Source organism: Ranitomeya variabilis, chromosome 5 (genome assembly GCF_051348905.1).
Source record: "Ranitomeya variabilis isolate aRanVar5 chromosome 5, aRanVar5.hap1, whole genome shotgun sequence".
Lineage (NCBI taxonomy): Eukaryota > Metazoa > Chordata > Amphibia > Anura > Dendrobatidae > Ranitomeya > Ranitomeya variabilis.
In genome coordinates this window covers 451,904,458-452,192,815 of record NC_135236.1, presented here as the reverse complement: position 1 = coordinate 452,192,815, position 288,358 = coordinate 451,904,458, and the positions used below count along the sequence as shown (strand labels likewise).

The 288,358-nt window shown below is 45.6% G+C and overlaps 1 protein-coding gene and 2 long non-coding RNA genes across 4 annotated transcripts; 2 read left to right on the top strand and 1 right to left on the bottom strand.

The window, feature by feature from the left end:
- Positions 1-53,597: 53,597 nt before the first annotated feature.
- Positions 53,598-68,651, top strand: LOC143776237 (uncharacterized). Its single transcript, XR_013215794.1, has 3 exons — positions 53,598-54,186; positions 63,159-63,217; positions 68,212-68,651. It is a non-coding gene; the product is annotated as an uncharacterized LOC143776237 (long non-coding RNA).
- SOCS2 (suppressor of cytokine signaling 2) lies at positions 59,926-129,403 on the bottom strand. Of its 2 annotated transcripts, none has more exons than XM_077265406.1 (3): positions 129,235-129,403; positions 127,335-127,584; positions 59,926-61,869 (listed from the first exon to the last, which is right to left on the bottom strand). In XM_077265406.1, the coding sequence occupies exons 2-3, from the start codon at positions 127,480-127,482 to the stop codon at positions 61,412-61,414; spliced, it is 606 nt and encodes a 201-aa protein (XP_077121521.1). In that variant the 5' UTR covers positions 127,483-127,584; positions 129,235-129,403; the 3' UTR covers positions 59,926-61,411. The 2 variants fall into 2 exon arrangements, with proteins under 2 accessions (XP_077121521.1, XP_077121523.1); XM_077265408.1 differs by having other exon boundaries at positions 129,246-129,402.
- A 144-nt stretch (positions 129,404-129,547) lies between these two features.
- On the top strand, positions 129,548-183,715 carry LOC143776236 (uncharacterized). Its single transcript, XR_013215793.1, has 3 exons — positions 129,548-129,868; positions 179,786-179,857; positions 183,402-183,715. It is a non-coding gene; the product is annotated as an uncharacterized LOC143776236 (long non-coding RNA).
- The last annotated feature ends 104,643 nt before the right edge of the window (positions 183,716-288,358 follow it).

Below are 288,358 nucleotides of genomic sequence, written 5' to 3'. Positions count from 1 at the left end.
AAGTTGGATCGCCCCCATGGGCCCGTGGGGTACTTGGTACCGGGTCCTGCGGTTCACAGGGGGATGTCACGGTGGCTGACCCGGTCCGTGGCCCTGGGACATCCGTGTAAAAAGGAAAGGTCTTTAAAGGGATAAACTTTGGGTTCGTGACGCCACCTGTGGTAATCAGTCAGGGTGACCGACACTGCTTTAAGGGGTCCGCTGGGGTGATATTATGGCAGCTAGATGGTATACCTTCCCACAGGTGAAGTATATCCCCAGGGCTTCCCAGTGTGTAGATGGTGGATGGTGAGAGGCGCAGAGAAGAACGAGGACACAAGGTTGCAGTTTCTTTACCTTTACTGAAGACTTCAGCATCCACAGTCCAGGGCACCAGATCACAGGGCCGGCATAGCTCAGCCGCTTTGGAGGCAAGTCCAGAGTCCCCTTGTCCAGGTGGAAATCAATAGACTTCCCTTGCGCTGTAGTGGTGTAGTCCCTTACTGCCTATGGCTTCACATAAGGGTCTCACAGATGTGGTGTCTCTCTCTCTCTGTCCCCCACAGTTGGATAGGAGAATACCCATATGACTGGTGGCTTGAGGCTGTTTGTAGGAACTCTAGCACGCCCCGGCCTCTGAGGGATGCCACCATGCCTCCTGGGTGTAGGTGCGGACAGGTAACTTGCAATTAGCTGTCATGCCGGTCTCTGGAGTAAAGCATAAAGTTCCTTACTCCCACGGTGTTCCGGCTACCGGGATTCTGCGCCTCAGAAGGAGGCAGCCTGTGCAGGGCTGGTCTCCTCTCCTTTGCTCTGACTTCCTACACGCTCACTGCAATATAGTACTGGCTTCTGAATGTCTCTTCCCAGGAGCTGTAGCACTTCAGGCTACATGGCTCCTCTGCTTCCCTTCCCTCTGTCTTTCTGACAGGAACTGAACCCTTTCCCTCCAGATCAGGATGTTCTTATAGGGGAGTTCACCTAAAACAGGCTTAGCGCTCCCCCTTCTGGTCTGGAGTGTGAACATGTTGCATGTTTGTGATACCTGGATGCAGTTATCCTTCTTTGCCTCCAAACACAGCATAACTCTCCCCAAGAGGAGAGCAATACCACTGCGACGACCAGGACCCTGGGGCGCTGCATATGTACCTCTTTCAGTGACAAATACAGCAATACCTTTACGTTGCCAGTCCAGTCCCCCAGCTTCTGAGAAATCAGCTTTTGAATTGATATACTATTGAAGGGCTATTGTAGATCTGAAGCCTCTGTCACTCCAGCTCTATCACCCACCCAGCAATGCCTCCTCCTGCTTGACTGATAGTCCGTTTTCATGAAGTCATACAACAAAAAGGGTTGTCTGTCATGCAGGAGGAGCCGGCGCTCGGAGGGGAGTAGAGCTAGAGTACAGGCTTCAGATCTAAAGCCTTATTTGCAAACAATTAAGGCTGATTTCTCAGTAATGGAGGAATGGACTGGCTATGGAAAGGTTGCACTTGTCTTTGAAAGAGTTACATGCACATAAAAATAGTTTGGGGGGAGGTAGGTGGCGGGAATCTTGCTGACAGATTCCCTTTAAAGTAAGTTTTCTCTGAAACAAAGCAGCGATTGGGAATAAAGCATACACGTCAGCAATAAAAAAGTCAGACACAGATTCCGCTGGCAGGTTCCATTTAATAAAACTGCATTGTAAACTATTCTTGTGGCTAATACAACTGTAATGAATCTTAATAATTGTTTTATCATTCTAGTTGTCACGCGCTAGGCTGCAAATAATGTACTGTAAGAAAGCAGGAGGTAAGGTCCTGCATGGCAGATATGTGCAACCAAGGTGGTTGGCCTAGGTAATGTAAAAATCTGTACCAGTTACATTACGTTATTGACTGGATTGGGAGTCCAGGATTTAGGAGCAACCAAAAGAGTCTGAGTGAAAAAGGCTGTTCCCAAAATCCAGCCTAGTGCTTAAAGGCCTAATAACAGCAGCTGGGTTAGTTCAGCAGAGTGGACTTGTGCTGGAGCTGAACATAGGTGTTTGGCCGGCGTCACACTCAGCATATGAAAATACGGTCCGTTTTTTATGGCCGTAATACGCAGAAATGTTCCCAGAATAGTGATCCGTATGTCATCCGTAGGCAGGGTGTGGCAGCGTATTTTGCGCATGGCATCCTCCGTATGTAATCTGTATGGCATCCATACTGCAAGATTTTCTCGGAGGCTTGCAAAGACGACATCTAATGGATTTATGTGCTCAAATGTTCGTTAAAACATATATACAGTATATACACTCACTGGCCACTTTATTAGGTACACCTGTCCAACTTCTTGTTAACACTTAATTTCTAATCAGCCAATCACATGGCGGCAACTCAGTGCATTTAGGCATGTAGACATGGTCAAGACAATCTCCTGCAGTTCAAACCGAGCATCAGTATGGGGAAGAAAGGTGATTTGAGTGCCTTTGAACGTGGCATGGTTATTGGTGCCAGAAGGGCTGGTCTGAGTATTTCAGAAACTGCTGATCTACTGGGATTTTCACGCACAACCATCTCTAGGGTTTACAGAGAATGGCCCGAAAAAGAAAAAAAATCCAGTGAGCGGCAGTTCTGTGGGCGGAAATGCCTTGTTGATGCCAGAGGTCAGAGGAGAATGGGCAGACTGGTTCGAGCTGATAGAAAGGCAACAGTGACTCAAATCGCCACCCGTTACAACCAAGGTAGGCCTAAGAGCATCTCTGAACGCACAGTGCGTCGAACTTTGAGGCAGATGGGCTACAGCAGCAGAAGACCACACCGGGTACCACTCCTTTCAGCTAAGAACAGGAAACTGAGGCTACAATTTGCACAAGCTCATCGAAATTGGACAGTAGAAGATTGGAAAAACGTTGCTTGGTCTGATGAGTCTCGATTTCTGCTGCGACATTCGGATGGTAGGGTCAGAATTTGGCGTAAACAACATGAAAGCATGGATCCATCCTGCCTTGTATGGAGCATCTTTGGGATGTGCAGCCGACAAATCTGCGGCAACTGTGTGATGCCATCATGTCAATATGGACCAAAATCTCTGAGGAATGCTTCCAGCACCTTGTTGAATCTATGCCACGAAGAATTGAGGCAGTTCTGAAGGCAAAAGGGGTCCAACCCGTTACTAGCATGGTGTACCTAATAAAGTGGCCGGTGAGTGTATATATATGTCATTGAGACACACACACATTATATATATATATATATATATTGTATTTATATTTAATTCAGCGTGAGATATATGAAAAGCCGGTAATTCAATTGCCGGCTTTTTCTTTCTCCTTCACAAACCCGACATGATATGAGACATGGTTTACATACAGTAACCCATCTCATATCCCTTTTTTTTTGCATATTCCACATACTAATGTTAGTAGTGTGTCTGTGCAATATTTGGACACTGTAGCTTGTAAAATAAAAGGTTAAATCGCGGAAAAAAATGGCGTGGGCTACTGCGCAATTTTCTCTGCCAGAGTGGTAAAGCCAGTGACTGAGGGCAGATATTAATAGCCTAGAGAGGGTCCATGGTTATTGGCCCCCCCCTGGCTAAAAACATCTGCCCCCAGCCACCCCAGAAAAGGCACATCTGGAAGATGCGCCTATTCTGGCACTTGGCCACTCTCTTCCCACTCCTGTGTAGCGGTGGGATATGGGGTAATGAAGGGTTAATGTCACCTTGCTATTGTAAGGTGACATTAAGCCAGACTAATAATAGAGAGGCGTCAATTATGACACCTATCCATTATTAATCCAATAGTACGAAATGGTTAATAAAACACACACACATTATTTAAAAGTATTTTAATGAAATAAAGACACAGGGTGTTGTAATATTTTATTATACTGGTAAACCACCTGAAGACCCTCGTCCTGAAAAAAAGGTAACATAAAAAATCAACAACATCCCATACCTTCCGTCGTTCTGTCAGTCCCACGATGTAAATCCATCTGAAGGGGTTAAATCATTTTACAGCCAGGAGCTCTGCTAATGCAGTCGCTCCTGTCTGTAAAATGTTGTGAATGAATGTAATGCAGGGGAATGTCCTGTAGTTGCCTTGAGTCGCGGTGATGTGCCCTCTGCTGGATGTCCTCATATGAACTCGAGCCTGGGAAAAATTCCCACGCTTTATTATCAGTATAATAAAATATTACAACACCCTGTGTCTTTATTTCATTAAAATACTTTTAAATAATGTGTGTGTGTTTTATTAACCATTTCGTACTATTGGATTAATAATGGATAGGTGTCATAATTGACGCCTCTCCATTATTAATCTGGCTTAATGTCACCTTACAATAGCAAGGTGACATTAACCCTTCATTACCCCATATCCCACCGCTACACGGGAGTGGGAAGAGAGTGGCCAAGTGCCAGAATAGGCGCATCTTCCAGATGTGCCTTTTCTGGGGTGGCTGGGGGCAGATGTTTTTAGCCAGGGGGGGCCAATAACCATGGACCCTCTCTAGGCTATTAATATCTGCCCTCAGTCACTGGCTTTACCACTCTGGCGGAGAAAATTGCGCGGGAGCCCACGCCAATTTTTTCCGCAATTTAACCTTTTATTTTACAAGCTATAGCGCCCAAATATTGCACATACACACTACTAACATTAGTAGTGTGGAATATGCAAAAAAAAAGGGATATGAGATGGTTTACTGTATGTAAACCATGTCTCATATCCTGTCGGGTTTGGGAAGGAGAAAGAAAAAGCCGGCAATTGAATTACAGGCTTTTCTATAGAACACCGCTGCGTATTTCTCGCAAGTCACACGCATGGTCCGTGTGTAATCCGTATTTTTCTCGCCCCCATAGAGTTTCATTGGTGATTTTTTTGCGCAATACGGTGACAAACGCAGCATGCTGCGATTTTCTACGGCCGTACAAGACCGTATAATACGGATCAGTAAAATACGGCAGATAGGAGCTGGGACATAGAGAATCATTGTACCACATAAAATCCGTATTTTCTGCACCTCTCATACGTCCGTAAAACTCGCTAGTGTGACGCCGGCCTTTGTTTGGTGAATGCTTTTAATACTACTTGGGCTAATTCTGCCTGGGAAACTGAGATTGGTCAGGCCACTACATTTACTTTGTCCATTGTACCTGAAGAAAGGACTATTTACTGTATTTTTCAGATTCTAAGATGTAATTTTTTCCCAAAAAATTTTTTTGGGTTTGAGTCTTATAATTAGAATATACCTTGCCGACTGCGGTGGAGTGGTGTCCGAGGGTTGCTGCTGGCAGAGGCAAGAGTGGTGCGATCCTGCATGCCTCAGGCTGGGAAGGGGGGTGTTCGGGAGTATGACTCTGCGGGTGTTCAGTGAGTGCAGGGGCTCCACCAACATTTTGTGAAATCCACAAGACCCCGCACTTCCATGGTTTTCATTGCGATGGACGTCATGAAAATGGCCACCGGGGGCAGTGCATGCGGAGATCGAGATCTCGGTGCCAACATCTCATATCCAGGGCTTTCACAAAATGTTTCACCACTGAACACCCACATCGTCACGCTTCCGAACACCCCTTCCTTCCAGCCTGAGGTCAGTAGCATCGCTCCACTCCTGCCTCCGCCAGCAGCGACCCTGGAACCTTGCTTCACCGCAGTCACCACCCACAGGAAGCAATTAGACGCATGGACTATAAGAAGCACCAATATTTTATTTAAAAAGTTTTTTTTCCTATTTTTCCCCACAAAATTTGGGGTGCGCCTTATAAACCGCAAAATGCGGTATGTTATACATTTGTACTGAAGGAAGGCTGTTTTCATTTTAGGGCTATAAAATTTATGATTGACATTAAACCTTATGCTGTTTTGATATAAAATCCCTGTGCATGTGCATATCCAGGTGCCTACCAGAGATCTGAAACCCCAAACTACACACTGCATTGCATTTTGTAAAAGGAGCTTTATGCTTGGCACATACTTCAGAGCAACACTGAGAGTATTAAAATGTAAAGGTGTAGTATACAATGGGGAAAAATTTATTTAGTCAGCCACCAATTGTGCAAGTTCTCCCACTTAAAGAGATGAGAGAGGCCTGTAATTGACATCATAGATAGATCACAACTATGAGAGTCAAAATGAGAAAACAAATCCAGAAAATCACCTTGTCTGATTTGGCAAGATTTATTTAGAAAATGTTGGTGGAAAAGGTGATTTTCTGGATTTGTTTTCTCATTTTGACTCTCATAGTTGTGATCTATCTATGATGTCAGTTATAGGCCTCTCTCATCTTTTTAAGTGAGAGACACTATTGGTGGCTGACGAAATACTTTTTTTCCCCACTGTAGCGGGATGGAGAGGATTTCCCAGAGGGATCAGTTACCACGGAAAGGTCATAAAGTTGGACAGATCAGTTGGCAGAGATAGCAACCACATAGCAGTTAGTATGGCTGACAAGAGGCATCTTTGGCAGATATTTGGAGCTTTATACACATAAGGTCGGTTTCACATTTGCGGTTGTCCGCAGCGTTTCTGACACATACACCGCATGCGTCTTGATTTCATATCTTTTACATTGTGGGTGCAGGTTCCGTCTTGCGTAAGCTGATGCGGATAAAAACCACTGCGTTATCATGAGTTTGCATGCGTTTTGCATGCGTTTGCGGACAAGACACTGCAGACTCAACCGCAAATGTGAAACTAGCCTAAGGTGTAGTAATCACTGTTACATTTTCATTTTTGTGTGTTAGGTAGTGCAGTGGTTATGAAAAACCTCAGTCAAACATCACGCAGATCTTCACAAATATTCAGTATCTCTTGACATCTGTGGGCAACTACTATCCATATTTCCTAATAGGAAATATGGAAGTCATAAAGGGGTGTCCTTTTGGGTGTCACTTTGAGGCCTCTATTACCCAGAGAGAAAGGCTGCTAAAAATGTTAATCCCTACTTTATCTCACAAAACTCCCATTCTAGAACCGGAAAGATTTGCATCCATTTTTGTTAGTGATATCAGCTCTTTTTATAAACCATGCTTTTATAAGCCGCATAGTTTCGGTTTAGCGCTTCTTTAAATTATTCATAGAAATGTCCTTGCTGGGTTTTCAGGGGTGGCACTTTCCCAACAGCAACAAGCATTTCTTAGAAAGAAAACATTTGTATTAACACGGTAAGTCATATTTATTCATTCTGCTAATTCAATGCTCAGAATAACTGATGTTATCATAAGGCTGCCCACGGATCTGGCCAACATATGGCTTAATTAGATGGGCGTGAGTTCCTAGAAGAGCAAAGACTGTGGGCTGCTGTTTACATGCAGCTGTCGCTTAGCCAAAGACTTATGGGGATATGTTAGGCAGCAATGACTGTTAGCCAGTGCCCGGAACGAGTGCAGAACTCAATGTAAATGACCTCATAGTAAATGAAATGGGCCGCGGGAATGGCAACCCAATGTCCAGTGGCAAGTGTAAATCATATAAACATGTACATTCCATAGAGCTTTCATTTCTAGCAGGGCATGAATCCCTTTCTTTTCCATTTGCACTTCCGAAAAGAAGAGACCAACATGCAGCTCTTTCTATTTTAGTTTATCCAAGAAGTATCGTTTCTCCTTGCGGAGAGTGACATGATAAGCATGTCGAGGTGAGGAGACTTAAAGCCGCAATGCTCCTCTGGGAAATATGCAAATTGTCTCTTCAGAGAGGAGTCACTCTCCGCAAGGAGAAACGATAATTCTTGGATCCCGGTCAGACGCCTCTCAATCAGCCAAACCAGATCTCCACTTTGCACTGACGAGGGGCAGTACTCCGAAACACAGTGTCTGCAAATTGAGATTCTGGTCTGGCTATTATCCCAAGTCATGTGACAAGGCTCGGTAAAGGGTCGACATTGACTGTTAGGATTGCTACTTCCAATAGGTGGCACTAGAGTTCTAGTCCTCTTCCTCTCTGAAGAGACAATTTGCATATTTTAGTTTATGTAAGTTTTTCAATTCATGAAGGCAGAACACAATGTTGAGTTGAGCTGCATGAGAACAGGGTACAGCAGCTTTTGGGCTTCACAATGGGGCATTGAAGAAGGTTGTCCTACCTCAGCATTGCACCTCACCCAAAGGCAGCTGTGCTCCTGAGAATCCAACAGGATGTCATTTGGCATCCCACATCATCATCTTTCCATATCCTTAATCTAAACCTAAAAAGGAACCGTTGCCAGGTCAAGTTGTCAATTGCTTGCACTTATTTTATTCCCGTTGCTCTACCGAATATGACAATTTTATTTTTATAAATTCTGCCATATGGTTCCTGAGATTTTTCCCCTATAAACTGTGCAGCTGTTGGGCTGGTATGTAGGTCATGAAAAATAACCTATTGTTCAAATCAGATTTTCATGTGAAAAGTTATTTTCTTTCCTTAATTTAGTGTTTTTATTTTTTTTATATTTCATATCACTATATTGAAAAATATCTTACAGATTTTACACTGCTACTACTACTAATATTAGACTTCTTCACATTGATATAAGCGGTGTAAGATTGCACTTACTAAGTGTATTGGGGGACACTCACTTGGCACGGGATTCGAACACACGGGCACGGTTTTTCACACAAAACAGTCCATGCGGTTTATTAAAGTGTCATAAACCGGGTTATGCACAGTTCATTATATACATTTCATAGAACACAATAGGCACCAACTGGTGATATTAACTTGCAGCTTTATCTTAGACACTTCATATATGGCTTTGTCTGACAGAGACTAAACATGCTGGACCTCTCACTTCGTCCAGTTACCATGGGTGTCCGTACGCCGAACAATTCACCAATGTCCCTAGTCATATAGCGCACATGACATTGGGTCGCGGTCTCTAAACACGCTGAACCTCACTTCGTTCAGTTACCGTGGGAAACCACACAGTTCATAGACTATCACAAGCACCAACAGTCAATGGTACCTTATGGGAGCTCCTGCTCCACCCGCTGACTCCTAGTCAGTCCTCCTGGTGAAACTGCCTTATGGGGTTCACCAACTTGCCTGGCCGGCACACATCAGTCAGTCCAGAGCCACCGTAGGACGGTAGCTTTCCCAACACAGACCATCCAGAACCATAGTCTTACTGTGCGCTATTCAGGACGTCCATCCCACATGGGACCGTCCAACACACCGGCATGTGCTCTTCAGGATTCCTACTCCCAGGAGATCCAACACAGGTTGTGCTCTTCAGGAAGCCTATTCCCAGGTCTTCCAACACAGGTTGCTCAGTGTGCTATTCAGGACGTCCATCCCACATGGGACCGTCCAACACACCGGCATGTGCTCTTCAGGATTCCTACTCCCAGGAGATCCAACACAGGTTGTGCTCTTCAGGAAGCCTACTCCCAGGTTTTCCAACACAGGTTGCTCAGTGTGCTATTCAGGACGTCCATCCCACATGGGACCATCCAACACACAGGCATGTGACCTGTCCGGGTGCTATTCGGGACTTTAGTCCAACACCCCAGGCCACCAAGTCCAAAGCCCCACCATGTGCTGTTCAGGAATCCTACTCCCAGGACTTCCAGCACAGGCTTCCAGGACCTTGCACTTGGACCATTCAGATCCAAACACTGGAACCACACAGGAACATGTGACCCACTCCCTGGTCACATTATATACCTTTAACCACTCCCCTGGGTAGGAGTGTGTGGGTGTGGCTAGTTCGACCTGCTCATCTCTCATAACTAGCCTAGTAAGTCTCCCTTCATAACTATACAAACTCTTGAGGGACTACAGGTCCCAGAACAACAACATTGCATCAGACTTACCACGCAGACTCCCTCTGCGACACATATCGGCCACTCACAACTCTGCCAGTCACTGTTTCACCACCATTATAACAGATATGCCTCCATGCATATCCCAAGGAGCACACACAGCACCCCCTAGCTGCCCCAGGGGTCACTGCATCACAGCGGCAATAGACTGACTCAGACCCTACGCGGAAAGTGGAGTGGACGACAGCTGTTTTGCGTGTCAATGCTTCAACGGGTCCAGACCTATAACCGTTTAACTGAATACAGGACTCTTTCTATGAACGCAATGGTGATTGCCGGATACTTTTTCTATTGCTTTGGAACTGTTTGTATATATGCAGAGCACCTTGAATCCAAGCGTTTAAGCTGAAAAAGCTCCAAAACAGGGAACCACCCTTTGTTACTGGGATTGAATCAAGAGTACACTGGTGTCGCTTCCAACATTCTCTTTGGATTTTCAATTAATTTTTGGTATGCCTGTAAGTGCAGCGCCCCAGAGTCCTGGTCGTTGCAGTACTGTGGCTCCGCCACTATGGGGAGCCATGGTGCGTCCGATTTCACTGAAGGAGTTCATCTGATCAGGTATCACAGACACCAATACATTTCACAGCCGGGCCTCCGGGGGGAGCTAAGGGTTCTATTCATTAGGCCACTCCCCACCATAGTGGGTAAACTGGGGGTCAGGCAGGAAGTTAGATCAGAAAGCTGACTGGATTGGATGAAGCAACACTCAGTGGCAGAGGGTGTTGTGGAGGAAGAGACAGTAGGGTCTCTGTCAGGGGTGGGATCCTGACAGAGGCTTGGCATTGGAAAGAACGTAACGGGTCCGCGCCAGCTCCGGGAAGCGGCGGGATTCAAGAAAGGACTAGAAGCGAGATAGATTGTGCTGAGTGAGAAACGAGATCAAGCGATAGGAGAATTCCAGCAGGGGTCGTGCTGTAAGACCGAAGCAACACCCTACTGAGGCGCACTACCGGTGGCCGGAACGCCGAGGGAGTATTATAACATTCAGCTTCAAGCAATACTCTAAACAGCGGCAGGACAGTCAGTTTAAGGCGGGCTGTCTAACACATATCACCTATGAAGTCTTGGGAGGCAATTGCGGGAGAGGGGCGTCTCTAGGGTCCCGGAAGAACTCCAGGCCTACCCGACAAACGGGTGCCGTTCTAACCGTAACATCAGGGAGGGACGGACGATTAGAAGAACATCATTTAATCGAGTTGTGAGGGAACTTAAGAAACAGACACAACAGTTGTGGGGTACTTTCCGTAAGCACAGCAGGGGAGGACTACAACACATAGCGCTAAGAAGGAAGGCACCGATTTCCACCTGTGAAGAGGACTCTGGAGGTGCCATTGGACCGGCCGGACTTGCGCAGCCTGGTGAGCCGTACTCTGGACTGAGGACTCAGAGATCTCCAGTAAAGAGGTAAAGAGACTGCAACCTGGTGTCCTCGTTATTTACCGCGACCTGCACCCCACAACTGCACCGTTACAACACTACTTATTTCACCGGACGTCCCCCACTGACGGACAGGGCCACGGACCGGGTCTAGCCACCGTGACAAACTTAAGACTGAGACCTAGAGGCCCGGCTCCGGGTGCCCCTCGGCCCTGCGGCGGTGTGGGGGCGCTCCAACTTGGCGTCACGAACAGGATCTACTTAAGCCTGAAGAATCGGGTCATGTGTGCCTTGGAACTGTGATTTATTGTGCTTGGATTGTACTTTATTGCAAAGACTGTGCTGCGCCATTTACCGCCAAAAGTTCCCGCCAAAAACCGCCGCCATTGCTACGCCAGAGAAGCAGGAGGGCGTGCCATGGGAGGAGACTACCAAAGTGGCGCCAGAAACGGTGATCGCCCCCTGCGCCTCTTGTTGCAAAGCGATGACCTGCCTCAAAGCAGAGAACCGCCCCCTGACTTGCGATGGCGGGAACGAGGTGAAGGAGGAGCTCGACCTTGGAGAAATGGCGGAGTCCGATGCATGCATTGCCACCGATCAGCGGATCATGACGAAGAACAGCGAGCGCCGGAACGGGGAAGGAGCAGTCCCGGTTTACCCTCATTTATCGGAGGCGGACCCGAAGCCCCTGGAACAGATAGCGGAGCTGAGTCCACCAATCCCGACCCCGGAGCCAGCGGAGGAGGGACCACAGCGAGCGGAGCCGCGTCCGAGGACCGCGTTAAAGGAGCCGCGGTCCGAGCAGCAGCTGACTCCAGTGTCCTTGTCAGCGGAACGGATCGACACCGGTGGAACCACATCAGGCGCAGGTATGGAAAGCGCCCCTACTCCCCCGGTCGATTCTGCTCCCCCGACCGATCCGGTTCCTCCGATCGATCCCGCTCCTGTGACCGCTCCTCACCCTAGCAATGATCGTTCCTTCTTGGTGGAGCGGGTGATCCTCACCTCTAACGCGATGGGGAAGCTAGTGCCCCCACTACCAACCAAGATGGGAGAACCCCTAGATGTGGGCCTAGACGGGGTGATCCTTCGGTGGGACACCCCCTGGACCGGGCCGGATGGGACCCGGGAAGAGGGCCTTACCCTTGCGGTACTTACCTGGGAACAGTATAAGCAATGTTTGATTCAACACTGGAAAGATCGAGACGAGACCGAATCGCCTGACACACAACGTAAGAAGTCTAGTCCCGTTAGGAAAGACGTGGTAAAGCGGGGAACCGTGCTGGCCTACCACCCGAAGAGGGGATGGGGTTCCATACAAGAACCGGGGCTACCAACTGATGTTTTTGTTACTAGCTATAACGTGAAGACCCCCTGCTGCAGCCGAAATGGTGATCCGTTACAGAGGGGAGATCAGGTGACCTACACCCGCCATCGGAGTGCACAAGGATGGTGTGCCCGGAACGTTCGACGGTGTGGGCCTGAAAGAGCGCCCCCTGTTGCTCCGATCATGAATGATCCCGATTTGCCAGATCTTATTCCTATCACCACCGTACGCCTCGTAGCGGCTCCAGAACTTGCAAGCAGGATTAGCCTTCAAATTCAGGCACCGGCTGATCTGAGGTCGCCTGAGAGACCAACTACCAGCTCAGGAGCTGCCTCCACCAGGGGGGAGACCGCCCCAGACTTGGAAGAATAAACCTCGATACCCTGAATTTGTAAATAGTTACTGTTCCACTACTTTGTTGCTATACCCGTAAAGGGCTAACTCTAAAAGGGATCCCTTTGTTTACCCGGGATCCCTATTGTTTTTGGTTATTTTTCTATTTTTTCTATGATTATTCAAAAACTGAGAAATCATGAACAGTGCATGATCAGAACTTCGTTGTACATAGTTTGCACCTTATTAAAGGCGCTCCCTACTGGTTTTACTTAGACAAAAGACTCTTTGCGAAGATACCGCACTGGAACCTTTGATGAGTAAGGACTGGTAGCTTGAGAAGATGTGCTACCTCACAGAGACTTGGTCCTCTCTTAAAGGGGATGTTCATTTGATGCACGTAAATGGTGATATTGCTTTAAGATCGGTAGCAATAATGTCAATGGAAGAAAATGATGATAATGTTTACATGAGAAAAGTTATATGTGTTTAACTGGTTAAATGTGAAGAAATATTGATAATGTTCTCTGAAAGAAAAAGTAGAAGGAAGAAATGAGAAAGGTTAATGTTGTGAAAAGAAGATAGTTGATAATGTTGATAAAAAAAGGGGGGGGGATAGAAGGTAAACCCTGCGTTCCCCATCGAAAGTTAGTAATGTGTTACTAAGGACAGAAAGTGAACCTGTAAGGGTTAGTGGGTGAGTCCTTATAGGAGCCAAGTAGAGCCGGCTCAGTGTTCTCGAACTGAAAGAAAAGTTATGTTCTATACTGTGTATAGTAGTTGAAAAGGCAGTAGGCCCTGGCTGAACGGGGCGGTCCTGTAACTGAAAGGAGAGGCAGTAGGTCTGGTGCCGATAGGACAGGCGGTCCTGCAGATTTAAAGAAGGAGAATGAAAAAAGTTGAAGTACCTTATAATGTGACTATAGGAAGGTCTTTAATGGACTAAGAGTGTATATCCTTAAAGGCAAAGTTAAATTAGTGTTCAATAATGTTTGCACTTAGTAGAATACCCGGTTGGGTAACAGGAGTTATTTATAGCCTGTAATTTATAATGTTAACCATGTTTGTAACGTTCAAGTGTCCTCACCTCCCATAAAGGGAAGCCTGTTTAAACATGCTTATTGTTATTACACTCAACAAAAATTGTATGTCTTTTTGCTAACTTGTATTGTTGTTTTCTTCCCAGTCCCGGAGTACTGTGTTTAACCAGGGGGGAGTGCAGCGCCCCAGAGTCCTGGTCGTTGCAGTACTGTGGCTCCGCCACTATGGGGAGCCATGGTGCGTCCGATGGCACTGAAGGAGTTCATCTGATCAGGTATCACAGACACCAATACATTTCACAGCCGGGCCTCCGGGGGGAGCTAAGGGTTCTATTCATTAGGCCACTCCCCACCATAGTGGGTAAACTGGGGGTCAGGCAGGAAGTTAGATCAGAAAGCTGACTGGATTGGACGAAGCAACACTCAGTGGCAGAGGGTGTTGTGGAGGAAGAGACAGTAGGGTCTCTGTCAGGGGTGGGATCCTGACAGAGGCTTGGCATTGGAAAGAACGTAACGGGTCCGCGCCAGCTCCGGGAAGTGGCGGGATTCAAGAAAGGACTAGAAGCGAGATAGATTGTGCTGAGTGAGAAACGAGATCAAGCGATAGGAGAATTCCAGCAGGGGTCATGCTGTAAGACCGAAGCAACACCCTACTGAGGCGCACTACCGGTGGCCGGAACGCCGAGGGAGTATTATAACATTCAGCTTCAAGCAATACTCTAAACAGTGGCAGGACAGTCAGTTTAAGGCGGGCTGTCTAACACATATCACCTATGAAGTCTTGGGAGGCAATTGCGGGAGAGGGGCGTCTCTAGGGTCCCGGAAGAACTCCAGGCCTACCCGACAAACGGGTGCCGTTCTAACCGTAACATCAGGGAGGGACGGACGATTAGAAGAACATCATTTAATCGAGTTGTGAGGGAACTTAAGAAACAGACACAACAGTTGTGGGGTACTTTCCGTAAGCACAGCAGGGGAGGACTACAACACATAGCGCTAAGAAGGAAGGCACCGATTTCCACCTGTGAAGAGGACTCTGGAGGTGCCATTGGACCGGCCGGACTTGCGCAGCCTGGTGAGCCGTACTCTGGACTGAGGACTCAGAGATCTCCAGTAAAGAGGTAAAGAGACTGCAACCTGGTGTCCTCGTTATTTACCGCGACCTGCACCCCACAACTGCACCGTTACAACACTACTTATTTCACCGGACGTCCCCCACTGACGGACAGGGCCACGGACCGGGTCTAGCCACCGTGACAAAGTTAAGACTGAGACCTAGAGGCCCAGCTCCGGGTGCCCCTCGGCCCTGCGGCGGTGTGGGGGCGCTCCATAACAATCAACCAGCGTCTTACATCTATCAACTGGAATTTTGGACCACTCTTCTTTTGCAAACTGCTCCAGGTCGCTCATATTTGAAGGGTGGCTTCTCCCAACTACAGTTTAAAGATCTCTCCACAGGTGTTCAGTGGAATTTAGATTCAGACTCATTGCTGGCCACTTTAGAACTCTCCAGTGCTTTATTTTCATCCATTTCTGGGTGCTTGTAAAAATATGCTTAGGGTCATTGTCCTGTGGAAAGACCCATGATCTAGGACACAAACCCAGCTTTCTGACACTGGGCACTACATTGCGACCAAAAATCCTTTGGTAATCTTCAGATTTCATAATGCCTTGCACACAGTCAAGGCATCCAGTGCCAGAGGCAGCAAAGCAACCCCATAACATCTTTGAATCTCCACCATACTTGACTGTAGGTACTGTGTTCTGTTCTTCATAGACCTCATTCTGTTTTTGGTAAACAGTAGAATGATATGCTTTACCAAAAAGCTCTATCTTGGTCTCATCTGTCCACAAGACGCTTTCCCAGAAGGATTTTTGGCTTCATCACATACATTTTGGCAAACTGCAGTCTAGATTTTCATGTCTCTGTGTCAGCAGTGGACCTGGGTCTCCAGCCACAGCATTTAATTTCATTCAATTGTCAACAGATAGGATGCATCAGTTTCAGCACGAACTAAGCCTGCAAGACAGCTTGAATTTCTTTGGAACTTGATTAGGGTTGCTCATCCAACATCTAGGCTATCCTGCTATGTAACTTTTCTCTGACGTCCACGGAGATTAGTTACAGTGCCATGGGTTGTAAACGTCTTGATTATGTTGCACACAGTGGACAAAGGAACAGCAAGGTCTCTGGAGATGGAATTGTAACCTTGAGATTGTTGATTTTTTTTAACAATTTGGTTCTCAAGTCATCAGACAGTTATCTTCTACTGTTTCTGTTCTCCATGAATAGTGTAATGCGAATAAAAACTGGGAAAGAAAAAGCGCAATAAGGTCTTTTCCAATGACAATGGGGTGTCAGGAAAAAGGGAAGATACACTCACCTTGCTGAGTTGCTAATTGGCAACACAAATGGCATACAACAGCTGTTGCACAGATACCGGTCAAGAGGACAACCACAGCAATAAAAGAAAAATGAACGGATATATCACTTATGCGCTTCTGAGATGGAATGTCCTTAGAATAAAAACATTTACTAGAACAGGTTAAAATTCAACCAGGTTTATCCTGATGAAGAGTTCCTGCGTGACCTTGAAGCGCGTTGACTTTTAGCTTGTTCTAATGTTTTTACTCTAAGGATATTCCATCTCAGCAGCGCATAAGCATTAGTTCCGTTTGTTTTTCTTTTATTCCATGCTTAATGTGTCACACACAGACACACAATGCAAAGACTGAGTCAATTTAGTTTCGGGTGCAGGTGTCATTTGCATATTGCCCACACCTGTAACTTGCCACAGGTGAGTTTGAATGGAGCATCACATGCTTGAAACAAAGTTGCTTACCCACAACTTTGGAAAGGTGCCAACAATTTGTCAGGCCCTTTTTGGGGTTTTGTGTAAAATTATGTCCAATGTGCATTCTTTTTCCTGGTTTTTTTTGTTCTTTCAATGCACACAAAATAAAAAAAAGTGTGTGTGACGGGGTGTACGGCAGAGCAGGAAGGGACAACAGGCCGAGGGACGATCCAACGAGATTTATTAAAGCAGGGAGCATACAACATCAAATATCCATAATGTCCTTCAAGTTCACGAGAAGTCCACAATAAGTCCAAGTAAAGAAACAGATCTGGAGGTGCTTTCCAGTAATCCCGCACCCGATAAACGAAACAATAGTCCTTCCACGAGTCCCACAGAAGAGATACGGGGGCACCTCCCGATAATCCTTGTGCCAGCTAACAAAGCAATAGTCCTTCCACGAGTCCAACAGATACCAAAACAATTTCACGAATGACGAGATATGTCCTCAGCTCAAGTCTCGCCCCGTTTGCTTCCGCAGTCACAGATGGACGTGGGGTCTTGCCTCAGCTAAGAATCCCCACTCCTTCTCCTTTTAGGATCAACTCACATCTGATCTCAAAAATAAGAATGGATTGTCTGAGCTCCTGGGATCCTCCCATGAAGGGGGGTAGGGGTCACACCTTCTGTTCAATGGTTGGGTCCACCAGAAGATTCTATGCTGGTCTGCTCCGCTTAGTCTAGGTAGTATGTACATTTGACTAGCCACCTGCTGTGAGGAAGAATGGCTATTCCTTCACTAGTTGACAAAGCTTAATTACATTAAAGCTTAGGGCTGCAAGTATTGGGGGAAGGAGACATTGTTACAGGTGACTCCCAGCACAAGAAAATACATAAATTACAGCTAATAGAAACCAGAGAACAGTTACATACATCAAATGGCATATTATTCAAATACAGGACAGGGCAAAAGTACATATCATGACAATTCCTTCCCCTCCCAATTTGTGTACGTACTAGGGACCTCTGCAGGTTGCTGGTTAAGTACACACAGGCATGGCTGACTAGACTCAGGGCTCCTCTTGCCTGGACAGTCCATCTGCATTTTGGTGTTGGCTGCCTCTTCTATACTGTATGGTAAAGTTATAGAGCTGCAGAGCCAGGCTCCATCGTAGTAAGCGTCCATTGTCCCCAGAGACTCTGTTCAGCCAGATGAGGGGATTGTGATCAGTAACCACAGTGAATTCTCGTCCATACAGATATGGTCTTAGTTTCCTGAGGGCCCACACTACAGCCAGACATTCTTTTTCAACAGTTGCATAGGCCACTTCTCGGTCCAGCAATTTCCGGCTGAGGTAGGCAATGGGGTGCTCATCCCCAGCTGCATTCACCTGGCTGAGTACAGCTCCCAGTCCATAAGCAGAGGCGTCAGTCTGCACAATGAATCTCCTCTTGTAGTCTGGAGCAGCCAGAACAGGGTCGCAGACCAGAGCGTCCTTCAGCCGGTTAAAAGCCTCATCACAGGCTGGAGTCCAGACCACCAGCCGGGGCATCGTTTTCTTGGTCAGGTCGGTAAGAGGCTTGGCCACCGTGCTGAAATGAGAAACAAATTTTCGGTAATAACTGGCAGTGCCCAAAAAAGCCATAACTTGTTTCTTAGTTTGGGGTACAGGCCAGTCTCTAATAGCTTGGATTTTGGCAGGTTCAGGACGGAGCTTTCCTCCTCCCACTCTATGCCCTAGGTACTGAACTTCACCCATCCCCAATTGGCATTTATCTGGTCGAATGGTTAGGCCTGCTGCAAGAAGCAGGTCAAGAATAACGGCTACTTGGTTCAGATGTTCTTCCCACGTCTGGCTGAAGATTGCGATATCATCCAAGTAGGCACAAGCAAAGTCACCACATCCCCGGAGGATCTGGTCCACCATTCTCTGGAAGGTTTCAGGGGCATTCTTCATTCCAAAGGGCATGTTTAGAAATTCATACAGACCAATAAAAGCGGACCGTTCTCTCCCTTCCTCAGTCAGAGGGATTTGCCAGTATCCCTTACTGAGATCCAAGGTAGTGACATATCGGGACCCAGCCAGGCGGTCTAGAAGTTCGTCAATACGGGGCATTGGGTACGGATCACTGACGGTATGGTCGTTTAGTCGTCGATAGTCCACACAAAACCGAGTACTCCCATCCTTCTTGGGTACTAACACCACAGGAGAGGCCCAAGGGCTATGGGAGGCCTGGATTACCCCAAGCTGTAACATCTCCTCCAGTTCATGCTGCATGGTAAGTCGAACTGATTCAGGTACCCGGTAAGGAGCCTGTTGTATGGGATGGATACCCTGAGTGTCTACATGATGTTGGGTGATGGTGGTTCGACCTGGTTGGGATGAGAAAGCAGCCCGTCTCTGTTGAAGCACTCCCAGCATCTGTTTTTTCTGTAAGGAATCCAGGTGATCTCCCAGTGGAACCTGTTCCACAGTGGATGGGGCTCTCGCTGCTTCCACGAGATCAGGTAGGGAGTCCTCATCCTCTTGACCGTCTTCTGAAGCCAGACGGCAGCTTGCTATCATTGGAATGTTCCGGTCATGGTACTCCTTAATCATATTCACATGGACAGTCTTTTGTCTTAGCCCCTGATCATCTAAAGCAAGAAGATAATTGGTGTCATTTAGTTTTCTGAGAACCCGGAAGGGACCCTCCCATGTGGTCTGCAGTTTATTCTGTCGATGGGGAACAATCATTAAGACCTGTTGTCCTTCTACAAACTCCCGATAGCGTGCTTTACGGTCATACCATGTCTTCTGTCTGGTTTGAGCCATCCGCACATGACTCTGGGCAAAACTAGCAAGTTGAGCCAGGGATTCTCGCATCTTTAGGACATAAGGGACAACAGGGGCTCCTGTATCCTCAACTTGCCCCTCCCAGTATTCCTTGAGCAGGGTTAAGGGTCCTCAGACCTTTCTTCCATAGAGTAGTTCAAAGGGGGAAAACCCAGTGGACTCCTGGGGAACTTCCCGATAGGCAAACAAGAGATGGGGTAGGTACTTCTCCCAGTCTGAATCTCTGTCAGTGAAGGCCCTTAGCATATTCTTCAGAGTGCCATTGAATCGTTCACAAAGTCCATTTGTTTGGGGATGATACGGGGTCGTTCGGATCGCTCGTACTCCACAAGTGCGCCACAGGCACTGGACCAGCTCTGACATGAACTGGGAGCCTTGGTCTGACAAGATCTCACTGGGGAATCCTACTCGGGTAAAGATGGTAACCAGGCCTCGGCCACCTTGGCTGCAGTAATACTTGACAAGGCCACAGCTTCTGGATATCGGGTGGCATAGTCCACGACAGTGAGAATGTACTGCTTTCCAGATTTACTTGGTTTAGCAAGAGGTCCAATGATATCGACAGCTACTGTTTGAAAGGGTTCTTCTATTATAGGGAGAGGTTGCAGGGGTGCCTTTGGGTGATCTCCGGGTCGCCCTCTACGCTGACATATGTCACAAGTTCGGCAGAAATGCGCTACGGCTTGGGAAATCCCCGGCCAATAGAAAGTTTGAGTCAATCGTCTCTCCGTGCGAGTTTTGCCTTGATAGCCAGCCGTAGGAATGTCATGAGCAAGGTGTAATAGGGGAATTCTGTACTTCTGAGGAACAATCAGCTGTTTGCTATAAGTCCAGGGCTTATCTAGGGAGTCGGCATTGGTAACCCGATATAGAAGTCCATTTTCTCTGATAATTCTTTCCCGGTTCTCCCCTAGCTGCCCTATCTCAGCTCGAGCTCTAAAACTAGCAAGGGTGGGGTCAGTCTCTACCTCTTGTCTAAACTGAACTTTATCCCAAGTAACATTCATATTATCCCCACAAGAAGAATCACTCACCGGCTGTGACGGCAGTTCTGGTGGCCTCATTTCCATGGATGGGTTGTACACGTCCACATCCGCTGCCCTCTTGGCTTGACTTCTGGTTACCGCACCGACAAAGTGGCAATGAAGATTTCCCACATCATTTCCTAGAAGAACATCTGCAGGGAGGCCGCTCATCACACCGACCATGCATTGTTTGGCCGCAAAGCCATAATCCAGGGTCACACTCGCTCTTGGAATATATCTCTGGGTGCCTCCAGCCAATTCAATGGCAATTCCTGGTCCCTTTTGAATTGCTTCTGGTTGAATTACTCGGGGATCGGCTATGGTGAGGAAAGCCCCAGTGTCACGGAAGCCAACAACTTTTTGGCCATCCAGCACGACCTCTTGTAGATGTTTGTGCTGAAGCTCAGAAGAACAGGTGGCTGGGGCTCGCACCCCATAGACTCCTGGTAGGGGAGCCAGGGTATCAGAGTCACTTGGCAAGTCATCAGGGACTATATCCAGCTCTTCTCCTGGTGAGGGGGTCTGTAGATAATGAACAGGCAAAGGCGGTCTGTAGCTGTTCTGCCTCCGAACACCTGGACATTGGAATTGCAGATGCCCAGGCTGCCCACATCCATAACATCTGCGCTCTGGGATTCTTCCTCCACGTCGTATTCCCAAAGGTGGAGCAGGAGTAGTGCAAGGCACAGTCACACGAAGGTCATCATGAGTTGGTGGTCTAGTGGGATGGTAAATATTGGAGGCCGAAGGACCAGGGGCCGCCAGCGTTGGGGGGTTGGTAGTTCTTTTCTCACTGAGTAGTAGTGTTGAGCGATACCGTCCGATACTTGAAAGTATCGGTATCGGAAAGTATCGGCCGATACCGGCAAAGTATCGGATCCAATCCGATACCGATACCCGATACCAATACAAGTCAATGGGACTCAAGTATCGGACGGTATTCCTGATGGTTCCCAGGGTCTGAAGGAGAGGAAACTCTCCTTCAGGCCCTGGGAACCATATTAATGTGTAAAAGAAAGAATTAAAATAAAAAATATTGCTATACTCACCTCTCCGAGGGAACCGGCAGCGTTGTTTGCTTAAAATTCGCGCTTTTCTTTCCTTACGTGAAGTCCCGGCTTTGTGATTGGTTGCGTCGCAGTCACATGGGCGACGCAACCAATCACAGCAAGCCGTGACGTAATTTCAGGTCCTTAAGGATTTTAAAATTACGTCCCGGCTTTGTGATTGGTTGCGTCGCAGTCACATGGGCGACGCAACCAATCACAGCAAGCCGTGACGTAATTTCAGGTCCTTAAGGATTTTAAAATTACGTCCCGGCTTTGTGATTGGTTGCGTCGCAGTCACATGGGCGACGCAACCAATCACAAGCCGTGACGTCACGGGAGGCTGGACACGCGCGCATTTTAAAATGCGCGCTTGTCCAGCCTCCCGTGACGTCCTGGCTTGTGATTGGTTGCGTCGCGGTCAACCAATCACAAGCCGGGAGGCTGGACACGCGCGCATTTTAAAATGCGCGCTTGTCCAGCCTCCCGTGACGTCCCGGCTTGTGATTGGTTGCGTCGCGGTCAACCAATCACAAGCCGGGACGTCACGGGAGGCTGGACAAGCGCGCATTTTAAAATGCGCGCGTGTCCAGCCTCCCGTGACGTCACGGCTTGTGATTGGTTGCGTCGCCCATGTGACTGCGACGCAACCAATCACAAGCCGGGACGTCACGGGAGGCTGGACAAGCGCGCATTTTAAAATGCGCGCGTGTCCAGCCTCCCGTGACGTCACGGCTTGTGATTGGTTGCGTCGCCCATGTGACTGCGACGCAACCAATCACAAAGCCGGGACGTAATTTTAAAATCCTTAAGGGCCTGAAATTACGTCACAGCTTGCTGTGATTGGTTGCGTCGCCCATGTGACTGCGACGCAACCAATCACAAAGCCGGGACGTAATTTTAAAATCCTTAAGGACCTGAAATTATGTCACGGCTTGCTGTGATTGGTTGCGTCGCCCATGTGACTGCGACGCAACCAATCACAAGCCGGGACTTCACGTAAAGGAAAGAAAAGCGCGAATTTTAAACAAAGAACGCTGCCGCTTCCCTCGGTAAGGTGCAGGCTGCGTCGGAGAGGTGAGTATAGCAATATTTTTTTTTTTAATTCTCTCTTTTACACATTTTTACATTAATGTTGTTTCGATACCGATACCCGATACCACAAAAGTATCGGATCTCGGTATCGGAATTCCGATACCCGCAAGTATCGGCCGATACCCGATACTTGCGGTATCGGAATGCTCAACACTACTGAGTAGTAGTTTTTTCCACTGAGGCTTAATGGTGAGAACCTCATCAGCTAGAGCTGCAGCTTCCTCCACAGTGGCTGGTCTCCTCTCTCGCACCCATTCCCGGATCTCAGCAGGGCACTTGAAGTAAAACTGCTCTTTTAGGATAACCTGGAGGAAGGTCTCCCAGGTTAAGGCCTCCTCTGCCTCCAGCCAGCGATGACATATTTGTTTGAGTCTGTGGGCATACATCTTGAAATACACTTCCTCATCGCAGGCTAAAGTACGGAACTGAGTCCTGTAAGTGTCTGGGGTAACAGCATGATGTTCTAGAATAGTCAGTTTAATCTCCGCATACTCACAGTTCTCCCGAGGGCCCATAGCTCTATAGGCTGCGGCAGCTCCACCCTCTAAGAGCCCCACCAGATGTCGAACTCGCTCCCTTTCCGGGACTTCCATTAATCGACACTGATGCTTAAAGTCCAGGAAGAAGCCCTCAATGTCGCCTGCAGCCTCATTAAACGGCTTAAAGTCTTTGCGGGACACTCTGGGGAGTTCTCTCATGGTGGGTGCTGGGGTTACAGTCTGTCTGGAGCTTCTAGCTGCTTCCAAAGCGATCTGCCTCTCCAGCAATGCCATCTCCTGAGCTCTGTCCTCGGCTCTGTGAATGGCCTCCCTCTCCCTCTCCTCGGCTCTGTGAATGGCCTCCCTCTCCCTCTCCTCGGCTCTGTGAATGGCCTCCCTCTCCCTCTCCTCGGCTCTGTGAATCGCCTCCCTCTCCCTCTCCTGAGCTCTGTGAATGGCCTCTCTCTTATCGTCTATGGTGGCCTCTTCTCCCAGCAATGCCAACTCCTCCTCGTACCACACAACCCACTGACTTTTTTGTGTATTTACCTCCGGCTGCCGTCTTTCCTCCGTTTGCTGTGGGGATCCTTCCTCAGCATAATCTTGCAGGCGAACTCCTTCCAAAGCCTCATTTAGCTGCTCCTTGGAGAGCCCCTTGTAGCTGACTCCCAGTTCACGGGCCTTTGTTTGTAAGTTCACCACAGTCCAGTTCTTGTACTCTGCGGTGCTGGTTCCCGATGTTGGGCCGTTGTCCTCCATTCCTTCTGCTCTGATCCCACTGCTGCCACCAGTTTGTGACGGGGTGTACGGCAGAGCAGGAAGGGACAACAGGCCGAGGGACGATCCAACGAGATTTATTAAAGCAGGGAGCATACAACATCAAATATCCATAATGTCCTTCAAGTTCACGAGAAGTCCACAATAAGTCCAAGTAAAGAAACAGATCTGGAGGTGCTTTCCAGTAATCCCGCACCCGATAAACGAAACAATAGTCCTTCCACGAGTCCCACAGAACAGATACGGGGGCACCTCTCGATAATCCTTGTGCCAGCTAACAAAGCAATAGTCCTTCCACGAGTCCAACAGATCCCAAAACAATGTCACGAATGACGAGATATGTCCTCAGCTCAAGTCTCGCCCCGTTCGCTTCCGCAGTCACAGATGGACGTGGGGTCTTGCCTCAGCTAAGAATCCCCACTCCTTCTCCTTTTAGGATCAACTCACATCTGATCTCAAAAATAAGAATGGATTGTCTGAGCTCCTGGGATCCGCCCATGAAGGGGGGTAGGGGTCACACCTTCTGTTCAATGGTTGGGTCCACCAGAAGATTCTATGCTGGTCGGCTCCGCTTAGTCTAGGTAGTATGTACATTTGACTAGCCACCTGCTGTGAGGAAGAATGGCTATTCCTTCACTAGTTGACAAAGCTTAATTACATTAAAGCTTAGGGCTGCAAGTATTGGGGGAAGGAGACATTGTTACAGGTGACTCCCAGCACAAGAAAATACATAAATTACAGCTAATAGAAACCAGAGAACAGTTACATACATCAAATGGCATATTATTCAAATACAGGACAGGGCAAAAGTACATATCATGACAGTGTGTATAACAAAACGTGTAATTGCAGTCATTTTCTGGGAGAAATACTTCATTTTCTAGAACAATTTCAGGGGGGCCAACATTTTTGGGAATGACTGTGTGCGCATTACCATGAACCCCTATTGAATATAGTAGACATAGGGCTACCCATACATATACATATACAGGTCCTTCTCAAAAAATTAGCATATAGTGTTAAATTTCATTATTTACCATAATGTAATGATTACAATTAAACTTTCATATATTATAGATTCATTATCCACCAACTGAAATTTGTCAGGTCTTTTATTGTTTTAATACTGATGATTTTGGCATACAACTCCTGATAACCCAAAAAACCTGTCTCAATAAATTAGCATATCAAGAAAAGGTTCTCTAAACGACCTATTACCCTAATCTTCTGAATCAACTAATTAACTCTAAACACATGCAAAAGATACCTGAGGCTTTTAAAAACTCCCTGCCTGGTTCATTACTCAAAACCCCCATCATGGGTAAGACTAGCGACCTGACAGATGTTAAGAAGGCCCTCATTGACACCCTCAAGCAAGAGGGTAAGACCCAGAAAGAAAATTCTCAACAAATAGGCTGTTCCCAGAGTGCTGTATCAAGGCACCTCAATGGTAAGTCTGTTGGAAGGCAAAAATGTGGCAGAAAACGCTGTACAACGAGAAGAGGTGACCGGACCCTGAGGAAGATTGTGGAGAAGGACCGATTCCAGACCTTGGGGAACCTGAGGAAGCAGTGGACTGAGTCTGGTGTGGAAACATCCAGAGCCACCGTGCACAGGCGTGTGCAGGAAATGGGCTACAGGTGCCGCATTCCCCAGGTAAAGCCACTTTTGAACCATAAACAGCGGCAGAAGCGCCTGACCTGGGCTACAGAGAAGCAGCACTGGACTGTTGCTAAGTGGTCCCAAGTACTTTTTTCTGATGAAAGCAAATTTTGCATGTCATTCGGAAATCAAGGTGCCAGAGTCTGGAGGAAGACTGGGGAGAAGGAAATGCCAAAATGCCTGAAGTCCAGTGTCAAGTACCCACAGTCAGTGATGGTGTGGGGTGCCATGTCAGCTGCTGGTGTTGGTCCACTGTGTTTCATCAAGGGCAGGGTCAATGCAGCTAGCTATCAGGAGATTTTGGAGCACTTCATGCTTCCATCGGCTGAAATGCTTTATGGAGATGAAGATTTCATTTTTCAGCATGACCTGGCACCTGCTCACAGTGCCAAAACCACTGGTAAATGGTTTACTGACCATGGTATTACTATGCTCAATTGGCCTGCCAACTCTCCTGACCTGAACCCCATAGAGAATCTGTGGGATATTGTGAAGAGAAAGTTGAGAGACGCAAGACCCAACACTCTGGATGAGCTTAAGGCCGCTATTGAAGCATCCTGGGCCTCCATAACATCTCAGCAGTGTCACAGGCTGATTGCCTCCATGCCACGCCGCATTGAAGCAGTCATTTCTGCCAAAGGATTCCCGACCAAGTATTGAGTGCATAACTGAACATTATTATTTGATGGTTTTTTTGTTTGTTAGTAAAAAACACTTTTATTTGATTGGACGGGTGAAATATGCTAATTTATTGAGACAGGTTTTTTGGGTTATCAGGAGTTGTATGCCAAAATCATCAGTATTAAAACAATAAAAGACCTGACAAATTTCAGTTGGTGGATAAGGAATCTATAATATATGAAAGTTTAATTGTAATCATTACATTATGGTAAATAATGAAATTTAACACTATATGCTAATTTTTTGAGAAGGACCTGTATAATGGTACCATAGCGATACGCAAATAACAGTTAATAAAGGTTGCCTACCACATCAACATCAACAAAATTTAAAAACAAAAGATATGGTTGTGGTGAAATATGTGTGTATATATATATATATATATATATATATATATATATATATATATGTGTGTGTGTGTGTGTGCAGGTGTTAATATGTATTTTCCTGGGACAAGTAGAATTCTGTCTCCAATCTCACCAAGGGGTCCTGCTGGAAGCCGAGAAGAAAGATAACATTTGGCACCTCCTAGCTCTTGGAAGAGAGATGTTAATTACGGACTGATAGTATCTCTGGAAGAGCTGCTACACAAAGGATCTCAAGAGAAAATAATATATTCATTGGGGGCGCGGCCGTGGTCCAATCAAAAAACAAGCAGTTATGATATTAACCTGAGGGGCTGGTCTAGAAACCTGACCTCCAGACCAAAGTTATAAATTAGACCTGTATTCAGAGAATCATGTTCACATGAGGGCAGCCAAAGCTGATATGTTCCACCAACTCCATTCACCCCCCCTCAGGGAGCAGAAAGCAAACTACCAGTTAGATGATTTCTGTAAGTTTTCTCCTGTTATTTTATACTGTTTTGCATAAGTTATATGTCTTTTTATTATCATATTTTTATACATTTTTCTTACTGTAAGCATTGAACTTTTTGTATTAAAGTATAAAGCTTTAACAAGTTGAACCTTGAATGTTCTAAAAGAATCCATAGCCTAAGGTGTGTGAGCCTTATGAGTGGTAGACATTATTAGTATTAATATTTCCAGGACTCATCGCCCGTGTATACGGTGAGTGGTGGCAGCGTGTATGAACGGGTGTGTGGCCTGGGTCGGTGTGTGTGATTTATGCTCCCATTAGAGCATAGGACAGAGGTTGAATGCTGAACTGAGAATGGGGAGATAGATTAACCCTTGCAGGCACAACCCAAGTCATGTGCTGAGAGCGGGCACGTGATGAATTAGTGACACCACAAAGAAGGGATCCGTGACAATGGTCATAATCTGACAGACAGACCAAGCAGGGAAAACTCACCAATAGAGTAGCAGCAAATCAGAAAGTGAATGAAAGAGAAAAAATGCATACAAAACAACCTGACAAGAGGAGGGGTATCGGGCAATACCCAATGTACATTGTCACACGGCAGCTTTGTCAGGGCTAGGTACTCTATATGGGTGTGACTGTGTGTGTGTATATATATTATATGCAAGTAAATCAAACTTCTGTGAAATCAAACTATTAGGAAGCAACACTGGTTGACAATCAATTTCACATGCTGTTGTGCAAATTGAATTGACAACAGATGGAAATTATTCCATCAAGACACACTCAATAAAGGAGTGGTTCTGCAGGTGGGGACAGCAGACCACATCTCAGTACCAATGCTTTCTGGCAGATGTTTTGGTCACTTTTGAATGTTGGTTGTGCTTTCACACTCTTGGTAGTATGAGACGGACTCTACAACCCACACAAGTGGCTCAGGTAGTGCAGCTCATCCAGGATGGCACATCAATGCAAGCTGTGGCAAGAAGTTTTGCTGTTTGTCAGCGTAGTGTCCAGAGGCTGGAGGCGCTACCAGGAGACAGGTCAGTACATCAGGAGATGTGGAGGGGGCTGTAGGAGGGCAATAACACAGCAGCAGGACCGCTACCAAAGCCTTTGTTCAAGGAGAAACAGGAGCACTGCCAGAGCCATACAAATTGACCTCCAGCAGGCCACAAATGTGAATGTGTCTGCACAAATAGTTAAAAACTGACTCCATGAGGATGGTCTGAGTACTCGATGTCCACAGATGGGGGTTGTACTCACAACCCAACAACGTGCAGGACACTTGGCATTTGCCACAGAACACCAGGATTGGCAAATTCGCCACTGGTGCCCTGTGCTCTTCACAGCTGAAAACAGGTTCACACTGAGCACATGTGACAGACGTGACAGAGTCTGGAGATGCCGTGGAGAGCGATCTGCTGCCTGCAACATCCTTCAGCATGACTGGTTTGGCAGTGGGTCAGTAATGGTGTGGGGTGGCATTTTGGAGGGCTGTACAGCCCTCCATGTGCTCGCCAGAGGTAGCCTGACTACCATTAGGTACAGGGATGAGATCCTCAGACCCCTTGTGAGACCATATGCTGGTGTGGTTGGCCCTGTGTTCCTCCTAATGCAGGCCAATGCCAGACCTCATGTGATTGGAGTGTGTCAGCATTTCCTGCAAGAAGAAGGCATTTAAGCTATGGACTGACCCGCCCATTCCTCAGATGTGAATCCGATTAAACAAATCTGGGACATCATGTTTCGCACCATCCACCAACATCACGTTGCACCACAGACTGTCCAGGAGTTGGTGGATGCTTTAGTCCAGGTCTGGGAGGAGATCCCTCAGGAGACCATCTGCCACCTCATCAGGAGCATACCAGACGTTGTACGGGGGTCATACAGGCACGTGGAGGTCACACACACTACTGAGCATCATTTCCTTATCTTGAGGCATTTCCACTGAAGCTGGATCAGCCTGTAACTTCATTTTCCACTTCCGCATCATTCCAACTCCAGACTTCCATGGGATATTAGTTGTGATATACGTAGATGATTTTTAGGTTTTACTATTCTCAACACTTTCCACTATGTAATGAATAAAGATTTACAACTAGAATATTTCATTCAGTGATATCTAGGATGCAGAATTTTAGTGTTCCCTTTATTTTTTTGAGCAATATACAGTACAGACCAAAAGTTTGGACTCACCTTCTCACAAGATTTTTCTGTATTTTCATGACTATGAAAATTGTAAATTCACACTGAAGGCATCAAAACTATGAATTAACACATGTGGAATTATATACTTAACAAAAAAGTGTGAAACAACTGAAAATATGTCTTACTAGCTGAAGAGCCCGGCATTGCCTGGGCATAGTAAATATCTGTGGTTAGTTATAGCACCTCACTTCTCTTATTTTACCATCACGCCTCTCATTTTCCCCCTAACATCTCTCATTTTCCCCCTCACTCCTCTCATTCCCCCCAACACTTGTAATTTCGAACTCACATCTATCGTTTTCTGATCACGCCACTATTTTCCCTCACTCCTCTCATTTTGCACTCACACCTTTTCATTTTCACCTCACACCCCTCATTTTCACCTCACACCTCTCATTTTCCCCTCAGTATATACATGTTTGTCATCTCCCTTATATATAGTATACACCTGTATGTCATCTCCTGTATATAGTATATACCTCATCTCCCCTGTAAATAGTATATACCTGCTGTATGTCATCTCCTCCTGTATATTGTATATACCTATGTGTCATCTCCTATATATAGTATATACCTGTATGTCATCTCCTGTATATAGTATATACCTGTATGTCATCTCCCCTGTATATAGTATATACCTGCTGTATGTCATCTCCTCCTCTATATACCTACAGTATGTGTCATCTCCTCTTTTATATAGTATATACCTGTATGTCATCTCCTCCTGTATATAGTATATAAATGTGTCATCTCCTCCTGTATATAGTATATACCTGTAAGTCATCTCCTCCTGTATATAGTATATACCTGTAAGTCATCTCTTTCTGTATATAGTATATACCTGTGTGTCATCTGCTCCTGTATATAGTATGTACCTGTATGTCATCTCCTCCTGTATATAGTATATAACTGTGTGTCATCTGCTCCTGTATATAGTATATATATGTGTGTCATCTCCTCCTGTATATAGTATATACCTGTGTGTCATCTCCCCTGTATATAGTATATACCTGCGTGTCATCTGCTCCTGTATATAGTATATATCTGCGTGTCATCTCCTCCTGTATATAGTATATACCTGTGTGTCATCTCCTGTATATAGTATATATCTGTGTGTCATCTCCCCTGTATATAGTATATACCTGTGTGTCATCTCCTCCTGTATATAGTATATACCTGTGTGTCATCTCCTGTATATAGTATATATCTGTGTGTCATCTCCCCTGTATATAGTATATACCTGTGTGTCATCTGCTCCTGTATATAGTATATATCTGTGTGTCATCTCCTCCTGTATATACGTGTGTCATCTCCCCTGCATATAGTATATACCTGTGTGTCATCTCCTCCTGTATATAGTATATACCTGTGTGTCATCTCCTGTATATAGTATATATCTGTGTGTCATCTCCCCTGTATATAGTATATACCTGTGTGTCATCTCCTCCTGTATATAGTATATACCTGTGTCATGATCTCTGCAGGCAGAGATCATAGCAAGCCTATAGAGGGACAAGCTCTCGGAAGATGGAACTATACTGACCATGAACTAAGCCTGCCGCGCAACTAGAAATAGCCAGGTAGCATTTCCTATTTATCGCTAGATGCCCAGCTCTGGCCTAAGACCTAAATAGCTAGCAGAGGGAAATATAAGACCTGGCTCACCTCTAGAGAAATATTCCAAAGCAGACAGTAGCCCCCCACATATAATGACGGTGAGTTCAGATGAAACAACAAACGCAGCAGGAAAATAGTCTTAGCAAATTTGAGGTCCGCTTACTAGATAGCAGAAGACAGATAGTATACTTTCATGGTCAGCAGAAAAACACTAACAAAACACCATCCAGAGATTACCTTAAACTCTGGCATTAACTCATAACGCCAGAGTAGCAATCCCTGATCAACGAGAGCTTTCCAGACACAGTAACAAAACTTCAGCTGTGAACTGGAACAAATAGGCAAAACAAAACATGGACAAAAGTCCAACTTATCTAGTAGTAGTCTAGAAGCAGGAACAAGCACTGAGAGGCATCAGATAACATTGTTGACCGGCAAGAAACCACCAGAGAAATGAGCTTAAATAGCGACACCCACTACTGATGGAATCAGGTGAAACAGGAAAGAGGATGACAAGTCCAATTCCACAAGCGGCCACCGGGGGAGCCCAGAATCCAAATTCACAACAGTACCCCCCCCTCAAGGAGGGGGCACCGAACCCTCACCAGATCCACCAGGGCGACCAGGATGAGCCCTATGGAAGGCACGAACAAGATCAGAAGCATGAACATCAGATGCATTGACCCAAGAATTATCCTCCTGGCCGTAACCCTTCCAGTTGACCAGATACTGGAGTTTCCGTCTGGAAACACGAGAGTCCAAAATTTTCTCCACAACGTACTCCAACTCACCCTCAACCAACACCGGAGCAGGAGGCTCAACTGAAGGTACAACAGGTACCTCATACCTGCGCAATAACGACCGATGAAAAACGTTATGAATGGAAAAGGACGCAGGGAGGTCCAAACGGAAAGAAACAGGATTAAGAATCTCCAATATTCTATAAGGGCCGATGAACCGAGGTTTAAACTTAGGAGAAGAGACCCTCATAGGGACAAAACGAGAAGACAACCACACTAAATCTCCAACACAAAGCCGAGAACCAACACGACGATGACGGTTGGCAAAACGCTGAGTCTTCTCCTGGGACAACTTCAAATTGTCCATAACCTGCCCCCAAATGTGATGCAATCTCTCTACCACCGCATCCACTCCAGGACAATCCGAGGATTCCACCTGACCGGAGGAAAATCGAGGGTGAAACCCCGAATTACAGAAAAACGGGGACACCAAGGTGGAAGAACTGGCCCGATTATTGAGGGCGAACTCTGCCAATGGCAAAAAAGCAACCCAATCATCCTGGTCAGCAGAGACAAAACACCTCAGATATGTCTCAAGGGTCTGATTAGTCCGCTCGGTCTGGCCATTAGTCTGAGGGTGAAAAGCAGACGAAAAAGACAAATCTATGCCCATCCTAGCACAGAATGCCCGCCAAAATCTAGACACAAATTGGGTACCTCTGTCAGAAACAATATTCTCAGGAATACCGTGCAATCGGACAACATTCTGAAAAAACAGAGGAACCAACTCAGAAGAAGAAGGCAACTTGGGCAGAGGAACCAAATGGACCATTTTAGAGAAACGGTCACAGACCACCCAGATGACAGACATCTTCTGGGAAACAGGCAGATCTGAAATAAAATCCATCGAGATGTGTGTCCAAGGCCTCTTAGGAATAGGCAAGGGCAACAGCAGTCCGCTAGCCCGAGAACTACAAGACTTGGCCCGAGCACAAACGTCACATGACTGCACAAAGACTCGCACATCTCGTGACAGAGAAGGCCACCAGAAGGATCTTGCCACCAAATCCCTGGTACCAAAAATTCCGGGATGACCTGCCAATGCAGAAGAATGTACCTCAGAGATGACTCTGCTGGTCCAATCATCCGGAACAAACAGTCTATCAGGCGGACAACGATCCGGTCTATCCGCCTGAAACTCTTGCAAGGACCGCCGCAGATCAGGAGAAACGGCCGACAAAATTACTCCCTGCCTGAGGATACCTGTGGGTTCAGAATTACCAGGAGAGTCCGGGTCAAAACTCCTAGAAAGGGCATCTGCCTTAACATTCTTAGAACCCGGTAGGTATGACACCACAAAATTAAAGCGAGAAAAAAATAAAGACCAGCGCGCCTGTCTAGGATTCAGGCGTCTGGCAGTCTCAAGATAAATCAAATTTTTGTGGTCAGTCAATACCACCACCTGATGTCTAGCCCCCTCGAGCCAATGGCGCCACTCCTCAAACGCCCACTTCATGGCCAAAAGCTCCCGATTCCCAACATCATAATTCCGCTCTGCGGGCGAAAATTTGCGAGAAAAGAAGGCACAAGGCCTAATGACGGAGCAGTCGGAACCTTTCTGCGACAACACTGCCCCAGCTCCGATCTCCGAAGCGTCAACCTCAACCTGAAAAGGCAGATTCACATCAGGCTGACGCAACACAGGGGCAGAGGCAAAACGGCGCTTAAGCTCCTGAAAGGCCTCTACAGCATGAGGGGACCAATTAGCAACATCAGCGCCTTGTCTGGTCAAATCAGTCAGTGGTTTAACGACATCCGAAAAACCAGCAATAAATCGGCGGTAAAAGTTGGCAAAGCCCAAAAATCTCTGAAGACCCTTAAGAGAGGAGGGCTGAGTCCAGTCACAAATAGCTTGCACCTTGACGGGATCCATCTCAATGGAAGAGGGAGAAAAAATATACCCCAAAAAGGAAATTTTCTGGACCCCAAAAACGCACTTAGACCCCTTCACACATAAAGAATTAGACCGCAGAACCTGAAAAACTCTCCTGACCTGCTGGACATGAGAGTCCCAGTCATCAGAAAAAATCAGAATATCATCCAGATATATTATCATAAATTTATCCAGAAAATCGCGGAAAATATCATGCATAAAAGACTGGAAAACTGAAGGGGCATTAGAAAGACCAAAAGGCATGACCAAATACTCAAAGTGGCCCTCGGGCGTATTAAATGCGGTCTTCCACTCATCCCCCTGCCTGATCCGCACCAAATTATACGCCCCACGAAGATCAATTTTAGAGAACCACTTAGCACCCTCTATACGAGCAAACAAATCAGTAAGCAATGGCAATGGGTATTGATACTTAACAGTGATCTTATTCAGAAGCCGATAATCAATACATGGTCTCAAAGAGCCGTCTTTTTTTGAGACAAAGAAAAACCCAGCTCCCAAGGGAGAAGAGGATGGACGAATATGTCCCTTTTCCAAAGACTCCTTTATATATTCCCGCATAGCAGCATGTTCCGGCACAGACAAATTAAACAAACGACCCTTTGGATATTTACAACCCGGTATCAAATCTATGGCACAATCGCACTCACGGTGCGGAGGTAACGACCCAAGCTTGGGTTCGTCAAAGACGTCTTGATAATCAGAGAGGAACTCAGGGACTTCAGAGGGAATGGACGACGAAATAGAAACCAAAGGTACGTCCCCATGAATACCCTTACATCCCCAGCTCAACACAGACATTGCTCTCCAGTCCAAGGCTGGGTTGTGAGACTGCAACCATGGCAATCCCAGTACCAAATCGTCATGTAAATTATACAGCACCAGGAAACGAATAATCTCCTGGTGATCCGGATTGATACGCATGGTTACTTGTGTCCAGTATTGTGGTTTATTATTAGCCAATGGGGTGGAGTCAATCCCCTTCAGAGGAATAAGAGTCTCCAAAGGCTCTAAATCAAAACCACAACGATTGGCAAAGGACCAATCCATAAGACTCAGAGCGGCGCCAGAGTCAACATAGGCGTCCGTGGCAATGGATGACAAAGAGCAAATCAGGGTTACAGACAAAATAAACTTAGACTGAATGGTGCTAATGGAAACAGACTTATCAAGCTTCTTTGTACGCCTAGAGCATGCTGATATAACATGAGTAGAATCCCCACAATAGAAACACAATCCATTCTTCCGTCTAAAATTCTGTCGCTCGCTCCTGGACAGAATTCTATCACACTGCATACTTTCTGGCGTCTTTTCCATAGACACCGCCAGATGGTGCACCGGTTTGCGCTCCCGCAGACGCCTATCAATCTGAATAGCCATTGTCATGGACTCATTCAGACCTGCAGGCAAAGGGAACCCCACCATAACATCCTTAACGGCATCAGAGAGACCTTCTCTGAAAGTTGCCGCCAAGGCGCACTCATTCCACTGAGTAAGCACAGACCATTTACGGAATTTTTGGCAGAAAACTTCAGCTTCGTCTTGCCCCTGAGATAGTGCCATCAAAGTTTTTTCTGCCTGAAGTTCCAAATGAGGTTCCTCATAAAGCAAGCCCAAGGCCAGAAAAAACGCATCCACATCGCGTAACGCAGGATCCCCTGCTGGCAATGAGAAGGCCCAATCTTGAGGGTCACCCCTGAGCAAGGAAATCACAATCCTAACCTGCTGAGCAGGGTCTCCAGCTGAACGAGACTTCAGGGACAAATAAAGCTTACAATTATTTCGGAAATTCTGGAAGCTAGCTCTATTCCCTGTGAAGAACTCCGGCAAAGGAATTCTCGGCTCAGATACCGGAGCATGTACCACAAAATCTTGTAAATTTTGTACTTTCGTGATGAGATTATTCAAACCCGCAGTTACACTCTGGAGATCCATTATTGTCAGGTGCACACAGAGCATACAGAGATTAGGAGGAGAGAGAGAGAAAAGACTGCAGCAAGGCAGACTGGAGGAAAAAAAAAAAAAAATTTCAGCAGACTTCTTATAACTCTCCTTTCTCAACCTGGGTCTTTAACACTTTACTGGCCGGTCAAACTGTCATGATCTCTGCAGGCAGAGATCATAGCAAGCCTATAGAGGGACAAGCTCTCGGAAGATGGAACTATACTGACCATGAACTAAGCCTGCCGCGCAACTAGAAATAGCCAGGTAGCATTTCCTATTTATCGCTAGATGCCCAGCTCTGGCCTAAGACCTAAATAGCTAGCAGAGGGAAATATAAGACCTGGCTCACCTCTAGAGAAATATTCCAAAGCAGACAGTAGCCCCCCACATATAATGACGGTGAGTTCAGATGAAACAACAAACGCAGCAGGAAAATAGTCTTAGCAAATTTGAGGTCCGCTTACTAGATAGCAGAAGACAGATAGTATACTTTCATGGTCAGCAGAAAAACACTAACAAAACACCATCCAGAGATTACCTTAAACTCTGGCATTAACTCATAACGCCAGAGTAGCAATCCCTGATCAACGAGAGCTTTCCAGACACAGTAACAAAACTTCAGCTGTGAACTGGAACAAATAGGCAAAACAAAACATGGACAAAAGTCCAACTTATCTAGTAGTAGTCTAGAAGCAGGAACAAGCACTGAGAGGCATCAGATAACATTGTTGACCGGCAAGAAACCACCAGAGAAATGAGCTTAAATAGCGACACCCACTACTGATGGAATCAGGTGAAACAGGAAAGAGGATGACAAGTCCAATTCCACAAGCGGCCACCGGGGGAGCCCAGAATCCAAATTCACAACATACCTGTGTGTCATCTCCTGTATATAGTATATATCTGTGTGTCATCTCCCCTGTATATAGTATGTACCTGTATGTCATCTCCTGTATATAGTATGTACCTGTGTGTCATCTCCTCCTGTATATAGTATATACCTGTGTGTCATCTCCTCCTGTATATAGTATATACATGTGTGTCATCTCCCCTGTATATAGCACCTCACTTCTCTTATTTTACCATCACGCCTCTCATTTTCCCCCTCACATCTCTCATTTTCCCCCTCACTCCTCTCATTCCCCCCAACACTTGTCATTTCGACCTCACATCTATCGTTTTCTGATCACACCACTATTTTCCCTCACTCCTCTCATTTTGCACTCACACCTTTTCATTTTCACCTCACACCCCTCATTTTCACCTCACACCTCTCATTTTCCCCTCAGTATATACATGTTTGTCATCTCCCTTATATATAGTATACACCTGTATGTCATCTCCTGTATATAGAATATACCTGTATGTCATCTCCCCTGTAAATAGTATATACCTGCTGTATGTCATCTCCTCCTGTATATTGTATATACCTGTATGTCATCTCTTCTGTATATACTATATACCTGTATGTCATCTCCTATATATAGTATATACCTGTATGTCATCTCCTGTATATAGTATATACCTGTATGTCATCTCCCCTGTATATAGTATATACCTGCTGTATGTCATCTCCTCCTCTATATACCTACAGTATGTGTCATCTCCTCTTTTATATAGTATATACCTGTATGTCATCTCCTCCTGTATATAGTATATACGTGTGTCATCTCCTCCTGTATATAGTATATACCTGTAAGTCATCTCCTCCTGTATATAGTATATACCTGTAAGTCATCTCTTTCTGTATATAGTATATACCTGTGTGTCATCTGCTCCTGTATACATTATATACTTGTGTGTCATCTCCTCCTGTATATAGTATGTACCTGTGTGTCATCTGCTCCTGTATATAGTATATATATGTGTGTCATCTCCTCCTGTATATAGTATATACCTGTGTGTCATCTCCCCTGTATATAGTATATACCTGCGTGTCATCTGCTCCTGTATATAGTATATATCTGCGTGTCATCTCCTCCTGTATATAGTATATACGTGTGTCATCTCCCCTGCATATAGTATATACCTGTGTGTCATCTCCTCCTGTATATAGTATATACCTGTGTGTCATCTCCTGTATATAGTATATATCTGTGTGTCATCTCCCCTGTATATAGTATATACCTGTGTGTCATCTGCTCCTGTATATAGTATATATCTGCGTGTCATCTCCTCCTGTATATAGTATATACGTGTGTCATCTCCCCTGCATATAGTATATACCTGTGTGTCATCTCCTGTATATAGTATATATCTGTGTCATCTCCCCTGTAAATAGTATGTACCTGTATGTCATCTCCTGTATATAGTATGTACCTGTGTGTCATCTCCCCTGTATATAGTATATACCTGTGTGTCATCTCCCCTGTATATAGTATATACCTGTGTGTCATCCTCCCTGTATATAGTATATACCAGTGTGTCATCTCCTCCAGTATATAGTATATACCGGTGTAATCTCCTCTGTGTATAGTATATATGTGTGTGTCATTTCCTCCTGTATATAATATATACCTGAATGTCATTTCCTCCTGTATATAGTATATACCTGTGTGTCATCTCCTCCTGTATTAGACCTCGTTCACACGTTATTTGCTCAGTATTTTTACCTCAGTATTTGTAAGCTAAATTGGCAGCCTGATAAATCCCCAGCCAACAGGAAGCCCTCCCCCTGGCAGTATATATTAGCTCACACATACACATAATAGACAGGTCATGTGACTGACAGCTGCCGTATTTCCTATATGGTACAGTTGTTGCTCTTGTAGTTTGTCTGCTTATTAATCAGATTTTTATTTTTGAAGGATAGTACCAGACTTGTGTGTGTTTTAGGGCGAGTTTCATGTGTCAAGTTGTGTGTGTTGAGTTGTGTGTGGCGACATGCATGTAGCGACTTTTGTGAGACGGGTTTTGCGTGGCGACATGCGTGTAGCAACTTTTTGTGAGTCAAGTTGCATGTGACAGGTTAATGTAGCAAGTTGTGTGCAGCAAGTTTTGCGCATGGCGAGTTTTGCGCGTGGTGAGTTTTATGTGTGGTGCGTTTTGAGTATGTGCAAGTTTTGTGTGAGGCAACTTTTGCAGGTGTTGCAACTTTTGTTCATGTGGCAATTTTTCCGCGTGTGCAAGTTTTGCGTGTGGCGAATTTTCCATGAGGGGAGTTTTGCACGTGTGGCGAGTTTTGCGTGAGCCTAGTTTTGCATGTGGCGAGTTTTGAGCTGCAACTTTTGTGTTTCGACTTTTATGTGGCGAGGTTGGTGTATGTGTGGTGTAATATGTGCTGAGGGTGATATATGTGTTCAAGCACGTGGTAGTGTGTGACGCATTTTGTGTGTGTATTCATATCCCCGTGTGTGGTGAGTATCCCATGTTGGGGCCCCACCTTAGCAACTGTACGGTATATACTCTTTGGCGCCATCGCTCTCACTCTTTAAGTCCCCCTTATTCACATCTGGCAGTTGTCAATTTGCCTCCAACACTTTTCCTTTCACTTTTTCCCCATTATGTAAATAAGGGCAAAATTGTTTGGTGAATTGGAACACGCGGGGTTAAAATTTAGCCTCACAACATAGCCTATGATGCTCTCAGGGTCCAGACGTGTGACTGTGCAAAATTTTGTGGCTGTAGCTGCAACGGTGCAGATGCCAATCCCGGGGACACACACACACACACACACACACACACACACACACACACACATTCAGCTTTATATATTAGATATTCTAGGTTCTTCAAAGTAGCCACCTTTTGCTTTGATGACTGCTTTGCACACTCTTGATGAGCTTGCTAGCACCGATCGTGGGCATTGCTGTGGGGTGTCAGCTGGCACATACAGCCAACACCTGCACCCAATTGCCACGTCATTCAGCGTGAGGGTATGTGTATATGACGTCTTTAGTATGCCAGTGGACCAAGCCATGTTTTCCTAGGAGAAGCATCTGCTGTTTTTTTTCCGGAGGTGGCTTCATTGGCGGTTTTGTGGAGGATTTGTTGCCCCCATCCACTTGGAAGCTATCCAAGGAATGAATATGCTACTTCTTTTAATGGCCTCATGGTTTCCGAACTCTAAGGGTATGTGTCCACGTTCAGGAAACGCTGCGTTTTTGCCGCAGCGTCCAGATGTTACAGCATAGTGGAGGGGATTTAATGAAATCCCGTCTCCACTGTGCATTAAAAAAACGCATGCGTTTTTCCTGCAAAACACGCAGGAACACCGCAGGTGACCTGCCAGTGACCTCAGGTGCATTTTTGGTCAGGATTTTACCTGCATAAAATCCTGACCAAAGCCTGAAGCAAACCTGAACGTGGACACATACCCGCAGAAAACTAGCGTTTTGCAAGCATAATTAGCTTGCAGAATGCTAGCGTTTCCCAAGCGATCTGTAGCATCGCTTGGAAAACTGTTTGACAGGTTGGTCACACTTGTCAAACAGTGTTTGACAAGTGTGACCAACTTTTTACTATAGATGCAGCCTATGCAGCATCTATAGTAAAAGGTAGAATGTTAAAAATAATTTAAAAAAAAAGGTTATACTCACCTCAGCGGCGTCCGTTCCTAATGCTGTGTGTTCAGGACCTTCCATTGACGTAGCGGTCACGTGACCCGCGGTCATGTGACCGTGACATCATCGCAGGTCCTTCACACACACCACAGAAGCCGTTGAGGAGGTCGGGCCGCCCGAAGGTGAGTATATCGCTATTTTTTATTTTAATTCTTTTTTTTTTTACCACTTATATGGTGCCCAGTCCGTGGAGGAGAGTCTCCTCTCCTCCACCCTGGGTACCAACCGCACTTGATCTGCTTACTTCCCGCATGGTGTGCACAGCCCCGTGCGGGAAGTAAGCAGATCAATGCATTCCTAGGTGTGCAGAATCGCCGCGATTCCGCAATTTTAATGAACATGCTGCGTTTTTTTCTGGATTGCGATTCCGCTCAGGAAAAAATGCAGCATGTGCACAAAAAATGCGGATTGCATTCTGTTACATAGGATGCTTAATGTTAGCGTTTTTTTCACGGTTTTATAGTGTTTTTATAGCGAAAAACCGCGAAAAAAACGCAAAAAATCTGCTACGTGTGCACACAGCCTTAGAGGAAAAGTATAACAGAAACATATGCACCACTTCTGCATTTATCACCCACTCCTGGTTTTGGCTTACAAATACTGATGAAAAATCCTGACCAAATCCTGATGCAATCCTGAACGTGGACACATACCCTTAGGGTATGTGTCCACATTCAGGAAACGCTGCGTTTTTGACGCAGCGTTGAGCAGCATGCATAAAAAACGCAGCATCCAGATGTTACAGCACAGTGGAGGGGATTTCAGGAAATCCTGTGTCCACTATGCAGTAAAAGACGCATGCGGCACACCCGAGAAACCCACATGCGGCGCGTCTTTTAAGAACGCAGCATGTCCTTACATTGCAGAGAAAACTCAAGGACAACGCAGGTGACCTGCCAGTGACCTCAGGTGCAGATTTGGTCAGGATTTTACCTGCATAAAATCCTGACCAAATCCTGAAGCAATCTTGAACGTGGACACATACCCTTAAAAGAAATAGCAAAAGACTGAACATGTGCAAAGCAATGTTCTTTTTTACTGTACATATTTTCATCTTTTGTAGTACTTTTTCAGGAGGCGGAATCCGCCTAAAAAAGAAGTTGTGCATGCACATACCCTTACTCTGTCATGATTCACTGGTTGTGTTTACTTAGCTGAATTATGTATTGCAGCCTTTATATCAAATTAAAGGTAATCTCATCCAAGCAACAACATTCAATATCATCTCTTCTTTATAAGCCAAAGAGAGAAGCTGCAGAGTTCCTGTATTACATTGACATCCATAATGGCTGCTATAAAGTCCCTGTATTCCACGGACAGCTTGTTATCAGGGTTGCCACCAGGAATTTCAGGGCCCCACACTGACACAATTTTCAACCCCCCTTGAGACTCTGCGCAGACTTCACCCCTTAAACCTTCCACAGTCCCACCCCCAACTGCTTCTGCACGACATCCTCACCATTCATACATTATTATTATTATTATTATTATTATTATAGCGCCATTTATTCCATGGTGCTTTACATGTGAGAAGGGGTATACATAATTAAAACAAGTACAGTAATCTTAAACAATACAAGCCACGACTGGTACAGGAGGAGAGAGGAGCCTGCCCACAAGGGCTCACAATCTACTGGGGATGGATGAGTATACAATAGGCTCGTGCAGTGGTTTGGTGGATCGGTGGTTACTACAGGTTGTAGGCTCGTCAGAAGAGGTGAGTCATCAGGTTCCTTTTGATGGTTTCCACAGTAGGCTAGAGTCTGATATGTTGGGGTAGAGAGTTCCAGAGTAGGGGGGATGCGCTGGAGAAATCTTCTATGCAATTATGGGAAGAGGAGATAAGAGGGGAGTAGAGAAGGTGATCTTGTGAAGATCGGAGGTTGCATGCAGGTAAGTACCAGGAGACGAGGTCACAGATGTATGAAGGACCCAGGTTGTGGATGGCTTTGCATGCCATGGTTAGGGTTTTGAACTGGAGTCTTTGGGTAATGGGGAGCCAGTGCAGGGATTGACAGATGGGACAGGCCAGGGAAGAGTGAGGGGTGGAGGCAGAGTTTAGAATAGTTTGGAGGGGTGCGAGAGTGCAGGAGGTTGCAGTACTCAAGGCAGGAGATGATGAGGGCATGGACTAGAGTTTTTGCAGATTCTTAGTTTAGGAATGTACGGATCGGGGAAATATTTTTGAGTTGAAGTCGGCAGGAAGTGGAAAGGGCTTGGATATGAGGTTTGAAGAAGAGATCAGTGTTAAGGATTACCCCAAGGCAGCGAGCTTGTGTGACATGGAAGAGTGAGCAGCCATTTACTTAAATGGATAGGTCCGTTCGGGAAGTCGAGTGAGATTGGGGAAAGATAATGAATTCTGTTTTGCCTATGTTAAGTTTTAGAAATCTAGCGGCGAAGGATGAAATAGCAGACAGACATTGTGACTCTGGTTAGTAGGGAGGTGATATCTGGTCCAGAGATGTAGGTCTGTGTGTCATCACCATAGAGGTGATACTGAAAGACGTGAGATTCTATGAGCTGTCCCAAACCAAAGGTGTAAATGGAAAAGAGCAGGGCCCTAGAACTAAACCTTGCAGGACTCCGACAGATAGGGGGTGAGGTGAGGAGGTGATGTGTGAGTGGGAGACACTGAATGTCCGGTCTGTTAGGTATGACGAGATCCAAGATAGGGCCAAGTCAGTGATGCCATGGGATGAGAGAGTCTCTAGTAATAGGGAATGGTCCACTGTGTCAAAGGCAGAAGACAGGTCCAGGAGGAAGAGGACAGAGTAGTGTCGCTTGGCTTTGGTGGTTAATAGGTCATTGGTGACTTTAGTTAGGGCAGTTTCAGTGGAGTGATGCGGCCGGAAGCCAGATTGCAAGCGGTCGAAGAGGGAGCAAGAAGAGATGTGGGAGGACATTTCAAGATGGATGTGTTGTTCCAGTAGTTTTGAGGCATGGGGAGAAATTATATGGGGCGATAACTAGATACAGAGGATGGGTAAAGAGAGCACTTTTTGAGGATAGGTGTGATGGAGGCATGTTTAAAGCTTGAGGGGAAAACACCAGTTGTTAGTGATAGGTTGAAGAGATGGGTTAGGATTGGGATAAAGACTGGTGAGGTTTGGGATGAAGTGGGATGGGATCGGGTCAAGTGCACAGGTGGTGAGATGTGATTTTGAGAGTAGAGTGGAGAGTCAATCTTCTGTAATGGTAGAGAAGTTGGTTTTGGAGAAGGAGGGCTGAGCAGTTAGGAGGAAAGGCTCTGGGGGTTGTCAACCAAAACCGTCTCTGATGTTATCAATCTGCTTGAAAATGAGGCAAAGTCTTCAGCTGAGATGAGTGGAGAGGGAAGGGGTGCTGGGGACAGAGGAGAGAATTGAAAGTGTTGAATAACTGTTTAGGGTTGTGAGACATGGAGGATATGAGAGATGAGAAGTATGTTTGTTTTGCTGCAGTGAGTGTGGCCTTCAAAGTAGTCTGTTTGAAGGGACTGTTTGAAGGCGATGAACATTAAGGCTATGTGCACACATTGCGGATTTGTTGCTTTTCCGCAGCGTTTTTCCCCACACAGAAATGCTATAAATCCGCACTGGATTATTAAAGCAATGTTAATCAATGGCATTCCTGAATTGTTGTGCACATGCTGCGGAAATTTCCATCTTTATTCTCCACAGCATGTCAGTTCTTTTTGCGGATCTGCAGCATTTCTGCACCCATTGACTTCCAGAATCAGTCAAATCCGCAGGTGGAAAAAGGTTTGTGGATTTGTGGCAGATGTGCTGGCAAAAACGCTGCAGAAAAGGAAATGATGTCAGAAGGAGGAAGTGTGGGCGGAGAATGTGTGTGTGTGTGTGTGTGTGTGTGTTAAAGCTAGCGCTGGTACTGTCTGTCAAAGTGCTGCGGGATCATGCTGACATATGTCAGCGTGATTTCACAGCTGACTGCGACCCGTGGTAAAAAAAAAAAAAAGAAAGTGTGGGCCGATGAGACTACTGCTCCCCTCTAGCTATGTGTCTGCTGTCACTGATAAGTGACAGAAGGTGCTGTGATGGGAAAATAGTATCGTCTGCTGGCGCCTGTGCTCACAGTTATATAATAAGAATAAAAGTAAAATTACATATTCACATAAAAATGAAAACCTATTATACCTCACACCAAATCCCCAACACACTCATCTCCTAGAAATAATGTAAAATAATAAACCAACATACGCTCCCTGTCCACCGTAGTCCAGGTGTCCCACGGTGATCTCACATGTAGAACAGTCACTTATGGCGCTACCGCTTTGTGAGCACTTTCACACTCAGCGGTGCCGTAAGTGAAAGCACCGGAGCCGATTAACTACAGCAAACTCTCATGGCAGCGCAGCGATACACTGCCAGGAGGTATTCCCTCCCGCAGTGTAACACCAGAGGCTGGGTAGAGCAGCGGTGATGTGAGAGCATGAACTCCGGTGAACTCTCATTGATACACTGCAGGAGCAATTACTTCCTGTCAGCGTATCGCCCGAGGCCAAGGCAAGCAGTCACATCTCCCGATGTGACTGTTCTACACAAGATATAGTCGTGGGACACTTGTTATTAAATGGACTACGGCAGACAGGGAGTATTATATGTTGGTTTATTATTTTATTTTTGTTGTAGGAGATGAGGGCGTCGGGGGAATAGGCGTTCAGTAAGTATAGTAAATTAAGGTTGAATAAAGGAGTCAATGCCATCCAGTGCACATCTTGCCACATGTATGCAGTCCTTGATCAGCCGGTCGAGGGTGCATACTGCTGTGCGAGATGTGAGCATGTTGTGCATTTGGAAACCCAGATTCTGGATCTAAATGTGCAGCTGGCAACACTGAGATCCATTCACAATATGGAGAGGAGTCTTCTGCTCACTGAGCAGACGCTCAATGGGATAAATGAGGGGGGGGATGGTAGGATGGAGCTGCAGGACAGTGAAGTAGCTAGCTGGATGACAGTCAGAAAGTGGGGTAGAGGGAAGAGTGCCAGGGAGGCTAGTCCTGATCTGGCGCACCCCAATAAGTTTGCTAAGTTGGCGGATGAGGGGTGTGCCAGTACAGGGGTAGCACTGCTGCAGCCAGGCATGCCCACTGAAAGCCGGAGGAGTGACTGCTACAGTAAGGAGGGAAATAGGAGAGCAGTACAGGCCAGACAGGTGCTGGTAGTGGGGGACTCAATTATTAGGGGAACAGATAGGGCAATCTGTCACAAAGACAGGGATCGTCGGACGGTGTGATGCCTACCTGGCGCTCGAGTCCAAAACATCGCTGATTGGGTTGACAGATTACTGGGAGGGGCTGGTGAGGACCCAGCGGTCATGGTGCACATTGGCACAAATGACAAAGTTAGAGGTAGGTGGAAAGTCCTTAAAGATTATTTCAGGGAATTAGGCTGCAAGCTGAAAGCAAGGACCTCCAACGTGGTATTTTCCGAAATACTGCCTGTACCACGTGCCACGCCAGAGAGGCAACGGGAGATTAGGAAGGTTAATAAGTGGCTCAAGAATTGGTGTAGGAAGGAGGGGTTTGGGTTCCTGCAGAACTGGGCCGACTTCTCAGTGGGCTACAGGCTCTACACTAAGGACGGGCTGCACCTCAATGGGGAAGGTGCACCTGTGCTGGGGGAGAAAATGGCTAGAAGGTTGGAGGAGTGTTTAAACTAGGGATTGGGGGGGAGGGTATTCATTTTATAGGAGGGGAAAATAGTGCAGACAGGGACCTGGGCACAAATAAGGAAGTTGGGGGTGGCGGTGGCATGGGAGGTGGGGTTAGAACTGTTAATAATTTAAGAAAGAATAGAGGTACAAAGAGGAACATCAAGTGCATGTATACTAAAGCCAGAAGCCTCGCCAACAAAATGGACGAATTAGAATTAATGTTGTTGGAGCATAATTATGACATGGTGGGGATATCTGAAACATGGCTGGATGAGAGCCATGACTGGGCTGTTAACTTGCAGGGCTATAGCCTTTTCAGAAATGACCGTACAGATAAGCGAGGGGGTGTGTCTGTATGTAAAATCGTCCTTAAAACCCATCCGGCTTGATAATATAGGTGAATTTAATGAAAATGTAGAGTCCCTGTGGGTGGAGATAAGGGGAGGGGGGAAAAAATAATAAATTACTGATAGGGGTTTGTTATAAATCTCCAAAAATAATGGAAGCAATGGAGAATATCCTCGTAAAGCAAATAGATGAAGCTGCAACTCAAGGAGAAGTCATTATTATGGGGGACTTCAACTACCCTGAAATAGATTGGGGAACAGAAACCTGCAGTTCCAGCAAAGGTAATCGGTTTTTGACAACTATGAGAGACAATTACCTTTCACAACTGGTTCAGGACCCAACAAGAAGGGGGGGCACTGCTAGACCTAATTTTAACCAACAGGCCAGACCGCATAGCAAATATAAGGGTTGGGGGTCACTTGGGGAATAGTGATCACAAAATAATAAGTTTTCGTGTATCCTTTAATAAGATGTGTAGTAGAGGGGTGACAAGGACACTAAACTTCAGGAGGGCAAATTTCCAAAGGATGAGAGATGATCTTGGTGCAATTAACTGGGACGATATCCTGAGACATAAAAATACACAAAGAAAATGGGAGACGTTTATTAGCATCGTAGATAGGACCTGTGCACAGTATATACCGTATGGGAATAAACATACTAGAAATAGGAGGAAACCAATATAGCTAAATAGAGCTGTAAGGGGCGCAATAAGTGACAAAAAGAAAGCATTTAGAGAATTAAAGGAAGTAGGTAGTGATGAGGCACTAAATAAATACAGAAAATTAAATAAATTCTGTAAAAAGCAAATCAAGGCAGCAAAAATTGAGACAGAGAGACTCATTGCCAGAGAGAGTAAAAATAATCCCAAAATATTCTTTAACTACATAAATCGTAAGAAACTAAAAAATGAAAGTGTTGGCCCCCTTAAAAATAGTCTGGGGGAAATGGTGGATGAGGATGAGGAAAAAGCCAATATGCTAAATGACTTTTTTTCATCAGTATTTACACAAGAAAATCCCATGGCAGACAATATGATCAGTGATAACAAAAATTCCACATTAAGTGTCACCTGCTTAACCCAGCAGGAAGTACGGCGGCATCTAAAAATCACTAAAATTAACAAATCTCCGAGCCCGGATGGGATACACCCCCGAGTACTGCAGGAATTAAGTACAGTCATTGATAGACCATTATTTTTGATCTTTAAAGAGTCCATAATAACAGGGTCTGTACCACAGGACTGGCATATAGCAAATGTGGTGCCAATATTCAAAAAGGGGACAAAAACTGAACTCGGAAATTATAGGCCAGTAAGCTTAACCTCTACTGTGGGTAAAATCCTGGAGGGCATTCTAAGGGATGCTATACTGGAGTATCTGAAGAGGAATAACCTCATGACCCAGTATCAACACGGGTTTACTAGGGACCGTTCATGTCAGACTAATTTGATCAGCTTCTATGAAGAGGTAAGTTCCGGACTTGACCAAGGGAACCCAGTAGATGATGTAGTGTATATGGACTTTTCAAAAGCTTTTGATACGGTGCCACACAAAAGGTTGATACATAAAATGAGAATAATGGGGATAGGGGAAAATATGTGTAAGTAGATTGAGAGCTGGCTCAGGGATAGGAAACATATTGTGGTTATTAATGGAGCACACTCGGACTGGGTCGCGGTTAGCAGTGGGGTACCACAGGGGTCAGTATTGGGCCCTCTTCTTTTTAACATATTTATTAATGACCTTGTAGGGGGCATTCAGAGTAGAATTTCAATATTCGCAGATGACACTAAACTCTGCAGGGTAATCAATACAGGGGAGGACAATTTTATATTACAGGATGATTTATGTAAACTAGAAGCTTGGGCTGATAAATGGCAAATGAGCTTTAATGGGGATAAATGTAAGGTCATGCACTTGGGTAGAAGTAATAAGATGTATAACTATGTGCTTAATTCTAAAACTCTGGGCAAAACAGTCAATGAAAAAGACCTGGGTGTATGGGTGGATGACAAACTCACATTCAGTGGCCAGTGTCAGGCAGCTGCTACAAAGGCAAATAAATAATGGGATGTATTAAAAGAGGAATAGATGCTCATGAGAACATAATTTTACCTCTATACAAGTCACTAGTTTGACCACACTTAGAATACTGTGCACAGTTCTGGTCTCCGGTGTATAAGAAAGACATAGCTGAACTAGAGCGGGTGCAGAGAAGAGCGACCAAGGTTATTAGAGGACTGGGGGGTCTGCAATACCAAGATAGATTATTACACTTGGGGCTATTTAGTTTGGAAAAACGAAGGCTAAGGGGTGATCTTATTTTAATGTATAAATATATGAGGGGACAGTACAAAGACCTTTCTGATGATCTTTTTAATCACAGACCTGAGACAGGGACAAGGGGGCATCCTCTACGTCTGGAGGAAAGAAGGTTTAAGCATAATAACAGACGCGGGTTCTTTACTGTAAGAGCAGTGAGACTATGGAACTCTCTGCCGTATGATGTTGTAATGAGTGATTCATTACTTAAATTTAAGAGGGGACTGGATGCCTTTCTTGAAAAGTATAATGTTACAGGGTATATACACTAGATTCCTTGATAGGGCGTTGATCCAGGAACTAGTCTGATTGCTGTATGTGGAGTCGGGAAGGAATTTTTTTCCCCAATGTGGAGCTTACTCTTTGCCACATGGGTTTTTTTTGCCTTCCTCTGGATCAACATGTTAGGTTAGGCTATGGGTTGAACTAGATGGACTTAAAGTCTTCCTTCAACCTTAATAACTATGTAACTATGAGTCTGTGTGATTATTTCAAATAAAGGACTTTATTCTGGCTGTGTATTTACCATGTAACTATAGGATTAGCAATGGATAGGTGTCTTATAGACGCCTCTCCATTACTAAGCCGTGGGCTTGATGGCACCCGGACAATACAAAGGTGACATCAACCCCACAAATATGAACCCCACTTGCCACAGTTACAGGGCAAGTGGGAAGAATGAGACTAAGTGCCAGAATTGGTGCCTCTTAGAGATGCCCCTTTTCTGGGGTGGCTGAGAGCTGATGTTTTTATCCTAGGGGGTGCCAATATCCATGGCCCCTTCCCCATGCTATTAATATCAGCCCGCAGCTGTCTGACTAGCCTTTGCTAGTTTGATTTTATAGAGGGAACCCATGTCAATTTTTTTGGGGGGGGGTTCCCCTGTAATCTAGCCAGTAAAGGCTAAGCAAACAGCTGTGAGCTGATATTAATAGCCTAGGAACCTTTATGGCTATTGGCTTCTTCCCAGAATATTAACATCAGCCCTCGCCAGTTGTCTTTCCCTCTGCTGGTAATTAAAATTACACGGGAGCCACACAATTGTTTTTTTTAAATAAACATATCGCATTTCACGCAGATTTCTGAGGGTATATTTCCAAAATCAGTAAGGTTGGATGCTGCATACATTCATAATGTCCAACACGCAGCGTCCAGATGTTCCAGCATAGTGGATGGTATTTCAAGAAATCCCATGTCCACTATGCGTGCACTGGCACCTGCAGCTTCCCTGCGGAGATGGACATGTGGCGCGTATTTCCAGACCGCGCTCAGTCTCTGCAAGATAAATATCACCCATCCAATGGATAGGGCGCAGTGATTTCGCACAGTTTAATGAATTTATGAATTGACGCCTCCAGAAGAAGCGAAAGCGAAACGCGCGTCGGGGCAGAGGGACGCCGAGGATCTTGCTCTAGGCTTTTCAGGCAAGGTAATATACCCTTTATATCTCACATTATATTGGCTGTAAACCATTTGGGAAGTCTGGATTTAGGACTATTATTGTGTATGCAAGTCATCCCTATTAGGGGAGTCAGCTTTACCTGCACTTCCTATAATGTGTTACTATCATTATTATATATAGCCTATATCTACTGAAAGCATTATCCTCAGGCTGATGGTCCCTCTTATGGATTTATACCATTATTGACATGTAGTAATTGTATTTTACCTTTTTAAAATTGTGCTTTAATAAAATTGGTTGTTTTAAATCAGTACCAGAGTGGAGATCAATTTACTTACAGATCACACTAAACGTGTAGGTTCTAGTTTGGTGGTACACACACCCCCCATGAGGAGGGAATTGTGATTAAATAATATTGAGCAATTTTATGTGAATACAGTTTAATGAAAGCCTGCGTTCAAAATCCAGAAGTGCTTTGGACACAGCGGACATGTGCTGCGTCCAAAGCGCTGCCGATTACTGATCGTGGAGATGTAGCCTAATTACCGTTGACGTTTTGTTACAGCATATGTAGATTATGTTAATGCTCCCACATAAGAGTGTGTGCGTGCGTGCGTGTGTGTATTTCCGTCCTACCCTCCATGTCTCCCCATATTGAGGATTTTAATACAAAAAAAAAAATTCTCCTTACCTGGCTGAAGTCTGGCAGCATTCTCTCCCTTAACCATTTGAGGCGCGGACACGCTGGCGCATGATAGTGACATCATACGCCGGTGGCATGCACTCTGATGTCTGCTTATGGTCTCTGATTGGCTGGAGACTTTTATTGCAGTGCAGGTAGCGGGTCCTGCATGGCAATAGATTTCAACTGAACGTATGGCCGAATCTTGCCCCTGGAGCCCGCTGAGGAGGTCAGCCTGGACCGGGACCCCCTCCTCACCGGGCCCCATACACCAGTAAGGGCAGTAATTCCGTGATGGCCACCCTGCCTGTTATACTACATTCTTACTAATGTATGTAGCTACCGTGTTTCCCCGATAGTAAGACAGCGTCCTACATTCTTTTACCACTCAAAAGTCCCACTACGTCTTACTTTCGGGGGGGGGGGTGTCTTACATTAGGTAAAAAATGGTTCGTTTTTTGTTTTTACCATAAAATTAACAACCTGAACAGTATGGTATTCACCACAAAACAGTTTTATAAAAGCAAATGCCAAGAATGTCTTGTTACAACCATATCATGACGGTATTTCCATGTATAACATGTAAAACAATGAAAAACGGTAAGAACAAACAGTCTGAATATGTTATACTGGAAGATAAAACAGATTTATTCCATGACAACCATGTCATCATCTTCAGGAACATCATCATAAACATCCACACTGAGGTTCCTGTGGATTTTCTTGGGACTCCATTTCCTGCTGAATCATTGGCCCATATCTCTCATGGGTAGCAACGGCACTGTCCTGAAATGAGCAGGTCTTGTCCAGGTAGCCAGCTCGTAGTGCATTTGCAATGCAGGTGTCAGTGATCTTACCCCATGAATTCTTAACCCAGTTCACAATCTCTGTGAAGCCCAGACTGCCAAAGTTCCCACATACATTTCTCTCCATTTGGTTTTCAATGTAGTCATTGATTTCCGCACGCAGATAGTCCTTGAACGGCTTGTTAATGGCGATATCCAGAGTCTGGAGATAAGCCGTCATCCCTGCAGGAATCATGATTTGGCCGATTCTCCGCTCATGAAGGAAGTTTTTCATGGATTTGGCGCGGTGTGTGCTGGCTGCATCCCAGATCAGCATCCCTCTTTTGTTCCCTCGCATAACAAGCGGCAGCATTAAATCAAGCCACTTCCTAATAACAGATTCTGTGGCCCAGGCTTTTTCAGTTTCCAGCACATAAATGCCAGAAACCCGCTCAATCTTGTCCTTCTTGCCCTTTGCAATGAGTAGCGGTGTTACTTTAGTGCCATCCAGGCGAATCGCCAAAATGCAGGTGACACGTGCACTTTCATAAGCGGTGGAGGGAACGTACACTGAGGAGGCACCTTGTTGATCAATGGTGGTTTGAGCTGCTTGGCCCATGAACACGGCAGTTTCATCCATGGCGATCATGTTGCAAAGACTGTATTTAGAGAAGTCAATGTCATCCACAAACTTCTTGTAGGCAAATGCACGTTTAACAATCTCAGCATCTTCCAGCCTAAAGAGGGTTGTGGATCTTCTCAAAGACAGGTCATTGCGTTCAAGAAAGCTATCCACCCAGTGCTGTGATGCTTTGAATTGTTTAGGGGAAATGTTAAACTGTGGTGCCATTGCAAGGGCATACTCCTGAATCAGAGCCCTGGTCACCACCAATGTCTTTGCTCTCCTGTCTGCAACCCACTCAGAGACCAGGCTTTCCAGCCCTGTATACATTGGTTGCCGACCACATCCAATCTTGCGCTTTTTAGCCATTCCGCTCTCCACTTTTTCACTCAGGTTAGTGTAGTCTGCACGCCATTTTTGGACCAGTCGGTGATCCAACATTTTCTCCTTGCAGAACTCCACTACATTTTTGCCCCAAGATTCTTCGACAATCGCTTTTTTATATTCCACGGTGTAGCTCTTCCTTTTACCACTGGAACCGGAAGCGCTCATGTCTAGGGGCAAAAATATAGCGTACAGTATAAGCACTGCTTATGGTTCCGTATCACAGTCTCCCATAGGGTTACAGCCCCATACAGTATCCCATACAGCTAGGGTTACAGCCCCATACAGTATCCCATACAGCCTCCCATAGGGTAACAGCTCCATACCCTATGGGAGGCTGTATGGGATACTGTATGGGGCTGTTACCCTATGGGAGGCTGTATGGGATACATAGGGGTAACAGGTGCATTTTACGGTATGAATTGCTTACTTGGTACCGTAATGGCGATCGGATCAATTCCTCTGCGGTGCTGGGTAGAGGTGTGGCTTCTTCCTCATGCAGGAGCCGCTGGGCCAATCAGAGGGGCCACCAGCGGCTGCACATGAGGGCACTGAGGCTGCGTGTTTTTGTATGTTGTCCTGATGGACCACGGACAACATTACAGCCCCATACCCTATGGGAGGCTGCTCCCGCGGCCTCCACATCCCTCCGCTCCAGATCTGTCCGTCTAAGGGCTCCTTCTCACTTGCAAAGAAATACGGCCGAGGTTAAAACCCAGCGCTGGCACCGGCACTTGGGAGCGGAGCGTGCAGCTCCATGTAATGCTGTGCGGCCGTACGCTCCGCTCTGGTGTGCCGGTGCTCTGAGCTCTGGCACCGGCACTCCAGAGCGGAGCGTGCGGCCGCACGGCATTACATGGAGCTGCACGCTCCGCTCCCAAGTGCCGGCGCCAGCGCTGGGTTTTAACCTGCGAGCCTCGGCTGTATTGCCTGCAAGTGAGAAGGAGCCCTAACTGTCCGCATCATGCAGTTATTGCAGCCAAAGGTACCGGTACACTATGGCTTATATTTTCCCAACAGACGGTACAGTTTACTACCGTACGTCTTACTTTCGGGGGTGCGTCTTACATTAGCCGACCCCGCTAAAACCCCCACTACGTCTTACTATCGGGGGTGTCTTACTATCGGGGAAACACGGTATGCCTGTTCATTACTATAAAGCTGCCGTCACACTAGCAGTATTTGGTCAGTATTTTGCATCAGTATTTGTAAGCCAAAACCAGGAGTGGAACAATTAGAGGAAAAGTATAATAGAAACATATGCACCACTTCTGCATTTATCACCCACTGGTTTTGGCTAACAAATACTGATGTAAAATACTGACCAAATACTGATAGTGTGACGGCAGCCTAACAAGCATTCAATGATGAAAACCATGCTTGTACTAAGATCATAAAATGTAGTTCTTCATAGAAGGAAACCCGCAAATTTCTACAAATAGGCAATGTGGCTTTAAAAATAACCAGGCTTTCTGTGCCTTTAATGAATTATTAAACCGTACCAGGAAGTCCATTCTAACACATGCAGTGTCGCATTTACCAGCAGAGACCTCTTTATCGACTCTTTGTTTAGCATTGCTGTAACTACGCAAGTCCTAAAATAGCTCTTTCTAGGAATTCAGTAGACCAGAGAAGGGCGTGAAAGATTACAGAATTCAGTTCACAGCACATTTGTGCATTTCTAGCTGTCACATCAGAGATTAAATCTTTGGAAATAATCACATTCTGTGGAGATAATGAAATCAAATACACGGAACATTCATTTTAGACGTGACAACACAGCAGCTGATGTTCACCCGATGTACTATACCAGCTACAGAAAGAGGAAAGGAGTGTGCGGAAAAGCAACACAGTATTACACTGCGTAATCCGATCATTCGCTGACCACTGAGCATCTATCAGGTAACCCTCCTATCCATTTATGCTGCATACTGGTCACCATCTCCAATGTAGCCCCCTTGACCATACAGAAAGAAGGCTCATGTGAGCCTCTGTACCATATTAAAGGGGTTGGCGTACAGGCACCATGCGTGGGGTGGAAATAAATATCTGTCATCATCCCATGGAGTCAGGTGAGGCTACTCAAGTCTGTTACAGGACCGCTGAGGCCTGTGATTGCCTGCGACAGTCAGGTGACTAAAACAGGCCACCAACTGAAGTTTCTCTGGTGATGTGCTGCTCAAGTCACATGACTGCCGAAGCCAATTAGGGGTCTTTGTAGTCTTTAGACAGAAAAGTGACAACCCCTTTTAGGAAGGGTTATCTGTAATTGTTAGGTCAAGACTTCTTTCTTTTACTCCTTGTAATTCTATTTGTCAGAATACTTTTAGATTGCAATCTATGTACAATCTATGTGCTGTCTGTATTTAAAGTGATCCTCACACCCACTACATGCTGCCCAATCCGTGGGCAGCATGGACCAGACACTGGCTGTATGAGCTCAGCCAAGTAGGTCTGACTCTGAAAAGCTGCGGCGTTTCAGAAAAAAACCCAAAACGTACTTTGACTAGTCTACAGCACTGTCTCAATCCATGGAGGCTATTAGACAGGCAGGTCCCCAGCGGCTTTGCACATAGGCAGAGACCTGTTAAATTCGGTGCAAGCATGGAGAAGCCACTGGGGTTCTGTCCGTTTGACTAGTCTACAGCGCAGACTTGTTCCCTGGTGGCTGTTAACCCCTTGAAAACAGGTACATCATAGGTAGTGTCCCTCCCTTTCATGCAGGCTCTGCCAAGTCTGCATCTTTCCTGGTACATGACAGTTAATTTAATCAGCTGCCATGTGCCCCTAATAGCAGCAAGTCGAATTGCGATCCAGCCGCGGGTGTTAAAGTGTTACATGCACTATGAATCACTGACAGAGGCATTTAACTGGGGCGTGCTGGAAGTGAGTCATAAGATCCGCCCATCGGCACCCTTGTCACATGATTGTGGGACACTGATGGGTTGGCATCACAGCCAGAGCTTGTCATTATAGATCTATGAACGCCGGCCCATGGCTCTGGCAGACTCAACATGTGTTTCACAACAGCTTCCCCTGACGAGGGCTGTTGGTGGGTGAGCTGATCCGATCCATGTACTTGTGATTTCTTCTGAGTATACTTTATGCAATCTCGTGTATAGATCCACTACTTACAGCTATTGAGCCTTACTTATTCTGGGGCACCTGCATTGCATTATCATCAGAAATTCTTTATACTTAAATGCTCTATATTTATTGCTATGGGCATTAATGAACTAATCCTATGGCAATTCATATCTTGACAGCTATATTTTATATATTCATTGATATTTTCGACTAGTTGACCAACCAATTTTCTGCACCTGCACTTTCAGCATCTGCATTTATTGAATAAATAAAAATCATACAATATAATCAAAGTATTGCTCTTACAGTGTTGCACCTTGGTCCTGGCACCTCTCGCTTTTCCTTTTTAGTATGCTATATGTTAAAATCAATGGTATCATTCAAAAGTACAACTCATGCCACAAAAACAAGCCCTAGCCCTCACGTGGCCATAATGATGGGAAAGAGAAAAAAAAAATTACAACTCTGAGGCAAAGGGGAGCAAAAAACAAAAATGGAAGGGGGTAAAAAGTATGTTTTCACCTAAGCGTTTCAGTGTCAAACATAACTGGCTGTGTTCATATGGCCAGTGACTGATACATACTGACCATAGATTTAGCAGCATGTATCAGCTGTGAGGTTCCCTTATAATGGCAGGTAGCCCTACAGCTCGTTATTTAGCTCAGCGCATAATGAAAGCAAAAAACTTACCTAAGGTTTTCTAGAACATTGAAAACAACAAGCAAGTAGTGCAATGTACACAAGTTTTTTCCCCCCCCCCCCTCTTATTTGCTATTTTTTAAAGCACAATTACTTTTTTTTTTTTTTATAATCAGTAAAGGCTTCCAATGAAGGTTCAAAAACGTACATAAAATTACATTCAAAAAAGCCACTAAAATCACATACTAGAATTAGTTCAAGTTACCGTAGTTTTCAGATTGATTTCCCTAAGATTTTAAATGGCATCAAAACAGATTTTTTTTGACTGGATCTTCCATACTCTTTGCTAGTCGTTTTCTGGCAGCTGTGGTCTGTATTAGGCCTTTAACATCTCGCATTTTATTATATGGAAAAAGACGGACAGTTTAGTCAATGTGTGCGATTTTATCAATGATTTTCACTGAAAAGCTTCTGTTCATTGCAATGATCATTACAGACAATTCACTCATTGATGCCATCCGTGTGCGATCAGTGGTATTCACGGACCCATAGAGGTGTATGGGTAATTTTGATTCATGACTCAGATCAAAATCGGTCCCAATGCAGATTTTTCGCAAAAAAAAAAAAAAGCCACGTACATATGAACCGCTCTATAAACTGTAATGTGTACGTGTTCTACCTGGGAAAACCACTGAACAACCTTAGGATAATTCAATGCCTGATTGGCCAGGGCCAATCAGCTGTTCTCAGTGTCCGCTTGTATTTACTAGCCAAGCTGCTACTGCTGTACTTGTAGTGGCTGCCGCAGGATACTATACATCCGTCTCCTCTTGATTTGACTAGGAGGCGGATGTGCAGTACCCTGCGGCAGTCACTACAAGTCGATGGAGCAGCTCGGCAAGCGAGTACTTTCGGCCGATGGCTGCTGCCAACACCGGAAACAGCTGATTGGGGGTAAATTGCGATCAAAACTAGCTTCACTTTTGGGATGTGGAGGAAGGGTGTGGTCATTGTTAAGGAAGAAAACAAAACATTTTTGCATACATTTTTATTTAATTTGCAATTTTGTTACATTACATAGTACACACTTGTTAAATAATCTGGTTTACATATAAAAAGATGTCCTACATTGTAGACAGTAAATGCAACTGCTGATATTCCCAGCAAATATAAACAAAACATTGAAAATTTGCAGATGTGGTGAAACATACTTCAGATCCACAAGGGTAAGTGATCCAGTAGAAGGTGTATGGGGGCTGTACTATAATGCAAGTAGCACCGCTAGTTGGGTTACACACATGGACAAGGCCTAAATCAGCACCAAAATATGTATGAGGGAACGGTTTGTAAGCTAAGAAAATGGAAGAATAAGCAGATCTAATTAGATCTCATTGATGGTAATGTGTTCCAGGAGTTTTCCGTTCTTTAGAATGGACTCAATAGTGAAGCAAATTATTCTTTACGGCCCACCTAAAACACAAGCCTGGAGAAAAAGGCAACTGATGGAATAAATTAATCTCCTTGGGCTCCATTGACACTGGCACTAATTACTTTACGACATGTTAGTCCACCATACAAATTTGGTTACTTAAAAAATAAAAAAAAAAATCTAAAACTAGTACGATAAGAAAATCTAGTGAGCAAATTACAGATTGGAAAGTCATTCTATTCCTGGGATTATGGATTTATACCGTTTAGCTTAGACCCTCCCCCATGAAGCTAAATATCAGGAATCCTCCTCTGGCTGCTTACCCTGCATACCAACCAAAATGCAAGTCTCCAATTTATAGCATTAGTGGACTGTGAAAGAAAAAAAAAAATGCAGACAAGACAAAGCAGATGTATGAATTTTGAAATGCAAGTTAGAGGATATCCCGAAATAAAACCTAGAAGAGGGCATTGGCACTTTGGACTAATAGGGGATTAGTGCAATATAGAGGTCATTGTAATGGCAAGTCCCATCTCAGCCATACAGCTCATTAGGCTGGTTGTAAGGCAATTTAGGTTATTGCAACCCAAATACAGCACTATTAATTGCATAATACAGTGTAGAGGCCAAGTGCCATTTCCTGGAGACATAAAACGTGGAGATACCCATTACAAAATACATTTTATAGTGGTACTGTCAGACACTCCGATATGTGGAAACAAAGGCATCCATGACAGCAAGAGCAACATGCATGACAGATGCTACTTTCGGACACTGAGGTCGCTGTTCTCCCCCTTGTAAATGTGATTCAGTGGCCCAGTCACCTGATCCTCCTCAGTGGGGTCCATGCCCATAACTGCTCATAGACCTCATGCATGTAAAGTTCCAGTGTCTAAGGAGTTCTAAAGAGCCACCATCTTTAAAGGGAATATCCGGGACAATAAAAAAAAAGCCATGTAGCTACGTTCACATTTGCGTTGTGCGGTGCAGCGTCGGCGATGCAACGCACAACGCAAATGTAAACGCATGCACAACGCAGCGTTTTGTGACGCATGCGTCCACTTTTGCATGGTTTTTGGCGCAGAAAAAAACTGCATCATGCAGCGTCCTCTGCGCCCTGACGCATGCACCACAGTGACGCATGCGTCACAAAACGCAAGTGCAACGCATGTCCATGCGCCCCCCATGTTAAATATAGGGGCGCATGACGCATGCGTCACCACGGCTGAGCCTGACGCAACGCTAATGTGAACGTAGCCTTACAGAGGAAACTACCGGTCTATTGTACCCAGCGGCGGTCACTTACTGCTCCTGCCAGAGATTCAGCTACTCCCTGTCAGAGCAGCAGTTTCTCTTCCTGTTGACAGGACGGGACTACTGATGTCATGCTGATTGACAGTCAACTTCCTCTGTGTAATAGGTAAAGTCAGCTGTCAATCAGCATGACACCCGTAGTCCCACCCTGTCAACAGGAAGAGAAACTGCTGCTCTGACAGGGAGTAGCTGAATCTCTGGCAGGAGCAGTAAGTGACTGGCGCTGGGTACAACAGACAGGTAGCTTCCTCTGATAGCAACTACATGGCTTTTTTGTGTGTTCTACATAAGCAATAGTCCCCGAAAACATCTCAGTCTTGATCCCTAGCACAATTTGATCCCATAACCGCCAATTATTCCAAGATGGAGCTTTCCAGTCTTTGGCACAGCAACTTTGGCTAGGTTAGAAATTCCTGCATACTTCCAAGGATTTGCTTTACATTTGGCTGTATTTAGAATATGGTAGGTATTTGCACGTTGGGCGTTTTACCTGGGGATAAAAGGAAATGTATAACTTGTGCTGTTAATATAATGGTCCCCCACAGGAAACAAACTAGACCTTATATACTTCCAGCTGCATCATTTAGAGAGGTCTTATTCTAGTGTTCCACAGATCAATACAAGTCATCGCTGAAGGAGTTGGAGCAATTTTTTTCCTTTTATTTCATTACAAGTGACTTCCTTTACACAAGGCTATTCTCATATTGGGCAGCAGAGACCATATGGAAATTGCTGGCTTACAATTTCCAAGACCATCATGCACCTGGATTTAGATGCAATGACAGAAGTGTTCCAGCATTCTTTCTGAAGAGGGAACCCCATATGGTTTGCCAAATCTGACAATTGCAAAGAAGTTTCACTGTGCAGAACAAATATGGTATATGCCTTTCACATCATACTATATCATTATTTTTTTATATACTGGGAAGGCTTGAAAAAACAAACAAACAAAAAAAACACTAAATAGATCCTGGAGAGTGCCAATTACTTTCAATACTGCTACAATATAAATATTGATTTTAACAAAATGTCTGCATTTCCATCATCTTTGTGTAGAACACATTCCAGTGGAATCTTATATGCAGGCCAGGACCACATTGCTAAAGTAAAATGAACATACACCATTCAGTTCTGCAAGGGTAAAGTTACTGTTTAGTACTTGCTTTTAAAAAAAAAAACAAAAAAACAAAAAAAAAAAACGAACTTCTGCAGGTTTCTGCCATGTAATCTTGCAGCAGCATAATGTAAGGCAAGAGAACCTATTTCAAATGATGTATCACTGGACTAATTAGCAAGGTTTTGATAGAATCGGTTTTATCCACTGTAGACGAGTGGTTAGAATGCTGAGCTTTGTACTGTATAACTCTGCCCACACCCAATAATCAAACTGTCAATAGTGATGGCAGGGTTACACAGCCTAACCCAACTGCTGTGCATCAGACCTAGTCTGCTTTCAAATTAAACAAAAAACCTGCTGACGAATTTCCTTTCATCAACTAAATGTTCAAGTTCTCAGCTTTGTACTGCATGTTGAGATGGAGTATGGCTTGACCACCAAACTCATCCCCTTCCCTGCTGTAAGCAGTGAGAGAAGGACAAGTTGATTCATGTCTGACAGGTTTGTTTCTAGACATGCACCAACATCCTCTGTTTTCAACAGGATAGTCAGTTTGTCTCCAGCAAGGACATCTGTATATGAGTAATTCGATCTTAACACATTTAGATCTTAAACACATACCACAGAAAAAGAAAGGAGGCTGGAAAAGTTACTGCTATTTTAATTTTTTTTTTCCATAAATCAGTAGCGCTTGAAGGAGAAAATAAAATTTTTTTTTTATATATTTTAATTAGAGAAATCTGCTTCTTTCTTCTGGTCTTATTCATTCTCAAAAATTCTGAATTGAAATGTAAACTGTCTAGCGAATACATATTCTACCGTTCCCAAGATACATGGCAGTTGGTGCTTGTGAAGTTCTATGAAGAACTGCAACTGTCATTTGAGGAGACCTTGCAGCATAATGCCTCTACCTCAGGGGTGTCAAACTGCATTCCTCGAGGGCCTCAAACCATGAGTTTTCAAGATTTCCTTCTCATTGCACAAGGTGCTGGAATCATTCTGTGCAGGTGATTAAATGATCACCTGTGCAATACGAGGAAATCCTGAAAACATGACCTGTTTGCAGCCCTTGAGGAATGCAGCTTGACACCCCTGCTCTAGCTCCTCCCAATAGAATTTAATAAGCAGCAACTTGCCTAGCCAAGTTATTGGAAAATCTGTCTTCATCGAGTACAGATTTTACCCATGAAATGAAAGGCAAACATCAATCCAGAAGATGCAGGATTTCTCTAAAATTGCTTATTTTCATGTGTACTATTGGTTTAAATTAAAGTGAGTTACTCAAGTCGTTAGATGGACAAAAAAAAAAAAAAAGGTTAACCCTTGGAACTAGACAAACATTTTGCATTATAGGGAATCACATTCTTGTTCCACAATATATCACTAAGGTGTGGAGAAAGATACAGCAAAAATAATCCAAGACGTCCTAGTCTCATGACTAAAAGTTTGAAATGAAGTGACGTGATAAACTTCTTGGAATTGGCCACTGATTTCACTGGATTTGGAAGTTACAATATGCCGCAGCTGTGACTAAAAATAATTTACACGTGGTAGCGGTATTCTGTAATGTATTCCTTCAATCTGGTGGGTAATGGGAGTTCATGGATTTTGCTTGTGCATTTATTAACAGCCATTCTACAAAGGTGCTGCAAGGATGGGGTAGATGTGTAAAGTGGCTTTACTAGCCAAAGGTGCACTGTTCTGTTGGGAAGGGTCTCGGCATCCATTTTCTTGTTTTTGGATAGAAGAACATAATACTCAATAAGATGGACGACGCTATCAAATTGCTTTAGTCTGGAGCGTATACATACGACAGAGTCCAACCTGAACTTCCCCTCTCTATACTCAATGCGCAGATTTGTTGGTCCTGCTGAAGTCTTCACAGAGATCGTCAAGAGGTAATCTGTATGAGAACTATCTCGAACCAGAAAAGTGCCTTCAGAAGCATCTTGCAATTTCTCCTTTGCTTCGTTGACCGTCATGTGGCCCCAATACCAGCCTGTCAAAAAAAAATAAAAAAAATTTATAGAATTACTGAACCATAAGTAGAAATGTAGCGTTAAGCTACACAGAACTTTTCCCCAAATTAATAACCTATGAATACCAAGTTTACGGTGAACTCAACTGCTAGATCACATGAAGTTTGTGGCCTTGCACTTGTAGCAAACAAATGACAGTCCAACATAGGATAACAAGGAGAACATCTGCAAGGAGTTTGTATGTTCTCCCTCCAGGTTCTCCGGTTTCCTCCCAAAATTACAAAGACATACTGATAGGGAATTTAGATTGTGAGCCCCAATGGGGACACCGATGATAATGTGTGCAAACTGTAAAGCACTGCGGAATACGTTGGCGCTATATAAAAACAAAAAAACAACAACATTTCTTGGTTAGCCCACAAGCCAACGTTAAAACTACAATGGGTCACGTAATGGAAACCAAATATAGTCCTCAATGTTACCCCCATTTTATCAATAGGGATAAGTTTCCAAATTGGGGGTCACTTGTGGTTATTTTGTTATTCTGCCATCTCCTGTAATGAAACACACGAGCTCTTAATCCTCCTCTGTGGCCTTTCAGCTAACACTCGCCTATCCAGTCAATCTTTAATTCTGCTGCATGACTAATCCACCTCTCCTCCCCATTACTCTGCAAATCCCTTCATAGGCTCCCAATTCCCCAACTTATCCAATTCAAAATTACCAACCATGACCTAAAATGCAGTCCATAATCTCTCATCCGTATATCCCTGAATGAATCTCCTGATATCGTCAACCATGTAACCTCCAATCCTCTAAAGACCACCTCCTCTCCTCCACATATACGCTCCTTAGCCAATCGCCTTGCAAGACTTCTCCCAAGTATCCCGCCCCCATCCTCTGGAATTCTGTACCCAAACACGTACACCAAATTTGGAATTTTAAGAAAGAACTTGAAAACCATCTCTTCGAGAATGCTTACAACCTGAAATGACCACGCTGTCACCCCAGCACCACAAAAACCAGCGCTCCCCCTACCACACTGTCTCCTTCCTCATTATCCTGTAGAATGTAAGCCCGCAAGGTAACCACCACAATCATTAGGTACAAAAATTATGACACATATATACACATGTCCAAAAGTAGGTGGACAGGAAATAACTTATTTATTTTGAATTTTTATTCTGTTAAACCAGAGAGTTATGTGACACAAAATAGTTAATAATTTCCCACATGTCTACTTGATAGTCTCTGCTCAGCTGCTTTTCACTACTCTATAGCTCAGTTAACTAGTTTTTTTTCTATCCAGAGTTGGGGGGCCACACAAAATGGCATCACAGGCTGCAGATTGTGCACCCCTGCTACAGGGTAAGTTTCTTCATACCCATTGGTCTAAGAAAAAAAAAAAATTTTAGAGTATTTTTAAATGTTTGTCTTGTTTAGGCTAGTTTCACACTAGCGTTTTGAGGAGCTGCGGAGGGCTGCGGACTTCCTCTGTGAAGCCCCGCCTTCGGCCGCACCTCCGTCTACTTCTGCATGCGGCCTGCATACCTATCTTTAACATTAGGTACGCAGGTCGTGCCGCTGTATGCGGATGCTTCCGCATGCATTGTTTTGACGATGCGGAGACAAAAAGAAATTGCTACAAGCTGCGTCCTACGCTGGTCGCCGCATCGTCAAAACAACATATGCGGAAGCATCCGCATACAGCGGCACGACCTGCGTACCTAATGTTAAAGATAGGTACGCAGGCCGCAAACAGAAGTAGGCGGAGCTAGTGGCGGAGGTGCAGCCGAGGGCGGGGCTTCACAGAGGAAGTCCGCAGCTCCTCAAAACGCTAATGTGAAACCGGCCATAGATTAATGTCCTTAATACACGGGTGATGCCTGGGCACTACATTGAGTAATATTTATTCTATGCCTTAAAATGCCACCTAATTTAATCCTTCGCAGTAGCAGGTCGCATATCATGAACGTGATAGCTGCAGTCAATCACATTTCCTGTCCTTACCTGCATTCTGGAACATCTTAGGATATGTGCACACGTTTAAACTAAAAATCCTCAATATATATTCAGGGAAAAGAGGCATAAGCTATGAATTCAAGTTCATTAAAAAACATTTTTAAAGGGAACCTGCCACCCCGTTTTTTCAGTATGAGATAAAAATATCGTTAAATAGGGCCTGGGCTGTGCTTTACAATAGTGTATTTTTTGTCCCCTGATTCCCCACCTATGCTGCCGAAATACCTTACAAAAGTCGCCGTTTTTGCCTGTCAATCACGCTGGTCTGGTCAAAAGGGCGTGGTGAAATGGCTGTTTCTCCCCCACCTCTTGCTTATCTTCCCGGCGTTGGCGTAGTGGTTCTCGCATGCGCAACAGCCGAAAAAGAGCGCGATCTGTGCTATTCCCCTGGTTATCAGGGGCGGCGGCCATCTCCCTGAGGCCGCGCATGCGCAGATGGAGATCGCGGCGGCCATTTTCCTGAAGCAGAGTTCGCATCTCGGCTTCAGGAAAATGGCCGCTGCGATCTCCATCTGCGCACGCGCGGCCTTAGGAAGATGGCCGCCGCCACCGATAACCAGGGGAATAGCACAGATCGCGCTCTTTTTCGGCTGTTGCGCATGCGAGAACCACTACGCCAACGCCGGGAAGATAAGCAAGAGGTGGGGGAGAAACAGCCATTTCACCACGCCCTTTTGACCAGACCAGCGTGATTGACAGGCAAAAATGGTGACTTTTGTAAGGTATTTCGGCAGCATAGGTGGGGAATCAGGGGACAAAAAATACACTATTGTAAAGCACAGCTCAGGCCCTATTTAACAATATTTTTATCTCATACTGAAAAAACGGGGTGACAGGTTCCCTTTAATAGATCAATTTAAAATACAAATATAAAAAACAGGGAAATGCTCATAGTACATACAGCTGGGAACAATATCCAAACCAGGCAGTGTCACAATATTAATAGAAATCCTATCTAACAGCAGCAAGCAATCAGCAATATAATGTTCTGTGAAATCTCACTAAGAAAATTAAAGAATATATTGCACATATTACATTACCATGGAACAAAAGTTCCTAAGGTGCTAAATATCATTAAAGCTAAATAGCCTACTCTACATTATAAAATGCGTAGTGCATATCTGTGAACTGATATCTAAAGTGCCAATACAGATTGTAAACTTACATGACTATCTTTCCTGGTAAGGAGCGTTCCTTGTAAGTTTACAATCTGTATTGGTACTTTAGATATCAGTTTACAGATATGCACTATGCATTTTATAATGTAGAGCAGGCTATTTCGCTTTAATGATATTTAGCACCTTAGGAACTTTGTTCCATGGTAATGTAATATGTGCAATATATTCTTTAATTTTCTTAGTGAGATTTCACAGAACATTATATTGCTGATTGCTTGCTGCTGTTAGATAGGATTTCTATTAATATTGTGACACTGCCTGGTTTGGATATTGTTCCCAGCTGTTTGTACTATGAGCATTTCCCTGTTTTTTATATTTGTATTTTAAATTGATCTATTAAAAATATGTTTTTTAATGAACTTGAATTCATAGCAATGCCTCTTTTTCCCTGAATATATATTGGGGATTTTTGGTTTAAAATGATTATTTTGAGGTGTGCAAAATACAGTGTTGGGACTTTTGATAAAATTATGTGCACACATTGCGGATTTTGCTGCAGATCCGCAGCAGTTTCCCATGAGTTTACAGTACAATGTAAACCTATGGAAACTGAAAACGATGTGTCCATGCTGAGGAAAAAAACGCGCGGAAACGCAGCGGTTTACATTCCGCAGCATGTCAATTCTTTGTGCGGAATCCGCAGCGGTTTTACACCTGCTCCATAATAGAAAACCGCAGGTGTAAAACCACAGTGGAATCCGCACAAAATCCGCAGGAAAAACGCGGTGTATTTGCCCTGCGGATTTATCAAATCGGAAAAATCCGCCGGAGGACCATTCTACGTGTGCACATAGCCTTAGACAGCCCATTTATGGTAGCTGGGTATCAAGCATTTAGATGCCTCCAAGTGCAGTAGCAGGCCAGCTCCCCTACTAGAATAAGGCACTGCCATGCAAGACTGGAGAATGACACTAAGGCTGGTTTCACTTGCGTTTTGATCTGCAGCGTTTTTTTTAAAAACGCATGTGGTGAAAAAACGCATGTAAACGCTGCGTTATTTAGAGGCATGCGTTTTTGCGCCAAAAAAAACGCGGGAAAACGCGGCGTTTTCCCACGTTTACATGCGTTTTTTCCCGCGTTTGCGTTTTTGAAACGCATGCTGAGAAGTGTGTGACAGCTGCCAATCATCAAAATCAACTAGAAAACACACTATTAATAGAATTAGCTAGGGTTAGGGATAGGGTTAGGATCCCTAGGGTTAGGGTTAGCTTTTTATTAGAATGTCCTGGTCACCAGGTCACTGATAAGCCACTCCCCACCATCAAGGTGATAAAGGGATCCAAACCCTAACCCTACCCCTAGGGATCCAAACCCTAACCCTACCCCTAGGGATCCAAACCCTAACCCTAACCCTACCCCTAACCCTAGGGATCCAAACCCTAACCCTACCCCTAACCCTAGGGATCCAAACCCTAACCCTAACCCTACCCCTAACCCTAGGGATCCAAACCCTAACCCTAACCCTACCCCTAACCCTAGGGATCCAAACCCTAACCCTACCCCTAACCCTAACCCTTGGGATCCTAACCCTATCCCTACCCCTAACCCTTGGGATCCTAACCCTAACCCTAGGGATCCTAACCCTAAGGGTTAGGATCCCTAGGGTTAGGATCCCTAGGGATCCTAACCTTAGGGTTAGGGTTAGGTTTAGGGTTAGGATCCCTAGTAACCCTAGGGTTAGGGTTTTCTTGGTTTTTTCTTGTGTTTAGTGTTAGGGTTTTCTTGTTTTTTTCTTGTGTTTAGGGTTAGGGTTTTCTTGATTTTTCTTGTGTTCTCTTGTGTTTTTCGGTAAAAACGCACGCGTTTTTAACGCAAGCAAACACATGCGTTTAGGCTACTTTCACACTAGCGTCGGGAACAACCCGTCGCTGTGCGTCGGGCCGACGTTCCCGACGCTAGCGTGGTCTCCGCCGCACAACGGGGGCAGCGGATGCATTTTTCCCACGCATCCGCTGCCCCATTGTGAGGTGCGGGGAAGTGCGGGGAGGTGGGGGCGGAGTTCCGGCCGCGCATGCGCGGTCGGAAAAAGCGGACCGTCGGGAGCAAAAAACGTTACATGTAACGTTTTTTTTTCCCGACGGTCCGCTACCACACGCCCAAGCGTTGCAAAACGGACGCAACGTTTGGCAATGCGTCGCAAATGTTAGTCTATGACGAAAAAACGTATCCAGCAAGAACTTTTGCTGGATGCGTATTTTCGGCAAAACGACGCATTTGCGACGTATTGCAGTTAACGCTAGTGTGAAAGTAGCCTTACATAGACAGCAATGCATTTTTTTGCCGCGAAAAAACGCATGCGTTTTTTCGCGGCAAAAAAACACCGCTAGAAATTACTACATGTTGCATTTCTGCAAATGAACGCACGCGTCAAAAAACGCATGCGTTGCCGAAAACGCACGCTAAAAAACGCATGCGTTTTTTAATGTTAGGCTACTTTCACATTTGCGTTTTAATCTGCAGCGTTTAATCCGCAAACGCAAGGACACAAAAAAACGCAAGAAAATGCGTGTAAACGCAGCGTTTTAAAACCGCATATGGTTACCGCATGCGTCATTAAAACGCTGCGTTTACATGCGTTTTCCATGCGTTTGCGTTTTTTGTTGAAAAAAATGACAGGAGAAAAATCTAGATCACAAGAAACAGCCAATGGGACTACAGAGGGCGTGTATTATGGGATATCTATATATAGACCCTAGGACAGCTGAAATCTTCAGATTTTGCTCCTGTATCCTGTGACAAGATGGATCTTCACATGGATAGCTTTTACTTCAAACTGGATCTGAGCATCAAGATTTTTCTGGCGTGTGCGTTTGCTTGGGAGCAACACCAAAACCGGGAAAGACAGAGGACACGGCGTAGGCGGTTTTGGCAACACCCCATAGTAGAACTGCGGGAGAGCACCCTGTATGGCGAGCTCAATGAGAACCCAGAAAAATTCCCGGAATATACAAGGATGTCACAAGACTCTTTCCGGGATTTGCTTGATCGCATCCAAGGAGCCATCCGGAGACAGGACACACAGCTCCGTAGAGCCATTCCACCAGAGGAACGTCTCCTGGTTACCTTAAGGTACGTAATAATTCTAATCAAAAGCTATCCATAATGTTTGCAGGTCTGACATGTATTTTTGGCATTTTTGTAAATTATTTATTCTTTCTACAGATTTCTAGCAACTGGAGAGAGCTTGTAATCCCTTCATTTCCAGTACCGCCTTGGAATTTCCACGCTGTCCGGAATTGTTTTTGACACCTGCCGGGCTTTATGGACCATTCTCCATGAGGAATTTATACCCATACCCACGGATGACATGTGGAAAGAAATTGCAGAAAAATTTTGGACTGTTTGTGATTTTCCCAACTGTTTGGGTGCGGTGGATGGGAAGCACATCCGGATTATCAAACCAGCCAGAACGGGATCACAGTTCTTCAACTACAAGAAATATTTTTCAGTAGTTCTCATGGCAATAGCCGATGCGGACTGTCGCTTCATTGCTGTGGACATTGTGAATCGTTGCCACGGCCAAAAGCACCAGACTTTTAAAAACTCTGATATGGGCCGACGTGTTTATGGCAAAAATTTTAATTTCCCACAGCCACTACCACTCCCCTACACTCAAGGCCCACCGCTGCCATTTGTAATGGTTGGGGATGAGGCCTTTCAGATGAGTGAAAATCTCCTGAAGCCCTATTCAAGTCGGGACTTGAACCGCACAAAACGGATCTATAACTACAGACTAACCAGGGCACGCAGAACAGTAGAGTGTGCCTTTGGGATTATGGTGTCCAAATGGCGCATTCTAGCAACTGCCATAAATCTAAAAATGGAGACAGTGGATGAGGTGGTTAAAGCCTGTGTGGTTCTCCACAATTTCATTCTGGCTAAGGAGCGACCCACCATAGAACTTGATGAACCTGTTGCAAACCCTTTGCCCGATTACCGTCATCACCCGCTGCGGTCAACAGTTGAAGTAGGCCACATGCGGGACCAATTTGCTGTCTTTTTTGATTCTGACATTGGGCGTGTGCCATGGCAGGACAATATGGTGTAAAATGTACTGCTGGCTTCGGGTCTGTAAAGTTATGTTTGAAAGCATTAAGCTACTTACGGGTAGCGGCATTTTTCGGAGGCCCATGACAGCACTACGAGAGAGGGGATCCGCCCTTCAGGAACAGGAAACCTACAGAGATACAAAAGGGCGGCACCTCTCCCTATGCATCAGTTGTATATTAGAGCCTGAGAGGACTACCGCGGTTAGTAGCACACAAATATTATATACAGTTTATATACAAAACTAATCTAATAAAAATACCACACGTGAGATCTATATATATCTCATTATGTACATTATAGGAAGTGCAACCCCCACGTGAATAGGGAGGGAACTAAGGGTGCTGTCATGGGCCTCCGAAAAATGCCGCTACCCGTAAGTAGCTTAATGCTTTATTCGGACTCCCATGACAGCACTACGAGAGATTTACAGAGATGTAACACTACCTTAGGGAGGGACTATAGCTTGAAGCACCCTTAACCCGAAGGTGAGATCAGAGGAGCACCCCAAGTCCAACAGATAGTGCTTGAAAAAGGTGGAAGGGGACGACCACGTAGCTGCCTTACATATCTGGTCGATTGATACTCCAGATCTTTCCGCCCAGGATGTAGCCATGGCCCTGGTGGAATGCGCCCTCAGATTCTGCGGAGCTGGACCTCCACCTGCAGTATAAGCCAGAGAGATAGCCTCCCTAATCCACTTCGCTAGTGTGTACTTCGAAACTCTAAGCCCTTTCCTAGGACCTTGGAAGGATAAAAATAACGCATCCTCTCTCTTCCAAGCGTTAGTGACCGTGATATATTCTAACAGGCATCTCCTAACATCTAATGTATGGAGTAGTTCTTCCTTAGTGTTAGAGGGATTAGGGAGGAATGATAGTAACACTGATCTGTGAAAATGTGAGGCGACTTTTGGCAAATAGGCGGGGTCCGGTTTTAGGACTACTCTGTCCTGTAGAAACTCTGTATATGGGGAGAGTCTAGAGAGCGCTTGTATGTCCCCTACTCTACGAGCAGATGTTATCGCTACCAAGAATGCGGTCTTGAGGGACAATAATTTAACTGAAGCTGAATGTAAGGGCTCAAACGGTTCTCTAGTCAAGGCTGACAGGACTAGGTTGAGATCCCAAGGTACCGACCTGTTCTTGTGTATAGGTCTAGCTCTACTAGAAGCTTTTATAAACCTTGATACCCAATAATTATTAGCAATGTTACAAGAAAACAGGGCCCCCAGGGCTGAGACTTGTACTTTTAGCGTACTCGTAGATAGGTTTAGCTCTAACCCCTTCTGCAGGAATTCTAAAATTTGGTTAATTGGTAACCCTTCTTCAATTCTGAAATCTGAAGAGGCCAAGAACTTCCTCCAGGTTCTAGAGTAGATCTTTGTTGTTATATTTTTTCTACTCTTCATAAGGGTATCAATTAAGTTTGGGGAAAAACCTCTGTTTTTTAATAATGACCTCTCAAACACCATGCCGTCAAATGGAGCCCCTTCACCTGCGGATGGGTGATCGGACCTTGATGGAGTAAATTGGGAATGTCCGGAAGTACCCAGGGGTCTTCCACCGACATGGTCCTGAGCCACGCGAACCAAGCTCTCTTGGGCCAGAAAGGGGCGACCAGTATGACCCTTGCTCGGTCCTCCCTTATTTTCCTGACCACAAGAGGTAATAGGCCCAGCGGGGGAAACGCATAAGCCAATCGGAAGTCCCATTTGATCAGGAAGGCGTCCACTGCCAACGGATTCTCCCTGGGATTCAGAGAACAGAATTTTTTTGTTTTTCTGTTGTCCCTGGTGGCAAACAGGTCCATGTCTGGATGACCCCACATGCGGACAATCTGACCGAAGATGTCTTTGTTCAGGGACCATTCCCCTTGTTTTAAGGTGTTGCGGCTTAGAAAGTCCGCTTTTATGTTTTCTTTCCCTTTTAAATGTAGAGCAGTTAAAGATAGTAAATTGCTCTCTGCTGTCTGGAGAAGGCGGTCCGCTACTTCCATCAGAGATGCGGAGTGTGTTCCACCCTGGTGGTTTACGTAGGCTACTGCCACCTGGTTGTCGGAGAGGATCTTGACATGGTGACCCTGTAGATACACGAGGAGTTTTTTAACTGCTAGTTCGATAGCCATTAACTCTGATTGGAAGAAGCTGACGTTTGAGGGTCCCATAGCCCTTGAACTACGATGTCACCCATGTGTGCCCCCCATCCCGTAGGGCTGGCGTCAGTTGTTATTACACGAGTCACATGGGTCACCCAGGGAACTCCTGCCGACAGATTGTCTTCTACTAGCCACCATCTGAGAGATGTAAGTACTACTGGACTTAACGTCACCTGACCCTGCAAGGATCCCTGTAAGGCTCTATCATTGTCCAGAACCTCAAACTGCAAAGGTCTGGTATGGAATTGGGCCCAACGGACAGCAGGAATGCACGAAGTTAGGGATCCTAACAGTGACATAGCCTGTCTAAGGGTCATGGATGGTTTATTGATCGCCTTTAACACCTGTTGTTGAATGTGGAGTAATTTATCAGGCGGCAGACAGCATTGTTGGGTCTCTGAATTTAATAACAGTCCGAGGAATCTTTGAATTTTTAGGGGCTGTAAACGGGATTTGTCATAATTTATAATCCAGCCCAGATGTTCTAGTTTGGCTATGGCCGTCTTTGCTTGCGAAAGGCAATGATCTGCTGAATTCCCCACAATAAGGAAATCATCCAGATAAGGTATTATGAGGATATCGGATTCTCGCAAATATGCCATAACCTCAGCGACTACCTTAGTAAATACCCTAGGAGCTGCAGAAATGCCGAAGGGAAGGGCTCGATATTGAAAATGACGAACAATTCCCTCTATAGACACCGCCACCCTCAGGAACCTCTGGAAGTTCTCATGGATAGGTACATGATAGTATGCGTCCTTAAGATCTACAACTACCATAAAGCAGTGTTTGAACAACATCTTTATTGTAGTACTGATAGACTCCATTTTGAAGGTTTTATTAACCAGGAATTCATTAAGAGATTTAAGATTAATGATGGTCCTAAATGACTTATCTGGTTTTTGAATCAGAAAAAGAGGAGAGTAGAACCCTTTTCCTCTTTCTGAATCTGGGATCTCAATCAGCACTTTTTTAAGACATAAATTGACGACTTCAGCTTCCAAAGCTGTCTGTTCAATAGAGGAGGAACGTAAGGGGGTTAATTTAAATTTATCACGAGGCCAATGGTCAAACTCCAGTCTCAGACCGTCTGATATAATGCCTCGGACCCAGACACTATTAGTGATGTCAGACCATGCGGAAGAGAAGGCTGCCAATCTCCCTCCCACAGGGATTGCTAGTCATTGGTCTGACTTTTTACATTCTTTTGAGGAACGGCGGAACATATAGCCCGTACCTCTCTTGCGTCTATCCTCCCATCTGAAATTATCTCTAGAGGGTGAGGACGCGCGTTTCCTTCCGCGACCAAACCTCCTTCTGTTGAAGGGGCGACGGTAAGATGCTGATGCCAGATTAGGGAACTTCTTCTTATCATCTCCTGCTTTCTCAAGCAAGTCATCCAGAGTTGGTCCGAAGAGATATTCCCCTTTACATGGGATAGCGCAGAGCTTGGATCTTGATTGGATGTCACCGGACCAACATTTTAACCATAAGGCTCTACGAGCCGCGTTGGAAAGACCTGCTGCTCTGGCCGCCATTCTGACAGAATCCAATGAAGCGTCCGACAGGAAGGCCGCAGCATCTTGAATTACTGGGAGCGCATTCAGGATTGTATTCCTGGACGCACCTTCCTTAAGTTGTGACTCCAACTGATTCAGCCAGACCATTAAGGATCTTCCTGTACACATTGCGGCCACCGCTGGTCTCAGAGATCCGGCCGCCATCTCCCAGGTACCTTTAAGGAAGGTGTCTGCCTTCCTATCAAGCGGATCTTTAAGGGACCCCATATCCTCAAAGGGTAATGCGGCTTTTTTGGACGCTTTCGCCACCGCAGCATCTAGCTTAGGGGCCTTGTCCCAGGTATCAACGGCTGCATCCTCAAAGGGATACCTGCGTTTTAAAGCTGGTGGTAACGAGCCTCTTTTCTCCAGTTTCTTCCACTCTCGGAGAATTAACTCTTGAACTTTATCACCGGAAAAGATCTGCGCTTCTTATGGTCTAATCCGCTGAACATTATTTCCTGCCTGGAAGGTTGAGTTTTTGGCTCCTCCAGGCCCATCGTACCCCTGACCGATTTAACTAGTTTATCAACTCGGTCCAGCGGTAGACAAAAACGGCCAGAGTCCTCTCCCGATGACGAGGAAGAGGGAATAGAGCCATAGGAACCTTCCTCTCTTTCTTCCTCCGAAGACTCAGAGATTAAGGGAGTTTTAGGTTTTGAACTTCCCGCCTGGGATAGAGACCGCAGGGATTCCCTTACTTCCATACGGATCATCTCTTTTAAGTTAGCCGTAGTTGCAGATTCTTCCGCTACCTAGGGGAGGACAATAAGGTGATACCATCTATCCGACCTGATGTCCCTTAACCCCTACCACACCTGTAGACCTCACCGTCTGTTGTATACAGGGGGCACATAACTTTTTGGGATAAGAATCTGGTAAGGGGATTCCACATAGGGCGCACTCCTTATGTTTCGTCTTTGCACTTTTCTTCCCCTAGAATGACAAAGTATAAGGGGGCCCGCGTCACTGAGTGAACATTCACGTAGATCACTTACCAGCGTACGCCAAGAAAGGTACCGGAACACGAGGGGGTTCTTTCCCAGTCGAAGCTCTCGATCCCTGCTTGGACGAGCTTTTGCGGCTGGACTGGTCACTCCTGACATGCTCCTTCTCCAAGGGCTTCTGTCGCACATCCAGTAGCTGAGGCTGCTCACCATCACTCTCCATGATGGAAATGTGACCAAAAGCAGGGCTCTAAATCCGACACCTGCTTAAATCTCCCTGAGTTCCGGTCAGCAGGCTGCCTGGCGTCCTCCCATTGGTTTCTGCTGACCAGACCGCAGCTGGGAGGTCAGCGGTAGTCAGTGAGGAAACCGGTGTCCAGGATCGATGGGCGCCGCCATCTTGGATAGACTGCGCATGCGCAGCCATCCAGTAACCCGGAAGCGCCTGCCGACTCCGCCCCCGGCGTCACAGCACTCCGGAAACGCTCCTGAGAGCGGTGCAGGACGCCGGAGATGTACGACAGCGCTCCGGTCGGCGCCGCTCTCCTGTCACCGCTACCCCACTACACCGCCGCATGGACCAAGGGGGGCAGTTATACTTACCAACGCCGGCACCAAATGGAGATCAGGAATTCCTCCGGACCCTGCTCCCTGCTGCAACACGCCACTGACGTGCAGTCCAGCCAGGACCACCGTGGCGTCTCCAGGGACATCCGCACCGGCCGAGGTAGGAGACCCCCCCGCTACCAGATTCGGCCGGCCGGCCTGGGATCCATTACGGAGATTTCATCTGTAGGATCCTGTCCCTTCAGGAACAGGAAACCAACTGATGCATAGGGAGAGGTGCCGCCCTTTTGTATGTCTGTAGGTTTCCTGTTCCTGAAGGGCGGATCCCCTCTCTCGTAGTGCTGTCATGGGAGTCCGAATAAATGTTAATGTTTTTTTTAATAAAATAATTGTGTTTTACTTTCTTCACCATGTCTCCTATCTATTTCCTTAACAAACCACTTAGGGTTTTTGGGCTTAGGTTGTTGACGTCATTGCGTCCTGTCTTGGTTCACCAGTAGCTATTTGCCGCAGACTGTATAGACGATGGCTGTTAGGTGTCGCAGTATTTGTCCAGTACTTAACATCAGTATTTGTAAACCAAAACCAGGAGTGGTAGTTAAATGCTTTTAGTGGTGCATATGTGTTTATTGAACTTTTTCTCACATAGTTCCACTCCAGGTTTTGGCTTACAAATAGTGCTGTAAAATACTGAGCAAATACTGACAGTGTGACGGCAGCCTACACCACAGATCTATAGTCATCAAGTCAGGTGTCAGAAATAATGAATTCATGATGCAAATGGCTCTTGAATTCATTTTTCCTGACACTTGTCCGGGTGAGTATAGATATGCCATGTATGACGTACATTGTCCCTTCACTTTGTGTGAAATATATGTAATGTACCAAGAAGATAAAATGGAGGTAATACAATGCATTTCTCAAATCAGCAGGTCAGGGGTCATAAATAATGTTTCTGATAAGACACGACCTGTTGAGTATAGTTGTGCTGTGTATTATCACCATTTTGTCTTCTGTGTGCGACCAAAAGTCACGGAGTAAACTGAAAGAAGTGTTTTTGGATAAAATACAAGTGTTATTTTTGGGGTCAACCTCATATCTCTCAACCAAACACACACCAAGCTTCAGTGTTCTGCTAAGTAACTACTGGAGGTTGGAGGTGGCCCCCAAAAAAGTGTTCAACGCATTTTTGGTTATTGGCGCACGGTGTGTGTTGACGGTGGCGAAATACACAATTAACCAAACCTTATTGGGGCAAAACACAGGTTTATTAAACACAAACAAACAAAAAAAAAAATTAACTGCGCCTGCTTGGGGTTGAGTGCCGATATTGTGGGGTGTCGAGCTGTGAGGTCTGGCTTATTGTAGCCGACATAGGGGTGGCAGGAGAAGGCGCTATAAAACTTCTGGGGTCTGGGGTCAGGAAATTCAGAGATTGGGCTAGACACATGAGAGGGCTGAGACACACTTGAAGGGTGAGACAAACCAGACATTACAGACACATTGGGAGGTGAGGGGGGAGGGATAGCAATGGGTTTTTTTTGCTTTGTTTTGCCTTTCCCTTTCTTTGGTTGGCGCGGGTTAGTTGTTGTGGTGGCGGGGAACGCCAGGGCAGGGACCGGCAACGGTAGTCTTGTGGTGGTGGCGGGGAACGCCAGGGCAGGGTCCGGCAACGGCAGTCTTGTGGTGGTGGCGGGGAACGCCAAGGGCAGGGTCCGGCAACGGCAGTCTTGTGGTGGTGGCGGGGAACGCCAGGGCAGGATCCGGCAACGGTAGTCTTGTGGTGGTGGCGGGGAACGCCAGGGCAGGGTCCGGCAATGGCACTCTTGTGGTGGTGGCGGGGAACGCCAGGGCAGGGTCCGGCAACGGCACTCTTGTGGTGGTGGCGGGGAACGCCAGGCCAGGGTCCTGTGGCGGCAGCATGGTGGTGGCAGTGGAGGCCCAAGCAGGAGCAGCAGTTGTCATGGTGGTGGGCTGACCCACTGCACTGGGCATGGTGGTGGTGCTATAATACGGTCCGGCAGTGTTTGGAATGGAGGTGGCCGTGCAGTGGTATTAATCTGAAAAATACTCTACCAATCCAATAAAAATTTTGCCAGCAAGGTAGTAATGGTAATAAATTGGACTAAAATGTAACTTTTAATTATATTAATTAAAACCAATTGAGACAGGAACAAACAACAAACACTAATATAGAAAACACCCAATGGGCCCAATATTAATAGGTATATCTGGGCGGTAATATTGCTTAAATGAGTGCTCTCAATCTCTCAGCCTCTCAGCCAATGACCTCATATAATTTAAAGCAATATATCAAAAATGCTCTTATTCACCACGCAGTTTCTTAACTATATATAAATATACCGGATATTCTTAGTGATCTACAAATGACATTTGGCACCAAGTAGATATATTATTTATACTAAATCTAGACACAATTGCTAGATAAATTGCCGCATGGTGACATTATTTTCACACAAAAAGCATCTGTTTAAAACAATGGAACGGTCTCACCCAGGTATCATGCTCAGCAAACCTTCCTAGTCTCGAGGACAGCTCCACACAATTCCTCTGTTGGTCCACAGATGGGGGATGGGCGTGCACCAAAACCCACGGCTTTCAAACCCACCATTTGGATCTTCAACTTAAGGATATTGTTAACCCCATGGCCTCCCAACACGTTTCATTTCTCAAAAAATCATCAGGGGAGGAATAAATAAATAAACTGCCAACTCGGGGAGAAAAGGTGTTTTCCTCACAGGGAATAAACAACCTTCTTGTTCAACTTCATCTTGCGGTCTGCCGCCGCTCTTGTCTCAGTCATTTATAGTAATTTCCTCGTTCAGGGTAAATCCCCATAACCCCCAAACATAAGAGAACCCACCTATTCATTTCCGGAGTACAAAGTCTGCGTTTCATCTGGTAGACGCTAAAGAGGATCAGCCCCTCACTACAGCGTCATCCATACGCCCACTTCATGCGTCATCCTCAAACGCCATTCAGCCTGTATGAGTCTGCGTTCCAGACGGCCGATATGTGCATCACTTCCGGTGCACGAAACAGGGGGTAACCATTGTTACTCTTCCCACTGCAACTTAGATATCCCGGAACTTAGTCTCAGCACATTTCTAGCCCCTCCTAGAAACTCCTCCCGGAGCTTCAAAATACAGATTTTTGGCCGAAATAGAAAAATAGGTGCGGTACTTCTAAATTTCATAAAGTAAACTGAAATGTGTTTCAGATTCAATTTTAACTCAAATTTAATATAATTGTCCTGCCACCTCAAAAAATGAGGGAGGAGAAAAAAAATAGGCATATACTCATTCCAGTTTGGACACATTAGACACGGTAGACATGGATCTTGGAAGAAAGAAAAGTGAAGAGGGGTGCATATACTACAACAACGCCCTACTCTTCTCTATCTGTACCCTACCTAACTGCGGGGGTTGGCACCCTACATAGACGAGATGGCGCCCCCACGCCACGGCGGCTGTCCCTAAACTAACCCTATAACGCCCTACTCTCATGGTGATGAAATATAGAAAAGATGACTAAATTATAACAACTAGAGTGCAGAAGCATAAAGATAAGCATTCCATTTATAAGAGAAACGATCTAAATATCATAGATAATAGGGGCCAGGGATATGTGCCTGTTATCTTAACTGCACTTTACCCTGCCTGAACAGTGGAGGTTGGCACCCTATAAAACACGACAATAGTGGCGCCCCCACTCCGCGGCGGCTGGGCCCTGTATCTCCCTAGCTCAAGATGTTTATAAAAAGCAACTGAAGGTGAGGGTCTCATTGAGGCCTGTCGGTGTCTGTTCTCAGGCGATGTATCCACCTTGCTTCACATTGTAAGACCCTCTGATCCCAATCTCCCCCCCTTCTTGGCTTTTCTACTTTATCAATACCCATGAATCTCAAATGGGAGTAATTTCCATTGTGGACAGTGTTAATATGTCTCGATAGCGGAGTGTCTCTCTTGAGTTCAATATCTCTAAGATGTTCACCTACTCTTCTGCGTAATTCTCTGATCGTCTTTCCTACATATTCTATACCACAAATGCAATCCGCCTTATAAACCACTCCCTTTGTCCTACAGTTTATAAAGTGTCTTATTTCAAATCTTTTTTTTGTGATATTACTCTCAAAAAATTTCCCTCTGGTTATCACTGGACAAGCCACACATCCACTACAAGTGTAGCACCCCTTTAGGGACAGCCGCCGTGGAGTGGGGGCGCCATCTCGTCTATGTAGGGGTGCCAACCCCCGCAGTTAGGTAGGGTACAGATAGAGAAGAGTAGGGCGTTGTTGTAGTATATGCACCCCTCTTCACTTTTCTTTCTTCCAAGATCCATGTCTACCGTGTCTAATGTGTCCAAACTGGAATGAGTATATGCCTATTTTTTTCTCCTCCCTCATTTTTTGAGGTGGCAGGACAATTATATTAAATTTGAGTTAAAATTGAATCTGAAACACATTTCAGTTTAATTTATGAAATTTAGAAGTACCGCACCTATTTTTCTATTATTTTGGCCAAAAATCTGTATTTTGAAGCTCTGGGAGGAGTTTCTAGGAGGGGCTAGAAATGTGCTGAGACTAAGTTCCGGGATATCTAAGTTGCAGTGGGAAGAGTAACAATGGTTACCCTCGGTTTCGTGCACCGGAAGTGATGCACATATCGGCCGTCTGGAACGCAGACTCATACAGGCTGAATGGCGTTTGAGGATGACGCATGAAGTGGGCGTATGGATGACGCTGTAGTGAGGGGCTGATCCTCTTTAGCGTCTACCAGATGAAACGCACGTGGAGTATACTACGGACTTTGTACTCCGGAAATGAATAGGTGGGTTCTCTTATGTTTGGGGGTTATGGGGATTTACTCTGAACGAGGAAATTACTATAAATGACTGAGACAAGAGCGGCGGCAGACCGCAAGATGAAGTTGAACAAGAAGGTTGTTTATTCCCTGTGAGGAAAACACCTTTTCTCCCCGAGTTGGCAGTTTATTTATTTATTCCTCCCCTGATGATTTTTTGAGAAATGAAACGCGTTGGGAGGCCATGGGGTTAACAATATCCTTAAGTTGAAGATCCAAATGGTGGGTTTGAAAGCCGTGGGTTTTGGTGCATGCCCATCCCCCATCTGTGGACCAACAGAGGAATTGTGTGGAGCGGTCCTCGAGACTAGGAAGGTTTGCTGAGCATGATACCTGGGTGAGACCGTTCCATTGTTTTAAACAGATGCTTTTTGTGTGAAAATAATGTCACCATGCGGCAATTTATCTAGCAATTGTGTCTAGATTTAGTATAAATAATATATCTACTTGGTGCAAAATGTCATTTGTAGATCACTAAGAATATCCGGTATATTTATATATAGTTAAGAAACCGCGTGGTGAATAAGAGCATTTTTGATATATTGCTTTAAATTATATGAGGTCATTGGCTGAGAGGCTGAGAGATTGAGAGCACTCATTTAAGCAATATTACCGCCCAGATATACCTATTAATATTGGGCCCATTGGGTGTTTTCTATATTAGTGTTTGTTGTTTGTTCCTGTCTCAATTGGTTTTAATATAATTAAAAGTTACATTTTAGTCCAATTTATTACCATTACTACCTTGCTGGCAAACACCGTGCAGTGGTATGCAGCAGATGTCGGCATTGACGTAAAGCGTGACAGTGTGAGCACTGGTGGAAATGCCCCCACTGTCTGCTGAAAATACCGACTCTGCTGCATAGCCTGCACGTAAGCAGCATTGCAGGCCTGCATAACAGTAATCTGGAGATCGGGACTAAGGTGTTCCGACATGCCCTGTTCTATCTGATTAAAAAAAATGATGTGCTGGCCTCTGGAGGTCGGCTTTCACTTGGGCAAGGGCTGTGGTAACCTCCTGGATACGTGTGCTCATATGACTAATGGCAGTATCCAGTCGGTCACCCATCGCCTTGAGTCCCTCGTGGAAGACCGAGCTCAAGTGCAAAAACTCTGGCATGAGTGACCTGTCCGTGGCCCTCTGCCGCTGCCGGGAGGAGCCCATAAAAAATTGGCTAGAGGCAGAGGACTGGGGAAGGGGAACACCTGATGGACCAGCTTCCTGGTCTCCAGGTTGTGTGGCAGGCCCACTTGCTGCAGCGCTGGAGGATGGCTGGGACGGGTCCGTGGCTGACTGATGAAGGACCGCTCCAGAACCTGGGCCAACAGTGGAGCTCCAAGTGCTGTGAAAAAAAAAAAATTAATACCAAACATTTACAAAAAGATAACTCAAGAGTTATATAAACATTCAGATAGGGAAAGGTCACACTAGCACTATTTGGAGTGAATTTTACATCAGAATTTGCAAGCCAGGAGTGCAACAGTATGAAGAAAAGTTTCATAAAACCACATGCTCAACTTCTGCATGCATCAACCACTCCTTGTTTTGGATTAAAAATACTGATGTAAAATATGAAGAGACGATGGAGGCGATACAAGCCATATCTCTATACGAGACACATGTATACTCACCAGGACAAGTGCCAGGAAAAATGAATTCAGGAGCCATTGGCATCCTGAATTCATTATTTCTGACACCTGACTTGATGAGTATAGATCTGTTGTGTAGGCTGCTGTCACACTGTCAGTATTTGCTCAGTATTTCAAATCAGTATTGGTAAGCCAAAACCTGGAGAGGAACTATGTGGGGAAAAGTATTCAAAGAACACGTACCCCACTTCTGCATGTATCAATCACTCATGGTTTTGGATTCCAAATACTGATGGAAAATACGAATGGACGATGGAGATCATACGAGACACATGTATACTCACCAGGACAAGTGCCAGGAAAAATGAAGTCAGGAGCCATTGGCATCCTGAATTCATTATTTCTGACACCTGATTTGATGAGTATAGATCTGTTGTGTAGGCTGCTGTCACACTGTCAGTATTTGCTCTGTATTTCAAATCAGTATTGGTAAGCCAAAACCTGGAGAGGAACTATGTGGGGAAAAGTATTCAAAGAACACGTACCCCACTTCTGCATGTATCAATCACTCATGGTTTCGCATTCCAAATAGTGATTCAAAATAGAGACCCAAAAAAGCTAGCATTATACAAAACTTTTTTTTTTCTTTTTTAACCAATATACTTACGTTTTTTGTGCAAGGACCGGTCTCAAAAACGCAAGGATGCGGTGGTACTTGTATTTTCGTATCCTTGCTCCAGAACCACTTGGAAGCCGGCTCTCTTGGCGCAGGTCCTTGTTGAAGCGGTCCTTCATCGATCGCCAACGTGTTTTGACTTTTGACACTGTTGACAAAACAAAACATAATAGTTAGGACAATGGTCTTTTGACCATGGTCACACAACTGGGTGTGCTGTGAAAAAGTAATGACTTTCTCTCATCATACACAGTTGTGTGAGCATGGACAAGGTATTGACTACATCACACTGCATTGCGATACTTACCAAATGCAGAACGGACCCGAGCCGGGGCATTGGCCCAGCCATCCCACAACGCTGTGGCCACCTCATTCCAAAGCCTCCGGATCGTCACGTTGTTGGCGTGCAGTGGATCCCGGGTGTCCCACAATGGGACTCGCTCATGGACAAGGGAGATGAGGTGTTCATTCTCAGTGAGATCCTCATCCCCTTCTGGAACCTAAAAACAAAAAGGACATTAATATTGGAGGCATTCACATACGGAAGACAGAAAACAGAATCAGAGGAATGGCATGAATATTGAAATAAAAAAAAAAAACACTGGTGCTGAAGCAAAAGGGAAAGAAAGAGAGAAGTATAAAGAAATGAAGATTCAAGATTTGTAAAGTGAGGATACAATAAATAGTCAGCCAGGTATACTTACACGCTGCGGCCGTGCCACCCGACCGTGACTACGCTGCTCCTGCCCAGTCTCTTCCGCTGTAGAAGAAGTGGTCTGAAAAAAGGAAAATATACATTGTCATATGTGTAGATGTGACAGTGAATACTTACCAATCTGAGGAGGTGAATACTCACTTCGCTGACATGTTCCCCTTGTGCAGGCCCAGGCGTTTCCTCATCAGAAGAAGAAGACATTCTGATGTGTGCAGAAAGAAAGAAATGGCAGAAATTAGGGCATATAGACACAGATTATAGAAAAGAAATGCATTGGATAGGATATACTCACATAGTTCTGAGGCTTGTTTGCTGCTCCAAGAGGTTGTGAGGCGTCTAGTCTGCAAGACAGTCTGATGAGTAGTGAACTGCAAATGTCCACTTCCTCCCTTTATCACCTTGTATGTGGGGGGGTGGCTTATCAGTGTCTAGACATGTTTTTCTCAATTGAGACGCATGCGTCGGCAAACGCAAGCAAACGCATGTGCTGAAAAACGCATGCGTTTACATAGACTACAATGAGTTTTTTTGGCGCAAACCTTACGCAATCAGCCGCTTACGTTTCAAGGCGGCAAAATGACGCCTCTAAAAATTACTACATGTTGCATTTCCGCGCCAAGATGCCGACGACTAGACGACGCATGCGTCGTCAAATGCGGCAGAACGCGAACAAACAAACGCATGCGTCGATAATGTTAAAGATAGGAATACACAACGCATGCGGATATTTGCGGAAGAAACGCTGCGGTCACAACCGCAAATGTGAAAGCGGCCTTAAGTATAGGAAAAAAAACGCATGCGTTCTTTAGCGCTAAAACGCTGCAGATCAAAACGCAAGTGTGAAACCAGCCAAAGATTGTCATATCAGAATCAGGACTAAATCCTCAATTATATTTCAGATCTCGTTCTGAAAGTTAAAAGCTCACCAACTTGCAGGTTTATCATTATGCCAAGTTTAGAGGGCAGTTAATCATACTTCGTTATTCAGATGGTAGTCTCACAAAGCCAATTTGCAAATTTTAGTACAAAATACTTGCATTGTAAGTGGCATTATTTAACGTCCTATATAGTGTACTAGCTGTACTACCCGGCTTCGCCCGGGTTAATGACTGCTGTTAGCAAAATAGAATGTGTTAACAAAAATGTATTCTGCACACAAAAACCATAAAACAAATAGATAGAAATGTAATTATTAAAAGGCAAAAACTAAGCTAATAGAAGCATTTCTTAACATATATTAGCTTTGTTATACTGAGAATGTCTTTGTTGCCTATATTAACCAATCAGAGCTCAGATTAATTAACTGTAGCAAAATAGAAGCTGAGCTGTGATTGGTTGCTATTTCCAGCCTGATAAATCCCCAGCCAACAGGAAGCCCTCCCCCCTGGCAGTATATATTAGCTCACACATACACATAATAGACAGGTCATGTGACTGACAGCTGCCGTATTTCCTATATGGTACAATTGTTGCTCTTGTAGTTTGTCTGCTTATTAATCAGATTTTTATTTTTGAAGGATAATACCAGACTTCTGTGTGTTTTAGGGCGAGTTTCATGTGTCAAGTTGTGTGTGTCGACATGCGTGTAGCGACTTTTGTGAGATGAGTTTTGTGTGGCGACATGCGTGTAGCAACTTTTTGTGTGTCGAGTTGCATGTGACAGGTTAGTGTAGCAAGTTGTGTGCAGCAAGATTTGTGCATGGCGAGTTTTGCGCGTGGCGAGTTTTATGTGTGGTGCGTTTTGAGGATGTGCAAGTTTTGTGTGAGGCAACTTTTGCATGTGGTGCAACTTTTGTACATGTGGCAATTTTTCTGTGTGTGCAAGTTTTGCATGAGGTGAGTTTTCCATGAGGTGAGTTTTGCACGTGTGGCGAGTTTTGCGTGAGCCTAGTTTTGCATATGGCGAGTTTTGCATGTAGCGAGTTTTGCGCGGTGACTTTTGTGTTTCGACTTTTATGTGGCGAGGTTGGTGTGTGTGTGTGGTGAAATGTGTGCGGAGGGTGGTATATGTGTTCAAGCACGTGGTAGTGTGTGGCGCATTTTGTGTGTGTGTTCATATCCCCGTGGTGGTGAGTATCCCATGTCGGGGCCCCACCTTAGCAACTGTACGGTATATACTCTTTGGCGCCATCGCTCTCATTCTTTAAGACCCCATTGTTCACATCTGGCAGCTGTCAATTTTCCTCCAACACTTTTCCCTTCACTTTTTCCCCATTATGTAGATAGGGGCAAAATTGTTTGGTGAATTGGAACGCGCGGGGTTAAAATTTCACCTCACAACATAGCCTATGACGCTCTCGGGGTCCAGACGTGTGACTGTGCAAAATTTTGTGACTGTAGCTGCGACGGTGCAGATGCCAATCCCGGACATACACACATACATACACACATTTAGCTTTATATATTAGATATACCTGTATGTAATCTCCTGTATATAGTATATACCTGTGTGTCATCTCACCTATATATAGTATATATCTGTGTGTCATCTCCTCCTGTATATAGTATATACCTGTGTGTCATCTCCCCTGTAAATAGTATATACCTGTGTGTCATCTCCTCCTGTATATAGTATATACCTGTATGTCATCTCCTCCTGTACTAAACCTCGTTCACACGTTATTTGGTCAGTATTTTTACCTCAGTATTTGTAAGCTAAATTGGCAGCCTGATAAATCCCCAGCCTACAGGAAGCCCACCCCCTGGCAGTATATATTAGCTCACACATACACATAATAGACTGGTCATGTGACTGACAGCTGCCAGATTCCTATATGGTACATTTGTTGCTCTTGTAGTTTGTCTGCTTATTAATCAGATTTTTATTTTTGAAGGATAATACCAGACTTGTGTGTGTTTTAGGGCGAGTTTCGTGTGTCAAGTTGTGTGTGTTGAGTTGCGTGTGGCGACATGCATGTAGCGACTTTTGTGAGATGAGTTGTGTGGCGACATGCGTGTAGCAACTTTTTGTGTGTCGAGTTGCATGTGACAGGTTAGTGTAGCAAGTTGTGTGCATCAAGTTTTGCGCGTGGCGAGTTTTATGTGTGGTGCCTTTTGAGTATGTGCAAGTTTTGTGTGAGGCAACTTTTGCATGTGTTGCAACTTTTGTGCATGTGGCAATTTTTCCGCGTGTGCAAGTTTTGCGTGTGGCGAGTTTTCCATGTGGCGAGTTTTGCACGTGTGGCGAGTTTTGCATGTGGAGAGTTTTGCGCGTGGCGAGTTTTGCGCGGCGACTTTTGTGTTTCGACTTTGATGTGGCGAGGTTGGTGTATGTGTGGGGAAATGTGCGCTGACGGTGGTATATGTGTTCGAGCACGTGGTAGTGTGTGGCGCATTTTGTGTGTGTGTTCATATCCCCGTGGTGGTGTGGTGATTATCCCATGTTGGGGCCCCACCTTAGCAACTGTACAGTATATACTCTTTGGCGCCATCGCTGTCATTCTTTAAGTCCCCCTTGTTCACATCTGGCAGCTGTTAATTTGCCTCCAACACTTTTCCTTTCATTTTTTCCCCATTGTGTAGATAGGGGCAAAATTGTTTGGTGAATTGGAAAGCGCGGGGTTAAAATTTCACCTCACAACATAGCCTATGACGCTCTCGGGGTCCAGACGTGTGACTGTGCAAAATTTTGTGGCTGTAGCTGCGACGGTTCAGATGCCAATTCCGGACATACATACATACATACATACATACATACATACATACATACATACATACATACATACATACATACATACATACATACATACATACATACATACATACATACATACATACATACATACATACATACATACATACATACATACATACATACATACATACATACATACATACATACATACATACATACATACATACATACATACATACATACATACATACATACATACATACATACATACATACATACATACATACATACATACATACATACATACATACATACATACATACATACATACATACATACATACACACACACACATACAGCTTTATATATTAGATTGAAGTTCGTATGCATGGACATATGGGGGAGGGAGAATGTTATTGTTTTGGGGGTTTCATTTTTACAATATTCATTGTATGGTAAAAATTACACTTATGCTGGTCAGTACAACTATTAAACACAAACTTTGTAAGCTGTTAAGAAGTCCTAATGTGCTACATTTTGCAAAAATGTAAAAGTAATAATTGCTTTGTGTCACCAAGTTCTGAGAGCCATATGCCTTGAATGACATCCTGTTTTAGTCACTTGACCGCTGCAGCCAATCACTTCCCTGCTGTATGAGACTAGTAGGGGACCCAATCTGCATATATGGTGGTTAAAACTGATGACAAGTTCATTTTATTATTCTAAAACCATCTCTGAAACTTGGTTCATATAGTCTATGGGGAGAATGTTGCTCCTTGTGGGTGCCAAGTTAGTGTAGGAAGGCTTAGACCACTTAATGCTCCTCTCTAAATTTAAATACACAAATAACCTCTGCAGAGGAACCCTAGTGCCACCTAATGCAAGTAGCAGTGATAAAATTCAATGTCAACCCTTTGAAAAATAAAATAAATACAGTAGTATTACAAGGCCCTTTTGCAAATATAGAAAAAAAAATCCTAAATTGGTTTTAACACTTTAAAAACACTACATAGCCTGATGAAATATTGTGTGTGTGACAACCGGGGGAGGGGGTTGTCACACACAAACACACACACCCCTCTATCATGGCTTGTGCAGTAATTGCAATGCTCTTGTATTACAGAGTAGTCAGCTTCCCCCCCCCCCCCCATTTAAGGAAAAACAGGAACCCATCATTATGCAGGGGACAGGGCCCACAAGTCAATATTCCTTTATTTCAATTGCTCAGATTACATTGCAGCAGTTGGCTAAACCATGAGTATTTGGCCAGGAGTAATATCAGACTTTTTATTTCTGCTGCCCCCTTCTGTACATGCTGTGATTCTGGATGTGTTCATTGCACACATCCGGAATCGCCGCACCCTATACATAGGGCCGCCGGATGCGTGTTCGCACACATAGTGGAGACGGGATTTCATAAAATCCCCTCCACTATGCTGTAACATCTGGACGCTGCATTCAATCCGCAGCTAATCCGGATGCAATCCGGCCCGTGGACACATACCCTTATAGTTCAAGTTTGTACAGAATGGTTTAAACAAATAAGCTACATATACAGTTGTATAATTTCCTTCTATCTGTGGACATAACTGCAGCAGCTGTATACACTGAGCATACAATGGGGGTTGGGACATTCACAACTTGGTCAGGTGAGCACCCCCTAACTACTACCCAATATTGTATGACCCTATGTGCGCTTGCCTTTTTCCTCTATATATAGTATTTGGCTAGGGTTACACTACCATATTTTCTCATTCCGCAGACGTGGGAATAAAAAAAAAAAAAAAACATAAATATTGATGGGCCCATTGCCTTGCATGTGAGCAGATTCTCGGATACAAATTGTGCATGCTGCCATTTAACATCCCCCATCTTCTCAGACTGGTGAGTGGTGCTGGGGGGGGGGGGGTAACAGACAGGTGAATGATCCATAGAACATTGGCCAGAGTACGATCAGATGTTTTGTTGGACTGAAAATACTGTTTCCTGCACAAGCCCTTAATTTGACAAATTGAGGAAGGGAGAGAAGTGGGAAGGGGAACCCCCACACCTAATTTCCCCCCTCTCCAGCCAGCATAAAAGGAATATTCAGTTTAAGTATAACTTGGAACATGCCTTCAGTGCCACCTACAAGCATGTGTAGAGGTAACCACAAATATGTGACCAGACATCTGCATGTCCCATGACCGTGAATCAGTCTCAAGTCCTACATTATGCCAGTATTACCTGTGCCAAGTATGCACGCATAGATGTGCAATCAATGTGAAAGAATGAGAGTTGTGGGAGAAGTGTAAGGCTACGTTCACATTTGCGTTGTGCGCCGCAGCGTCGGCGCCGCAGCGCACAACGCAAACAAAAACGCAGCAAAACGCATGCACAACGCTGCGTTTTGCGCCGCATGCGTCGTTTTTTTCATTGAATTTGGACGCAGCAAAAATGCAACTTGCTGCGTCCTCTGCGACCCGACGCGGGCGCCGCAGCGACGCATGCGGCGCAAAACGCAAGTGCGCCGCATGTCCATGCGCCCCCATGTTAAATATAGGGGCGCATGACGCATGCGGCGCCGCTGCGGCGCCCGACGCTGCGGCGCTGGCCGCAAATGTGAACGTAGCCTTAGCTGGCTTTGTGTTACAGCTGCTTCCCCTACAGTAATGTGCACTTTCATGATGATGTAACTGCTGCACTTCACACTGCTATTCAGCAAAATGCAACGCTGCCCATAAAAGAGACGAGAATCGTTCAATACAGATGCATTAGACTTCCAAGAAGTGGCTCTAAGGCTCTGTACTAAGAAAGCATTACATGGAAACTGGAAGAGATCACCTGAAGAAGAAAAAGGTTCTTTGAGTACTAAGAATTTTGAGTCAATTCCAGGCATTTAATTCTCCTCGGGGCAGATGTGACCTCTCATAAAGTGCATTAAAGCTGACAGTAATTACTTTACGACGTAATGTTATGCACCACTCCCAGGAAAAATACTGTGACTACAATTGTTTCAGCTGGATTGGGAGATCTGCAGCTTCCACTAACCAAATTGTTACAGTAATGAACTAAATAAAAACATGGAATATTTGCAGCATAGAGTGGGACAGTCTTCAATCTGATGACAATATGGTTACTGACCAACACAAAGGATCATATATTTCCTAAACAATTAGACCATAAAATGATAAAAGTGGCCCATGTAGGGAGTGAACAGTTTTACGGAAACCTGGCAGGAGGGTCATGTCGGAAACCAGTAACTTTCTGAACCTGAATGGAAATCGGCTTGTATGCCTGATGTGATGCAGAGAGAAATAACTAGTATTTAACAATCACACATCTCATCCCGTCACCAGTTGTCATACTCGTGCGCTCTAGGAATTTGCAGACATTTTACTTTCATTTTGAAATGCTAGAGCGACGGCTGGTTACTGTCTGATGTTAGCAGAGCAATGCGAGATGTCCTACATGTCACCTAGAACTCAGGCAACGATACAAATAGTTTCTTCTGCTTTAAGACTTCTTTATAAAATTTTATACTCAATGGCAGATGTCCGGCAGGAGTCGTCAATTTAATACAATAGTGTAAATATTTGTTACCAGTTTCAATAATAAATTACACATGAAAAATATATATTATATATAATACACAATGTGTGCAGTCAATTTAACAGGCAGCTTTGCAAGTTACTAGAAGAAATATTAAAGCAGATTTGAGTGGATTTCGCTCCAAGAACCACAGAAAACAAAACTTTGTGTATTCTGAGTAAACAACCCATCGATTTCACTGGTAAACAATAAAAAACCCCCAAAAAAAAACTATTGTCGACTTTGTCCAATTAAAAAAAAAAAGTTAAGTATGTTGGTTTGAGCAGAACTCAGATTTAGAGCAATTTTGCAAGCAGAAACACCTTAATTAAAATATTGCCTGCTCATGCAGAAAAACAAAACAGCACTAAAGGCAGTGTTCTATTAAAAATTAAAGAGAAAAAAAAAATAAAAAATTAAGAAGGAATTTCAAGCGGTTTTTAATCTGCTTCAAATACCTCGTAAGAAGGGAAAATTAAAAGTTAATATACAGATAACCCAACAACTGCCCACAGATCTGAAGGAAATTAATGAATTTAATGGAGACCCAGCGACTGAGCATTGACATCAGTACCTGTCACCTGTAAATGGCGGTCTCTCTAATGCCATCTAGTCTAGCGTCAAAATTGGGGAACGAGGACTACAGCAGAGCTTCATGAGAACATTTTTACAAATAAATTGGTGAATGAGGGACTCATGTTTTTCAGGTATCCATTTCTGGACTACAGAGTTGGTGGATTACTATGGACCTACTACGGACCTGCAATTTTATTTTCCCTTTTCAATAAATTGGTGAATGAGGGAGAGAGTCTGTTCAAATAAGGTTTTTTTTTTTTTTTTTTTTAACCCCTTCACACAAAAGCCTGTTTTCACCTTCCTGACCATCCCAATTTTTACAATTCTGGCCACTTTCCCTTTGAGGTCATAACTTTAGAACGTTTCAACGGATCCCGGCGATTCTGAGATTGTCTTCTCGTGACATTGTACTTTAGTTTTGCGCTTATCTGTGAAAAACAGATATTTGACAAAAGTTTTGAAAATTTTCCAACTTTCAAACTTAATTTTTATGCCCTTAAATCAGAGTCATATTGCACAAAATAGTTAACAAACATTTCTCACATGTCTACTTTACATCAGTACAATTTTGGAAACAATTTTTTTTTGTTAGGGAGTTATAAGGGTTAAAAAGTTGACCAGCGATTTCGCATTTAAAATAAAATAAAAAAAAAATATATATATATATGGTTTTGCAAATTAAGGGACCACATCACATTTGAAGTGCCTTTGTGGGCCTAGATGACAGAATATACCCCCCCCCCCCCAAAAAAAAAAAAAAAAAAAAAAAATACACCATTCTAAAAACTGCATCCCTCAAGATACTCAAAACCACATTCAAGAAGTTTATTAACCCTTCAGGTGCTTCACAGGAATTTTTGTCATGTGGAAGAATAAAAAAAAACAACAAACATTTACTTTTTCTCACACACAAAAAAATTTCCCTTAAGGGCTTGTTCACACGATCCTTTTTTTGCTGCGGATCCGCAGCGGATTTTCAGCTGCGGATCCGCAGCCGTTTTCCATGCAGGGTACAGTACAATGTTACCCTATGGAAAACAAAATCCGCTGTGCCCACTATCCTTTTTTTCCCAGGCAAATCCGCGCGGATTTGCCTGCAGAAAAAAAGAAGTACCATGTCTATTCTTTCTGCGGATTCCGCTCCTGTTTTCAACATGCACCAATAGGAAAGTGCTGTTGAAAACCCGCAGAGGAATCCGCAGAAGAAACAGTCGGAAAATCAGCAGTGCTGTTTTGCACTGCGGATTTTCCAAATCAGGACCTGAAAAAAAAAAAGGATCAAAAAAAGGATCGTGTGAACATAGCCTAAGACTTTTTTTTTTACTTTTGCAAGGGTAACAGGAGAAAATGGAGTATACATTTTCTTGAACAATTTCTCCGGACTATGCCAATACCACACATGTGGGGGAAATCACTGTTTGGACACACGGCAGGGCTTGGAAGGAGCACCCATTTGACTTTATGAATGTAAAATATGCTGGAATAATTAATTAGCAGTTGCCATGTTGCGTTTGGAGAGCCTCTGATGTGCCTAAACAGTGGAAACCCCCACAAATGACACCATTTTGGAAACTAGACCCCTTTGGGACCTTATCTAGATGTGGATTGAGCACCCTGATCCCACAGGTGCTTCACAGAAGTTTAGAACGTTAAGTCGTGAATATAAAAAAAAAAAAAAAAAAAAAACCCACACATTTTCCCCACAAAAGTTTTTTAGCTACAAATTTTGTACTTTCACAAGGGCAAAATGAGAAAATGGACCCCAAAATTTGTTGTGCAACTTCTCCTGAGTTTGCCGAAAACCCATTTGGGGTTTTGAAGCACAGTGCAAAGCTCAGAAGGGAAGTAGCGCCATATTACATTTTGCTGCACTTGTTTGAGGGTGCCATGTTACACTGGCAGAGCCCCTGAGGTGCCAGAACAGCAGAACCCCCCATAAGGGACAACATTTTGAAAATTATAACCCTTTCAGAATTTCCCAGTAACAGGCAGCAGTGGATGTTGCAGAGTGAAAATTGCAGACTGCCGTTGTAGTGACCAGTACACTATGCCCAGCTCATGCTTCTGGAGACATGCACCTGTAACTCAGGCAGGCACTCATCACTACAGAAATGCGAAACACGCGGGAGCTAAATGTGGTTTAGGCACACTGGGGCTCAGAAGGGAGGAGGGGCATTTTGATGCAGAGAATTTGCAGAATTTCTTTTGGGGAGTGAGGAGCCATTTCACTTTTCCAGAGCCTTTGTACTACCAGTAACATGGATGCCCCTATATTTCTGTACACAGATGACAGCTCTGAGTGGGGACTTTTTGTGTGGATTGAGTTGAAGCTTTTATTGGAAACATTTTACATAACGTTTGGGATCACAAGTATCTGGCGCTCTACACTGAGCACTTACTTTGGGGGTTTCCATCTAAATCTCCGAGTGATGTGACAAATGAAACCTAAGGATCCATTCACTATAATGAGGCAGCAGAGTTATTCTGGACTCTGGCCTTTGTTCAGCAGTGTCCTTTTCAGAAGTGCACAAAATCGTGGCCAACGGCACTTTTATGCAGTCCTAAAGAGACGGACACCACCGGATCACAGGTACTCTGGCGTCCACAGTGCCTCCATCTGCCTCATAGGGAATTTTCCACCGGGGATTCAGTCTGAATCATGTATTTCTATTTCAGATATTTACACAGAAACCCCGGTGTAAGCGCTCAGTGCAGGATAAATGTGCACCAAATCTTACTGCAATCTTCGGGAGGAAGAATAAAAAAAAAAAAAAACAGCATGTGAAGAATTGGTTTTATTTTTTACGCCGTTATAAGTAATTAGGCGACTATTCTTCAGGTTGGTGCGATTACAGCGATACCAGATTTATATCGGGTTTTTATGTTTGGCTGCTGTCACAATAAAAGACTTTATTGCAAAAACTAGTTTTTGTATCACCATATTTTGAGCGCTATAAATTTTTCATATTTCGGCCGACTGTCATATAAGGGCTTGTTCTTTGTGAGACGAGCTGACGTTTTTATTGGTACTATTTTTGGGCACATGACATTCTTTAGATCGCTTTCTATTCCGATTTTTGGGAGACAGAATGAACAAAAACCAGCAATTCAGTATTTTTTTTTTTTTTTTTTTTTTTTTTAATACCGTTCTGCGTGTGTGTTAAAATTGGTAAGACCGCTTTATTCTTCAGGTCAGTACGATTACAGAGATACCTCACTTATATTTAATGTTTTGGCGTATTTACACAATAAAAACTATTTTCTAGAAAAAAAATAATTTTTGCATCGCTTTATTCTGAGCGCTATAACTTTCTTTTTCTGCTGATGGAGCTGTATGGTGGATTGTTTTTGCAGGACAATGATGTTTTCAGTGGTACCATTTTTATTTACATGTGTCTTTTACAGCATTTTATTGCACTTTGTTCAGCGGTATAATAACGTATTGTTTTTCGCCTCGTTTATTTATTTTTTTATGGTTACTAAAGGGGTTAACTATTGGGACAGTTTTATAGAGCGGGTCGTTACAGACGTGGCAATACCAAATATGTTTACTATGGTGTTTTCTTATTTACATAAATGTATTTATTGGAAAAAAAATTTATTTAGGGATTTAAAAAAAAAAAAAAAATGATATAATTTTTATTTTATTTTTACACATTGTCCCAGGATGGGACATTACTATATTACGTCAGATTGCCGATTTGACACTCTACGCTGCAGAGTATCAGATCAGTGATCTGACAGGCAGGTAAGGAGGCTCCCACAAGCCACCTTCCCCGCAGGACCTGGAACGACCCTGTGGCCATTTTTGAACCAGGGGACTCCATGGAGACCATCAGGACAAGTCGATCGCATCGCGTTGTACTGATGAAAGCGTGCAGGGAGCCCCTCCCTGCGCGATACCCCTCTATGTTGCTGTCACTACCGACAGAGGGGTTAAATGCCTGTGATTGCCAGAGCGCTCAGCTTGAGTATAGCGCACTGAGTTATACTCACCTGCTCCTGGCGCGGTCCCTGCACGTCTGTTCGCCGGCAGCTTCTTCCTGTAGTGAGCAGTCACATGGTACCGCTGATTACAGTAATGAATATGCGGCTCCACCCCTAAGGGAATGGAGTCGGGTCCATATTCATTACTGTAATGAGCGGTACCATGTGACCGCTCAGTACAGGAAGAAGCTGCCGGCAGCGGGGAACCAGGAACAGGCGAGTATGATTGCACAGCTTCTGCTCCACCTCCCCTGCCGACCCCTGGGTATGACTCGAGTATAAGCTGAGAGGGTTACTTTCAGCCCAAAAAGTGGGCTGAAAATCTCGGCTTATACTTGGTAAAACAAAACATGTACTGTATATACTCATGTCCACAACGACCCAAACTATAAAACCGCCCCACTAGCTAACCACTTCAGTTTTGGGACACTAGGCTAAACAAGATGCTTCATTATCATACCACTGAACAAAAAGTGGAATAAAACATGATTAACCCTGTCACCCCAGAGACAGTTTTCACATTCATGACCGAGCCAAAATGTTAAAGTGACACTGGTCAGAATTCTATGTGGTAATAACTCTGGAACAGTTCAACGGATCCCACTGATTCTGAGATTGTTTCTTCGTGACCTATTGTAATTCATGATAGTGGTAAAATTTGTTTGATATGGCTTGCGCTTATTTGTGAAAAACAAAACAAAGCCAGATTTGGATAAAATTCAAAGATGTTACAATTTTCATGCTTACTGTATATACTCGATTATAAGCCGAGATTTTCAGCCCAAAAAAATGGGCTGAAAGTGCCCCTCTCGGCTTATACTCGAGTCATGGAAGGCGGGGGGGGGAGCGACGCCTGTCAAATACTCACCTGCTCCTGACGCGGTCCAAGCATGTCCCACGGTGTTCGGGCACGGCAGCTTCTTCCCCTGTTCAGCGGTCACTGGTACCGCTCATTGAAGTAATGAATATGGACTCCACTCCCATAGGGGTGGAGCTGCATATTCATTACTGTAATGAGTGGTGCCTCGTGACCGCTCACTACAGGAACAAGCTGCCGACTCCCGGAGATGTGGGACATGCAGGGACCGCGTCAGCAGCGCCGGGAGCAGGTGAGTATTTCATATTCATCTTTCCGTGTTCCACCGCCGCCCCGTCTTCCACGTCCTCTGCTGTGACTGTTCAGGTCAGAGGGCGCGATGACGTATTAGTGTGCGCGCCGCCCTCTGCCTAAACAGTCAGTGCAGAGAGACGGGACACTGAGGAGCAGCGGGCAGCGACGAGAGGGGAGTATGTCATTTTTTTTTTTTATTTAGTGCAGCTGCAGCAGCATTACGTGGCACAATGCTATATGGAGCGCCTATGGGGCCATAAAGAACTGCATGGAGAATTATATGGGGCATCTATGGGACCATAACTGCATGGAGCATTATATGGGGCATTATATGGAGCCATAACTGCATGGAACATTATATGGGGCATCTATGGGGCCATAACTGCATGGAGCATCTATGGGGCCATAACTGCATGGAGCATCTATGGGGCCATAACTGCATGGAGCATTCTATGGAGCGTAAATGGGGCCATAATGAACTGCATGGAGCATTATATGGAGCATCTATGGAGCCATAAAGAACTGCATGGAGCATTATATGGGGCATTTATGGGGCCATAAAGAACTGCATGGAGAATCTTATGGGGCCATAAAGAACTGCATGGAGCATTATATGGGGCCTATTTTGTATGGAGCATCTTCTGGGGCCATAATGAACTGTATGGAGCATTATATGGGGCTCCTGATTCAATATGGATATTCAAAAACACAACCTACTGATGTCTCAATTTTACTTTTATTGGTTGCTATTTTTGACATTTACTGGTAGCTGCTGCATTTTCCACCCTAGGCTTATACTCGAGTCAATAAGTTTTCCCAGTTTTTTGTGGCAAAATTAGGGGGGGGGGGGGGGGGGGTCGGCTTATACTCGAATATATACGGTAACTGATTTAAAGGGGAAAAAAAAATTATGTCACAAAATAGTTAAACATTGACCACATGTCTACTTTACATCAGCACAATTTCTGAAACAACTTCCTAACAAAAAAAATAAGATAAAGCCACAATGTTCCTCAGGGAAATATGCAAATTGTTGCACTGATGAGGGGCATTACCCCAAAACAGTGTCTGCAAATTGAGATTCTGGTTTGGCTTTTATCCTAAATCATGTGACTAGGCTCGTTAAAAGGGTCGACATTGACTGTTAGGATTGCTACTTCCAATAGGTGGAACTAGAGTTCTAGTCCTCTTCCTCTCTGAAGAGACAAAAAAAAAAAAAAAAAATTTACCACCAAAATTATGTTTTAGCCCAAGATTTTACATTTTCATGTTGGGAAATGGGCACCAAAATTTGTTGCACAATTTCTGCTAAATGCAGAAATACCCCAAATGTGGCTGTACAGTCCTGCTTAGCCATACGGAGAGACGCAAGGGACAAGATGTTATTTGCAAATAGCGCTGTGTCCCTCTAGAGTCTCAACCTATGGCTAAATAGGACCATTATCCAAGAGGCATCCTAGAATGCAGAATTTTGTATTATACACTCGGTACGGAAAGTATTCTGACCCCCTTTAAAAAATTTTCACTGTTTCATGGCAGCCATTTTGTAAATTAAAAAAGTTTATTTTTACATTAATGTACACTCTGCACCCCATCTTGACTGAAAAAAAAAATAGAAGGAAACGTAGAAATTTTTGCAAATTAAAAAAGAAAAACAAATATCACATGGTCATAAGTATTCAGACCCTTTGCTCAGACACTCATTTAAGTCACATGCTGTCCATTTCCTTGCAATCCTCCTTGAGATGGTTCTACTCCTTCATTGGAGTCCAGCTGTGTTTAATTAAACTGATAGGACTTTATGTGGAAAGGCACAAACCTGTCTATATAAGGCTACTTTCACACTAGCGTTTTTTGCAATCCGTCACAATGCGTCGTTTGGCCGAAAAAACGCATCCTGCAAAAGTGCTTGCAGGATGCGTTTTTTCCCCATAGACTTAACATTAAGCGACGTATTGCGACGGATTGACACACGTCGCAACCGTCGTGCGATGGTTGCGCCGTGTTGTGGCGGACCATCGGCACAAAAAAGCGCTACATGTAACGTTTTTTGCCGCCGACGGTCCGCTTTTTCCGACCGCGCATGCGCGGCCGGAACTCCGCCCCCACCTCCCCGCACCTCACAATGGGGCAGCGGATGCGCTGGAAAAATGATAATTACTTACGGGTAATTTGATTTTCCAGATCCATGACAGCACCGGTACATGAGAGATGGTTCCGCCCCCAAGCACAGGAAACCTGCATAGGAGATAAAAGATGGGGGCGGCACCTCTCTCCTCAGTTTGTTTACAGAGAATGTAAGGTAACCGCTATGTTAGTTTTAGGCATATATAAATTACACTTAACTCTAAGACTATTTATCTATTGTTATGTTAAGTGGTTATTACCCCATCTTTCGCTTGTGTTTTTTTTTTTTTTTTTTTTTGTGAAACACACACCATCACCAAGATAGGGCGGGAACTAGAGCGGTGCTGTCATGGATCTGGAAAATCAAATTACCCGTAAGTAATTATCATTTTTTCCCTTCCCCATGACAGCACCGGTACATGAGAGGAAGAAATAGAAGGAACCTCTAGGGTGGGACAACGGCAGATAGTACTTTCCTACCAAAGGCAAGATCTGATAGCCCCAGATTTAATCTATAATGGCGGAAGAAAGTGGAGGGTGAAGACCATACTGCTGCATTACAAATTTGCTCTATCGATGCATTTGCCCTCTCTGCCCAAGATGTGGAAATAGCCCTTGTAGAGTGGGCCGTAACACCAGGTGGAGGGAAAGTGATAAAGCCATACTGAGCCAACGTGCAATAGTTGATTTTGTGGCCTTTTTTCCCCTGTTTGCCCCCTGAAAGGAGACAAAAAGGGCTGAAGACTGTCGCCATGGTTTTGTCACTTCTATATATTGAAGAAGGCAACGTCTAACGTCCAAGCAATGGAAGGTTTCTTCTCCCTGGGATTTTGGATTGGCACGAAATGAAGGCAAGACTATCTCCTTGTCCCTGTGAAATTTCGAGTTGACCTTTGGTAAGAAGGCCGGATCAGATTTTATAATTACCCTATCCTCCAGAATTGTAGTATAAGGAGGGTCAATAGATAAAGCCTGAAGCTCACTAATGCGTCTGGCAGAGGTAAGGGCAATCAGGAGAACTGTTTTTAAAGTTAGCGCTTTTTCCGATATGGAGGAAAGAGGCTCGAAGGGAGAGGAGGTCAAGGCGTTTAAAACTAAATTTAAATCCCAGGGAGCGACCTTTGGACGAGGTTTGAATGGTCTGGCTGTAAAAGAGGCCCGAATAAACCTACACACCCAAGGGTGATCAGCCAATTTTTGGTCAAACAAGGCGCTAAGCGCCGAGACTTGCACTTTTAGAGTGCTGGTAGATAATCCCCTCTCCAGACCCTTTTGGAGAAACTCTAGGATTTCAGATATAGGGACTTTATGAACGGTATCAGTTAACCCTCGGCCCGAGAATTCTAAAAATTTTCCCCATACCTTTTGGTATTTATCAGTTGTGACTTTTTTTTCTACTGGACAGTAGGGTAGTAATTAACGGATCCGAGAACCCCTTTGCTAGCAGCAGTCCCCTCTCAAGTTCCAAGCAGTGAGGTGTAGGCTGTGAACCTGAGGATGTGTCACCGGACCCTGGTGCAGAAGGTTTGGAACCTCTGGAAGTATCCACGGGTCCGAGATGGACATAAGTCTGAGCCAAGTGAACCAAGCTCTCTTTGGCCAGAAGGGTGCGATTAAAATTATGCGTGATTTCTCTTCTCGGATCTTCTTCAGGACTGTAGGGATCAATGGGATCGGGGGAAACGCATAGGCTAGATGGAATCTCCATTGGTGTAGTAACGCATCTACTCCTTCCGGGTTCTCTTTCGGGTTTAGAGAGTAGAACCTTTCTACTTTTCGATTCTGCCTTGTGGAGAAAAGATCCACTTGAGGAAGTCCCCAGCTTGCACAGATTTCTCCAAATATTCTTTGATTTAGTGACCACTCGCCCTGGTGCAGGACGTGACGACTCAGAAAATCTGCGACAAAGTTGTCCGACCCCTTTAAGTGTGTACTCGTGAGGGATAAAAGGTGGTTTTCGGCCCAAAGAAATAGTCTTCCTGCTTCTTCCATTAGGGAACTTGATCTGGTTCCTCCCTGTCGATTTATATACGACACCGTTGTGCTGTTGTCGGACAACACTACTAAATGTTTTCCTTTGAGATCTTCTTCTGTTTGAAGAATTGCTTGCCTTACTGCTGTCAATTCCTTCAGGTTTGAGGAGGCTAATAGGATCCGATCTGATAGGTGTGCTCCCCACCCTAACGGGCTCGCATCTGTGGTCAGTATCACCGGATTCTGGATTGACCATGGGACCCCTTTTTTTAGATTCCCGGAATCTAGCCACCAGCTTAGAGAGTCCCGAACATGTTGTGACAATACGATTTTCCGGTTTAGATTGTAGGGTATTCTTGTTTGTTCTGACAGGATCTCCCACTGTAGGTCCCTTGAATGAAGTTGTGCCCATTGGACTGCCGGAATTGTTGCAGTAAGCATGCCTAGGAGGGACATGACTTCCCTTACCGAGACGTATTAGGCCACCTGTATTTGTGTTATACGTTGTTTTATGGCCTCGACTTTTCTGTCTGGAAGGATACAGACCTGTTTGATTGAATTTAATTGGATCCCCAGGAACTCCTGTATCTGGGCTGGAATCAATCTTGATTTTTTTAAGTTTATTATCCACCCTAGTTTGGTTAGTAGCTCTCGTACTGTTGTAACTGCTTATATGCAATCTTCTTGATTGTCTGCCATCAGGAGGAAATCGTCTAAATAGGGCACTAGCAGAATGTTCTCTCTCCTTATGAAGGATGCTACTTCCGAAATTATTTTGGTAAAAATACGAGGAGCTACCGATACCCCAAAGGGGAGACATTGGTATTGTAGATGGGTGTAGACCTTCCCCAGCTGCACAATCAACCTCAGGAATTGTTGATGTTCTCTGCTGATCGGCACATGATAATAGGCATCGGTAAGGTCTATCACTGCCATATAACATCCTGGATACAACAGTTTTACCGCTGTTCTCAGAGTCTCCATTTTGAATTTTTCTACCCGGATGAATTTGTTTAATTCTTTTAGGTTGAAAATAGTTCTTAAAGATCCATCCGGTTTTGGAGTGAGGAAAAGGGTGCTGTAAAATCCCCTCCCTATTTCCTGTGGAGGTACCTTTACCAGGACTTTTTTGTCTAAAAGAAGACGAACTTCTTTTTCGAGAACTAACTGGTTCTTTTTGGCCACACGAGTAACTTTTATTCAGTGGGGAGGCAGGGAGATGAAATTTAGTCGTAGGCCGTCTGATAACAAGTTGATTATCCATTGGGACGGCTGTAAGGTTACCCACTGATGGACAAAAAACCGTAACCTTCCTCCCACCTGAAATATGGCGTCATTGTTTGGGATCCGGTTTTGGGGGTTTATTGAAAAGAAACCCTCTTTCTCTTTTCTCCCCCCAGGGTTTTCCCCGTGTGGTTCTATCCGTTGGGCGGCCTCGGCCCCTACCTGATCCTCGAAAGGACCGACGATTGTCATACCAACGTCGTTTAAAGAAGGGAGGTGGAGGGAAGTGCTTTTTCTTGTCCGCCGCTTTTTCTAAGATCTCATCTAAAGCGCTGCCGAATAAATATTGGCCCTCACAGGGGACCGCACAGAGCTTCACTTTAGATTGGAAATCAGCATTCCAATTTTTTAACCACAATGCCCTTCTACCTGAATTAGAAAGGGCACCCGCCCGGGCAGAAAACCGAACAGAATCAATGGCAGCGTCCGCCAGGAATCCTGCTGCATTTTGAAGTGAAGGGATGACTTCTAGAAGTCTGTCTCTTGGACATTTGTTTTTTATTTGTTCGCTTAGTTCCTCCAGCCATTTAACCATGGCACGGGCAGTACAAGTAGCCGCTACTCCAGGTTTAAACGCCCAAGTTGAGGCTTCCCAGGCTGATTTTAGAAAGGCATCCGCCTTTTTATCTAGGGGGTCTTTTAGGGCCCCCATGTCCTCAAAGGGAAGTGCTATGCCCCTGGAAGTACTTGCGATAGCCGCGTCCAACTTAGGCGCCTTTTCCCATTTCTCGCAAATTTCCTCACTAAAGGGATATTTACGTTTCAAGGCCTGGGGAACTGAAATCCTTTTATTCGTTTTTTTCCATTCTTTTTTAATGAGATTTAGTATGTTATCATGAAATGGGAAAACTTTCCGTTTCCTATCCTCCAAATTACTGAACATAGAGTCCTGAACTGTTTGCTTCTCTTTTGGCGTCTCAACCCCCAGGGTGGACCTGACCAGTTTTAGCAACTTCCCCACATCTTCTGATAAGACATAAGGCCGGCCACTCTCTTCATCTGAAGAGTCCAGGTCCGAAACCTCCTCGGGCGGAAGCTCACCCAGTTCACCCTCGGATTCTATATCAGATGCCTGGGCAGACATAGAGGGCGGGTTTACGGAGCTCTGCAACCCATGTTGTTTTAACTGCTCCTTTACCGTACATTGTACTTCGCTTCTAACAATATCTTTTATATTCTGAAGCAATGATGATGACTCTTCAGACACAGTTTTCTCTATGCATGAGCGGCACATACGCTTTTCATACGTTTTGGGAAGGCTTCTATCACAGAGTGCATACACTTTATGCTTTTGTTTAGAGGCAACTTTCTTTCCCTGCATATATACAAAAAACACAATGTCACTGACATGTCTTTGCCTTACAAAGGCACTCACCCACCGGACCCTCAGTACCACGACAGGCTGTGGGATGTCTGCTTGGATCGCTGATTCCTTCAGATCTGCCATCTTGCAGGAGACTGTTCCCAGCGCCAGCTTGCCGCCTTGTAGTTTTAAATATAGGCGGGCAGGAAGCGGTGTGTGCGTCCCTGAACTTCCTCCCCCCCGGGGAGTGTCAGCACACCGCTTCTTCAGCGTGTAGCGTCACTTCCGGTTACACCCGGAAGTTCCCCATTCAGTCGGCGCCAGCGTCGTGATGGGCACGCTCATTTTTCTCCCCCGGGCCAGCCTCCGGCCAGGAGCGGACGCCGGGGAGTCCGCAGTGGGAAGGACGCACCTGCAGCTCCAGGTATGGAGGCGACGCGCGTACGCCGCCGCCGCTGCTCCCACCGCGGACCTCGGTTCAGAGACCGGCTTAGCGAGGGAGACCTCTCCCCATGCAGCACCGCAGGTTCCCCGCAAGAACAGGAAACCAAACTGAGGAGAGAGGTGCCGCCCCCATCTTTTATCTCCTATGCAGGTTTCCTGTTCTTGGGGGCGGGACCATCTCTCATGTACCGGTGCTGTCATGGGGAAGGGAAAAAATGCATCTGCTGCCCCCGTTGTGCGGCGTATACAACGCTAGCGTCGGTAACCTCGGCCCGACGCACTCCGACGCTAGTGTGAAAGTATCCTTAGACCTCACAACCCACAGTGCACGTCAGAACAAATAAGAATCATGATGTTAATGGAACTGGCCAAGGAGCTCAGAGACAATTGTGGCAAGGCACAGATCTGGCCAAGGTTACAAAAGAATTTCTGTAGTACTCAATGTTCCCAAGAGCACAGTGACCTCCATAATCCTTAAATGGAAGAAGTTTGGGACCACCAGAAGTCTTCGTGGGAGAAGAGCCGTGATGAGAGAGGTAAAGAAGAACCCCAAGATCACTGTGGCTGAGCTCCAGAGATGCAGTAGGGAGATGGGAAAAAGCTTCAGAAAGTCAACTATCACTGCAGCCCTCAACCAGTCAGGCCTTTATGGCAGAGAGGCCCAATAGAAGCCTCTCCTCAGTGCAAGACATATGAAATCTCATAGTGTTTGCAAAAAAAAAAAGAAAAAAAAAAAAAACACACACGAAGGACTCCCAGACTACGAGAAATAAGATTCTCTGGTCTGATGAGAGAGATAGAACATTTGGTGATAATTCTAAGCGGTATGTGTGGAGAAAACCAGGCACTGCTCATCACCTGCCCAATACAATCCCAACAGTGAAACAAGGTGGTGGCAGCATCATGCTATATTGGTGTTTTTCAGCTACAGGGACAGGATGACTGGTTGCCATTGAAGGAAACATGAATGCGGCCAAGTACAGAGATAACCTGGATGAAAACCTCTTCCAGAGTGCTCTGGACCTCAGACTTGGCCTGAAAGGTTCACTTTCCAACAAGACAACGACCCTAAGCACACAGCTAAAATAACAAAGGAGTGGCTTCAGAACAACTGACCATTCTTGACTGGTCCAGCTAGAGCCCAGACCTAAACCTAATTGAGCATCTTTGGAGAGACCTGAAAATGGCTAACACTCACCACCAACCTGACGGAACTGGAGAAGATCTACAAGGAAGAATGGCAGAGGATCCCCAAATCCAGGTGTGAAAAACTTGTTGCATCATTCCCAAGAAGACTCATGGCTGTACTAGCTCAAAAGGGTGCTTCTACTCAATACTGAGCAAAGGGTCTGAATACTTATGACCCTGTGATATTTCAGTTTTTTCTTTTTAACATCATTTAAAAAAACATGTGGTTTTTTTGCTTTTTTTTTTTTTTTTTTTCAGTGAAGATGTGGTACAGAGTACATTAATGAGAAAAAAAAGATTTTTATTTTTTTTTTAATTTACCAAATTGCTGCAATGAAAAAGAGTGAAAAATTTAAAAGGGGTCTGAATACTTTCCGTATCCACTGTAGAATGCTGAATTTCTTTTGGTGAGGGATGGGGAAAGGAGCCATTTAGCTTTTCCAGAGCCTTTGTACTACCAGTAATGTAGAAGCTCCTATATTTCCGTTAACAGATGACAGACCTGAGCGGGGACTTGCTTTTTTTGTTGGAGTTGAAGCTTTTATTGGGAACATTTTACATAACATTTGAGATCACATTTATCCAGCACTCTACACTGAGCACTTACATCAGGGTAGAGTTACTCTGGACTCAGTCTGGCCTCGTTCAGCGTTGTCCTTTTTTCCCCCTGTCACGATATGGTATGAAATATCATAAGTTAGTTTTCTTGCTAGCCTGCGGGGGCTAAACCCCCCCTCTCTCTGGTTCTCTTTGCTTCCCTGTGAGTTTCTGAATCTAAGGCAGAAGGGGGTTTTATGGCCGTGCCATAAATTCCAGGCTCTGAAGAAAGTTACTCGCCCCCTCCCAACTGCTCTAGCTGGAACTGTTAGAGAAGATTCCGGGATCATGGAAGTCTTTTGTTCCATTTTTGTAAGATATTAGGCAGATGATGTAAGATAGGAAAATGGTAGATATATCTTCTTATTCTCCCTCGGTGGATCTACGCATCACTCTAAACACGGGCATCTAACTCCATCGGGTGAAGAAGTAGGGATTGCTCTGTAAATAGGACATATTTGATCTCATTAGAAAGCCCATGGTAATCCGAGATGAATGCTGGGTTTGTTACAACTATGATATGTGCAGTAGCGGAATTACAAGTCTTAGAAAGATTTAGCTTATACTTAGAATGTAGAGAGAGGAGGGTCTGGATAAGCCAGCCTTTCTGTGAGGTCACTAGCTGCAGGTTTTAAGTTTGTGGCAGGATCCCCAGCTCAGTCTTCTTATTATTTCCTGAGAGCCCTGAGCACGTCCAATGAGCTGGGATGTATGGTTGCCTGCAATGCAATGATCTGAGAATATGTGAGTGCTATCTTTTCTTCATTTAATCCTTTTATTTTCATAATTACCTTGTACATATTTGCAATTGTCTCATTTGTAACATCTTTGTAAAATATTTTGATAAAGCACTGCCTACATTTTGTGGGGTATATTACTTCATGCCAGTTCTTTCTCCATGCTCTAAAAACGTACCCTAAGTCTTCCTGAAGGGAATTTACGCTACTGTTCTGGGTTAGCTTCGGACCCGTTGAATCGAAGCTGGTGGCAGTAATACCGTGTACTGTGCAGGCCTTTGGGTGTCACTGTAGCGACTGCGGCTTGATAATTATTGTTCCTGCCTGAGCGGGAGTAGTTTATCGCGTCGCTGCAGCGTGCCCAATAGCCAGTACATAGCAGGCAGCCTTTCTGGCGACTAATTACCCTAGGTGCAGTACCTAATCTGACATGCGGGTAAAGGGGGCGCCAGAGAGCTGCAAGTGTTAAGTGGAACTGTAAGTGGGATACACAAAAATCCCTGCAGTTCATGGTATATTGAAGAGCAGTGGGATACCTAAAATAAGCCCCTGCTGTAAACTAAGCGGTCCCTAGCCTTGTGTGTGTTTTTTTATCACATTGTGGCAGTGGAGGGATAACTAAGATAAGCCCCCTGCACATGTGATAGCCGTCTGTTGGTCTAAAGTCACCCCAATCCGGGACATATTGGTGGCAGTGGTCAGGAATCCCTGTGGATTTTGTGACAAACTGCTGGCCGCGGCTAAGGGATCTTGACAGTCACGGTGTGAATCGTGACACCCCCCCAGAGGTGCACAAAAACCTTTGACGGCACTTTCATGCACCTTGAATATAAAATTAAAAAAAAAAAAAAAAAAACTGACGCTGCCAGATGGCGTCCACAGTGCCTCCATCTGCCTCACTTTAGGAAATCAGAGCTTGCATCTGAATCACGCATTTCAGAGATTTACATGGAAAGCCTGGTGTAGGCATTCAGCGTAGAGCACAAGATAAATGTGAAGCGAGCCTCTTCAAGAGGCAGAATGAAAAAAAAAAAAAAAAAAAACATTGGTTTTATATATTTTTTTTTACTCCATTCCTCGTGTAATATACGTGATCACATGACCATTTGTGGGGTCAGTGCGACTACAGATTTACCGCAGGTTATGTTTGATTGCTGTCACATTAAGGCCATGTTCACACTTTGCGGTGTGCTCTGCAGGTTTATCCCGCAGCGGAATTGATAAATCTGCAGAGCAAAACCGCTGCGGTTATCCCTGCAGATTTATCGCGGTTTGTTCCGCGGTTTCCGCTGCGGGATTACTCCTGTACTATTGATGCTGCATATGCAGCAATATGCAGCTTCAATAGTAATGATAAAAATAATAAAAATTGGTTATACACCCTCCGATGTCCGGATCTCCTCGGCGCTGCACCCGGCGCTCCGGTTCCAAAGATGCTGTGCCGAGAAGGACCTTCGTGACGTCACGGTCATGTGACCGAGGCGTCATCACAGTCATGTGACCGCGACGTCACCACAGGTCCTGCTCGCACAGCAAACCGAAGACCGGACGGCCGCGGGCATCGCTGAGAGGTGAGTATAACATTTTTTATTTTAATTCTTTTTTTTTTTTTTTTTTTTTTTTTTAACACTATTTATGGTTCCCAGGGCCTGGAGGAGAGTCTCCTCTCCTCCACCCCGGGTACCACCCGCACATTAACCGCTTACTTCCCGCAACGTGGGCACAGCCCCATGCGGGAAGTAAGCGGTTCAATGCATTTCTATGGGTGCAGAATCGCTGCGATTCTGCACAAAGAAGTGACATGCTGCGGGTTTTAAACTGCTGCGTTTCTGCGCGGTTTTTCCTGCAGCATGTGCACAGCAGTTTGCAGTTTCCATAGGGTTTACATGTTAATGTAAATGCTATGGAAACTGCTGCGGACCCGCAGCATAAAAACCGCAAAGTGTGAACATGGCCTAAGAGATGCTTTTTTGGTTTTCAAAAAAAAAAACAACTAGTTTTTGCATCACCAGGGGCGTAACTACCGCGGTCGCAGCGGTCGCCATTGCGACCGGGCCCCGCAGGTCAGGGGCCCCGGGCCGGCAGGTCTGAGCAGGGCCAGGCTGGCCATCGGGCACTTCTGGCAAATGCCAGAAGAGCCGATGCCAGTAGTGGGCCGCTGCACTGTTCCTCCCCCGGAACCCCCCCCAGTGCCGCCGCCGCCGCATTTAACTATACCGGCGTCTATGACACCGGTATAGTTCAATGCAATGATGGGAGGAGAGAGCGTCACCTGACGCTTCCTCTCCCATCATTCCCCGCTCTGCCTCTGACAGTACACTGCGGGTGCGCGATGACGTCATATCATCGCGCACCTGCAGTGTCCTGGGCAGACTGCAGCCGCGCGGGCAAAAGGAAAGGTGAGGAGAGTTTTTTTTTTTTTTTCTTTTTAACCGGACTGTGGGGCCATTATCGGGGGGGGGGATGAGATGTGGGCTGTGCTCTATATATCCCTGTGCAGGCTCTGCTGTATATACCCCTGTGGGGGCTGTGCTGTATATATCCCTGTGCGGGCTCTGCTGTATATATCCCTGTGCGGGCTCTGCTGTATATACCACTGTGCGGGCTCTGCTGTATATACCACTGTGCGGGCTGTGCTGGATATACCACTGTGCGGGCTCTGCTGTATATAACACTGTGCGGGCTGTGCTGTATATACCACTGTGCGGGCTGTGCTCTATATACCCCTGTGCGGGCTCTGCTGTATATAACACTGTGCGGGCTGTGCTCTATATACCACTGTGCGGGCTCTGCTGTATATAACACTGTGCGGGCTGTGCTGTATATACCACTGTGCGGGCTGTGCTCTATATACCACTGTGCGGGCTCTGCTGTATATAACACTGTGCGGGCTGTGCTCTATATACCACTGTGCGGGCTGTGCTCTATATACCACTGTGCGGGCTCTGCTGTATATAACACTGTGCGGGCTCTGCTGTATATACCACTGTGCGGGCTGTGCTCTATATACCACTGTGCGGGCTGTGCTCTATATACCACTGTGCGGGCTGTGCTCTATATACCACTGCGGGCTGTGCTGTATATACCACTGTGCGGGCTCTGCTGTATATACCACTGTGCGGGCTCTGCTGTATATACCACTGTGCGGGCTCTGCTGTATATACCACTGTGCGGGCTCTGCTGTATATACCACTGTGCGGGCTGTGCTGTATATACCCCTGTGCGGGCTGTGCTGTATATACCCCTGTGCGGGCTGTGCTGTATATACCCCTGTGCGGGCTGTGCTGTATATACCACTGTGCGGGCTGTGCTGGATATACCACTGTGCGGTCTGTGCTGGATATACCACTGTGCGGTCTGTGCTGGATATACCACTGTGCGGTCTGTGCTGGATATACCACTGTGCGGTCTGTGCTGGATATACCACTGTGCGGTCTGTGCTGGATATACCACTGTGCGGTCTGTGCTGGATATACCACTGTGCGGTCTGTGCTGGATATACCACTGTGCGGTCTGTGCTGGATATACCACTGTGCGGTCTGTGCTGGATATACCACTGTGAGGGCTGTGCTGGATATACCACTGTGCGGTCTGTGCTGGATATACCACTGTGCGGTCTGTGCTGGATATACCACTGTGCGGTCTGTGCTGGATATACCACTGTGAGGGCTGTGCTCTATATACCCCCTGTGCTGGCTGTGCTGTATATACCCCTGTGCGGGCTGTGCTGTATATACCACTGTGCGGGCTGTGCTGGATATACCACTGTGCGGGCTGTGCTGGCACCCAACACCATGTTGCAGTGCAGGAGATTCCTGCAACAGTCCGAGGCGTATCTAGGGGAAGCGGGGCAGGGGAAGGTGGGGGGGTTGTGGGGGCGGGGGAAGGTGGGGGGCCCCATTTGGAAGTTCGCACCGGGGCCCATAACTTTGTAGTTACGCCACTGTGCATCACCATATTTTGAAAGCTTTAATTTTTCAATATTTCTGCAGAGTCTTATGAGGGCTTGTATTTTCCATGAAGAGGTGACTTTATTGGTACTATTTTTGGACACAACTTTTTAAAATCGCTTTCTATTTCAATTTTTGGGAGGCAGAACAAACCAGGAATTCAGGAATTGTTTTTTGGGCTTTTTTCAATGCAGTTTCATGTGTAGTAAAATGAATAAGGAAGCTTTATTCTTTGGGTCGGTATGATTACAGCAATACCGCATTTATATCGTTTGTGTTTTGATGCTTTTACATAAACTTTTATAGAAAAAATAAATAAAAATTTGCATGTCTATTCTGATAGCTATAACTCATTTTTCGGGTGATGGAGCTGTATGGAAGCTTGATTTTTTGGGAGACAAGTGACAGTTTCAGTGATACCATTTTTTATGTACATTAGTCTGATAGACTTTTATTCCACTTTTTGTTCGGCGGTATGGTAAAGCATCATCTTTTGCTTAGTTTCTTTAGCTCTTTTTTATGGCGTTTACTAAAGGGGTTAACTAGTAGGACAGGTTTATAGGTTGGTCGTTCTGGACACGGCAATACCAAGGGTGTAATTTTTTTATAAAATTTATGGGCAACAATTTTATTTTGGGATTTAAAATAAATAAATTAAAAAATAAAATAAATGGTTTACAACTTTACTTAGTCCCACTGTAGGACTTTCACTAACTGTAGTCTTATCACAGTTATAAAGGTAGAGCAATGTAGGAGCATTGCTATACCTTATGACCAGTCAGTGCTGCAGGCACAAGTCACCAAATTTTTCAGATTGTAAGCTGCACATTTCCTCCCCCAAATTTGGGGGGGGGGGGGGGGGGGGGAGAGGATGGGGGTGCATTTTTATATACCCTACTGGTACCGTTGCTGCAGGCTGAGATGAAGGGGAGATGACACCAGGTATATACTATATACAGGGGAGATGACATACAGGTATATACTATATACAGGGGAGATGACATACAGGTATATACTATATACAGGGGAAATGACATACAGATATATATATATATATATTGACAAACATGAGGGGAAAATGGGGTGTGAGGTGGAAATGAAAAAGGTGTGAGGGAAAATAGTTGAGTGATCGGAAAATGACAAGTGTTAGGGGGAATGAGAGGTGTGAGGGAGAAAACGAGAGACGTGAGGTGCTATAACTAACCGGATATTTACTATGCCCAAGCAACGCCGGGCTCTTCAGCTAGTATGTGTGTATATGTATGTATATAATATATTATCGCTAATTCCATTTCTAGGAATCCTCAACGACAAACGACAGCAACATAGAAGGATACTCCCTGCCCTAATAGGGACATGAAACACAGCGGTCAAATAAACCCACCCCACTTCCTGTCTCCAGTGTTTTTATAAAGGACTATACAGGTATGAATGCTTCAACATTTATTTACATCCTCAAATGAAGACAAATAGGGTGGGATTACCCCTGCTGTCATGGAGGGTTCCTAGAAATGGAATTAATGGTAAGTCTAATTCTATTTTCTTTAGTCACCCTCCACGATAGCACCAGAGGAGGAATGGGGACAATGGCCTGGAGAACATTCCTTGCAAAGGCCAAAAATCGGCATTAGACAAAGCAAGTCTATAATGTTTTGAAAACCTATGGACCGAGGACCGGGTGGCAGCTCTCCTCGATGGAGGAGCTTTCCCTCTCAGCCCATGAAACAGATAGACAAAGCTCTGGTGGAGTGGGCTGTAAACTTCTCTGGGAGGTACCATTCCTTGGTTTTCATAAGCTCGACAAATTGCCTTTTTAATCAAATTTGCAATCGTGCTTTTGGAAGCTTTCTCTCCTTTATTTTTCCCCCAAAGTGCTGTATGAAGACATTCTGGTCCTTCCTCCAGGGTTTTGACCTTTGAAGATAGTGAAGGACTGCTCTTCATACACCCAGAGTATGGAGCTTAGTTTCTTTAGCAGTGGACAGGTTCTGATAAAAAGAAGGCGGTATGAATTCTTGGGACCTAAGGAACTCAGAAGAGGCCTAGGTGTAAAAAAACGGTAATTAGTTCTTACCGGTAATTGTATTTCCAGGAATCCACCTGACAGAACCATTGGAGGACGTCCTTCTTATCCGTAGTGGGACAGGAACCACAAGTTAAAAGGACCCTCCCCACTCCACCCATCAGTGATTTTCTAAGTACCACATCTGGATGGATGCAAAAAAGAGTTTATTTACAATTACACACCAATGTTACATCACATTAGTCAGTAGTAAAAGTTTGCAGTGGGAGGGAACTAGTAGTGCTGTCAGGTGGATTCCTGGAAATACAATTACCGGTAAGAACTAATTACCGTTTTCCAGTCCACCTGACAGCACCATTGGAGAATACCAAAGGATGTTAACTAGGGTGGGACTACTGCATGTAAGACTTTCCTACCAAAGGCTAATTGGTCTGATACGACATCTATTTTATAGTGTCTAGCAAAGGTAGAAAGACTAGTCCAAGTCGCCGCCCTACAGATTTGCTCAGCTGAGGCTCCCCCCTTCTCTGCCCATGATGTAGAGATAGCTCGTGTTGAGTGGGCCCTAAGAGTATCCGGGGGATCTTTCCCTTGGTTTGTATATGCTAGGCTAATCATGTTTTTAATCCACCTAGCAATGGTTGATTTTGCTGCCTTGCAACCCCTATTTGGACCACCGTATTGAATAAATAAGTTAGTGTCCCGTCTCCAGCTTTCTGTCGCCCCCAGGTATATTAGAACAGTCTCCCTAACGTCAAGGTTATGGTAGACCCCTTCTTTTGCGTTTTTAGGGTGTTGGCAGAAAGAAGGAAGGATTATTTCCTGATTTATATTGGTAGATGATACTACTTTGGGGAGGAAAGCTGGGTTATGTTTGAAGACTATTCTGTCGTCAAAGATTTGAAGATATGGGTTCTGGATAGAAAGAGCCTGCATCTCCCCTAGCCTTTTAGCCGATGTGATGGCAATTAGGAAGGCGGTTTTAAAGGAGAGATTGGCTATGTCCATATCTTCTGACAGTAAGTAAGGGGTTTTACACAAAGTGTTAAGGACCAGGTTTAGGTCCCAAGGAGGAGTTGATTTCCTCACAAGTGGCCTCATTCTCTGTGTGGCCCTGGAAAATCTTGCTATCCAGGGATGGGAGGCTAGTGATGTATCAAAAAATACACTAAGTGCTGCAATCTGTACTTTTAGAGTACTAGGCCGAAGGCCCTTGTCAAATCCGAGTTGCAGGAAATCGAGGATCTTGGGGATATCTGGTTTTGAAGTATCCACATGACCTTCTCCCAGAAAGGAACAATACCGCTTCCAGATCTTGTTGTAAATCGCCGAAGTCACCGGCTTTCTGCTTGCCTGGAGAGTGGTAATGACCTCTTCTGACAGGCCTCTGGATCTTAAGGTTTGCCGTTCAGGATCCAAGCAGATAGGTGCAGAGAGTCTGGATTCTTGTGGAACACCGGACCCTGAAGCAGAAGGTCCTGCCTGTTCGGTAGAAAGACTGGTTCTTCTGTTGACATCCTGGACAGTAGAGAAAACCAGCTTCTTTTTGGCCAGAAGGGAACCACCAGGATTACAGTTGCTCTCTCGTCTCGTATCTTCCTGAGTGTCTTCGATATCAGAGGAAGAGGCGGAAAGGCGTACAGGAGGCCTTCTCCCCAATACTGAGACAAGGCGTCTACTGCTGTGGCTCCATCTAGAGGATTCAGAGAAAAAAAATGCTCTGACCTTTGCGTTTGACCTGGCGGCAAAGAGGTCCACCTGAGGTGTGCCCCATTTCTGGCATAGACAGCTGAATACTTCCGGGTTCAGTTCCCACTCTCCGGGATGTACCGACTTTCGGCTCAAGAAATCTGCTAGTTGATTCTTGGTACCTTCCAGGTGAACTGCCGAGATGGATTTGACAGATCTTTCTGCCCACCTGAAAATCTGGTCTGCTAAGTGTTGCAGTGGTGGATGTCTCGGACCTCCCTGGTGTCTCAGAAATGCCACTGCTGTGACATTGTCGGACAGTATTCTCACGTGTCTGTCTCGGACCAATGACTGGGCCTGGCTCAACACTTTCCAGATCGCATACAGCTCTCTGAAATTCGATGATCTTGCCGCAATCTGAGGAGTCCATTCTCCCTGGTAGTATGTTCTTCCTATATGACCGCCCCATCCGTATTGACTGGCGTCTGTGGTAACTGTAACACAGGGATAGAGTACCCACGGTACTCCCTCTCTCAGGTTCCTCGGTCTGGTCCACCAGGTTAGGGATCTCTTCACTGACGGAGACACAAGCATCTTCCTGTCTAGGGAACTCTGTTTCCTGTTCCAGGATCCTAGGACTTCTCTTTGCAACTCCCGTGAGTGGAATTGGCTCCATTTCACACAGGGTATGCATGCTGTCATGAAGCCAAGTATCCTCATTGCATCTCTTATGGAGGGGGTACTTCTTCTGAATTGATGGATGTGTCTGATCAAGGCCTCTTGTCTGTCTTCTGGTAAGAAAGATGTTCTTAGGTTGGAATCCAAGATCACCCCCAAAAATTTTATTCTGGAATTTGGGACCAGGCAGGACTTTTTCCAGTTCACAATCCACCCCAGCTCTTGTAGGATGGAAAGGGTGAAAGTGCAGTCTATCTTGAGGAGTTTCTGTGATTTCGCCATTATCAGGAAGTCGTCCAGGTATGGGACTATGGTCACATTCTGATTCCTCAGATAGGCCACCACTTCCGACATCAGCTTGGTAAAGATCCTGGGCGCTGAAGCAAGCCCGAAGGGGAGACATCTGAACTGAAAGTGATGTACAATCCCCCTGTTCATTATGGCAAACCTCAGGAATTTTTGGTAGGAGAGGTGTATCGGGACATGATAGTATGCATTGCTCAGATCTAGGGTACACATTACCATGTCTTTGTCTATTAGAGGCGTCGCGGATCTTATAGATTCCATCCGGAATCTTTTGTACCGTACCCATTTGTTTAATGGTTTTAAGTTTATAATCGTCCGGGAGTCCCCGGACGGTTTCTTTATTGAAAATAAATGAGAATAATGGCCTTCGCCTCTTTCTGAGATGGGAACTGGCACAATCGCTTCTAATTCTAACAGCTCCTGGATGTTTGTCCACATGGAGGAGTCGGAGAGCGGGCAAGGTCGGGTTACTACAAATCTTTCTGGGGGACTGCCGGAGAATTCTAATTTGTATCCCTGTGCAATTACTTGTAGAATCCAAGGATTCTGGGACACCTTCTGCCAACCCCCTAGAAATTTCTGTAATCGACCTCCCACCTTTATGTCATTTATTTGACTTTGGTGTACCTGCACTAGGGAAGATGGAATCTCTACCTTTTCCACCCTTGGGATAAGACCACCTCCCAGTCTTCCCTTTCCCCTTGTAGTCTGTCCTCTGACCAGGTCGGGACCTACGAAAGGGCTGATATTTTTTGGTATTCTCCTCAGGGAAACCTTTCTTTTTATCTGAGGCCTTTTCTAGAATATCGTCTAGAATTGGCCCAAATACTTTATTTCCTGAGAATGGGATTCCACACAATTTATTTTTTGACTGGAGATCCCCCGACCAGGTTTTAACCCCTTCATGACCTTGCCGTTTTTTGCAATTCTGACCAGTGTCCCTTTATGAGGTAATAACTCAGGAACGCTTCAACGGATCCTAGCGATTCTGAGATTGTTTTTTCGTGACATATTGGGCTTCATGTTAGTGGTAAATTTAGGTCGATAATTTCTGAGTTTATTTGTGAAAAAAAACGGAAATTTGGCAAAAATTTTGAAAATTTCGCAATTTTCACATTTTGAATTTTTATTCTGTTAAACCAGAGAGTTATGTGACACAAAATAGTTAATAAATAACATTTCCCACATGTCTACTTTACATCAGCACAATTTTGGAAACACATTTTTTTTTTGCTAGGAAGTTATAAGGGTTAAAATTTGACCAGTGATTTCTCATTTTTACAACAAAATTTACAAAACCATTTTTTTTAGGGATCACCTCACATTTGAAGTCAGTTTGAGGGTTCTATATGGCTGAAAATACCCAAAAGTGACACCATTCTAAAAACTGCACCCCTCAAGGTGCTCAAAACCACATTCAAGAAGTTTATTAACCCTTCATGTGTTTCACAGCAGCAGAAGCAACATGGAAGTAAAAAATGAACATTTAACTTTTTAGTCACAAAAATGATATTTTAGCAAAAATTTTTTTATTTTCCCAAGGGTAAAAGGAGAAACTGGACCACGGACGTTGTTGTCCAATTTGTCCTGAGTACGCTGATACCTCATATGTGGGGGTAAACCACTGTTTGGGCGCACGGCAGGGCTCGGAAGGGAAGGAGCGCCATTTGACTTTTTCAATGAAAAATTGGCTCCAATCTTTAGCGGACACCATGTCGCGTTTGGAGAGCTCCCGTGTGCCTAAACATTGGAGCTCCCCCACAAGTGACCCCATTTTGGAAACTAGACCCCCCAAGGAACTTATCTAGATGCATAGTGAGCACTTAAAACCCCCAGGTGCTTCACAAATTGATCCGTAAAAATGAAAAAGTACTTTTTTTTCACGAAAAAATTATTTTAGCCTCAATTTTTTCATTTTCACATGGGCAACAGGATAAAATGGATCCTAAATTTTGTTGGGCAATTTCTCCTGAGTACACCAATACCTCACATGTGGGGGTAAACCACTGTTTGGGCACATGGTAAGGCTCGGAAGGGAAGGAGCGCCATTTGACTTTTTGAATGAAAAATTATCTCCATCGTTAGCGGACACCATGTCGCGTTTGGAAAGCCCCTGTGTGCCTAAACATTGGAGCTCCTCCACAAGTGACCCCATTTTGGAAAGTAGACCCCCCAAGGAACTCATCTAGAGGCATAGTGAGCACTTTAAACCCCCAGGTGCTTCACAAATTGATCCGCAAAAATGAAAAAGTACTTTTTTTTCACACAAAATTTCTTTTAGCCTCAATTCTTTCATTTTCACATGGGCAACAGGATAAAATGGATCCTAAAATTTGTTGGGCAATTTCTCCTGAGTATGCCGATACCTCATATGTGGGGGTAAACCACTGTTTGGGTGCACGGCAAGGCTCGGAAGGGGAGGCGTGCCATTTGACTTTTTGAATGGAAAATTAGCTCCAATCGTTAGCGGACACCATGTCGCGTTTGGAGAGCCCCTGTGTGCATATACATTGGAGCTCCCCTACAAGTGACCCCATTTTGGAAACTAGACCCCCCAAGGAACTTATCTAGATGCATAGTAAACACTTATAACCCCCAGGTGCTTCACAGAAGTTTATAACGCAGAGCCGTGAAAATAAAAAAATAATTTTTCTTTCCTCAAAAATGATTTTTAGCCCAGAATTTTTTATTTTCCCAAGGGTAATAGGAGAAATTGGACCCCAAATGTTGTTGTCCAGTTTGTCCTGAGTACGATGATACCCCATATGTGGGGGTAAACCACTGTTTGGGCGCACGGCAGGGCTCGGAAGGGAAGGCACGCCATTTGGCTTTTTGAATGGAAAATTAGCTCCAATCATTAGCGGACACCATGTCGCGTTTGGAGAGCCCCTGTGTGCCTAAACATTGGAGCTCCCGCACAAGTGGCCCCATTTTGGAAACTAGACCTCCCAAGGAACTAATCTAGATGTGTGGTGAGCACTTTGAACCCCCAAGTGCTTCACAGAAGTTTATAACGCAGAGCCATGAAAATAAAAAATAATTTTTCTTTTCTCAAAAATGATTTTTTAGCCCACAATTTTTTATTTTCCCAAGGGTAATAGGAGAAATTGGACCCCAAAAGTTGTTTTCCAGTTTCTCCTGAGTACGATGATACCCCATATGTGGGGGTAAACCACTGTTTGGGTACATGCCGGGGCTCGGAAGGGAAGTAGTGACGTTTTGGAATGCAGACTTTGATGGAATGCTCTGCGGGCATCATGTTACGTTTGCAGAGCCCCTGATATGCCTAAACAGTAGAAACCCCCCACAAGTGACCCCATTTTGGAAACTAGACCCCCCAAGGAACTTATCTAGATGTGTGGTGAGCACTTTCAACCCCCAAGTGCTTCACAGAAGTTTATAACGCAGAGCCGTGAAAATAAAAAATAATTGTTCTTTCCTCAAAAATTATGTTTTAGCAAGTAATTTTTTATTTTTGCAAGGGTAACAGGAGAAATTGGACCCCAACAGTTGTTGCCCAGTTTGTCCTGAGTACGCTGGTACCCCAAATGTGGGGGTAAACCACTGTTTGGGCGCACGTCGGGGCTTGGAAGGGCGGGAGCACCATTTGACTTTTTGAACGCAAGATTGGCTGGAATCAATGGTGGCGCCATGTTGCGTTTGGAGACCCCTGATGTGCCTAAAACAGTGGAAACCCCTCAATTCTAACTTCAACACTTACCCCAACACACCCCTAATCCTAATCCCAACTGTAGCCATAACCCTAATCACAACCCTAACCCCAACACACCCCTAACCGCAACACAACCGTAACCCTAATTCCAACCCTAATCCTAACCCTAATCCCAACCGTAACCCTAATCCCAACCCTAACCACAACTGTAACCCCAACACACCCCTAACCCTATCCGTAACCCTAACCACAAGCCTATTCTTAACCCTATTTCCAACCCTAGCCCTAATTCCAACCCTAACCCTAAGGGTATGTGCCCACGTTGCGGATTCGTGTGAGATTTTTCCGCACGATTTTTGAAAAATCTGCAGGTAAAAGGCACTGCGTTTTGCCTGCGGATTTACAGCAGATTTCCAGTGTTTTTTTGTGCGGATTTCACCTGCGGATTCCTATTGAGGAACAGGTGTAAACCGCTGCGGAATCCGCACAAAGAATTGACATGCTGCGGAAGATACAATGCAGCGTTTCTGCACGGAATTTTCCGCACCATGGGCACAGCAGATTTGGTTTTCCTTAGGTGTAAATGGTACTGTAAACCTGATGGAAAACTGCTTCGAATTCGCAGCGGCCAATCCGCTGCGGATCCGCGGCCAATCCGCTGCAGATCCGCGGCCGATCCGCTGCAGATCCGCGGCCGATCCGCGGCCGATCCGCTGCGGATCCGCGGCCGATCCGCTGCGGATCCGCGGCCGATCCGCTGCGGATCCGCGGCCGATCCGCTGCGGATCCGCGGCCGATCCGCGGCCGATCCGCGGCCGATCCGCGGCCGATCCGCGGCCGATCCGCTGCAGATCCGCGGCCGATCCGCTGCAGATCCGCGGCCGATCCGCTGCAGATCCGCGGCCGATCCGCTGCAGATCCGCTGCGGATCCGCGGCCGATCCGCTCTGTGTGCACATGCCATAACCCTACCCCTAACCCTAACCCTACCCGTAACCCTAACCCTAATTCTAACCCTAACCCTAGTGGTAAAAGAAAAAAAAATATTTTCTTTATTTTATTATTGTCCCTACCTATGGGGGTGATAAAGGGGGGGGTTTATTTATTATTTTTTTATTTTGATCGCTGTGGTAGAACCTACCACAGCGATCAAAATGTACCTGTAACGAATCTGCCAGCCTGCAGATTCGGCGGGCGTACTGAGCATGCGCCCGCCATTTTCCAAGATGGCGGCGCCCAGCGAGGAGACGGCCGGACACCGGGAGGATCGGTAAGTATGAGGGGGTGGTGGATCGGAGCACAGGGGGGGGGAATCGGAGGACGGGGGGAGCGGACAGGAGCACGGGGGAGCGGACAGGAGCACGGGGGAGCACCTGACAGAACGGACGACTGGGGAGGAGATCGGGGGCGGTGGGGGGGGCCAGTACATGATTTCCAGCCATGGCAGATGCTATTGCAGCATCGGCCATGGCTGGATTGCAATATTTCACCATTTTCATAGGTGAAATATTGCAAATTGCTCTGATTGGCTGTTGCACTTTCAACAGCCAATCAGAGCGATCGTAGCCACGTGGGGGCAAAGCCACCCCCCCTAGGCTGAAGTACAACTCCCCCTCTCCCTGCAGATCGGGTAAAATAGGAATTAACCCTTTCACCCGATCTGCAGGGATGCGATCATTCCATGACGCCGCATAGGCGTCATGGGTCGGGAAGGGGTTAAGCCATATGGCTCTTCTGGCCGCATTAGACAGGGATTCGCTTCTAGCCGCGAACCTTACAGATTCGGCAGAAGCGTCTGCCATAAAGCCTGTTGCGAGTTTGAGCAATGGCAATGATTTAAGGATAACCTCTCTGGAAGTTTTGGCTTTGAGGTGATCCTCTAAATCGTCAATCCATAAGTGCATTGACCGGGCTACGGAGGTTGCCGCTATATTGGCCCGTATTATTGCCGCGGAGGACTCCCAAGTTCTCCTTAGCAAACCGTCTGCTTTACGATCCATAGGATCTTTTAATGCGGAAGAGTCCTCAAATGGGATTGAGGTCTTCTTCGCCACCTTTGCTAGTGGGACATCGATCTTGGGAACTTCATCCCACACTTTAATGTCCTCAGGGTTGTAGGGCAAACGAAGTCTAAAGTCCCTGGGAATCACTAGCTTCTTCTCCGCTTCCTGCCACTCTTCCAGGATCATGGAACGAATGTGGTTGTTGACGGGGAAGACTTTTGTCACTTGGGCATGTAATCCGCCAAACATCTCGTCCTGGATCGAGGTCTCCTCTGGTGTATCTTGTAGCTGCATGGTGTTACGCACAGCATAAAGAAGCTCATCCGTGTCTGTTGCGGAGAAGAGATATCTCTTCCCTCTGCCCACAGATCCGTCTCTTTCTTCCTGGTCAGAATCCCCTGAAACCTCACCCTCGGAAGAGGGGCTAGATTCCCTCGGCCTCTTCCGTGAAGTCTGCGCTTCTGACTGAGTAGCCTGGGGAAGATTCAAGCTTGAGATAGAAGCCTGAACCTCCTGTCGTATCATGGTCATCATACTGGATAGCAGCGCTGTCTGCTCATCACCCACAATTTAGGATGTGCATGATTTGCACAATGGTTTCCGCCAGTTTTCCGGAAACTTAGTGGAACATATCGGGCATTTATTTTTCCCCGATTTTTTCCTTTCGGCTGTGGGGATGGAAGGCTCAGCCTAGGGTAAAATAGAGACACGTGGCACCGTAAGTAGGAAGCAGGGGGAGGGGTGAGCTTTGTGGTATGGCTTTGCATAGCCCACTCACGTGCCCCTGAAGCTGGTCAGTCCCCTCAGGTCTGGCAGTCTCCTCCATTATTGACAATTCTACGTATAGCCGAGTGCTCCCTTTGTCAGGATGGCCGGCGGTATACAGACCCCCCTGGTGAGATTATATAGGTTTTACCTGGTTGATCCTGCCCTCCTTACCGCCGCTGCGGTGACCGCGCTGAGCCCCTCACCGAGGCCGGCGCTGCTGCCGGCGTCATCCTCCATGCTGGTCGCACCGGAAGTGACGCGGTCGTCGCAACCGGAAGTGACGCGGCCGCTGGACCCGGAAACCGCGGCCGCACGCTGGAGCCGGCCGCTGCTGGAAGCGGTCGCCGCATACACCTCCCGGCATGCAGGCACCCGGGCCGAGAGCCCCCCGAGGAGGAAACGGACCGGACCCCAGGAGCAGCGCTACACTGGGGAGGCTGAGGGACCCCCCATGGCAGGTATCAGCCGCAGATATCTTGCGGCGGGGAAGGGAAAGGCTGGGGCCCCCGATCCCCACCATCTGCACAGCACCGTCGGAGGGCATCTTGCAGTTCCTATCCGCAGTGGGACAGGAAAAACACTGATGGGTGGAGTGGGGAGGGTCCTTTTAACTTGTGGTTCCTGTCCCACTACGGATAAGAAGGACGTCCTCCAATGGTGCTGTCAGGTGGTGGACTGGAAAAAAATTATATTATATATTCTGTTCTCTAATGTTTTTAAGTAGGGTTCTCTGAAAGGGCCTGTAGTTCGCCTACCCTTCTCGCTGTTGTGATGGTCACCAGGAAAGCTGCTTTCCCCAGACTATTTATCGAAGTCTAATATCTATAGGTTCAAATGGAGGTATTGTGAGGCCTTTGAGAACCACATTCAGATCCCAGGCTGGGCCCAAATTAGGAATTCTAGGTTGCAGACAAGAGGCTGCAATCAAATCACACCCAGCGATGGTCAACTAGCTTCTGATCAAATTATGAGCTGAGGGCTGCAACTTGGTCTTAACATACTAGTCTTTAAACCTCTCTCTAGCCTGTTTTTTTATTTTTTATTTTTTTTTTAACAGATTTGCACGACATTTGGATGCAACAGTCGGTGGGTTGCATCCGCACCAGGATATGAAGGTTTTCCATATATTGTTGTTAATAGAATGGGTCACTGGCTTTCTGCTTCCTTACAGTGTTTTTACCACTTTATCCATGAGACATCTAGCCTTTAGGATGATGGATTCAGAAGCCAGGCTGCAAGTTGTAAGGCTTGAGGATCTGGGCGACATCAATCCCTAGTGGAGGTTGCTGGTTGGTGGGAGAACTAGCAGGCCATCTACCTTTAAGTTGTTCAGAGCGCTGAACCAGCTTCTTTTTGGCCAATGAGGTGCTACTAGAATGGTCTTTGTCTTGTGGATCGCCCCCATAGGGCAGTGGGGTACTCGGTACCAGGTCCTTCGGTTCTCAAGGGGGATGTCACGGTGGCTGACCCGGTCCGTGGCCCTAGGGACGTCCGTTGTAAAAGGGAAAGGTCTTTAAAGGGATATGTTCGTGACGCCACCTGTGGTATTCGGTCAGCGTGACCGACGCTGCTTTAAGGGGTCCGCTGGGGTGAGGTTATGGCAGCTAGATGGTATACCTTCCCACAGGTGACGTGTATCCCCAGGGCTTCCCAGTGTGTGGATGGTGAGAGGCTCAGTGAAGAACGAGGACACAAGGTTGCAGTCTCTTTACCTTTTTACTGAAGGCTTCAGCATCCACAGTCCAGGGTACAGACCACAGAGTAGGCAGAGTCTGGCTGGCTTGGAGGCAAAGCCAGAGTCACCTTATCCAGGTGGAAATCAGTAGCCTTACTCTAGCGCCTGGGTGTCGTAGTACCTTACTGCTGAGCCTCTCATAAGGTCCTCACAACTGTTGTAGATGTTATGTCTCTTTCTCTGTCCCCCGGATGGATAGGACAACCCCGTATGACCGGTGGCCTGAGGCTTTTTACAGGGATTCTAGCACGCCCCGGACTCTCGTGGGTGCATTTGTGTACATTTGATTTTTTTTTTAATGGTTTTAATTTTGAATGGTGTGAAAAGGGGATTTGAAAATAAAAAACACATAGATATATATATTTTTTTTTAACATTTGACTTGCTTCAATAATCTCTATAGACTAGAAGCTACAGTTGTCTGATCGCCTCTGCTACACACAACCGATGATCAGATTGCCTGTGTGTAGCAGAAATTCTCATTTACTATGAGCGTCGACCACTGGGCGGTACTCATAGCAATCTGGCAATGACAACCATAGAGGTCTGCTTCAGACTTCTGGTGGTCATGTCGACCCATTGGCGACCTGCAATCATGTGCATGTGACGGGGTCAGCGATCGGCTGGATTTAAAGGGACTGTCACCTGAATTTGGAGGGAACAGTCTTCAGGCATAGGGGCGGGGTTTTCGGGTGTTTGATTCACCCTTTCCTTACCCGCTGGCTTCATGCTGGCTGCAATAATGGATTGAAGTTCATTCTCTGTCCTCCGTAGTACATGCCTGCACAAGGCAATCTTGCCTTACGCAGGCGTGTACTATGGAGGACAGAGAATGAACTTCAATCCAATATTGCAGCCAGCATGCAGCCAGTGGGTAAGGAAAGGGTGAATCAAACACCGGAAAACCCTGCCCCTATGGCTGAAGATTGTTCCCTCCAAATTCAGGTGACAGAGTCCCTTTAAGACACTGCTTCCAGTAAGCACAAAATAAATGCTGCATTTAACTAGTTAACAGTAGCGGGTGCATCGTGATTCCACCCACAGCTGTTGCAGGCACATGTCAGCTGTATAGATCAGCTGACATTTGCCTAGAAAGGTGCAGGCTCAGAGCAGGGGGGGGGGGGGGAGGAGTCTGACGTGCTGGAAAGGTGTTAAAGGGATTCTCCGCTTCTAGGACAACCCCTTCTTAAACTAAAATGTTCAGCCCTGATAAAACAAAGCCTACACTCCCGTTCCAGCGGTGTTGATACTCGGTCTCCTGGGGCTGTGATGCGGTGGAATGACACGTGATACCTGGCGCCCAATCAGCGCTGGTGTCACTGACTGTGCCTTTGGACAAACTGAAAATGAAGCCAAGGTTCAGCCGTAGCACAGACTTCCTCTTCATGTTCAGTTTGTCCTAAGGCAGGGACAGTGACGCCATTTCTGATTGGATGTGTGGCACCACGTATCATTCCACTACATCATAGCCCGGAGGACCGCGAGTGACTTTTCCTCTGATTATTTGTAACCAAAACCAGGAGTGAAACACAATGTAATCCACGTGTCATTTCACTCAAAGAATAAGCGTTTTGCTCATGATTTGGGCAAATACAAGCCGTAGTCCATGTTCACACACACACACGCACGCGTTTTATGCAAATAATTTGCCTTTCACAATACCAGCAAGATCTGTAAACCCAGGATCAGTATTTTACCTCAGAGTTTGTAAGCCAAAAACCAGGAGCTGAACAATCAGAGGAAACACTAGAATAAAAACACTCCACCACTTCTGTGTTTATCACCTACTCCTGGTTTTAGCTTACAAATACTGAGGTAAAAACTCAAAACATTATGGCTATGTTTCCACGGTCAGGAAACCTTCGGGATTTGCTGCGGATGGGATGCTGCATACAGCCACAGTGTCCAGATGTTACAGCATAGTGCAGGGGATTTTATGAAATCCCATCTCCACTATGTGTGTAGGGCTGCATCCGGAGGCCCTGCGTAACTGGACATGGGGCGCGTCTTTATAGACTGCAGCATGTCTATTTATCTTGGAGAGACACTCAGTCTCGGCAAGATAAATAACACAGTCTATGAATACAATATGGCGATTCTGCATGTGTTCAATGAACACATGCGGAATCACCGCGCATACAACAGGGGGCAGCGCTTTGGGCAGAGTGGAGTATCTGCTGTGTCCAAAGCGCAGGGAATTCTGAATGTGGAGACATAGCCATAATGTGTGAATACGGCCTAATAATTCAGAACTCAAACACATGCCTCCCTTGCCCCCTCCTCCTCACAGAGAAAACTGCAACTCTTAGGCTACGTTCACATTTGCGTTGCGCGCCGCTGCGACGGCGACAACGCACAACGCACACAAAAATGCAACAAAACGCACGCTAAAACGCTGCGTTTTGCGACGCATGCGTCCTTTTTTGCCGAAAGTTGGACGCAAAAAAAAAATGCAACTTGCTGCGTTCTCTGCGCCCAACGCTTGCGGCCAAAAAAAACGCATGCGTCGCACAACGCATGTCCATGCGCCCCCATGTTAAATATAGGGGCGCATGACGCATGCGGCGACGCTGCGGCGCCGAACGCTAATGTGAACGTAGACTTAAAGTGTATTTAACTCACTTATATAGCGCCATTAATTTTACAGCGCTTTACAGGCATCAACATCGCTGTCCCCATTGGAGCTCAATTGCCTATCAGTTATGTCTTTGGAGTGTGGGAGGAACCCCACGCAAACACAGGGAGAACATACAAACTCCTTGCAGATGTTGTCCTTTATGGGATTTGAACCCAGGTCTCCAGTGCTGCAAAGCAACAGTGTTATCCAAATCTGTGGCATATGAATTCAGCTTTTTTGGGCAGAGATTTTGGCAAATAAAACCAACTTTACTAAAAATGTATTGTGGACAACTAAGATGTAATCTGAAAAAAAGAAAAAAAAAAAAAAAAAAGCGTAAAAAAACCTGCGTTTTTTTTACTTCTGCAGAATAATGCTCTTAGTGTGAGAAACAAGATAATCTTGTAGTTATGATACTTTTTAACGGCCAACAAGGATAAATGTTACACAGCATGTCCATTCCTAAGAAATCCCGAAAAGCTAGCTTTGTAACAATTTATTTTAATTTTTGTTAGCCATTAAGAGATATAACTACAAGATTATTTTGTTTTTCACATTGGGAGCATTATTTTCTCAACTGGATAACAATTTTTTTTCTTTACTCCTGCAAAAAAAACACTGTCTATAGCCTTATCCTGAGCAATCTCAAATCAAACACAAGAGTCAATTTGGGGTGGGTGTCATGCAAATTTTGGTATATATAAAAAAAATTAAAAAAAACCCTCCAACACAGACCCTGCTGTCTGCATTATAAGGACACTAGTACATAGGAGCATGTTTGTACAATACATGAAGTGACGGTGTCAAACGGCAATGTCTACAGACACACAAACCCAATGCAAAGGATTTCTCCTGAAGAAACAAAATTGTATAAAAAAAAAAAAAAAAAAAAAAACACAAACCCCCCCCCCCCCCCCCACAAACAAGTAAAACAAACTTATGTACCCCAAAAGGACATAAAATCACCAGCCCACCACACAATACAAGCCCCCGCACAACTCCATTGAGTGCACAAATATATTAAGAAAACGTTATGTTTCAGAAAATGGTGATTACACAAATAGACAAATTTTGGTTCTGTTTACACAAAATTCAGAAAAAAAAAAATTACATATATCTCAATAAATTGTTTCCCCAGATGCAATACGGTAAAATTAATGGCATCTTTCAAAAACTGCTCTCCCTACAGACAGGCCCTCATTACAGTACTTCAAATTATGGCTCTTGGAAGAAAACTGCATTTAAACCTTTAAAATTATCTGTGACCATAAAGAGTTAAATAAAAAACCTCATACCACAACTAAAAAAATAAAGTCAAAATACTGATACAACAAAAAGTATGAAATGAATACTCTACGGGGCTGATGAGAGTAATAGGCTTTCCTTGTTCGTGCAGGTCTGCCGCACACAGACAGCCGGCAGCATTGGAGGCTACAGCACGGGCCGTGCCACGGTAGAGCAGTCCGGAGTGTAGCAGCGGAGCCCTGGCAGGACAGGCACGGTGTGAGGGAATGTCAGAACCTCGGCAGGACAGGCACGGTGTGAGGGAATGTCAGAACCTCGGCAGGACAGGCACGGTGTGAGGGAATGTCAGAACCTCGGCAGGACAGGCACGGTGTGAGGGAATGTCGGCACCTCGGCAGGACAGGCACGGTGTGAGGGAATGTCGGCACCTCGGCAGGACAGGCACGGTGTGAGGGAATGTCAGAACCTCGGCAGGACAGGCACGGTGTGAGGGAATGTCAGAACCTCGGCAGGACAGGCACGGTGTGAGGGAATGTCGGCACCTCGGCAGGACAGGCACGGTGTGAGGGAATGTCAGAACCTCGGCAGGACAGGCACGGTGTGAGGGAATGTCGGCACCTCGGCAGGACAGGCACGGTGTGAGGGAATGTCAGAACCTCGGCAAGACAGGCACGGTGTGAGGGAATGTCGGCACCTCGGCAGGACAGGCACGGTGTGAGGGAATGTCGGCACCTCGGCAGGACAGGCACGGTGTGAGGGAATGTCAGAACCTCGGCAGGACAGGCACGGTGTGAGGGAATGTCGGCACCTCGGCAGGACAGGCACGGTGTGAGGGAATGTCAGAACCTCGGCAGGACAGGCACGGTGTGAGGGAATGTCGGCACCTCGGCAGGACAGGCACGGTGTGAGGGAATGTCGGCACCTCGGCAGGACAGGCACGGTGTGAGGGAATGTCAGAACCTCGGCAGGACAGGCACGGTGTGAGGGAATGTCGGCACCTCGGCAGGACAGGCACGGTGTGAGGGAATGTCAGAACCTCGGCAGGACAGGCACGGTGTGAGGGAATGTCGGCACCTCGGCAGGACAGGCACGGTGTGAGGGAATGTCGGCACCTCGGCAGGACAGGCACGGTGTGAGGGAATGTCGGCACCTCGGCAGGACAGGCACGGTGTGAGGGAATGTCGGCACCTCGGCAGGACAGGCACGGTGTGAGGGAATGTCGGCACCTCGGCAGGACAGGCACGGTGTGAGGGAATGTCAGAACCTCGGCAAGACAGGTACAGTGTGAGGTAATGTCGGTCCCTCCGTCAGCCGCGGAAGGGGACAGGCAAGGTGTGAGGTAATGTCGGCGCCTCAGCCGCGGCAGGACAGGTACAGTGTGAGGTGATGTCGGCGCCTCAGCCGCGGCAGGACAGGCACGGTGTGAGGGAATGTCGGCACCTCGGCAGGACAGGCACGGTGTGAGGGAATGTCAGAACCTCGGCAGGACAGGCACGGTGTGAGGGAATGTCGGCACCTCCGTCAGCCGCGGCAGGACAGGTACAGTGTGAGGTGATGTCGGCGCCTCAGCCGCGGCAGGACAGGCACGGTGTGAGGTAATGTCGGCACCTCCGTCAGCCGCGGCAGGACAGGTACAGTGTGAGGTGATGTCGGCGCCTCAGCCGCGGCAGGACAGGTACAGTGTGAGGTGATGTCGGCGCCTCAGCCGCGGCAGGACAGGCACGGTGTGAGGTAATGTCGGTCCCTCCGTCAGCCGCGGCAGGTGTGAGGTAATGTCGGGACAGTGAGGAGACCCGCGCTCCAGTGTGGCGGCCGCTCTCCCGCGCACAACTACCTGCACTCTGAAGCCAAAAGCGCGAGGACTGTCTGCGCCGACCTCCCCGGTCACACCGAGCGTTATTCGGTCACCACACATACAGGGACCTACCTGACCTGCGGAGCTCTCCCAGGGACATCGCGATACGCTCGTCCTTATCGGTGCTCCCCTGAGCGTCCCCCGGCGGGGTGCCACGGTGCCCGGCTCCGCTGTCTATGGTACCGGTGCTGTCAGCAGTGTCGGGCGATCTCAGGGTCATTGGCACTTACAGGGGCTACAGCGCTATTGCGGGGTCCCGTCACCGCATCCTCATCCCGGTGCTGCGGCGGCTGGAAGGTCGGGGTCTGCGGCAGATTCCTCCCTGGAAAGCAGATGAACAGCGATCAGTCCCCTATACACGTTTCTAGTCGTGACATATGCAGCCATGTCGCCGACACCTCAGCCCCGCTCCTCGCCGTCTCCAGTACCAGACTCCGCCCCCACTAGCGGCAGATCTGCTGCATGCACAGCCACATCGCTGCCGACATGTCGGAGGGTGAGGCAGCCCCGACTGTACACGGCACTAGCGGACAGGTGCGAGGTGTGAACACGGAGCAAGAACATATATGGAGCTCGCAGCGGTATAAGCCAGTCCGTGCATGCGACTTCCCGTATGGAAGATGACATTAGGTGTCGCATGTGACAGACGATCGCTTGGGCATCTGCTATTCCTGCACGCGGCTTCCACTATGGCTTCATAGGTCATCGCACAAGTACAACTCCAGCATTGCTCTCATATGGAATAATGGCCGCTATCGGATCGGCTATACCCAGGTCCTGCTGCCTCCCATGGAAATATCGCATCGGCTATACCCAGGTCCTGCTGCCTCCCATGGAGCAAGGGAAATTATCGCATATCACAGATGAGCCGCAGATCGCATCGGGTACACACAGGTCCTGCAGCCTCCCATGTAACCAGGGCCATTATCGCATCGGGTACACACAGGTCCTGCAGCCTCCCATGTAACCAGGGCTACTATCGCATCGGGTACACACAGGTCCTGCAGCCCCCCATGTAACCAGGGCCATTATCGCATCGGGTACACACAGGTCCTGCAGCCTCCCATGTAACCAGGGCTACTATCGCATCGGGTACACACAGGTCCTGCAGCCTCCCATGTAACCAGGGCTACTATCGCATCGGGTACACACAGGTCCTGCAGCCTCCCATGTAACCAGGGCCACTATCGCATCGGGTACACACAGGTCCTGCAGCCTCCCATGTAACCAGGGCTACTATCGCATCGGGTACACACAGGTCCTGCAGCCTCCCATGTAACCAGGGCTACTATCGCATCGGGTACACACAGGTCCTGCAGCCTCCCATGTAACCAGGGCTATTATCGCATCGGGTACACACAGGTCCTGCAGCCTCCCATGTAACCAGGGCTACTATCGCATCGGGTACACACAGGTCCTGCAGCCTCCCATGTAACCAGGGCCACTATCGCATCGGGTACACACAGGTCCTGCAGCCTCCCATGTAACCAGGGCTACTATCGCATCGGGTACACACAGGTCCTGCAGCCTCCCATGTAACCAGGGCTACTATCGCATCGGGTACACACAGGTCCTGCAGCCTCCCATGTAACCAGGGCTACTATCGCATCGGGTACACACAGGTCCTGCAGCCTCCCATGTAACCAGGGCTACTATCGCATCGGGTACACACAGGTCCTGCAGCCTCCCATGTAAATATCGCAGGTCACAGATGAGCCGCCGATCGCATCGGTACACGCAGTTCCTGCATGCGACCTGCCATATGCCCGATGTCGGCGGGCTCACAGACACGGCCAGGTCCTCGCCCAGCGCACAGTCCGTGGCTTCCCCCGGCCACCTAGCAGCATCCCCGGCTGTCTAGGAACAGGCGGCACTCCTCCGCATGCAGCCTGCGTACCGGCGGCGGCCGTCCGTCCTCACACAACCCCTGCCCTCCCGCACAGCCGGCATACAGCGGAGGGCTCATACGTACACACAGCGCACCTCCTCGCTCAGCGCCCGGGCTCCATGGCTCCTTGCAGCAGTAACGTGGCTTTGTTTGTGGGCGCGTAGTGATTTCACCTCCCCATTCCCAGTGTGTGGATGTGCGGAGCCGCCTCCCTCCAGTCTGTGATCTCCTCCGCTGTCTCTCCCTCCCCATATCTGGTAAATGTAAAGGCTGCTTTCCAGGAACTTTCCAGGAATCGACTCACGTGATCAGTGTCTACGAGCGCTGCTCTCTGCTGCCCTCTGCGCGCCTTTCTTATAAGTGCAGCCTGCGTGCCGTGTGACCGGCCGGTGCAGCTGCCTGTCATCCATTACCATCGTTGTGCTGAGAGTGACGGACACGATGAGGGATTAATGTATGGCACAAGGTGTACTGAGGAGATTATGATGGGCCCACAGACCGCAATCCTCCTACTTCCATAAGACCCCTGTATTTTCCTAGACAATCGGGACCTTTTTGTTGTTGCCAATTCTGTAAAGCAGCCAGTGCACACCGGAGTGGTATGGGGCATTGCCTCGTGTGTGCATGTGATCAGTGGGCAGCAGCGCATCCTGTGGGTGATCCTGGCTTTCTACACAGGAATTTTGGTTGTTTTTAGTGATTTTTTTGGAACAAATCAGTAAGTATGAGGCGGTTTACTTAATTCTTCATGTCTGACTGTGATCACCTTATGTGTCCCCATTGTACCTCTTAGGACGGGTTCACATCTTTATTCAGAGGAACAGACACAAGCTCACGTGCACTGCATAAATCCGTGACATAATGCATGCAGTTAGTAGCAGAGGGGGGTCATGGATTATTAGGGGCTCCAGCTGGGACACGTTTTGTATCAGTTTTTAGAACCTATAAGAGTATGTGTCCACGTTCAGGAAACGCTGCGTTTTTGACACAGCGCTGAGCCGCAGCGTCAAAAACGCAGCGTCCAGATGTTACAGCATAGTGGAGGGGATTTAATGAAATCTCGTCTCCACTGTGCAGGAAAAAACGCATGCGTTTTTCCCACAATAACGCACATGCGTTGCGTTTTTTAAGAACGCAGCATGTTGCTACAATGAGCAAAACACGCTGGAACACCGCAGGTGACCTGCCAGTGACCTCAGGTGCAGATTTGGTCAGGATTTTACCTGCATAAAATCCTGACCAAAGCCTGAAGCAAACCTGAACGTGGACACATACCCTAAAACAGCACAGCATGTAGCACTTTATCTTACGAAAACTGACCCAAAAATAATCAGCGGTTACTCTGCCTCTGTTTTCCTTTATCCCTGTTTGTATTTACCTGGTAAGTCTGGGTGGTCTATTACGTACATTACTACTCCCCTCTTCCCTGGGCGGGGGAAGGGTACAGATTGAGGGCAAACTCAGGAGCTAAGGCAAGATACATGGCCCCGGCGTCTTCACCATCAGAAGTAATCTGGGGAACAGGGCGAGCTAGGGCATCCCTAGCGTTAGGGACTGGGAATGAGCTCCTGGTCCCTGGACACCCGATAACAGAGCCATGACACTGACTGCACGTGATGAGTATGCTGTCACTATTTCCTTATATTTTCCATGTGAGTGGGTGTTCATGTGTACATCATTTGGGGGACGGTGGATGTACCGAGGGGTGCTTGGGAACATCATTTCGCTCTCCTCTGATATATTATGCCAGAGGAGAGAGAAATTATTTTTATAGCTAACACTTTTTTTGCGTGATCGCCGTTATTCTTTGAATAATGGAGATCCTATGATCGGGGACCAGAAAAACTAGCCCTATTTGTCTCAGCCAATCCCGGTAGCTGAGAAAGCAAGAAGTGGTCGTCACTCTGTGTTCCGGTGTGGTACTTGTGGAGGAAGTATAAATGGAAAGGCAAAGAATCCCGGCACTCACGTATTGAGTATTAGCTGTTTTATTGCAATCAAAGCTAATCCATCAATCGGTTTGCTTTGATTTGCAATAAAACAGCTACTACTCAATACGTGAGTGCTGGGATTCTTTGCCTTTCTAATCCTGGTAGCTGAGACCCTGGAGATTTTCGTATTCTGGGGCGGCACTATAGGCTTTTTCCCGATCGCCGTTTTAAACCGTCGAGGGAATAAGGCCCATTAGCGGCCGTCATTTTTATGGGTACCTTTGTTCTTTAAGGGGTTAAGCAAGAGGTACCACTAATCAAGCAACACCATGAAGACTAAGGAGAATACCAAAAAAGTCAAAGTTGTTGAGAAATACAGTGGGGAAAAAAGTATTTAGTCAGCCACCAATTGTGCAAGTTCTCCCACATAAAAAGATGAGAAAGACCTGTAATTGACATCATCGGTAGACCACAACTATGAGAGTCAAAATGAGAAAACAAATCCAGAAAATCACCTTGTCTGATTTGGCAAGATTTATTTAGCAAATTATGGTAGAAAATAAGTATTTGGTCATTAATAGGGTTGAGCGAAACGGGTCGATCATTTTCAAAAGTCGCCGACTTTTGGCTAAGTCGGCGTCTCATGAAACCCGATCCGACCCCTGTGCTTGTCGGCCATGCGGTACGCGACTTTCGCGCCAAAGTCGCGTTTCAATGACGCGAAAAGCGCCATTTCTCAGCCAATGAAGGTGAACGCAGAGTGTGGGCAGCGTGATGACATAGATCCTGGTCCCCACCATCTTAGAGAAGGGCATTGCAGTGATTGGCTTGCTGTCTGCGGCGTCACAGGGGCTATAAAGGGGCGTTCCCGCCGACCGCCATCTTACTGCTGCTGATCTGAGCTTAGGGACAGGTTGCTGCCGCTTCGTCAGAAGCAGGGAGAGCGTTAGGCAGGGTCCACTAACCACCAAACCGCTTGTGCTGCAGCGATTTCCACTGTCCAACACCACCTTCGGTGTGCAGGAACAGTGGAAGCTATTTTTTTTTTTTTTTCCCCTCAGCGCTGTAGCTCATTGGGCTGCCCTAGAAGGCTCCGTGATAGCTGTATTGCTGTGTGTACGCCACTGTGGAAACCAACTGCTTTTTTCAAAGCACATATCCTCTTGTTCCTTCCTTTCTGCACAGCTATCTTTTTTGTTTGTCCACACTTTTTATTTAATTTGTGCATCAGTCCACTCCTATTGCTGCCTGCCATACCTGGCTTACATTACTGCAGGGAGATAGTAATTGTAGGACAGTTTTTTTTTTTTTTTGTTTTTTTTTTGTGGGAGATTAAGATTGGCATTTCTGCTACAGTGCCATCCCTGTGTGTGCCATCTCTCACTGAGTGGGCCATAGAAAGCCTATTTATTTTTTCCGTGATTTGTGTTCTAAAATCTACCTCAACACAGAAACACTACATCAATCAGTGGGAGAAAAATATTGGCCTCAGTCAGGGCTTGTGTGCCACTGCTGTGTGTGCGCTATCATTCAGTGGGCTATAGCAAGCCTATATTTTTTTTTTTTTTTTTTTTTTTTAATATTATTTGGTTTCAAAAGTCTCCCTGAAAAAAAAAAAAAACCTAAAAAAACAGTGGGAGAGTAATATTGCCCTTTCAGCTTGTGTGCCAGTCTTGACTCCTGGGTGTGCCACCTCTCTCCCTCTCATTCAGTGGGCCATAGAAAGCCTATTTATTTTTTTTTTTAAATATTATTGGGTTTCTAAAGTCTCCCTGAAAAAAACAAAAAATACATAAAAAAACAGTGGGAGAGTAATATTGCCCTTTCAGCTTGTGTGCCAGTCTTGACTCCTGGGTGTGCCACCTCTCTCCCTTTCATTCAGTGGGCCATAGAAAGCCTATTTTTTTTTTTTTAATATTATTTGGTTTCTAATTCTCCCTGAAAAAAAAAAAAAAACCTAAAAAAACAGTGGGAGAGTAATATTGCCCTTTCAGCTTGTGTGCCAGTCTTGACTCCTGGGTGTGCCACCTCTCTCCCTCTCATTCAGTGGGCCATAGAAAGCCTATTTATTTTTTTTTTTAAATATTATTGGGTTTCTAAAGTCTCCCTGAAAAAACAAAAAATACATAAAAAAACAGTGGGAGAGTAATATTGCCCTTTCAGCTTGTGTGCCAGTCTTGACTCCTGGGTGTGCCACCTCTCTCCCTTTCATTCAGTGGGCCATAGAAAGCCTATTTATTTTTTCCGTGATTTGTGTTCTAAATTCTACCTCAACACAAAAACACTACATCAATCAGTGGGAGAAAAATATTGGCCTCAGTAAGGGCTTGTGTGCCACTGCTGTGTGTGCTATCTCTCATTCAGTGGGCTATAGCAAGCCTATTTTTTTTTTTTTTTTTTTTTTTTTTAATATTATTTGGTTTCTAAAGTCTCCCTGAAAAAAAAAAAAAACCTAAAAAAACAGTGGGAGAGTAATATTGCCCTTTCAGCTTGTGTGCCAGTCTTGACTCCTGGGTGTGCCACCTCTCTCCCTCTCATTCAGTGGGCCATAGAAAGCCTATTTATTTTTTTTTTTAAATATTATTGGGTTTCTAAAGTCTCCCTGAAAAAAACAAAAAATACATAAAAAAACAGTGGGAGAGTAATATTGCCCTTTCAGCTTGTGTGCCAGTCTTGACTCCTGGGTGTGCCACCTCTCTCCCTCTCATTCAGTGGGCCATAGAAAGCCTATTTATTTTTTTTTTTAAATATTATTGGGTTTCTAAAGTCTCCCTGAAAAAACAAAAAATACATAAAAAAACAGTGGGAGAGTAATATTGCCCTTTCAGCTTGTGTGCCAGTCTTGACTCCTGGGTGTGCCACCTCTCTCCCTTTCATTCAGTGGGCCATAGAAAGCCTATTTTTTTTTTTTTTAATATTATTTGGTTTCTAATTCTCCCTGAAAAAAAAAAAAAAACCTAAAAAAACAGTGGGAGAGTAATATTGCCCTTTCAGCTTGTGTGCCAGTCTTGACTCCTGGGTGTGCCACCTCTCTCCCTTTCATTCAGTGGGCCATAGAAAGCCTTTTTTTTTTTTGGTTTTTTTAATATTATTTGGTTTCTAAAGTCTCCCTGAAAAAAACAAAAAAAACATAAAAAACAGTGGGAGAGTAATATTGCCCTTTCAGCTTGTGCGCCAGTCTTGACTCCTGGTTGTGCCACCTCTCTCTCTCTAATTGTGGGCCATAGAAAGCCTTTTTTTTTTTTTTTTTAATATTATTTGGTTTCTAAAGTCTCCCTGAGAAAAAAAAATAAATAAATTAGGTGGGAGATTAATATTGACATTAGTGCTTGAGTGACAGTCCTGCGTGTGTGTCATCTCTGTGATTTTGTGCCACAGAAAACAGAGTGTGTAACATTGTGCCTGATTTTCCTTGTGGTCTCACCAACCTGTTAAGGGATATTGAAATCATACTGAAGTTATAGCTCACCGTGTAAGTTGTTTGATAGCAACAAATAAAGTTACTTTGGTTAAGATTTTAAAACAATGAGGAAGTCTGGTGCAAGAGGTCGTCGTGGGCGTTCATTGTCAGCTGGTAATGATGGTAGTGGTAGTGGAGCATCAGGTGGTCGTGGGGATAAAAATATTCCACCTAAGTCTGGAGCTGTGGAGCCAGTTTCGTCGTCAGGCTACACAAGGCCTCGAACGCTCTCTTTTCTGGGAGTAGGAAAACCGCTTTTAAAGGCGGAGCAGCAACAGCAAGTTTTGGCTTACATTGCAGACTCAGCCTCTAGCTCTTTTGCCTCCTCTTCCGAAACTGGTAAATGTAAAAGCAGCGCGTCGCTTGTGGATGTTCACGGTCAGGGACAAGTCGCTTCCTTGTCCTCCTCAGCAAAAACTACAACAAGAGAGAAGGATGCAGCAGGCGACACAACGGGTCACTCCATGGAGCTCTTTACACATACCGTCCCTGGCTTAGAAAGTGAAACATTTAACAGGCCATGCCCATTACAAGTATATTCTGACATGGAGTGCACTGATGCACAGCCACAGCCAGAGTACTATGCTGCTCCTTTGACTCAGACCACCACATTGCCCTCTCAGGGTACAGATCCACAATCAGACCCTGATGAGACTATGTTGCCCCGCCACGAACGCTATACCACCGACCGACACAGTGACACAGACGAAGTTGCACACGAGCTCGAAGAGGAGGTAATAGATGACCCAGTTATTGACCCCGATTGGCAGCCATTGGGGGAACAGGGTGCAGGCGGCAGTAGTTCAGAAGCGGAGGTGGAGGAGGGGCCGCAGCAGGCATCAACATCGCAACAGGTTCCATCTGCCGGGCCCGTATCTGGACCAAAACGCGTGTCAAAGCCAAAACCTGTTGGAGCACAGCGTTGCCATCCGGTTAAAGCTCAGTCTGCAATCCCTGAAAAGGGATCAGAGTCTAGGAAGAGTGCAGTCTGGCATTTTTTTAAACAACATCCAACTGATCAGCGCAAAGTCATCTGTCAAAAATGTTCAACTAGCTTAAGCAGAGGTCAGAATCTGAAAAGTCTAAATACTAGTTGCATGCATAGACACTTAACCACCATGCATTCTCAAGCCTGGACTAACTACCAAACGTCCCTCAAGGTTGTAGCACCCTCGGCCAATGAAGCTAGTCAGCAACGCAACATCCCTTCCGTCACTGTAAGGCCACCATTTTCCGCACCACCGGCAGTATCTGTGCAGGTTTCTTTGCCAGCCAAAAGCAGTCAGGGTCAGGGAATCACCAGTTTTGTAGGAGGAAATATTGCATGTAGGGCACCGGCGGAAACAATACCGTCTCCAACCGTCTCTCAGTCTGCCATGTCCACCGGCACACCCGAAAGTTCCACGATCTACAGCTCTCCAGTCCAGCTCACCCTACATGAGACTCTGGTTAGAAAAAGGAAGTACTTATCCTCGCATCCGCGTACACAGGGTTTTAACGCCCACATAGCTAGACTAATCTCGTTAGAGATGATGCCCTACCGGTTAGTTGAAAGCGAAGCTTTCAAAGCCCTGATGGAGTACGCTGAACCACGATACGAGCTACCCAGTCGACACTTTTTTTCCAGAAAAGCCATCCCAGCCCTGCACCAGCATGTTAAACAGCGCATCGTCCATGCACTCAGGCAATCTGTGAGTACAAAGGTGCACCTGACTACAGATGCATGGACCAGTAGGCATGGCCAGGGACGTTATGTGTCCATCACGGCACACTGGGTGAATGTGGTGGATGCAGGGTCCACAGGCGACATCAATTTAGGGACAGTTGTGCCTAGCCCACGGTCTAGGAAACAGTTGGCTGTAGGCGTTCGCACCCCCTCCTCCTCCTCCTCGTCCTCCTGCAGAAGCTACAGCTCTTCCACAGAACGCAGTCGGCCAACCACTCCATCGGCAGATGACACTGTTGCACACCAGTTGTCCCATTATGGGCCAGCTACTGCCAAGCGTCAGCAGGCTGTATTGGCTATGAAGTGTTTGGGCGACAACAGACACACCGCGGAAGTTCTGTCCGAGTTCTTGCAACAAGAAACGCAGTCGTGGCTGGGCACAGTAGATCTTGAGGCAGGCAAGGTAGTGAGTGATAACGGAAGGAATTTCATGGCTGCCATCTCCCTTTCCCAACTGAAACACATTCCTTGCCTGGCTCACACCTTAAACCTGGTGGTGCAGTGCTTATTGAAAACTTATCCTGGGTTCTCCGACCTGCTCCTCAAAGTGCGTGCACTTTGCTCACATATCCGACGTTCGCCTGTACACGCCAGCCGTATGCAGACCTATCAGCGGTCTTTGAACCTTCCCCAGCATCGCCTAATCATAGACGTTGCAACAAGGTGGAACTCAACACTGCACATGCTTCAGAGACTGTGCGAACAGAGGCGTGCTGTTATTTATTTGTGGGAGGATACACGGGCAGGCAGTAGGATGGCAGACATGGAGTTGTCAGGTGTGCAGTGGTCGAAGATACAAGACATGTGTCAAGTCCTTCAGTGTTTTGAGGAATGCACACGGCTGGTTAGTGCAGACAACGCCGTAATAAGCATGAGCATCCCCCTAATGCGTCTGCTGATGCAAAGTTTGACGCACATAAAGGAGCAGGCGTCTGCACCAGAGGAAGAGGGAAGCCTTGATGACAGTCAGCCATTGTCTGGTCAGGGCAGTGTACAGGACGAGGTAGCGGGCGAAGAGGAGGTGGAGGACGAGGAGGATGATGGGGATGAGTATATTTTTAATGCGGAAACTTTCACGGGGGCACAGGAAATTGGTTGCGTGTCACGGCCGGGTTCTGGTTTTTTGAGGGACACAAGTGACGTAGATTTGCCTGCAACTGCCCCTCAACCAATCACAACCGGAGATTTGACAAGTGGAACTTTGGCCCACATGGCGGATTATGCCTTACGTATCCTACAAAGGGACACACGCATTACGAAAATGATGAACGATGACGATTACTGGTTGGCCTGCCTCCTTGATCCACGCTATAAAGGCAAATTGCAAAATGTTATGCCACATGAGAACTTGGAACTAATATTAGCAACCAAACAATCAACTCTTGTTGACCGTTTGCTTCAGGCATTCCCAGCACACAGCGCACGTGATCGTTCTCACACGAGCTCCAGGGGGCAGCAGACTAGGAGTGTTAGGGGTGCACACATCAGAAGTGGCGTTGGACAGAGGGGTTTTCTGACCAGGTTGTGGAGTGATTTTGCTATGACCGCAGACAGGACAGGTACTGCTGCATCAATTGAAAGTGACAGGAGACAACATTTGTCCAGTATGGTTACTAACTATTTTTCATCCCTTATCGATGTTCTCCCTCAACCGTCATTCCCATTTGATTACTGGGCCTCCAAATTAGACACCTGGCCAGAATTGGCAGAATATGCATTGCAGGAGCTTGCTTGCCCGGCAGCAAGTGTCCTATCAGAAAGAGTATTCAGTGCTGCAGGGTCAATATTAACCGAAAAAAGGACTCGTCTGGCTACCCAAAATGTTGACGATCTAACATTCATTAAAATGAACCACAACTGGATTTCAAAATCTTTTGCCCCACCTTGCCCGGCCGACACCTAGCTTTCCTATGAAAAGCTCTTGCCTGTGAATTACTTTTCTAATGTCTAATTTGCTGCTGCAGATTGTACAGCATACGACATGTTTACACCTCCCTAAATGGCCAAACTCCCCACACGGGGCCGTGGTATCGCGACTTGGCGCAAGCACCCGTGAGACTGCTGTTTGTCTGAAGAGGTGGGTGTGCTCGCTTTTGGTTGACGGCATTGCTACTGGGTCCCTCATAGTACAATGTAGTGTCTCTGGCGGTGGTGGTGCGCACCCAACGTCAGACACACCGTTGTAACATGAGTGGCCCTGGGGCGGTCCCGCCGGCCTCAAGAGAGTTCCCCCCTACCCCAGCTCAAACTGGGCTGTACTACGTGCAAAATTATGTCGCACAGCTCCACCAATCTTTAGTCTATTCGCTGACATCATTCAATGTCTGGCACTGACAATACAAATTTGTAGACATCTATGATGCAACTTAAAGTAGTCTGTGTCTGTGTCCTATATTGGCACCATTAAATAGTTACTGCCAAATTACTATGTCAGAAACACAGCAGATGAGCCCACCCCTGTACCTAAGTATGCCATCTTTTTTTTTGTTTTGGTTGTTTTGCGAGACATTAACATCTATTTATATTTTGGGAGTACTGGGACAGACACTCCTTGCACTACTCCTCCACTCAGCACCAAGCTGCCTGCCCGTGTATCCATGTAACCGCTGTAAAACTGCCATGAGCCTATTGTTTGTTATTTTAGGCCTTTGATAGCCTGTCTGCGGTCCCTACTCCTCCACTGACCACCAAGCTGCCTGCCCGTGTATCCATGTAACCGCTGTAAAACTGCCATGAGCCTATTGTTTGTTATTTTAGGCCTTTGAAGCCTTTCTGCGCTCCCTCCTTCCACTAGTCCTCCACTGACCAGACCACTGCTGCCCGTGTACCCCTGGAACCAATTTTAAAGTGCCTACAGCCAGCCCATTTTATTGTGTTAGGCCTTCGAAGCCTGTCTGCGGTCCATACTTCCACTAGTCCTCCACTGACCAGACCACTGCTGCCCGTGTACCCCTGGAACCAATTTTAAAGTGCCTACAGCCAGCCCATTTTATTGTGTTAGGCCTTCGAAGCCTGTCTGCGGTCCATACTTCCACTAGGCCTCCACTGACCAGACCACTGCTGCCCGTGTACCCCTGGAACCAATTTTAAAGTGCCTACAGCCAGCCCATTTTATTGTGTTAGGCCTTCGAAGCCTGTCTGCGGTCCCTCCTTCCACTAGGCCTCCACTGACCAGACCACTGCTGCCCGTGTACCCCTGGAACCAATTTTAAAGTGCCTACAGCCAGCCCATTTTATTGTGTTAGGCCTTCGAAGCCTGTCTGCGGTCCCTCCTTCCACTAGGCCTCCACTGACCAGACCACTGCTGCCCGTGTACCCCTGGAACCAATTTTAAAGTGCCTACAGCCAGCCCATTTTATTGTGTTAGGCCTTCGAAGCCTGTCTGCGGTCCATACTTCCACTAGGCCTCCACTGACCAGACCACTGCTGCCCGTGTACCCCTGGAACCAATTTTAAAGTGCCTACAGCCAGCCCATTTTATTGTGTTAGGCCTTCGAAGCCTGTCTGCGGTCCCTCCTTCCACTAGGCCTCCACTGACCAGACCACTGCTGCCCGTGTACCCCTGGAACCAATTTTAAAGTGCCTACAGCCAGCCCATTTTATTGTGTTAGGCCTTCGAAGCCTGTCTGCGGTCCCTCCTTCCACTAGGCCTCCACTGACCAGACCACTGCTGCCCGTGTACCCCTGGAACCAATTTTAAAGTGCCTACAGCCAGCCCATTTTATTGTGTTAGGCCTTCGAAGCCTGTCTGCGGTCCATACTTCCACTAGGCCTCCACTGACCAGACCACTGCTGCCCGTGTACCCCTGGAACCAATTTTAAAGTGCCTACAGCCAGCCCATTTTATTGTGTTAGGCCTTCGAAGCCTGTCTGCGGTCCATACTTCCACTAGGCCTCCACTGACCAGACCACTGCTGCCCGTGTACCCCTGGAACCAATTTTAAAGTGCCTACAGCCAGCCCATTTTATTGTGTTAGGCCTTCGAAGCCTGTCTGCGGTCCATACTTCCACTAGTCCTCCACTGACCAGACCACTGCTGCCCGTGTACCCCTGGAACCAATTTTAAAGTGCCTACAGCCAGCCCATTTTATTGTGTTAGGCCTTCGAAGCCTGTCTGCGGTCCATACTTTAAATACTCCTCCACTCACCACCAAGCTGCCTGCCCGTGTATCCATGTAACCGCTGTAAAACTGCCATGAGCCTATTGTTTGTTATGTTAGGCCTTTGATAGCCTGTCTGCGGTCCTTACTTTAAATACTCCTCCACTCACCACCTAGCTGCCTGTGTATCCATGTAACCGATGTAAAACTGCCATGACTGCCTACTGTTTGTTATTTTAGGCCTTTGATAGCCTGTCTGCGGCCCCTACTTGCAATACTCCTCCACTGACCACAATGCTGCCTGGAGTGCCTGCCTGTGTATCCATGTAACCGATGTAAAACTGCCATGACTGCCTACTGTTTGTTATTTTAGGCCTTTGATAGCCTGTCTGCGGCCCCTACTTGCAATACTCCTCCACTGAGCACAATGCTGCCTGGAGTGCCTGCCTGTGTATCCATGTAACCGATGTAAAACTGCCATGACTGCCTACTGTTTGTTATTTTAGGCCTTTGATAGCCTGTCTGCAGCCCCTACTTGCAATACTCCTCCACTGACCACACCAATGCTGCCCGTGTACCCCTGGAACCTATTTAAAAGTTCATAGAGCCTAGTTATATATTTTATTTACTATTAATAAGGCCATGATGGACTACGCTGTACCACGCTACAAGCTAACCAGTCGACACTTCTTTTGCGAGAAAAGCCATCCCAACCCTCCACCAGCATGTAGAAGACCGCATTGTCCATGCACTCTGGCAATCTGTGAGTACAAAGGTGCACCTGACAACAGACGCATGGACCTGTAGGCATGGCCACGGAAGATTACGTGTCCATTACGGCGCAATGGGTTAATGTGGTGGATGCATGGTCCACAGGGGACAGCCTACTAAGTCTGTCTGCAGTCCCTAATTCAAATTGTCCTCCACTGTCTAAATCGGAACTTCCACCTTCTGGCTTTCGGCCTATAGTATCAGAAATTAAACTGCATTTGGCCTTCAACTTTGGTTAGGGCCTACTAACGGCTTCTGCCCCTCCCTGGTGTTGTCCTCAACTAAATAAAGCTGAGCTTCAACCTTCCGGCTCTCATTAAGTGGTTTTAAAAAAAAAAAAATTGGTGGTTAGGGCCTACTAACGGCTTCTGCCCCTCCCTGGTGTTGTCCTCAACTAAATAAAGCTGAGCTTCAACCTTCCGGCTCTCATTATGTGGTTTAAAAAAAAAAAATGGTGGTTAGGGCCTACTAACGGCTTCTGCCCCTCCCTGGTGTTGTCCTCAACTAAATAAAGCTGAGCTTCAACCTTCCGGCTCTCATTAAGTGGTTTTAAAAAAAAAATGGTGGTTAGGGCCTACTAACGGCTTCTGCCCCTCCCTGGTGTTGTCCTCAACTAAATAAAGCTGAGCTTCAACCTTCCGGCTCTCATTATGTGGTTTTAAAAAAAAAATGGTGGTTAGGGCCTACTAACGGCTTCTGCCCCTCCCTGGTGTTGTCCTCAACTAAATAAAGCTGAGCTTCAACCTTCCGGCTCTCATTAAGTGGTTTTAAAAAAAAAAAAAATGGTGGTTAGGGCCTACTAACGGCTTCTGCCCCTCCCTGGTGTTGCCCTCAACTAAATAAAGCTGAGCTTCAACCTTCTGCTCCAAATTACCATTTTAAAAAATGCAATAGGCTTTTCCGGCCTACTAAAGGTGTCTGCCCCTCCCTGGTGTTGTCCTCAACTGAACAAAGCTGAGCTTCCACATTCTGGCTTTCGCCCTATACTATCAGATATTAAACTGCATTTGGCCTACTAGTGTGGTTAGGCCCTTGAAACAGTGTCTGCTGCTCTTGGGTTTGCTACTCCACTGAACAAAGCAATGCCGCCTGTTTAGTCCTGTTACCAATTTTGAACTGCATGTAGCCTACTTTATTCTTTGGCCCTATATCTGTTTCCTCCTCATCCTGCCCATTGCCCAGCCACTGCTAAATGAGTCTGCTGGTACATTGACCTAGACCACTACATTCCCCTTGTACTCTACACAGCCAGAATCTGACCCTGCTGAAAGTAAGGTTCCCCTTCCCGCATGTTATACCACCTTACACAGGGACAAAGAGGAAGGTGCAGATGAAAGTGCAGGTTCCTTCATCAGGTGGGGGGGCATACTCGTTGGCGACGTCACTGGCACAGGGCCCCTCAGAGTACGCAAAAGTGTCGCTGCTGGTGGGAGGCGCCCCCGCCATGCAAACACACCGCCGTACTTTGAGGGGCCCTGTGCCAGTGGCAATGCGAACGAGTGGGCCCCCCCTGCTTGCTCAGGATCACAGCACTTGCAACTTTTAAATACTTACCTTTCCCTGCAACACCGCCGTGACGTAGTCCGCATTTCCTGGGCCCACGAAAAACTTGAGCCAGCCCTACTCCCCCCACAACTTTCCCCCAATTCCTTATGCCCAACTATTATTATACAGTTAATTAAGATTGGCAAGCTTCAGAAACAAGAATGGATGTTTTTGGCATTAAAATGGGCACTGTAGGTGTTTTCCTGGCCTCCACTCACTGCCGACTATGCTTCCCCATTGACTTGCATTGGGTTTCGTGTTTCGGTCGATCCCCGACTTTTAGCGATAATCGGCCGACTGCACTCGACTCGACTCTGGACAAAATCGGGTTTCCCAAAACCCTACTCGATCTTAAAAAAATGAAAGTCGCTCAACCCTAGTCATTAACAAAAGTTCATCTCAATATTTTGTTATATATCCTTTGTTGGCAATGACAGAGGTCAAACGTTTTCTGTATGTCTTCACAAGGTTGGCATACACTGTTGGTGGTATGTTGGCCCATTTCTCCATGCAGATCACCTCTAGAGCAGTGACACGGACTTTCAACTCCTTCCAAAAGGTTTCTATGGGGTTGAGAGCTGGAGATGGGTTAGGCCACTCCAGGACCTTCATATGCTTCTTATGAAGCCACTCCTTCATTGCCCTGGCTGTGTGCTTGGGCTCATTATCATGCTGAAAGACCTATTCTGGAGCAGGAGGAAATTTTATGGACTTACAATTTACACTTGATAATAACATTACAAGTAGGACTAAATCCACGCCAATTGATATGAAAACTGTCTTCTGGACCTGTCACTCACGAGACAATTGAACTTGATATCTCTGTTGAACTGAATCATCATGAAGTTGTTAGTTTCCATCTTATTTCCTCTCCAAAATTTTCAGTTATTCTAGGAATTCCCTGGTTTTCAATCCATAGCCCTTCGATCATTTGGGCTTCGATGACCATTACTGTTATGACCCCAATGGCAGAGGGTCTCAAAAGTACATACCAAGTCTGCAAACACAAAAAACCAGCTCATAGGGCAGTGGTAACTGGGCTGACCATATATCTAATCCTAGCACCACAAATAGCAGCAGCCGGGGAACGTGCCTACGTTGGTTCTAGACGTCTCGCGCCAGCCGGAGAACTAACTAACCCTAGAAGGGAAAAGATAGACCTTTCTTGCCTCCAGAGAAAAGACCCCAAAAGTTGGATACAAGCCCCCAACAAATAATAACGGTGAGGTAAGGAGAAAAGACAAACGTAAGAATGAACTAGATATTTAGCAAAGAGAGGCCCACTGACTAATAGCAGAATATAGTAAGATGACTTATATGGTCAGCAAAAACCCTATCAAAATTTCCACGCTGGATATTCAAGAACCCCCGAACCGTCTAACGGCCCGGGGGGAGAACACCAGCCCCCTAGAGCTTCCAGCAAAAACAGGAAACACATTTAGTACAAGCTGGACAAAAAATAAGAGCAAAGCAAATAACCAAAAAACAAGGAAGCAGGACTTAGCTTAATTTTGCAAGATCCAAGACCAGCAGACAGGCGCAAACAGAAAGGAACTGATTACAACGATGCCAGGCACTGGACTGAGAAACCAGGAAGTTTATATAGCAACACCCCTGGACTAACGACCCAGGTGGGTGCCAAACTGAGGAAAGACAATCCCAGAGTCATATCACTAGTGACCACAAGAGGGAGCCAAAAAAGTCTAATTCACAACAGTACCCCCCCTTTAAGGAGGGGTCACCGAACCCTCACCAAGACCACCAGGGCGATCAGGATGAGCAGCGTGAAAGGCACGAACTAAATCGGCCGCATGCACATCAGAGGCAACCACCCAGGAATAGGGTTGAGCGACTTTCATTTTTTTAAGATCGAGTAGGGTTTTGGGAAACCCGATTTTGTCCAGAGTCGAGTCGAGTGCAGTCGGCCGATTATCGCTAAAAGTCGGGGATCGACCGAAACACGAAACCCAATGCAAGTCAATGGGGAAGCATAGTCGGCAGTGAGTGGAGGCCAGGAAAACACCTACAGTGCCCATTTTAATGCCAAAAACATCCATTCTTGTTTCTGAAGCTTGCCAATCTTAATTAACTGTATAATAATAGTTGGGCATAAGGAATTGGGGGAAAGTTGTGGGGGGAGTAGGGCTGGCTCAAGTTTTTCGTGGGCCCAGGAAATGCGGACTACGTCACGGCGGTGTTGCAGGGAAAGGTAAGTATTTAAAAGTTGCAAGTGCTGTGATCCTGAGCAAGCAGGGGGGGCCCACTCGTTCGCATTGCCACTGGCACAGGGCCCCTCAAAGTACGGCGGTGTGTTTGCATGGCGGGGGCGCCTCCCACCAGCAGCGACACTTTTGCGTACTCTGAGGGGCCCTGTGCCAGTGACGTCGCCAACGAGTATGCCCCCCCACCTGATGAAGGAACCTGCACTTTCATCTGCACCTTCCTCTTTGTCCCTGTGTAAGGTGGTATAACATGCGGGAAGGGGAACCTTACTTTCAGCAGGGTCAGATTCTGGCTGTGTAGAGTACAAGGGGAATGTAGTGGTCTAGGTCAATGTACCAGCAGACTCATTTAGCAGTGGCTGGGCAATGGGCAGGATGAGGAGGAAACAGATATAGGGCCAAAGAATAAAGTAGGCTACATGCAGTTCAAAATTGGTAACAGGACTAAACAGGCGGCATTGCTTTGTTCAGTGGAGTAGCAAACCCAAGAGCAGCAGACACTGTTTCAAGGGCCTAACCACACTAGTAGGCCAAATGCAGTTTAATATCTGATAGTATAGGGCGAAAGCCAGAATGTGGAAGCTCAGCTTTGTTCAGTTGAGGACAACACCAGGGAGGGGCAGACACCTTTAGTAGGCCGGAAAAGCCTATTGCATTTTTTAAAATGGTAATTTGGAGCAGAAGGTTGAAGCTCAGCTTTATTTAGTTGAGGGCAACACCAGGGAGGGGCAGAAGCCGTTAGTAGGCCCTAACCACCATTTTTTTTTTTTTTAAAACCACTTAATGAGAGCCGGAAGGTTGAAGCTCAGCTTTATTTAGTTGAGGACAACACCAGGGAGGGGCAGAAGCCGTTAGTAGGCCCTAACCACCATTTTTTTTTTAAAACCACATAATGAGAGCCGGAAGGTTGAAGCTCAGCTTTATTTAGTTGAGGACAACACCAGGGAGGGGCAGAAGCCGTTAGTAGGCCCTAACCACCATTTTTTTTTTAAAACCACTTAATGAGAGCCGGAAGGTTGAAGCTCAGCTTTATTTAGTTGAGGACAACACCAGGGAGGGGCAGAAGCCGTTAGTAGGCCCTAACCACCATTTTTTTTTTTTAAACCACATAATGAGAGCCGGAAGGTTGAAGCTCAGCTTTATTTAGTTGAGGACAACACCAGGGAGGGGCAGAAGCCGTTAGTAGGCCCTAACCACCAATTTTTTTTTTTTTAAAACCACTTAATGAGAGCCGGAAGGTTGAAGCTCAGCTTTATTTAGTTGAGGACAACACCAGGGAGGGGCAGAAGCCGTTAGTAGGCCCTAACCAAAGTTGAAGGCCAAATGCAGTTTAATTTCTGATACTATAGGCCGAAAGCCAGAAGGTGGAAGTTCCGATTTAGACAGTGGAGGACAATTTGAATTAGGGACTGCAGACAGACTTAGTAGGCTGTCCCCTGTGGACCATGCATCCACCACATTAACCCATTGCGCCGTAATGGACACGTAATCTTCCGTGGCCATGCCTACAGGTCCATGCGTCTGTTGTCAGGTGCACCTTTGTACTCACAGATTGCCAGAGTGCATGGACAATGCGGTCTTCTACATGCTGGTGGAGGGTTGGGATGGCTTTTCTCGCAAAAGAAGTGTCGACTGGTTAGCTTGTAGCGTGGTACAGCGTAGTCCATCATGGCCTTATTAATAGTAAATAAAATATATAACTAGGCTCTATGAACTTTTAAATAGGTTCCAGGGGTACACGGGCAGCATTGGTGTGGTCAGTGGAGGAGTATTGCAAGTAGGGGCTGCAGACAGGCTATCAAAGGCCTAAAATAACAAACAGTAGGCAGTCATGGCAGTTTTACATCGGTTACATGGATACACAGGCAGGCACTCCAGGCAGCATTGTGCTCAGTGGAGGAGTATTGCAAGTAGGGGCCGCAGACAGGCTATCAAAGGCCTAAAATAACAAACAGTAGGCAGTCATGGCAGTTTTACATCGGTTACATGGATACACAGGCAGGCACTCCAGGCAGCATTGTGGTCAGTGGAGGAGTATTGCAAGTAGGGGCCGCAGACAGGCTATCAAAGGCCTAAAATAACAAACAGTAGGCAGTCATGGCAGTTTTACATCGGTTACATGGATACACAGGCAGCTAGGTGGTGAGTGGAGGAGTATTTAAAGTAAGGACCGCAGACAGGCTATCAAAGGCCTAACATAACAAACAATAGGCTCATGGCAGTTTTACAGCGGTTACATGGATACACGGGCAGGCAGCTTGGTGGTGAGTGGAGGAGTATTTAAAGTATGGACCGCAGACAGGCTTCGAAGGCCTAACACAATAAAATGGGCTGGCTGTAGGCACTTTAAAATTGGTTCCAGGGGTACACGGGCAGCAGTGGTCTGGTCAGTGGAGGACTAGTGGAAGTATGGACCGCAGACAGGCTTCGAAGGCCTAACACAATAAAATGGGCTGGCTGTAGGCACTTTAAAATTGGTTCCAGGGGTACACGGGCAGCAGTGGTCTGGTCAGTGGAGGCCTAGTGGAAGTATGGACCGCAGACAGGCTTCGAAGGCCTAACACAATAAAATGGGCTGGCTGTAGGCACTTTAAAATTGGTTCCAGGGGTACACGGGCAGCAGTGGTCTGGTCAGTGGAGGCCTAGTGGAAGTATGGACCGCAGACAGGCTTCGAAGGCCTAACACAATAAAATGGGCTGGCTGTAGGCACTTTAAAATTGGTTCCAGGGGTACACGGGCAGCAGTGGTCTGGTCAGTGGAGGCCTAGTGGAAGGAGGGACCGCAGACAGGCTTCGAAGGCCTAACACAATAAAATGGGCTGGCTGTAGGCACTTTAAAATTGGTTCCAGGGGTACACGGGCAGCAGTGGTCTGGTCAGTGGAGGCCTAGTGGAAGGAGGGACCGCAGACAGGCTTCGAAGGCCTAACACAATAAAATGGGCTGGCTGTAGGCACTTTAAAATTGGTTCCAGGGGTACACGGGCAGCAGTGGTCTGGTCAGTGGAGGCCTAGTGGAAGTATGGACCGCAGACAGGCTTCGAAGGCCTAACACAATAAAATGGGCTGGCTGTAGGCACTTTAAAATTGGTTCCAGGGGTACACGGGCAGCAGTGGTCTGGTCAGTGGAGGCCTAGTGGAAGGAGGGACCGCAGACAGGCTTCGAAGGCCTAACACAATAAAATGGGCTGGCTGTAGGCACTTTAAAATTGGTTCCAGGGGTACACGGGCAGCAGTGGTCTGGTCAGTGGAGGCCTAGTGGAAGGAGGGACCGCAGACAGGCTTCGAAGGCCTAACACAATAAAATGGGCTGGCTGTAGGCACTTTAAAATTGGTTCCAGGGGTACACGGGCAGCAGTGGTCTGGTCAGTGGAGGCCTAGTGGAAGTATGGACCGCAGACAGGCTTCGAAGGCCTAACACAATAAAATGGGCTGGCTGTAGGCACTTTAAAATTGGTTCCAGGGGTACACGGGCAGCAGTGGTCTGGTCAGTGGAGGACTAGTGGAAGTATGGACCGCAGACAGGCTTCGAAGGCCTAACACAATAAAATGGGCTGGCTGTAGGCACTTTAAAATTGGTTCCAGGGGTACACGGGCAGCAGTGGTCTGGTCAGTGGAGGACTAGTGGAAGGAGGGAGCGCAGAAAGGCTTCAAAGGCCTAAAATAACAAACAATAGGCTCATGGCAGTTTTACAGCGGTTACATGGATACACGGGCAGGCAGCTTGGTGGTCAGTGGAGGAGTAGGGACCGCAGACAGGCTATCAAAGGCCTAAAATAACAAACAATAGGCTCATGGCAGTTTTACAGCGGTTACATGGATACACGGGCAGGCAGCTTGGTGCTGAGTGGAGGAGTAGTGCAAGGAGTGTCTGTCCCAGTACTCCCAAAATATAAATAGATGTTAATGTCTCGCAAAACAACCAAAACAAAAAAAAAGATGGCATACTTAGGTACAGGGGTGGGCTCATCTGCTGTGTTTCTGACATAGTAATTTGGCAGTAACTATTTAATGGTGCCAATATAGGACACAGACACAGACTACTTTAAGTTGCATCATAGATGTCTACAAATTTGTATTGTCAGTGCCAGACATTGAATGATGTCAGCGAATAGACTAAAGATTGGTGGAGCTGTGCGACATAATTTTGCACGTAGTACAGCCCAGTTTGAGCTGGGGTAGGGGGGAACTCTCTTGAGGCCGGCGGGACCGCCCCAGGGCCACTCATGTTACAACGGTGTGTCTGACGTTGGGTGCGCACCACCACCGCCAGAGACACTACATTGTACTATGAGGGACCCAGTAGCAATGCCGTCAACCAAAAGCGAGCACACCCACCTCTTCAGACAAACAGCAGTCTCACGGGTGCTTGCGCCAAGTCGCGATACCACGGCCCCGTGTGGGGAGTTTGGCCATTTAGGGAGGTGTAAACATGTCGTATGCTGTACAATCTGCAGCAGCAAATTAGACATTAGAAAAGTAATTCACAGGCAAGAGCTTTTCATAGGAAAGCTAGGTGTCGGCCGGGCAAGGTGGGGCAAAAGATTTTGAAATCCAGTTGTGGTTCATTTTAATGAATGTTAGATCGTCAACATTTTGGGTAGCCAGACGAGTCCTTTTTTCGGTTAATATTGACCCTGCAGCACTGAATACTCTTTCTGATAGGACACTTGCTGCCGGGCAAGCAAGCTCCTGCAATGCATATTCTGCCAATTCTGGCCAGGTGTCTAATTTGGAGGCCCAGTAATCAAATGGGAATGACGGTTGAGGGAGAACATCGATAAGGGATGAAAAATAGTTAGTAACCATACTGGACAAATGTTGTCTCCTGTCACTTTCAATTGATGCAGCAGTACCTGTCCTGTCTGCGGTCATAGCAAAATCACTCCACAACCTGGTCAGAAAACCCCTCTGTCCAACGCCACTTCTGATGTGTGCACCCCTAACACTCCTAGTCTGCTGCCCCCTGGAGCTCGTGTGAGAACGATCACGTGCGCTGTGTGCTGGGAATGCCTGAAGCAAACGGTCAACAAGAGTTGATTGTTTGGTTGCTAATATTAGTTCCAAGTTCTCATGTGGCATAACATTTTGCAATTTGCCTTTATAGCGTGGATCAAGGAGGCAGGCCAACCAGTAATCGTCATCGTTCATCATTTTCGTAATGCGTGTGTCCCTTTGTAGGATACGTAAGGCATAATCCGCCATGTGGGCCAAAGTTCCACTTGTCAAATCTCCGGTTGTGATTGGTTGAGGGGCAGTTGCAGGCAAATCTACGTCACTTGTGTCCCTCAAAAAACCAGAACCCGGCCGTGACACGCAACCAATTTCCTGTGCCCCCGTGAAAGTTTCCGCATTAAAAATATACTCATCCCCATCATCCTCCTCGTCCTCCACCTCCTCTTCGCCCGCTACCTCGTCCTGTACACTGCCCTGACCAGACAATGGCTGACTGTCATCAAGGCTTCCCTCTTCCTCTGGTGCAGACGCCTGCTCCTTTATGTGCGTCAAACTTTGCATCAGCAGACGCATTAGGGGGATGCTCATGCTTATTACGGCGTTGTCTGCACTAACCAGCCGTGTGCATTCCTCAAAACACTGAAGGACTTGACACATGTCTTGTATCTTCGACCACTGCACACCTGACAACTCCATGTCTGCCATCCTACTGCCTGCCCGTGTATCCTCCCACAAATAAATAACAGCACGCCTCTGTTCGCACAGTCTCTGAAGCATGTGCAGTGTTGAGTTCCACCTTGTTGCAACGTCTATGATTAGGCGATGCTGGGGAAGGTTCAAAGACCGCTGATAGGTCTGCATACGGCTGGCGTGTACAGGCGAACGTCGGATATGTGAGCAAAGTGCACGCACTTTGAGGAGCAGGTCGGAGAACCCAGGATAAGTTTTCAATAAGCACTGCACCACCAGGTTTAAGGTGTGAGCCAGGCAAGGAATGTGTTTCAGTTGGGAAAGGGAGATGGCAGCCATGAAATTCCTTCCGTTATCACTCACTACCTTGCCTGCCTCAAGATCTACTGTGCCCAGCCACGACTGCGTTTCTTGTTGCAAGAACTCGGACAGAACTTCCGCGGTGTGTCTGTTGTCGCCCAAACACTTCATAGCCAATACAGCCTGCTGACGCTTGGCAGTAGCTGGCCCATAATGGGACAACTGGTGTGCAACAGTGTCATCTGCCGATGGAGTGGTTGGCCGACTGCGTTCTGTGGAAGAGCTGTAGCTTCTGCAGGAGGACGAGGAGGAGGAGGAGGGGGTGCGAACGCCTACAGCCAACTGTTTCCTAGACCGTGGGCTAGGCACAACTGTCCCTAAATTGATGTCGCCTGTGGACCCTGCATCCACCACATTCACCCAGTGTGCCGTGATGGACACATAACGTCCCTGGCCATGCCTACTGGTCCATGCATCTGTAGTCAGGTGCACCTTTGTACTCACAGATTGCCTGAGTGCATGGACGATGCGCTGTTTAACATGCTGGTGCAGGGCTGGGATGGCTTTTCTGGAAAAAAAGTGTCGACTGGGTAGCTCGTATCGTGGTTCAGCGTACTCCATCAGGGCTTTGAAAGCTTCGCTTTCAACTAACCGGTAGGGCATCATCTCTAACGAGATTAGTCTAGCTATGTGGGCGTTAAAACCCTGTGTACGCGGATGCGAGGATAAGTACTTCCTTTTTCTAACCAGAGTCTCATGTAGGGTGAGCTGGACTGGAGAGCTGTAGATCGTGGAACTTTCGGGTGTGCCGGTGGACATGGCAGACTGAGAGACGGTTGGAGACGGTATTGTTTCCGCCGGTGCCCTACATGCAATATTTCCTCCTACAAAACTGGTGATTCCCTGACCCTGACTGCTTTTGGCTGGCAAAGAAACCTGCACAGATACTGCCGGTGGTGCGGAAAATGGTGGCCTTACAGTGACGGAAGGGATGTTGCGTTGCTGACTAGCTTCATTGGCCGAGGGTGCTACAACCTTGAGGGACGTTTGGTAGTTAGTCCAGGCTTGAGAATGCATGGTGGTTAAGTGTCTATGCATGCAACTAGTATTTAGACTTTTCAGATTCTGACCTCTGCTTAAGCTAGTTGAACATTTTTGACAGATGACTTTGCGCTGATCAGTTGGATGTTGTTTAAAAAAATGCCAGACTGCACTCTTCCTAGACTCTGATCCCTTTTCAGGGATTGCAGACTGAGCTTTAACCGGATGGCAACGCTGTGCTCCAACAGGTTTTGGCTTTGACACGCGTTTTGGTCCAGATACGGGCCCGGCAGATGGAACCTGTTGCGATGTTGATGCCTGCTGCGGCCCCTCCTCCACCTCCGCTTCTGAACTACTGCCGCCTGCACCCTGTTCCCCCAATGGCTGCCAATCGGGGTCAATAACTGGGTCATCTATTACCTCCTCTTCGAGCTCGTGTGCAACTTCGTCTGTGTCACTGTGTCGGTCGGTGGTATAGCGTTCGTGGCGGGGCAACATAGTCTCATCAGGGTCTGATTGTGGATCTGTACCCTGAGAGGGCAATGTGGTGGTCTGAGTCAAAGGAGCAGCATAGTACTCTGGCTGTGGCTGTGCATCAGTGCACTCCATGTCAGAATATACTTGTAATGGGCATGGCCTGTTAAATGTTTCACTTTCTAAGCCAGGGACGGTATGTGTAAAGAGCTCCATGGAGTGACCCGTTGTGTCGCCTGCTGCATCCTTCTCTCTTGTTGTAGTTTTTGCTGAGGAGGACAAGGAAGCGACTTGTCCCTGACCGTGAACATCCACAAGCGACGCGCTGCTTTTACATTTACCAGTTTCGGAAGAGGAGGCAAAAGAGCTAGAGGCTGAGTCTGCAATGTAAGCCAAAACTTGCTGTTGCTGCTCCGCCTTTAAAAGCGGTTTTCCTACTCCCAGAAAAGAGAGCGTTCGAGGCCTTGTGTAGCCTGACGACGAAACTGGCTCCACAGCTCCAGACTTAGGTGGAATATTTTTATCCCCACGACCACCTGATGCTCCACTACCACTACCATCATTACCAGCTGACAATGAACGCCCACGACGACCTCTTGCACCAGACTTCCTCATTGTTTTAAAATCTTAACCAAAGTAACTTTATTTGTTGCTATCAAACAACTTACACGGTGAGCTATAACTTCAGTATGATTTCAATATCCCTTAACAGGTTGGTGAGACCACAAGGAAAATCAGGCACAATGTTACACACTCTGTTTTCTGTGGCACAAAATCACAGAGATGACACACACGCAGGACTGTCACTCAAGCACTAATGTCAATATTAATCTCCCACCTAATTTATTTATTTTTTTTTCTCAGGGAGACTTTAGAAACCAAATAATATTAAAAAAAAAAAAAAAAAGGCTTTCTATGGCCCACAATTAGAGAGAGAGAGGTGGCACAACCAGGAGTCAAGACTGGCGCACAAGCTGAAAGGGCAATATTACTCTCCCACTGTTTTTTATGTTTTTTTTGTTTTTTTCAGGGAGACTTTAGAAACCAAATAATATTAAAAAAACCAAAAAAAAAAAAGGCTTTCTATGGCCCACTGAATGAAAGGGAGAGAGGTGGCACACCCAGGAGTCAAGACTGGCACACAAGCTGAAAGGGCAATATTACTCTCCCACTGTTTTTTTAGGTTTTTTTTTTTTTTTCAGGGAGAATTAGAAACCAAATAATATTAAAAAAAAAAAAAATAGGCTTTCTATGGCCCACTGAATGAAAGGGAGAGAGGTGGCACACCCAGGAGTCAAGACTGGCACACAAGCTGAAAGGGCAATATTACTCTCCCACTGTTTTTTTATGTATTTTTTGTTTTTTCAGGGAGACTTTAGAAACCCAATAATATTTAAAAAAAAAAATAAATAGGCTTTCTATGGCCCACTGAATGAGAGGGAGAGAGGTGGCACACCCAGGAGTCAAGACTGGCACACAAGCTGAAAGGGCAATATTACTCTCCCACTGTTTTTTTATGTATTTTTTGTTTTTTTCAGGGAGACTTTAGAAACCCAATAATATTTAAAAAAAAAAATAAATAGGCTTTCTATGGCCCACTGAATGAGAGGGAGAGAGGTGGCACACCCAGGAGTCAAGACTGGCACACAAGCTGAAAGGGCAATATTACTCTCCCACTGTTTTTTTAGGTTTTTTTTTTTTTTCAGGGAGACTTTAGAAACCAAATAATATTAAAAAAAAAAAAAAAAAAAAAAAAAATAGGCTTGCTATAGCCCACTGAATGAGAGATAGCACACACAGCAGTGGCACACAAGCCCTTACTGAGGCCAATATTTTTCTCCCACTGATTGATGTAGTGTTTTTGTGTTGAGGTAGAATTTAGAACACAAATCACGGAAAAAATAAATAGGCTTTCTATGGCCCACTGAATGAAAGGGAGAGAGGTGGCACACCCAGGAGTCAAGACTGGCACACAAGCTGAAAGGGCAATATTACTCTCCCACTGTTTTTTTATGTATTTTTTGTTTTTTCAGGGAGACTTTAGAAACCCAATAATATTTAAAAAAAAAAATAAATAGGCTTTCTATGGCCCACTGAATGAGAGGGAGAGAGGTGGCACACCCAGGAGTCAAGACTGGCACACAAGCTGAAAGGGCAATATTACTCTCCCACTGTTTTTTTAGGTTTTTTTTTTTTTTTCAGGGAGAATTAGAAACCAAATAATATTAAAAAAAAAAAAATAGGCTTTCTATGGCCCACTGAATGAAAGGGAGAGAGGTGGCACACCCAGGAGTCAAGACTGGCACACAAGCTGAAAGGGCAATATTACTCTCCCACTGTTTTTTTATGTATTTTTTGTTTTTTTCAGGGAGACTTTAGAAACCCAATAATATTTAAAAAAAAAAATAAATAGGCTTTCTATGGCCCACTGAATGAGAGGGAGAGAGGTGGCACACCCAGGAGTCAAGACTGGCACACAAGCTGAAAGGGCAATATTACTCTCCCACTGTTTTTTTAGGTTTTTTTTTTTTTTCAGGGAGACTTTTGAAACCAAATAATATTAAAAAAAAAAAAAAAAAAAAAATATAGGCTTGCTATAGCCCACTGAATGATAGCGCACACACAGCAGTGGCACACAAGCCCTGACTGAGGCCAATATTTTTCTCCCACTGATTGATGTAGTGTTTCTGTGTTGAGGTAGATTTTAGAACACAAATCACGGAAAAAATAAATAGGCTTTCTATGGCCCACTCAGTGAGAGATGGCACACACAGGGATGGCACTGTAGCAGAAATGCCAATCTTAATCTCCCACAAAAAAAAAACAAAACAAAAAAAAAACTGTCCTACAATTACTATCTCCCTGCAGTAATGTAAGCCAGGTATGGCAGGCAGCAATAGGAGTGGACTGATGCACAAATTAAATAAAAAGTGTGGACAAACAAAAAAGATAGCTGTGCAGAAAGGAAGGAACAAGAGGATATGTGCTTTGAAAAAAGCAGTTGGTTTCCACAGTGGCGTACACACAGCAATACAGCTATCACGGAGCCTTCTAGGGCAGCCCAATGAGCTACAGCGCTGAGGGGAAAAAAAAAAAAAAATAGCTTCCACTGTTCCTGCACACCGAAGGTGGTGTTGGACAGTGGAAATCGCTGCAGCACAAGCGGTTTGGTGGTTAGTGGACCCTGCCTAACGCTCTCCCTGCTTCTGACGAAGCGGCAGCAACCTGTCCCTAAGCTCAGATCAGCAGCAGTAAGATGGCGGTCGGCGGGAACGCCCCTTTATAGCCCCTGTGACGCCGCAGACAGCAAGCCAATCACTGCAATGCCCTTCTCTAAGATGGTGGGGACCAGGATCTATGTCATCACGCTGCCCACACTCTGCGTTCACCTTCATTGGCTGAGAAATGGCGCTTTTCGCGTCATTGAAACGCGACTTTGGCGCGAAAGTCGCGTACCGCATGGCCGACAAGCACAGGGGTCGGATCGGGTTTCATGAGACGCCGACTTAGCCAAAAGTCGGCGACTTTTGAAAATGATCGACCCGTTTCGCTCAACCCTACCCAGGAATTGTCCTCCTGACCATAGCCCTTCCACTTGACCAGATACTGAAGCCTCCGCCTGGAGAGACGAGAATCCAAGATCTTCTCCACCACGTACTCCAACTCGCCCTCAACCAACACCGGAGCAGGAGGCTCAACAGCAGGAACCACAGGTACAACGTACCGCCGCAACAAAGACCTATGGAACACGTTGTGAATGACAAATGACACCGGAAGATCCAAGCGAAAGGACACAGGATTAAGGATTTCCAATATCTTGTAAGGACCGATGAAGCGAGGCTTAAATTTAGGAGAGGAGACCTTCATAGGAACAAATCGAGAAGACAGCCATACCAAATCCCCAACACGAAGTCGGGGACCCACACCGCGGCGGCGGTTGGCAAAACGCTGAGCCTTCTCCTGTGACAACTTCAAGTTGTCCACCACATGATTCCAGATCCGCTGCAACCTATCCACCACGGAATCTACCCCAGGACAGTCAGAAGGCTCCACATGTCCCGAGGAAAAACAAGGATGGAAACCAGAGTTGCAAAAAAATGGCGAAACCAAAGTAGCGGAACTAGCCCGATTATTAAGGGCAAACTCAGCCAACGGCAAGAAGGTCACCCAATCATCCTGATCTGCAGAAACAAAACACCTCAAATAAGCCTCCAGAGTCTGATTAGTTCGCTCCGTTTGTCCATTAGTCTGAGGATGAAAGGCAGACGAAAACGACAAATCAATGCCCATCTTAGCACAAAAGGATCGCCAGAACCTGGAAACAAACTGGGATCCTCTGTCAGACACAATATTCTCAGGAATGCCGTGTAAACGAACCACATTCTGAAAGAACAAAGGAACCAGATCGGAAGAGGAAGGCAGCTTAGGCAAAGATACCAAATGGACCATCTTGGAAAAGCGATCACATACCACCCAGATGACAGACATGCCCTGAGACACCGGAAGATCTGAAATGAAATCCATGGAAATGTGTGTCCAAGGCCTCTTCGGGACAGGCAAGGGCAAGAGCAACCCGCTGGCACGAGAACAGCAAGGCTTAGCTCGAGCACAAGTCCCACAGGACTGCACAAATGACCGCACATCCCGTGACAAGGAAGGCCACCAAAAGGACCTAGCCACCAGATCTCTGGTGCCAAAAATTCCCGGATGCCCTGCCAACACCGAGGAATGAACCTCGGAAATGACTCTGCTGGTCCACTTATCAGGAACAAACAGTCTGTCAGGTGGACAAGAGTCAGGTCTACCAGCCTGAAATCTCTGCAACACACGTCGCAAATCCGGAGAAATGGCTGACAGGATAACTCCCTCTTTGAGAATACCAACTGGTTCTGCGACTCCAGGAGAGTCAGGCACAAAGCTCCTTGAAAGAGCATCAGCCTTCACATTCTTTGAACCTGGTAAATACGAGACCACAAAGTCAAAACGGGAGAAAAACAATGACCAGCGGGCCTGTCTAGGATTCAGGCGTTTAGCAGACTCGAGATACATCAGATTTTTGTGATCAGTCAAGACCACCACACGATGCTTAGCACCCTCGAGCCAATGACGCCACTCCTCAAATGCCCACTTCATGGCTAACAACTCCCGATTGCCAACATCATAATTCCGCTCAGCAGGTGAAAACTTCCTAGAGAAAAAAGCACATGGTCTCATTACAGAGCAACCAGGGCCTCTCTGCGACAAAACGGCCCCTGCCCCAATCTCAGAAGCATCCACTTCAACCTGAAAGGGAAGTGAGACATCAGGCTGGCACAAAACAGGCGCCGAAGTAAACCGGCGCTTCAACTCTTGAAAGGCTTCCACGGCTGCAGGAGCCCAGTTAGCAACATCAGAACCTTTCTTGGTCATATCCGTCAAAGGTTTAACAACGCTAGAAAAATTAGCGATAAAACGACGGTAGAAGTTAGCAAAACCCAAGAACTTCTGAAGACTCTTAACTGACGTGGGTTGAGTCCAATCATGAATAGCTCGGACCTTGACTGGGTCCATCTCCACCGCAGAAGGGGAAAAAATAAAACCCAAAAAGGGAACCTTCTGTACTCCAAAGATACACTTTGAGCCCTTAACAAACAAAGCATTCTCACGCAAAACCTGAAACACCATCCTGACCTGCTCCACATGCGAGTCCCAATCATCAGAAAAAACCAGAATATCATCCAGATAAACAATCATAAATTTATCCAGATACTTCCGGAAAATATCATGCATAAAGGACTGAAACACTGAAGGAGCATTAGAGAGCCCGAAAGGCATCACCAAGTACTCAAAATGACCTTCGGGCGTATTAAATGCAGTTTTCCATTCATCTCCTTGCTTAATGCGCACAAGGTTGTACGCACCACGAAGATCTATCTTGGTGAACCACTTGGCACCTTTAATCCGGGCAAACAAGTCCGACAACAGAGGCAAATGATACTGAAATTTAACAGTGATTTTATTCAGAAGCCGATAGTCAATACAAGGTCTCAAAGATCCGTCCTTCTTGGCCACAAAAAAGAATCCCGCACCAAGAGGGGAAGAGGATGGACGGATATGACCCTTCTCCAGAGATTCCTTGATATACGAACGCATTGCGGTATGCTCAGGTACAGACAGATTAAATAATCTTCCCTTAGGAAATTTACTACCTGGAATCAAATCTATAGCGCAGTCACAGTCCCTATGAGGAGGAAGAGCACTGGACCTGGACTCGCTGAATACATCCTGGTAATCAGACAAATACTCAGGAACTTCCGAAGGAGTAGAGGAAGCAATAGACACCGGCGGGGAATCACCATGAATTCCCTGACAGCCCCAACTTGACACAGACATTGCCTTCCAATCCAAGACTGGATTATGGGTCTGTAACCATGGCAGACCCAAAACGACCAAATCATGCATTTTATGCAGAACAAGAAAACGAATCACCTCCCGATGTTCAGGAGTCATGCACATGGTTACCTGTGTCCAAAACTGCGGTTTATTTTCCGCCAATGGCGTAGCATCAATACCTCTAAGAGGGATAGGATTTACCAACGGCTCAAGAACAAAACCACAGCGCTTGGCAAACGACAGATCCATAAGACTCAGGGCAGCACCTGAGTCCACAAACGCCATAACAGGGTAGGAGGACAATGAGCAAATTAAAGTCACAGACAAAGTAAATTTAGGTTGCAAATTACCAATGGCGACAGGACTAACAACCCTAGTTAGGCGTTTAGAGCATGCTGATATAACATGTGTAGAATCACCACAGTAAAAACACAACCCATTCTGACGTCTATGATTTTTCCGTTCATTTCTAGTCTGAATTCTACCACATTGCATTAAATCAGGTGTTTGTTCAGACAACACCACCAGAGGATTCGCGGCTTTGCGCTCCCGCAAACGCCGGTCAATTTGAATAGCCAGCGCCATGGAATCATTCAGACCTGTAGGAATGGAGAAACCCACCATCACATTCTTAATGGCTTCAGAAAGGCCATTTCTGAAATTTGCGGCCAGAGCACACTCATTCCACTGAGTAAGCACGGACCATTTCCGAAATTTTTGGCAATACACTTCAGTTTCATCCTGACCCTGAGAAATAGCCAGCAAGGCTTTTTCTGCCTGAATTTCAAGATTGGGTTCCTCGTAAAGCAATCCAAGCGCCAGAAAAAACGCATCAATATTTGCCAATGCCGGATCTCCTGGCGCTAGCGAGAAGGCCCAATCCTGAGGGTCGCCCCGTAAGAAAGAGATAACAATTTTTACTTGCTGAGCTGAGTCTCCAGATGAACGGGGTCTCAGAGACAGAAACAATTTACAATTATTCCTGAAATTCCTAAACTTAAATCAGTCTCCAGAGAACAGTTCAGGAATAGGTATTTTAGGTTCAGACATTGGACTACTGGTAACAAAATCTTGTATGCCCTGCACACGAGCAGCAAGCTGATCCACACTTGTAAGCAAAGTCTGGACATTCATGTCTGCAGCAAGCACAAGCCACTCAGAGGTAAAGGGGAGGAAAAAAGAGAGGAAAGAAAAAAAACAAACTCAGACTTTCCTTTCTAGTAATCCCACTTCTGCAATGCATTAAACATTCAACCTGGGCCTGGCATACTGTTATGACCCCAATGGCAGAGGGTCTCAAAAGTACATACCAAGTCTGCAAACACAAAAAACCAGCTCATAGGGCAGTGGTAACTGGGCTGACCATATATCTAATCCTAGCACCACAAATAGCAGCAGCCGGGGAACGTGCCTACGTTGGTTCTAGACGTCTCGCGCCAGCCGGAGAACTAACTAACCCTAGAAGGGAAAAGATAGACCTTTCTTGCCTCCAGAGAAAAGACCCCAAAAGTTGGATACAAGCCTCCAACAAATAATGACGGTGAGGTAAGGAGAAAAGACAAACGTAAGAATGAACTAGATATTTAGCAAAGAGAGGCCCACTGACTAATAGCAGAATATAGTAAGATGACTTATATGGTCAGCAAAAACCCTATCAAAATTTCCACGCTGGATATTCAAGAACCCCCGAACCGTCTAACGGCCCGGGGGGAGAACACCAGCCCCCTAGAGCTTCCAGCAAAAACAGGAAACACATTTAGTACAAGCTGGACAAAAAATAAGAGCAAAGCAAATAACCAAAAAACAAGGAAGCAGGACTTAGCTTAATTTTGCAAGATCCAAGACCAGCAGACAGGCGCAAACAGAAAGGAACTGATTACAACGATGCCAGGCACTGGACTGAGAAACCAGGAAGTTTATATAGCAACACCCCTGGACTAACGACCCAGGTGGGTGCCAAACTGAGGAAAGACAATCCCAGAGTCATATCACTAGTGACCACAAGAGGGAGCCAAAAAAGTCTAATTCACAACACATTACCTTTACTGTACAGGGATCAGTCATCCTGGTTCCTTTGCAGAGAAACAGCCCCAAAGCATGATGTTGCCACCCTCATGCTTCACAGTAGGTATGGTGTTCTTTGGATGCAATTCAGCATTCTGTCTCCTCCAAACACGACAAGTTTTGTTTCTACCAAACAGTTCTACTTTGGTTTCATCAGACCATATGACATTCTCCCAATACTCTTCTGGATAATCCAAATGCTCTCTAACAAACTTCAGACGAGTCCGGACATGTACTGGCTTAAGCAGGGAGACACTTCTGGCCCTGGATCTGAGTCCCTGGCGGCGTAGTGTGTTACTGATGGTAGCCTTTGTTACGGTGGTCCCAGCTCTATGCAGGTCATTCACCAGGTCCCCCATGTGGTTCTGGGATTTTTTCTTACCGTTCTTGTGATCATTTTGACCCCACGGGATGAGATCTTGCGTGGATCGCCAGATCGAGGGAGATTCAGTGGTCTTGTATGTCTTCCATTTTCTTATTATTGCTCCCACAGTTGATTTCATCACACCAAGCTGCTTGCCTATTGCAGATTCAGTCTTCCCAGCCTGGTGCAGGGCTACAATTTTGTTTCTGGTGTCCTTCGACAGCTGTTTGGTCTTTTACCATAGTGAAGTTTGGAGTGTGACTGAGGTTGTGAAACCAAAGATAAATTTGGCACTCCCAAGTTGTATGATGCAAAAAATAAGATTGAAATTTTATTAATGAAATAATGTCCACTGTAGACAAAAACATTGTGTTTCGGCCAATTCTTATGCCTTCATCAGAACTATTGTCTTCAGTAATTGCATACAGCACAGTAGGTCAAGAAAGAGAGCAATAGAGATCACATGTCCGTACGCTGAAGTGAATGGCACTGAAATGCTAGAGAGAGTAGCTACTCTCAGCCCGAGCAATGAGGGCATTAACCCCTTGAGGTATTTTCGTTTTTGCGTTTTCATTTTTTGCTCCCATTATTCCCAGAGCCATATCTTTTTTTATTTTTTGGTCAATATGGGCATGCGAGGGCTTGTTTTTTTGCGGGAAGAGTTGTACTTTTGAGTGACTAAATTGGTCATCATGTGTTGGAAAAAGGGGAAAAAAATTCCAAGTGTGGTGAAATTGCAAAAAAAAAGTGCAATCTCACACTTGTTTTCTGTATGGCTTTTTTGCTTGGTTCCCTAAATGCTAAAACTGATCTGCCATTATGATTCTCCAGGTCATTACAAGTTCATAGATACCAAACATGCCTAGGTTCTTTTTATCCAAGTGGTGAAGAAAAATACAAACTTTGTTAAAAAAATGGCACCATTTTCCGATACCAGTAGCGTCTTCATTTTTTGTGATATTGGGTTGGGTGACTACTTATTTTTTGCGTGCCGAGCTGATGTTTTTAATGATGCCATTTTGGTGCAGATGCGACCTTTTGATCGCCCGTTATTGCATTTTAATTCAATGTCGCGGTGACCAAAAAACGTAATTCTGGCATTTTGACTTTTTCTCGCTACGTTAGTTATATTTTGAATGGGGGGTGATTTGAACTTTTTATATTTTATTTTTTTATATGTTTAAAAAATTTTTTATGTGCAAAAAGAAAAAAAAGAGCATGAACCGCACATCCCAAAATCATACGTTGATCTAAAGCCGCTAGGCAAAAATTTAAATACTGAACATGAGGTTTTCAGTTTAACATTCTGATCAGACTGTATGAAGCCCACTGCCCCTTCACGGCAAACCTCGTAGTGGGTCCTAACGCCCTAACGGAGCGGAGCCGTGCGGCGACCACCGCCGCAGCGGCCATGCACCAGCAGGGCGGACGGCCTGTTGCCCCACAGCACCCATGCTGCGAGACTGAGTCCCCAAGACTCCAGACCGCGCCGCCCCACCAGCACAAAGCCACAGCAACAATGGCCGCCACACAGCACCAGCACCAAAATGAAGGGAGCATTTAAACTCACCTTCCTCCAGCTCTTCAGTGAGAGCCAAAATGGGCTAGACCCCTTACTTTGCAGTCTCCTGCTAATTAAAATCACCTGAGCCAAATGGGAGGAGTGCTGGTCCAAAAAAAGAGACAAGTACATGCTATGTGCAAAAAGAAAAAAAAAAGAGCATGAACCGCACATCCCAAAATCATACGTTGATCTAAAGCCGCTAGGCAAAAATTTAAATACTGAACATGAGGTTTTCAGTTTAACATTCTGATCAGACTGTATGAAGCCCACTGCCCCTTCACGGCAAACCTCGTAGTGGGTCCTAACGCCCTAACGGAGCGGAGCCGTGCGGCGACCACCGCCGCAGCGGCCATGCACCAGCAGGGCGGACGGCCTGTTGCCCCACAGCACCCATGCTGCGAGACTGAGTCCCCAAGACTCCAGACCGCGCCGCCCCACCAGCACAAAGCCACAGCAACAATGGCCGCCACACAGCACCAGCACCAAAATGAAGGGAGCATTTAAACTCACCTTCCTCCAGCTCTTCAGTGAGAGCCAAAATGGGCTAGACCCCTTACTTTGCAGTCTCCTGCTAATTAAAATCACCTGAGCCAAATGGGAGGAGTGCTGGTCCAAAAAAAGAGACAAGTACATGCTATGTGCAAAAAGAAAAAAAAAAAAAAAAAAAAAAAAAAGAGCATGAACCGCACATCCCAAAATCATGCTGGTGCATGGCCGCTGCGGCGGTGGTCGCCGCACGGCTCCGCTCCGTTAGGGCGTTAGGACCCACTACGAGGTTTGCCGTGAAGGGGCAGTGGGCTTCATACAGTCTGATCAGAATGTTAAACTGAAAACCTCATGTTCAGTATTTAAATTTTTGCCTAGCGGCTTTAGATCAACGTATGATTTTGGGATGTGCGGTTCATGCTCTTTTTTTTTCTTTTTGCACATAGCATGTACTTGTCTCTTTTTTTGGACCAGCACTCCTCCCATTTGGCTCAGGTGATTTTAATTAGCAGGAGACTGCAAAGTAAGGGGTCTAGCCCATTTTGGCTCTCACTGAAGAGCTGGAGGAAGGTGAGTTTAAATGCTCCCTTCATTTTGGTGCTGGTGCTGTGTGGCGGCCATTGTTGCTGTGGCTTTGTGCTGGTGGGGCGGCGCGGTCTGGAGTCTTGGGGACTCAGTCTCGCAGCATGGGTGCTGTGGGGCAACAGGCCGTCCGCCCTGCTGGTGCATGGCCGCTGCGGCGGTGGTCGCCGCACGGCTCCGCTCCGTTAGGGCGTTAGGACCCACTACGAGGTTTGCCGTGAAGGGGCAGTGGGCTTCATACAGTCTGATCAGAATGTTAAACTGAAAACCTCATGTTCAGTATTTAAATTTTTGCCTAGCGGCTTTAGATCAACGTATGATTTTGGGATGTGCGGTTCATGCTCTTTTTTTTTTCTTTTTGCACATAGCATGTACTTGTCTCTTTTTTTGGACCAGCACTCCTCCCATTTGGCTCAGGTGATTTTAATTAGCAGGAGACTGCAAAGTAAGGGGTCTAGCCCATTTTGGCTCTCACTGAAGAGCTGGAGGAAGGTGAGTTTAAATGCTCCCTTCATTTTGGTGCTGGTGCTGTGTGGCGGCCATTGTTGCTGTGGCTTTGTGCTGGTGGGGCGGCGCGGTCTGGAGTCTTGGGGACTCAGTCTCGCAGCATGGGTGCTGTGGGGCAACAGGCCGTCCGCCCTGCTGGTGCATGGCCGCTGCGGCGGTGGTCGCCGCACGGCTCCGCTCCGTTAGGGCGTTAGGACCCACTACGAGGTTTGCCGTGAAGGGGCAGTGGGCTTCATACAGTCTGATCAGAATGTTAAACTGAAAACCTCATGTTCAGTATTTAAATTTTTGCCTAGCGGCTTTAGATCAACGTATGATTTTGGGATGTGCGGTTCATGCTCTTTTTTTTTTCTTTTTGCACATAGCATGTACTTGTCTCTTTTTTTGGACCAGCACTCCTCCCATTTGGCTCAGGTGATTTTAATTAGCAGGAGACTGCAAAGTAAGGGGTCTAGCCCATTTTGGCTCTCACTGAAGAGCTGGAGGAAGGTGAGTTTAAATGCTCCCTTCATTTTGGTGCTGGTGCTGTGTGGCGGCCATTGTTGCTGTGGCTTTGTGCTGGTGGGGCGGCGCGGTCTGGAGTCTTGGGGACTCAGTCTCGCAGCATGGGTGCTGTGGGGCAACAGGCCGTCCGCCCTGCTGGTGCATGGCCGCTGCGGCGGTGGTCGCCGCACGGCTCCGCTCCGTTAGGGCGTTAGGACCCACTACGAGGTTTGCCGTGAAGGGGCAGTGGGCTTCATACAGTCTGATCAGAATGTTAAACTGAAAACCTCATGTTCAGTATTTAAATTTTTGCCTAGCGGCTTTAGATCAACGTATGATTTTGGGATGTGCGGTTCATGCTCTTTTTTTTTTTCTTTTTGCACATAAAAAATTTTTTACTTTTGCATTTAACGGCCTTTAACTGATTAACAGCTGTGGGAGGATTGCGATTCCTCCCTCGGCTGTTAGAGGCACATGTCAGCTGTTCAAAACAGATGACATGTGGCAGAAAAGATGTGGGCTCACTGCCAGAGCCCACATCAAAGGGAGGGTGTCTGACATCGGCTTATTACTACGCCCGATGTCGGAAAGGGGTTAATCAGAGAGGCAGCACAGAGACCAAAAGTAACCCTGAAGGAGTTGCAGAGCCTGCAGTATCTCTCCATACAACCATAAAAAGCTCTACACTTTATAGAGGTGGCCTTTATGGATTAATGGGCAGAAAAATGCTTTTACTTGCGCACAAAAATTGTAAGTCTCATTTTGAGATTACCAAAACACGTGGGAGACTCACCAAATGTATGGAGGAAGGTGAAGTGGTCAGAGGAGACCAAAATTGAACTTTTTGGCCACCGAGGTAGGCACTATGCCTGGCAGCAAACCAACACAGCTAATGAACCCAAGAAAACTACCCTCACAATGAAACAAGGTGGTGACATCATCACGCTGTGGGGATGATTTTTGGCAGCAGGGACAGGGAAATGGTCCGAATTGAGGGGAAGATGTATGGTGCGAAATACCGGAACATTCTTGAGCAAAACCTTTTTCAGTCTGTCATTGATTTGAGATTGGGACGGCTGTTCACCAGAGGAAACCATCTATCTTGAAGGAGCTGGAGCAGTTTTGCCAAAAATCCCAGTGGAAAGCTCATAGAGACATTCAAATGACTTGCAGCTGTCATTGCCGCAAAAGGAGGCTCTGCAAAGTACTGACTTTAGGGGGTTGAATAGTTATGCACACTAAAGTTTTCAGTTATTTTGTCCTATTTGTTTGCTTCACAATGAAAGAAAATCAAATGTTCGTGATTGTAAGCATGTTCTTTACATGAACATATTCAAGCTCTAAAAAAACAGTGAAATTCCAGGTTGTGAGATAACGAAATACAAAAAATGGCAAGTGGGCTAAATACTTTAGCAAGCGACTGTACTGTAGCTCAGTCAAATCTGGGTAGGTTTTCAGAAAGCGCAGAACCACTATGTTAAGCACGTGGGGCAGGCATGGTTCATGAGTGAGCTTGATAAGCTTCAGAGCTGCCACCAGGTTACGGCCATTATCGCATACAACCATGCCTGGCTGTAGGTTCAGCGGCCAGTGCCATAGATCTGTCTGGTTGGTTAGACCTTTCAACAACTCTGCGGTGGTGTGCTATTTGTCACCTAAAGAAATGAGTTTCAGCAGAACCTGTTGCCGCTTCACTGAGGCAGTGCTGCAGGACTTTCAACTTGTGACTGATTTGGAGGACAACTTGGAGATGGAGGATGAGAAGCAGCAGGAGGGCATGCAGGAACTGGTGTAGGATGTGGGAGAAACCCTGATTGAACTAGTCCCTCAATTCTAGGCATCTGTAGCACGTGTGCCTTCCCAGGGTACCACTTGGTCCCGGCCTCCACATTTTTCACCCAGTATGCTGTGAAATGTAGCCTCCCTGGCCACAAACACTTGTCCACGTGTCAGTGGTTAATTGGACCTTCCCGGTAAATGCATTTGTCAGGGCACGGGTAATGTTATGGGGCACATGCTTGTGTAAGGCAGGGATGACACAACATGAGAAATACTGGCGGTGTAATGATTATAAGGGATAACTCAGGAGACTCTTTGCATGGAACAAGACAACTACAGGACACAGTTTTATAAGTGGTAAAGTCTATATTATCACACAGTGATTCAAACAGGTGCAGAGAGAAACTCAAGTCCACAACACTTGGTGTAAATATAAAATGCAGCTTAACAGTCTATAGGAAACTTCAGAGGAAAGTGCAATCACGCAGAAAGTCTATGAAGCACAATTACATGCTTATAAGGCAGTTCAAATAATATCTTAGCACAACCAGGGAGGCCTGGGTAAAAGTCTTAGGTTTAAGCAGAGCAGCAACAGCTTACATGTCCAGCATATGCAGATGGAAACAAACACAAGCAGCCAGATGGAGGATTACTGGAAACCGATGTATGCAGCAGAAACTCAGAGCTGAGTAGCAGGATCTCCACACAGGTTCACAGGAGCAGGTGCAGGTGCAAAGCCAGGGAGTCGCCAGGGTGGAGCTGGATGCAAGGCAGAACACTCTAGCACAGACTAAAGGCTGGGGTGGAGTTATATAGCAGGAAGACACAGTGCACATGAGACCAAATATGCCATCTTGGAAAAGGGCAGTAATGCACAAAAGGTAATCAAAATGTTCAGAGTCCTGACATTACTCCCTCCTTAGAAGCGGCCTCAGGACGATCCTGGACCTGGTTTCTCAGGAAATCTTTGATGAAAATGAGAGATCTTCTGTTGGGCATTGATGTTTTCCACAGGTTCCCAAGAGTCTTCCTCAGGGAATATCTCTGCCATCTTATAAGATATTGGAGCCGATTCCTGCGAATCCTGGAATCAATAATTTCCTCCACCACAAATTGTTCTTGCCCATCAATCACCACAGGCTGCGGAGGTGGCACAATACGTCCCTGGAAGGTATTAGGAGATACAGGCTTTAGTAAAGATACATGAAAAACTGGGTGTACCTTCATAGTCCTAGGCAGCTTCAGCCGGCAGGGCACAGAGCTCACAATACCTTTGATCTTGAAAGGGCCAATGAATTTCTGTCCAAGTTTTTGTGAAGGAACGTTTAACTTCAGATTCTTAGTTGATAACCACACGGAATCTCCTACCTTGAACATGGGTGCAGGTTTACGGAATCTATCAGCCGATCTCTTATAACGTTCTTGAGCCGTGGTCAGGGATTCCTTCAGAACCTCCAGATTTTGCCTCATCTCACTCAGCCTTTCCTCGACTGCTGGAACCGGAGAATTAATCGGAGACCTAAGTAAGATACATGGATGATAACCCAGATTGGCAAAGAAAGGAGTGAACTTAGTGGAGGTGCTCTGAGAATTGTTGTATGAAAATTCGGCTAACGGCAGTAATTCCAACCAATCATCTTGGAGATGGCTAACATAGCATCTTAGATATTGTTCCAACGTCTGGTTGGTACACTCAGTCTGACCATTTGTCTGGGGATGGTAAGCAGAAGAGAGACAGACATTAATATTGAGTGCAGAGCAAAACCCCTTCCAGAATCCTGAAGTGAACTGTACTCCACGGTCAGAGATGATCTCATCCGGGACCCATGCAGCCGGAAGACATTCTGAATAACCAAGTTCACTGTATCCTTAGCTGAGGGGAGGCCGGTGCATGGAACAAAATGAGCGGCTTTAGTCAGGCGATCAACTACCACCATGATCGTATTCATGCCCCCCGATGTAGGCAGCTCCACAATAAAGTCCATTGATATAGACCCCCAAGGTCGGGACGGAACAGGTAATGGTTGCAGGAGACCCGTAGGTGCCACATGAGGAGTCTTGTAACGAGCACATACCTCGCAAGAGAGAACATAGTCCTTAGTATCCTTCAGGCAAGTTGGCCACCTGAAGAATCGGCTCAGGAACTCTTGTGTCTTCTGTACCCCCCTGTGACCAGCCAACTTGGAGTCATGTACCAACTTGAGGATCTGCAGACGAATGGCCTCAGGGACATAGATACGTCGATCTCTGAACCACATGCCACCCTTAAAGACAAGATTAATATCAACAGGTGGGTTGGCCAGAAATACATCACTGTCATAAGCCTCCCTGCACTTCTTCCACAAGTCCTGATCGTGGATAACTTAGATGAAATTTGCAATAATAGCCAGCAATTCCTTGCCTCCCACATCGTAATTGTTCTCTGCTGAGGTTAGTCTATGGGAAAAGAAAGCAGAAGGATGTAGCAGACCCTTTACTCCAGTTCTTTGGGAGAGAATAGCCCCCAAGGCATTATCAGAAGCGTCCACCTCCACAATGAAAGAAAGTGTTGGATCTGGGTGTATCAACAGCGGTGCTGAGGTGAAACAGATCTTAAGCCGATCAAAAGCTTCTTGAGCCTGTGATGACCACTTAAAGGGCTTTTTCTTCTTTGTCAAGGAAGTAATGGGACGCACAATATCAGAAAAATTTAGAATAAAACGTATGTAGAAATTTGCAAAACCAATAAAACGTTGCACCTCCTTAACGTTCTTGGGTACCGGCCAGTCAAGGATAGCCTGAATCTTACCAGATTCCATGTTCAGCCCTTGGGGAGAGATGATATAACCTAAGAACTGTATCTCAGAACGATGGAACTCGCATTTCTCCAGCTTGATATACAGATGGTTCTCTTTCAGACGTCTTAAAACAGCTTTGACATGTTCTTCATGTTCCTGTAGAGAGTCAGAAAAGATTAGAATATCGTCCAAATAGATCACCACAAACTGGTCCAACAAATCTCTGAAAATGTCATTAGCAAGGTGTTGAAACGTTGCAGGGGCATTACAAAGCCCGAAGGGCATCACGAGATATTCAAAGTGTCCATACCGGCATCGGAATGCTGTCTTCCACTCATGCCCTGGACGAATACGCACCAAATTATAAGCCCCACGAAGATCCAGTTTAGAGAACACCTTAGCATGGCGGACTCTTTCCAGTAATTCGGGAATCAGAGGCAAAGGGTAAGGATTCCGTACGGTTACCTTATTGAGCTCTCGATAGTCCACACAGGGTCTCAGGGACCCATCTTTCTTCTTTACAAAAAATATAGGTGCCCCTACTTGTGAGGAAGAAGGACGTATGAAGCTTTTGGCCAGATTTTCATCAATATACGCCTTTAACCCCTTAAGCCCCGAGGGTGGTTTGCACGTTAATGACCGGGCCAATTTTTACAATTCTGACCACTGTCCCTTTATGAGGCTATAACTCTGGAACGCTTTGACGGATCTTGGCGATTCTGACATTGTTTTCTCGTGACATATTGTACTTCATGTTAGTGGTAAAATTTATTCGAGATAACTTGCGTATATTTGTGAAAAAAATGGAAATTTGGCGAAAATTTTGAAAATTTTGAAATTTTCCAACTTTGAATTTTTATGCCCTTAAATCACAGACATATGTCATGCAAAATACTTAATAAGTAACATTTCCCACATGTCTACTTTACATCAGTACAATTTTGGAACCAAAATTTTTTTTTGTGACGGAGTTATAAGGGTTAAAAGTTGACCAGCAATTTCTCATTTTTACAACACCATTTTTTTTTAGGGACCACATCTCATTTGAAGTCATTTTGAGGGGTCTATATGATAGAAAATACCCAAGTGTGACACCATTCTAAAAACTGCACCCCTCAAGGTGCTCAAAACCACATTCAAGAAGTTTATTAACCCTTCAGGTGTTTCACAGGAATTTTTGGAATGTTTAAATAAAAATGAACATTTAACTTTTTTTCACACAAAATTTATTTCAGCTCCAATTTGTTTTATTTTACCAAGGGTAACAGGAGAAAATGGACCCCCAAAGTTGTTGTACAATTTGTCCTGAGTACGCTGATACCCCATATGTGGGGGTAAACCACTGTTTGGGCGCATGGCAGAGCTCGGAAGGAAAGGAGCGCCATTTGACTTTTCAATGCAAAATTGACTGGAATTGAGATAGGACGCCATGTTGCGTTTGGAGAGCCCCTGATGTGCCTAAACACTGAAACCCCCTACAAGTGACACCATTTTGGAAAGTAGACCCCCTAAGGAACTTATCTTGATGTGTGGTGAGCACTTTGACCCACCAAGTGCTTCATAGAAGTTTATAATGCAGAGCCGTAAAAAAAAAAAATCATATTTTTTCACAAAAATGATCTTTTCGCCCCCAATTTTTTATTTTCCCAAGGGTAAGAGAAGAAATTGGACCCCAAAAAATGTTGTGCAATTTGTCCTGAGTACGCTGATACCCCATATGTGGGTGTAAACCATTGTTTGGGCGCATGGCAGAGCTTGGAAGGGAAGGAGCGCCATTTGACTTTTCAATGCAAAATTGACTGGAATTGAGATGGGACGCCATGTTGCGTTTGGAGAGCCCCTGATGTGCCTAAACATTGAAACCCCCTACAATTGACACCATTTTGGAAAGTAGACCCCCTAAGGAACTTATCTGGATGTGTGGTGAGCACTTTGACCCACCAAGTGCTTCACAGAAGTTTATAATGCAGAGCTGTAAAAATAAAAAATCATATTTTTTCACAAAAATGATCTTTTCACCCCCAATTTTTTATTTTCCCAAGGGTAAGAGAAGAAATTGGACCCCAAAAAATGTTGTGCAATTTGTCCTGAGTACGCTGATACCCCATATGTGGGTGTAAACCATTGTTTGGGCGCATGGCAGAGCTTGGAAGGGAAGGAGCGCCATTTGACTTTTCAATGCAAAATTGACTGGAATTGAGATGGGACGCCATGTTGCGTTTGGAGAGCCCCTGATGTGCCTAAACATTGAAACTCCCTACAAGTGACACCATTTTGGAAAGTAGACCCCCTAAGGAACTTATCTAGATGTGTGGTGAGCACTTTGACCCACCAAGTGCTTCACAGAAGTTTATAATGCAGAGCCGTAAAAATAAAAAATCATATTTTTTCACAAAAATGATCTTTTCGCCCCCAATTTTTTATTCTCCCAAGGGTAAGAGAAGAAATTGGACCCCAAAAAATGTTGTGCAATTTGTCCTGAGTACGCTGATACCCCATATGTGGGTGTAAACCATTGTTTGGGCGCATGGCAGAGCTTGGAAGGGAAGGAGCGCCATTTGACTTTTCAAGGCAAAATTGACTGGAATTGAGATGGGATGCCATGTTGCGTTTGGAGAGCCCCTGATGTGCCTAAACATTGAAACCCCCCACAAGTGACACCATTTTGGAAAGTAGACCCCCTAAGGAACTTATCTAGATGTGTTTTGAGAGCTTTGAACCCCCAAGTGTTTCACTACAGATTATAACGCAGAGCCGTGAAAATAATTTTTTTTTTTCTCAAAAATGATTTTTTAGCCCCCAGCTTTGTATTTTTACAAGGGTAACAGAATAAATTGGACCCCAAAATTTGTTTTCCAATTTGTCCTGAGTACGCTGATACCCCATATGTGGGGGGGAACCACTGTTTAGGCGCATGACAGAGCTCGGAAGGGAAGGAGCGCCATTTGGAATGCAGACTTAAATGGATTGGTCAGCAGCCGTCACGTTGCATTTGCAGAGCCCCTGATGTACCCAAACAGTACAAACCCCCCACAAGTGACCCCATATTGGAAACTAGACCTCCCAAGGAACGTATCTAGATGTGTTTTGAGAACTTTGAACCCCCCAAGTGTTTCACTAAAGTTTATAGCGCAAAGCCGTGAAAATAATTTTTTTTTTTTTCACAAAAATGATTTTTTAGCCCCCAGTTTTGTATTTTCACAAGGGTAACAGGATAAATTAGACCCCAAAAGTTGTTGTCCAATTTGTCCTGAGTACGCTGATACCCCATATGTGGGGGGGAACCACTGTTTGGGTGTATGACAGAGCTCGGAAGGGAAGGAGCGCCATTTGGAATGCAGCCTTAAATGGATTGGTCTGCAGGCGTCACGTTGCATTTGCAGAGCCCCTGATGTACCCAAACAGTACAAACCCCCCACAAGTGACCCCATATTGGAAACTAGACCTCCCAAGGAACTTATCTAGATGTGTTGTGAGAACTTTGAACCCCCAAGTGTTTCACTACAGTTTATAACGCAGAGCCGTGAAAATAAAACATCTTTTTTTTCCCACAAAAATGATTTTTAGCCCCCCAAATTTTTATTTTCCTAAGGATAACAAGAGAACTTGGACCCCAGAAGTTGTTGTTCAATTTGTCCCGAGTACGCTGATAACACATATGTTGGGGTAAACCCCTTTTTGGGCGCACGGGAGAGCTCAAAAGGGAAGGAGCACTGTTTTACTTTTTCAACGCAGAATTGGCTGGAATTGAGAATGGACGCCATGTCGCGCTTGGAGAGCTCCTGATGTGTCTGGACAGTGGAAACTCCCCAATTCTACCTGAAACCCTAACCCAAACACACCCCTAACCCTAATCCCAACGGTAACCCTAACCACACCCCTAGCCCTGACACACCCATAATTCTAATCCCAACCCTAATCCAAACCGTAAATGTAATCCAAACCCTAACCCTAACTTTAGCCCCAACCCTAACTTTAGCCCCAACCCTAACCCTAACTTTACCTCCAACCCTAGCCCTAACCCTACCCCTAACCCTAACCCTAAACGTGACTGAAATACGTGGCACTGAAATACGTGGCACTGAAATACGTGGCACTGAAATACGTGGCACTTAAATACGTGGCACTGAAATACGTGGCACTGAAATACGTGATACGTGGCACTTAAATACGTGGCACTGAAACACGTGGCACTGAAATACGTGATACGTGGCACTAAAATACGTGGCACTGAAATACGTGGCACTGAAATACGTGCAACTGAAATACATGCAACTGAAATACGTGGTACTTAAATACGTGGCACTTAAATATGTGGCACTGAAATACGTGATACGTGGCACTGAAATACGTGATACGTGGCACTTAAATACGTGGCACTGAAACACGTGGCACTGAAATACGTGATACATGGCACTTAAATACGTGGCACTGAAACACGTGGCACTGAAATACGTGATACGTGGCACTGAAATACGTGGCACTGAAATACGTGGCACTGAAATACGTGGCACTGAAATACGTGCAACTGAAATACGTGCAACTGAAATATGTGCAACTGAAATACGTGCAACTGAAATACGTGGTACTTAAATACGTGGCACTAAAATATGTGGCACTGAAATACGTGATACGTGGCACTGAAATACGTGATACGTGGCACTTAAATACGTGGCACTGAAACACGTGGCACTGAAATACGTGATACGTGGCACTGAAATACGTGGCACTGAAATACGTGGCACTGAAATACGTGGCACTGAAATGCGTGGCACTGAAATACGTGGCACTATGACTGTCAGAAAATGTTCATTAAACGGTTAGGGGTGAGGTTAGGGGTAGAGTTAGGGTTAGGGTTTGGATCTCTTTATCACCTTGATGGTGGTGGGTGGCTTTTCAGTGTGTTTTCTGTTTTTTTTTCGATAAAAACGCATGCGTTTTTAACGCAAACGCATGTGCTTAAAAACGCAAGAAAATACTGCAGGTTGTATTTCTGAAAATGAACGCATGCAGAAAAAAAACGCATGCGTTTGAAAACGCGACCAAACCCGTACAAAAAACGCATGCGTTTTCAATGTTAAATATAGGGAAAAAGCGCATGCGTTTTTTTGTGCAAAAAACGCTGCAGACAAAAACGCAAGTGTGAAACTAGCGACGCTTTTTATAGCAAAAAAGTTTTTGCGTCTCCACATTTTGAGACCTATAATTTTTCCACATTTTGCTCCACAGAGTCATGTGAGGTCTTGTTTTTTGCGGGACGAGTTGACGTTTTTATTGGTAACATTTTCGGACATGTGACCATTTTTGATCACTTTTTATTCCGATTTTTGTGAGGCAGAATGACCAAAAACCTGCTATTCATGAATTTCTTTTGGGAGAGGCGTTTATACTGTTCCGCGTTTGGTAAAATTGATAAAGCAGTTTTATTCGACGGGTCAGTACGATTACAGCGATATCTCATTTATATCATTTTTTTATGTTTTGGCGCTTTTATACGATAAAAACTATTTTATAGAAAAAATAATTATTTTGGTATCGCTTTATTCTCAGGACAATAACTTTTTTATTTTTTTGCTGATGATGCTGTATGGCGGCTTGTTTTTTGCGGGACAAGATGACGTTTACAGCGGTACCATGGATATTTATATCAGTCTTTTTGATCGCGTGTTATTCCACTTTTTGTTCGGCGGTATGGTAATAAAGCGTTGTTTTTTGCCTCTTTTTTTTTTTTTTCTTACGGTGTTTACTGAAGGGGTTAACTAGTTGGGCAGTTTTATAGGTTGGGTCGTTACGGACGCGGCGATACTAAATATGTGTACTTTTATTGTTTTGTTTTTTTTATTTAGATAAAGAAATGTATTTATGGGAATAATATATATTTTTTTTTTATTATTTATTTAGGATTTTTTTTTTTTTTTTTTACACATGTGGAAAAAATTTTTTTTTACTTTTTTACTTTGTCCCAGGGGGGGACATGACAGATCGATGATCTGATAGTGTGCACAGCACTCTGTCAGATCACCGATCTCACTGACAGGGCTGCAGGCTTACCAGCGTCTGCTCTGAGCAGACACTCGGTAAGCCACCTCCTTCCCTGCAGGACCCGGATGCCGCGGCCATCTTGGATCCGGGACCTGCAGCCAGGAAGGAGGTAGGAGACCCTCGCAGCAACGCGATCACATCGCGTTGCTCCGGGGGTCTCAGGGAAGCCCGCAGGGAGCCCCCTCCCTGCGCGATGCTTCCCTATACCGCCGGTACACTGCGATCATGTTTGATCGCGGTGTGCCGGGGGTTAATGTGCCGGGGGCGGTCCGTGACCGCTCCTGGCACATAGTGCCGGATGTCAGCTGCGATAGGCAGCTGACACCCGGCCGATCGCGTATGACGTACTATCCCGTCACCCGGAATTAAGTCCCAGGTCACCTTGACGGGATAGTACGTCATACGGGATTAAGGGGTTAAGGCTTGAAGCTCAGGTGCCGCCAAAGGATATACGTTACCAAAAGGAATAGCTGCCCCAGGAAGCAACTCAATGGGACAGTCATAATGCCTGTGTGGAGGAAGCTGATCTGCATTCTTCTTGTCACAGATGTCAGAGAACTCTTTATATGCTGAAGGTAAAGTAAATTCCTGTACTGGTGGTTCCGTAGCTGTGGACTCGGGGACAGCTTCAGTTAATGCTGAGTTGCTCCTTGTTGGAAAGATAATCTCCTTGGTCTCCCGGGTTATAGTTGGATTCTGAGAACGCAGCTAAGGGATGCCTAAAATCACAGGAAAATGAGAAGAAATTAACAAGAAAGAGAGTTGCTCTTGATGATTAGGCTCCAACAAAATCTCAAGGGGTGTGGTCTCCTGATCCACAGGCCTGGAGATTAAAGGTGACCCATCCACTGTTTCCATGGTAATTGGAGAGGCTCTTTGCTGAATTTCAATACCATGTTCCTTGGCAAATGCGATATCCATAAAATTGCCACCTGCACCAGAGTCAATCATAGCTGCACTGGAAATCCACTGTCCTGTACACAGGATCTTAATTGGGAGAGAACAGTGAGAGTTCTTTTCATTTAGCTCCTTGGCTGGTGAAGTCATAGAAAGTGAATAGAATACAGCGTTTAAAGGCAGGCTACATTCAGAGATGTCAGATTCATCATCATAGTTGTCATACTCCCCTACTGCTGCTAGCACCTTGTTAGGCCGCTTGGGACAGTTGATTAGAAAGTGGTCAGACTGGCCGCAGTAGAAACATAGACTTTCTCGAAGGCAATTCTCCCAGCGCTCATTACTCTCGCGTCTCTGAACAGAATCAATTTGCATGGGCACCTCCTCTACCTCTCGAGATGTTTTACCTGCAGGCTCTTTGGAAGGAAGGGAAAAGTTAGAAATACGGTTATATGCAGCAAACTTTTGCCTACGCGCTCAGTAAGGCGAATGTCAATGCGCACACAATGCTGTATAAATGTTTCTAGCTCTTGTGGTGACTCAGAGCGAGCTAATTCATCCTTTACAATGCTAGACAGACCCCTTTTAAAAATAGGTAATTGTGCATAAGTGTCCCAATTAGTATCTACCGCTAATCTCCTGAATTCAGTAGCATACTCAATAACAGAACGTTTAGCCTGGCGTAAAGACAATAAAACGGATTCAGCGGTTGCACGGCGATTAGGGTCATCAAACATTAATGCTATAGCGGCCAAAAAATCGTCCAAATCATTTAACCGCGGGTCACGAGACTCAATCATCGGATTCGCCCAGGCGAGTGCTCGTGAGGTCAGCAGCATTATTACACACAATACTTTGGATCTATCATTAGGAAAACGGTCAGCATGCACATCAAAATATAGCATACATTGATTCACAAAGCCATTAAGTTTGTCGCGATCACCATTAAATCTGAATGGGGCAACTTAGGTGGGCTAGCTGGTGGCGGTTGCCCAGATGGAAAAGTCGCTTGTGCAGCCATTTGCGTGCTTATGTCCTGAAAAGCCCGTCCATACTGGGACTCTATGCCAGCAAGTTTGTTTTCCTGGGCTGCCATGCGGGTGCTTAAGTCCTACAAAGTCTGTCCAAACACTTGTTGATTGTGTTCAAAGCTTCCAAACTTCTTTTGCAGACCTTCCACATCTTTCTGCAGTGATCTAATTATGGAGAACACCTGCTCTAGTCTGCTTTCTGCAGTCATTGTTCCAGCAGTCTCCTCTTTTGAGGCTAGAGTATCCTGTAATGATTATAAGGGATAACTCAGGAGACTTTTTGCATGGAACAAGACAACTACAGGACACAGTTTTATAAGTGGTAAAGTCTATATTATCACACGGTGATTCAAACAGGTGCAGAGAGAAACTCAAGTCCACAGCACTTGGTGTAAATATAAACGCAGCTTAACAGTCTATAGGAAACTTCAGAGGAAAGTGCAATCACGCAGAAAGTCTTATGAAGCACAATTATTCTTGAGGATACTTGACACGAATAAGTCCTTGGTAGTCCAAACACAGATAGATATGCTTATAAGGCAGTTCAAATAATATCTTAGCACAACCAGGGAGGCCTGGGTAAAAGTCTCTGGTTTAAGCAGAGCAGCAACAGCTTACATGTCCAGCATATGCAGATGGAAACAAACACAAGCAGCCAGATGGAGGATTGCTGGAAACCGATGTATGCAGCAGAAACTCAGAGCTGAGTAGCAGGATCTCCACACAGGTTCACAGGAGCAGGTGCAGGTGCAAAGCCAGGGAGTCGCCAGGGTGGAGCTGGATGCAAGGCAGAATACTCTAGCACTAAAGGCTGCGGTCGAGTTATATAGCAGGAAGACACAGTGCACATTAGACCAAATACGCCATCTTGGAAAAGGGCAGTAATGCACAAAAGGTAATAAAAATGTTCAGAGTCCTGACAGGTGGCTGGAAACCAAGTACCGAGCGATGGCCGCAGCCATGAAGTTGCAGAAAGCCTCATGGTCCACAAGCCTACAACATTTCCAGGGCAAGCTGTCTGGAAATGTGGTTGTTTAGTGTTTGGGTCTGTGGGTAGGTGGCTGTGTATTTCCACTTGCGTTCCAAGGCCTGTGGTAGGGACATTTGAATGCTGTGGCGTTCAACCCACCTAGCCGGGTTTTGGAAGACATGTGGCTGAGCATGCTGGTGGTGGTCAGGCTGGTATTGGTCAAGCCCTGCTGATCTGGGTAGGGCACAGGTTGCAAATGACCATTTTCTTGTTTTCTGCACTACCTGTACAAATGTTTCAGACTGGGGAACACCTAACCATTGGACTGGGATCTTAATGCGTTTGCATGATCTGGGGAACAGTCGAGTCGTCCACCTTCTCCCTCTGACCACCCATCTGCCTCTTCCTGCCTGATGCAGTGCTGCAGTTCCCTTCCCTTCTGTGCTGCTGTCCTCACTCTGCATAGCACCTTCCCACGTTAGGTCACAGACTTCATTGTCCACCACCTCATCTTCCGCTTCCACACTCTGGGCCTCCTGACTTGTTGACTTAACAACATCACTTGTTGGCAACTGTGTCTCATCATCATCTACCTCTTGAGATACTAATTGCCATTCTCCACTGTCGTCTTCTTCTGACCGTAGCTGCTCAAATATTTTGGCATCACTACACAAGTGTTCCTCATGTCCCTCTTGAAACGTGCAGGGCGAGGGGCCAGAATCAATAAATGTTAATATTTAGAGCTCCTAGTAGTGTCCGAGTGTGGGATCACTTGTCTTCTTGGAGTCGCTATGGTGGGAGGTAGGAGGATCAGGGTGAGGATTATGTATTCCAGATTATTGGCTAGAGAGACTGGGTGGTGCTGGGAAACATACTGGAAACATTAACTGCTATCCAATCGACCACGTGTTCGCACAGTTTTGGCTTCAAGAGTGATGCCCTTCTGGAGTGCCCGCCAGGGCCGTGGGGATACTCGGTACCGGGCCGGTTCTTAAAGGGATGTGTCACGGCAGCAGTGACCCTGTCCGTGGCCCTGGGCGTCCAATGAAAATGATGATAAAAGGGGAAATAAAGTTTATGGGAGATAGTTCGTGATGCCACCTGTGCTATTCGGCAAGGGATAGCCGACACTGCTTAAAGAGACCGCTGGGGCTGATGGTGATGCAGCAGAGTTGGCACAGCTCTCCACAGGTAGAGCTATGTCCCAGGGCACTTATTTTGTGATAGTAGTGATGATGATTGTAAATACACACCGTACAGGTACGATGATGTACGAGCAGGGTCGTCTTATTTCGCTTTGATTATTGTATTGTTAACGTTGTTACCCATGACTGTTGTGTTTGAAACTGTTAAACTGTAAAGCGCTGCGGAATATGTTGGCGCTATATAAATAAAGATTATTATTATTATTATGATTGTAGTGCAGAGTGGATGGTGCAGTAAATAACTCTGAGGACACAGCAGGGTGCAACCTTCATACTTTTAATCACGGTTTGTGTTGCAGTCCATGGCACTGATTACAGATGGTAATGGAGGTCCAGGCAGCCTGGAAGCAATTTGGGATCCACCAAACCAGGTGAGTTCAGAGTAGGCCTCCCTATTGCGCTGTATTTTGAGGTCCTTGCTGCCTAAAGCTGTGCTCAGTCCTCTGCTCCTTCTTGTTCTTTAGTCCCTGTCTGTATGGCAGGCAGCTTGAGCCTATTACAGGTGTCACTCTTTTGTGGTGGCTGCGGGCTCTCATTTGCTGCTGTCCCTTGCCCTCCGGATTTAGCTGCTGGGACTTCAGTACCCGCACAACCACGGACTCCGGCGTCCAGTCTCTAGCACTTGGCCCTGAGGTTAGCTTATCTACAGCTCCACTCTTCAGGTTCTTCCTTGACTTCCTCTCTCCTCTCTGTCCTCCTCAGACTAACTCCGCCTCCAGACCAGAACTTATATCAGGAAGCTCCCCTGAAATCAGGTGTTATAGCTCCCCCTTCTGGTCTGGAGTAGGAAAGGTGTTGCATGCTGATGTATTACCTGCTAAGGGAATCCCTCCTTGCTTTCAGGCACGGCATTATCCCCTGTGAGGGAGGCAATGCTACTGTGGCAACTGGACTCCTGGGGTGCCACACTTCACCCCCCTGCAAAGTGGGACAGGAAGCTAGATCTCCTGGATGAGCATGTTTGTTGTGCGCCCATAGCAGGCACAGTTTCACCCGGGTAATGGCCTCATCCTCTGCATGCACCATCAGAAGCACGTCTACTTCCCTGTTCCTTGCCACACACCTTGCGCATATTAAATTAGGTATTAATAGGGATCTACAATAGAATAAATGTAGCAATGAAAATTACTTTTGGTTATAGGTTTCAGCAGCAAGGACTGTAAGGCAATATAAACCCTGCCTAGATGCCTGTAATGCACTACTATCTCTTCTCCAGCAGCTACAGTGGGGCAAAAAAGTATTTAGTCAGTCAGCAATAGAGCAAGTTCCACCACTTAAAAAGATGAGAGGCGTCTGTAATTTACATCATAGGTAAACCTCAACTATGGGAGACAAACTGAGAAAAAAAAATACAGAAAATCACATTGTCTGTTTTTTTATCATTTTATTTGCATATTCTGGTGGAAAATAAGTATTTGGTCAGAAACAAAATTTCATCTCAAAACTTTGTAATACATCCTTTGTTGGCAATGACAGAGGTCAAACGTTTTCTGTAAGTCTTCACAAGGTTGCCACACACTGTTGTTGGTCTGTTGGCCCATTCCTCCATGCAGATCTCCTCTAGAGCAGTGATGTTTTTGGCTTTTCGCTTGGCAACACGGACTTTCAACTCCCTCCAAAGGTTTTCTATAGGGTTGAGATCTGGAGACTGGCTAGGCCACTCCAGGACCTTGAAATGCTTCTTACGAAGCCACTCCTTCGTTGCCCTGGCGGTGTGCTTTGGATCATTGTCATGTTGAAAGACCCAGCCACGTTTCATCTTCAATGTCCTTGCTGATGGAAGGAGGTTTGCACTCAAAATCTCACGATACATGGCCCCATTCATTCTTTCATGTACCCGGATCAGTCGTCCTGGCCCCTTTGCAGAGAAACAGCCCCAAAGCATGATGTTTCCACCACCATGCTTTACAGTAGGTATGGTGTTTGATGGATGCAACTCAGTATTCTTTTTCCTCCAAACACGACAAGTTGTGTTTCTACCAAACAGTTCCAGTGTGGTTTCATCAGACCATAGGACATTCTCCCAAAACACCTCTGGATCATCCAAATGCTCTCTAGCAAACTTAAGACGGGCCCGGACATGTACTGGCTTAAGCAGTGGGACACGTCTGGCACTGCAGGATCTGAGTCCATGGTGGCGTAGTGTGTTACTTATGGTAGGCTTTGTTACATTGGTCCCAGCTCTCTGCAGTTCATTCACTAGGTCCCCCCGCGTGGTTCTGGGATTTTTGTTCACCGTTCTTGTGATCATTCTGACCCCACGGGGTGGGATTTTGCGTGGAGCCCCAGATCGAGGGAGATTATCAGTGGTCTTGAATGTCTTCCATTTTCTAATTATTGCTCCCACTGTTGATTTCTTCACTCCAAGCTGGTTGGCTATTGCAGATTCAGTCTTCCCAGCCTGGTGCAGGGCTACAATTTTGTTTCTGGTGTCCTTTTGACAGCTCTTTGGTCTTCACCATAGTGGAGTTTGGAGTCAGACTGTTTGAGGGTGTGCACAGGTGTCTTTTTATACTGATAACAAGTTTAAACAGGTGCCATTACTACAGGTAATGAGTGGAGGAAAGAGGAGACTCTTAAAGAAGAAGTTACAGGTCTGTGAGAGCCAGAAATCTTGATTGTTTGTTTCTGACCAAATACTTATTTTCCACCAGAATATGCAAATAAAATGATAAAAAAAACAGACAATGTGATTTTCTGTATTTTTTTTTTCTCAGTTTGTCTCCCATAGTTGAGGTCTACCTATGATGTAAATTACAGATGCCTCTCATCTTTTTAAGTGGTGGAACTTGCACTATTGCTGACTGACTAAATACTTTTTTGCCCCACTGTATCTCTACACCAAATACAGCTAACTGCGGTATTTATAATGAATAGAATAGATGTGGCCCTGAAAAGGACTATATTGTTTTATGTATTTACAGCAAAGACTGTAAAGCTATAAACCCTGACTATAGGCCTGTAATGCACTACTATTCCTTCTCCAGCAGCTATCCCTACACTACTTACAGCTAACAGTGGTATTAATAGGTAATCGAAGAGATGGAGCCTCGGAAAGGACTTTTGATTATACGGTAGGTTTCAGCAGCAAGGACTGTAAGGCAATATAAACCCTGATGAGCACGAGCCACTGAGTTCAGCAATTGGATGCTGTGGTGATGTCACATTTGCAGCCAATCATGGAACAAATCTTTCCACCTACCATTGCTGAGGTCAGCGATTGGCTGCAGCACTGTCGATGTAACATCACTGCTTCAGCCTGTACTTGACGTTTAGAAGAGCTAGAAACCTCAGGGATCATTTAGTTAACAGCCACTATGTTGGCCAACACCCTGTGACCTTCTTGGATAAATTTATACCTAGGACCGGCTGTACTACGTGTGGTCGGTGTGTCGCCTGCCCCAATGTGGAAAGATGCAATTCCTTTTCTAATTCAAGTGGTACTAGATCTTTTACAACTAGACAACATATCACATGTACCACAAGATATGTTGTCTATTATGCAACATGCCCATGCGGACTGATTTATGTTGGACTTACTACTCGCCAGCTGAAAGTATGTATTAGGGAGCACGTACTTGGGATACAGGCGGCCTCCGGCCACACAGATGCGACTACTCTAAAGACACTACCGAGAAATTTTAAGGAGTTCCATGGGTGTGATGCAACACTCTTGAGGGTTAGGGGCATAGATGCCCTAAAGATCAACATTAGGTGGGGTCAGTTGTCTAAACGGCTAGGAAGGCTTGAGACACGCTGGATATGGCTTCTACCGAATGTTCAACCAGATGGCCTAAATGAAAGTCTCTCTTTTGCCCCGTTTTTGTAGTTTTCCGGTTGCTGTGCATCTCTATGTGCTTACTTCTCCGCATATATTTATTTTATTTGATTTTAATGGATTTTATTCTATTTTAGTATCTGTGACTATGGTACAGTCTATTATGTGGCGACTTTCTGGGATACCATGAGAGGACAGTGGAACTTCTGGATCAAAGCTGAATTCAGTGGTGTGGACATGAATACTACTATCAACAACCTGACAAGTGTGCCTGTGCACGAATACTTCTTGTCTTTATAAGTGGGACTTTTATTGATATACACATATAGATACTGCATGAGCTATAAATACTGGATAGACTATATACAGCATTTGGATGTATTCTGGTATATGTAAATCATGTCCACCATGTTCCTCTATGGTCCGGTGAATGGAGATGGATATTGATGGTCATCCCCTTTTATTATTATATATATATATATATATATATATATATATATATATATATATATATATATATATATACAGTGGGGCAAAAAAGTATTTAGTCAGTCAGCAATAGTGCAAGTTCCACCACTTAAAAAGATGAGAGGCGTCTGTAATTTACATCATAGGTAGACCTCAACTATGGGAGACAAACTGAGAAAAAAAAATACAGAAAATCACATTGTCTGTTTTTTTATCATTTTATTTGCATATTATGGTGGAAAATAAGTATTTGGTCAGAAACAAAATTTCATCTCAATCCTTTGTAAAATATCCTTTGTTGGCAACGACAGAGGTCAAACGTTTTCTGTAAGTCTTCACAAGGTTGCCACACACTGTTGTTGGTATGTTGGCCCATTCCTCCATGCAGATCTCCTCTAGAGCAGTGATGTTTTTGGCTTTTCGCTTGGCAAAACGGACTTTCAACTCCCTCCATAGGTTTTCTATAGGGTTGAGATCTGGAGACTGGCTAGGCCACTCCAGGACCTTGAAATGCTTCTTACGAAGCCACTCCTTCGTTGCCCTGGTGGTGTGCTTTGGATCATTGTCATGTTGAAAGACCCAGCCACGTTTCATCTTCAATGCCCTTGCTGATGGAAGGAGGTTTGCACTCAAAATGGTCCCAGCTCTCTGCAGTTCATTCACTAGGTCCCCCCGCGTGGTTCTGGGATTTTTGCTCACCGTTCTTGTGATCATTCTGACCCCACGGGATGGGATTTTGCGTGGAGCCCCAGATCGAAGGAGATTATCAGTGGTCTTGAATGTCTTCCATTTTCTAATTATTGCTCCCACTGTTGATTTCTTCACTCCAAGCTGGTTGGCTATTGCAGATTCAGTCTTCCCAGCCTGGTGCAGGGCTACAATTTTGTTTCTGGTGTCCTTTGACAGCTCTTTGGTCTTCACCATAGTGGAGTTTGGAGTCAGACTGTTTGAGGGTGTGCACAGGTGTCTTTTTATACTGATAAGTTTAAACAGGTGCCATTACTACAGGTAATGAGTGGAGGAAAGAGGAGACTCTTAAAGAAGAAGTTACAGGTCTGTGAGAGCCAGAAATCTTGATTGTTTGTTTCTGACCAAATACTTATTTTCCACCATAATATGCAAATAAAATGATAAAAAAACTGACAATGTGATTTTCTGGATTTTTTTTCTCAGTTTGTCTCCCATAGTTGAGGTCTACCTATGATGTAAATTACAGACGCCTCTCATCTTTTTAAGTGGTGGAACTTGCACTATTGCTGACTGACTAAATACTTTTTTGCCCCACTGTATATATATATATTAGGCCACGAGGGCTGGTGTATGTTGCCCTTGAGAAATATGTAGTTATATTTATGTCATTGTTTGTAGGTTTAAGGTATGTTGATGTTTTTGATGTATAAAACTATTCTGGGTCTGCTCATAGACGGATGTCGCCGGTTAGCGGTACTTTGTATTTGCTATGTACTGTTGATACCTGTATCTTTTGCCCTCACTTCGGCGGCCTGATATATATTATGTGCCCTTAATTAAGATGGCCATGCTATACACACTGCGCATGCTCGGTCACGTCACTTCCGGTCTCAGTTATCGCGGTGCTGGCGGCTCTGGATCACATGGGGCCCATGTGTTTTCAGTGCCGCGCGCCGGGTGGGCTGATGACCGGTTGGTATGGCGACTGGGACGCTAAGCGCTGCTACTTTCAGCCCTGTAAGTATTTAATCCATGTCCACTGTGTATGGACACACCCCCTAAGGAAGGTACAGTATTAGCCGAAAAGTGCGTCGGGGTGGACAGGAGCTGTGTGCGTGTGTGCTTTGACATCCTGGTATCCTGACATTGCTGGTATGTAGACTTGATGCACTTGCATGTAAATATGATACCACAAGTATCCGAGCTGTTGGTCTATTATGACTGAATTTTATATTCATGATGTTGTTGGATAGCATTGATATTTGATATAAGTACTGCCACATGTGCCTCCACCTGTCCCATTGTATGTGCTGAGTTTGGAGCGGGGGACTTCCCACTTGCTATGTTTTATACCTGTTAATGTTAATACTAAATAAAGTTTTTTGCACTTTTATATATTTGGACTTTATGACTGCTTCTTCTTGGATAGTGGATTAAGCCTGTCAACAAAAAATGGAGCAGTAGTTAAGAGGCAGCGCTGGACATAGGAAGCCTGAGTAAAACCTCAGTTTATTTTCTACAGGGTGGAGCGCGGTAATTTGCTGATTTGGGAATGAAATAAAAAAATTATGATCATTAGAAAAATTTATTTTATATTTTAATTATACTGAACAGTAATGGAATTTTTAAATTACATGGTTTTAAATAGTGTATCTGGCAAATGTCGACCTTCGCTATCCACACACTGCTGCATACGTTTTCTGAAGTTTTCATGAACTCTAACAAGCATGTCCACTGGTATTCTGCCAATTTCAGCTTCAATATTGTTCCTTAGGTCTTCCAAGGTGTTGGGACGGTTGATATACACCTTAGACTTCAGGTAACCCCAAAGGAAAAAATCACATGGGGCTAAATCTGGTGAGCGTGCTGGCCAGTTCACATCTCCCCTCAAAGAGATAAGCCGTCCAGGAAACATTTGCCTCAAACAATTCATGGTAACCCTCGCTGTGTGTGCAGTGGCACCATCCTGTTGGAACCATGTATCCTCTAGTTCCATTGCCTCAAGAGCCGGCTGAAAATAATCCTGTATCATAGACAAGTACCGTTCGGAGTTCACAGTTATGGCACGACCGTTATCCTGAAAAAAGTAAAGACCAATGATGCCTACTCGTGATATGGCGCACCACACAGTGACGCGGTCCGAATGCAGAGGTCTCTCGTGAACTTCTCTGGGGTTTGTTTCACTCCAGTAACGCATATTTTGTTTGTTTACACACCCACTGAGGTGAAAATGTGCCTCATCAGAAAAAAACACAATTGCGTCACGGGGTATCGTTGCTAACATGTCTTCACAAGAGGTCCGCCGTGTCAAATAGTCCCGTGCTGACAATTGTTGGACCACGCACATTTTATACGGGTGAAAATTCAGTTCATCATGAAGAATCCGGTGGAGAGAACGTCTTGAAATGCCAAGAGCAAATGATTGCTTCCGAGCAGAGCGTTTCGGAGATTGCAGTACTGCTGCTCTAACTCTCTCGATGTTTTGTGGTGTTGTAATCCTTCTCTCAGGTCCCCTTCGTACACATGACACATTCCCTGCTGTTCTGAATGCATTCACCCAATTTACAATTGATTGCCGTCCAGGAACACGTCCGCGTGGAGGAACAGCGAATTGTAAACGAAAAGCACGCTGCACTGCAATGATCGAGTGGGCATTTGAAAAATACGCTTCAACACAAAATGACCTCTCCTCACGTGTCCACTGCATGATGGCAACTGAAAGGTGGAGGAATACAAATCTCCCATCAGCCACTGTAAGCCACACCCACTCTCCCCTCTCTTCGACCAACAGTGCCGCCACAGCATGCAGTGCAAAAAAGCAAATTACCGCGCTCCACCCTGTACATCCCTGAGCCTTTGGGTTAATAATATTTGAGATGGGACAACCTGTTTAACACAAAAACAGTTTGCTGGGTTCTCCAGCGAAGATAATTCATCTTATGTCAGGACCATTGATCGGACTGTGACATTGTGTTTACTGTAGGGACACGCCACCAACTGGCGACACTGTGAAAAAATGCTCCAGAATTGTTTGTTCATGTGTAATACAATAATTTACCAAAACACACATGCCCAGAGAGCTGTCAATCTCTTAAATGGGTAGTTTCTTGTTCTTCAATGGGAAAATATGCAAAATACTTCTAAAATAAGCAACTTGGAAATGTTTTTCTTACTATAAAATGTTCTTAATTTCCTATACAGGAGGGGATTTTTTATTTAAGAGTGCACGTCTTATTGCCTAAGTTACTGGTCCCTACTGCAGTTGATCAGAGGTGACCAGTAGTGATGAGCGAGTATAATCATTGCTCGAGTTTTCCCGAGCACGCTCAGGTAATCTCCGAGTATTTGTAACTGCTCGGAGATTTAGTTTTTGTTGACACAGCTGCATGATTTACGGCTGCTAGCCAGCCTGAGTACATGCGGGGTTTGCCTGGTTGCTAGGGAATCCCCACATGTATTCAAGCTGTCTATCAGATGTAAATCATGCAGCTGAGGCAACGAAAACTAAATCTCCGAGCAGTTACAAATACTCGGAGATTACCTGAGCGTGCTTGGGAAAACCCGAGCAACAAGTATACTCACTCATCACTAGTGACCAGTACTTGTAAGCCCTTTGCTATAGATCTTGTACTGCAAAGCTGTCTCTGCTTGCAGCATTAGGCTACTTTCACACTTCCGTCGGTACGGGGCTGTCGCAAACCATCGGCCCGATGTACCGACGGACGTTGTGCTAAATTTAGAACAACCTGGGCAGCGGATGCAGTTTTACAACGCATTGTGATGAGCGGGGAGGAGGGGCGGAGGTTTGGCCACGCATGCGCTGTCGAAAATGGCGGACGCGTCACACAAAAAAAATTACATTGAACTTTTTTTGTAACAACGGTCCACCTATTACCGACGCATCCAGTGCCACGACGTATGGAACGTGTGTCCATACGTCGTGATGCGTTGGTAATACAAGTCTATGTGCAAAAAACGCATCCTGCGGGCAACTTTGCAGGATGCGTTTTTGCACAGAACGACGCATTGCAACGTTTTTATAAAGACAGATGTGTGAAAGTAGCCTAATCGAGCACCCAAGACAGGACTGCAGTGCAACTTAAAGAAGCACTCCCATGAAAGTTTTATCCTCTTAACCCCTTCATGACCCAGCCTATTTTGACCTTAATGACCTGGCCATTTTTTGCAATTCTGACCAGTGTCCCTTTATGAGGTAATAACTCAGGAACGCTTCAACGGATCCTAGCAGTTCTGAGATTGTTTTTTCGTGACATATTTAGCTTCATGTTAGTGGTAAATTTAGGTCGATAATTTCTGCTTTTATTTGTGAAAAAAACGGAAATTTGGCGAAAATTTTGAAAATTTTGCAATTTTCACATTTTGAATTTTTATTTAATTTTTTATTCTGACTCTTCTGTCAGAGAGTTATGTGACACAAAATAGTTAATAAATAACATTTCCCACATGTCTACTTTACATCAGCACAATTTTGGAAACAAAATTTTTTTTTTGCTAGGAAGTTATAAGGGTTAAAATTTGACCAGTGATTTCTCATTTTTACAACAAAATTTACAAAACCATTTTTTTTAGGGACCACCTCACATTTGAAGTCAGTTTGAGGGTTCTATATGGCTGAAAATACCCAAAAGTGACACCATTCTAAAAACAACACCCCTCAAGGTGCTCAAAACCACATTCAAGAAGTTTGTTAACCCTTCAGGTGTTTCACAGCAGCAGAAGCAACATGGAAGGAAAAAATGAACATTTAACTTTTTAGTCACAAAAATGATCTTTTAGCAACAATTTTTTTATTTTCCCAAGGATAAAAGGAGAAACCGGACCACGAAAGTTGTTGTCCAATTTGTCCTGAGTATGCTGATACCTCATATGTGGGGGTAAACCACTGTTTGGGCGCACGGCAGGGCTCGGAAGGGAAGAAGCGCCATTTGACTTTTTGAATGAAAATTTGGCTCCAATCTTTAGGGAACACCATGTCGCGTTTGGAGAGCCCCTGTGTGCCTAAACATTGGAGCTCCCCCACAAGTGACCCCATTTTGGAAGCTAGACGCCCCAAGGAACTTATCTAGATGCATAGTGAGCACTTTAAACCCCCAGGTGCTTCACAAATTGATCCGTAAAAATGAAAAAGTACTTTTTTTTCACAAAAAAATTCTTTTAGCCTCAATTTTTTCATTTTCACAAGGGCAACAGGATAAAATGGATCCTAAAATTCGTTGGGAAATTTCTCCTGAGTACACCGATACCTCATATGTGGGGGTAAACCACTGTTTGGGCACATGGTAAGGCTCGGAAGGGAAGAAGCGCCATTTGACTTTTTGAATGAAAAATTATCTCCATCGTTAGCGGACACCATGTCGCGTTTGGAGAGCCCCTGTGTGCCTAAACATTGGAGCTCCCTGACAAGTGACCCCATTTTGGAAACTAGACCCCCAAAGGAACTTATCTAGATGTGTGGTGAGCACTTTGAACCCCCAAGTGTTTCACAGAAGTTTATAACGCAGAGCCATGAAAATAATAAATACGTTTTCTTTCCTCAAAAATAATTTTTTAGCCCAGAATTTTTTATTTTCCCAAGGGTAACAGGAGAAATTTGACCCCAAAAGTAGTTGTCCAGTTTCTCCTGAGTACGCTGGTACCCCATATGTGGGGGTAAACCACTGTTTGGGCACATGCCTGGGCTCGGAAGTGAAGTAGTGACGTTTTGAAATGCAGACTTTGATGGAATGCTCTGCGGGCGTCACGTTGCGTTTGCAGATCCCCTGATGTGCCTAAACAGTAGAAACCCCCCACAAGTGACCCCATTTTGGAAACTAGACCCCCCTAGGAACTTATCTAGATGTGTGATGAGCACTTTGAAACCCCAAGTGCTTCACAGAAGTTTATAATGCAGAGCCGTGAAAATAAAAAATAATTTTTCTTTCCTCAAAAATAATTTTTTAGCCCGCAATTTTTTATTTTCCCAAGGATTACAGGAGAAATTTGACCCCAAAAGTTGTTGTCCAGTTTCTCCTGAGTACGCTGGTACCCCATATGTGGGGGTAAACCACTGTTTGGGCGCACGTTGGGGCTCGGAAGGGAGGGAGCACCATTTGACTTTTTCAACGCAAGATTGGCTGGAATCAATGGTGGCGCCATGTTGCGTTTGGAGACCCCCTGATGTGCCTAAACAGTGGAAACCCCTCAATTCTAACTCCAACACTAACCCCAACACACCCCTAACCCTAATCCTAAACCCTAACCGCAACACACCCCTAACCCTAGTCTTAACCCTAATTCCAACCCTAACTCTAATTCCAACCCTAACCCTAAGGCTATGTGCCCACGTTGCGGATTTGTGTGCGGATTTTTCCGCACCGTTTTTGAAAAATCTGCAGGTAAAATGCACTGTGCTTTACCTGCGGATTTACTGCAGATTTCCAGTGTTTTTTGTGTGGATTTCACCTGCGGATTCCTATTATGGAGCAGGTGTAAAACGCTGCGGAATCCGCACAAAGAATTGACATGCTGCAGAAAATACAATGCAGCGTTTCCGTGCTGTCTTTTCCACACCATGGGCACAGTGGATTTGGTTTTCCATAGGTTTACGTGGTACTGTAAACGTGATGGAAAACTGCTACGAATCCGCAGTGACCAATCCGCTGCGGATCCGCAGCCAAATCCGCACCGTGTGCACACAGCCTAATTCTAGCCCTAATTCCAACCCTAGCCCTAATTCTAACCCTAGTCCTAATTCTAACCCTAACCCTAATTGTAACCCAACCATAATTGAAACCCTAATTCTAACCCTAACCCTAATTCTAACCCTAATTCTAACCCTAATTCTAGCCCTAACCCTAAGTGCAACCCTACCCCTAAGTGGAACCCTAACCCTAAGTGCAACCCTAACCCTAAGTGCAACCCTAAGTGCAACCCTAGCCCTAAGTGCAACCCTAGCCCTAAATGCAACCCTAGTCCTAAGTGCAACCCTAACCCTAGGTGCAACCCTAAGTGCAACCCTATCTGTCATGAATCCCCAATGGCTAGGGATAGCACAGGACAAGCAAAGTACAAATAAATAACGGACGAGCTCTAGGGTGATGGAACCTGGGCTGACCGCTGCCCTACGCCTGACAAACGCAACTAGAGATAGCCAGGGAGCGTGCCTACGTTGGTTCTAGACGCCACGCACCAGCCTAAGAGCTAACTAGTACTGCAGAGAAAATAAGACCTCACTTGCCTCCAGAGGAATGGACCCCAAAAGATATAGTTGCCCCCCACATGTATTGACGGTGAAATGAGGGGAAGGCACACACATAGAGATGATATATATAGTTTTAGCAAATTGAGGCCCGCTGTAAACTAGAAAGCAGAACGATACAAAAGGGGACTGAGCGGTCAGCAAGAAAACCCTAATCAAAAAAAACCATCCTGAGATTACAAGAACCCATGTGCCAACTCATGGCACATGGGGAGAACCTCAGTCCACTAGAGCTACCAGCTAGCATAGAGACATAATAAGCAAGCTAGACAAAAAAAACCAAACAACTGAAAATCAGCACTTAGCTTATCCTGAAAGATCTGGGAGCAGGTAGGCAGGAACCAAACAGAGCACATCTGAATACATTGATAGCCGGCAAGGGAATGACAGAAAGGCCAGGTAAAATAGGAAACACCCAGCCTCTGATGGACAGGTGGAAACCAAAGGCCGCAACCCACCAAAGTCACCCAGTACCAGCAGTAACCACCAGAGGGAGCCCACAAACAGAATCCACAACAGTACCCCCCCCTTGAGGAGGGGTCACCGAACCCTCACGAGAACCCCCAGGGCGATCAGGGTGAGCTCTATGGAAGGCGCGGACCAAATCAGTCGCATGAACATCGGAGGCGACCACCCAGGAATTATCCTCCTGACCATAACCCTTCCACTTAACCAAATACTGGAGTTTGCGTCTGGAAACACGAGAATCCAAGATCTTCTCAACAACATACTCCAATTCTCCCTCCACCAGCACCGGAGCAGGAGGCTCAACCGAAGGAACAACGGGCACCTCATACCTCCGCAACAACGACCGATGGAACACATTATGAATAGCAAACGTTGCTGGGAGATCCAAACGAAAAGATACAGGGTTAAGAATCTCCGAGATCCTATAAGGACCGATGAACCGAAGCTTGAACTTAGGAGAAGAGACCTTCATAGGGACAAAACGAGAAGATAACCACACCAAATCCCCAACAAGAAGTCGGGGACCCACGCGGCGACGGCGATTAGCAAACTGCTGAGTCTTCTCCTGAGATAACTTCAAATTGTCCACCACCTGATTCCAAATCTGATGTAGCCTGTCCACCACCACGTCCACTCCAGGACAATCCGAAGACTCCACCTGACCAGAGGAAAAACGAGGATGAAACCCCGAATTACAAAAAAAAGGAGAGACCAACGTGGCAGAACTAGCCCGATTATTAAGAGCAAATTCGGCCAGTGGCAAAAAAGCAACCCAGTCATCTTGATCAGCAGAAACAAAACACCTCAAATAAGTTTCCAAGGTCTGATTAGTTCGCTCCGTCTGGCCATTCGTCTGAGGATGGAATGCAGACGAGAAATACAAATCAATGCCCATCTTGGCACAAAACGTCCGCCAAAATCTAGACACAAACTGGGATCCCCTGTCAGAAACGATATTCTCTGGAATCCCATGCAAACGAACCACGTTCTGAAAAAATAAAGGGACCAACTCAGAGGAGGAGGGCAACTTAGGCAAGGGCACCAAATGAACCATCTTAGAAAAGCGGTCACACACAACCCAGATAACGGACATTTTCTGTGAAACCGGGAGATCAGAAATAAAATCCATGGAAATGTGCGTCCAAGGCCTCTTCGGGATGGGCAAGGATAACAACAACCCACTGGCCCGAGAACAGCAAGGCTTAGCTCGAGCACACACTTCACAAGACTGCACAAAGGTACGCACATCCCTAGACAAGGAAGGCCACCAAAAAGACCTGGCCACCAAGTCTCTAGTACCAAATATTCCAGGATGACCAGCCAACACAGAAGAATGGACCTCGGAGATGACTCTACTGGTCCAATCATCCGGAACAAACAGTCTTTCTGGTGGACAACGATCCGGTTTATCCACCTGAAACTCCTGCAATGCACGTCGCAAGTCTGGGGATACGGCGGACAATATTACCCCATCCCTAAGGATACCAATAGGCCCAGAGTCTCCAGGAGAGTCAGGCACAAAACTCCTGGAAAGAGCATCTGCCTTCACATTCTTTGAACCTGGCAGGTATGAAACCACGAAATTGAAACGAGAAAAAAACAACGACCAACGAGCCTGTCTAGGATTCAAACGCCTGGCAGACTCAAGGTAAATGAGATTCTTGTGATCAGTCAAGACCACCACACGATGTTTAGCACCCTCAAGCCAATGACGCCACTCCTCAAACGCCCACTTCATGGCCAAAAGCTCCCGATTACCCACATCATAATTGCGCTCGGCGGGTGAGAATTTTCTAGAGAAGAATGCACATGGCTTCATCACCGAGCCATTAGAACTTCTCTGTGACAAAACCGCCCCCGCTCCAATCTCGGAAGCATCAACCTCAACCTGAAAAGGAAGTGAAACATCTGGTTGACACAACACAGGAGCAGAAGAAAACCGGCGCTTAAGTTCCTGAAAGGCTTCCACAGCCGCAGGAGACCAATCAGCAACATCAGCACCCTTTTTAGTCAAATCAGTCAAAGGTTTAACAATACTGGAAAAATTAGCAATGAACCGACGATAAAAATTAGCAAACCCCAAGAACTTCTGAAGGCTCTTAACAGATGTAGGTTGTGTCCAGTCACAAATAGCCTAAACCTTGACGGGATCCATCTCAATAGTAGAAGGAGAAAAAATGTACCCCAAAAAAGAAATCTTCTGGACTCCGAAGAGACACTTTGAGCCCTTCACAAACAGAGAATTGGCCCGCAGAACCTGAAACACCTTCCTGACCTGTAGAACATGAGACTCCCAGTCATCAGAAAACACCAGAATATCATCCAAATACACAATCATAAACTTATCCAGATATTCACGGAAAATATTGTGCATAAAGGACTGAAAGACTGACGGAGCATTGGAGAGTCCAAAAGGCATTACCAAATACTCAAAATGGCCCTCAGGCGTATTAAATGCGGTTTTCCACTCATCACCCTGTTTTATCCGCACCAGATTATACGCACCGCGAAGATCTATCTTAGTGAACCACCTAGCCCCCTTAATGCGAGCTAACAAATCAGTTAATAATAGCAATGGATACTGGTATTTGACTGTAATCTTATTCAGAAGGCGATAATCTATACAAGGCCTCAGGGAGCCATCTTTTTTTGCCACGAAAAAAAAACCTGCTCCCAGAGGGGACGAAGATGGACGAATTTGTCCCTTTTCCAAGGACTCCTTAATATAATTCCGCATAGCAGTATGCTCTGGCAGTGACAGATTAAATAAACGACCCTTAGGGAACTTACTGCCAGGAATCAATTCTATAGCATAGTCACACTCTCTATGAGGAGGGAGCGAATTGGGCTTAGGCTCCTCAAAAACATCCCTATAGTCAGACAAAAACGCAGGGATCTCCGAAGGAGTAGATGAAGCAATTGAAATCGGAGGTGCAACATCATGAACCCCCTGACATCCCCAGCTTAACACAGACATTGTTTTCCAGTCCAGGACAGGATTATGAGTTTGTAACCATGGCAGACCAAGCACTAGTACATCATGTAAATTATACAGTACAAGGAAGCGAATCACCTCCTGATGAACGGGAGTCATGCGCATGGTCACTTGTGTCCAATACTGTGGTTTATTCATAGTCAATGGTGTAGAGTCAATTCCCTTCAGAGGAATAGGAACTTCCAGAGGCTCCAGACTAAAACCACAGCGTTTAGCAAATGACCAATCCATAAGACTCAGGGCAGCGCCCGAATCCACATAGGCATCGACGGAAATAGAAGACAGTGAAAAAATCAGAGTCACAGACAAAATGAACTTAGGCTGCAGAGTACCAATGGCAAAAGATTTATCAACCCTTTTTGTGCGTTTAGAGCATGCTGATATAACATGAGCTGAATCACCACAATAAAAACACAATCCATTTTTCCGCCTATAATTTTGCCGTTCACTTCTGGACTAAATTCTATCACATTGCATAGTCTCAGGTGCCTGTTCAGAAGACACCGCCAACTGGTGCACGGGTTTGCGCTCCCGTAAACGCCGATCAATCTGAATGGCCATAGCCATAGACTCATTCAGACCTGTAGGCGTGGGGAACCCCACCATAATATCCTTAATGGCCTCAGAAAGACCATTTCTGAAGTTTGCAGCCAGGGCGCACTCATTCCACTGAGTAAGCACCGACCATTTCCGAAATTTTTGACAATATATTTCCGCTTCATCATGCCCCTGAGAGAGGGCTAATAAAGCCTTTTCAGCCTGAATCTCCAGGTTAGGTTCCTCATAGAGCAATCCCAATGCCAGAAAAAACGCATCCACACTGAGCAATGCAGGATCCCCTGGTGCCAATGCAAATGCCCAATTCTGAGGGTCGCCCCGCAGGAAAGATATTACAATCTTGACCTGTTGAGCAGGGTCTCCAGAGGAGCGAGATTTTAAAGAAAGAAACAATTTACAATTGTTCCTGAAATTCAGGAAGGTAGATCTATCTCCAGAAAAGAACTCTGGAATAGGAATTCTAGGTTCAGACATGGGAGTGTGAACAACAAAATCCTGTATGTTTTGAACTTTTGCCGCGAGATTACTCAGGCTGGAAGCCAAACTCTGGACATCCATGTTAAACAGCTAAGATCAGAGCCATTCAAGGGTTAAGAGGAGGTAAGAAGCAGCTAGACAGCAATTAAGGGCAAGGCAGCAAAACTCTGAAGGGAAAAAAAAAAAAAAAAATTCCCTTAAACACTTCTATTTCTCCTGCTTCAGCCCAAACAATTAACACTTTGTGGGCCGGCTATACTGTCATGAATCCCCAATGGCTAGGGATAGCACAGGACAAGCAAAGTACAAATAAATAACGGACGAGCTCTAGGGTGATGGAACCTGGGCTGACCGCTGCCCTACGCCTGACAAACGCAACTAGAGATAGCCAGGGAGCGTGCCTATGTTGGTTCTAGACGCCAAGTACCAGCCTAAGAGCTAACTATTACTGCAGAGAAAATAAGACCTCACTTGCCTCCAGAGGAATGGACCCCAAAAGATATAGTTGCCCCCCACATGTATTGACGGTGAAATGAGAGGAAGGCACACACATAGAGATGATATATATAGTTTTAGCAAATTGAGGCCCGCTGTAAACTAGAAAGCAGAACGATACAAAAGGGGACTGAGCGGTCAGCAAAAAACCCTAATCAAAAAAAACCATCCTGAGATTACAAGAACCCATGTGCCAACTCATGGCACATGGGGAGAACCTCAGTCCACTAGAGCTACCAGCTAGCATAGAGACATAATAAGCAAGCTGGACAAAAAAAACCAAACAACTGAAAATCAGCACTTAGCTTATCCTGAAAGATCTGGGAGCAGGTAGGCAGGAACCAAACAGAGCACATCTGAATACATTGATAGCCGGCAAGGGAATGACAGAAAGGCCAGGTAAAATAGGAAACACCCAGCCTCTGATGGACAGGTGGAAACCAAAGGCCGCAACCCACCAAAGTCACCCAGTACCAGCAGTAACCACCAGAGGGAGCCCACAAACAGAATCCACAACACCTATCCCTAAGTGCAACCCTATCCCTAAGTGCAACCCTATCCCTAAGTGCAACCCTAACCCTAAGTGCAACCCTAACCCTACCCCTAACCCTACCCCTAACCCTAATGGAAAAACAAAAATAAATATATTTTCTGTATTTTATTATTGTCCCTACCTATGGGGGTGATAAAAGGGGGGTTTATTTACTATTTTTTTTATTTTGATCGCTGTGATAGAACCTATCACAGCAATCAAAATGTACAGGGAACGAATCTGCCGGTCGGCAGATTCGGCGGGCGCACTGCGCATGCTCCCGCCATTTTCCAAGATGGCGGCGCCCATGTGAGAAGACCGAGGACACCGGGAGGGACACTGGGACTAGGTAAGTATGGGGGGGTGCGATCGGACAGCGGAGGGGCGGAGGGGAGGACGGGGGAGGGTCGGAGGGGAGAGGAAGGCGCTTAGGACAGGACGGAGGGTAGGGAACAATGACGGCGGCTGCAGATCGCCGTCATCAGTCGGTGGGGGGGCCAGATCGGGGTCTCCAGCCATGGCCGATGCTATTACAGCATCGGCCATGGCTGGATTGTAATATTTCACCAATTTTCATAGGTGAAATATTACAGATTGCTCTGATTGACTGTTTCACTTTCAACAGCCAATCAGAGCGATTGTAGCCACGGGGGGGCGAAGCCACCCCCCCTGGGCTGTAGTACCACTCCCCCTGTCCCTGCAGGTCGGGTGAAATTGGAGTTAACCTTTTCACCCGGCCTGCAGGGACGCGATCATTCTGTGACACAGCATATGCGTCACAGGTCGGATTGGCACCGACTTTCATGACGCATACGCTGTGTCACAGGTCGGGAAGGGGTTAATATATTGCAGTCATCATATGGCACTGTGTACTTACAATTTCTAATTTTGTCCTTTTACCCAGCCAATTCTTCTATTTTCTCTACGCTGTAGAAACAGGAAGTCTCTTGTCCCTGCATTTGTCATTCCGTCTTCAACTCCTAACCCAGCTGCTCTGTTCCTCTCCTCTCCCTTGCCAGGAAATTTTGCAGTGATTCATGAGTCATACAGGGAAAATTCATGAAAAGAGAGTTGTGGATGTGCCGAGCTGCTGTTAGTTGACATGGTAATTCCAGGTCCACACAAATATGTTTTTATTATGTCAGTGCATTTCGAAGTATACCCACTTCTTCTTCAGGACAAAAAACATCATGTGTTGCCATAATAAAAAAACTATTTTTGTGGACTTGGATTTACAATTTCAACTACCAGCAGCACGGAACATCCACAACTCTCCTTTCCTATGTTTTCTCTGGTTTGAGAACCCGTGGATCTGCAGCAGCTGGGTTTCTATGCCATAAGGCCGGTTTTACACTAGCGATTGTGTACGCAGCCTAGGGCTGTGTACTTCTTACCTTCAGATCCGCATACATCCGCATCCGTTCTGCGTATCTATCTCTAACATTGTGTACGCAGGGACATGCGTGGTCATGCGTTGTATGCAGAAGCGTCCTCGTGCGGCGTTTTGACATGTTGCATTCGGCGGGCATGTATGTATGCGGATGTGAAGTATCCATAATAAATGATGGTTTCGGAAGCCATGTTATGTGCTGATGTAGGTCCACTGTGTTTTATCAAGACCAAGGTCTACACGGCCGTCTACCATGAAATTTTAGAGCACTTCATCATTCCCTCTGCCGACAAGCTTTTTGGAGATGGAAATTTCATTCTCCAGCAGGACTTGGCACCTGTCCACACTGCCAAAAGTACCAATAGCTGGTTTAAAAACAACAGCATCAGTGTGCTTGATTGGCCAGCAAACTCACCTGACCTTAGTCCCATAGAGAATCTATGGGGTATTGTCAAGAGGAAGATGAGAGACACCAGACCCAACAATGGAGACAAGCTGAAGGCTGCTATCAAAGCAACCCGGGCTTCCATAACACCTCAGCAGTGCCACAGATAGATCGTCTCCATGATGCAAAAGGAGCCCCGACCAGGTATTGAGTGCATTTACTGAACATACATTTCAGTAGGCCAAAATTTCGGATGTTATAATCATTTTTTCAGGTTGGTGTTATAAAGTGTTCTAATTTACTGAGATAATGACTTTTGGGTTTTCATTGGCTGTAAGCCATAATCATCAACATTAACAGAAATAAACACTTGAAATAGATCCCTCTATTTGTAATGACTCTATCTAATATAAGAGTTTCACTTTTTGTATTGAAGAACTTAAATATATTAACTTTTCGATGATATTCTAATTTTGTGAGATGCACCTGTATATAACCTCTTTCTGACCTCGGACGGGATAGTACGTCCGAGGTCAGATACCGCGCTTTGATGCAGGGCTCCGGCGGTGAGCCCACATCAAAGCCGGGACATGTCAGCTGTTTTGAACAGTTGACATTTGCTTGCAATAGTGGTGGGTGAAATCGCGATTCACCCACCGCTATTAACTAGGTAAATGCTGCTGTCAAACGCTGACAGCGGCATTTAACCAGCGCTTCCGGCCGGGCGGCCGGAAATGAGCGCATCGCTGACCCCCGTCACATGATTGGGGGTCAGCGATGCATCAGAATGGTAACCATAGAGGTCCTTGAGACCTCTATGGTTACTGATGCAGGCCTGCTGTGAGCGCCCCCCTGTGGTCGGCGCTCATAGCACACCTGCATTTCTGCTGCATAGCAGCGATCTGATGATCGCTGCTATGTAGCAGAGCCAATCAGGCTATGCCAGCTTCTAGCCTCCCATGGAGGCTATTGAAGCATGGCAAAAGTAAAAAAAAAAGTAAAAAAATATGTGAAAAAAATAAAAAAAATATAAAAGTTTAAATCACCCCCCTTCGAAATAAATCAATTAAAAAAAAATCAAACCTGATTTGGTATCGCCGTGTTCAGAATCGCCCGATCTATCAATAAAAAAAAGGAGTAACCTGATCGCTAAACGGCGTAGCGAGAAAAAAATTTGAAACGCCAGAATTGCGTTTTTTTGGTTGCCGCGACATTGCATTAAAATGCAATAACGGGCGATCAAAAGAACGTATCTACACCTAAATGCTATCATTAAAAACGCCAGCTCGGCACGCAAAAACTAAGCCCTCACCCGACCCCAGATCATGAAAAATGGAGATGCTACGGGTATCGGAAAATGGCACAATTTTTTTTTTTTAGCAAAGTTTGGATTTTTTTTTCACCACTTAGATAAAAGAGAACCTAGACATGTTTGGTGTCTATCAACTCATAATGACCTGGAGAATCATAAAAAATCATTTCGCAAAAAATAAGCCCTCACATGGCCATATTGACGGAAAAATAAAAAAGTTATGGCCCTGGGAAGAAGGGGAGCAAAAAACGAACACGGAAAAAAAGGAAAATCCCAAGGTCATGAAGGGGTTAATATTATGATTGCAATATATTAAGAGGATAAAACTATTGATGGGAGGAGTGCTTTTTTTAATGAAACAAAGCAGGGAGTGGAGCACTCTTGAAGATAGACCAAGAGAAAACCCCTTTAAGGCCTCATTCACTCAAGTACTTGAACCTGCATGACTTTGACACTGAGTATGGTATTGCTGCATTTTTACAGGGTTATTTATATGAAGTTTACATGAAAAAATTCTCACTGGCAGTGCTTCTAGAGGAAAAATAGATCCGAGAGAACATCTCACAAATATGTGGAGCAGTATGGTTCTATCTTGTCATTAAGCAGAGTACCAGCTGTATATTACTATCCAACTTATTCAGACAACTCATGCATAATTTATATGAATAGGAGGACACGGAGTTTTGCTGAACATACAATTTATTAAATTCAGAGAAAAATACAAAGAAAAAGTACTAGATTTGCATGGTAAAAATGGATAATACATATCAAATGCAACAAGTGAACTACCCAGGTGAGTATAAATGACCTATGGGCCACACAGAGAGCCAAAACCAAACCTGCTTATACTCAGGAGTAATGACATCCCAATGTCTCAATATAGTTTGTGTGATAGGACCTTACACCTATGCCTCAGTATATAACTGGTGGGTCACTATTCACTACATAACCATCATAATAACCGCCTTGGCAGATGTCCACATAAAAAGGTTTATTTCTCTTAATATTTACCCATGTGGTCTTTATCGGCTTCCTGTGTGGGCCTCGGTCTCCCCAACGTGCGTTTCGCGTGCTATCAGTAGCCTCGCTTCCTCAGGGGGCCCCCTGAGGAAGCGAGGCTACTGATAGCACGCGAAACGCACGTTGGGGAGACCGAGGCCCACACAGGAAGCCGATAAAGACCACATGGGTAAATATTAAGAGAAATAAACCTTTTTATGTGGACATCTGCCAAGGCGGTTATTATGATGGTTATGTAGTGAATAGTGACCCACCAGTTATATACTGAGGCATAGGTGTAAGGTCCTATCACACAAACTATATTGAGACATTGGGATGTCATTACTCCTGAGTATAAGCAGGTTTGGTTTTGGCTCTCTGTGTGGCCCATAGGTCATTTATACTCACCTGGGTAGTTCACTTGTTGCATTTGATATGTATTATCCATTTTTACCATGCAAATCTAGTACTTTTTCTTTGTATTTTTCTCTGAATTTAATAAATTGTATGTTCAGCAAAACTCCGTGTCCTCCTATTCATATGGTTCTATCTTGTGCGTGAGGATGCTTATGAATGTGCCATAAAAATCTGTTAAGAGGGAGCATCTGTCCTGTTAAAAACAAATGTCATTGTGCTCTCACTAACATGATGTAGATGCCGTGGATATTTACTGCATCTTAGACCGGGGTCAGACTAGCGTATGGCATGCGGTGAGAGAGCATCGAATGAGATATGCAAATGACCCTCGGCTCATGCCCTGCTGTGATCGGGAGCCGAGTGTCATGCGTCTGTGCTCCGAGCCTCTTGCTCAGAGAGGATCGGAGCACAGCTGCGGAGGAGGCGGAGAAATGAATTTCTCCATCTCCTCCATTGCCGGGGTCAGCGTATATCGCACATCACTCAGATGACATGCAAGTGATGCGCTTTGTCTCACTCGCACCCATAGGCTTATATGGGTGTGAGTGAGCCGAGACTCGGCCGAGTGTCGGTGACAGTTGCAGCATACTGCGATTTCACTCGCACGTTGTAAACGGCCGAGATAAAAAACGATGATGTGAGCTGCCCCATAGATGAATACTGGTCCGAGTGCTATGCGATGTTTTATTACATAGCACTCGTACGTATTCATCGCTAGTGTGACCCCTGCCAAAGGCCGATAATAGGGAGAAGGCAGCACATAATAAAAAAATTGTATTGATCAATTTTGTTAAATTAACTAGCTGAAGAGCCTGGCGTTGCCCTGACATAGTAACTAACTGTGGTTAGTTATAACAAATTATAATGATTATATTGCACATAAAAACATTTCACATCATATATTCAACGCTACATACTTTTCTCCTTTAGGCATCATTCACACTTTATTTTGTCAGTATTTTTACCTCAGTATTTGTAAGCTAAAACTTGGAGGAAAATTATATTAGAAACATGTCACCACTTCTGTATTTTTCTCCCACCGAGGGTGGTTTGCACGTTAATGACCAGGCCAATTTTTACAATTCTGACCACTGTCCCTTTATGAGGTTATAATTCTGGAACGCTTCAACGGATCACAGTGATTCTGACAATGTTTTCTTGTGACATATTGTACTTCATGATAGTGGTAAAATTTCTTTGATGTGACTTGCGTTTATTTGTGAAAAAAACAGAAATTTGGCGAAAATTTAGCAATTTTCCAACTTCGAATTTTCATGCCTTTAAATCACACAGATATGTCACACAAAATACTTAATAAGTAACATTTCCCACGTGTCTACTCTACATGAGCACAATTTTGGAAGCAACATTTTTTTTGTTAGGGAGTTATAAGGGTTAAAAGTTGACCAGCGATTTCTCATTTTTGCAACACCATTTTGTTTTAGGGACCACATTACATTTGAAGTCACTTTGAGGGGTCTATATGATAGAAAATACCCCAACGTGACACCATTCTAAACCTGAACCCCTCAAGGTGCTGAAAACCACATTCAAGAAGTTTATTAACCCTTCAGATGCTTCCCAAGAATTTTTGGAATGTTTAAAAAAAAAAAATTAACATTTTACTTTTTTTCGCAAAAAAATTAATTCACATCCAATTTCTTTTATTTTACCAAGGGTAACAGGAGAAATTGAAACCCAAAAGTTGTTGCACAATTTGTCCTGAATACGCTGATACCCCATATGTGAGGGTAAACCACTGTTTGGGCGCATGGCAGAGCTTGGAAGGGAAGGAGTGCCGTTTGACTTTTCAGTGCAAAATTGGCTGGAATTGAGATCGGACGCCATGTCGCGTTTGGAGAGCCCCTGATGTGCCAAAACAGTGGAAACCCCCACAAGTGACACCATTTTAGAAGGTAGACCCCCTAAGGAACTTATCTAGATGTGTGGTGAGCACTTTGAACTCCCAAGTGCTTCACAGAAGTTTATAATGTAGAGCGGTAGGGATAAAAAAATCTTTTTTTTCACAAAAATGATCCTTTCCCCCCCATTTTTTTATTTTCCCAAGGGTAACAGGAGAAATTGAACCCCTAAAATTGTTGTGCAATTTTTCCTGAGTACACTGATACCCCACATGTAGGGGGACCTCTGTTTGAGCAATGGCAGAGCTAGAAAGGGAAGGAGCGCCGTTTTGGAATGCAGACTTTGATGGAATATTCTGCGGGCGTCACGTTGCGTTTGCAGAGGCCCTGATGTACCCCCCACAAGTGACCCCATATTGGAAACTAGACCCCCCAAGGAACTTGTGTAGATGTGTTGTGAGAACTTTCAACCCCCAAGTGTTTCACTAAAGTTTATAACGCAGAGCCGTGAAAATAAAAAAAATCATTTTGTTTTTCCATAAAAATGATTTTTTAGCCCCAAATTTTGTATTTTTCCAAGGGTAACTGGCGACATTGGACCCCAAAAGTTGTTGTCTAATTTGTCCTGAGTACGCTGATACCCCATATGTGGGATAAAACTACTGTTTGGGCACACATCGGGGCTCGGAAGGGATGTAGTGATGTTTTGGAATGCAGACTTTGATGGAATGGTCTGCAGGTGTCATGTTTCATTTGCAGAGCCCCCGATGTGCCTAAACAGTAAAAAAAAACACAAGTGACATTATTTTGGAAACTATACCCTCCCAAAGAACTTATCTAGATGTGTTGTGAGAACTTTGAACCCCCAAGTATTTCACTAAAGTTTATAACGCAGAGCCGTGAAAATAAAAAATTATTTTTTTCCCACAAAAATGATTTTTAGCCCCAAATTTTTATTTGCCAACACAGGAGAAATTGGAACACAAAAGTTGTTGTCCAATTTGTCCTGAGTATGCTGATACCCCATATTGTTGTCCAATTTGTCTTGAGTACGCTGATACCACATATGTGGGGGTAAACCATTGTTTGAGCGCACGGCAGAGCTCAGAAGGGAAAGAGCACCGTTTTACTTTTTCAACGCAGAATTGTCTGGAATTGAGATCGGACACCATGTCATATTTGGAGAGCCCCTGATGTGCCTAAACATGCCCTAATCCCAACCCTAACCACACCCAACACACCGCTAACCTCAACACATCCCTAACCCTAATCCCAGCCCTAACCATAACCCTAACCACACCCCTAACCCTGACACACCCCTAACCCTAATCCCAACCCTAATCCCAGCTCTAACCCTAATCCAAGCCATACACGTAATACAAACACTAACCTCAACTCTAGACCCAACCCTAACTTTAGCCCCAACCCTAACCCTAATGGGAAAATGGAAATAAATAATTTTTTTTGTTTTATTATTTTCTCCTAACTAACAGGGTGATAAAGAGGAGATTGATTTACTATTTATAGCGGGTTTTTATATCGGGTTTTTATGTTTGGCAGCTGTCACACTCTAAAGACGCATTTTATTGCAAAAAAAATAGTTTTTGTATCACCACATTTTGAGAGCTATAATTTTTCCATATTTTGGCCCACAGAGTCATGTGAGGTCTTGTTTTTTGTGGGACGAGTTGACGTTTTTATTGGTACCTTTTCTGGGCACTTGACTTTTTTGATCGCTTTATATTACGATTTTTGGGAGGCAGAATGAACAAAAACCAGCAATTCATGAATTTCTTTTGGGTGGGGCGTTTATACCGTTCTGCGTGCGGTAAAATTGATAAGGCAGTTTTATTCTTCTGGTCCGTACAATTACAGTGATACCTCATTTATATATTTTTTTTATGTTTTGCCGCTTTTATACAATAAAAACTATTTTATATAAAAATAATTGTTTTTGCATCTCTTTATTCTGAGAGCTATAACTTTTTTATTTTTTTGCTGATAGTGCTGTATGGCAGCTCATTTTTTGCAGGACAAGATGACGTTTTCAGCGGTACCATGATTATTTATATCTGCCTTCTTGAACGCATGTTATTCCACTTTTTGTTGGGAGTTACGATGGTACACCATTGTTTTTTGTTTAGTTCTATTTTTTACGGTGTTCACTGAAGGAGTTAACTAGTGGGACAGTTTTATAGGTCGGGTCATTACGGACGTGGCGATACTAAATGTGTGTACTTTTATTGTTTTTTTTTTACATAAAGAAATGTATTTATTGGAACAATATTTATTTTTTTTTCTTTATTTAGGAATTTAAAAAAATATATTTTTACACAGAATAATATTTTTTTTTTTACTTTTTCACTTTGTCCCAGGATGGGACATCATTATATCAAGTCATATCGCTGATCTGACACTTTGCACTGCACTGTGTCAGATCAGCGATCTGACAGGCAGTGCAGGAGGCTTGCCGGTGCCTGCTCTCAGCAGGCACTGAGAAGCCACCTCCCTGCAGGACCTGAAAGGACCCCGCAGCCATCTTGGATCCAGGTGCCTGCAGGGAGGAGACTGGAGGAGTTGTTCTGAGGGTCACAGGGAAGCACGCAGGGAGCCTCCTCCCTGCGCGATGCTTCTCTATGCCACCGGAACGCTGCGATCTTGTTTGATCGCAGTCTTCTGGGAGTTAAAGTGCCGGGAGTAAATATAGAAAAACTGACTGAACAGCCATCTAGTCTGAACTGGTGCATAACCAAAAAGTCTTACATAGCAAATAGATAATGGCTGCACTCAAGTTTATTGTGCTAAAGCAAGGAAATGTGCAATACATGAAATGTGAACAGCATAATGGCTTGTGAAATTTATGAAAAAACACATGAGATTTTTAGCACAAAATTTGGCCAAATATTGTGAGCCCATTCACCAAACGTCAAGGTAATCTCAGATCGAATGGGTAACTAACCTGTCTGCCTAGTGTGAACACTTACCTATGGCTAATAAAATGGTAAAGCCTGTATTTATAGAGGAGGTTAGAACCAACTGTGTTTGGATGTAGTTAAAATCACAGCATGGTGAAGGGCGGGGCGTTCAAGTCAGAAAAAGCAATACATAGTAAATATAGAAAAACTGACTGAACAGCCATCTAGTCTGAACTGGTGCATAACCAAAAAGTCTTACATAGCAAATAGATAATGGCTGCACTCAAGTTTATTGTGCTAAAGCAAGGAAATGTGCAATACATGAAATGTGAACAGCATAATGGCTTGTGAAATTTATGAAAAAACACATGAGATTTTTAGCACAAAATTTGGCCAAATATTGTGAGCCCATTCACCAAACGTCAAGGTAATCTCAGATCGAATGGGTAACTAACCTGTCTGCCTAGTGTGAACACTTACCTATGGCTAATAAAATGGTAAAGCCTGTATTTATAGAGGAGGTTAGAACCAACTGTGTTTGGATGTAGTTAAAATCACAGCATGGTGAAGGGCGGGGCGTTCAAGTCAGAAAAAGCAATACATAGTAAATATAGAAAAACTGACTGAACAGCCATCTAGTCTGAACTGGTGCATAACCAAAAAGTCTTACATAGCAAATAGATAATGGCTGCACTCAAGTTTATTGTGCTAAAGCAAGGAAATGTGCAATACATGAAATGTGAACAGCATAATGGCTTGTGAAATTTATGAAAAAACACATGAGATTTTTAGCACAAAATTTGGCCAAATATTGTGAGCCCATTCACCAAACGTCAAGGTAATCTCAGATCGAATGGGTAACTAACCTGTCTGCCTAGTGTGAACACTTACCTATGGCTAATAAAATGGTAAAGCCTGTATTTATAGAAACTGACTGAACAGCCATTTCACAAGCCATTATGCTGTTCACATTTCATGTATTAATGTGATAATTATTATGTGATTAATTATCATGTGATAATCAGCTGACGATTGGCCGCGCTCCCCCCCGTGAGCGCGGCTGATCACGTATGATGTACTATTCCGTTAATGGTCATACGGGCCCAGGTTACCTCAACGGGATAGTACATCTGAATATCAGAAAGGGGATAAATACTGGGGTAAAATACTGACCAAATTCTGAACGTGTGAATGTGGCCTTATACACAGTCTCCACCTGCAGTGCCTCACTCTTCTCTGTACACAGCCTCATACTGCAGCAGCACCTCACTTCTCTCATTTTCCCATCATGCCTCTCATTTTCCCCCTCACATCTCTCATTTTCCCCTCACATCTCTCATTTTCCCCTCACTCCTCTCATTTTCCCCCTCACATCTCTCATTTTCCCCCTCACTCCTCTCATTTCCCCCCCTCACACCTGTCATTTTGACCTTACACCTGTCATTTTCTGATCACTCCACTATTTTCCCCTCACTCCTCTCATTTTCCACTCACACATCTTCATTTTCACCTCACACCTCTCATTTTCACCTCAATCCTTTCATTTTCACCTCACTCCTCTTTTCCCATCACACCTGCACAGCAACTTCTTGTTATAAGCACAGTGGAGTAATCCATGAGGCTCCTCCCTTTCCCTTGACATCATGCTTCACAGGAGCAACTCCATTCTAGACATGGCAGAGCTAGATGTGGCCTGTGCCTGCCGCACACTGATACTCTGAAGGCGGTGGCCCTGATTGTAGCTTGTAGTGGCTGGGACATCGCAGCCGGTGAGTTTTGCAGGCTGGCTTCCGAGGTGAATGTGTCTCGCCCGTGTGCGGTAACAACATGGGCCGTGTGGATGGGGCTTTGTGTGTGGAGTGAGTGTGGCTTATGCGGAGTGGGTGGGGCTATGCAGAGTGGGCATGGCTTAACACATACGTACACACACCCACATACATACTCAGCTTTATATATAGATGATGATTTTCATCTGCTTACAGATTGATAAAGAAGTACTTGAGAAATAGTGCAATAAGAAAGAAGCAACTACAAGAAGTGAAGGTATATGGAATTGTCAGTGTTTACTGCAGGGTTTGCCCAGCCATATGGATATTTTGCTCAGGCTGAAGCAGTTTCTAACAGACAAGAAGAGCAAAACAAATTATTTATCCCTCCTGAGGAGAGACCTTTTAAAGAATGAAAGGAAGGTAAATGATCTCTATTTATTTTGCGGTGGAGCATGACATGAGTTGTCTCTGTCTTTACTGACATGTATCACAGCACTTAGCTGATCTTTTTGCGCTCCTATTAGAATGGAGCATAAAAAGTGTTAGACGAGATTTTTATTGATACCGTTTTGAGATAGATAACACATTTTAATGGCTTCTTATACCCTTTTTTACTGTTATGAGAGCTAAAAAAAAAACAGTTTTTCTTTTTTTTCTTTTTACTAGTTGAGCTAAATTAATTAATTTAATTTAATTTAATTTAATATTTTAAGAAGCTCAGGCTTTTATGGATGCAGCAATACCGTGTGTTTTTTTGTATCTCTTTTTAATATCTTTGTAATAGGTGAAAAGGGAGGTGGTTTGTCCTTTTTTAATATTCTTTGCAACCTTTGCGCAGGCGTGTACTATGGAGGACAGAGAATGAACTTCAATCCAATATTGCAGCCAGCGGGTAAGGAAAGGGTGAATCAAACACTCGAAAACCCCGCCTCTATGGCTGAAAATTGTTCCCTCCAAATTCAGGTGACAGAGTCCCTTTAAGGTCTACGACAGACCTCCGCCTTTCATAACAATCCATCAGTGCCTTGCAAACATGTTGCGGTGCAGCCGACACATACAATCACTCACCCCAATTCTGCTGTGCTCTTTAGGCTATGTGCACACTCTGCGGCGTGCTCTGCGGGTTCTCCCGCAGCGGAATTGATAAATCTGCAGGGCAAAACCGCTGTGGTTATCCCTGCAGATTTATCGCGGTTTGTTTTGCGATTTCTGCTGCGGGATTACTCCTATACTATTGATGCTGCATATGCAGCAATATGCAGCATCAATAGTAATGTTAAAAATAATAAAAAATGGTTATACTCACCCGCTGACGTCCCGATCTCCTCGGCGCTGGCACGCGGCGCTCCGGTTCCAAAGATGCTGTGCCGAGAAGGACCTTCGTGACGTCACGGTCATGTGACCGCGGCGTCATCACGGTCATGTGACCGCGACGTCATCTCAGGCCCTGCTCGCACAGCAACTGAGACCGGACAGCCGCGTGCAGCGCTGAGAGGTGAGTATAGCATCATTTTTTATTTTAATTCTTTTTTTTTTACACTAATATGGTTCCCAGGGCCTGGAGGAGAGTCTCCTCTCCTCCACCCCGGGTAGCAACCGCACATTATCCACTTACTTCCCGCATAGTGGGCACAGCCCCATGCGGGAAGTAAGCGGAACAATGCATTTCTATGGGTGAAGAATCGCTGCGATTCTGCACAAAGAAGTGACATGCTGCGGGTTGTAAACCACTGCGTTTCTGCGCGGTTTTTCCCGCAGCATGTGCACTGCGGTTTGCGGTTTCCATAGGGTTTACATGTTAATGTAAACGCAATGGAAACTGCTGCGGACCCACAGCATCAAAATCGCCGCGGATCCGCGGTAAAAACCGCAAAGTGTGAACATGGCCTTAATGTTGCTGTCTAAGGCCAAGGTCACATCGGCGAGTGCAATGTGAGAAACTCGCGCAAGTCTCTCGCCTCAATACCCGGAACTGCTGCCGGCACTTGGGACCGGAGCATGCGGCTGCATGTATTTCTATGCAGCTGAAGTGCAGTGGTGGGTATTGAGGAGAGGCTTGTGCGAGATTCTCGTATTGCACTCGCAAGTGTGACCCCGGCCTAAGAATAAGAGTTGCATTTAACAGGTCAATGGTCATGGGTGGAGCTCATCTGTTAAGAGGCAAATTGAGGGTGTGCTTTAGGCTACGGTCACACGTTCAGTATTTGTTCAGTATTTCACGTCAGTATTTGTAAGCCAAAACCAGGAGTGGGTGGTAAATACAGAAGTGATGTCGTGTTTCTATTATACTTTTCCTCTGATTGTTCCTCTTCTGGTTTTTGGCTTACAAATAATCAGATGCTAAGTGTGCGACTATAGCCTTCCCATTATCTGCCAGGTATAGGGCTGGCACACCCCGTGAATCCGCTTCATACACCCTCTCCTGACTTGTGGAGTTCATGTACGGTGGATGTCCTTAAGGGGGGGTAAGCAAAAGTGGAATAAAAAAAAGGGTAATTATATTTGTAGCAAAACTGATAATATGAAAGTAAATTCTGTTTTAAACGTGCAACAGTTCTATCCCTTACACAGGCAATCTCTTCCAGTCATGGGGGCGATGCAGTCTGTGTTTCGTACACATTGAGTGCACTGTAGTCACTTCTTTACTGACCACCTGCCCTGCATTCACACTTAGGCCGGTTTCACACGTCCTGATATTTCCGGTATTGGTAAACACGGTGCTGGAGATATGCATGTCAGTGTGCGCATGTGACACATCTGTGTGGCACACGTGCGGCAGCCGTGTGCCGCATCAGGACCACACGGACGGCCGCCAGTAAGCAGCGCTACAGTAAGCGCTGTTCCCCTGCGTGTGGTGCTGAAGCTGGCTGTCATTCCTTCTCCCCTGCTCAGCCAGCGAGCAGTTAGAGCTGGGGAGAATGAATGAAAGCAAAACCGACATGGGGTCCCCCCTATATTCTACAACCAACCCGGCAAAACTCACAGGTGCAGGCTGCTATTCTCAGGCAGTTAAGGGGCCATGGACATGGGCCCTCCCCAGCCTAAATACAGCAGCCCACAGCTGCCCAGAAAGGTGCATCTATTAGATGCCCCAATTCTGGAGCTTTGCCCAGTTCTTCCCACTGCCCCGTAGTGGTGACATATGGGGTAATGAGGGGTTAATGTCACCTTCCTATTGTAAGGTGACATTAAGCCGGCTTAGTAATGGAGAGGTGTCAATAAGACACCTCTCCATTACTAATCCTACAGTTGTTAAAGGATTAATAAAACAAACGCACAGTAAGAAAAAAGTCTTTTAATGTAATAAAACATATATACATTTTTTCCATCTTTATTAGTCTGCCATTCCAAGCGAAGCCATCGATCTCCTGTAAATAATCATAAATTAAAAAGCCAACAATATACCCATACCTGTCCGGCGTACAATCAAGTCCCACACAGTAATCCATATCTAGGGGAATTTACAGTTGACAACCGGGAGCATTGGTAATGCGACCGCTCCCTCCAGAATCTAACACGGCAGAGCATTAATAATAATAATTAGTGTTGAGCGATACCTTCCGATATCGGAAAGTATCGGTATCGGAAAGTATCGACCGATACCGTCAAAGTATCGGATCTAATCCGATACCCATACCCGATCCCAATGCAAGTCAATGGGACGAAAATATCGGAATTAAAATAAACCCTTTCTTTCCTTGTAGGTTCATTCAACATGAAGGAAAACAACTAAGAATAATGTAGGATGTATTGGGGGAGGTGGCAGAGACATTAAAGGCACAGAGGTTTATCCCAATCAAATAGAATAGCAGGATTTTGTTGTTTTTTTATGACGTTCGGCGTTAGAAAGATTTTGACTATGTTATTTTTTTTTTTTATTTTGTCAGATATTGATGTTTCACTACTTCCACGCCCTTCACCTTCTTTTTTACTTCTCCCACACTTTCTTCTTCATTATCCTCATCATCAGCTTCTTTGACATCAACTATCTTCACCTTATTCATCTTCTTCTTCATCTTCTACCTATAATTTTTTTTTTTTACATTGTTCTATTCTTTTTATTTAACTATTATCTTCTTCATATTCAACTTCTTCATCATATTCTTATTTGTGACAGGCATTCCCGTAGTTGTTATCTATAAAAGTTTGAAGATTACACCTTCCGTTCTGCCTGTCACAAAAGAGTTACATTTGTCCGCGTTCAGTTTGACCTGCAGCATCAGGCTTTATCCAGGGGCACCACGAGGAGGAACGGACTCACCCCCATACACTGCTTAGTCTTCTTCTGCCTATAATTTAGATAATATCTTTTGCTCTGATATTTAGTGTTATGCTTAATGTTCTTCTGCTCTTTGTTCTGCAGCCTCTTGTTCTTCTGCTTCTCGGTCTCCCATGTCGTCGTCTCCAGGGTAGTCGTCTCCGGGGTCGTCATCTCCGGGGTCGTCGTCATCGGGGTGGTCTTCAGGGTCATCATCTCCAGGGTCGTCGTCATCTCAGTGGTTGTCGTCTCTGGTGTCGTCGTCATCTTAGGGGTGGTCTTCCGGGTGGTCGTCTTTAGGGTCTTGAACTTGGAACTGTAGCAGAAGGTACAAGAAGGCTGAGAAAATGCCGAGAAACAGCTGATGGAACTGGAACTCGGATGGCTACCCGAAGGTCCAAGAGCCAATGGAACTACCGAGGACCAGCTGACGTTACTGGAACCCGGTTACTAAGCAGGAGGTACCCGTGCCTGAAAGCACTACCAAGGACCACCTGATGTTGGTGGAACTCGGATACCCAGAGGGAGGCACCTAAGCCAAAGGCTCTGCCCGGAACCAGCTGACGGTACTGGAACCAGGATGGGGAGCAGAAGGTACAAGAGCAAAAGACACTGCCGAGAACCAGCTGACGGTACTGGAACCCGGATGGGTAGCCGAAGGTCCAAGAGCCAATGGAACTACCGAGGACCAGCTGACGTTACTGGAACCCGGTTACTAAGCAGGAGGTACCCGTGCCTGAAAGCACTACCAAGGACCACCTGACGTTGGTGGAACTCGGATACCCAGAGGGAGGCACGTAAGCCAGAGGCTCTGCCTGGAACCAGCTGACGGTACTGGAACCAGGATGGGGAGCAGAAGGTACAAGAGCAAAGACACTGCCGAGAACCAGCTGACGGTACTGGAACCCGGATGGGTAGCCGAAGGTCCAAAAGCCAATGGAACTACCGAGGACCAGCTGACGTTACTGGAACCCGGTTACTAAGCAGGAGGTACCCGTGCCTGAAAGCACTACCAAGGACCACCTGACGTTGGTGGAACTCGGATACCCAGAAGGAGGCACCTAAGCCAAAGGCTCTGCCCGGAACCAGCTGACGGTGCTGGAACCAGGATGGGGACCTATTCAAGCTTGTCTTCCTAGAGCCCCAACTAGCGGTGTTGGAGCAAAGGGTCAGCAGGGGGAGCAGAGTGTAGGCCGAAGCCTTCACTGGACACATTTGTAGGTCTGTTGTGTCTGCGTGGCTGTTGCAGGACACGTTGCCGGCTACACAGCAGGGGAACAGCTGGCGGTGCTAAACCCCACTGACACATTGGCGAGGTGTTTTTCTCTGTGCAGCTAGCAGTACCGGGCACCAACTGGCGGTGTTAGAGCCCAGGCTCTGCATGGGGAGCAGAGTGTAGGCCGAAGCCTAATTGAACCAATTTTAAAGGTAACCCTTAACCCCCCCTCAGGTGTTACAAACTAGAAGAGCCACACCTTATGCAGCAGTAGTGCTGCACAAGTCAAAGGTTGCTCTTTTAATTTTGTTCCTTGCACAAGCTGAATGAAACACGTACAACATTTTGGCCCTTATACAGTCAATCTGTCTTGGAGGCGGGAGTTCCCTTCGTAATGAGACGCAGCACAGCTGGCAAAAATACCACCTTGGTGCTTGGCGCGGCCTCCTGAGCATCGCATTTTGATGTACAGGAGTCTGCGTTGTTGCGTTATCCCTTGGCCATGCGCTGCCCGTCTTCTGACATCATTTCATGTCGGCTGGTGCGGTTCGCGATGCCCATGAATCCCAGCCCCGCATTGTCTTTACAGTGTTTCACACTGCGGGGCTGGGATTCATGGCCTGGCGCAGTACATATGTTCGCCTCTCGCTCGTGTCCTTACACCTGCTACAGACTGTGCGGCGTCAGCTGATCCCTTATCGCATGCCACGGCCATGAAGCCGCACAGTCTGAAGAAGGCGGAAGGAGCTGAGTGACAGCCTGGCGAAGATATGCACTGCTCATGCCCGTCAATCACACCCTCGCAGTCAAAATAAATAAGACACCGAGGGGCGTTGTGTGGGGCAGGGCGGCCGCAGAGGCGCAGCCAGCCAAACAATGATGTCAGAAGAAGGGCTGTGCTACCAAGGGGGTCGTTGCATGTAATTACAAAGGAAAGTCAGACCTCAGGGACGTTTTAATGGTCTCAGGGGACACATTGTAGACGTGTTCTGTTCCACGGGTGCAAGGAGAATAAGTTTATGAGCCACCTTGCACACATGCAGCATTACTGCTGTACAAGTTGGCTGTAAAACATACAAACACCTGGGGGTGGGGCGACAGGATCCCTTCAATTTCAGTTCTTGTGTCTGCGTGGCTTTTGCAGGACACGATGCCAGCTACACAGCAGGGGAACAGCTGGCGGTGCTGAACCCCACTGACACATTGGCTGGTGTTTTTCTCTGTGCAGCTAGCAGTACCGGGCCCCAACTGGCGTTGTTAGAGCCCAGGGTCAGCAGGAGGAGAGGTGTGGTGAACTCCGTTTTCAGGCTCCCTCTTGTGGTCACAGATGGTATTGTGTGACTTTGGTTTTTTGGCTCCCCCTGGTGGTTTGGTTTATTATCCTGCGGGTCTGCTGGATCAGCTGCCTCGTTATTCACCAGGGAGGCTCCTATTTAGCTCTGCTTCACTTCCACTTATTGCCGGCTGTCAATGTATTCAGTGTTATTCTGATTACTCCTGATTATCTCGTTTTCTGCCTCTTCAGGATAAGCTAAGTTCTGTTTGAATATGTTTTGCTCATCTGCCTGCAATATGATTTCTGTGTATGATGAGTCTAGTCCAGCTTGCTAACATGTGATTTCTTTTTGCTGGTAAGCTCTGGGGTACGGAGTTGCTTCCCCCGCACCGTTAGTTGGTGCGGGGGCTCGAGCAATCTCTGCGTGGATATTTTGAATAGGGTTTTTTATTGACCGCACAGTTTCCTTCCTATTTTTCTGCTATCTAGTATTAGCGGGCCTCATTTGCTAAATCTGATTTCATCTCTGCGTTTCTGCTTTCCCCTTAACTCACCATTAATATTTGTGGGGGGCTATTCTATATCTTTGGGGTCTTCCACTGAGGCAAGTGAGGACTTACTTTCCCTTCAGGAATAGTCAGTTTCTCAGGCCGTGACGAGACGTCTAGGATTTTTTAGGTAACGTTCCACGGCTGCCTATAGTTGTTTGCGGATAGGATCAGGTTGCGGTCAATCTAGTTACCACTTCCCCAGAGCTAGTAGTCTGTTCAGTTACTTAGCTAGTCCGACCTGCGATCCTTGCCACTAGGATCATAACAGAGAGGGAGCAGAGTGTAGGCCGAAGCCTGCACTGGCGGCAGCTTTGTGTCTGCGTGGCTGTTGCAGGACACGTTGCCGGCTACACAGCAGGGGTATAGCTGGCGTTGCTGAACCCCACTGACACATTGGCTGGTGTTTTTCTCTGTGCAGCTAGCACATCTGGGCGCCAACTGGCGGTGTTAGAGCCCAGGGTCAGCAGGAGGAGCATAGTGTAGGCCGAAGCCTGCACTGGAGCAAGTTGAAAGGGAACCTTTAACCCCCCCCCAGGGGTTTGTAGCTGAAAGAGCCATATTGTACAGCACTAATGCTGGAAAAGGTAAACTTAGCTCTTTTAATTATGGTCCTTGCAAACGCTGAACTTGACACTTATGAAATGTGTCCCCTCACACCGTTAAACCGTCCGGTCGGAGGGACTTTCCTTTGTCATGTGACGCAGCACAGCTGTCATTCTTACCCCCTTGGCGCCGTGCGCCGCCTCCTCAGCGTTGTTTCAATCTGTCCCGGAGCCTGCGCTGTTATGTTAGCCCTTGTCCATGCACACATTTTGCACTGCCCATCTTCTGACATCATTTGGTGTCAGGCTGACTGCGCCTGTGCGGCTGCGCTGGCCAAGATCCCGCCTCGCTGTGTCATCTAATGTAATCACTCTGCGGACCTGTGATCCATGGGCATGCGCAGTGCATATCCTTGCCTCTCACTCCCCTCCTTCCAGCTTCTTCAGACTGTGTGGCGTCATGGCCGTGGCATGCTATTAGGGATCAGCTGACGGCGCACAGTCTGAAGAAGGCTGAGGGAGATGAGAGAGAGGCGGATGTTAAGATATGCACTGCGCATGTCCATGGATCACAGGCCCGCAGTGGGATTAAATCAGAAGACACTACGAGGCGGGATCTCGTCCAGCGCGGCCGCACAGGCGCAGCCAGCCTGACACCAAATGATGTCAGAAGATGGTTAGCGCAAAATGTGTGCATGGACAAGGGCTAACATAACAGCGCAGGCTCCGGGACAGATTCAAACAACGTTGAGGAGGCGGCGCACGGTGCCAAGGGGGTAAGAATGACAGCTGTGCTGCGTCACATGACAAAGGAAAGTCCCTCCGACCGGACGGTTTAACGGTGTGAGGGGACACATTTCATAAGTGTCAAGTTCAGGGTGTGCAAGGAGCACCACAAAAAGAGCCACTTTTTCCTTTTGCATCATTACTGCTGCAGAAGGTGGCTCTTTCAGTAACAAACGCCTGGGGGGGGGGGGGGGACAGGTTCCCTTAAATTTAAGTTGTTGTGCCTGCGTGGCGGTCGCATGACACGTTGCCGTATACACAGCAGGGGAGCAGCAGGCATTACTGAACCCCACTAACACATTGGCGAGGTGTTTGGCTCTGTGCAGACAGCACTTCTGGACAACAACTAGCGGTGTTGTAGCCCAGGGACATCAGGAGGAGGAGGTGGAGGAGATAGGAGGGATTGCCACACACACAGCTGGGGAACAGCTGACGTTACTGAACCCCAATAACAGAGGAGCGACTGTTGACTGTGCGTACAGCACTACCAGGCAACAACTAGCGGTGTTGGAGCCCAGGGACGGCAGGAGGAGGAGGTGGAGGAGATAGGAAGGATTGCCACACACACAGCTGGGGAACAGCTGACGTTACTGAACCCCAATAACAGAGGAGCGACTGTTGACTGTGCGTACAGCACTACCAGGCAACAACTAGCGGTGTTGGAGCCCAGGGACGGCAGGAGGAGGAGGTGGAGGAGATAGGAGGGATTGCCACACACACAGCTGGGGAACAGCTGACGTTACTAAACCCCAATAACAGAGGAGCGACTGTTGACTGTGCGTACAGCACTACCAGGCAAAAAATAGCAGTGTTGGAGCCCAGGGACGGCAGGAGGAGGAGGTGGAGGAGATAGGAGGGATTGCCACACACACAGCTGGGGAACAGCTGACGTTACTGAACCCCAATAACAGAGGAGCGACTGTTGACTGTGCGTACAGCACTACCAGGCAACAAATAGCGGTGTTGGAGCCCAGGGACGGCAGGAGGAGGAGGTGGAGGAGATAGGAGGGATTGCCACACACACAGCTGGGGAACAGCTGACGTTACTGAACCCCAATAACAGAGGAGCGACTGTTGACTGTGCGTACAGCACTACCAGGCAACAACTAGCGGTGTTGGAGCCCAGGGACAGCAGGCGGAGCAGAGGAACACAGTGTAGGCCGAAGCCTGATTGGAGTAAGTCGAAAGGGAACCTTTAACCCCCCCCCAAAGCGTTTGTAGCTGAAAGAGCCAGCTTGTGCAGCACAAAGGATGCAAAAGGAAAAGGTGGCTCTTTTCATTATGCTCCTTGCAAACACAGAACTAAACACTTATAAAATGTGTCCCCTGATACCGTGAGACTGTCCCGGAGGTGGGACTTTCCTTCGTAATATGACGCAGCACAGCCGTCATTCCTACCCCCTTGGCGCCATGCCCCGGCTCCTCAGCGTTGTTTGATTCCGTCCCGGAGCCTGCGCTGTTATGTTATCCCTTGGCCAGGCACACTTAGCGCTGCCCATCTTCTGACATCATTTGGTGTCAGGCTGGCTGCGCCTGTGCGGCCGCGCAGGCCGAGAGCCCGCCTCACAGTGTCGTCTAATGTAATCCCACTGCGGGCCTGGGATCCGTGGCCATGCGCAGTGCATATCCTCACCTCTCACTCCCCTCCCTACGGCTTCTTCAGACTGTACGGCGTCACGGCCGTGGCATGCTATTAGGGATCAGCTGACGGCGCACAGTCTGAAGAAGGCGTAGGGAGATGAGTGAGAGGCGGAGGTTCAGATATGCACTGCGCATGTCCATGGATCTCAGGCCCCCAGTGGGATTAAATCAGAAGACACTACGAGGCGGGATCTCGTCCAGCGCGGCCGCACAGGCGCAGCCAGCCTGACACCAAATGATGTCAGAAGAGGGGCAGCGCTAAGTGTGCCTGGCCAAGGGATAACATAACAGCGCAGGCTCCGGGACGGAATCAAACAACGCTGAGGAGCCGGGGCACGGCGCCAAGGGGGTAGGAATGACAGCTGTGCTGCGTCATATTACGAAGGAAAGTCCCACCTCCGGGACGGTTTTACGGTATCAGTGGACACATTTTATAAGTGTTAAGTTCTGCGTGTGCAAGGAGCTAAACAAAAATAGCTACCTTTTCCTTGTGCAGCATTACTGCTGCACAAGGTGGCTCTTTCAGTAACAAACGCCTTGGGGGGGGGGGGGACAGGTTCCCTTACATTTCAGTTGTTGTGTCAGCATGGCGGTCGCAGGACACATTGCCGGCTACACAGCTGGGGATCAGCTGATGTTACTGAAACCCAATAACACTGGGTCGTATGTTTTGACTGTGCAGACAGCACTTCTGAGCCTCAACTGGCGGTGTTGGAGCCCAGGAATTAAAGTTCAGGTGGTAGAAAGATGAACACAACAGGAGACCTGGATACTGTAGACAGTCACCTAATTATTTAATCAGGAAGAGGAGTGGCAAATTCCTGCGAGATCCAGGCCTTGTTCATTTTCAGGAAAGTAAGCCGGTCAACGTTATCGGAGGATAGTCGCATGCGACGGTCAGTTAATACACCACCTGCAGCACTAAAGACGCGTTCCGATAATACACTAGCCGCAGGGCAAGCCAGCACCTCCAATGCATACTGGCTTAGCTCTGGCCATGTATCCAGCTTTGAGACCCAAAACTTGAAAGGGGAAGAGCCGTCTGGGAGTACAGCAAGAGGGCAAGACATGTAGTCTGTCACCATCTGACGGAACCGTTGCCTCCTGCTGACTGGAGCCGTCTGTGATGGTATAGACTTTTGTGGCGGGCACAAAAAACTGTGCCACAGTTGGGCCATACTGGTCTTGCCTTGGGCAGAGGCACTGCTTCTGCTCCCTCTTTGTGCAGAGCCTCCTCCACTGCCTGGACGCACTGAGCTGCTTTGTAATGCACTAGCAGCACTTCTCTCAGTTGGAATGGAGAAGATGATGGAATTCACCAGTGTGTCTTGGTACTCCCGCATTTTTCGCTCCCGGTTCAACGGTGTGATGAGGCTTTCTACGTTGTCCCGGTAGCGAGGATCGAGGAGGGTGAACACCCAATAATCAGACATGTTGAGAATGTGGGCGATGCGGCGGTCGTTTCTCAGGCACTGCAGCATGTAATCCACCATGTGCTGCAGACTGCCAACTGGCCAAGAAACGCTGTCCCCTGCTGGAGGCGTGATCTCTGCCCGCTCGTCATCACCCCACCCTCGCTGTACACACTGAGTACTGGACAATTGTGTAACTCCCTCCTCTGGACGGATGTCTTCCTCCTCCATTGACTCCTCCTCATCCTCCTCACAAAGTGTCCCCTGCCTACGCGTTTGTGAGGAACAATGTCATCCCTTAGCGCTTGCAGTGATTTTTCAAGCAGGCAGATAAGGGGGACAGTCATGCTGACTAGTGCATCATCTGCACTTGCCATCCGCGTGGAATAATCGAAGGGACGCAAAACCTGGCAGACGTCCTTCATAGTGGCCCACTCTGTGGTTGTGAAGTCTGAACGGCGCGGAGTGCGACTTCTTTGCGCCTGATGCAGCTGGTACTCCATTACAGCTTGCTGCTGCTCACACAACCGCTCCAACATATGTAACGTGGAATTCCACCTGGTAGGTCACATATGATGCGATGTTCCGGCAGGCGGTGTCGGCGCTGCAAAGCCGCAATGCGTGATTTTGCCGTGCTGGAACGCCGCAAGTGAGCACACTCTAGGCAGCCCTTGTGCAGCAGTGCATCAAGATCCGGATAGTCCCTCAAAAAACTCTGCACGACCAAATTGAGCACATGTGCCAGACATGGGATGTGAGTGAGGTTGCCGAGGCCCAGAGCTACCACCAGATTTCGGCCATTATCACACACTACCATGCCTGGCTGGAGATTCGCTGGCACAAACCACACATCGCTCTCCTGCTTGATGGCATTCCAGAGCTCCTGTGCTGTGTGGCTTCGATTCCCCAAAGAAATTAATTTCAAGACGGCCTGTTGACGTTTGGCCACGGCTGTGCTCATGTCGGTCGTAACAGGTAAACGTTCATCACGGGTCCATGTGGAGGTGGACTGTGACGGCTCCTGCAGCGATGATTCTGAGGAACTGGTGTAAGAGGAGGAGTCAATACGTACAGAATGGATTCCTGCAATCCTTGGAGTGGGCAGGACACGGCCTGCGCCACTCGCACGATCTGTACCCGGCTCAACGACATTAACCCAATGGGCAGTGAAGGAGAGGTATCGCTCCTGTCCATGTTGACTGGTCCACGCATCGGTGGTGAGGTGGACCTTGCTACTGATGGCGTTCAGTAGTGCGTGTTTTATGTGTCCCTCCACATGCTTGTGCAGGGCAGGGACAGCTTGCCTGCTGAAGTAAAAGCGGCTGGGCACATTGTACTGTGGGACTGCCAATGACATCAAGTCATGGAAGCTGTCAGTCTCCACCAGCCTGAATGACAGCATTTCCAGTGACAGAAGTTTGGCAATGCCTGCAGTCAGAGCCTGTGCTCGTGGGTGGTTTGATGAGAAAGGCCGCCTTTTCTCCCATGCCTGTACTACCGATGGCTGTAGACTGGGCTGGGAGTGTGTGGATGACTGGGAAAGTGGTGCTGCGGCTGGAATTACAGTGGGTCTCTGGACAACAGGGCCAGAGGTTCTTCCACGGCGTTCCTGGGAGGAAGCTGAACCAGCTGCGTGTGAGCTGGAGGAAGAGGCAACACGAGCTGAAGAGGTGGTAGCTGCCGCTGTTGGTTGGCCTAGCTCTTCAGTGTGTTTTTCTAACTCCGCCGCGTGCCTGTTGCGCACATGTTTCCACATGTTGGAGGTATTGAGGTTGCTGACATTTCGACCTCTTTTGACTTTGTGATGACACACCTTGCATTTGACATAGCAAATGTCATCTGCAACTGTGTCAAAAAAGGGCCAGACACTGCAAGTCTTGGGAGCGCCCTTTTTGGCTTTTGGAACAGACATGCTCCTAACGGGTGCCAAAGTGGAGGCTACAGGCTGCGCAGTCTTCCCTCTCCCTCTACCTCTTTGGCCCGTTCTAGGAATCTCTTCCTCGGAGCTGCTCCCACCACCTTCCTGTCCCTCACGCCACGATGGGTCAAGGACCTCATCATCTACACTACCCTCTGCCACCAACTGCTCCTCCTGGGTAGTCTCAGCAGCAGAGCACGCACCAGAAAGTGGCACCTGAGTGTCATCATCAGCGGATGCGGCCTGCGATGTGGTGACCAGAGGCACTGGCCCACCCGCCTCTTCAGAGGAAGAGAGAAAAAGCTGCTGGGCATCACTGCACCCTGCCTCTTCTTCCATTTCTCCAATGCTGCTTGGCTGGCCCCCTGTTTCCAAGCCAAGAGATTCAGAGAACAGAAGTAGAGACGGCTCCTGTCCTGGGCTCTCTGTCTGCCTGGCCAATTTGGCAGGTGGTGAAGAGACAGATGGCTGCTCTCCAGTGCTCTGTGTCTGAGAGGATGTGGCACTAATTGAAGTCGATGCGTTAGCTGCCATCCATCTGACAACGGCTTCAATTTGTTCTTCACGCAGCAGCGGTGTACGGCGCTCTGCGACAAAGCTGCGCATGAAGGACTGTTCCCTGGTGAAACTGGGTGCTGAGGAGTCACCGGTGCCCGCAGCAGGCACAGAATCCCCACGTCCTCTCCCTGCTCCGCGCCCACGCCCACGTGCCTTACTCCCTGCCTTCTTCATCTTGGTTGACTGATAAAGATAAGCAGAAAAGTACTAACGGCTTTGTGTGCTTATTCCTGAAAAGCTCCGAGTCCTAACAGGTATAGGAAACACTAATTTTCTAAAGTGTGGACTAGACTTTAATATGAGCTAATGTGGCCTACACAAATGTAAAGTGGTGTGTTTGGTGAACTTTATTATTTATTTATTTTTTGGGGGCTGAACTGACAACAGAGAGAGCTGCAGTCACACGGAGACCGTGCAGACAGCCGTAAACGGCGCTGCAAGGCCCAAAAAACCTCCTCTACTTTATCCTATGTAGTGTTTTTCCACAAGTTAGCTGGATACGGGTGGAAAAACACTAATAGGAATTTTTTGAAAAAATGTGCAGCAGCCTGCACTACTTAAAACAAAAGGAAAATTGATTTTACGGTATGACGCAGTGAACAACCCTGAGCTGGATACAACCAGGCTATGGCTGCTCACAGACTACAGGGCGAGCTGCAGTCACACAGAGACCGTGCAGACAGCCGTAAACGGCGCTGCAAGGCCCAAAAAACCTCCTCTACTTTATCCTATGTAGTGTTTTTCCACAAGTTAGCTGGATACGGGTGGAAAGTCACTAATAGGAATTATTAGAAACAATGAGCAGCAGACTACACTACTTGAAAAAAAAAAAAAAAAGAACAGTATGAGGCAATGAACCACCCTCCCTGAACTGAATACAACCAGCTATGGATGGCCTATGGCTGCACACAGACTAGAGAGTGGGCTGCACTCACACACACACACACACACACACACACACAGACCTTGCAGATCGCTGTGAAAACAGCGCTGCAAGGCAAAAGCAAGGTGATTAGTAGGTGAACACAGCGGTTGCTAAATTAGCCTTGGAAAAGCACAAAGAAGCAAATCGCTATCTCTAAACTGGCCCTCAGTCAGCAAACAGCGTCCTGTCACTAACTGAATTCACAGCAGAGTGAGCGAAAAATGGCGCCAGCGACTTTTAAACTGCATCATGACATCATTTCAGCAGCCAATCACAGCCGTGCCAGTAGTTTCATGCCCTCCATGCTGAACAGGATGTGCCCACACTTGGAATCAATCTCATTGGCTTAATTCGTGCAGTTTGAATCTGGGAACTTCCGATTACGGTATCCGATACGCGGCAAGTATCGGAATCCCGGTATCGGAATTCCGATACCGCAAGTATCGGCCGATACCCGATACTTGCGGTATCGGAATGCTCAACACTAATAATAATAATAATAATTTTTATTTATATAGCGCCAACATATTCCGCAGCGCTTTACAACTTATAGAGGGGACTTGTACAGACAATAGACATTACAGCATAACAGAAATCACAGTTCAAAACAGAAACCAGGAGGAATGAGGGCCCTGCTCGCAAGCTTACAAACTATGAGGAAAAGGGGAGACACGAGAGGTGGATGGTAACAATTGCTTTAGTTATTTGGACCAGCCATAGTGTAAGGCTCGGGTGTTCATGTAAAGCTGCATGAACCAGTTAACTGCATTGTATTTTTTGGCTCCCAATTATGACCTGTATGGGAACGACAAAATGAGATCATGGTGATTGCTCCTTGCCTTTATCTTGCATTACGGATGACATGGTCTGCAGAACTAGATCTGGCCATTCAAAGAGATCTAAATCGATTTCAGTCCTGGCATTTGTGAAGGCTATGGCCCTTTTGTTAGGACAGCTGATAGCAAAATGTCCAGTGCCACCACAATAGAGACATAGATTCTCTGTATGCCGCCTCTCCTTATCTACTGTAGAGAGAAGTTTACAAATTGCATCAATTTGCATAGGTTCGGGAACACTTTCCTTTTCCTGTTGATTTTTTTAATGCTGATTGAGTAAAGGAGTAGTTAGGGGTGTTTCCAAACACTCGCAGCCTTTCCTTTCTTTGTTCAGTGAGTTTCTGATCAATTCGGATGCATAGCTGAATAAAGTCCTCCAAATTATCAGGGGTCTCGACCATTGCAAGTTCATCTTTGATTAGCCATAATAATCCTCGGCGAAATTGACTCCTCTGGGCAGCCAAATTCCATGTGGTGTCTGCCACCGAGTGGCATAATTCGGAGGTATATTCAGCTACAGAGCACCGCCCTTGATTAGGTCATGCAATTTGGTTTCGGCTGTAGCACAACGATTTGGGTCATCAAACACTTGGTCCATAGCAGTGATGAAAGAAACTAAGTCATTTAGGAGGTCAGAGCTCTTCTGCACATAAGGTAAGGCCCATGCAAGAGCCTCATCAGTCAGGAGATTAATGATAAACAGAACCCTTTTCCTGTCACTGGTAAACAGAGAAGGATGCATCTGGAAATAGATCCAGCATTGATTTAGGAATCCACGGTAGTGATAACGATCCCCGCTGAACTTTGCAGGTCAAGCAGGAGGAGTATACCACTAGGGGAAGCATCGGCAGGTAGCATAGTCTGAGATAGCCAAGGAGTCTTTACACAGGAATAGCAATGTAGGCTAAAGGAATAAGCAGGAATCGTAGTCAAGGAAGCCAGAGATCGTTACCAGGAGCAGCAGGGTCATTTGAAGGAATAAGCAGAAATTGTAGTCAAGGAAGCCAGAGGTTGTTACCAGGAGCAGCAGTGTCGTTTGAAGGAATAGGAGGTGAAAGGAAGCTTGACTAGAGGCAGGTAGCTCAATAATCACGCAAGGAAAGGAGAGCAAGGCCAGGTTTAAATAGGTTGTGCAATCAGGATGAGCCAATCATCTGATCATTGGCTGATAACCAACAGGAAACTCAGGGTGGAGACATCAGCAACAACATAGGTACAAGTATTTGGGTTAGCACGAAACCACAAAACTGTCCAGCGGGATGAGTAGCTCAGAAGGAAGAGCTGCTGTCTGGTGCACAGGAGCTGCTAGGTTCGAATCCTGACAACACCCATTCATGGGCAGGCACGGCACAGTGGGTCCACCAATCCACATGCATCATGGTTGGGAGTAACAGGGTTAGGCTACTTTCACACTAGTGTTTGTAGCAGCTGCGGAGGGCTGCAGACTTCCTCCGTGATGCTTCCGCACGCGTCATTTTGACGATGCGGAAAAAAAAGAAATTGCTACAAGCTGCTGCGTCCTACACTGGTCGCCGCATCGTCAAAACGACGCATACTGCGGCACGACCTGCATACCTAATGTTAAAGATAGGTACACAGGCCGCATGCCGGCCGCATGCAGAAATAGGCGGAGCTAGCGTCCGAGGGCGGGGCTTCATGAAGGAAGTCCGCAGCCCTCCACAGCTGCCGCAAACGCTAATGTGAAACCGGCCTAAGGGTACCGTCACACATTGAAATTTCCATCGCTACGACGTTACGATTCGTGACGTTCTAGCGATATCGTTACGATATCGCTGTGTCTGACACGCTACTGCGATCAGACACCCTGCTGAGAATCGTACGTCGTAGCAGATCGTTTGGAACTTTCTTTCATCGCTTGATCACCCGCTGACATCGCTGGATCGTTGTGTGTGACAGCGATCCAGCGATGTCTTCGCTTGTAACCAGGGTAAACATCGGGTAACTAAGCGCAGGGCCGCGCTTAGTAACCCGATGTTTACCCTGGTTACAAGCGTAAACGTAAAAAAACAAACCGTACATACTCACCCGTCGGTGTACTTCAGGTCCCTTGCCGTCTGCTTCCTGCTCTGAGTGCCGGCCGGAAAGTGAGAGCAGAGCGCAGCGGTGCTGCGATCTGCTCTCACTGTACGGCTGCACTCAGAGCAGGAAGCAGACGGCAAGGGACCTGAAGGACACCGACGGGTGAGTATGTACTGTTTGTTTTTTTACGTTTACGCTGGTAACCAGGGTAAACATCGGGTTACTAAGCGCGGCCCTGCGCTTAGTTACCCGATGTTTACCCTGGTTACCCGGGGACTTCGGCATCGCTCCAGCGCCGTGATTGCAACGTGTGACCGCAGTCTACGACGCTGGAGCGATGATTATACGACGCTGCGACGTCACGAATCGTGCCGTCGCAGCGATGAAAATTTCAATGTGTGACGGTACCCTAAGTCACACAGGTGGGCAAAGGCAAATCTAATGTCAGCAACAGAGATTCGAATACAACTCGGAGCAAAGAGCAAACACACACAACTTGAGCAAAGCTACAATTGGAAATGGTCTGAGGATTGTCAAAGTGCTAAATAGCCTTGTAATCACTCAGAACTAGTGTTGAGCATTCCGATACTGCAAGTATCGGGTATCGGCCGATACTTGCTGTATCGGAATTTCCGATACCGAGATCCGATACTTTTGTGGTATCGGGTATCGGGTATCGCAACAACATTAATGTAATAATGTGTAAAAAAGAGAATTAAAATAAAAAATATCGCTATACTCACCTGTCCGACGCAGCCGGGACCTCAGCGAGGGAACCGGCAGCGTTGTTTGTTTAAATTTCGCGCTTTTACTTGGTTACGTGAAGTCCCGGCTTGTGATTGGTCAGGGCGGCCATGTTGCCGGGACGCGGACCAATCACAGCAAGCCGTGACGAAATTACGTCACGGCTTGCTGTGATTGGTCCGCGTCCCGGCAACATGGCCGCCATTAACCAATCACAAGCCGTGACGTCACGGGAGGCTGGACATGCGCGTATTTTGAAAAGCGCGCGTGTCCAGCCTCCAGTGACGTCCCGGCAACATGGCCGCCATTAACCAATCACAAGCCGGGACGTCACGGGAGGCTGGACATGCGCGTATTTTGAAAAGCGCGCGTGTCCAGCCTCCAGTGACGTCCCGGCAACATGGCCGCCATTAACCAATCACAAGCCGGGACGTCACTGGAGGCTGGACACGCGCGCTTTTTAAAATACGCGCGTGTCCAGCCTCCCGTGACGTCACGGCTTGTGATTGGTCCGCGTCCCGGCAACATGGCCGCCATTAACCAATCACAAGCCGTGACGTCACGGGAGGCTGGACACGCGCGTATTTTAAAAAGCGCGCGTGTCCAGCCTCCAGTGACGTCCCGGCTTGTGATTGGTTAATGGCGGCCATGTTGCCGGGACGTCACTGGAGGCTGGACACGCGCGCTTTTCAAAATACGCGCATGTCCAGCCTCCCGTGACGTCCCGGCTTGTGATTGGTTAATGGCGGCCATGTTGCCGGGACGTCACTGGAGGCTGGACACGCGCGCTTTTCAAAATACGCGCATGTCCAGCCTCCCGTGACGTCACGGCTTGTGATTGGTTAATGGCGGCCATGTTGCCGGGACGCGGACCAATCACAGCAAGCCGTGACGTAATTTCGTCACGGCTTGCTGTGATTGGTCCGCGTCCCGGCAACATGGCCGCCCTGACCAATCACAAGCCGGGACTTCACGTAACCAAGTAAAAGCGCGAATTTTAAACAAACAACGCTGCCGGTTCCCTCGCTGAGGTCCCGGCTGCGTCGGACAGGTGAGTATAGCGATATTTTTTATTTTAATTCTTTATTTTACACATTAATATGGTTCCCAGGGCCTGAAGGAGAGTTTCCTCTCCTTCAGACCCTGGGAACCATCAGGAATACCGTCCGATACTTGAGTCCCATTGACTTGTATTGGTATCGGGTATCGGTATCGGATTGGATCCGATACTTTGCCGGTATCGGCCGATACTTTCCGATACCGATACTTTCAAGTATCGGACGGTATCGCTCAACACTACTCAGAACAGATAACTCCTGGAGGAGATCCCACAGTCCCAGCCAGATAGGATCTGCCTCAGATATTGTGGTTGAGCTATCACTCCTGACAACTTAGCAAGCCCTCAATCCCATAGGGTGGCCGAGCTGTCATTCCCAGCATTCATAAGACACTGTAAGTGGTGGAATCATGACACTTTGCTCGCGAATTGTCTCTGTCTAGAGCTGGGTGGATTGATTTGTGGAGGATGGAGTTTGAGTCAAATTTCCTGAAACTCGCAATTTGACACAAATTTTAACATTTAGAATTTCGATTTGCTGTTTGGAAAAAAAATACCATGCACTATTTCCCACACTGCTGAAGCATCAGAGAGCTATAATGCTCTGCAGCTATGACCTCTTACGGATTATTGTATCTTGTATAAAGGGGTCAGGGTGTGGACCATCATAGATCAGCAGTTCCCAATGGAGCATGGTTTGTACAGCAGAGTCATTTCCCATCTCGAGAGTCACTGGGTAAGTCTCTCTTCTGTAGAGTGTAAGCTATTATGGCCATCAGGGTGCTTTCTATCCTGTAGAGTATAAGCTTTTATGGTCAGTGGGATCCTCTCCTACTCTCCTCATCCCCATGTTTTTTTTAGAAAAATTACAAGCTTTCCAATAGTGAATTTCATGCAAATTTATTTGCAAATTTGTTTGGAAAATTTGGCAAATTTGAATTTCACAAGATCCTGTCATCTCGATCACTTTCTGTTTAAAGCAGGATATCTTGAGTTTAATAAAAATACATGCTGTTATGAGGCATGCTCACCTGCTGCTCCTGTTCCACCACTGCCCGAGACCCTTAGTCGTTTCAGTACATGGGTAAAGGGGGCATATACTGAAACCCATACCAAATGAGGTTGTCTTGTCCCTGGACATAAACACTAGTGTATACAAAACACAATGGCTGGAAATGCTTGAAAATTAATTCATTTTGCAAAAAAAATATGTTTTTGTGCCCATACAGATAGATTAATAATGAGTTTAAAAAAAATGCAGAGGAGACCAACTAAAATATGCATTTCAAGAATCAAAAAAACCGAACCGAATTCAGAGAAAGCCTTGAAATTTCTATGAATAACCTATGCAGCCTTTCCTAGGATAACAGTGGAGTTCAGCGTATGTCTTTACTTATTGTTCAGACATAATAGATTATGAAGACATATTACTGGCATGATAAGAACTGCTTGTTATTTTTTTTTCGCAAGCTTTGCTTGCATGAAATGTACTATAGCATATGCCTTGTAAGGATTTTTATAGAAATATGAAGGCGTTAATTTCCTGGAAACGCTATCTACTCATATGCTGAGGCTGGATAATTGCCAGCTTCATGTACCCATAAAAGCTCTGTATATTTGTCAGCCTTATGCAGCTTGTATCATCTTATGTCATTTTTTATATTAGATAGTAAAGCAGAAAAATAACATCAGTGTCTACTATTGTATTGATCTTTTAGAGGATCATTGACTAAGCTATTGGTTAAACATGCCTGCAATGTTGAGGCTGAACTTGATATTTACAATTGACATTGTCCTTTTTCATATTAGTTTGAGTTATTTTGGTCTATGACATTATTCATTTTACAATAATGTTTCACAGCTGAAGTTTAACTATATAGGTTAGTTATGTTTTCCAAGCATATGTGTTATGCTGGGACTATGGTATTATTACTTCTGTTACATTTTGTTGACCATTGGTCATTTGTAATATGGTTTTAAATATGTTTTATGTATTGTATGAATAAAATGCAATTTATAAATTTTCCGTAGTTGTTCTAGCACTAAGTTACTTTATATAGGTGCTGCATTTTTACATATATTTTAACCATTATCCTTGCAACAATGCAAATATTCTATTCTTTCTTGCGCACTTTTTTCTTATTCATACTTCATTCATTCCCCATAATTGTTATGGCCTCTTCTTGCTGATTGAGCAAAGAAATTAGTATTTGGGGGCAGAGTTGTGTGTAGGACCAAAAAGTGTTAACGTTTCCACTTACCTTTATCCCATCTTTTTGGGTCTGGTCTTGGGTTGGAATTTCAAGATTTTTGGTTCTGAAATTCAGCATCTGGTCTGGATTAGGCTATGCTTACATTATTGTTTGGAATTCAGTATTTTTCTGTTCTGTTCTAGAAACAGAAAAAAAGAACAACAAATGTAAACAGATGAGTCTCATGATAAATAAAAATGGCACCAGATGGGCACCATCAGGGTCAGACTGGGGTGTCTGGGACCCACAGGGGGAATTGAATCTAGGCTCCCACCCTACAGCTGTATACAAATATCTGTAAGTCGTTATTCCCGTTATAGTGGAGGATCGAATGTAAAACACAGGAGGCTCTTGCGCCACCATAACTGGGATGTATAATTATAGTAGTTTACATTAAAGGGGTTATTTTGTTAAAACAAGTTATCACTGATCCAAGGGCTCTACAGGAAGGTGATCGCTTAGGTCTGACCATTAGACACTGCATCGATCGAAAGAATGAGGAAGCTTTATCCCTGATAGGGAATTTTAAAATGGAGTGGCAGGTGGGATATCTGACCGCAGCTCCATTCATTCTCTTTGGGGCTTCCAGAAAAAAATAAGCACAGTGCTTGTTGATATGCAAATTTAGGCTAGGTTCACATTTCACGTTTCTGTGCATAGTGTATCAGCTGCATGCGCGAACGCATGCCAAAACGCATGCAAAGGCATGCTTATGCCTGCTCATCATCTTGCGCATGACGCAAACAAAAACGCTGAGTTTGCATGCGTTTACATGCGTTTTGGCATGCGTTTTTGTTTTTTATGCGCATGGTGGAGGCGGTGACATTTTCTGGACATGTGCAGTCTGGAGTACGCATTGCATATCGAATGCATGCGTACTCATGTCCTTGCGTACCAATGCATTCCCATAGACAGTAATGCGGTGTTTGACTCACTCATCCGCATGCGCATGCCTGCTCATATTTGAAGGATTTTTGACGCCTCCAAAAATGCAATATGTTGCGTTCGCCGCTCCCCGCCACACCGCGAAACGACGCATGTGTATGCAAAAGGATGCGAACACATGTCCATGCGTACACCATGTTAAATATATGTACGAATGATGCATGCGGATCTATGCCGATCAAACCCCGTGCACAAAGACGCAAATGTGAAACCAGCCTAAGCTGTAGATTTGAAAACTTTCACTCAAGCTCTATTTCCGACGTAGCTCCTCCTCTTGATGACTCCTTTGCCAGAAGTCACACAGCATACAGGATGTCAGTCAAGCAGGAGGAATAGAGCTGGAGTGACAGATGCTGGCTTTCTACAGCCTCATTTACATATCCATTCAAATGCTCATTTCTCAGTAACGAAGGAGGAATGGACTGTCTAGGGAAAGATGTTGCTGGACTTGCACAAATATATAGTTTGGGGTGTGACATCCTACTGACAGATTACCTATGAATTTAGCACAAGTTCACATTGTGTCTTAGGCCAGGCTGTGGGTCAAAACCAAGACAACAGTTGATGACAAATTATTTCATGACTTTTGGTATTACTAAGTGTACCATATACACTCACCGGCCACTTTATTAGGTACACCATGCTAGTAACGGGTTGGACCCCCTTTTGCCTTCAGAACTGCCTCAATTCTTCGTGGCATAGATTCAACAAGGTGCTGGAAGCATTCCGCAGAGATTTTGGTCCATATTGACATGATGGCATCACACAGTTGCCGCAGATTTGTCGGCTGCACATCCCAAAGATGCTCCATACAAGGCAGGATGGATCCATGCTTTCATGTTGTTTACGCCAAATTCTGACCCTACCATCCGAATGTCGCAGCAGAAATCGAGACTCATCAGACCAAGCAACGTTTTTCCAATCTTCTACTGTCCAATTTCGATGAGCTTGTACAAATTGTAGCCTCAGTTTCCTGTTCTTAGCTGAAAGGAGTGGTACCCGGTGTGGTCTTCTGCTGCTGTAGCCCATCTGCCTCAAAGTTCGATGCACTGTGCGTTCAGAGATGCTCTTAGGCCTACCTTGGTTGTAACGGGTGGCGATTTGAGTCACTGTTGCCTTTCTATCAGCTCGAACCAGTCTGCCCATTCTCCTCTGACCTCTGGCATCAACAAGGCATTTCCGCCCACAGAACTGCCGCTCACTGGATTTTTTTTCTTTTTCGGACCATTCTCTGTAAACCCTAGAGATGGCTGTGCGTGAAAATCCCAGTAGATCAGCAGTTTCTGAAATACTCAGACCAGCCCTTCTGGCACCAACAACCATGCCACATTCAAAGGCACTCAAATCACCTTTCTTCCCCATACTGATGCTCGGTTTGAACTGCAGGAGATTGTCTTGACCATGTCTACATGCCTAAATGCACTGAGTTGCCGCCATGTGATTGGCTGATTAGAAATTAAGTGTTAACAAGAAGTTGGACAGGTGTACCTAATAAAGTGGCGGGTGAGTGTATGTTCGCTGGATTGCTAGGCAGATGAAGGGTTTGGGGGTAAGTGCAATATCTGTAAGTAGTTTGCATGTTCTCTCTCTGTGCTTACATGGCTTTAGGCTATGTCTCCACGTTCAGGATGGCCGGCGGGATCGCCGCAGCGGCGAAGCCGCTCGGCGCTAAGCCCCGCCCCCTTTCTGGGACGCGATCATGCCGGATGTGTTAACTCTTCACATCCGGGATGATCGATTGCTCCCATAGGGCCCTCTGATATGCCTTGCGGGGACGCTGCGTCCCCGCAAGGTGTACGGACATGCTGCGATCTGAAAAGACACGCAGCATGTCCGGAGTCGCAGGGCCGCCGCGTGCGGGTTTCCACGCATAGTGGAGACGGGATTTCATAAAATCCCCTCCACTATGCTGGAACATCTGGACGCTGCTTTTTTGATGCTGCAGCTCTGCGCAGCGTCAAAAAAGCAGCGTTTCCTGACCGTGGAAACATACCCTCACTCTAATTTCCTAACCACAACACAAAAGCATACTAATCAGTAAGTTAGCTTCCTTATGTTAGAGTATATGATTTTCCCACTGTTGCCCATTTCCATAACCATTACAGCTAAAGTCTGGAAACTGCGAGGTTTGTGTAATCATATTAATAATTTGTTTTTGTGTTTTTTTTTTTCTTTAATTTTCCTATACACATTTCTTTCAATATTTGGAATCCATTTGTAATTTTTAGTTGTGTTTTAGATAGTCACATACATTTAAAAATGAATTTTACTGCCTTATATGCAACTGTTTATACATATGCCTAAACATTACAGATTTTCTCATGTATTCTTATGCCATTTCTATTTCTAGGAAGAGAGCAGCTCAGATTTATTCTCCTGATGGATTTGGCCTCATTAAGCTGCTATCATTAGAAACCCCAGAACAGTAGGCTCTGTGAAATCCATGCTGCATTAATCAGTTCTAGGAAGAAATTTAGAAGGAACAAACCTCAGTATGATGCACCAAATAGAACCAGACATCTAGTATCAAGAAACCAAAGTAGCAAATGATAACTAAGAAGCTGGGTCTCTGCGGAATGATTTTATGTTTCTTATACCAGATAGACATTTTAAGCTAATTAGAATTAACTTTTTTCCTTAATTATTTATGCATTACGATGACACAACCCCCCTCTTATTCAGAGAAAAACACAAATATATTACAATTAGTTGCTATCTGTCTATTCTATTGTGATTAACAGTTTAGAAAATATGATGAAGAAAGAAGCATTACTTCCAAAACACGTAGGTTTAATTGATCTATCTGGACTTCCATACCATTAGCGAGTGACGTCACCCTCCAGCACTCAGACTTCACCCATGTGTACACCAAGATCGCTACTGGCCAAACATTGTATGCATTACAAAGTGGAACCTGTGGTCACCACACGCAGCATTGGATTTACTGTACTTTATATCGGAACTCACTGTTCACATCCTGGATCTTCGCATGTAAGTCAGACATTTATGAATGTTCATTACATTTATACAGTGGGGAAATAAGTACAGTATTTGATACATCGCCAATTTTGCAAGTTTTCCCACCTACAAAGAAAGGAAACATCTGTAATTTTGTATGTAAATACATTTCAACTGTGAGAGACAGAATCTAAAAATAAAAAACAGAAAATCACATTGTCATGGTTAGGACATGGTTAATGTCCTGTTCTCTCAGGGTTGATTTTGTTGGCCTCTCTTTCAAGATGGGAGGGGTATTTATACTCATCCCTAGCTGGGTTTCACTGTCAGCTATACGTTCTGCTTTGGTTTGTGTGCTTGACCCCTGGAGTGTGTGCCCGGTTTGCACTGTGTTTATCTTGCTCTCTGTGCGTTATTCTGTTTGCTATTCTGGATTTCTGACCTCTGGCTTTGCTTCTGACAATCCCCTGTCTCTCTCTTTTGGTACCTCGTGTTCTCCTGGCTCTGATCTTTGCTTGTTTGGTAACTCTCTAGTATTTATCCCTTCTCTTCTCATTGGCGTCTGGCTCTGCCCCCTGACCTCATCTCACTCTGTCACATGTTTAAGATCCTGTTGATTACCAGGTTAGTACCCGGCGTTTAGCTCAGCTCCGTTGCTGCTGTGTGCAGCTCTCCCCACAGCATTAATACCCGGGAGCTGTGACATTATAGCTGACCATACAGTCTTTCTCCCTGGGGGGGGGGGGGGGGGTGTTGGTATGCCATGGATCCGGTACAGGCTCTGACAAGGCAGATTAATGAGTTCTCCCAGCTGTTTCAGAAGCTGTCCGTGGAGCAGCAAGCCCTGGTTTACTCGCATCAACAGGTGCAGAGAGATGTGGCAGGTGCTTTACAGATGTCTGCTCCATTGCAGTTCCAGTAGGGTACCCCTCTGATGTATCCCTAGCAGACCCCAAACCACCAATAAAGTTACCCGATACTTTTTCTGGGGATAAAAAAAATTGTTTGGGGTTTTTAAGGAGGGATGCAAGTTGTTTTTTGAGTTCCGTCCCCGGGCTTCTGGAAATGAAAGGCAGAGGGTGGGGGTAGTAATGTCCTTGTTAAGGGGGTCTCCGCAGGCATAGGCTTTCTCTCTCCCTTCCTCTGCTCCTGAACGCATGTCTGGGAACCTGTTTTTTGTGGCTCTCATTTATGATGAGCCTGATAGAGTACGTCTGGCGGAGGATATGGTGATGGATGTGATACAGGGGAGGCACTCCACTGAATGGTTCTGCTCAGAGTTTAGGCGTTGGGCAGCTGAAGTTTCTTGGAAAGATGCAGCCCTGAGGGGGTTGTTCCGCAAGGGTCTTCCTGACCGTCTGAAGGATGCTCTTGCACTTCATCCTCCTCCTGATAACCTGGAGGACACCATGACACAGGCGGTTTGAATGGACCAGAGACTCCGTGCTAGAGGAGTGATGCAACAAGAGACTTCCTTGTACTCTAAATTGTGTGATGCTGTAACTGTATCTGAGCCCATGGAGATTGGGTCAGTCTCGGTCATGGAGAAAGAGAGAAGGCACTGCAGAGACAACCAGCTGTGCTTTTACTGTGGAGCCTCTGGACATTGGGAAAGGAACTGCCCCTCCTGCCCTTCTTCTGTGAAACCGACTGAGAAACAACTGAGTCTGGGCAAGAATCGAGGAGGTTGTCCAGCCTCCCAGGTACATTTTTTCTCGCTTGCAAAAATTATGCTCCAAGTGGGATTGGAACTTGCTGGTGGTCCTGTGGTGACCACCGCTTTTGTTGACTGCTGTTCTTCTTTAATTTGATTGATGCCAAAGATGTGACTCGTAGTAAGATAGGAACAGTCAGACTGAAAGACCCTGTTAAAATTGTGGCTGTTGATTCATCTCCTCTTACCCGAGATGGAATTTGTTTGAGGACTGATGATACCCTGGAGGACACCATGACACAGGCAGTTCAAATGGACCAGAGACTCTGCATTCATTACCTGTATTATTTTCACCTGTTTCTACTCATTACCTGTGTATAAGACACCTGTCCACACGCTCAATCAATCACATTCCAACCTCTCCACCATGGTCAAGACCAAAGAGTTGTCTAAAGACATCAGGGACAAAATTGTAGACCTGCACAAGACTGGGATGTGCTACAGGACAATAGGCATGCAGCTTGGTGAGAAGGTATCAACTATTGGCACAATTACTAGAAAATGGAGAAAATGCAAGATTACTGTCAATCTTTATCATTCTGTGGCTCCATGCCAGATCTCACCTTGTGGGGTAAGGTTGATTCTGAGATCAGGAATCAGCCCGGAACACTACCTGGTCAATGACCTGAAGAGAGCTGAGAGCACAATCTCAAACATTACAGTTAGTAATATGCTGTCATGTATTAAAATCCTGTAGGGTACGCAAGGTTCCTCTGCTCACACCAGCACACGTCCAGGCCCATTCATCAATCTAGGTGATGCAGAGGAGAAATGGAAGAAGGTCATGTGGTCAAATGAGATGAAACTAGAACTTTTTTGTCTCAACTCCACTAGGTGTTTTTACAGGAAGAAGAAGGATAAGTACAAATTCAAGAACCTGTCTCAACCATGAATCGTGGTGGGGGAAACATCATTCTTTGGGTGTGCTTTTCTGCAAAGGGGACAGGACGACTGCACCGTATTGAAGGGAGGATGGATAGGGTCATGCATCGCGAGATTTTGGCAAACAACCTCCTTCCCTGAGTAAGAGCATTGAAGATGGAAGATGGGTCGTGGGCGGCTGAGTCTTCCAGCATGACAATGACCCAAAACACACAGCCAGGAGTGGCTTTGTAAGAAGTATTTCAAGGTCCTTGAGTGGCCAAGCCAGTCTCCAGACCTGAACCCAATGGAAAATCTTTGGAGGGAACTGAAACTCAATGTTGCCCAGCAACAGTTTAAAAACCTGAAAGATCTTTAGAACATCTATATGAAGGAGTGGGCCCAAATCCCTGCTGCAGTGTGCACAAACGTGGTCAAGAACTACAGGAAACGTCTGGTGGTCGGCGCTCATAGCAAGTGAGCATTTCTGTTACACACAGGCGATCTGATCATTGCCAGAGGCAATCGAAGTAGTGCAGCTTCTAGTCTCCCATGGAGACAATTGAGGCATGCAAAAGTAAAAAAAAAGTTTTTAAAAATATATAAAAAAAAAATGTTCAAATTACCCCCTTTTGCCTCATTCAAAGTAAAACAATAAAAAAAATTCAAATATACACATATTTGGTATTGCCGCTTTCAGAATTGCCCGATCTATCAATATAATAAAAGATTTAACCTGATCGCTTAAAGGCGTAACGAGAAAAAAGTCAAAACGCCAGAATTACATTTTTACGTTGCAACATTGCATTAAAATGCAATAACAGGCGATTAAAAGATCGTATCTACACCAAAGTGGTATAAATAAAAACGACAGCTCGGCACACAAAAAATAATCCCTTGCCCAGCCCCAAATTAAAAAAATGGAGACGCTACAGGTATCAGAAGATGTTGCAATTTTTTTTTACCACTTAAAAAAGAACCTAGACATGTTTGGTGTCTGTGAACTCATAATGACCTGGAGAATCATAATGGCAGGTCAGTTTTAGCATTTAGTGAGCATGGTAAAAGAAACAAACAAACAACAACTGTGGAATTGCACTTTTTTGCAATTTCACCGCACTTGTAATTTGTTTCCTATTTTACAGTACACAATATTTTATAACCAATGATGTTGTTCAAAAGTACAACTTGTACCGCAAAAAACAAGCCCTCACATGGCCACATTGACCTAAGAAATAAAAAAGGTATGGCTCTGGAATGAAGGGGAGCAAAAAACGAAAACGCAAAAACTGAAATACCCCTAGTCGTTAAGGGGTTAAGTTCTGTTTTTCTATTGTTTCAAAAACTTTTTCCAAGCAATAAAATGCGAGTTATGTAAAAATCATACAGTTTGACTTTCTGGATTTTTTTTAAAGATTTTGTCTCTAAGAGTTGAAGTGTACCTACGATAAAAATTACAGACTTCTTCATTCTTTGTATGTGGAAAAACTTGCAAAATTGGAAGTGTATCAAATACTTATTTTCCCCACTGTATAAGTGTAATAAAGGTCTCTTGTTCATAGGGAGAATGCAAAACCCTATGTTTAACCCCCAGCAGCCAGTTTTTCGCTTTTGTCTTCTGTGTGTTTTGGATGCACCTATGTTTATTCTGTTCATGACTATCATCTAGTTTAGAAAAGCTCAATACTTCTGAAATGTTGCATGCGTGAATAAAAAGATACTGCTGGGCTCTCCTGTTTTTTAAAATTCTCTTAACCTTTGGTCTTGATGAGCAGCACGGACCATAGACTTTGGTGCAGTGTAGAACAACTGAGTTGAATTGCATCTGTAGCAATGTGGAGCATCAGGGCTGGATAGGGTGGACTACACCTGAGACCTGGAGTGGCAAAATTTAGCATGTTAGATGGTAGGTTCTTGAATGGCAGAGCTGAGTGTTCCTAATGGCACTTTGGTTTGGGGTTTGAATATTCTGGATGCCACCTACTTCATGAAATTACAGTGCCTAGTATGCAACAGCGGAACCTTGGATCAGCTGAGCTGAGTAAACAAGCAGGCACCACAAAACAGCAAGACAAGTAAGCGGTACCGCAAATGTAAGTTTGGCAGGAAACTCCCTTCAGGAAATATGCAGCAGAGTCCAGCGATAAATCAGAGATGAGTATGACATGTGACACACGGCATTATCCAGAAACGTGGTCGCGGCAAGGAAGCTGATCTACCTGAATACTCATGCTACATGCCATTGTCTCAGGAAGCCTACAAAAGACTAGGCATGTGATATAAGATGTCTGCACCAGGTTATAAGGGAAAGCTAACATGCACAGGAACAAAGTTACCTAGCCACGCCAGCCACCGGGGAAGGAGGATGCAGAGCCTGGTGCTGAAGCCAGGACTGTCACTTACAAAATTGAAGAAGGAGGCAGCATATATCAAAGTAAATTACAAGGGATAGGTGGAGCAAATCCTGTGAAAGATGCACTACACATGAACCAGTGCTGCAACTTTCTTATGCTATTTCTATAATAGTATTGTTTTTCTTTTTTCATTAAATAAAACACAATGTGTGAATTTGTGGCACCCCAGGAGTTTGGGTACCACAGTGGTGCTGCCTTCCTCTCGGGGAGGGTAATGCCATACCTGGAGACAGGAGGGATCCCTTTGGCAGGTAATCTTACATGCAACATATTCTGACTCCAGGCCAGGAGGGGGAGCTCTAAACCCGGTTTTAGGGGAGCTTCCTTCAATATACATCCTGGTCTGGAGTAGGAGTTAGACAGTCTGGTGCAGACAAGAGACAGGGAAGGAGTAGAGGAGTGATCAGGAGCTAGAAGAAACCTGCATTTGGGCCTCCTCAAAGCTAGAGCACAGAAACCGGGAGCCGAGGTCGTGGGGAAGTACAGGTCCCACAGCAGAATCGGAGGGTAAGAAGCTAAGGGTACTGTCACACTCTGCAACTTTCCAACGATCACGACCAGCGATACGACCTGCCCGTGATCGTTGGTAAGTCGTTGTGTGGTCGCTGGAGAGCTGTCACACAGACCGCTCTCCAGCGACCAACGATGCCGAAGGCCCTGGGTAACCAGGGTAAACATCGGGTTACTAAGCGCAGGGCCGCGCTTAGTAACCCGATGTTTACCATGGTTACCAGCGTAAAAGTAAAAAACAAACAAACCGTACATACTCACATTCCGGTGTCCTTCAGGTCCCTTGCCGTCTGCTTCCCGCTCTGACTGACTGCCGTCGTAAAGTGAAAGCAGATCACAGCGGTAACGTCACCGCTGTGCTCTGTACTGCCTTACGGCCGGGAGTCAGTCAGAGCGGGAAGCAGACGGCAAGGGACCTGAAGGACACCGGAATGTGAGTATGTACGTTTTTTTTTTTTTTTTTTTACTTTTACGCTGGTAACCACGGTAAACATCGGGTTACTAAGCGCGGCCCTGCGCTTAGTAACCCGATGTTTACCCTGGTTACAAGCGAACGCATCGCTGGATCGCTGTCACACACAACGATCCAGCGATGACAGCGGGAGATCCAGCGACGAAATAAAGTTCCAAACGATCTGCTATGACGTACGATTCTCAGCAGGGTCCCTGATCGCTGCTGCGTGTCAGACACAGCGATATCGTATGGATATCGCTGGAACGTCACAGATCGTACCGTCGTAGCGATCAAAGAGCCACTGTGTGACAGTACCCTAACAGTGACTTGACCACATGACACCTGAGGTACAGCAGCAGTTAGAGCCCCAAGTCACCGTATACAGAGACCCCAAGGGAACGGCTCAAGTTGCCTACCATGCAGGGACTGTCCCAAGACAGACAGTTACCAAGGACCTTGTCAGGACACTACAGACAGTAAGGGACTAGCAATCAGCGCAAAGTGGAAGGCTCCCAAACTGACCTGGCAAAGAGATTTCCTCTTGTCCTCAGGCTGCCTGGACTCCATCAACACCTGTTGCCGGTACCCTGGACTGAGGCTGACTACAACATCAGTAAACCAGGTAAAGACTGCAACCCTGTGTCCTCCATTTTTTTGCTGGCATTCATCATCCCTGCCAAACACAGCGGGAGCCCTGGGGACCCCGCTTCACCTGTGGGAAGCGTCACCATCTTTGCTGCAGTAACATCGCCCCAGAGGACCCCTTTAAGCAGCATCGGTCCCCTCTGACCGAGAACCACAGGTGGCATCACGAATACAAACTTTATTCCTACAACTCCCTTAAAAGACCTTTCTCCTTTTACTTGGGTGCCCAGGGCCACGGACCGGGTCGCTGCCACCATGACCACCCCTTTAATTGCGAACGGACCCGGTACCGAGTACCCCAGGCCCTGGCGGGCGACTCTACTTTTTCCAAATTTTTCTTTTATATGTTAAGGGCTGCATTTACAGTATGTACTGGTTTCCTAAAATAACATCTTTTTAAAATGCCTTTGACTTTTCATGGTTTTATAATTCCATGACATCAATGGCACACATTAGGTTTCTTTTATGTGGCTTTTATAATAAAGTGCTTTACTAGACCCATTGTGAGCATAATATACAAAGTTGTATTGAGCACTATTGATTGAATAAAAACATAAGAGGGGAAATAATGAAGAAAGAATTCACAAAGTGGTAGAAGAATGAGGATTTATAGTATTATTTATTTTGCCGCTATTTCCACTAATTGGACCTGGGTACCAATTATAGGGACGAGAAAAAACATTCTTTTAAAAATCTCAAATGAGCGGTTTGACAGCACCTTTACACAGGATCTATTGGAACATAAATACATCATACAGACAGCTCACTATTTGTAGCAGCCTACAGTTTTCCCCAGCATTACCAGTGGATTTCTGTGCAGCAGAACTGCCACAATGATCTTGTCATAATTTAAATAATTTAAAGCTATAAGCAATTTTTCATTTTTTTTCATTAAAAATGTTATAACATTTTGCCACTGCAGCGTCTGTGTAACTCCTTCACGTATTCGATTGTCCATGTCCATCTGACATGGTTCTGACAGCACACTGCACCTGATGTGTCAACTAGATTTGTTCCCCCCTCCTTAGTGGTGGCATCATGGAGGATGAGGAGGATTTTCACAGCAGATCACAGTATGAAAAACATGGCAATATTCACATGCTCCCAACCCCTTACCTCTTTTATGGACACATTGGAAACAAAATTTGTATAATAATCAACATAAGGAAAAAATCAAACAATAATTGCTTGTCTAAACATCAATTTCTAGACACACCTCCTTAAATAAACAAAATACAGACTATATACAGTGTATCTCATTTAAAAGAATAATTGTAATGGAAAGGGGAAATCAAAATAATTTAGGTGGCACCATGTGTTATTAAAAGAATTATTTTCACCCAATACTGCCAAAAAAGAATAAAACCAAATAAATGAGCATAAGTTGGTATACTTACAGTGTGTAAGAGCACGCTCACACTATGGCAATTTCACAGACAAAACCTAGGAAAAAAAGACATCAAGAGGAGCATAAACCCTTTAGTAAGTAAGTAAATAGTAATAGTACATGTAAATAACAGAAAGTACTAAGTTAACACTATTTTCCTAAAAAATGCATAAAAACCATCCCACTGCGAGAAAGTGTACCCACTTGGGTTTTCTCTGTGAAATGGTCATACGTACACTAGGGTTGAGCGAAACGGGTCGATCATTTTCAAAAGTCGCCGACTTTTGGCTAAGTCGGCGTCTCATGAAACCCGATCCGACCCCTGTGCTTGTCGGCCATGCGGTACGCGACTTTCGCGCCAAAGTCGCGTTTCAATGACGCGAAAAGCGCCATTTCTCAGCCAATGAAGGTGAACGCAGAGTGTGGGCAGCGTGATGACATAGATCCTGGTCCCCACCATCTTAGAGAAGGGCATTGCAGTGATTGGCTTGCTGTCTGCGGCGTCACAGGGGCTATAAAGGGGCGTTCCCGCCGACCGCCATCTTACTGCTGCTGATCTGAGCTTAGGGACAGGTTGCTGCCGCTTCGTCAGAAGCAGGGAGAGCGTTAGGCAGGGTCCACTAACCACCAAACCGCTTGTGCTGCAGCGATTTCCACTGTCCAACACCACCTTCGGTGTGCAGGAACAGTGGAAGCTATTTTTTTTTTTTTTTCCCCTCAGCGCTGTAGCTCATTGGGCTGCCCTAGAAGGCTCCGTGATAGCTGTATTGCTGTGTGTACGCCACTGTGGAAACCAACTGCTTTTTTCAAAGCACATATCCTCTTGTTCCTTCCTTTCTGCACAGCTATCTTTTTTGTTTGTCCACACTTTTTATTTAATTTGTGCATCAGTCCACTCCTATTGCTGCCTGCCATACCTGGCTTACATTACTGCAGGGAGATAGTAATTGTAGGACAGTTTTTTTTTTTTTTTGTTTTTTTTTTGTGGGAGATTAAGATTGGCATTTCTGCTACAGTGCCATCCCTGTGTGTGCCATCTCTCACTGAGTGGGCCATAGAAAGCCTATTTATTTTTTCCGTGATTTGTGTTCTAAAATCTACCTCAACACAGAAACACTACATCAATCAGTGGGAGAAAAATATTGGCCTCAGTCAGGGCTTGTGTGCCACTGCTGTGTGTGCGCTATCATTCAGTGGGCTATAGCAAGCCTATATTTTTTTTTTTTTTTTTTTTTTAATATTATTTGGTTTCAAAAGTCTCCCTGAAAAAAAAAAAAAACCTAAAAAAACAGTGGGAGAGTAATATTGCCCTTTCAGCTTGTGTGCCAGTCTTGACTCCTGGGTGTGCCACCTCTCTCCCTCTCATTCAGTGGGCCATAGAAAGCCTATTTATTTTTTTTTTTAAATATTATTGGGTTTCTAAAGTCTCCCTGAAAAAAACAAAAAATACATAAAAAAACAGTGGGAGAGTAATATTGCCCTTTCAGCTTGTGTGCCAGTCTTGACTCCTGGGTGTGCCACCTCTCTCCCTTTCATTCAGTGGGCCATAGAAAGCCTATTTTTTTTTTTTTAATATTATTTGGTTTCTAATTCTCCCTGAAAAAAAAAAAAAAACCTAAAAAAACAGTGGGAGAGTAATATTGCCCTTTCAGCTTGTGTGCCAGTCTTGACTCCTGGGTGTGCCACCTCTCTCCCTCTCATTCAGTGGGCCATAGAAAGCCTATTTATTTTTTTTTTTAAATATTATTGGGTTTCTAAAGTCTCCCTGAAAAAACAAAAAATACATAAAAAAACAGTGGGAGAGTAATATTGCCCTTTCAGCTTGTGTGCCAGTCTTGACTCCTGGGTGTGCCACCTCTCTCCCTTTCATTCAGTGGGCCATAGAAAGCCTATTTATTTTTTCCGTGATTTGTGTTCTAAATTCTACCTCAACACAAAAACACTACATCAATCAGTGGGAGAAAAATATTGGCCTCAGTAAGGGCTTGTGTGCCACTGCTGTGTGTGCTATCTCTCATTCAGTGGGCTATAGCAAGCCTATTTTTTTTTTTTTTTTTTTTTTTTTTAATATTATTTGGTTTCTAAAGTCTCCCTGAAAAAAAAAAAAAACCTAAAAAAACAGTGGGAGAGTAATATTGCCCTTTCAGCTTGTGTGCCAGTCTTGACTCCTGGGTGTGCCACCTCTCTCCCTCTCATTCAGTGGGCCATAGAAAGCCTATTTATTTTTTTTTTTAAATATTATTGGGTTTCTAAAGTCTCCCTGAAAAAAACAAAAAATACATAAAAAAACAGTGGGAGAGTAATATTGCCCTTTCAGCTTGTGTGCCAGTCTTGACTCCTGGGTGTGCCACCTCTCTCCCTCTCATTCAGTGGGCCATAGAAAGCCTATTTATTTTTTTTTTTAAATATTATTGGGTTTCTAAAGTCTCCCTGAAAAAACAAAAAATACATAAAAAAACAGTGGGAGAGTAATATTGCCCTTTCAGCTTGTGTGCCAGTCTTGACTCCTGGGTGTGCCACCTCTCTCCCTTTCATTCAGTGGGCCATAGAAAGCCTATTTTTTTTTTTTTTAATATTATTTGGTTTCTAATTCTCCCTGAAAAAAAAAAAAAAACCTAAAAAAACAGTGGGAGAGTAATATTGCCCTTTCAGCTTGTGTGCCAGTCTTGACTCCTGGGTGTGCCACCTCTCTCCCTTTCATTCAGTGGGCCATAGAAAGCCTTTTTTTTTTTTGGTTTTTTTAATATTATTTGGTTTCTAAAGTCTCCCTGAAAAAAACAAAAAAAACATAAAAAACAGTGGGAGAGTAATATTGCCCTTTCAGCTTGTGCGCCAGTCTTGACTCCTGGTTGTGCCACCTCTCTCTCTCTAATTGTGGGCCATAGAAAGCCTTTTTTTTTTTTTTTTTAATATTATTTGGTTTCTAAAGTCTCCCTGAGAAAAAAAAATAAATAAATTAGGTGGGAGATTAATATTGACATTAGTGCTTGAGTGACAGTCCTGCGTGTGTGTCATCTCTGTGATTTTGTGCCACAGAAAACAGAGTGTGTAACATTGTGCCTGATTTTCCTTGTGGTCTCACCAACCTGTTAAGGGATATTGAAATCATACTGAAGTTATAGCTCACCGTGTAAGTTGTTTGATAGCAACAAATAAAGTTACTTTGGTTAAGATTTTAAAACAATGAGGAAGTCTGGTGCAAGAGGTCGTCGTGGGCGTTCATTGTCAGCTGGTAATGATGGTAGTGGTAGTGGAGCATCAGGTGGTCGTGGGGATAAAAATATTCCACCTAAGTCTGGAGCTGTGGAGCCAGTTTCGTCGTCAGGCTACACAAGGCCTCGAACGCTCTCTTTTCTGGGAGTAGGAAAACCGCTTTTAAAGGCGGAGCAGCAACAGCAAGTTTTGGCTTACATTGCAGACTCAGCCTCTAGCTCTTTTGCCTCCTCTTCCGAAACTGGTAAATGTAAAAGCAGCGCGTCGCTTGTGGATGTTCACGGTCAGGGACAAGTCGCTTCCTTGTCCTCCTCAGCAAAAACTACAACAAGAGAGAAGGATGCAGCAGGCGACACAACGGGTCACTCCATGGAGCTCTTTACACATACCGTCCCTGGCTTAGAAAGTGAAACATTTAACAGGCCATGCCCATTACAAGTATATTCTGACATGGAGTGCACTGATGCACAGCCACAGCCAGAGTACTATGCTGCTCCTTTGACTCAGACCACCACATTGCCCTCTCAGGGTACAGATCCACAATCAGACCCTGATGAGACTATGTTGCCCCGCCACGAACGCTATACCACCGACCGACACAGTGACACAGACGAAGTTGCACACGAGCTCGAAGAGGAGGTAATAGATGACCCAGTTATTGACCCCGATTGGCAGCCATTGGGGGAACAGGGTGCAGGCGGCAGTAGTTCAGAAGCGGAGGTGGAGGAGGGGCCGCAGCAGGCATCAACATCGCAACAGGTTCCATCTGCCGGGCCCGTATCTGGACCAAAACGCGTGTCAAAGCCAAAACCTGTTGGAGCACAGCGTTGCCATCCGGTTAAAGCTCAGTCTGCAATCCCTGAAAAGGGATCAGAGTCTAGGAAGAGTGCAGTCTGGCATTTTTTTAAACAACATCCAACTGATCAGCGCAAAGTCATCTGTCAAAAATGTTCAACTAGCTTAAGCAGAGGTCAGAATCTGAAAAGTCTAAATACTAGTTGCATGCATAGACACTTAACCACCATGCATTCTCAAGCCTGGACTAACTACCAAACGTCCCTCAAGGTTGTAGCACCCTCGGCCAATGAAGCTAGTCAGCAACGCAACATCCCTTCCGTCACTGTAAGGCCACCATTTTCCGCACCACCGGCAGTATCTGTGCAGGTTTCTTTGCCAGCCAAAAGCAGTCAGGGTCAGGGAATCACCAGTTTTGTAGGAGGAAATATTGCATGTAGGGCACCGGCGGAAACAATACCGTCTCCAACCGTCTCTCAGTCTGCCATGTCCACCGGCACACCCGAAAGTTCCACGATCTACAGCTCTCCAGTCCAGCTCACCCTACATGAGACTCTGGTTAGAAAAAGGAAGTACTTATCCTCGCATCCGCGTACACAGGGTTTTAACGCCCACATAGCTAGACTAATCTCGTTAGAGATGATGCCCTACCGGTTAGTTGAAAGCGAAGCTTTCAAAGCCCTGATGGAGTACGCTGAACCACGATACGAGCTACCCAGTCGACACTTTTTTTCCAGAAAAGCCATCCCAGCCCTGCACCAGCATGTTAAACAGCGCATCGTCCATGCACTCAGGCAATCTGTGAGTACAAAGGTGCACCTGACTACAGATGCATGGACCAGTAGGCATGGCCAGGGACGTTATGTGTCCATCACGGCACACTGGGTGAATGTGGTGGATGCAGGGTCCACAGGCGACATCAATTTAGGGACAGTTGTGCCTAGCCCACGGTCTAGGAAACAGTTGGCTGTAGGCGTTCGCACCCCCTCCTCCTCCTCCTCGTCCTCCTGCAGAAGCTACAGCTCTTCCACAGAACGCAGTCGGCCAACCACTCCATCGGCAGATGACACTGTTGCACACCAGTTGTCCCATTATGGGCCAGCTACTGCCAAGCGTCAGCAGGCTGTATTGGCTATGAAGTGTTTGGGCGACAACAGACACACCGCGGAAGTTCTGTCCGAGTTCTTGCAACAAGAAACGCAGTCGTGGCTGGGCACAGTAGATCTTGAGGCAGGCAAGGTAGTGAGTGATAACGGAAGGAATTTCATGGCTGCCATCTCCCTTTCCCAACTGAAACACATTCCTTGCCTGGCTCACACCTTAAACCTGGTGGTGCAGTGCTTATTGAAAACTTATCCTGGGTTCTCCGACCTGCTCCTCAAAGTGCGTGCACTTTGCTCACATATCCGACGTTCGCCTGTACACGCCAGCCGTATGCAGACCTATCAGCGGTCTTTGAACCTTCCCCAGCATCGCCTAATCATAGACGTTGCAACAAGGTGGAACTCAACACTGCACATGCTTCAGAGACTGTGCGAACAGAGGCGTGCTGTTATTTATTTGTGGGAGGATACACGGGCAGGCAGTAGGATGGCAGACATGGAGTTGTCAGGTGTGCAGTGGTCGAAGATACAAGACATGTGTCAAGTCCTTCAGTGTTTTGAGGAATGCACACGGCTGGTTAGTGCAGACAACGCCGTAATAAGCATGAGCATCCCCCTAATGCGTCTGCTGATGCAAAGTTTGACGCACATAAAGGAGCAGGCGTCTGCACCAGAGGAAGAGGGAAGCCTTGATGACAGTCAGCCATTGTCTGGTCAGGGCAGTGTACAGGACGAGGTAGCGGGCGAAGAGGAGGTGGAGGACGAGGAGGATGATGGGGATGAGTATATTTTTAATGCGGAAACTTTCACGGGGGCACAGGAAATTGGTTGCGTGTCACGGCCGGGTTCTGGTTTTTTGAGGGACACAAGTGACGTAGATTTGCCTGCAACTGCCCCTCAACCAATCACAACCGGAGATTTGACAAGTGGAACTTTGGCCCACATGGCGGATTATGCCTTACGTATCCTACAAAGGGACACACGCATTACGAAAATGATGAACGATGACGATTACTGGTTGGCCTGCCTCCTTGATCCACGCTATAAAGGCAAATTGCAAAATGTTATGCCACATGAGAACTTGGAACTAATATTAGCAACCAAACAATCAACTCTTGTTGACCGTTTGCTTCAGGCATTCCCAGCACACAGCGCACGTGATCGTTCTCACACGAGCTCCAGGGGGCAGCAGACTAGGAGTGTTAGGGGTGCACACATCAGAAGTGGCGTTGGACAGAGGGGTTTTCTGACCAGGTTGTGGAGTGATTTTGCTATGACCGCAGACAGGACAGGTACTGCTGCATCAATTGAAAGTGACAGGAGACAACATTTGTCCAGTATGGTTACTAACTATTTTTCATCCCTTATCGATGTTCTCCCTCAACCGTCATTCCCATTTGATTACTGGGCCTCCAAATTAGACACCTGGCCAGAATTGGCAGAATATGCATTGCAGGAGCTTGCTTGCCCGGCAGCAAGTGTCCTATCAGAAAGAGTATTCAGTGCTGCAGGGTCAATATTAACCGAAAAAAGGACTCGTCTGGCTACCCAAAATGTTGACGATCTAACATTCATTAAAATGAACCACAACTGGATTTCAAAATCTTTTGCCCCACCTTGCCCGGCCGACACCTAGCTTTCCTATGAAAAGCTCTTGCCTGTGAATTACTTTTCTAATGTCTAATTTGCTGCTGCAGATTGTACAGCATACGACATGTTTACACCTCCCTAAATGGCCAAACTCCCCACACGGGGCCGTGGTATCGCGACTTGGCGCAAGCACCCGTGAGACTGCTGTTTGTCTGAAGAGGTGGGTGTGCTCGCTTTTGGTTGACGGCATTGCTACTGGGTCCCTCATAGTACAATGTAGTGTCTCTGGCGGTGGTGGTGCGCACCCAACGTCAGACACACCGTTGTAACATGAGTGGCCCTGGGGCGGTCCCGCCGGCCTCAAGAGAGTTCCCCCCTACCCCAGCTCAAACTGGGCTGTACTACGTGCAAAATTATGTCGCACAGCTCCACCAATCTTTAGTCTATTCGCTGACATCATTCAATGTCTGGCACTGACAATACAAATTTGTAGACATCTATGATGCAACTTAAAGTAGTCTGTGTCTGTGTCCTATATTGGCACCATTAAATAGTTACTGCCAAATTACTATGTCAGAAACACAGCAGATGAGCCCACCCCTGTACCTAAGTATGCCATCTTTTTTTTTGTTTTGGTTGTTTTGCGAGACATTAACATCTATTTATATTTTGGGAGTACTGGGACAGACACTCCTTGCACTACTCCTCCACTCAGCACCAAGCTGCCTGCCCGTGTATCCATGTAACCGCTGTAAAACTGCCATGAGCCTATTGTTTGTTATTTTAGGCCTTTGATAGCCTGTCTGCGGTCCCTACTCCTCCACTGACCACCAAGCTGCCTGCCCGTGTATCCATGTAACCGCTGTAAAACTGCCATGAGCCTATTGTTTGTTATTTTAGGCCTTTGAAGCCTTTCTGCGCTCCCTCCTTCCACTAGTCCTCCACTGACCAGACCACTGCTGCCCGTGTACCCCTGGAACCAATTTTAAAGTGCCTACAGCCAGCCCATTTTATTGTGTTAGGCCTTCGAAGCCTGTCTGCGGTCCATACTTCCACTAGTCCTCCACTGACCAGACCACTGCTGCCCGTGTACCCCTGGAACCAATTTTAAAGTGCCTACAGCCAGCCCATTTTATTGTGTTAGGCCTTCGAAGCCTGTCTGCGGTCCATACTTCCACTAGGCCTCCACTGACCAGACCACTGCTGCCCGTGTACCCCTGGAACCAATTTTAAAGTGCCTACAGCCAGCCCATTTTATTGTGTTAGGCCTTCGAAGCCTGTCTGCGGTCCCTCCTTCCACTAGGCCTCCACTGACCAGACCACTGCTGCCCGTGTACCCCTGGAACCAATTTTAAAGTGCCTACAGCCAGCCCATTTTATTGTGTTAGGCCTTCGAAGCCTGTCTGCGGTCCCTCCTTCCACTAGGCCTCCACTGACCAGACCACTGCTGCCCGTGTACCCCTGGAACCAATTTTAAAGTGCCTACAGCCAGCCCATTTTATTGTGTTAGGCCTTCGAAGCCTGTCTGCGGTCCATACTTCCACTAGGCCTCCACTGACCAGACCACTGCTGCCCGTGTACCCCTGGAACCAATTTTAAAGTGCCTACAGCCAGCCCATTTTATTGTGTTAGGCCTTCGAAGCCTGTCTGCGGTCCCTCCTTCCACTAGGCCTCCACTGACCAGACCACTGCTGCCCGTGTACCCCTGGAACCAATTTTAAAGTGCCTACAGCCAGCCCATTTTATTGTGTTAGGCCTTCGAAGCCTGTCTGCGGTCCCTCCTTCCACTAGGCCTCCACTGACCAGACCACTGCTGCCCGTGTACCCCTGGAACCAATTTTAAAGTGCCTACAGCCAGCCCATTTTATTGTGTTAGGCCTTCGAAGCCTGTCTGCGGTCCATACTTCCACTAGGCCTCCACTGACCAGACCACTGCTGCCCGTGTACCCCTGGAACCAATTTTAAAGTGCCTACAGCCAGCCCATTTTATTGTGTTAGGCCTTCGAAGCCTGTCTGCGGTCCATACTTCCACTAGGCCTCCACTGACCAGACCACTGCTGCCCGTGTACCCCTGGAACCAATTTTAAAGTGCCTACAGCCAGCCCATTTTATTGTGTTAGGCCTTCGAAGCCTGTCTGCGGTCCATACTTCCACTAGTCCTCCACTGACCAGACCACTGCTGCCCGTGTACCCCTGGAACCAATTTTAAAGTGCCTACAGCCAGCCCATTTTATTGTGTTAGGCCTTCGAAGCCTGTCTGCGGTCCATACTTTAAATACTCCTCCACTCACCACCAAGCTGCCTGCCCGTGTATCCATGTAACCGCTGTAAAACTGCCATGAGCCTATTGTTTGTTATGTTAGGCCTTTGATAGCCTGTCTGCGGTCCTTACTTTAAATACTCCTCCACTCACCACCTAGCTGCCTGTGTATCCATGTAACCGATGTAAAACTGCCATGACTGCCTACTGTTTGTTATTTTAGGCCTTTGATAGCCTGTCTGCGGCCCCTACTTGCAATACTCCTCCACTGACCACAATGCTGCCTGGAGTGCCTGCCTGTGTATCCATGTAACCGATGTAAAACTGCCATGACTGCCTACTGTTTGTTATTTTAGGCCTTTGATAGCCTGTCTGCGGCCCCTACTTGCAATACTCCTCCACTGAGCACAATGCTGCCTGGAGTGCCTGCCTGTGTATCCATGTAACCGATGTAAAACTGCCATGACTGCCTACTGTTTGTTATTTTAGGCCTTTGATAGCCTGTCTGCAGCCCCTACTTGCAATACTCCTCCACTGACCACACCAATGCTGCCCGTGTACCCCTGGAACCTATTTAAAAGTTCATAGAGCCTAGTTATATATTTTATTTACTATTAATAAGGCCATGATGGACTACGCTGTACCACGCTACAAGCTAACCAGTCGACACTTCTTTTGCGAGAAAAGCCATCCCAACCCTCCACCAGCATGTAGAAGACCGCATTGTCCATGCACTCTGGCAATCTGTGAGTACAAAGGTGCACCTGACAACAGACGCATGGACCTGTAGGCATGGCCACGGAAGATTACGTGTCCATTACGGCGCAATGGGTTAATGTGGTGGATGCATGGTCCACAGGGGACAGCCTACTAAGTCTGTCTGCAGTCCCTAATTCAAATTGTCCTCCACTGTCTAAATCGGAACTTCCACCTTCTGGCTTTCGGCCTATAGTATCAGAAATTAAACTGCATTTGGCCTTCAACTTTGGTTAGGGCCTACTAACGGCTTCTGCCCCTCCCTGGTGTTGTCCTCAACTAAATAAAGCTGAGCTTCAACCTTCCGGCTCTCATTAAGTGGTTTTAAAAAAAAAAAAATTGGTGGTTAGGGCCTACTAACGGCTTCTGCCCCTCCCTGGTGTTGTCCTCAACTAAATAAAGCTGAGCTTCAACCTTCCGGCTCTCATTATGTGGTTTAAAAAAAAAAAATGGTGGTTAGGGCCTACTAACGGCTTCTGCCCCTCCCTGGTGTTGTCCTCAACTAAATAAAGCTGAGCTTCAACCTTCCGGCTCTCATTAAGTGGTTTTAAAAAAAAAATGGTGGTTAGGGCCTACTAACGGCTTCTGCCCCTCCCTGGTGTTGTCCTCAACTAAATAAAGCTGAGCTTCAACCTTCCGGCTCTCATTATGTGGTTTTAAAAAAAAAATGGTGGTTAGGGCCTACTAACGGCTTCTGCCCCTCCCTGGTGTTGTCCTCAACTAAATAAAGCTGAGCTTCAACCTTCCGGCTCTCATTAAGTGGTTTTAAAAAAAAAAAAAATGGTGGTTAGGGCCTACTAACGGCTTCTGCCCCTCCCTGGTGTTGCCCTCAACTAAATAAAGCTGAGCTTCAACCTTCTGCTCCAAATTACCATTTTAAAAAATGCAATAGGCTTTTCCGGCCTACTAAAGGTGTCTGCCCCTCCCTGGTGTTGTCCTCAACTGAACAAAGCTGAGCTTCCACATTCTGGCTTTCGCCCTATACTATCAGATATTAAACTGCATTTGGCCTACTAGTGTGGTTAGGCCCTTGAAACAGTGTCTGCTGCTCTTGGGTTTGCTACTCCACTGAACAAAGCAATGCCGCCTGTTTAGTCCTGTTACCAATTTTGAACTGCATGTAGCCTACTTTATTCTTTGGCCCTATATCTGTTTCCTCCTCATCCTGCCCATTGCCCAGCCACTGCTAAATGAGTCTGCTGGTACATTGACCTAGACCACTACATTCCCCTTGTACTCTACACAGCCAGAATCTGACCCTGCTGAAAGTAAGGTTCCCCTTCCCGCATGTTATACCACCTTACACAGGGACAAAGAGGAAGGTGCAGATGAAAGTGCAGGTTCCTTCATCAGGTGGGGGGGCATACTCGTTGGCGACGTCACTGGCACAGGGCCCCTCAGAGTACGCAAAAGTGTCGCTGCTGGTGGGAGGCGCCCCCGCCATGCAAACACACCGCCGTACTTTGAGGGGCCCTGTGCCAGTGGCAATGCGAACGAGTGGGCCCCCCCTGCTTGCTCAGGATCACAGCACTTGCAACTTTTAAATACTTACCTTTCCCTGCAACACCGCCGTGACGTAGTCCGCATTTCCTGGGCCCACGAAAAACTTGAGCCAGCCCTACTCCCCCCACAACTTTCCCCCAATTCCTTATGCCCAACTATTATTATACAGTTAATTAAGATTGGCAAGCTTCAGAAACAAGAATGGATGTTTTTGGCATTAAAATGGGCACTGTAGGTGTTTTCCTGGCCTCCACTCACTGCCGACTATGCTTCCCCATTGACTTGCATTGGGTTTCGTGTTTCGGTCGATCCCCGACTTTTAGCGATAATCGGCCGACTGCACTCGACTCGACTCTGGACAAAATCGGGTTTCCCAAAACCCTACTCGATCTTAAAAAAATGAAAGTCGCTCAACCCTAACGTACACTGCTCCTACAAACTGCACGTATACCAACTTTAGCTCCAGCTCATTTCTTTGGTTTTGCTGTAGTTTCTTGTGCAAATAGAGATGTGACTCCCTTTTCGGAGCTAGCCATTGCATCTATATAGCTTTTTTTTTAATGAAAATAGTGTTAACTAAGTATTGTTATTTACATGTACTATTACTATTTATTTACTACAGGTGTGAGGCAGTGACAGGGGTCATATGCGAGGGTCGCTATGTGTCCCCCAGGATGCGCACGTAAGCATACTGAGGCCCAGGGTGTGAGTTGCAGTCACAGGCATAGCTGTGATTGCAATGCAGAATAAAAGTGAGTGTTGGCTTTGGGCTAGTTATTTGTCCAAAGCACATTTAGGAGAACCTGTCATGAGCTTTTATTTTTGAAACGGACTACAGGAAGGTAGTGGGGTGGTCCGTTTTATCCCCGGGCCGGGTTTTCCATATGGCCTACGGCCACAGGTTCTGTAAAAGCCCTTGTAGCAGAGGGTTTGACGTGTCAGTGTGGAGTTTGCAAGTTGCAGAAAAGTCGGGTCTGCAAAAGCTCAGTCTGTGTGAGGGAACACAGAGCCAAGCGGAGCGAACTCCTGGCACTCCGCAGCGTGATACGGTGGTGCAGTCCCCCTCGGCAATCGGACGCATTTACGGACTGTCTTTGTTTCCGACTGCGATTCAGAGGATACCGTATGTTTTGTTTGTGAGATTTTGTACTTTAAAACTTCGTTTGCTGTGAACTTTCCTGGCTCACTACCTCATCACTGCACAGCAAGGACACCGCTGCACTACACAGGGTATATGCTCTTATTTTTTTTTTGGGGGGGGGGGTAACAAAAGAATAATAAATATGAGCACAATAATAGCATAAAAATTAAGCCACATTTATTATATAAAGGGTAAAAAAATATTTGAATAAGCAAATGAGAAGATAAAACTTTAGCACTCATAAAACTAAATGTACTGAAAATAGGGAGAATGTGCCTGATTAGGCTTCTTTCACACTTCAGTTGTTTGGCATCAGTCACTTCCGACATAGTGACGGATTGACGGATCCATCACAATTGTTGAGAAAACGGTTCCAACGGATCCGTTTTTTTGACGGATCCGTTACTTGGGGGTTGTCTGGGAAAAGTATCTACTTTTTGGAGCATGCGCAATTGAAAAAACGGATTTGGGCGACGGATCCGCCGAAATGATGGTCGCGACGGATCCGTCGCCCATAGGCAGCCATTCTATGGAATGACGGACGCGACGGATCCGCCGCGAACCGTCATTTCGGCATTGACAAAAAACGTTTCAATGTCCGTCTATGTCTAGACAACGTCCGCCAAATTTTGACGGATCCGTCGCATGACGGATGGAACTGACGACCATCCGTCACAATCCGTCGTCAATGCAAGTCTATGGGAAAATAACGGATCCGCCAAAAAAAAATGACGGATCCTTTATTTGAGGAAACTGGCGGTTTTAGACTGATGCCAAAAAACTGAAGTGTGAAAGAGGCCTTATGAACTAGTTTCCTGATCAACTAAGAAGTTGTTTATATGTAAAGATGCAGAATTATTGTGTAGAATACTTGTTTGACTGTAGCAGCTAGACAATAAGCTATATAATAGCTAATATGTGCAGCAGAGTGGCTTAGTGGTTAGCACAGTATCTTTGCAGCTGGGGTCCTGGGTTCAAATCCCACCAAATCCCAAGGAGTTTGTATGGTTTCCCTGTGTTTGTGTGGGTTTCCCCCACAATCCAAAGACATACTGACAGGAAATTTAGGCTGTGAGCCCCAGCAGGTACATTGTTGATAATGTCTGTAAAGCGCTGTTGAATTAATGGTGCTTATAAGTGAAGCATAATAATATGTGGCATATACTCTGGCTCCAAACAGAACAGAAGTAACATTGAAAGTATTAGTGCAATTCCAAGATGAATTAGAGCTGAACACAGAACAGAGTATAAAATCTAATAAAGAGAAAAGAATTTGCAGTGGATTTTATTGCAACTTTTACTTAGAATCAGGAACTGCTTTATTTTTTTCCACAGTTTTTGACGTGTGGACATACCATTATCTGGGATCTAAGTCAAACTTAATATATTGCGAAAAATATGAGTCTGCACTGAAAATGCTGAGTGATGGTATAGTAAATATTTGAATGCTACTCCCAATTCGTTCCCTCTTCCCTCTTTTTTTCTCTTTTCTTATTCTTTTCTTAACCAAACCGACTTAATAGGTATTGCTTGATAGATTGTTATTGATGCCCGCTGGTGAAAACTTGTCTACTGTAGAAAGAGTATATTAAAATTCATACAAACACTATATGGCCACACGTACAGTGAGTGGACAGTCCTATTGATTGAATTCATGTGCTTTGGCCACTCCAATTGCATACGGGTCCATGAAATTAAGTATAAAGTAATTCAATCTCTATATTAACATTTTTACAGTAGTGCAGATTGTACCCTAGACCTCAGTGACTTTAAACATTGCATTATTAAAATTATATCTCTAATTGTTACCTGAATAACAAGTCAATTTGTAAAGTCTCTGAGCTAATAGATGTGCCACAAGTGTAAAGGCCCCCATACACCTTCAACTAACATTGACAGAACATACTGATATTGACAATATCATCTGACAGTCTAATGTGTATGATGGTCCTGATGGATGATTATCAGGGGGAGTTGGGTATCTGACAAGTCCACTTTCAGACTGCCAGTCCATAGAGATATGATGCTGCCAAAGATGTCAGACAGTGGCTCTCTCATAGAGAACACATGAGTGTTTGGCAAAGCCAGTACTTCTGTGTGTGGGAGAGTCGGGCGAGATAACTGCCAGCAGCTATCTAAAGTATGTGGAGAGCTTTAGATGATATATTGTGAAGTGAAAATGTCTTTGAGTAACCACAGATCAAACGAAAAACAGGAAATAATTCAAAGTAGCGCTGTGGGAACTGAAGTGCATGTTGTTTAAAAATTACCTAGTCTGCTTTTCATCACTCACTACACATTTGGACTTGGCTTCCTATATCTAGCAATGGTTCGTGTAGATTCTACCTTAGAGAGAATCTGTCAGCAGGTTTTTTCTATTTAATTTGAGAGCAACATAATATAGTGCATCCCTGATTACACGGATGTGTCACTTACTAGGCTGTGTGCTGTAGGTTCAATACAATCAGTGTTTTAGCAGAAGGAGATTATCACTGCAGGACTAGGACTCACATGCACAGCAGTCAGACTAATCTGTGTAACCAAGCCCCCACCACTGATTATCAATTTGGTGACACTGTACAGTGTACATAGGAAGCTGCCAATCAAGGGTATGGACTGAGTTATACACAGATCAGCTTTCTGACCACTGTTGCATCTACAACAGAGAAAACAAAGATTTAATCGAAGCTACCCCAACCAGTCCAGTAAATGATACATCCCTGGAAATCAGGCTCTCAACCACTACATTATGCTTCTCTCAACATAGAAAAAACTTACTGACAGATTATTGTAAACAAGTACATTTGTAACATTTCTGTGCTGCTCAATCTGATGGTTTTAGTTGACAGCCTAATATCTATAACTTCCCTTAACGGATAATTATTCGGGAAGATACAGTGCCCTGCGAAAGTATTCAGCCCCCTGGAAGTTTTCAACCTTTTCCCACATATCATGCTTCAAACATAAAGAAACCAAATGTAAATTTTTGGTGAAGAATCAACAACAAGTGGAACACAATTGTGGAGTTGAACAAAATTTATTGCTTATTTTAAATTTTTGTGGAAATTCAAAGACTGAAAAGTGGGGAGTGCAATATTATTCGTCCCCTTTACTTTCAGTGCAGCAAACTCACTCCAGAAGTTCATTGTGGATCTCTGAATGATCCAATGTTGTCCTAAATGGCTAATGATGATAAATATAATCCACCTATGTGTAATCAAGTCTCCGTATAAATGCACCTGCTCTGTGATAGTCTCAGGGTTCTGTTTGAAACACAGAGAGCATCATGAAGACCAAGGAACACAACAGGCAGGTCCATGATACTGTTGTGGAGAAGTTTAAAGCCGGATTTGGATACAAAATGATTTCCAAAACTTTAAACATCCCAAGGAGCGCTGTGGAAGCGATCATATTGAAATAGAAGGAGTATCATACCACTGCAAATCTACCAAGACCCGGCCGTCCCTCTAAACTTTCATCTCAAACAAGGAGAAGACTGATTAGAGTTGCAGCCAAAAGGCCCATGATCACTCTGGATGAACTGCAGAGATCTACAGCTGAGGTGGGACATTCTGTCCATAGGACAACAATCTGTCGTGCACTGCACAAATCTGGCCTTTATGGAAGAGTGACAAGAAGAAAGCCATTTCTCAAAGATATCCATAAAAAGTGTAATTTAAAGTTTGCAACATGCCACCTGGGAGACACACCAAACATGTGGAAGAAGGTGCCCTGGTCAGATGAAACCAAAATTGAACTTTTTGACAATGCCAAACGATATGTCGTTAAGGCAACACAGCTCATCACCCTGAGCACACCATCCCCACTGTCAAACATGGTGGTGGCAGCATCATGGTTTGGGCCTGCTTTTCTTCAGCAGGGACAGGGAAGATGGTTAAAATTGATGGGAAGATGGATGGAGCCAAATACAGGACCATTCTTGAAGAAAATCTGTTGGAGTCTGCAAAAGACCTGAGACTGGGATGGAGATTTGTCTTCCAACAAAACAATGATCCCAAACATAAAGCAAAATCTACAATGGAATGGTTCACAAATAAACGTATCCAGGTGTTAGAATGGCCAAGTCAAAGTCCAGACCTCAATCCAATCAAGAATCTGTGGTAAGAGCTGAAAACTGCTCTTCAGAAACGATCTCCATCAAACCTCACTGAGCTCGAGCTGTTTGCCAAGGAAGAATGGGCAAGAATTTCAGTCTCTCGATGTACAAAACTGATATAGACATACCCCAAACAACTTGCAGCTTTAATCGCAGCAAAAGGTGGCGCAACAAAGTATTAAGTTAAAGGGGCCGAATATTGCACAACCCACTTTTCAGTTTTTGAATTTCCACAAAAATTTAAAATAAGCAATACATTTCGTTCAACTTCACAATTGTGTTCCACTTGTTGATTCTTCACCAAAAATTTACATTTGGTATCTTTATGTTTGAAGCTTGATATGTGGGAAAAGGTTGAAAAGTTCCAGGGAGCCAAATACTTTCGCAAGGCACTGTAAGTACCTGACATGTTCAAAGTTTATTATTAATTCAACAAAACACATTTTTACACATTGTACACTTCCAATTTTTTAGCAACAGCTTGGAGAAGGCACTTTTCTGTCCCAGAATAACTGTGCTTCACTGGAAAAAGCAAGGCTCTTAAAGACATGGTTTGATGAACTTGGTTGTAGGGGAACTCAAGTTGCATGCACAGAACCCAGACCTCAACTTCATCAAAGAAATAATATGATGGGCACTTATAATACTCCTGCTATCATGTAGCTGAAAACACACAGTGGTGTGAAAAAGGTTTTTGCCCCCCCTCCTAATTTCTTATTCTTTTGCATATTTGTCACACTTAACCCCTTCACCCCGAAGCCTGTTTTCACCTAAGTGACAGGGCCAATTTTTACAATTCTGACCACTGTCACTTTATGACATTGTTTTCTCGAGACATATTGTACTTCATGATAGTGGCAAAATTTCTTTGATATTATTTGCGTTTATTTGTGAAAAAAACAGAAATTTGGTGAAAATTTTGAAAATTTTGCAATTTTCAAACTTTGAATTTTTATACCCTTGCATTAGAGACTCATATCGCACAAATTAGGTAATAAATAACATTTCCCACATGTCTACTTTACATAAGCAAAATTTTGGAACCAAATTTTTTTTTGTTAGGGAGTTATAACGGTTAAAAGTTAAACAGCGATTTCTCATTTTTTCAACAACCTTTACAAAACCATTTTTTTTAGGGACCACATCACATTTGAAGTCACTTTGAGGGGCTTATAAGATTTAAAATACCCAAAAGTGACACCATTCTAAAAACTACACCCCTCGAGGTACTCAAAACCACATTCAAGAAGTTTATTAACCCTTCAGGTGCTTCACAGGAATTAACGGAATGTGGAAGGAAAAAATTAACAGTTAACTTTTTTTTTTCCACATAATGATCTTTTAGCAACAATTTTTTCATCTTCACAAGTATAAAAGGAGAAAATCGACCACTAAAGTTGTTGTGCAAATTCTCCTGAATACACCGATACCCCATATGTGGGGGAAAACCACTGTTTGGGCGCATGGCAGGGCTCAGAAGGAAAGGAGCGCCATTTGACTTTTTCAAACCAAAATTGGCTGGAATTGAGATCGGACACCATGTTGCGTTTGGAGAGCCCCTGATGTACCTAAACAGTGGAAAACCGCCACAAGTGACCCCATTTTGGAAACTAGACCCTTCAAGGAACTTATCTAGCTATGTGGTGAGCACTTTGAACCCCCAGGTGCTTCACAGAAGTTTAGAACATAGAGGCGTGAAAATAAAAAAATCACATTTTTCCCAAAAAATGATCTTTTAGCAACAATTTTTTTATCTTCACAAGTGTAAAAGGAGAAAATGGACCACCAAAGTTGTTGTGCAATTTATCCTGAATACGCTGATACCCCATATGTGGGGGAAAACCACTGTTTGGGTGCACGGCAGGGCTCGGAAGGGAAGGAGCGCCATTTGACTTTTTCAAACCAAAATTGGCTGGAATTGAGATCGGACACCATGTCGCGTTTGGAGAGCCCCTGATGTACCTAAACAGTGGAAAACCGCCACAAGTGACCCCATTTTGGAAACTAGACCCTTCAAGGAACTTATCTGGCTATGTTGTGAGCACTTTGAACCCCCAGGTGCTTCACAGAAGTTTCGAACATAGAGGCGTGAAAATAAAAAATAACATTTTTTCCCCAAAAATGATCTTTTAGCAACAATTTTTTTATCTTCACTAGTGTAAAAGGAGAAAATGGACCACCAAAGTTGTTGTGCAATTTATCCTGAATACGCTGATACCCCATATGTGGGGGAAAACCACTGTTTGGGTGCACGGCAGGGCTCGGAAGGGAAGGAGCGCCATTTGACTTTGTCAAACCAAAATTGGCTGGAATTGAGATCGGACACCATGTCGCGTTTGGAGAGCCCCTGATGTACCTAAACAGTGGAAAACCGCCACAAGTGACCCCATTTTGGAAACTAGACCCTTCAAGGAACTTATCTGGCTATGTTGTGAGCACTTTGAACCCCCAGGTGCTTCACAGAAGTTTCGAACATAGAGGCGTGAAAATAAAAAATAACATTTTTTCCCCAAAAATGATCTTTTAGCAACAATTTTTTTATCTTCACTAGTGTAAAAGCAGAAAATGGACCACTAAAGTTGTTGTGCAATTTATCCTGAATACACTGATACCCCATATGTGGGGGAAAACCACTGTTTGGGTGCACAGCAGGGCTCGGGAGGGGAGGAGCGCCATTTGACTTTTTCAAACCAAAATTGGCTGGAATTGAGATCGGACACCATGTCGCGTTTGGAGAGCCCCTGATGTACCGAAACAGTGGAAAACCGCCACAAGTGACCCCATTTTGGAAACTAGACCCTTCAAGGAACTTATCTAGCTATGTTGTAAGCACTTTGAACCCCCAGGTGCTTCACAGAAGTTTCGAACATAGAGGCGTGAAAATAAAAAATCACATTTTTTCCCCAAAAATGATCTTTTAGCAACAATTTTTTTATCTTCACAAGTGTAAAAGGAGAAAATGGACCACTAAAGTTGTTGTGCAATTTATCCTGAATACAATGATACCCCATATGTGGGGGAAAACCACTGTTTGGGCACACGTTGGGGCTCGGAATGGAATAAGTGACGTTTTGGATTGCAGACTTTGATGGAATGGTCTGCGGGCATCATGTTGTGTTTGCAGAGCCCCTAATGTGCCTCAACAGTGGAAATCTCCCACAAGTGACCCCATTTTGAAAACTGGACTTCCCAAGGAATTTATTTAGATATGTGGTGAGCACCGTAAACCTCCAAGTGCGTCACCAAAAATTATAACAATGAGTCGTGAAAAAAAACAAACACAATTTTTCCACAAAAATGATCTTTTAGCTACGATTTTTTTATTTTCCCAAAGGTTATAGGACAAAATAGACAGAAAAAGATGATGTGCAATTTTTCATGAGTACGCCGATACCCCATATGTGGGGAAAAACCACTGTTTGGGCACACGTCGGGGCTCGGAATGGAATAAGTGACGTTTTGGATTGCAGACTTTGATGGAATGGTCTGCGGGCGTCATGTTGTGTTTGCAGAGCCCCTGATGTGCCTAAACAGTGGAAATCCTCCACAAGTGACCCCATTTTGGAAACTACACCCCTGAAGGAATATATCTAGAGGCATAGTTTTATAGTATTGATTATAATTCTTTTGCTTTTACTGGTGTATGAATTTATAATGTGGTGTTATGTGTAAGATGTGCTCGGTACATCAGAAATGTTGCTCTGTTGTGTGGGCAACAAGCTATCACTAGAATAAGAAAAGCTCTATAAATAGCAAAAGAAGTTGAAGCATATCATAAAATGGAGCATGTGACAAAGTAACATAATTACATGGCTGAAATAAGCCCAGTAAATCAGCAAAGAAAATGATACAACCTGTGTAGCAAAAAAAGAGCTTGTTGGTTGGAAAAAAAACCCTGTTTGCTGGAAGATCCTGTGATGGCAATGCGGACAACAGAACACACACACCAGTCGACGTTGGGTCCGGTACAACAGGTTCGCTTTCACTGTAGAGTTCAGATACGTTGGGTTTCGGCATACAGTATGAAGCCTCTTGCTCATAGGAGACAATGAGACATGGACTCCAATGCCTCTTCCAGGCCATAGACTGTCCAAGAATTTACGCTAGACTCTTGATGCTCCCACCTGCTGTTTGGCAGCTTGGTACTGTTAGGGCCCATCACAGCTTGTACTTGAACTGACTTGAACCTAGCACTAACTCTGTTTGAGACGAAATCAACTCCTCTACTGACTCACTTATCAGAAAGTGCTTCTGCTTTTTGTTAAATATAACCCCTCCCAGTATGTGAGCTATTCCCAAAAATATTTAACTGTTTCTTAACCCCATATGTACTAATCATATCTCTACAACCTTCAACTGGTTCCCTTAGTGGACAGCCATCACCAATACCCGGGGACGGCCTTGAGGTAAACTTCTAGGAAACCAAGACACAAACCGACCATAAGGATCAAATGCACGTTTATATGTATAAAACATGTGACTATAATATACTACACAATATAACTTTCTCTTGACATTTGCTTCCACTGCAAATGATGGCCGTCCTTGACCATATTTTTTTTGGAAGAAACACAGAAAAACATTATATTAAAAAAACCTTAATAAACAGTCCACACCCACTCTGTTTTTCTCCTGTCTCCTCTTGTATCTGCAGGTCGTTCTGTCCCCACTCCCGCTGGGTTGGACCCTGGTAAGAGTGCTCAAGTCTCTTCAACTGGAGAAATTAGTTAAATGCAGCAACTGGCTGAAAACTGAAACAACTAGGGGGAACTACATTAGCAGTTGGAGCCCACTGTGTCCGTCTGACCCTGACTTTAGCATAAGGCCTTCAGAACATGGCCTTTAAGGAAGAAAACAAAACCTGGAATCACCTGGAGATGTCCACCTACTTCACGTTGTCTTACTCTTTCAGGCTTCCTAGAAGTCTGGGGATGGCGGTCAGTCCTACTTCCATGGCTGATCAGGAAACCGCTGTGTTCCCTGGTCATCCTGCAGCAGTCTTGTCCCTGACACAGACATCTGGGATGAGGCGCTTCCCGTCAGACAGATACTGATTCCGGAACCGACCACTCTGGGTGCTTTGGTGCCAGGATGTCTCTTCTCTTCTTTGGCACAAATACCTTGCAAAACAAAGTTTTCTCTCCTACATAGCCTCTACTGTAGAGTGTCTCTTTTGACTATTACCCAGTTAAAGTAAACTTTGTCGCCTGTTCCCTGTTCTTTAATGAACTCGAAGCCTTTAATATGGAGTTCAGACAGTCTCAGACAGAGTTAGTGCCTGTTACTACTCACTCATTTATCAGGAAGTTCTTCTGCTTTTTGTAAGATATAACCCTTCCCAGTATGTGGGCTATTACCAAAACATTTATCTATTTCTTAACCCGTAAGTACTAACCATATCCCTACAGCCTTCAACTGGTTCTTTTAGTGGAAGCCCTCTCCAGTCCTCAGGGACAGCCTTAAGTAAACCTCCAAGAACCGAGACACAAAAGGACCATAAGGATAAAATACACATTTATACTGTATACATAAAACATGTAACTATAATATACAGTTGTGCTCAAAAGATTACATACCCTAGCAGAATTTTTGCTTTACAATATGTGGAATGAAATGATAGTTCCAGCTCCTTTAAAATTCAAAGTCTTTATTTCCCAAGTTAAAACTTCATTATCGTCAGAGAATCCTTGTACATTGTAGATGCATATGCAGCGGAAAAGAAAGGTATAAGCAACGCGTTTCGATCAACTAAGATCTTTATCACAGCTTAACCCTACATCTACCTTCCAGTTCTTATAAGGTGTTTCATTTACTCTTACACAGCTGATTTAATCACCTGGTATTAATTGCAGAGTCTGCACCTATCAGATTTCACAAAAAAGTTACAAATCTTTAAAACATCATAATACATATAAACAATATAATACATTACAAAAACTATTTACAGATAATGATACATTAATTCGTTTCTCCTATTTAGGCCACTCGGATGTCTTGTTTCTAGATTATAAATCCAGAATGCCTCTCTGGTTAAGAGTTGTCTTTTTGTATCTCCACCGCGCGGTGATTTTTTTATTTGTTCTACACCTTGGACTTTCATTGCTGATGTATTTCCTGCGTGGTGGGTTATAAAATGGTTTGCGATTATTACTATTTCCTTTTAATGTATCTCTTAAATGTTCGGATGTGCGCGTCTTTAGTTTCCTTGTGGTGCAACCCACATATGTTAAATTACAGATCTCACAATCTATTTTATAGACCACATTAGTCATATGACAATTTATAAATTGCTTTATGTTATAAATTGATTAATTTTTCTTGTCAGTAAAGGTTTTACTTGTGAGTGCATGTTCACATGTACTACACAATGTGGTTCCACAATTATAGAAGCCATTGACTTCTAACCATGTTCTCGATTTGGTTCTGGACAGAAATAGTCCCGGGGAGATTAAGTTTCCTATTGTTGGTGCTCTCCTAGCTACCACATTAATACCCTCCTCTAATATGTTGGATATTGTGGTGTCCTCGTAGAGAATTGGCAAACGTTTATTAATTACCATATTTTCTGCTGTATAAGATGACTGGGCGTATAAGACGACCCCCAACTTTTCCATATAAAATATGGAATTTGGGATATATTTGCCGTATAAGACAGGGGTCATCTTATACGCCCAGTCATCTTATACGGCGTGTGCAGTGCGTATGGTTCCCAGGGTCTGGAGGAGAGGAGACTCTCCTTCAGGCCCTGGGATCCATATTCATGTAAAAAAAAAGAATAAAAATAAAAATGGATATACTCACCCTCCGACGGTCCCTGGCTCTCAGCGGTGCAAGCGGCAGCCTCCGTTCCTAAGAATGCATTGAACGTAGGACCTGCAATGACATCGCGGTCGCGTGACCGGTCGCGTAACCGCGACGTCATCGCAGGTCCTACGCTCAATGCATTCTTAGGAACGGAGGCTGCCCGCTTGCACCGCTGAGAGCCAGGGGCCGTCGGAGGGTGAGCATATCCATATTTTTTATTTTTATTCTTTTTTACATGAATATGGATCCCAGGGCCTGAAGGAGAGTCTCCTCTCCTTCAGACCCTGGGAACCATCCAGGATCGCTCCCTGCACACGCGTACCCGGCGTATAAGGCGACCCCCAACTTTTGAGACGATTTTCAGGGGTTAAAAAGTCGTCTTTTACGCCGGAAAATACGGTATATGTTTTATTTGGTTAAATTGTGGGCTATATTGTAAACAGATAAATGGTTTCTCTATGATCTTTTATTTTCCTATCCTGTCTCTTGGGTGCTAACATACTTTCTCTATCTTTTTTACCCACTACATTTTCTGCTCTGTTTAGAGACCATCTGGGATATTTTCTTGCACCTAATTTACTTTCCAGTTCTTTAAATTCTGTATTCATATCCTCTACTCTGCTACAATTTCTTTTTAGTCTAGTATACTCCCCCACTGGTATCGACTTGATGATGTGTTTAGGGTGGCTGTTTGTAGCGTGCAGGACAGTGACAGAATTTTTGCTTTCTTGGCCTTTTTTCAGAGAATATGAATGATAACTCCAAAACTTTTTCTCCACTCATGGTTAGTGGTTGGGTGAAGCCATTTATAGTTAGACTACCGTGTTTTCTCTTTTTAAATCATAACAACCCAAAACATCCAATTGACCCTGGTCAAAAGTTCACATACCCTGGTGATTTTGGCCCGATAACATGCACAGACGTTGACACAAATGGGTTTGAATGGCTACTAAAGATAGCATCCTCACTAGTGATGAGCGAGCACTTAAATGCTCGGGTGCTCGTTGCTCGGGTCGAGCAAATTGGAATACTCGGGTAATTGACCCGAGCAACAAGCCCAATGTAAGTCTATGGGAAACCCAAGTATTTTTACCGCGATCCCCCCCGGGGGTCCTTTTAAGGTCTAAAAACGTTTGAAAATGATGGAAACACTGCTCAAATGACATGGGAACATCATGGGGATCGCCCCTGGAAGCATTTCTGACTCCAAGGTCACAGCTGTAAGCAATGTTGTCAGAATTACATGCCATTTTTACAGGTGCACCAAAAAACGAAACCAAAATGAATTTTGCTGGGAATTATGTTAAGGTACATCCTTTTCAGGGTAATGACTAGTATATGTTAGGGGTCGGGTTCCCTCCTCTGCACAGGGGGAATCTCAGGCCATCTCCGCTGCGGTCTCCCATTCTTCTCCTGCCGCGGTGGAGCCTGCTCAGCGGAGACGTCGGTCCCAGCGTCTCGCTCAGTCTGACTCTGTGCTAAGAGTTACTGCTGCCTTTCCTGCTTCTGCCATTGAAGTCGGTGCTGGGCAGCGGCGAGCAGACGCTTCTGGGTCTAAGTCCTGCTTTGCTCGTTCTGAGCATGCCCAGAGTAAGATCTCTCAGTGGAGATCGAGGGTCACATGATCTGATACTGCAGCTAAGGTCATTGGCTCCTTCAGGAAGGTCCTGTAGGTGCTCACGCTCTGGTGTAGCTTCTCATTGGTCCTTCTAGGAAGGTCCTGTACGTGCTGCAGCTATTTAAGGTTCGCATTACCGCACGGCCATGCGCTAGTATCAGTAGCGTAGCTACCAGGGGGGCAGAGGGTGCGGCCGCCCCGGGCCCACCGCTCACAGGGGCCCACCTGGAGCTACACTACACTTAATTAGCTCTGTGGTGGTAGAACAGGGAGATACGATCTCCCTGCTCTACTTCGGGCAGGGGCTGGAGAAAGGCAGTGAAGCTATGCCCCCTCCCCCCCAGTGCTGACACTGTACCTGTATCCAGCAGACACGCCCACATTGCACGCTCAGAGAACGTGTCTGCGGCAGAGAAGTCAGGACCATGGCGCTGGGTCTTCCCTCCAGAGAGAGAGGAGCAGGACAGGGGACACAGTGCTGTAAGTAACAGCTCACACTTCTGCCTGTACAGCCGGAGGTGTCTGCACTGTGCAGGGAGGAGGTGACAGGACGCTGCTCCTCTCCAGATAAGACCAGCCACATGCTGTATCTGCAGTCTCTGAGACACTGTAGATTTATGGCGGCATCCTGAACTTTTACTCAGATCCCGTCACTTTGAGTGCAAATCGCCCAAGCATCACCCGATCTGTAAAAAAAACTTCAGAGCAGCTGATATAAATCTAATGGTTCCTCAGATAGACAAGATTGGTCAGTAATGTGCACTGATAGGACCCCACAGATGAGGATATAGGTCTCTTTCCTATATAAAGAGACCTATATCCTCATCTGTGGGGTCCTGCAGCCGGGGTCCCGTCTATCAGTGCACATTACTGACCAGTCTTGTCAGTATATATACCTTGGATTTACTGATATGAGATCATACAGACATTGGACTGGTAGGATCCTGACCCCTGCTATAGGAGATGTATGTGTGTATATATATATAAATGCAGTCCTATAGGCAGGGGTCAGGATCTATCAGTCCAGTGTCCGTATGATCTCATATCAGTAAATCCAAGGTTGTAAACACAAAACCCTCATTATAAAACCTTTTATTAAAAAAAAAAGTTATGGGTGTTTTTATACAGTATGATAAATAGCCAGACAGAAGAAAAAAGCATCACAAGTGTGTATAGAAAATCACATATGGTTGCGGGCCCCTGAACATATACTCAGTCTAGACAACAAGACCCCAAAGGGGGAGAAGGGAAAAAGAGAGGAGCAGACGAGCCAGGGGGTGTACTTTCTTCTTTAGATTGGTAATATTCTATTTCCCCCTCTTTCTTCTGGTTGCCTCCTTTCCTTTCCCTCTTTGGGGTCTTGTCCAGACAAGACAAGAGTATTTTTTTAGGGTTACGTGGATAAATTCAGGGAGCTATACCCATACACTGGCCTCTATACGCACCCACTGGCTGTTTCTATTTTCTTCTATTTAGCTCTTTGTTAAGTATATCATGGCTGTGCAAGTAGCAGCCCACAGACAGGGACAGACAGTGACCAGATTCTAAAGAGTGGGAGCTACTGCAAGTTCCATTATACAGCATGGGGGTCATTATACAGTGTGAGAGATAATGCAAGGGCCGTTATACAGTTTGGAGGCTGCTGTCAGGCCATCATACAGTGTAGGGGCGTATATACAGTATGGGAGCTACTGTGGGGGTCATTATACAGTGTTGGGACCACTGTGGGGGCTGTAAAGAGTTTGGGGCTACTGTGAAGGCACATAGACATTTTACTATGTAAGGGCACAATGGTGGCATTACTATGTGAAGCAGTGTGAGGAACAATGCTTTTGTACCACACAGCAGGTGTAGTAATAAGGACACATATGGCAGCAGTGGCTCAGTATTGGGGTATCAGGTGCAGTAATAGGGACACATACGGCAGAAGCGGCTCAGTATTGGGGGATCAGGTGCAGTAATAGGGACACATACGGCAGAAGCGGCTCAGTATTGGGGGATCAGGTGCAGTAATAGGGACACATACGGCAGCAGCGGCTCAGTATTGGGGTATCAGGTGCAGTAATAGGGTCACATACAGCAGCAGCTCAGTATTGGGATATCAGCAGGATGAGGAGTTTGTGCAGGTTGGGAATAGATGGTGATGGGGCTGGACTATGAGAAGTGAAATGTGTCTGTTGTATTCTCTGCAGCTGAGTCGTTGCTGGAAGAAGTTGTCATGTCGGTCTGGGCCAGATGGAAAAGACGGGAAAAGTGACGACTCCATCAGAAAGAACGTCAGTGGTAAGTCACCATCTGTAACTGTGCAGTGATCTATGTTCTGTAGGACTGGTAGTGTTGGTCTTTGTGGAGATTTTTTTTTATTACAGGAGGATCATTGGCTGAGGTTCTTATACACGCAATTACAGTGCCACACCGTAGTTGTAATCAGGGGTTAGGGGCCCACTCAGATGTCTCGCCCCCCCTGAGCTGAACCCCTAGCTACGCCTCTGGCTAGTATTGTTCTTTGTTAAGTGCTTTGCGCCAGTGTGGTCACAAGAGTATGTGTTCAGGGACCCGGCTGAAATAAGCCCCTAGAATGCTGGCACCTCCGGCGAGGAGTTTTGTGTGCATGAGTGACCACTGACTGCTCTCTGTGTGGGCAGTTACCTGTGCGTCTGTGAAGCCTAACAGGGCGCAGTGCTTTTCTTTCACGACTACTCGGTGAAGTAACTGAGTTAGTCCATATCGCCATATCGTGCCGCCGTTGCTAGCAGCAGGTACTCCTGCACGGTGGACCCCGGGCTGCGAACGCACCAATATCAATAAAAACATCTCTATTTATTCGGTGCATTCCGCTAGCCGTAACAAGTATATAAGGCAAAATAATTAACCCCAGACCAAAATGTTCCTCCACCACTTGGGCTATGTTCACACACAGCGTTTTTCAACTTTACATTGCTTTCAACCAATACAAATGCATTCACTGGGAAATGTTATTGTAACATTTATCAACCCTAGCTGGCCATGTGGTGTGTGACACATAAGACACAACTTGTTTCATTTATGAAGGAGGGACTCTTAAAATCACAAAGCCTATTTTTAGAGGGGCATCAGGAGGCATTAATATTCTTAAAGGGCCATTATTAAACAGTGGGTCTCCTATGCTGTTATTGCCTATGAAGTGAGTGGCTGGGCTGCCAACAATTACAATGCACCACAATACCCCTTTCACGAGAGTTACAGGAGGGCTTCCTGAAAAAATGTTGCATTGAATGCAAGGCCTGCCCTGCTATCAAGTTTATATTCTTCAGTTTGTCCTGCCATACTATTTTCTTATGTATTACCTGCAAGGCCTGCCCTGCTACCAAGTCATATGCACCCCAATAAGCCTTTGAACCCAGGTGCTGGATGGCCACAGGAAAACCCACTTCATATTCTTCTGTTGGTCCTGCCATACTGTTTCCTTATGCATTGAATGAAAGTTCCCACTTGACCCGAATTTGCATGCACCCCAATCCCCTTTGGAAGAAACATGGAGGAGGGCCTCATAAAAAAACTGTCCCATTACAAAGGAGTGTGTCTCCTAGACTTGTAATGCCCATACACTAAGTGTATGGGCTGACAAACATTTCCTCATGGGGGTTACATTTTTAAACAATTATTTATGGAGATCATAGATGCCCTTGGCCAAAAATTGAATGGTTGTAGCAGCACAGAACACGTTCACCATGGTGTTCTAGTGGCGGAGAATGATGATATGTGGAGGAAGTTATTATTAAAAACTAGGCCCAATGTTAAGGAAAGTGTCTCCTAGACTTGTAATGCCCATACACTAAGTGGATGGGCTGATAAACATTTCCCCATGGGGGATACATTTGTAAAAAAATATTTAATTGGGATTATAGACACCCTTGCCAAAAAATTAACTGTCTGTAGCAGCACGGAACACGTGAACCCTGGTGATCTAGTGGTGGAAAATGAGAGGTGGAGGAAAGCTTCATTAAAAACTAGGCCTAATAAGGAGCGGGTCTACTAGGCTTGTAACGACCATACACGAAGTGCATGAGCTCAGAAACATTTCACCATGGGGGGTACCTTTTTAAAAAAAATCCTTTATGGACATCATAGACAGGCTTGGCAAAAATTGTACTGCCTATAGCATCACAGAACACATTAAGTATGGTGATCTAGTGGTAGAAAATGAGGAGATATTGGTGAAGGACTCATTAAAACTAGGTCCAATTTAAAGGAACAGGTCTCCTACACTTGTAATGCCCATATTCTAAGTGTATGGGCTGACAAACATTTCCCCATATGGGATACATTTTTAAAAAATATTCTATGGGCATCAGAGACACCCTTGCCAAAAAATTGACTGTAGTAGCACAGAAGACGTTAAGCCTAGTGATCTAGTGGTGGAGAATGAGGAGACATAAAGATAAATCATAATGAAATAAAACAAATACATAAGAAATGCGAATCCACCGATGAAAGTAAATAACAAAAGGGAGGGGCGAACACAGGTTCATAGATTTGAAGCCAGAATGTGTCCAACGAGATATGTTTGTCCCTAGCAGCAGCTCAGAGACAGGGCTATAAATAAAAATATAATATAACATTTTTTTAATAATTTTCTATTTTAGAGGTATACACTACCTCATTAGAGGACTGTCCAGAGATAGGGAAAATGGAAAATATAAGAATAAATGGGAATAATAGACGTACATCTCTTTTTATGACATTTCCCCCTGTGGGAGTAACATTTGTTTTGGTTTCTAATTAGTAACGGGCATCATAAAAACACCCTTGCACAAAAAAAATTGTGACTTTGGCATCACGGAATCCGTTCACCCTGGTGTTCTAATGGTTGTGGATGATGAGGATGAGGATAAGGAGCAGGATAACAACGTACAGACCAAATCTGGAAGCATATACCCATGTGTGGTTGTGAAGATTAAAAAAAAAGAGTGGAACAAGGCTAGCAGACAGAACTGTGAAATTTATGCTTGCGAAGCTATGATTTTTCCACCACCGATACACCAGCCGTCAGCCTCAGATAACAGACTGATGTAAATGTGGCCTTGATTTTTTTGGGCACAACTAAATTTTGTCAACAAGTAGGCTATGACACAAAAAAAATTTTTTTGTGGCGCACTCACATCTGGTGTCTGGGACAAAAAATAAGGTAGATTTGCACGTTCTTAGATTTCAATAACCTGGCTGTAGTAGGCAGCGTGGACAAGCAAATAAATGTTAAAATAAGGGGGCTATGGATTGCTTTAGAATAAAAGGAGCAGGTATCAGGGTGAAGAAAAAAAAAGCCACAGAAAACTACAGCTAGATATTTGTTAAATAAGCAGCCGCAGCAGACAGTAATGGAGCTTTTGGAGATATACAGTGAGAGCTATGTACGCACATACAGTGCCTGCAGGCCTTGCACTGATGTGGATATGTGCACATAGACTCCCCTGCCTACCTAGCACTGCAATATCGGGACACCCGAATTAGCCCTAAAAAGGACTGTTGGTTTCTCAGGAGTTGTGGACTGAACAGTTGCAGACCTATACTAACTCTTAAAAGCACGATTCTGACCCTATCTCAGCAGCAGCTCTCCCTACACTCGCTAAGTCCGGAGCAGAATGCGGCGAGCAGGGCTGCGTCAGGTCTCTTACAGACCTGATCATGCTGTGCGGCCAGCCAATCACTGTAATACCACAACAAAAATGGCTGCGGCATTACAGTGCATGGCTGACAATCTCTGCACTGTCATTGTCGCTCTAAAGAGCGACAGAATTGCAGGGCAGAGACCCGAGTTCCCGCCGAATAATCCCGGAAATACTCGGTGCTCGCCGAGTGCACCGAGCATAGTGATACTCGGGCGAGTAACGAGTAGTGGCGAGCACGTTCGCTCATCGCTAATCCTCACATGTGCCCTGTTTTCTTGTAATCATTGTAAGTGCATAAAAGCTGAGTGAGTTTTTGAGAGCTAGACAGACTCCTGCATCTTTCATCCAGCTACTGACATTTCTGGATTGTGAGTTATGGGGAAAGCAACAGAATTGTCAACAGATCTACGAGAAAAGGTAGTTGAACTGTATAAAACAGGAAAGGGATATAAAAATATAGCAGCTTTCAAACTGTGATTAACAAATGGAAAATCAGGGGATCTGATGGAAACCATGATGAAACCATGGTCAGGTAGATCAACAAAAATGTCTTCCACAACTGCCAGGAAAATTGTTCAGAATGCAAAGAAAAACCCACAAATAATATCAGCTGAAATACGGGACTCTCTAAAAACTAGTTGTTAGGCACCGGGATTCTCCCTCTGCACAGGATGGATCCCAAGCCTTTTCTTCTCCTGCGGTCAGTCTCAACTGCAGTGAATGCTGCTCAGCAAAGACATCAGTCTCAGCATGTTGCTCAGACTCGGGCTGTGCGCTTGGTTACTGCTGCCTCTCCAGGTTCAGCTATAGTAACTGGCAAAAGACAGGAGTTCTGTGAGTGCTTGGAATCCACTACCAGTTCCCTTGCCCCAGTGGGGCTTGCGTATCCCTGTGAAGCTAACAGCGTACGCGTTTAGCGCCATATGAACTCTGCGGCTGTGTGCCGATAAACAGTCCTGTTGCAGAGTTCCTTTCCCAAAGCTGTGTGCGATTGGCACAGCCACGTGCCTCTACACTGAGTGACGTTAACTCAGTGCGAGTCACTTTCGCTTGCTGCTAGTTTCGCCATTGTCCTCTTAGCTGCAGGTTGCCCACTCTGTACGGTGGACCCCGGTTGGCAAACACACTTTGTTATCATATTTTATTTACTGCATTCCGCCAACCCTAACACTAATGGTGTGACTGTTTCTAGATGCACAATAAGAAAGCACTTGAAAAAAAAGATCTGCATGGTCGAGTCACCAGAAGAAAGCCATTACTGCGCAAATCCCACAAAGTATCTCGCCTACAATATGCAAAATAGTACAGAAACAAGCCTCAAAACTTCTGGTACAAGGTAATTTGGAGAGATATGTAGTGATGAGCGAGTGTGCTCGTTACTCGAGTTTTCCGAGCAAGCTCAGGTGTTCTCTGAATATCTTGGGCGTGCTCGTAGAATATGTTTGAGTCCCCGCAGCTGCATGATTTGCAGCTGCTAGATAGCCTGAATACATGTGGGGATTCCCTAACAAACAGGCAATCCCTGCATGTGTTCAGGTTGTCTAACAGCCGCAAATCATGCAGCTGCGGGAACACAAACATAATCTACGAGCAAGCTCAAGATACTCAGAGAACCCCCGAGCATGCTCAGAAAACTCGAGTAATGAGCACACTTACTCATCACTAATGATGAGACCAAATTTAACTTTTTGGCCACAACCATATTAATGTTACATTTGGAGAGAGGTCAACAAGGCCTATGATGAAAAGAACACCATTCCTATTTTAAAACAAGGAGGTGGATTGCTGTTGTTTTGGGGATGTGTGAGCTACAAAGGCACAGGAAACTTGGTGAAAGTTGAAGGAAAGATGAATGCAACTCGTTATCAGCAAATACTGGAGGCAAATTTGCACTCATCAGCATGGAAGCTACACTTGGGATGTACTTGGATGTTTCAACATGGCAACAATCCAAAACACAATGCCAAGTTGACCTGTCATTGGCTACAGCAGAACAAAGTGAAGGTTCTGGGGTGGCCATCTCAGTCTCCTGAACTCACAGCCCAGGATTTTACTGGAACTAGAGTCTTTTTGCCAAGAAGAGTGGGCAGTAGTGATGGGCGAGCACTAAAATGATCGGGTGCTCTTTGCTCGGGTCGAGCAAATTGGAATATTCAGGTACTCAACCCGAGCAACGAGCCCAATGTAAGTCTATGGGAAACCCCAGTATTTTTACCGCGCTCCCCCGGGGGTCCTTTTAAGGTCTAAAAACATCTGAAAATGATGGAAACACTGCTCAAATGACATGGGAACATCATGGGGATCGCTCCTGGAAGCATTTCTGACTCCTAGCTCACAGCTGTAAGCAATGTTGTCAGAGTTTAACGCCATTTTTTCATCTGCACCAAAAAACATACAAAAACGAAAGCAAAATGAATTTTGCTGGGAAATATGTTAAGGTACATCCTTTCCAGGGTAATGACTTGTATATAAGGCAAAATAATTAACCCCAGACCGAAATGTTCCTCCACCACTTTTACTATGTTCACACCCAGCATTTTGATGCTTTTTTCAAATTTAACATTGCTTTCAACCAATACAAATGCATTCACTGGGAATGTCATTGTAACATTTAAGAACCCTAGCTGGTCATATGGTGTGTGACACATAAGGAGACACAACTTGTTTAATTTATGAAGGAGGGATTCTTAAAGTCACAGAGCCTATTTTTAGAGGGGCATCAGGCGGCATTAATATTCTTAAAGGACCATTATTAAAGGGAACCTGTCACCTGAATTTGGCGGGACCAGTTTTGGGTCACATGGGCGGGGTTTTCGGGTGTTTGATTCACCCTTTCCTTACCCGCTGGCTGCATGCTGGCCGCAATATTGGATTGAAGTTAATTCTCTGTCCTCCATAGTACACGCCTGCGTAAGGCAATATTGCCTTGCGCTGGTGTGTACTCCGGAGGACAGAGAATGAACTTCAATCTAATATTGCGGCCAGCATGCAGCCAGCGGGTAAGGAAAGGGTGAATCAAACACCTGAAAACCCCGCCCATATGACCCAAAACTGGTCCCGCCAAATTCAGGTGACAGGTTCCCTTTAAACAGTGGGTCTCCTATGCTGTTATTGCCTATGCAGTGAGTAGCTGGGCTGCCAAGAATTATAACGCATCCCAATACCCCTTTCGCAAGGGGTTCAGGAGGGCCTCATGACCAAATGTTGCATTGAATGCAAGGCCTGCCTTGCTATCAAGTCATATGCACCCCAATAAGCCTTTGAACCCAGATACTGGAAGGCCACAGGAAAACCTACTTCACAGTCTTCAGTTGGTCCTGCAGTTTCCTTATGAATTGAATGCAAGGGTCTCCTTGACCCAAATTTTCACGCACTCCAATCCCCCCTTGGAAGAAACATGGAGGAGGACCTCCTAAAAAAACTGTCCCATTACAAAGAAGCGGGTCTCCTAGACTCGTAAAGCCCATACATTAAGAATATGGGCTGAAAAACATTTCCCCATGGAGAGTACATTTTTTTACATTTTTTATGGGGATTATAGACACCCTTGCCAAAATATTGACTGGTTGTAGCCTTATGGAACATATTAACCCTGGTGATCTAGTGGCAGTGAGTGATGAGCTATGAGGAAGGCTGCATTAAAAACTAGGCCTAATTTAAAGGAGCAGGTTTCCTAGACTTGAAATGCCCATACACAAAGTGTATGGGCTGACAAACATTTCACCATGGGGGTAAATTTTTTTTTTTTTTAAATTTCATCACAAAACAGTGTTTGCTGTTTAGAGCTAGGGTAACACACAGCCAAAAAAGAAGAATTGAAGCCTCAAAAGCACACTTTGTAGCCCACAGATAGATGAGGCGTATAACGGAACTACCACACTGTACAGTAATATATACACTACCATTCAAAAGTTTAGGGTCACCTACAAATTTCCTTATTTTTGAAAGAAAAGCTAACATTAAATGATTGAGAAATACACTCTATACATTGTTAATGTGGTAAATGATTATTTTAGCTGCAAACATCTGGTTTGTAATGTAATAGCTTCATAGGTGTTGTGAATTCCGCTCTTGGGCTTCCTCCAGTGGTTGTAAGTGGCACTTTTGTGCGTTCTGCTCTTGGGCTCCCTCCGGTGGTTTTAAGTGGAAAGGCTGCTCCTTGGATTTAGCAGTCAGCAGCTGCTTCCAATGATCTTCTATTCTGGCTCGGCTATATAGCCTGGCTCTATCCTTCAGCCTGTGCCAGTTGCCTATGGTTCCTGGTTGGATTCACATCTCTCTTGGATTTCCCTGATATTCTGACCAGTTCAGCAAAGATAAGTCCTTGCTTTGTTCTTTTGCAGTCCACTTGTTGTGGACTTAATCGTTCAGCACATTCTATGTTTTTTCTAGTCCAGCTTGTCAGTATGGATTTATTCAGTTAAGCTGGAAGCTCTGGGAAGCAGATTTACCCTCCACACCTTTAGTCAGGTGTGGAGATTTTTGTAAACTCTGTGGTGGATTTTTCTAGTTTTTAATACTGACCGCACAGTATTCTGTCCTGTTCTATCTATCTAGCTAGAGTGGCCTCCTTTGCTACATCCTGGTTTCATTCTGCGTATGTCATTTCCCTCTCCACTCGCAGTCAATATTTGTGGGGGGCTGTCTATCCTTTGGGGATTTTCTCTGAGGCAAGATAGCTTTCCTGTTTCTATCTTTAGGGGTAGTTAGTCCTCCGGCTGTGACGAGGTGTCTAGGGAGTGACAGGAACATCCCACGGCTACTTCTAGTGTTGTGTTAAGCTCAGGAACTGCGGTCAGTACAGGTACCACCTCTGTTGTGAATTTGCTTTTTGCTCCCTCTAGTGGTTACTAGTTTTTTGACTCTGGTTTTTCTGTCATTCCTTTTATCCGCACCTGGGTCGTTAGTTAGGGGTGTTGCTATATAAGCTTCCTGGACCTTCAGTTCAATGCCTGGCAACGTAGTTATCAGAGCTAGTCTGCTGTGCTCTTGTCTACTGATCCTGGTTCCAGTTATATCAGCTAAGTCTGCCTTTTGCTTTTTGCTATTTGTTTTGGTTTTGTATTTTTGTCCAGCTTGTTCCAAATCTATATCCTGACCTTTGCTGGAAGCTCTAGGGGGCTGGTGTTCTCCCCCCGGACCGTTAGACGGTTCGGGGGTTCTTGAATTTCCAGTGTGGATTTTGATAGGGTTTTTGTGGACCATATAAGTTACCTTTCTTTATTCTGCTATCAGTTAGCGGGCCTCTCTGTGCTAAGCCTGGTTCATTTCTGTGTTTGTCATTTCCTCTTACCTCACCGTTATTATTTGTGGGGGGCTTCTATCCAGCTTTGGGGTCCCCTTCTCTGGAGGCAAGAAAGGTCTTTTGTTTTCCTCTACTAGGGGTAGCTAGATTCTCCGGCTGGAGCGTGTCATCTAGAATCAACGTAGGAATGATCCCCGGCTACTTCTAGTGTTGGCGTTAGGAGTAGATATATGGTCAACCCAGTTACCACTGCCCTATGAGCTGGATTTTTGTATTCTGCAGACTTCTACGTTCCTCTGAGACCCTCGCCATTGGGGTCATAACAGTTTGCCAGGCCAGTATTAAATGTTTAATGCATTGCAGAAGAGGGATTATAAGAAAGAAGATTCTGAGTTTTTTTTTTTTTTTTTTTTTCTTCTTCCCCTTTACCTCAGAGTGGCTATGCTTGCTGCAGACATGAATGTCCAGACCTTGATTACAAGTGTGGACCAGCTGGCTACTCGTGTGCAGGGCATACAAGACTATGTTATCAGAAATCCTAGGTCAGAACCTAAAATACCGATTCCTGAACTGTTTTCCGGAGACAGGTTTAAGTTTAGGAATTTCATGAATAATTGTAAGTTGTTTTTGTCCCTGAGACCCTGTTCATCTGGAGACTCTGCTCAGCAAGTAAAAATTGTTATTTCGTTCTTACGGGGCGACCCTCAGGATTGGGCTTTTTCGCTGGCGCCAGGAGATCCGGCATTGGCTGATATTAATGCGTTTTTTCTGGCGCTCGGTTTACTTTATGAGGAACCCAATCTTGAGATTCAGGCAGAAAAGGCCTTGCTGGCTATGTCTCAGGGGCAGGACGAGGCTGAAGTGTATTGCCAAAAATTTCGGAAATGGTCCGTGCTGACACATTGGAACGAGTGTGCACTGGCCGCTAATTTTAGAAATGGCCTTTCTGAAGCCATTAAGAATGTTATGGTGGGTTTTCCCATTCCCACAGGTCTGAATGATACTATGGCACTGGCTATTCAAATTGACCGGCGGTTGCGGGAGCGCAAAACCGCAAATTCCCTCATGGTGTTGTCTGAACAGACACCTAATTCGGTGCAATGTGATAGAAAAACCGCAAATTCCCTCATGGTGTTGTCTGAACAGACACCTGATTTAATGCAATGTGATAGAATCCTGACTAGAAATGAGCGGAAAATTCATAGACGCCGGAATGGCTTGTGCTACTACTGTGGTGATTCTACACATGTTATCTCAGCATGCTCTAAACGTATAGCTAAGGTTGTTAGTCCTGTCACCGTTGGTAATTTGCAACCTAAATTTATTCTGTCTGTAACTTTGATTTGCTCACTGTCATCTTATCCTGTCATGGCGTTTGTAGATTCAGGTGCTGCCCTGAGTCTTATGGATCTGTCATTTGCTAAGCACTGTGGTTTTACTCTTGAACCATTAGAAAATCCTATTCCTCTTAGGGGTATTGATGCTACGCCATTGGCAGCAAATAAACCGCAGTATTGGACACAGGTTACCATGTGCATGACTCCTGAACACCGCGAGGTGATACGTTTCCTGGTTTTACATAAAATGCATGATTTGGTTGTTTTAGGGCTGCCATGGTTACAGACCCATAATCCAGTCCTGGACTGGAAGGCTATGTCAGTCTCAAGTTGGGGCTGTCGGGGTATTCATGGAGATTCCCTGCCTGTGTCTATTGCTTCTTCTACGCCTTCGGAAGTTCCGGAGTATTTGTCTGATTATCAGGATGTCTTCAGTGAGTCTGAGTCCAGTGCACTGCCTCCTCATAGGGACTGTGACTGTGCTATAGATTTGATCCCAGGCAGTAAATTTCCTAAGGGAAGACTGTTTAATCTGTCGGTACCTGAACATACCGCTATGCGTTCATATATCAAGGAGTCTCTGGAGAAAGGACATATTCGTCCGTCTTCTTCCCCTCTTGGTGCGGGATTCTTTTTTGTGGCAAAAAAGGACGGATCTTTGAGACCTTGTATTGATTATCGGCTTTTAAATAAGATCACTGTCAAATTTCAGTATCCTTTACCGCTGTTGTCTGACTTGTTTGCCCGGATTAAAGGTGCCAAGTGGTTCACCAAGATAGACCTTCGTGGTGCGTACAACCTTGTGCGCATTAAGCAAGGTGATGAATGGAAAACCGCATTCAATACGCCCGAAGGTCATTTTGAGTACTTGGTGATGCCTTTTGGGCTCTCCAATGCGCCTTCAGTTTTTCAGTCCTTTATGCATGACATTTTCCGGAAGTATCTGGATAAATTTTTGATTGTTTATCTGGATGATATTTTGGTTTTTTCTGATAATTGGGATTCGCATGTGGAGCAGGTCAGGTTGGTCTTTAAAATTTTGCGTGAAAATTCTTTGTTTGTCAAGGGCTCAAAGTGTCTCTTTGGTGTACAGAAGGTTCCCTTTTTGGGGTTCATTTTTTCCCCTTCTGCTGTGGAGATGGACCCAGTCAAGGTCCGAGCTATTCTTGATTGGGCTCAGCCCTCGTCAGTTAAGAGTCTTCAGAAGTTCTTGGGTTTCGCTAACTTCTACCGTCGTTTTATCGCTAATTTTTCTAGCATTGTGAAACCTTTGACGGATATGACCAAGAAGGGCTCAGATGTAGCTAACTGGGCTCCTGCTGCCGTGGAGGCTTTCCAGGAGTTGAAACGCCGGTTTACTTCGGCGCCTGTTTTGTGCCAGCCCGATGTCTCACTTCCCTTTCAGGTTGAGGTGGATGCTTCAGAGATTGGAGCAGGGGCCGTTTTGTCGCAGAGAGGCCCTGGTTGCTCTGTTATGAAACCTTGTGCCTTTTTCTCTAGGAAGTTTTCGCCTGCCGAGCGAAATTATGATGTGGGCAATCGGGAGTTGTTGGCCATGAAATGGGCATTTGAGGAGTGGCGTCATTGGCTCGAGGGTGCTAAGCATCGTGTGGTGGTCTTGACTGATCACAAAAATCTGATGTATCTCGAGTCTGCTAAACGCCTTAATCCGAGACAGGCCCGCTGGTCATTGTTTTTCTCCCGCTTTGATTTTGTTGTCTCGTATTTACCAGGTTCAAAGAATGTGAAGGCCGATGCTCTTTCTAGGAGCTTTGTGCCTGATGCTCCTGGAGTCGCTGATCCTGTTGGTATTCTTAAAGATGGAGTTATCTTGTCAGCTATTTCTCCGGATCTGCGACGTGTGTTGCAGAGATTTCAGGCTGATAGGCCTGAGTCTTGTCCACCTGACAGACTGTTTGTCCCGGATAAGTGGACCAGCAGAGTCATTTCCGAGGTTCATTCCTCGGTGTTGGCAGGTCACCCGGGAATTTTTGGCACCAGAGATCTGGTGGCCAGGTCCTTTTGGTGGCCTTCCTTGTCAAGGGATGTGCGGTCATTTGTGCAGTCCTGTGGGACTTGTGCTCGAGCTAAGCCTTGCTGTTCTCGTGCCAGCGGTTTGCTCTTGCCCTTGCCTGTCCCGAAGAGACCTTGGACACATATCTCCATGGATTTCATTTCTGATCTTCCGCTATCTCAGGGCATGTCCGTTATCTGGGTGATATGTGATCGCTTCTCAAAGATGGTCCATTTGGTTCCTTTGCCTAAGCTGCCTTCCTCTTCCGATCTGGTTCCTGTGTTTTTCCAGAACGTGGTTCGTTTGCACGGCATCCCTGAGAATGTTGTGTCGGACAGAGGATCCCAGTTCGTTTCCAGGTTCTGGCGATCCTTTTGTAGTAGGATGGGCATTGATTTGTCGTTTTCGTCTGCTTTCCATCCTCAGACTAATGGACAGACGGAGCGAACCAATCAGACTTTGGAGGCTTATTTGAGGTGTTTTGTCTCTGCTGATCAGGACGATTGGGTGACATTCTTGCCGTTGGCTGAGTTTGCCCTTAATAATCGGGCTAGTTCCGCCACCTTGGTTTCGCCTTTTTTCTGCAACTCTGGTTTCCATCCTCGCTTTTCTTCGGGTCATGTGGAGCCTTCTGACTGTCCTGGGGTGGATTCTGTGGTGGATAGGTTGCAGCGGATCTGGAATCATGTGGTGGACAACTTGAAGTTGTCACAGGAGAGGGCTCAGCGCTTTGCCAACCGCCGCCGCGGTGTGGGTCCCCGACTACGCGTTGGGGATTTGGTATGGCTTTCTTCCCGCTTTGTTCCCATGAAGGTCTCCTCTCCCAAATTTAAACCTCGTTTTATTGGGCCTTACAAGATATTGGAAATCCTTAATCCTGTATCTTTTCGTCTGGATCTTCCTGTGTCGTTTGCTATTCACAATGTATTTCATAGGTCCTTGTTGCGGCGGTACATTGTGCCTGTGGTTCCTTCTGCTGAGCCTCCTGCTCCGGTGTTGGTTGAGGGCGAGTTGGAGTACGTGGTGGAGAAGATCTTGGATTCTCGCCTCTCCAGGCGGAGGCTTCAGTACCTGGTCAAGTGGAAGGGCTATGGTCAGGAGGATAATTCCTGGGTGGTCGCCTCTGATGTTCATGCGGCCGATTTAGTTCGTGCCTTTCATGCCGCTCATCCTGATCGCCCTGGTGGTCGTGGTGAGGGTTCGGTGACCCCTCACTAAGGGGGGGGTACTGTTGTGAATTTGCTTTTTGCTCCCTCTAGTGGTTACTAGTTTTTTGACTCTGGTTTTTCTGTCATTCCTTTTATCCGCACCTGGGTCGTTAGTTAGGGGTGTTGCTATATAAGCTTCCTGGACCTTCAGTTCAATGCCTGGCAACGTAGTTATCAGAGCTAGTCTGCTGTGCTCTTGTCTACTGATCCTGGTTCCAGTTATATCAGCTAAGTCTGCCTTTTGCTTTTTGCTATTTGTTTTGGTTTTGTATTTTTGTCCAGCTTGTTCCAAATCTATATCCTGACCTTTGCTGGAAGCTCTAGGGGGCTGGTGTTCTCCCCCCGGACCGTTAGACGGTTCGGGGGTTCTTGAATTTCCAGTGTGGATTTTGATAGGGTTTTTGTGGACCATATAAGTTACCTTTCTTTATTCTGCTATCAGTTAGCGGGCCTCTCTGTGCTAAGCCTGGTTCATTTCTGTGTTTGTCATTTCCTCTTACCTCACCGTTATTATTTGTGGGGGGCTTCTATCCAGCTTTGGGGTCCCCTTCTCTGGAGGCAAGAAAGGTCTTTTGTTTTCCTCTACTAGGGGTAGCTAGATTCTCCGGCTGGAGCGTGTCATCTAGAATCAACGTAGGAATGATCCCCGGCTACTTCTAGTGTTGGCGTTAGGAGTAGATATATGGTCAACCCAGTTACCACTGCCCTATGAGCTGGATTTTTGTATTCTGCAGACTTCTACGTTCCTCTGAGACCCTCGCCATTGGGGTCATAACACACCTCCTCCAGAGCACGTCCCATGTTGCTCCTAAACCACCAGTTCATAACAGTACAACTGGCCTCAAATGAATTAAATGCATCTCAAAAGAAGGAAAAAAACAGTTCTGAGCCATTTTTTTTCTGCAGTCTGTTTTGTCTTTTTTTTCCTCTTAATCTCTGGGTGGTTCAGGATTTTGGCACTGGCATGGATGTTCAGGGTTTGTTTTCTCGTGTGGATCAACTTGATGCAAGAGTACAGAGTATCCAAGATTATGTTGTCCAGACTCCGGCTTTAGAGCCTAAAATTCCTACTCCTGATTTGTTTTTTGGGGACAGATCCAAGTTTTTGAACTTTAAAAATAACTGCAAATTGTTTTTTGCTTTGAAACCCCGTTCCTCTGGTGATCCCATTCAGCAGGTTAAAATTGTCATCTCTCTGCTGCGTGGTGACCCTCAGGACTGGGCATTCTCCCTTGAATCAGGGGATCCAGCATTGCTTAATGTAGACGCATTTTTTCAAGCGCTCGGATTATTGTATGGCGAACCTAATTCTGTAGATCATGCAGAAAAAACCTTGTTGGCCCTATGTCAGGGTCAGGAAGTGGCAGAATTATGCTGCCAGAAATTTAGAAAATGGTCTGTGCTCACTAAATGGAATGAGGATGCTCTGGCAGCAATTTTCAGAAAGGGTCTTTCTGAAGCCCTTAAAGATGTTATGGTGGGGCTCCCCACGCCTGCTGGTTTGAGCAAATCTATGTCTCTAGCCATTCAGATTGATCGGCGCCTGCGCGAGCGCAAAGTTGTGCACAATATGGCAGTGTCCTCTGAGCGGAGTCCTGAGCCTATGCAATGTGATAGGATTTTGACTAGAGCAGAACGGCAGGGATTCAGACGTCAGAATAGGCTGTGTTTTTACTGTGGTGATTCTGCTCATGTTATTTCTGATTGCCCTAAGCGTACTAAGAGGGTCGCTAGGTCTGTTACCATCAGTACTGTACAGCTTAAATTTCTTTTATCTGTGACCCTGATTTGCTCATTATCATCCTTTTCTGTCATGGCATTTGTGGATTCAGGCGCTGCCCTGAACTTAATGGACTTGGAATTCGCCAGGCGCTGTGGTTTTTCCTTGCAGCCTTTGCAGAGCCCTATTCCTTTGAGGGGCATTGATGCTACAACGTTGGCCAAGAATAAACCTCAGTATTCGACTCAGCTGACCATGTGCATGGCTCCAGCACATCAGGAAGATTGCCGTTTTCTGGTGTTGCATAACTTGCATGATGTTGTTGTACTGGGTTTTCCATGGTTACAGGAACATAATCCGGTGCTGGATTGGAAATCTATGTCTGTGACTAGTTGGGGTTGTCAAGGGGTACATAGTGATGTTCCTTTGATGTCAATTTCCTCTTCCCCCTCTTCTGAAGTCCCTGAGTTTTTGTCGGATTTCCAGGATGTATTTGATGAGCCCAAGTCCAGTTCCCTTCCTCCACATAGGGACTGTGATTGTGCTATTAACTTGATTCCTGGCTGTAAGTTCCCTAAGGGCCGACTTTTCAATCTGTCTGTGCCAGAGCATGCCGCCATGCGGAGTTATGTCAAGGAGTCTTTGGAGAAGGGGCATATTCGGCCGTCTTCGTCACCATTGGGAGCGGGATTCATTTTTGTTGCCAAGAAGGATGGCTCCTTGAAACCCTGTATTGATTATCGCCTTCTTAATAAGATCACGGTCAAATTCCAATACCCTTTACCTTTGCTTTCTGATTTGTTTGCTCGGATTAAGGGGGCTAGTTGGTTTACTAAGATTGACCTTCGAGGGGCATATAATCTTGTTCATATTAAACAGGGTGACGAATGGAAAACTGCATTTAATATGCCCGAAAGCCATTTTGAATACCTTGTGATGCCTTTTGGGCTTTCTAATGCTCCTTCTGTATTTCAGTCCTTCATGCATGATATTTTCCGCAATTATCTTGATAAATTCATGATTGTGTATTTGGATGATATTTTGATTTTTTCCGATTATTGGGAGTCTCATGTGAAGCAGGTCAGGATGGTATTCCAGATCCTTCGTGGTAATGCTTTATTTGTGAAGGGGTCTAAGTGCCTATTTGGAGTTCAGAAGGTCTCTTTTTTGGGTTTTATTTTTTCTCCCTCGTCTATTGAAATGGATCCTGTTAAGGTCCAAACCATTCATGACTGGATTCAACCCACATCGGTGAAGAGCCTTCAGAAATATTTGGGCTTTGCTAATTTTTATCTCCGTTTCATTGCCAACTTTTCCAGTGTGGTTAAACCCCTGAATGATTTGACGAAGAAAGGCGCTTATGTGACGAATTGGTCCTCTGCGGCTGTTGAGGCCTTTCAGGAGCTTAAACGCCGATTTACTTCTGCCTCTGTGTTGCGTCAGCCGGATGTTTCTCTTCCTTTTCAGGTTGAGGTGGACTCTTCTGAGATTGGGGCAGGGGCCGTTTTGTCTCAAAGGAATTCTGATGGTTCTTTGATGAAACCGTGTGCTTTTTTTTCCAGAAAGTTTTCGCCTGTGGAGCGCAATTATGACGTTGGCAATCGGGAGTTGCTGGCTATGAAGTGGGCATTTAAGGAGTGGCGACATTGGCTTGAGGGAGCCAAGCACCGCGTTGTGGTCTTGACCGATCATAAGAATCTGATTTACCTCGAGTCGGCCAGGCGGCTGAACCCTAGACAGGCTCGATGGTCCCTGTTTTTCTCCCGTTTTGATTTTGTGGTCTCGTATGTTCCGGGATCTAAGAATGTTAAGGCTGATGCCCTCTCTAGGAGTTTTTTGCCTGATTCTCCTGGAGTCCTTGAGCCGGTTGGCATTCTTAAAGAAGGGGTGATTCTTTCTGCCATCTCCCCTGATTTACGGCGGGTGCTTCAGGAATTTCAGGCTGATAAACCTGACCGCTGTCCAGTGGGGAAGCTGTTTGTTCCTGATAGATGGACTAGTAAGGTAATTTCTGAGGTTCATTGTTCAGTGTTGGCTGGTCATCCTGGGATTTTTGGTACCAGAGATTTGGTTGCTAGGTCCTTTTGGTGGCCTTCCTTGTTGCGGGATGTGCGTTCTTTTGTGCAGTCCTGTGGGACTTGTGCCCGGGCCAAGCATTGCTGTTCCCGCGCTAGTCGGTTGCTTTTGCCTTTGCCGGTCCCTGAGAGGCCCTGGACGCATATTTCCATGGATTTTATTTCGGATCTTCCTGTTTCCCAGAAGATGTCTGTTATCTGGGTGGTTTGTGACCGGTTCTCTAAAATGGTCCATTTGTTACCTTTGCCTAAAATGCCTTCCTCCTCTGATTTGGTTCCATTGTTTTTTCAGCCTGTGGTTCGTTTGCATGGCATTCCGGAGAATATTGTGTCTGACAGTTTGTTTCTAGGTTTTGGCGGGCCTTTTGTGCTAGGATGGGCATTGATTTGTCTTTTTCTTTGGCGTTTCATCCTCAGACAAATGGCCAAACTGAGCGAACTAATCAGACCTTGGAAACCTATTTGAGATGCTTTGTGTCTGCTGATCAGGATGATTGGGTGGCTTTCTTGCCGTTGGCCGAGTTTGCCCTTAATAATCGGGCTAGTTCAGCTACTTTGGTTTCGCCTTTCTTTTGTAATTTTGGTTTTCATCCTCGTTTTTCTTCGGGGCAGGTTGAGCCTTCTGATTGTCCTGGTGTGGATTCTGTGGTGGACAGGTTACAGCAGATTTAGACTCATGTGGTAGACAATTTGACGTTGTCTCAGGAAAAGGCTCAACGTTTTGCTAACCGCCGTCGGTGTGTTGGTCCCCGGCTTCGGGTGGGGGATTTAGTCTGGTTATCTTCTCGTCATGTTCCTATGAAGGTTTCTTCCCCTAAGTTCAAGCCTCGGTTTATTGGTCCTTATAAGATTTCTGAGATTATCAGTCCGGTGTCTTTTCGTTTGGCCCTTCCTGCCTCTTTTGCCATCCATAATGTTTTCCATAGATCTTTGTTGCGGAGATATGTGGTGCCCGTTGTTCCCTCGGTTGATCCTCCTGCCCCGGTGTTGGTTGAGGGGGAGTTGGAATATGTGGTTGAGAAAATTTTGGATTCTCGTTTTTCGAGGCGGAGGCTTCAGTATCTTGTCAAGTGGAAGGGTTATGGCCAGGAGGATAATTCTTGGGTTGTTGCCTCCGATGTCCATGCCGCCGATTTGGTTTGTGCTTTTCACTTGGCTCGTCCTGATCGGCCTGGGGGCTCTGGTGTGGGTTTGGTGTCCCCTCCTCAAGGGGGGGTACTGTTGTGAATTCCGCTCTTGGGCTTCCTCCGGTGGTTGTAAGTGGCACTTTTGTGAGTTCTGCTCTTGGGCTCCCTCCAGTGGTTTTAAGTGGAACGGCTGCTCCTTGGATTTAGCAGTCAGCAGCTGCTTCCACTGATCTTCTATTCTGGCTCGGCTATATAGCGTGGCTCTATCCTTCAGCCTGTGCCAGTTGCCTATGGTTCCTGGTTGGATTCACATCTCTCTTGGATTTCCCTGATATTCTGACCAGTTCAGCAAAGATAAGTCCTTGCTTTGTTCTTTTGCAGTCCACTTATTGTGGACTTAATCGTTCAGCACATTCTATGTTTTTTCTAGTCCAGCTTGTCAGTATGGATTTATTCAGTTAAGCTGGAAGCTCTGGGAAGCAGATTTACCCTCCACACCTTTAGTCAGGTGTGGAGATTTTTGTAAACTCTGTGGTGGATTTTTCTAGTTTTTAATACTGACCGCACAGTATTCTGTCCTGTTCTATCTATTTAGCTAGAGTGGCCTCCTTTGCTACATCCTGGTTTCATTCTGCGTATGTCATTTCCCTCTCCACTCGCAGTCAATATTTGTGGGGGGCTGTCTATCCTTTGGGGATTTTCTCTGAGGCAAGATAGCTTTCCTGTTTCTATCTTTAGGGGTAGTTAGTCCTCCGGCTGTGACGAGGTGTCTAGGGAGTGACAGGAACATCCCACGGCTACTTCTAGTGTTGTGTTAAGCTCAAGAACTGCGGTCAGTACAGGTACCACCTCCTCCAGAGCACGTCCCATGTTGCTCCTAAACCACCAGTTCATAACAATAGGTCTATAGAGGCCAATTTTCAACAACCA

Bases quoted from the DNA above. Each gene is read 5' to 3' on its own strand.
- SOCS2 (XM_077265406.1), bottom strand. From the start codon at position 127,482: ATGACCCTGAGATCGCCCGACACTGCTGACAGCACCGGTACCATAGAC. The intron at 61,870-127,334 runs GTAGGTCCCTGT...TTTTTTTGACAG, and splicing joins GGGAGAGCTCCGCAGGTCAG to GCTGGTATTGGGGCCACATG.